This window comes from Botryllus schlosseri, chromosome 16 (genome assembly GCF_051294905.1).
Source record: "Botryllus schlosseri isolate E-star chromosome 16, Bs_hap1, whole genome shotgun sequence".
Classification (NCBI taxonomy): domain Eukaryota; kingdom Metazoa; phylum Chordata; class Ascidiacea; order Stolidobranchia; family Styelidae; genus Botryllus; species Botryllus schlosseri.
Window position 1 is genome coordinate 3,811,597 of NC_137251.1, and position 288,358 is coordinate 4,099,954.

The 288,358-nt window shown below is 41.2% G+C and overlaps 15 protein-coding genes, 1 long non-coding RNA gene and 7 other non-coding genes across 31 annotated transcripts in view; 15 read left to right on the plus strand and 8 right to left on the minus strand.

The window, feature by feature from the left end:
* The window catches only part of LOC145458603 (GTPase-activating protein and VPS9 domain-containing protein 1-like), a 30,730-nt gene extending 14,044 nt beyond the window's left edge, over positions 1–16,686 (minus strand). Inside the window, exons 1-17 of the mRNA XM_080337019.1 lie at positions 15,956–16,686; positions 15,766–15,880; positions 14,878–15,137; positions 13,638–13,732; positions 12,668–12,737; positions 10,544–10,657; positions 9,757–9,907; positions 8,462–8,616; positions 8,320–8,391; positions 7,227–7,382; positions 4,953–5,112; positions 4,040–4,138; positions 3,877–3,975; positions 3,249–3,367; positions 2,490–2,625; positions 1,427–1,652; positions 89–349 (exon numbers count right to left, since the gene is read on the minus strand). Of these exons, the coding sequence (XP_080193145.1) occupies positions 89–349; positions 1,427–1,652; positions 2,490–2,625; positions 3,249–3,367; positions 3,877–3,975; positions 4,040–4,138; positions 4,953–5,112; positions 7,227–7,382; positions 8,320–8,391; positions 8,462–8,616; positions 9,757–9,907; positions 10,544–10,657; positions 12,668–12,737; positions 13,638–13,732; positions 14,878–15,137; positions 15,766–15,880; positions 15,956–16,021 (2,354 nt within the window). The 5' untranslated portion in view covers positions 16,022–16,686. The remainder of the gene's footprint in view (positions 1–88; positions 350–1,426; positions 1,653–2,489; positions 2,626–3,248; positions 3,368–3,876; positions 3,976–4,039; positions 4,139–4,952; positions 5,113–7,226; positions 7,383–8,319; positions 8,392–8,461; positions 8,617–9,756; positions 9,908–10,543; positions 10,658–12,667; positions 12,738–13,637; positions 13,733–14,877; positions 15,138–15,765; positions 15,881–15,955) is intronic.
* Positions 16,687–22,275: 5,589 nt separating this feature from the next.
* On the plus strand, positions 22,276–25,023 carry LOC145459429 (membrane-associated tyrosine- and threonine-specific cdc2-inhibitory kinase-like). Its single transcript, XM_080338066.1, has one exon. It carries the CDS (start codon positions 23,245–23,247, stop codon positions 24,928–24,930), a length of 1,686 nt encoding a protein of 561 aa, XP_080194192.1. The 5' UTR covers positions 22,276–23,244; the 3' UTR covers positions 24,931–25,023.
* LOC145459428 (rho GTPase-activating protein 26-like) lies at positions 24,998–46,665 on the plus strand. Of its 4 annotated transcripts, none has more exons than XR_013921413.1 (18): positions 24,998–25,142; positions 26,271–26,404; positions 27,427–27,553; positions 28,437–28,539; positions 28,685–28,814; positions 31,771–31,902; positions 33,429–33,500; positions 33,567–33,733; positions 34,544–34,763; positions 36,289–36,399; positions 37,490–37,668; positions 38,140–38,298; positions 38,361–38,520; positions 38,647–38,804; positions 39,626–39,786; positions 41,601–41,989; positions 44,518–44,633; positions 45,978–46,117. XR_013921413.1 is itself a non-coding variant. In XM_080338065.1 (18 exons), the coding sequence occupies exons 2-17, from the start codon at positions 26,282–26,284 to the stop codon at positions 44,880–44,882; spliced, it is 2,412 nt and encodes an 803-aa protein (XP_080194191.1). In that variant the 5' UTR covers positions 24,998–25,142; positions 26,271–26,281; the 3' UTR covers positions 44,883–44,887; positions 45,978–46,117. The 4 variants fall into 4 exon arrangements, 3 of the variants coding, with proteins under 3 accessions (XP_080194191.1, XP_080194190.1, XP_080194188.1); XM_080338065.1 differs by lacking the exon at positions 44,518–44,633 and adding an exon at positions 44,862–44,887; XM_080338064.1 differs by lacking the exon at positions 44,518–44,633 and adding an exon at positions 44,862–44,898 and having other exon boundaries at positions 45,978–46,116.
* A 3,113-nt stretch (positions 46,666–49,778) lies between these two features.
* LOC145459430 (uncharacterized) lies at positions 49,779–51,698 on the minus strand. The gene has a single exon (XM_080338067.1). The coding sequence runs from the start codon at positions 51,606–51,608 to the stop codon at positions 50,250–50,252; it is 1,359 nt and encodes a 452-aa protein (XP_080194193.1). The 5' UTR covers positions 51,609–51,698; the 3' UTR covers positions 49,779–50,249.
* A 2,885-nt stretch (positions 51,699–54,583) lies between these two features.
* Positions 54,584–73,989, plus strand: LOC145458265 (GPI-anchor transamidase-like). Its single transcript, XM_080336590.1, has 11 exons — positions 54,584–54,764; positions 57,734–57,784; positions 58,588–58,679; positions 58,752–58,810; positions 65,412–65,488; positions 65,568–65,679; positions 66,227–66,323; positions 66,454–66,571; positions 71,416–71,526; positions 72,588–72,748; positions 73,536–73,989. Exons 1-11 carry the CDS (start codon positions 54,681–54,683, stop codon positions 73,714–73,716), a joined length of 1,143 nt encoding a protein of 380 aa, XP_080192716.1. The 5' UTR covers positions 54,584–54,680; the 3' UTR covers positions 73,717–73,989.
* A 9,374-nt stretch (positions 73,990–83,363) lies between these two features.
* On the plus strand, positions 83,364–98,643 carry LOC145458919 (serine protease inhibitor 27A-like). The gene is made up of 8 exons (XM_080337430.1): positions 83,364–83,561; positions 87,750–87,944; positions 91,166–91,367; positions 93,152–93,301; positions 93,964–94,126; positions 96,523–96,650; positions 97,081–97,266; positions 98,195–98,643. The coding sequence occupies exons 1-8, from the start codon at positions 83,467–83,469 to the stop codon at positions 98,375–98,377; spliced, it is 1,302 nt and encodes a 433-aa protein (XP_080193556.1). The 5' UTR covers positions 83,364–83,466; the 3' UTR covers positions 98,378–98,643.
* A 7,273-nt stretch (positions 98,644–105,916) lies between these two features.
* LOC145458271 (uncharacterized) lies at positions 105,917–125,720 on the plus strand. Its single transcript, XM_080336599.1, has 5 exons — positions 105,917–108,234; positions 109,077–109,762; positions 110,375–110,865; positions 120,825–121,184; positions 122,887–125,720. The coding sequence occupies exons 1-5, from the start codon at positions 107,817–107,819 to the stop codon at positions 123,281–123,283; spliced, it is 2,352 nt and encodes a 783-aa protein (XP_080192725.1). The 5' UTR covers positions 105,917–107,816; the 3' UTR covers positions 123,284–125,720.
* Positions 125,721–129,881: 4,161 nt separating this feature from the next.
* Positions 129,882–129,999, minus strand: Trnal-caa (transfer RNA leucine (anticodon CAA)). Its single transcript has 2 exons — positions 129,962–129,999; positions 129,882–129,927 (listed from the first exon to the last, which is right to left on the minus strand). It is a non-coding gene; the product is annotated as a tRNA-Leu (tRNA).
* Positions 130,000–133,531: 3,532 nt separating this feature from the next.
* On the plus strand, positions 133,532–143,473 carry LOC145458905 (DNA replication licensing factor mcm4-B-like). The gene is made up of 19 exons (XM_080337414.1): positions 133,532–133,661; positions 134,029–134,090; positions 134,393–134,486; positions 134,952–135,112; positions 135,171–135,310; positions 135,370–135,454; positions 135,812–135,907; positions 135,966–136,104; positions 136,286–136,460; positions 137,115–137,379; positions 137,825–138,086; positions 139,248–139,357; positions 139,423–139,526; positions 140,211–140,387; positions 140,458–140,596; positions 141,343–141,494; positions 141,768–141,916; positions 142,059–142,195; positions 143,259–143,473. The coding sequence occupies exons 1-19, from the start codon at positions 133,643–133,645 to the stop codon at positions 143,349–143,351; spliced, it is 2,559 nt and encodes an 852-aa protein (XP_080193540.1). The 5' UTR covers positions 133,532–133,642; the 3' UTR covers positions 143,352–143,473.
* A 7,061-nt stretch (positions 143,474–150,534) lies between these two features.
* Positions 150,535–157,533, plus strand: LOC145458876 (uncharacterized). Its single transcript, XM_080337377.1, has 3 exons — positions 150,535–151,089; positions 151,157–151,313; positions 156,322–157,533. The coding sequence occupies exons 1-3, from the start codon at positions 150,836–150,838 to the stop codon at positions 156,574–156,576; spliced, it is 666 nt and encodes a 221-aa protein (XP_080193503.1). The 5' UTR covers positions 150,535–150,835; the 3' UTR covers positions 156,577–157,533.
* Positions 157,534–169,864: 12,331 nt separating this feature from the next.
* LOC145458322 (uncharacterized) lies at positions 169,865–187,032 on the plus strand. Of its 3 annotated transcripts, none has more exons than XM_080336657.1 (12): positions 169,865–170,426; positions 170,497–170,659; positions 175,377–175,542; positions 175,963–176,160; positions 177,141–177,220; positions 177,278–177,667; positions 182,641–182,801; positions 183,585–183,696; positions 183,852–184,457; positions 185,299–185,559; positions 185,647–185,721; positions 186,345–187,032. In XM_080336657.1, the coding sequence occupies exons 2-12, from the start codon at positions 170,551–170,553 to the stop codon at positions 186,452–186,454; spliced, it is 2,268 nt and encodes a 755-aa protein (XP_080192783.1). In that variant the 5' UTR covers positions 169,865–170,426; positions 170,497–170,550; the 3' UTR covers positions 186,455–187,032. The 3 variants fall into 3 exon arrangements, with proteins under 3 accessions (XP_080192783.1, XP_080192782.1, XP_080192781.1); XM_080336656.1 differs by having other exon boundaries at positions 169,865–170,202; positions 170,263–170,659; XM_080336655.1 differs by having other exon boundaries at positions 169,865–170,659.
* Positions 187,033–193,359: 6,327 nt separating this feature from the next.
* On the plus strand, positions 193,360–213,941 carry LOC145459043 (uncharacterized). 2 transcript variants are annotated; one of them, XM_080337622.1, is made up of 6 exons: positions 193,360–193,845; positions 197,610–197,734; positions 198,365–198,433; positions 210,291–210,426; positions 210,486–210,614; positions 213,132–213,941. In XM_080337622.1, exons 1-6 carry the CDS (start codon positions 193,837–193,839, stop codon positions 213,183–213,185), a joined length of 522 nt encoding a protein of 173 aa, XP_080193748.1. In that variant the 5' UTR covers positions 193,360–193,836; the 3' UTR covers positions 213,186–213,941. The 2 variants fall into 2 exon arrangements, with proteins under 2 accessions (XP_080193748.1, XP_080193747.1); XM_080337621.1 differs by lacking the exon at positions 213,132–213,941 and having other exon boundaries at positions 210,486–212,000.
* On the minus strand, positions 201,184–203,096 carry LOC145459042 (uncharacterized). 2 transcript variants are annotated; one of them, XM_080337620.1, is made up of 6 exons: positions 202,742–203,096; positions 202,339–202,416; positions 201,875–201,961; positions 201,563–201,649; positions 201,416–201,502; positions 201,184–201,353 (listed from the first exon to the last, which is right to left on the minus strand). In XM_080337620.1, exons 1-6 carry the CDS (start codon positions 203,055–203,057, stop codon positions 201,184–201,186), a joined length of 825 nt encoding a protein of 274 aa, XP_080193746.1. In that variant the 5' UTR covers positions 203,058–203,096. The 2 variants fall into 2 exon arrangements, with proteins under 2 accessions (XP_080193746.1, XP_080193745.1); XM_080337619.1 differs by having other exon boundaries at positions 201,416–201,523.
* A 1,921-nt stretch (positions 213,942–215,862) lies between the features above and the next one.
* On the minus strand, positions 215,863–225,232 carry LOC145459040 (very long chain fatty acid elongase 6-like). Its single transcript, XM_080337618.1, has 7 exons — positions 225,031–225,232; positions 224,800–224,953; positions 224,333–224,538; positions 224,148–224,258; positions 219,670–219,791; positions 217,828–218,013; positions 215,863–216,858 (listed from the first exon to the last, which is right to left on the minus strand). Exons 1-7 carry the CDS (start codon positions 225,068–225,070, stop codon positions 216,730–216,732), a joined length of 948 nt encoding a protein of 315 aa, XP_080193744.1. The 5' UTR covers positions 225,071–225,232; the 3' UTR covers positions 215,863–216,729.
* Positions 220,108–280,272, minus strand: LOC145459039 (uncharacterized). 2 transcript variants are annotated; one of them, XM_080337616.1, is made up of 48 exons: positions 279,940–280,270; positions 275,331–275,480; positions 275,047–275,269; positions 273,289–273,448; positions 273,094–273,228; positions 272,523–272,717; positions 271,220–271,261; positions 271,093–271,155; positions 270,960–271,034; positions 269,722–269,817; positions 269,602–269,658; positions 269,483–269,536; positions 269,369–269,422; positions 268,686–268,739; positions 268,573–268,626; positions 268,408–268,506; positions 268,292–268,345; positions 267,143–267,241; positions 266,841–267,083; positions 266,723–266,776; positions 266,480–266,533; positions 266,360–266,413; positions 266,242–266,295; positions 266,124–266,177; positions 264,453–264,497; positions 264,337–264,390; positions 263,636–263,734; positions 263,516–263,569; positions 262,336–262,443; positions 262,138–262,281; positions 262,022–262,075; positions 259,557–259,610; positions 259,433–259,486; positions 258,998–259,375; positions 258,670–258,939; positions 258,492–258,599; positions 257,963–258,016; positions 257,852–257,905; positions 257,678–257,785; positions 257,518–257,571; positions 257,394–257,447; positions 256,615–256,776; positions 256,374–256,553; positions 255,457–255,604; positions 255,286–255,392; positions 253,868–253,936; positions 253,590–253,805; positions 251,693–252,245 (listed from the first exon to the last, which is right to left on the minus strand). In XM_080337616.1, exons 1-48 carry the CDS (start codon positions 280,055–280,057, stop codon positions 252,099–252,101), a joined length of 5,070 nt encoding a protein of 1,689 aa, XP_080193742.1. In that variant the 5' UTR covers positions 280,058–280,270; the 3' UTR covers positions 251,693–252,098. The 2 variants fall into 2 exon arrangements, with proteins under 2 accessions (XP_080193743.1, XP_080193742.1); XM_080337617.1 differs by lacking the exons at positions 251,693–252,245; positions 253,590–253,805 and adding an exon at positions 220,108–220,194 and having other exon boundaries at positions 279,940–280,272.
* Positions 228,752–233,414, minus strand: LOC145459044 (uncharacterized). Its single transcript, XR_013921262.1, has 4 exons — positions 233,134–233,414; positions 232,023–232,044; positions 231,679–231,768; positions 228,752–228,903 (listed from the first exon to the last, which is right to left on the minus strand). It is a non-coding gene; the product is annotated as an uncharacterized LOC145459044 (long non-coding RNA).
* Positions 238,246–238,317, plus strand: Trnag-ucc (transfer RNA glycine (anticodon UCC)). Its single transcript has one exon. It is a non-coding gene; the product is annotated as a tRNA-Gly (tRNA).
* Positions 238,563–238,634, plus strand: Trnag-ucc (transfer RNA glycine (anticodon UCC)). Its single transcript has one exon. It is a non-coding gene; the product is annotated as a tRNA-Gly (tRNA).
* Trnag-ucc (transfer RNA glycine (anticodon UCC)) lies at positions 238,723–238,794 on the plus strand. Its single transcript has one exon. It is a non-coding gene; the product is annotated as a tRNA-Gly (tRNA).
* On the plus strand, positions 240,246–240,317 carry Trnag-ucc (transfer RNA glycine (anticodon UCC)). Its single transcript has one exon. It is a non-coding gene; the product is annotated as a tRNA-Gly (tRNA).
* Positions 240,404–240,475, plus strand: Trnag-ucc (transfer RNA glycine (anticodon UCC)). The gene has a single exon. It is a non-coding gene; the product is annotated as a tRNA-Gly (tRNA).
* A 2,464-nt stretch (positions 280,273–282,736) lies between the features above and the next one.
* On the minus strand, positions 282,737–282,810 carry Trnat-agu (transfer RNA threonine (anticodon AGU)). The gene has a single exon. It is a non-coding gene; the product is annotated as a tRNA-Thr (tRNA).
* Positions 282,811–285,007: 2,197 nt separating this feature from the next.
* On the plus strand, positions 285,008–287,735 carry LOC145459185 (uncharacterized). The gene is made up of 2 exons (XM_080337817.1): positions 285,008–285,389; positions 287,080–287,735. Exons 1-2 carry the CDS (start codon positions 285,117–285,119, stop codon positions 287,620–287,622), a joined length of 816 nt encoding a protein of 271 aa, XP_080193943.1. The 5' UTR covers positions 285,008–285,116; the 3' UTR covers positions 287,623–287,735.
* The last annotated feature ends 623 nt before the right edge of the window (positions 287,736–288,358 follow it).

A 288,358-nucleotide genomic window follows, 5' to 3' on the forward strand; every position in this document is an offset into this window, starting at 1 on the left:
ACAACTATTTAGTTACAGCGTTTCAGATTCAGACCATTTCTCGGACAGACCCCGACAACCGGCACGCCACAAAACAGTTTAATCTCACCTCGAGGCCTGCGGCGGATTATCTCCAGCCTCGGGAAGCCGGCCCAGCTGCGGCTCCGGGCGTTCGCTGGCGGTCTCCGAATCGGAGGCGTAAACGTCGGTGCTCCACGTCTCGCTGCGGTTGTCGTTGTAATTGGACTGGCCCTGACCCGACTCGGGGCCGTCTTCCTCTTGCAGGCCCGCAATGACGGCCCCGCCAAAACGCACGCTGACCGGGCCGGATCGGATTTCAAATTTTCTCATTTTGTCTTCGATGCTTTCTCTGTCGAAAGAACAGAAAACCGCTCAATACTCAAAAGACACATGCTCAATTGTTGAATACATGGTCTATGGACATTAGACATATGAGCAAGCGACACTTGGGCAATGGGCATGCAACATTTGAGTATTGAGTACATGCGTTGAGGTTGTGGTTGGCTTGCTTAGGGTTAGTGCAAGGGTGACATAGTACTTCTATTTTTTCAGATTGCTCAGGTAGGTTTTGCTTATGCTTGGCAGTGACATTCGGACAAAAATATTCGAGCCAGAGGCTGTTGATTATGATGTTAGACTGTTTTCGCTACCACCAGGCAGTTTTTAACCTAAAACCCTTCAATTCTACACTTTTAATTTAGCAAAGTGCAAAGTAGTTTGGGGGTTTGTTTGCATCACCGCCATGCGTGAAAATGTCTTAACGACCGGGCCAATTAGCCCCTGTATCACGATAACTGCTTTATTAAAAAATCCTCGTAATTGCACCAGGGTTGTAACGACTCGAGTCACGATTTTTTGGTGACTTGACCTGAGTCATATTTTCAAATGCGTAAAATGACTCGACTCGAGTCAATTTGCGTCTTGACTCGACTTGTACTCGAGTCATTTTGCAAGTCATATGACTAGAGACTAGGACGGCCAGGACAGACGTTCTAACTTCGAAGAATAGTAAAGTTGCCACATTATTGGTATTTCATCTATTAGTCTTGATACTTGGAAAATGGAGCCAGAAACTGTTAAGACTGAGGAAAAATACGATATTATGAATGCGAGCCATTCTATATCACTCGAGCAGAGTTGAAAAAGTGGGTTGAACAGGACTGAACTCAAAACTGAACAGTCACCACAATGACTTGGACTCGGACTCCACCCCCTACTCGGTGACTTGGACTTGACTCGGCGGTGACTTGAAAACGACTCGACTCGAGTCAAAACTATAAAAGTGAGATTGACTTGTGACTCGAAACCTTGCGACTTGGTTACAACCCCGACTTTGATAACCTTTTACGTGTAAGGTTGACTAGAACCCAGAGTTATTATTTACACTTCAAGCAAGCACTACCGTTGCCGAAACAACTACAATTACCTCGACTTGGGCAGTTTTTGCTCCAAGGCCCTCAGCGCCTCGTCGTTGTTGGCGTTAGGCACGCTCTCCATGTCCCCCTCGTTTTCCAAGTCCTCGTCCTGGTTTCCGTGCGAGCTCGTGCCCCGGAAGCTGCTGGCGTCGTCAGCGCGTACGCTCCCGGATGGGTCGATATCGTCCAACGACGACCCCGTCGTACTGGACAGCTCCTCGCCCATGTCGCTGAGATCTATAACCGTACGTGATATGACTAGTGTACATTCTTATCCGTAACAAGACGAATTCCCTGTGAACTGTCAAAATTTATGGTGTCTCGCGTGATCATGATCAGCAACCTTGTTCTCCACAATACTATGGGGTCGGAGATCGTAAAAATGCTAGTGACACTGACTCCTACATCCATAAAACAGCAGAATGCTCTCCAATGTCATTAGAAGCGCCAATTGTAAAGAAATTTAGATAGGTTAATTATATGCAAAGAAGTTCGTTTGCACTGCTGAAACACCAGTGAAATATTTTCACCACTATTATTACCATTATGGAAAAAAGTACATGTAAATTTAGGATCAGCCTTTAGAGTATGAAGAGCTGGAGCTGAAATTCTCACGACCATACAAGCAAAAGTACTAATTGTAAAAAAATACTACAGTACTTCAGGTGAATTGTATTGAAATGGGTAGGACAACCAAAATTTTATCAGTAAAGTTAACAAACAAAGTACGTAAACATTTTGCAATAACAGCGGCATATCAACAGTTAATATGATCACATTCAGTCAATGTTGAACTGGAGTCAGAGTTTTGTGAAGACAAAAAGAATCGTCATAAGGTTTTAGAGCTGTGAAAAGTGAGTCAACTCCACAGCCCTGGTTTGACAAAAGAAAGAATTTTCGAAGTGCTCCATATATTTATCAGAATGACGCCGTCAGTAACTCCACTGGAAATTGAGCAACAAGCCGCCCAGCCCGTAACCACTAACCAGACTAAGAACACTCGCCAGGGTCTCCCAGCGTAACGAAGACAGGCAAATTACATACAAGGCTCGGTACCAAAACCATGTATCTTACATGCAGATTTTTCAGAGTGAGTACCCGTCGAGCAGTGGGAGTATCGTGGAGGGTCGTCGTGAGAGCCGGGGCCGTTGCGCGACCCAGAGTCGGGGAGGATTGCCCCCTTGTCTGATGACGCCTCCAATTCCAAAACCTGAAAAAAGTGAATTACCACAGTGATGTCATAAGCTCACCTTGGACTCGATGGGAAACCTCATGCCGTATATCGTTCTCATTGGGCCGTCAAACTAGGTAGCGATCGACAGAGTACATAGCTCAGTAATTCTAGTTTTTAAGAGTACTCAAGGTTTCGCCTACATTTACTGCTTCCTCAATTGGTTGTTTCCAGACTTCTACTTCTACACAATAGAGAAGCAAAATAACTTGCATTGAAAACTGTGGCTTCTGTAAATTACTAAGTAGTTTATGGGTTGGTTTGCATCACTTTTTGCATGTGAAATTATCAAAACAACTGTGCAAAATAGCCCGTATGGTAACAGAATTCGTAGCGTCACCAATAAATTTGTCGCGAAGGTGCAACTTACACTCTCTATAGAGTAGGCTAGCCGTCTCTGAGTTGCTAGCTAAAAAGAGGAATTAGATGCAAATTCATCACAGCACCACTTGCCATCAAGCACGTCTGGTAAAGTAGCGACAGTCTGACAACAGCAGCTCGAGTAAATGGTGCGAGAAGCCTAAGGCGACTCTCAAAAAGGCGTAGGTACTTTTCTACTGGCCACTGATGATCACAATTTGCAGATAGGACGCATAACTTACCTCGGTTTCTGATAACATTCCAGGCAGCTCGAAAGACCCTGACTCCGTGGACGAGATAACAAGAACGGTATCCGGTGGCAGAGTTTGCGAAGGTGACTTTGCCATATCGGCCAGCGAATCTATCGATGTTACACATATCAATTACATTTCGTATGACACCCACCACAAATCAAAGACCCAATGCTTGACTAGTGGCATACACATACAGAATATATTACATGTGTCAGAGATAAGTGCTTTTCACTACGGTATCGAGATCATAATAGCAAATTCATTTCATATCGCAGCCGTATCCAAGTCCAAGTCCGGTATCAACTTAAAACTTTGATCCTAAGTCACGTTACAATCCACAATGAACTGAAATTATGTGTTAATAAAGTCCGAATCGAAATCCGGTTCATGAAAAGAATGGCGCATCCAAATCCAAATATCTTTTTGTTTTGAATCGAAATCCACGTTCATCTATCAAACATATCGAGGTATCAAAAGAGAACTAATATTTTCGATAAGACAGTCCGCGTTAAATTGACGCATACGCAATAGCCTTTATTCAATCCACGATTCAATGCCAAATGAAACTCTACTGTGAGACATCACACCTATGTTGAACCCAAAAATCTCGCCATACCTCCTGAACCCGCACTTCTCGCTGAAGTTAATGACGAAAGTCCAGTCGACGAATCGTCTCGCACCATTCCCGGCGACGCTCTCACGGTTTTTCCGCGGCCTGCAAAATTATGAATATTTCAACTCCAGTATCGCGAGCGCTATAAAACCAAACCGATACTAACTTTTTGAGAACAGCTTTTTCGAAGCGCCTTCGTTGCCGGGCCGGTCTACCGCGAAAGGAGGCCCGTTTTCAACTGCGATCGTGTTTCGGCGAATCGAATCTGAAACGTTCATGAAAGAGCTCGGACCTCAAGACAGCACATAGCCAACAAGATGAAAAAAAATCAATTCACAGACAGACAATCAGCTCGCACGGATTTGATGTGTGAGGTTTTGCGTAAACACTGGTATCCATAGAAAAGAGAGTAGAAAAAGTCAGATTAACATTTCTGGAAATTGTTTGCCATCAGTATTTCATACTTATATTTGACTCTTCTGTAGCAGACAAGCCAATTTGGATAAGCCTAGCACAGTCGAAGAAAACTAGACGTAATCAAGATGAGAAATTTTCGACGGCGTTGATATCGCGAAGAGTTGAAAACCTAGGCGAGACTAATTTTTTATCATTGCACGGGAATTTGAGAAACATGCGTGCCGCGCAGCATTCGGCGTTAGCATGAAACACATCTCATTATAATAGCAACCTATATATTTTTGATATGACAAGAGAAATTTGAATTACACGGCCAATGTGTTATCCTTATCACCAAGTCTTTGATCGGAAAAAACAGCGTAGAAAAGAAGCAGAGAATCAACCGAAAAGCTTTGTGCAAAAACCCAAAACAAACATACAGCAATATTGACCTGCTCTTGATAACAGCTCCAAGTCTAACGTGCACCAGATTTATACCGCCGCAGATTAAATTTTGAATACATGAAGCCGCAGCCATGATCTCTAAGTTAGCAATAATTCAAGCGGCAATGAAATGCCGAAATATTGCTAAATTGACAGAACCCGCAGTAATTTGAGCAGATGCCAAATCAGAACTAAACAACAGGAGCAATGGATAGGTGCGCAACCACTATACCACCGACCTGGCGTATTAGCGTGAGCAATTCCGTTTTCCGTCCACCCCAACGAGGAATTCGACGTCAATTGAGACAGAGCCTGCTGTATCGCAGGAGAGTGCGGATCCGGTAGAAGCTTGAGAATTTCCGACAGTGACGATTGGTCCACGCCTTTCACGTTCGCAATCTGAGAACAAAAATCGATTTGCGACATGCACTCGTAGCGATGAGCGGTGGTTCATAATCATCCCCGAAATCGGGTCTCGAGGGTCATTCGATTCATTTTTCGGAAACGGAATTCCCACAAATCAATGAGCTCGATGGATCTAACGATTTCCGATTGACATGCATCGTCGAGCTGTTAGATACGGCACACAAAAAATCATGTTCGTATTTTACTGATCATAACAATCAACCTCTGCTGAAAATTTGCCGAAGCCCCCGTCACATGATAAAAAGGCAAACCGCAAAAGTCAAACACGGTAAGCTACTTCGCAGATCCACGGAATCAATGATTTTAATTTTGCGCCATACCTTAATTAAATCGGATCGATCCGCAGACTTGATAGAATATCGAGTCTTGAGCACGTGACATTGGGAACACTTTACCAACAGATGTTTCAAGCGTACTTATACCTCACTAGTTTACTCAAAATAAACGATATACTAATACTGTAATTTTCCATGTATAATGCGCAAAATTTTACCGATTTTTCGCCCTAAAATAGGAGGGTGCGTATTATACATCCCTCAATCAAAAACTTGAAATCACACCTTTCTTCATGTTTGTTTAAATCGCGCATCACCTCTAGCCATTGGGCATCGTAATTCGTATTATAGAGTGTAACGCGCTGCCAAATAGAGAAGCGTGTTGCCAATTAACGAAAAGCGTGTTTCTAATTAACGAGTGTCGTCTGCAAAGCACGCGATCTCTTGCAGAGTTGGTTTGCCGTTTGTACGCCAGCGAAATTAGGTCGCTGATTGCTAATTGCTACAAGTGTGCGCGGCAATCCTTGTTGATTCATCGTGTCAACGACAGGCCTTAACAACCGCATGTGCGCAAGATATAATCGCTTGCGTAATCAGTCGCATCTCCAACAGGACTGGTGCGCCCAACATAACCGTTGGACTGAGCAATCACATCGGTACTTGTAATAGGCCACGTGCGCAAGATGTCGTGTGTCGCTAGCCTGAGCTATCGCGTCGCCGACCTCACAGGCTTTGGCTACTATCTACTCTAGTTCAGAGACAATGCCGTTAATTGTATTATGATTAGTGATCATCATGTCATGATTGTTCGACAATGACATCGCAAAACAGAACAACATCGAATACTAAACCGCAACTATTCATGTACTCATGTACTCATGTACTGCGAATGCAGGGTGCGTACTATACATGGGTGCAGGCTTTTTCCCAGAATATACACGTCATTTTAAGGGTGCGTATTATACATGGGGGCGCACTATATTTGGAAAATTACAGTATATCATAATTATACATGCCGGCCCACAGAAGTATATGTGACATAATGGAAAGGATTTAAACCCGTGCTCAAGTATCGTATTGCTATCATGCCTCCAAACATTACGATATAATCAGCGATTCACTGGCCAAATTTATTCATTATAGGCAACATTGTCACGAAAGGTTTACAGGCTCAATCACATCCTGGTATTAAAAAAAAACGCAAACAAAGTCATTGGGTTTGATGTCCGAACCCGTTGACTTGCGAAGTCGCTGGAAATTAATCGCGTCAGTCTGCAATTAGCAGGCTATAAACAAGTACCTCAAATTTTCCGGATGTCACTTCTTGCTGAAAATATGAAAAAGCACCAGATTTTTTTTTTCGTGTAAAAAATCTGTCAAACACCAGTTCAGTAATATAGCATTCCCACTTAACTTGAATGAGCTCAACGAAGAAAGTTACCCATTGCAGAGACTACACTGCGGCATACAATAGTTCCCATGCCAAGAGACTAGAAATTTTGAGACGATGTGCAATCGCCCATGAAGCATTATTGCATGGGCTTTGTCATTCCGACTACAAGGACAGCCTTAGGAGCATGCAACAGCGATATGACACTCAGCCTTAATCTATTCATTCTAAAATACTAATGTTCCAAGGATTTATCGTTTTGCTATGCCAGTGTTATGTGTAGCGTGTAGCACAGATATAACCAGAACATATAAAAAGCACTGCTTCAATTCAGATGTAGCACTGGTTCCCTAAACATGCGATGGGCTACAGTTCAGTAAGCCTATCGCTACTACGGGGCACAGCGACACACACAAGCATACCTGCAGCTCTTGAAGGAAGTGAATCAACTCGGCCAGTTGATAGACGGTAAGAAAGATGGAGCTGTCGATGAAATTATGTTTCGACAACGAGGAATTGAGAGCTTCGTCGAAAGGCACGGCGTCAAGCACTTTATCCACCAACGAGCTGACGCAACCCTGCAAAATTGCAGCACGCTGTATGTATGTCCATTGTCTATTCAACATAATTTGACCATATTCGAACGGGCAGATTTCTTTGCTCGGATAGTGGATTCAATAGTTTACATGGAGTTCAATGTTCCTTAAAAAAACAGGTACAGTAATTCATGTTTTCAGTCAGTAACACCAAGTCTACTTTTAATGCTCAATTTCTGTCCAAAATCATGTTAGATGACACTCCTTCGGCCTCCGGAGACATGTCAAGTTAATTAATTTTAAACGTTATCGCCATTAAGTCAGCTATGATCATATCGTCACTGGAAAACCAAACAGTGTTATGCCTATTTTTGGAAATTTTGACTTTGACCATATAATTTGGACAAAACCAGTTCTATTTCCATTTCAACTTGAAAATTCAAGTTCATATGTAGGCTACACTTCACTAGAAATTCATGCTACTTAGGAACTTGGAACCTGGTGTCTAAATAGTGATAGAAAAAGCAGTCAAAATTTCCAAAAATGGAGATAAAACAGCTTGGTTTTCCAGCGACGATATGAGAAGAATTTAGAAAATTACCTTTCACCACTTCTGAGTTGGAAAACCGGACGTCAGAACAGGCACAATTGTACACACCACCACTAGCTTTGCACACGACAGCACACGTCTCATAAAGTACATAGGGACGGGGAGTTCCTATGTCTTTTAACATCAGTGTGCCATTTTGGCTTCTCCTCAATCACCGACGTCCAACAACATGGGAAGAACGCTTCTTACAAATTCATTCATCAACTGCGATCAACCACAGCAAGCGAGTCGCCACTAAGCTATCCGAGGCACTGACGGCAGATTAATTATGCATTAATGAATCCAAAATTCCCGCTACCCCTACCTACATTAGTTTTATAAGTGGAAAAAATCACGAAGAGTGAGTAGTTGCATGCGTATAACGTTTACCTTCTCGAAACGGCTGTAAAACAACGCGTCGCGGTGCGCCTCGCCGCCTTCCAGCGCCAGAATTTGCAGAGTCTGCAGAGATTTTTGGGGAGACAACTTTTACCGCGTTACAAAATCTCATCACAAACACACAAGACCCGACCTGGGCAATCTGCATCAGATTGAAGCGGGAGAATTCGCTGACAGGCACGTCGCCGGTGATCCCGTACAGTTCGGGAGTGACGATGGCCGTGCTTATGAACATTTGTATCATGAGATCCGCGCATACCGCCCTCGCATCTTTTTCAGACACGGAACCTGAAAGAATGCAAATTGTCAGGGTCACAAAGCAGGACCGGTCAAAACAATTCAAGTACTCCAATTCGAATAAAGTACTAATTGCAATGATGAGAGTAGAGAGAGACGACAAGTTGTGCCAAAAATCCAGTTTTGATACTTTCTTGCGACCTTGGAAGGCTTGAAATATCAAGTGGTGGAATCACGGTATCCGAAACATGTGACAAAATGCTACGTGCATTATTTTATACGATGTTACTTTAATTCGCGATCTACCTGGGGCATTGTATCGAAATGCATTGAATTTGGCGCGGTCAAAAATACCAATATATCTTTAATGTGGTAGGCTATGTGACTGGCATTACATTTTTGTGGTCTTGAAAATGATACATATGGTATTAGAACTTTTCAAATCATCCGTACTATTTTGATGTCAATATACAATTGAACTTGTCCGTGGTAGCCTAATCGTCAGCAGCTAGTAGAGATTGGAAAAGAACATCGCATATCAACAATCGTATCACAAAATTTGACGTCGCCATCACCAGGATGAAATTTCGAATACTAGAGCGTTCGATGTACTATTTTTAGATGGTACACGAACTCTCTCTGTTGACACAGCCGTGGCTGGTGGATTTTGATAAAAGTCGACTCCGAGGTACACAAATGAAAGTGTGAACGCGAACGGCCCCTTCCAACGACACGAAATCAGTCGTCTCGATAAATAAGTTTTCGCACAAGCGGGATTATCCGACAGATGTTTGCCAACGGCAGAATTTATGGCCTTCGATTGCTGAGCATCAAGCTGGAATTCATGAGTGATACTCAGAAATGCGAATCGGCGTATAAGTCGACCAAGGTGACTACGGACAATCTTGTCATTTTCACAGGTTAACGATGTCAGAAAGGCTGAATGTTAGCCCAGGTGAGATACCTTGCATTAAGTATGTATACGACGAATACATGTGATTAGTTAGACAATCAAGTGAATTAATGCTGCTGCTGTGTAAAGGCAATCTGATGATAGTATGTAAATAGTTGGTTCACTGTGTAGAATTTGAAGATGGCTGCCCTCAAAACATCCATTGCGTGAATTCATATGTTAAAACTTGAAGACTTTTCGGTCGTAGATACAGGCACAACAAGCCCACGGACACATACCCGAGTCCTTGATTATGTGGTACGTCCGCGAGATCAGCCAGCCCAGAGACTTGGGAAAGCAGAACATCGCCGCCTGCAGACTCTCCACAAACACTTTACAAATTTCAAAAAATCGATCCTCTGTCCATTTGATATGCTTGTCGACACGGGCCTGCCAATGAATGGAAAGTTTCAAATTCAGTCTTGGATAATGCAAAGCCAAACAGTAGCTTTGGTTCGACTTTATTTTAGTGCTGTAACCATTAGGCTGATTATTCTGCTCCAATGCTTTGAGCGACTATTACATATCGTAAGAGAACATATAATCAAGAAAAACACTGTCGAAAATCCATCCGGGGAATTATACACTTACACAGGATAAGTATTGCTCAGATCCATCATCGGCTATCTGATTGCAACACTGTTGCTAGATGCCTTGTTGGTACTTGAATCAAACCTCAATTCATGACGCACTCATGCATTCACATATTGATCAGTAAACTCGGCAGGAATTTTACACAATGCCTCCTATTTGGACGATTTCACGCTACCTCGGTATGCTAAGTTTACTAACGCCTGGAGCAGATTGGTAAACAGCTGTGTGAGTCAAATATACCGGTAGTAGAAACTAGAAAGTATCGGAAACTTTCCAAGCTGGGTTGTTCCATATTGCCTATGATTGTATTCGCAAAGTCTTAAAAGATAATTCGAATATGTAATGCTTTCGACATAACTTTGTGTATGTTCAATGCAGCACCACACATAACTCTTCCTTCAAATGGAATCACAATCATCACTTTAGCAATACCTGAAAGTCTGGATCGTCTCGTTTTCCAAACTTTCTCTCAATGTCAACGAGACTGAAGCAATCCAATATCCTTCTGGCGTCCCGTTCCAGATACAACTCATCTTCCATAAGTACCTGATGAAATTCACGGCCAATTTTAAACGGGTTCGCTTGTTTGCTGATATGTGATACTAATCAACTTGGGCTGTATTTCAAAAGAGATTTCATTGTGAGTCAATGTGTTACGAAAGAGTTAGCATCAGTTAGCTAAACTCACATTAACCCTTACGAGGTGGGCGTATCATATTTGATATGGCATGTCTCCGACACCGATTTCTCCATGTTGACACGCCCTTAACATCGGGTACTACGTTTTTTGAAAAGTTGAGACTTTTCCGATGTATTAAGTACCTTACTCAAAAATTTTGGTTTGTAAAAATAAACAAAAAATAAAAAATAAAATAAAATACGGTTATCACCTAAAACTTCCGGATATTTTCCGAGTGGGAAATATTGTCGGAAAATCTGCCAGAACATCAGAAGTCGACATGTACGGTTTTCTATGTAAATTTTCACCGTTTCAAACATCAAAACGTTTTCTGGAGAGTTTTCTGAGGGAGATTTGTAAATGTTGGTCACGCTTCAATGATTTTCAAGATCTAGGTCAAGTTCAAGTGCAAATTCAGAGTCATAAACAGGTTTACTATGCCTGCAAATGGTTGGATATGACAAAAGAAAGCATATCGCGTTGTTTTATGCCATAAACCGGACTGCAGGGGCCGATTGAGTCTTGATCATGAACTTGACCTTGATGACCACTCACTGACCACGCCCATTTGTAAATTTTATATGTATTTTCCATTTTTCGATATCTGACGAACCGCGCGGTTTACAACCATGGTTGACGGCTTGTTTGAAACCAGGCAACAGTGGCTACGCACTGAAGCATCACATTCCTCTCTCTGACGCCATCCTGAGGGTCAGCCTTGAAAATTGAGAGAGAGAGAGAGTTTTTTGGGGGAAAAGCTTGTTTATTTAAACTTATTAAAAAACCTCAGACATGTCATGGGGTGTCGATCAAGGGTGGAATCGGTAGAGGGCTATACTCCGCCCACTTTTAAACTGGAAAGGCCCAGATTCAAGACCTGGTGGGGTCACGGTGAGAATTTGAAAAGGGAAGGTCAATTCTGCGAAATATGGCCCCACCTCGTAAGGGTTAAAGACACCATCACAAACATTTGCTGATCAGCAATACCATTATCAACGCATTACACTCAATCCGAAAGGTATGATGCATTTTATTGATCGGTACAGGCATATGTAGTGTGATGTTGGTCGCGGTAAACCATGATGCATTCATTAAATATTTAGGACCTGATTGCATACAGCAGCAGGCTGGATGTGTCTGTCACCTTAATTATTATTGGGAAAGAATATCAATAAAATCATTGAAAGTCACAAGGAGAAGATCTCAATTCGTAAAGGAAGTCGTAGCAATACTAGTGGATTCATTTGTGATATCACAGTTATCTATTATATCATATTAATATTACAGACATGAAAATAAAAGAATAGTTCTGTCAACTTCTCCAATAGAAATCAGACAGGAATTTATGATAGAGTCAAAACCAATACTCCGTGCAACACTTGAAATACGGTTGGCAGGTAAGCCTTATTAAAATCTTGAAGTGGATTGCTGACGTCCGCACACAGTCCAAGGAAAACCCTGCCTAGAGATTCGTATGTTTGCAACAGGAAATCAACGTGACTAAATGGTCTGCCTTGTTTGAAGGTGAAATCACATCAGCTGTAAATCATATTAAAACGGTACATAATCCACCGGTCTTGATAAAAACAGGTTTAAAAAATTTATGACGTTTTTATCTCACAAGTAAATCTCGAGTGAACTCAAGTTACCTTACTCCAGACTCCAGTGGCACGAAGTCAGGGTGTAACACATAGTGATCAAGTCCAAATTATTGACATAGCATGAAGTCACCTCATTCCGAAATCCTAAACCTTGGACATGACTTGAGCCATCGTATTACAATGAATGTGTAAAACTATCCAGCAATGCTATAAATCGTAACTGATAAACTTCAAAAAAATATCTAGAACCACAAACTCCTAATTTATTGTACATACTTGCATGATTGGCTCTTGCAGCGCAGTGGTTAGAAACAGCCGTCCCGCTATCGTCGATTCCGAAAAAAGTCTGCAGCAAAAAACATCCATGAAGTACAGTTCTGGGGGGACTAAAAACCGAGCTTTCACGGGTGAAGAACTTAAATATGGCAACGGACAATATCCTCATATTACCCAATATGTTTGACTAATACAATATGTTGCATAACAAATTTAAACACATCCTTGTTCAAAAGAATGAGAGTTGACCTTGCAAACGTCTTTTACGACTCTGAAATCAGCACTATGCCAAAAGGAGACAATTTGAAAAATTAAAAAATTATAACTACGGCTTGTAGGCAAGATCTACCAATACCATTTTCTAGCTTTGAGATACACTGTCATCTCATTGTTAGCTAATGGTAGCTAATGGAAATGAATACCAGAATATTAACTGTAGATCTGAGGATTGGGAAAATGCCCCCATTAAAACTGAATTACCATAATTATTTATACAAAATAATCCAGGCAAAATCTCGCGCTGCATCGTATTCAAAGTCAATAGATGAGTAAATATCACAGCATTTGTAGTCTATCCCAGAACTAATGTCTTATTCTGGCACATAACTAAAGCGGGCTATAAAGCTTAGACAGAGTAGGCCTATAGTTTATTATTTGTGGTCAACAAATTTGAACATGTATTGAAATGTATATGCAGTAGTACTTATCTCATGCCACTCAGTCAAAGTGTAGTTTAGTTTAGATTGGATGGAAAAAACAGGGTCTACAGCACGAATACATGATTGATAAATTGATTCCAGATGTCTTAGTTATAAGGACTTTCTCATGGGAATCGATGAAAATCCCTGGTTCGCAATCTCTTCAAGATCAATAGTTCTGAGAGATTAGCTTGATCCCACATGTTACGAGATTGCTTTCAGGACAAAAAAATTCCCTGGCGCACATGGCACACTGTCTAGAACCCACTCACTTGTAAGCAATACAAAACTGCGAGTTTCCCTTCCTGATAACCCTCCTTGGTTCTTCCTCCGCAGATAGTTGCAACAATATCAGTGTTTCCATCAGCTGTAATGGGATGAAGAACATACTATTCACCCTGCTTTGATCAAAGGATCTGCATAATCATGTGTAACTGCCATGATCATCATAGTGTAACAGACAACATTGTGTATTTTCACGCCCATATTCGGATAGGAATATGACTTCCTATCGCAATGATCTCGAGTCTTTATAAGCTCATGTTTAGTCGACTCGAGACGAGATTCATGTAAACCTACTTGCAAACGTTTGAATAAACTGTGTATGGACAAATATATTGTAAGAAGAACTATCATGACAGCAAACCAGGACAGTCTCTCAGTTAAGTACCAGACAGCTTACAACCTAATATTGGACAGCTACTTTCTGAGTTATATACTTCACAGAGACATATTCTGTAAATTGTTATAGCGTGAACAGACGGGTCCATATTCAGACCTATGTGGAACTCGCTTGTTATCTAAAATTTGAAGCTTGTTTTAATTAAGCACCTGTTCATCAAGCTGCTCCTGACCAACACTCATCTATACACTATAGGAATGCAAGGAATGACCACAGACACAACAACACAAATAATAAAGAAAACATACAGCCAACATATCTTCAAATAATCATGAGAATGCTGACAATGACAAGTCATTCCAATTGGCCAACTATCATTAATCTGATGAAATTCTTTTTGCATAGCGTACAGTACTGATAGGTTTCGTATTTTGTTAGCCATTCATTTTGTATGATAGGCACTTTGGAAACAATACATGGTCAAAATCGGATTACTAGTACAAGGAGTAGTCAATAGCAAGATAATTATTACTATGTCAATGTCGAAAGGCTACGTTAGTGGGTTTGCTATGCCAACTTCATTGTATTAGCCACTACAGTACTCAGTAGGACTACTTCCGTCTTTCATTGAGACATTGGCAGAGTCTACTACTTGGTAGAATGTATTTGGTGCATCTACGCTGTCAACCGAAACATCAAAGAAAATCTTTGGTGATTGCTCTCTATATTATATACGCCAACTAGTAGAAAGCAAGCTATTATTCACCATGCACAGACGAAGAACATTACATCATAGTATTTCACTGGTTTCATGTAGACATGTGATAAGATTACATCGTCACTATTAAACATAAAACATAGCACTGTATAATGCAGGTAATAAAGCTCACCTCCAGTAGCTGCGAGTACGATCCCGATAACACACTGTTTCCGTATATCCCAGTAACCACCGAATGCATAACGTGGGGGGAGGCTCCCAGTGACATTTTCTCCCCATACGCCAGGCATGCCGCGGCCAGAGTAGGATTGTTACGAAAGGCTTGGAGGAAGTTGGCATACATCGATTCTTGATATCCCAACTCTTTGTAGCCATCCACAAATTTCGTAGATCCAAGCGTATTCAACCGTTGAGAACATGATGCAGGCGCTCCTGTAAAATGCCAAAATACAGTGTTTTCAAGTAGGAATTTAGGAATGAAATCAAGCTTGATATGTACTTTACTAAATGAAACTTTTATAACATATTTATTGAAACAGTTATTCAATTTATGATCAATGATATACGTAACAAAGCTGGTTGGCAACAATGCTTGTTTCCTCAACTGAGAAAGCCTGCTCAGGTGGATTACCTATACTTGTGTTACAGTAGTCAAGTTGTATGTTTTGGGGTCATTTGTACAGCAATGCTTTTATATCTTTTCACCTTTGTCAAGAAAGCACATGAAGGATTGAACCGTGCCACACAACTGTGCGAAAAACATCTTCCAACTAAAAAATTGTATTGAATCACCATCTCTTTGTAGCACTATTTACTAGTCGGTTTAGCAATGCTTGATTAGTCATGGAGTTATATTTCACAATTCAAAAAGCTGTGAAAAACAATTCTTGGATGCTCTGTACCAGCCTATGACTTCCAATAGTAGCATGTAGCCTACTTTAGACTAGACCAATGCGTAGTGCGCAAAGTTCCTATCATTGTTATGAATAGTGAATCCTAGAATTTCGAATATGTGTGCATGCCAATTTTGGCACGCACCCAAAGTATTGATATATCTCACCATGGTTTGTGATGAAACGGTTCAAGTTGAGATGGTGCTGTCTTGTGGTCCAGAACAAGTGCGACAATTCCTCGGAATGAATTCGGATTTGCTTGTTCAACTCATGAATGGCTTCCTAAAGAGCAGAAGCAATATTTGCCAAAATCTACCTACCACACCAAGATGAACATATCGAATTGCTGTTACATACCAATTCAGATCTCACAAACAATCTTTCAAGTTGCAGCTTACATCCAAGCTCCTTTAGTGTTGGCATGGTTGATCTTGATTATGTGTTCTGGCATACGAATGCAATTACCTTACATTGTCTAGCATCATCATAACTTTAAATTACATTGACTGTAAACATAACTTGAGGATTGCAAACTCGGGCATCATACATTATTTAGTGAACACACTCATCGAGTCGCGACTATATAATCTATGCATTTCTTTTACTACCACTAGAGACTTTCCAAAACTTAACAAAAATTGCAACAATCTAGCTGAACCAGACAAGTCATTAGAGTACAAATGCAATTGAGCAGTTCTGCTCGTTGGTAGCATACATTTAGGCCACGAGTTAGCCTTAGGGTATATAACTAGTGTAGAGGAATTTGATAGGCTACTGTCTACTAGTATCTTGATTCAAGATATGATACCAATATGCTATGAACAAAGATTATGTACTATAGAAGGGGTTGAAGCAAATGTCAGAACAAGGAAACGGATAGTCATGTGAAGCAGGACAATTCAAACCAATCTCCATAAATTTGCTACATAGGAAATGATGTTTCAGTGTATAGAAACAGTAGCTATATCACAATGAGAGACTCGGTGGAGCTAGTAAAAATCAAAACACCAGTTGAAGTAAAACGCAAATCTTCAATCTACCTCATGCTGCTAATGAAAATAATTGTGGCAAGTTATAGGCTATAGATATCTATTGACTGGGCCCTTGGCAATGAAATTATATTTGAATAGTATATTCATATTGAAAAGAGCCTGAATACTTTCGGCTGACACTCGTCAGGGGTAATCGTCAGCAACTAGCAGAGAATTGGATTAGCCCTGACGAGTGTCAGCCGAAAATATTCGGGTTCATTTCAATTTGAATATACTATTCAACTGTATATTGAAGTTCTGTACCTCCAAGAAGTTCTTGAAATTATATTTAAAAACGATTTGGTCAAATTTGGTCAATGAGGTCAAATCATATTACAATGAATCAACATCATTGCAATTGTATTATGCTTTGATAATATAGTGATTAAAAATTCGAAGTGTAGCACAAGAGCAATTGTTCAGCCAACTGCATTTAGGAATAGGACATAGTATATTTTTGCCCTTGATGTTTTTGCGGCATAGTCACCGACTCATGATATACATAGGCTACACAAGATCTGTGCATATATGCATACCATGAGTGCATGATGTGCATATGGTGCTGGACAAAGAAGATGCAGATATCGTCTTGTAAGGCTTTCCAAGTCTTGAACCACCCCGGTAACGCTGAGCGCAAAGCGGGGAAGTCATGGATACCAGTGTTACTAATCAGGTCTTTGGTCTGACCTGGCCGGTGATCAAACCCACTACCATACCGGCCAAGAAGCCAGACGCTCCACCATTACGCTATATGTTGTCGGCATTTGATAATCACAAGTTCCTATCGACAGGCAGGCATATGTCATTAATTATGCTAGAATAGGCTAATTAGAAGCACTTGAACTTTGATTTTTGTCTTTTAAAATGAATGGTCGTCATTTTCAGTACAGAGGATTGCCTAATTAATATATATACATTTATATTAGCTAATTCTCTGGTCATATATCAACAATTTCAGTCACTCTGTTGTAAACTGGGAGCACTACACTACAAAAAAAAAATTAGACAAATTTGGTCTTAATGTCTCAAATCGATTTTTTAGCAGAAAAAGTCTCAAAGACCAATTAGTCTTACCAAGTACTTTTTGTCTCAAAAGTAAGACACGTATTGATCGAAAATAGTAGCAGTGATTTGGGGGCATCCTTTTCAATGTTGGGGTCTGAGCGAAGGGGAAGCATGAGAGAGACCTGAATTTGCAGTGTTGGGATAATACTGTATTAAGGAGTTTACAAGATATTCACTAGATAACTTTATCAAGGTACATGCCGCTTACTACTGACATGTAATATTCAGAACAATATATATACGGAGTTACGGATGTCTGAGTCAAAACTAGCATTTGTGGTGAGTGGGTAAAACGAGACCAAAAAAACTGCAAAATTCGTCTTAAAAAAAAGACCAAAAAAACTGAAACATCAAAAATTATCTCAATAAGCTAGCTGTGTCTGTTAAGTCCTTGGCGCAGTATTGTCCCATGGTCTCTATCACTCTCCCCCTTCACTCAGAACCCAACACTGAAAAGGATGCCCCCAAAGCACTGCTTCTATTATCGATCAAGTTGGGTCTTACTTTTGAGACAGGAAGTACTTGGTAAGACAATCTGGTCCTTAAGACTTTTTTTTTCTAAATAGCCTAATCGATTTTAGATCAAATTTGTCTAATTTTATGCTCTTGGCCTGTGTAAACTTTCCGGTCTCGTTTTTTAGACCACGAACAATGTTGTTTCTTGATTAGCGAAATCCGTCTTAAAAACAAGACCAAAAATACTGACACATCAAAAACTGTCTCAAAGAGCTAGTTATGTCTTATGCTCTTGGCCCAAGTTAACTTTTCGGTCTCATTTTTAAGACCACAAACGATGTTATTTCTTGATTAACAAAATTCGTCTTAAAAACAAGACCAAAAAAACGGATGAATCAAAAACTGTCTCAATAAGCACAATATGTCTTATAAGATGCCCTTTATTGGTCGGATTTTTAAGACCGAATGATTGTGACAATTTTATATGGTCTTAAAAAGCTGAATCAGTCTTAATTTTGAGACCTCACTTCATCAGCAAGACTGAAATTGCTGAAAATCAGACCAAATCATCCTCATGTCTTATATTTGAGACCAAATTTGTCTATTTTTTTTTGTAGTGTACCAGCCGGGCAGATATTCCTTATAGCCATAGTGAGCTTTAGCATTAGTATATGATTGGGTTCATACTGTTATAGCAGAACAATTATAGATGCGTGTGGAGGGTGCATCTGGCATCTTGCATTGCGATACCATACCAATGCCCTATCATGACAAAGCAAGGACAGGATAGTTTAACAATGAAAGAAAAATTTCACTAACACAACTGCAATGGGCTATACACTACAATATGGAGGAGATTTCAAGCTCACATGCGCTGGACAGGGATGCTTGTCAGAAAACGCCTGGCTTCAACGAAAAACTTCAAATTAACAAATTATTAACTTTCAGTGTTATGCAGGCAAAATTTCAAACTCTGTTTAGCTAAGGGTGGTTCAAGAGGAAAGTATCAACTCGAACAAACGGCGTTTGTCAAAAGCTATGGCCATGGGTAATGTCCATAATACCGGAAACAAAACAGGTATACCGTACAGAAAAAAAACAGTCTGGCACAATAGTACGGCAATCTGTCCACAGGATCACCAATCACTTGGAATTATGTCTTTTTGTACAACAATATGCACTCGTTTCTCTCTCTTATACCAATGGGCAATGGTCAACGAGGAAATCAGGATCAGCAATGCAGAAGGTATACATACGGTAGGGATTGACTTGTGGGTATAAAACAGGCGGTAACCGCCGTAACCGGTAATAATCCTACAGCGACTCAAATAATATAAATAAGTCGTATGATTGGGCTGAAATTTTTCATCAAATTCTTCAACGACGTTATGCCGGCAACTAAACGTCAGCAACCTGCAATACAGAATACAAATACAAACAAAAGCCGCAATGTATACAACACTACAAGTACGATCAAGCTAGCGAACAAATGAAGAGCAAATAACTCACAGCGAATCAATCATCCATGTCTTCTTTGATCACGAGCACTGTGAGCCATCGAAAGTGAAGTAGTACGGGCTGAGCCAAACCATATCATAGCAGAGTTTAGTGGAGTTGCATTCAGTACGCCATTCCGATAAATTTATAGGAATAAGTAATATAAGTATAAGTATAAGTATTTATAGGAATAAGTAGTCAAAATTGGCTATGACAAACTTTTTAGCCCCTTGAGCTGTCGTGAAATGATCTCGTTGTCAATCAATGATATCTTTGAAACCTCATCCCTGAATACCAAACTCTTCGCTGACGATACTCACCTCCTATCTCACGCACCTACTACCGCAAGCTTGAATGCCGTCACCCGTGATCAAATGCTCAAAATGCATGAGTGGACTTCCCATAATAGCCTTCGGGTTAACGCTGCGAAATCCCAGTTATTGGTCGTGAACTCCTGCGATAACCTAACCGTTGACATCGCTGGCCAACCAATTTCCAACGCTAAATATGCCAAATACCTTGGTGTTTTACTGGATTCGGACATGTCTTGGAAGAGTCACATAATCACTCAATCACTCAATCACTCAAACCACAACTAACGAAGGTATGTGGCTTGTTTCGCCGCCTTATAGCTACACTCTGCCAGTTGGGGTTCTGTTGATACTCTTCAACACTCTATTCCTATCAAAGTTACGATACGGAATTCTTTGCTGGGGTGCTACCTGCAAGAATACGATTGACCCACTGCAAAAACTTCAAAATCGGATCATCCGTATCATTGTAAAAGCTCCGCGGGGGCCTGGATGTGCAACTGATAAATCGCTACTCAGAAGATTTGGTGGTGTTCTAATTAACATAGAAGATATGAGGAAGCTAGAAAATTGCCAATAAGTGTATGTATCAGTTCCATTGCGGTCAATGTCCCTCAAATTTCAACGACTACTTCACCTCGGAGTCAAAAGCGCACAAGTACACCACACGCGCGTCAACGAAGAACAACTACCATAGGATCAGGACGAAATACAAAAAAACACATTGCTCTATCAAGTATGCCGGACCCCAATTGTGAAACTGCATCTCGCCGGCTATCCGACAGTCGTCGAGCATGTCCGCATTCAAGTCGAAATACACGTAATTTCTTCTGAATGAATACTAGCCAGCCTTCAGGATTACCGAAAAACGAAGTAACATCGACCTCGCCTTCCGCCACATGCCACCTCATTTTGTCGCTTGCGTCTTATATTCTCTGCATTACTTTTCATTCAGTGTGCATGTGCAATTGTGCATGCCTCTTCTTTACTTCGCCAAGGCCAAAGGTGGGTGTCTGATCTTAAAGACTACTCCAAGTTGTTTCGACACCTTCCTATCTTTTCATTATATCGCAGTTTTGTGGTGCTTTAAAACGATGAAAATATTAATAATAAAACTGATTGAACTAGTATTGATTCAGTAGAAATTGTTTGTATTTTTACTTCATAGAAATGTTCATCATCATTGGTTTATTAGCAATTTTATCAGTTCAATACACCACAAAAATGCGATACAATGAAAAGACAGGAAGATGTCGAAGCGACAAGGAGTAGTCTATGGAATCTGACACCCACCTTGGCCTAGGCGATGTAAAGAGGAGGCATGCACACTGAATGAAAGTAAAGAAGATAGTATAGAAAAAGAAAGCGTCAAGAAATAAGGCGGCATGTCATGGGAAGCGAGATCGATAGGTCAGTCGTGGTCCGGTAATCTTGAGGATGGACTGTATTTATTTAGTAGTAATTGCTTGTATTTCGACTTGAATGTGAACATGCTCGTCGACTGTCGGATGGCCGGTGGTTCAATAATTTTATACTAGCCTCTGTATTGCTGCCTCTTATCGTATGTTCATATTGCATTGATAGAGGCAGGCATAGCCTCTGTAAAGGCTCTGTAAAGACTATGATCGCGGTTGGCTAATTTTTCGCGTGTCATCGAGCGAAATACTACATTTAAAACACGTTTCCGGCCACCGGCGGCGGTCCTGCTTAATCGACATATTTGGTGAGTTGCGCCTTCCGTGGAGATTGTTGGATTGTTGATGTGTATTGTGTAGCCGCAGCGCTCATGTTCGTGGTATTATGGTCAGGTGTATGCTGCGTGATGGTGAGGCAGTTGAAAGTGTGTACTCGTTTTTTTTCACGCATAGTGTGATTGGTTGATGCCATGATGAGATTCTGTTATGAGAATTCCTCAATAATACATGAAGCGAGTATTGAGTAGGCAAGGAAGCATGAGTGCGGTACCGTACGTTGTACAGACCAACAGACGTACACATGTCCAGTACCACCTTCAGCATGTGCTACGATCATAATGTCTCTTCTCCACATGGAATCCGTGCTTGACATGCCATGTATTAGTATGAAACTTCCTACACTAGCTTTCGTACTGTCTGCATCGCACTATTATCAACAATATTATATTTTGCATTCAATGTTCCTTGGCCTGAAACCAGACTGGAATCTCGGTACGTTTTTAATAATATAACAGCAAGGCGCTCGCAGGGAAATTGTGTGAGCACAGGACAACGATTCCATACAGGGCCTGAAATATTTGAACTCATTCGGAAGGAAGGTATGATAAATAAATGTCATGGGTCGATGGATGAGATTGTATTCGTATGAATTCGTATGAATATATATATATAATTTGACGATAAAAAAACTCTTTGAATAAATACCGGAAGCCTATGAATAACTGATCAAGTTGGAATATTATCGACTGGTATGGTGTGTCCATTTTGGAATTTGTTCCTTGGATTGCTATAGTGCGAGTTCTAGCCCCTGTCCCAGAGTGGAATTTGTGGCAAGAAACCCTACTGTCAGTGTCATGTGCAACTTATCTCCGAAAATAACCACAGTTTCCAGTCTGACCCGTCCTTTTGTGATCTGCATGTGTTACAATACCAAAGGAATAGTATCCTATACATATATATAGTCATGATGCAATTGGAATTTATCCCTGCTCTTTGTATTATTGCTCTTTGTGGGAGACAAATAAATAGCTTTTTATATTATGCCGCTCAATTGTTGTACAACACTTAAATGTAGACGGTAACAGATTAGATATAATAATATTGCAGTGAAGACGAAGTCATTTCTGTTTGACTCTGCATGAGATATGAAATCCTATATGCACCATATCAACTTAGTTGACAAGTCAAAACGTGCATGAGACACTTATTTTATGTTCATCTATTTTTAATCATTTATAAAAATATTACTACGATTCTATGAATCACCGAAAATGCATTGAATCAACTTCGTAAACTCATATCAACCATTTGACCATGCACCCTTTGACTGAAACATCATTTATTTGATGATTTAAATTGTCATAGATACAATCTGGTTACCAATTATGCACTTATGCAAACATTCAAATTATGCATGCATACTATCAAAAAGCTACTAGTCGTAGTCATTGATGTAGAAATTTAGTCTTACCTGTACTATTTACAAAGTTACCAATTCTTCCCCGTTATAAAATATTTCAGATATAGCCACAAATCTCCGATAACTGGTTAGCGATTGAGTACATCGGAACGTCGTAACTGGCGCGGTTTTTATGGATTCATTCGGCACCCCAACATTTTGCAAGAATGATGCGGGTAAAAGTCGGAGAAGACACTCCCAAGATGGCGCCGACTTTGCAAATTTCGCCTCGTCCACCCCTGCCGGGATCGCGAGACCGCTGCCCGAGTTTCCAGAGCCTCACAACAAACTATTCAGTTTCCGCGATCACCATTCCCACCACTCGAAATCCGTTTTCCCAAAATCTCCCATCAAGAGCGCGCCGCCGATCAGCCGAGTTTTCCCCCACCGTCAGTGGGCGCCGGAAAAGGCACACGCCGTTTCGTTTCGCGACGAGAGCAAGCACTTGGACTCGGCGATCCACAGCAAGTTCTATGACTCGGACAGATCCGAATTATACTTCGAGCAATGCTTCACAATCGTGAAAAAACTAGGCGAAGGCTCTTTCGGCGAAGTTATGGACGTGAAGAGCTTGGAAAACGGACAGAGATACGCGGTAAAGCGGTCTAGAGAGAAATTCCGCAATGAAGCAGACAGACGTCGGAAATTCGACGAAGTTAACAAGCTCGAATTACTGCCGAAACACATAAATTGTCTAGAGTTCACGAAAGCGTGGGAAGAAAACCACCGTCTTTACATACAAACGGAATTGTGCGCCATGAGCCTTCAAGAATACATGGATATAACCGGCGTAATCTCAGAGGGCAAAGTGTGGAGAATACTGATCGATTTACTGAACGGACTGCACCACATCCACAGTCACGGATTTATTCATTTGGATATTAAGCCTGCCAATATCTTTCTGTCGGCTGACAGTACTTGCAAAATCGGAGATTTCGGTCTGGTCGTGCGGCATGAGGAATTATCCGACGCCAGAGAAGGGGATAATAAATACATGGCTCCCGAGTTGTTAAACTCTGTTTTCTCCGCTAAAGCCGATGTTTTCAGTTTGGGCATCGCTCTGCTGGAGTTGGCGTCAAATATCGATTTGCCGCAAGGAGGTCCGTCCTGGCGACTTCTAAGATTAGGGTACATACCGCCGGAATGTCTATCCACAATCAGTCCGGATTTGCATTGTATCATACAATGGATGTTGACTCCGGATCCTGTCAAGCGCCCTAACGTCCTTGAGATCATGGAGCACCCTATTGTTAAGGGCCGTTGTTCCAAATATCTGCCTTGGAGCATTTATAAATCCTTTTCTGGTCTGTGCAGAAAGAATTTCGAACGGATCATCTCCTACTTTATCGTGAGGTTTTTGCTGTTACCGTTTATCGTACTTTTAAAACCGCTTACGGTTCGAATGAGTAGCATTCGAGATAAATCTTTTTCCACTGTGAAGATTAAAAAGAAGGCAAATTGTAAGTGGAATTCGTCAAGTTCTAGTAGCATTCGTTGGTCTGATTCCCCTAAAGATAATTCTCAGTACGAAAACGGATCTGTATTTCTTACTCCGAGTATCAAGTCGAATAGTTGCTCGAGAATCAACCCGCGTAACTCTTCCCCCCTTTGCGGACGTGCCCGCCCACCTCGTACTCCCGACAATCCGTCGCCCGATGTAAGCCCACTGTCCCACGCGCGATCAAATTTCAACGTTTTTCATTCGTCTGCAAGCGATGTAAGTAACCACGACCAATCCAGGTCTAGCGACACTGTATTCATTTCCAAACCGAAGAATTTGTTGGATTTATTGAACAATGTTTCCGACTCGGAAGATTAAGCCGTTTGCTGCACTGTGTTTCTCTAAAACGTTTCTTGCCAGTGTTTGTCACCTTTCGCCGTTCTCAGTTGCAAGGTTTTGTTGATTTTTAGATTTTACTTTTAGCGACTGTAGGGTATGTATCGGATACATCATCGTTGCAGTTAAATCGGATAGTGATCTATTCTTGTCTACAGTCTGCATTGATGATACTGCATTGAAAGATTGAAGAAGTGAGTGTTTAGTGTGTTTGCCTTTTTGATTTCAGCTCTGTATCGTTGTCTTGTATAATTTGTATGTAATATATGTCGCGAGACATTTTTGTTACAGTTGTGGACGTAGCTAAGACTAAGAGTTCTAGTAGTTGTCAAAATTTTCTGCAATCAAGGGATTTGGAGTGATCTATATTATGATTCAATGAACGCAAAGTTAATGACAATGCTAAATATTGTATAATATGGTGATATGCCCTTGCCCTCGTTCCCTTTTCATTGCAATATGGTTTAACCATGATAATAACTAATGTCGAATAAAGGCAAGACGAAATTTGACGTTAAAATAATATTGACCCAATATTTCGTGAGTTAATTACTGTAATAATGTCCGACTTGACGCGTTTTGCTCTGATTACTGTAATCGTGTCAGACTGTATGTCGGAATTGTAAGAATGTGATTGTATATCTTTGCTCATAGTGACCTATCTCATTCACGGCCAATGCAATGAAAACTGTTATATTTAATGCCAGTGAACAGTCCAGGACCAGTATTGGTGGATGATGTTGAACCATATTGTAATTTCTGTAGATAATTGACGGCCAATGGTATTGCATCAAGGATGCCTAGAATATAATTCATATTATGCTTATAGTGATACTCGTAATATGATACCGACACACCTGTATCTAATTTTAGTGGCGTTCTTGACCAGACTTCTTCATAACTATTCATCCTTATCCCTATTGTTAAACTAGAGACTTGGAGCTTATTTTATTGTCACCATATATTTGAACTCAACTAGTAAAGGATAAAAATTCAGAACATGAAAAAATATTTTGAAAGGTGACTATAGTGTTGGTGGTATTTATTAATACTGCATGCCTGTGTTGGCTACATGGTAGACCGCTATCTTTCTGTGGTTTTTGGTGTTCAAAGAAATTTTGGGCTGAGAACTGGTGCTGGTAGTTATAAATACTCCTAGCAAGAATCGAGCGTCTGCTAAAAATACTAATTATGAGTTCGGGCATTTCAACAAGGTCTAATATTATTAAAAAATTCAAAGTAATTTATTGCATGTCTGTCAATATTCCATGTCATATATTTCTCTTGAGGTTAACCACTCGGTATAACTTGTTCTATTTTAGACCCGCCTAATATGGTCCTGCAACCTTTGGAGTTCAGCGATTGTTTCCTGGATTCGCCTTGGCTGCGTTCCAGCATCAAGGAACATGAAGATGAATTGGAGAAAACCAACACAAACATCAAGCTTTTAATCAAGGTTAGTATTGTCGTCTATATTTCATCCAGATATCTACCTGAGTCCTGAGCTCATAAATCTCACTTGTACAAGGGGCAGGTATGGTATTTTATTTGAATAGTGTAGAACGGTGTTTCTCAACGGCTAGTTCGTGTCAACTTCCTTTCCGGTCTGCTGAATATATTAAGTAGGCCTATCTCAATTGCAAGGTTCAACATGTTGATGGCTTGTCTATTGATTAAAGAAATTTACTTATAATTTCAAACTGATAGAACATCTCGGGTTTCATAATTTGCAGATAGAGTTCATGGTCTATTTTTGGACTTATAATATAAACAGAAATTCTGGCGGAGTCAATGCTGTACTTACTATTTTTCAATAGAACCATGTATAACATACATGTATGATGCCAAAATAGCAGCAAAAATCTCATTAAATTGAAGTTCCCATGCTTTTCTTGTAAGTTCAATAGTTTTGTCGTAATCACAGATTCGATTGAGTTTGAATTCAAGAAGCAGTTATTTGTTGAAGTCTGTCATTGGTGAATATACGGAAATGACATCATATCCCAGTGAAATATACGTACAATGTGTTATGTGTATCATTATATCATTTATATTTTCCCAATTTTTGGAGTTGTGACGCTTTCTCGCACTGTTATGTGTGACAGAATTGGAATACAGGAGTGTCCTAATTCGAGCCAAGCAGTGGCAGTTAGTTTTATATTGTTCAAATATGTGAAAGAAGGAGCTCAATCTTCTTCAAATGTGACAGTTTGGGCCCTTGGGGTATTGCTCGACAGTTTTGTTATCAAGCAAGGATCAAGGATCGATAAGTCATGACATTGTATATCTAACACCGAATTGTTAGTATTAGTGTTAGTATTTATAGCTATTGAGCCTGTACGACCTAATGCCATTCAAACTGCTTCGAAATAGACACAAAGTACTCGGTGCCTTTGTGGCACTTGATAAACTTACTCTAGTAGTATTAAGAGCCGTTTTGTTGCAATGTCATGGCTAATTGTTCCGCAATCGTTATAGGATGCCAAAGCAATGCTATTATCGTGCAAGAAACAGTGTGAGTCAATGCACACGTTCAGTGAAAGGCTGAAGAATTTTCAATTTGAAATTATCGGAAACAACCTGACGGACGCGGAACGGGGAATTGGTGAGTAGGCCTATGTTGTCGTCGCACCAGCTTGCAATGCTGTCTGTGTATTTGGATGTTAGCTAGCTAGGGGCATATGTAAAATTATCTCCACCTTGCAGTAATATTGGACAACAGAATTTTCCTAATCAAGGATAAGATTAAGCAAATGTTGCTGGATTTGTGGAAATGCAGTAAAAGTGGTCTGAATGAAAATACAGAGTTTGTCCTTCACCAATTTTGTAATGTCATTTATAGAATCCTCATTTGAATATATATATAACTTGATATCGTTAGAAATTAAATGTCAAAATATAGATTGATCCTAAGCCTATGTTCAGATGTTTTCTAGTACTACCAATATTCCAAATTCCATATCCAAATCCACAATCCTCTCAGACATATACATTATACAATTCGCACAGTGTATAATAAAGCCTGTTGCTTACACAGTATGTCAGTAATTACGATTTCAAATATAAACTTTGTGCCTATCCCAACATGCCCATACATGCCCATGCCCATTGCCCATACATGCCATTGAGAAAACTGATAGTGATCTGTAGGTATTTTATCGTTTATTTTGTTTTGTCATAAAAAAATTAGTTTGCTGCTCCGTGCTCCGCCAGAACTTCAATGTTATAAAGTGTTCCATCGCTTCCAATTTTGAAAAATATTCCCACCAAACCACACTGAGACTCCATTTGGGCTCTCACCTCTACATTCAATAGAAACTCGTTGACCAAGTGAGTTTCTTATTATGAAATGCAGCAGCCTGCATTCTCTGCCCTCACCTCTGGTCCATTTAAATTTTGTATCATACACATATGCCCAATAGCTGTGATGAAGTTCACGGACCACTGTAGTCAGTCAGTCAGCACTGTATGGTTTTATATTGTGACAGCCGGCTCATTGAAAGAATTCGGAACATTGCTAGAAGAAATCGAGGGGGAATGGGCGAAAACTATCGAACGGTCAGAAATACAACTTGTCGCACCTTTGGAAAGGTAACTGCGCATGTAGAATGTAATGGATAATAATCCACTTGCGGGTTTATGATTGACCTTTTCCTGTCATTGTACTGGAATCTGCTTGTGAAACTGCAGTTAATTTTGCAGCGATTCGTCATCTGTCGTATTGTGATGTTTGTAGGTTTCGTAAAGACCACATTCACAGTTACCGAGAAGCTAAAAAGACGTTTGACAAGTCTAGCGATCGCTATTATAAGCAAATGGAGCACACCCTCGGTCTGTCGCATAAGAAAAAGGAACAGCAGTTGAAAGTAAGGCGTTTGTGACCAAAACTTTGTGTCGTGCTGCGGCGTTCGCTGCCTGAGTGTATGTGGTTATCTGTGATTTTGCGAATGCCGTTTTTACGCTTATTCAATCAATACTTAGGCGTAAATGTAGTACAATTTAGATTCCTGTCATTGCCTGGTACTGGTACTTCAGAAAAAAATGCAGTTCAGATGAACTCAGGAGAAAACAATGATGATGTGGCAACAGAATCTATCACCCTGCCAACCTCTGGTCTTCGTTGTTCGAACGTCCAGTTCTGTGTCACCTTTCTTTCGCCGGTCTCACACATCCGTATTTGTTTTCATTATGAGGTGGCAGGAGGAATGATTCACGTCACTTTCGGGCTTCGTGCAAGGATTAGTACGACCATGCGCAACGGATGTAGCGAAAACTATATAAATGACTCGTTAACAAACGTAGCGCGAAGAATCACACTCAGGCCTACTTGTCAGTGAACTATTTTCGCGAACAACCTATCGATCGCAACATCATGCTAGTGTAGCATGGTCATATATCATTCTGCTATCAAAGTTACATCTATTTTGAATTTTTTGATATTTCCCCACTCTGTTAATCTGTGTGATGAAGCACTCGGTTTGATTGGCCGGGAAGTTCTCGTCAGCTGTGAATAGCCTTGTTGGATTTGCATACTGTTTGATTTTCAAAGCGCGAAGCACGTGCTCCCCTGCATGACCTCGCTAATAGATAGTGCATAAACCGAGTTTCGTCTATGCTATTTTAAATGATATTTTTGAAATGGATTGGACGTTGGCCACGGTCTGGTGGAAATGGTAGAAAAATTGCGCCATTTATCAAATGGTCCGACAGATAGGAATAATGCCACGACAAGGCGATAATTCATAGTACCCTAATAAGTCAAGGAATGACCGTGATCTAAGTCAAAGCTACAAATGATTTCCTGCTAAAATACGGTGTAGGGTTTGCTTTGAGGTTGTGAAGAGTTGAAAAAAATGGTCTTGCTCCGAGTAATCTCGGATGGAGAGACCCGTAGTATTATCTGGGTGTGTCTTTGAATATTCTTCGTTGTACACTGCACAATGTGCACATATTTCTAAAAGAATACGATGTAGCCTGCCAATAACCATTGTATCTGCCTAATTTATCTTCATATCATTTATGAGGTAGGTTTTTGTTTATTTTCCTTGCATGTTGATATTTCTCGTGGGTGTTGGTAGACTTGACGACCATACCATAGCAGTATCGCAACACCGAAATCCTGTCCATGTCAGGTTTACACAGCGCAGCGAATTCATCATGTCTATATATCTGTCGATATGCACCCGTTTTGTCACATCATATTGATATGTGAAAAATTTTGCCGATTGCGATACTTCTCATAATCATGATATTGACGACAATTATGGGCTGCACTGGCATCAATGTGTTGCAAACGGAAGTAACGATTTGTGCATTTGCTGATCATGGCTTCCCTCTGAATCACCAATACTTGATCCTAATATGGGCCCAGTGGCATACGCGCTTGCAATGAGAGAATGTCAGCTGGAAATATCGCTCACTGCAATGATGGCGTCATAGTGTCTTGCATTAATTGGTGACCGATTGAACTTGTGTTTAAATGTCTATTGAGGTGTATTGGATTTGCCATCCGTTCTTCATTATCAACCCGATATAATTGCTCACGTTTTATGACCTTGACAACCGTGTCATGAAATTGATAATGAATGGAAACCTCGTGTAAAATGAATCATTGCACGACTGCACGTACATTTGATAAGGGCTGAAACTGATTTGATCTCGTTAAATGGAAGTGGATATACACGTTGTACATATACGGTAATATACGAGTTGTTGCATGTGAATTACCCATCATGCCTCAAGTAATAGTCATTCAGTACCATTCAGGGTTTCCATATTTACTTTAGAAGTTCCTACTAGTATTCTGTCTCGTCTTTAGGTGTTACTGATGTGGTTGCACCACGCTGTCAACGCGATGTTGTTTTATGATTCCTGTTATTGCTAGCGCTTTGTTCAGTTTATGACTATTGATCTCCATTGGCAAAAGTTTACTGCATGCTTTTCTTGGCAATAGGAGCGTATTGCTATGTTTTGGTCTTTACTTTGCCTTCGGGTGGATAGTAATGCAGGTTTGAATTCAAACTGAACTGTAGCCTACTGTATCGTTGAATATTCTAGGAAAATTGCTTTCTGACGTAACTGATCATATTCTTGAATGCATAATGTCATATTTTGTGATACGATTGTTGATATACAATGTTCTTTCCAATTCTCTACTAGTTGCTGACGATTACCCCTGACGAGTGTCAGCCGAAAATATTCGGGTTCATTTCAATATGAATATACTATTCAATTGTATATTGAAGTTCTGTACCTCCAAGAAGCTCTTCAAATGTGAAAATTGTGTGATATTTGTTATAAATTAGAGTTTAATGATATTTAGTTATTTCAGTCAACACCTTTATGTCTGTGATACTGGCACTGGAACAGGAAACAAACATTTTCAATTTTTTATTGCTGTATTCGCTTCGCATCCTGTCTGCAACATGTTGATGTCAAAATCGACTTATGTGGTATATAAAAATGCATAGGGCAGTGCGGGTAATAGATTGCAGACTGAGATCGAATCTCCAACTTAAACCAGGCTCTGGTTACACCCCAACATCTTGAACAACAAGCAGTACATTGAAGAAATGTGATATCTGCCACTGCGGGTCAAAATCTGGTATAGAAAAAAGTCTCACATTAGACTTCAACCCCATCCTTATGCAGACTCGTTGTAAATCACCGGAAAATATATGCATAAGAGGAGTGGATTCTCGTGTATCAAGTACGCTATGCTGCATTATTTGTTTGAAAATTTGTTTTTATTTGCATTGCTTCACCGAAGACCCCGAATGTCAAACTTGTATTTTTTCGCTAAACTGTGTTACTGTTTTAAAGGAATCTGACGAGGAATTGGCCCAACAGAAAAGAAAGTTCCACGAGTCATCGCTCGACTACATCTACAAGCTCCAGGAAGTGCAGGAACGGAAGAAGTTTGAGTTTGTAGAGCATCTTCTGATGTTTATGCAGGTGAGATGTCTTGCGCATTGTGTTTTGTTACAATTCAAGTTGCTGGCAGCTTATGGCCGGAAGTGTTATGAGCTCTTGCCCAATGACTATTCGGTGGCAAGTCGGTGAGACTTAGAAATGTTACTGGAAGATGTGATATGTGAATGGCGTGCCTCGCATCTGGTTTAAATTACAAATTCTGCCTGTGTTTTGTTGTTCCAGATGAGTTTAAATGCTTGACAATGATATTAAAGCTTACTATTGTAGACCCAGATTGCTTTTCAAGAATTGTCAATTAGGACTGTGACGATTTTTCTATTGTTTCGCTATTAAACAATTCCAAATTTGTGTCGTACTGTCTCATGTAATTGGTATTAGCTAATGGCCCGCTGTTTCATTTGCAGAACGTGTTATGCTCTGGTAGTGTGTAAGTGTGTATCGTTTTCCTGACGCCATTAGTAACTGACACATTGGCAGAATTTGAGAAGCCGAAAATACGCAGATGACTTTGAAAACTATTCTGTCATATGACGCTGGCCTAAACACGAAACAGTGTGGGTAGCATTTTAAAAAGTTGCAAGTTTGTTACTAGCCACCAATATGTTGACAGCCCAATAGCAGAGATGTCCACGTCCATGAATTTTGATTTGAAGATTTTGACGGAACTTAGATCGGATTTAGATATACGACTATTTTGATTTTCAGGTTTGTCCATCTCCGGGGTTGTAATGACTCGAGTCACGATTTCCTGATGACTCGACTTGACTCGAGTCATTTTCTCAAAATACTGAAATAACTCGACTCGAGTCAATCTGTGTCTTTACTCGATTTGGTTTTGAATCATTGCGCATGACTGGAACCAAGTCATATGACTTGAGACTCAGACGGCCAAGCCCACATTTCATTGTAATTTCGATGAATAGTAAAGTAACCACCCTATTGGCATTCCGTCTATTGGTACTTATACTTGAAAATGTGACCAGAGAATGCTAAAAGTGAGGAAAATTAAATGCGAACCATTCGATATAACCAAACAGAGTTAAAAAAAGTGGGTTTAACAAGACTTTAACTGGAAACTGAGCAGTCAACACAATGAATCGGACTCGGACTCGAGTCATAATACCATGACTCGGACTTGACTCTCTGCTCGATGAGTTGGACTCGGACTTGACTCAGTGGTGAATTGAAAATGACTCGACTTGACTCGAGTGCAAACTATAAAAGTGAATTTGACTTGAGACTCGGAGCCTTGTGACTTGGTTACAACCCTGCCCATACTCGGGAAGCTAATTGATAAACATAGGGCAGCTGCATCTTTGGCCTAGCCGGCCTACTTTGGAAGCTGTTAACTAGAAAAAATCAGTACTGGTACCTTTGAGACCCATGTGTTGAAACCACAAGTGTCAGCCATTACAGGTTTTCAACTTGGATTTCGACATGATAGAAAGTAAATTCTCAATTTGAACTTGGAATTGGATATGCATCCCAAATACCGAGCAGAATATGAAATTTCGAATTTCAATATCTCATGAACGAAAAATTTTCAGGTGTATTTCAACTTCTTCCATCAGACCCACGAGACCGCCAACGACTGTAAGGATTACATGACCTCCATTCAGGTAAGCGACCTTCGCCAATTTGCCAGGTAAGCGACCCTCGCCAATTTGCCTGGTAACGTGTTCCAGATGAGTCTCGTCAACACGAGGTCCCAGTACGACGGCACGCGGGAGAAAACGAAAATGCTGATGCAGAAAATGATGGAGAATCCTTCGGCGGACACGAATTTGGCAGGACAGAGATGGGCACGGGCCGGGTATCTTTACCTACTAGAGAAGAACGCTTTAGGATCGAGGTAAGACGCCGAATCGGAGACGTTGCATTTTGATTTGAGATCAATCGTTGCAATGAGATGTGATAGAAATATGTAGGGAATTGTCGCATTTGAAGATTTCCAATAATTCTCAACTAGGGTAGCGCAAAGATCAGAAGGCTATCGTTATGGATTGGTTTCATTACTTTAATGCTGGATTCATATAACACTCCTGAATAGTATATTCATATTGAAATGAACCCGAATATGCTTGGCTGATACTCGTCAGGGGTAATCGTCGGCAACTAGTAGAGAATTGGAAAAATATGAATATCCTATTCAGTATTCAATTGCACATTGAAGCTCTGTACCTCCAAGAAGCTCTTCAGTCTTCATGTAACACTCCGCACAATGCTCGAATGCACGTTTAACAGGTCACACCAAAATTGATGGCCAAACTTGCAAATTTCTACGGCTAAATCGACATGAATATGGCCGAATTCGAACCTGCAAGTGACGTTATTAAGGAAATTGTGATTTCTTATTCATATTGCTTGTTTAAACATAGGCATATGTAGAAGTAGTGTGAATCTATTGATATCATGGAAACGTGAATTACCACTAGCGCACTAATGCTGTGCACTCGTTTCAGTGAGTCAAGACTGCGTTTAAAGTCAATTCGGTTATAATCTGTGTATTATATCGCCACAAGATTTGGTTGTATAGTCTTTTTATTTTGACGGTCATGATATTCTATTTTCCTCAGCGCAGCATCCTAAAATATGGATGGGTTTGAACGATTTGACCGTGAAAACAGCCAAAGGACAACAAAACCTCGCTTGTTTCTTTCAGATCGAAATGGACTCGGTTTTTCTGCATGTACACAAAGGAAAACAAATTACTTCAAATGACATCGCCGCAAGGCTCCACGTCGTTCTCCAGCTCCGGGGCTTCGATAAAAATCAACCACAGCCATGCTCCCGTTATAGCGGAGCCGCTGATTGTCATGCATTGCACGCGACGCGCCACCGATTCCATCGACAAACGATTTTGCTTCGACATCGAAGTCCAGGTGAATGGTTTGCGGCGATGTTTATTGCGTTTCAGCCCTTTACATGTTGATGTATACGATCTGAATTATTGTCGTTTTCTCATGATTTATTTTATGAATGGTCCGTTTTTAGTGACGTGTCAAGACCACCGTGAATTGCGGAACTGATCGCTCAGCGGACACGTTGTTAGTATGACCGTGTGCCGTGGATGAATTTTGCAGTTGTTCAATAGCGCGGTAGTCAAGGAGTGTACAGCACACAGTTATTCGGCACATCATTTGATGGTGGTTTTACGCCGCTACTAACGTAAAGTAATGAGCAAAATGCACCACAGTAACCTGATTTTTAGGGGTTGATTTTTCAGTACTTGCGCAACAACCTGGCAGTGCCACGCTAAAATGGTGGTGCGTTAATGGGATAATTACGATACAACAATTATTCTATTGTTTAGGCTCCTGTGGCTTACACTGCCTGATAATGACTTGAGCTGAACAACCACACAAGCTTGGTATCTTAAAATTCTGTTTGACTGTATGAGATACTCGAGTCATTCCACATCCAAGGTACTGTAGCAAAACTCAATGTTGGTGACTCCAACAAAATCAATAGTCTGAAAAAATGAACCCGCAGTGAAAATAGCCTGAATGTACGTCCAATCAGAAAAGGCCTCAAATTTAAACGACAGTGACACGATCAAGGGATCTATTTACGTATGGGGCCAAATATTTCCAGTAAGAAGTTAGTTGTATAAAAAATCGAAAAAAAACTTGCAATAAGTGGAATGAAAACTCAAAAAGAGTCGAAAAGTTGCATGAAGAATCAAAAAAGGTTTCAAAAAGTTGCATGAAAAAATGAAGTATGGTTGCAAAAATTTGCAATATAGGATTCCTCCAAACAGCTTAAAACACCATACTACATAGCTTCCGAGTACTTAGGAAGCTGCCGGAAGTTGGTAAACAAAGTCGCAAAAGTTGCAAAAACTTGCCCTAGATCACTACTGATTACTAATCGTTGATTTTTACTAATGTTTTCTTGCAATGTGTGCTGTGATTGTAAGCTGTAGTTTGAGTTTCCACCATTTTGAGGTCACTGAGCATTATTAAAATAGTGCGGTAAAGAAGTACTAATCTGCTTTCTATTGAGTCCATTTTTTTCTGCTCCCAGCGTTCAAGTGGTTTGTTTCCGGAGTTGTTTATGCTTTACCTGTACTGGAAACCCAATTGATTGTCAAGGTAATTGTGTAATTTTCTTGGGTTGAAACAATCACAAGGTCAATTCAGTTGTTTCTACTCGAAATCGGACCTGTCATAAGAATTATCTATAATCCCTTGTAAATGGGCGACAGGGTACCGACGCCTGATATTTCTGATGCATCATCTGCAGCTATTTTTTCTCAGTTTGCTTTTTTTCAAACCCTTCCATTCCTACTTTGTCCAATAGCAATTTTGGCCTCTCTGTTAAAGTGCTGTTACTGATGGTTGCGACTGTGGCACATGTTTAGTTGGGCTGGTATCTCGGAAAGGCAAGAATGCCGTACTTTTGCAGGACACTCTCGGGAAGCAATCGATGCTCACTCTGCAAGCGGAGTCGATGCACGACAGAAAAAAATGGATCTCCGCCATGGACGGGAAGGAGCCGGATTACATCTTGTCGCAGGTTAGCCCGAAATTGTAACTTCCAGGGCCTGTTTGCGCAACCGGGAGGCAACAGTTGGCGTGTCCTGGCGCGTTCGTATACTTACTATCTTTCCGTATGAAATTAGTTTCGTTTTTCGGTGAAGGATCTGGTGCCACGCTGTTTGCGTGTGGCAACAGATAAACACAGGAAGGTTGTCTAGCTCTTGAAGCCAATGTGTTTGACCAATCCAATGCTCCGTGGTTGACATAGGTAGGATTGTGCATTAGATCCTTCAAGATTGCTTATCTCTACCATCATAGACAGCTAAGATGTTTAGTCGCCTGCACACCATCCATTTTTATGACCATCGATCGAAATAGCTAAAGTCTATCTAATTTGTGCAGGACGGCGGTCTGCTAGTGATTTTCTCCGCGACCGAAAAATAAACCATCTCGATTCTTGTACGGTAACCCAAAAATTTTTCGAAGATGTAATTTTGTGGAAAATATGAAAATTCAGCAGGTGCTTATTGTCTTGCACAATATAGTAAGCAACTCGACTCAATATACAATTTAGAAAATGAAAACGATACTCTCTGCTCATTTATACTAGAGTCTTTTCAAATTTATTACACAATTAATACACACTGCTGATGGTAATTTGGTGCCCTCCGATTACTGGTGACAATGCCAATGTACATAATATACATATATGTATAGGCTATATATGTTATATATTATGTTATGTTATGTATATATTATGTTGTATTAGCTCCATTTCTCAGAATGGTTACGTTTTTCCAAATTGGTACGAATATGTAGTTTTCAACTATTCAACAGCAATTTAAGGTTCAAAAATGGTAAAGTTTATTATCATATTGTGTCATTCAACAGACTCCGGTCAAGGATTGCGGGAGCGGGTCTCCACCGAACTCTGGTCATCCAAGTTGTTTTGTCTCTCTATTACACTTGATCGTTTGTCGCCGTAATCTATCCCGTGCAAATTTTTGGTGTTTTTGATTCAAACTGCAATTCTACAAAATTCGGATTCGAAATCCCGACAACGCTCAGTTTTCTGCTTTGCTATCCGTCGCCCGTGACTCGCAAATGATTACCGCCGCGTTTCGCAGGACCACAAAAAAGCCGGCGGGTTTGTTTTGAACGAGATCGGCATCGACTTCGTCGACAAGATGATTGCGGAGATCGAAAGAAGGGGCGTCGACACCGAGGGCATTTACCGACTCGTGGGCGTGTCGTCGAGAGTGGACCGGCTTCTGCAGCTTATGATGGACCCGAAGTCTCGCGGGACGTGAGTTTGATTGTTGGCCGGGTTGCAATTCTAGTACTGCGCCCCGTGCTCGGATCCAAATAGAGCTTTAATTGTAATGATTTGAGTCAGGTCATGTGAGTCAATTTTTGCGAGTATCGAAAATATACGCCTTCACAATAAGAGTAGTACAATTGAATAGTATATTCGTATTGAAATGAACCCGAATATTTTCGGCTGGCACTCTTCAGGGGTAATCGTCAGCAACTAGTGGAGAAATGGAGAGAACATTGCGTATCAACAACAATCGTATCAATTTTACACAATGTGCCTTCCATTTCTCTACTAGATGCCGACGATTACCCCTGACGAGCGTCAGTCATAAATATTTGGGTTACTTCGATATGATTACACTATTCAATTGTATAATCATGTATCTTTACATTTTGGTCGTAACATATTATTTTGATGCTCTTGAAAAAACTCATGTCAACGTCAGCGTTTTCGCGACAGGGTAAATTACACGGACGAAACAGAATGGGAAATGACGACACTCACCAGCGCCCTGAAAAACTACTTCCGCAACCTGCCCGAACCGATCATGACCTTTGAACTTCACGAAGATCTGATCGCGGCCGCCAAGCACGAAAATCCAGACGAACGACTCAAAAAGTACGATTTCGTCGAGCGTTGAGTTTTAAGGCTTATCGACGTCTTGACGTTTTCGTTCGAAGGGTGTTGGATATCGTGTCGAAACTTTCGACGAACAGCAAGAAGGTGTTGAAGGCGCTTTTGGCGCATCTCGTTAAAGTGGCGTCGAAAAGCGACGCCAACAAGATGCCGGTGCAAAACATCGGCGTCTGCTTCGGGCCGACTTTGATGCGTCCGAAACAGGTTGGTGTCGAAATTGTAGACGGATTTCGGCCAGATCACGTCAAAGTAGTCATTGTTGACACTGGAGTAGAAGTAACGTCTATTGCTTTTGGTCGTTTCGTGTAACATGTAGTTTTTCCATGACAGGAAACCGTTCAATCCATCATGGAGATAAAATTCAACAACATCATCGTCGAGATCATGATCGCGAACTACGACGCCCTGTTCGGTACCGGTCCGCTTCAAGGTGTATCGGAAAAGATTCAGTCAACCAGGACGCCCATTGACAGCCGTCCTTCGATGAGGTAATGCAGAAGATGTCTATGGACTCTACGCCAGAGGCCGTCAAAGTATTCAGCGTCGTTCGTACTCGTATAGATATAAAAAGGATATAGATTTGGTCGAGGGACCGCATGCTTTTAGCGATGGCTGTTTTTAAAATAGCAAGATGTGTCTTTGTGACCGATGCGTGATGATCGCTGATGCAATTAAAAAAAATATGATCAGGTGCCGTGATACAGGAGTTATTTCACATGGTTGTAATGACAAATTCATTCGTAAAAATGATGCGAACGTGTCTGAACTACTTTCCAATGCACAAAATACAATCTAAAGGTAGCACATAGAGCTTAAGGCATCTGTTAGCCTTGATTAATCGAATTTTTATGTAGGTAACCGACGTCATATTTGGTGATGTCTCTGTTGATATATAAAGTACTTTTGAATTCTCTACTAGTAGTTCGCCAAAAATATTGCGGCATGTTTCAGTATGAATACATTATTATTGAATCGCGTATTCATTTCTATATGAATATACTATGCAATTGTATATTGAAGTTCTGTACCTCCGAAAAGTTCTCGCAATACATTATTCAAAAACGCAAAGTGTATTAATTACGTAGTTTTCTGCTTTGATGCCTTCTGCCAATAAAAATATAAAAATATCATATTTCCCGTTTGCGTATCTTCAAAGTATATATCCTTTATGGAAATTGCTACATTCTCGATGTCGGGAACCTCTGATGTGACACGTCTGCCGAGTCCAACCCATCGTCTTTACATGTGATACCACGGGCATTTCTTCGAATTTCTGTGAATTGGAATCACGTTGTTTACGTATTTCCAGGAAAGCCCGACCTCAGCGTCCAGCCAACGGCCGTTACGAAATCATAGACGGGGATTACAGCGTCAGGTTCCAGCGGAATCACGCGATTCGCGCCATGCCCAGGAAACGAATCAGCCCGGGCTTGAACAGGAGGACCAGCGGCGTGGAAAAACAGGCCACAGGTAGTCTCAAATTAGCGTCTGGTCCTTGCGAATGTGTTACACAGTTATGTGTGCCGGGCTCTGGAGAATGTGATTTGTCTTTTTTGCATCTGTGGTCCTCATCTTTGGAATATTTAGTTTGAATATTGATTCTACTGCGAAGAATCCATTAATTTTTGATGGTCTATCTATGATGATCATGTTTCTACTAATTTTCCCCTAGTTTGATTGCTGATGAATTTGAATACAATGGAATAGATCCGTGGTTAGGATACCAACCGGCGGAATTTCATCACTTCAGGGACAGATTTAATAAAGATTAGATATTTTTTCGTAATTTCTCCACCACGTAATGGTGGAACGTCTGGCTTCTTGATTGGTGAATTGTGGGTTCAATCCCCGGTCGGCTCAGACGAAATACCTGATCAGTAAAACTGGTATCTGTGGCTTCCCTGCTCGGCATGGAGGGGTGGTGCAAGACTTGGAAAGCCTTACAAGGCTATATCCGCACCTTCCTTGTCCTTCGGCATATGCACATCATGCACTCGTGGTATGCGTGTGTACAGATCGTGTGTATGTATATCATGAGTCGGTGCATATGCCGCCAAAACATCAAGGACAACAATGTATATGACGACATATTCTTTTTCTAGAAGTACTCAAGTACAAATTACTCACTTGCACTACTCAAGAGTAGAGTCTGACCGATTATATTACACCGACGCGATATCACATTTTGAAAGAAATGTCAGTATCGGCCATTAGAGGTCAAAAAGTATCTACAATTTTCGTTCATATTTCTTTCATCTTACAGGGGTCCAGACGCTGTGTTTCTTTCTGCGTTTATTTCATGCCAAAGCTTGGCATAGGTCGTAAAGCTGTTCGATTAAATGATCTGAAGTTTTGTGGATCCCCTTGAGCTAGATTCTGAATCTTTTGAATATCGGCTGAATATGTCGGGATTATCTGTGAAGTAAAGTGAAGTTTTTACTATTCACGGCCGCATATCGATTTTAGTCATGTAAAGTAGCCTACGGCCGCGCTACAGGACATAGTCATGAACGGTTGTTACCGCGCGAAGAGCATAAATTATTTAGATTCACTGATGAATTTTGTCATTATAGCAGTAGTTTCATACATCACTTTCAAACATTCATGTTTTCTTTGCCCACGTGATCAGATTCACAGGTATAGTTGATGGAGGGGATGTCTTCAAAAATGTAGAGCAAGTTATAAACGATTGTGCATCTTTGGATGGGCCTACTGTTGTTGGTCATTTTGTCGCATGCTGTGTTATCATGACCACCCATCAGGGTTGTCTGTATAGTGGAAACATATTAGAATCGCCCAAACGTACCAGAGAAACATAATTTTATTTCGTGAGGATGGCACGATTCCGATTTGGTATATCTACATGGGACCCATCATTTCCTCTTCTGTTCGCATCTATACTGTGGGCCGTGGGGCTCAGATTGCAACGGGCGCTACTAATTAAAATCGAAAAATGAAGTCGCATTGGATCGCGCCTAGTGCGAAGAAAATTTCAAGATTAATGAAAATCTCTCAAAATTTCGGGAGTCAATTCGTAAATTCAATTTGCATGTCAACGGCCGTTAACACTTACGAATTAAATTACGTGTCGACGGCCGCACAAATTTCCTTCTACGGCCGCAGGTTGGCCGCCCCTGCTGAAGTGGTTATAATTTAAAACTACTTGTGCTCAATAGTTTTCAGTTTTCAGACCCAGAATACTTACTTGTAAATTGATACTTCTACTTAGGTACCAACAATGAGCAGCTGTGCAAATTTCGAAAACATCTCACTCCTTTCTTCAGAAAAAGCGGAAGACAGCCCCCAGTCGGACAACATGTCCGACGATCTCGGTCGCATATCCCCCCTGGACTTGAACCTCACCATGGACTTTCCGCTGGATCGGGTTTCTAGCATGTACACCACCACACCATCGCAGACGTCTTCGGTCAAGGCCAAGACCGCAAAAGAAAACCACAACGTGAGACGCGTCCACTCTCAGCACGCGGCGCAGAATCGCCGCGACGATGTCGAGACGAGTAAAAACGAAAATTTCAACAACTCGCGGGACCTGGTCAGCAAGAGCGTGGCGTCGCTGGGACGGGACGAGGTCAAGCCGCCTGTCGCTAAGAAGCCGCCGCCGCCCGGAGTAGCACCGAAGATTTCTGTCGTCAAACGAGGACGGCTGTCTCAGGTACATAATTTTTTGTGTTTCGAGTGGAATAATTGGAGACATAGCCCTTTCCAACCTCAACTATCATTCAAAATTCCCTATCTCTATAATAGAGTAATCTGCATACCCCATTTTCTGAATGCATTCACATATTGTTTTTGTACGCTGCCTTAACGACCTAAATGTTTCTAATCAACAGTTGCCCCACATTCAGTCATCAATAGCTCGGCAAAATTTGTCTGTGATTCGCCTCCCCCCGCTTTGTGAGCAAGTCATTATTCACATATCGGTACTGACTTGAATAAAATCTAAATCTACATTTTAATATACCGTAACTGACAAATGTTTATGCGTATAGAGACATTAGCATGAGGAGGATTATCTGGTCCTTGTTGCACTGGCATTTCTACGATTGTACATAGATTCAACCCGATTAATCTTTAAGAATTTAGAACATTGTCCGTTTTCAAAATATCCCTTATCCCCCTTTTGTTTTATCTCTACCGACTTTTTTCTCGACTGGCTACGCGCCTGAAGAGTCGATATTTTTGAGTAAAGAATTTCGAAGCTCTTCAAATTCAAAATCAAGCCAGTTTGTAGTTACGGCAAAATTATTCGATTAAAGCTCATTGTCATATAGCACGAATGAATTGCAAGGATCAAATGTGTACCTCTCATACAATTCGAACAAAAATAATGCCAGTTACACAATCAAAATCAATAGTTTTATTTTTGTTACAATGTCGCTACACAAGTCGTTTCTAAGAACATGTGTACCCTTGAGCTGCATGCTTTTGATGTTACGACGAAGCCAGTCAATGTTTCAGGACTACCACAGTGGTATGAAAGTGTCAAAATGATAATTCCTGTCAAGAAAATAGTTCTTTGTCACGAAGGGGTATAGCTTCTGTACTCGAACTCGACTGTGTTTGGCTGCAGAATCTGTAACAAAGTCCGGGAGGCATATCCAGGATTCTGATCGTAATTAGATCTGTGTAGGCCGTGTATGGCAGAAAGCCTAGAACAAAAAGTGGGACGTACTGCTACTCGGGAACTGTAATGAAGAATATTGGCCTGGTGTAGAATAGCCATTGAAACACCATGGGTATCGAACTACAGTGACAACTCTAAAGCTATCCCAACCCCAGCCCTAACCCGCATGCTCAAGTGGTCTATTGATAGGCTTGTTCAAAAACAACTTCTTTCTCCAGATGCCGGGCATTCACTAATTAAATTTGACGCAAGACAAACACGTTGCAAAAGAAATTTGACACGATTCCAACCCGTAGAAGCGAAGTTATCTGAGTTTTTCAGCAATAATTCTGGGATTACCCACCATCAATGCTATTTTTGTAAATCAAAAACATTGCGGACGGTCGAAATTGAGCCAAATTTGGTGTGCAGCTTTTTTAGGCAGCCTATCAATTTAATTGGTCAATCCCCAGAATCAGGAAAAAAAGTTATTTTTGAACAACCCTAGCTATTGACTTGTGCCAGAATCTGTAACTTGGTTTTGGGTGGGCTCTCAATCAAAGCCACTTTGCCTGTTGAGAAATGCAATTCGGTCAGTTCGTATCTTACCTTCATAATTAATTTCATGTTATGTCCGGTACAAATGAAGTCAGAGATTCGATGTTCAAATCGCGAGTATAATAAATACCAAGCGCCCGAGCAAGCTACAGGTGACACGCGTAGGAACGATTTTATTATAGGCTAGACATTTCCATTAGTTACTGTATTGTGCGTCATGAGGTGGTAAATACATGTAACGATGACACATTCAAATTTGGATGAATGCCACGGCAGCACTCCTGCAAAACTGCAAAGAGGAAGACAACAGACTCATAAATATTGTTGTGGGACGAATCAATATAAGTCTCACTGGGTCTGTGTGTTTAGCGTACCGGCACCAATGTTGGATTGCCGTTGGCAAATATGAGAAATAAGTGTCTCCCTTGGTGTGCTCCTCCTTTGGTGTGCTATTTCAGGCTCCTGTTGCCACAAATATACATCAGAAAATGATGGTGAACTTGCGTCAACGATCCAACCGTGTATTCATTTTAGGATCAGTATGAGTCATTCTGGTGTGTGTCATAGGCTGCATAGTTTTACGTCAGTTGAAATGCGCAATTGAAAAAAATGAACGCAGTGTTCTGGGTCAAAGTCGTTATCGTTGAAAAATTGGCACTGTAATGCGTTCACAAGAATGTGGTGGGCCAGCAAGACTATTTTTTCTCGATACATTCATAAAACATGGTCAGAAGCACAGAATGTTCGATATACGGCCAGATGACAAGCTTGATTTTGAAAGGATTATTGTACAAAATTTAACCTACTAATTCAAGGCAAACTGTTCAGCTTTGGCTCCCAGTAACGGATACAATTTGTAATAATTCTATTCATGTCATATATTCTTCAAGTGTTCTCTTTACCGGTACTTGTGAATATTCTTACTATGTGCAATCAGAACTCAACAGTCTTGTGTCTCTGTTAGCAATTTGTCATTAGCCGATAAAACTGCCACCGAATTTGTCCTATGTTTTCTACAGGATATGACGTAATCCGACTAACGATTTGTACCGTCCATGTCTCTGAACGTGTTGGGTTTCACTGCAGGAATGTGTAGACACTTGAGTGCTGTCAACACCCGGAAAATTGTGTGGAGGTTTTTATTGCAAGTTGAGCAACATCCGTTTGAATAATGGAGCCGTAGAAGCAAACCATTACGATGTCATTTACCACATCGCAAAATTTTCACAAGCCGATAGGCTCATTCTGTTGTTTGTTCTTGTTAGAAATCTTGTAATCAATAGCCGGACGGAGAGAATTGCTGTTTTGAATGATGGACTTTACAGATTGTCACATCGCGTTATGATATGCATTTCTGTTCTAGACTTTCAGTCACTGGAAATAGCCAAGGTAGAAGATGGGTAGGTCGTGCATGGTGTCTCAGCAATCAAATCATCATGACTTATGATTGAGAATTTCGGCTGATATTATATCATGAAAAAGCGACAATAGCACGATTATATTTGTGTGTAATTAGAACGTGATTTGAAGATTTGCAATTATTATTTATATGTCTACAATTTTTTCGAATCTCAATGACCCTCCGAATCAGCATAAAAGGTGTCGTTAAAATTCAGTATCACCTCGCCTAGTCTGGTGCGCTACCATTAGACCTATTAAAATTAGTTGTTGATTTGGTGACTGTAAAGTTGCAGCAGCGAATGCATAGTTGGCTGCAAAAAAGCTGCTTTAATGCTGATCCCAACTAAATAGAACGATCGTAAGCGATAATGAGTGGATAGGGTATTGGTGCCGTTCATGGTAAATGAGGTCATCTTTTAAAATCTATTAAGCGATCATTGCAGTGTTTATGAGCTCTTACTCATGGCTATCATACCAAGAGTAGGCTGTACAGTGTACAGTACACCTGTGACATGCAACATGGTAATAACAGTGTAACAGCCTGGTTTTTGTATCTTGGCAGCCATCATAAAGTGGCAGCTCTGATGATCATGCCACTACCCCTGTCGTGGTCAAGGCTTTTCGCAGTTTGGAATTATAATCGGAAATCGGCCAATCCTAGCAACGCAGGGCGTTGTAAGATGAAGCGGAAATGTAGCCTGATTGATCAAGCCTGATGTAGCCAGATCTTTTGAGTCGGGTCATTAACTGCAATGGAACTTCTTTGTAACATTTGAGAAAATTTAGTTTGATATTATAGTGGGAGTCGGAGCAATTTAACGAACTACGGCCATTGTTTGTTCCTCGAAACCCGACTCCATAAGAGCGTTACGAAATGTCTGTGACTCCGACTCCATCAATAGAAAAGTTGATGAAACTTATCTACAACTCCACAGCCCGTGCATGTGTCGCACCACCGCAGTTTGACTTGACAGGTGTAATAGTTCTTTTAGTCTCTAAAGTTTGTTTTTTTAACATGGCACAGTACCAACGCTGACGGTCAATCACTTGTAACTACGGCCTACCGTTTCTGTTGCAGAATAAACCCGGGAGCTACGTATTTAAATCTAGAATCTCGCGTAACGACGATGACAGCGACGAATCGAGCAAAACCAAGGAGCCTCTGTACGCCAAACCCATAAAACATTCCCAACGCGACCCGACAATCGACCTTCAAACTCAAAACCGGGACGATTACAGGCCTCGGCCGGTCCAGAGGCCCAGAGCGTCAGCCTTGTCTTCCAGCAACTCGCCCACGACGCAGAAAATTGAGAAGCCCCCGTTTTCACCGAGCGGAAATCGTGTGCTTGTCGCCTTGTATTCATGCGAAGCCGAACACGAAAGTGAACTGTCATTTGAGCCTGGTGATGTCATTAACAATGTCACTGAATCTGATGAGCCTGGTTGGCTCATCGGTACGTTAGACGGAGTGACCGGTCTCATTCCGGCCAACTATGTTCGAGAAGAGTTTTTATAGACTGCCTATTACTATTATATAGTATATTACGCTAACTTCGCAATGTGCCTTTACCGAAGAAGATTGCTCCCGCCCTCCCAAGTATTGTTTTTCAATCATGTGTGGCTTATCAACGTAGGCGATTTTTAGTTCCATTTACTAATATCGGGATGTTTCGAATGTGCGTGATCGAGCGCTAGCGCTTTGTATCGTTGTATAACTGGTTTTTATGCCGAGTGCAAAGTTCAATATATCGATTATAAGAGTCTGACTTTGGTCTCGTGTGGTTGGTGACTCGAGGTTTTTATTAAACAGTCTTACCACACGTATATACCTCTGCTACTCGATCAGCCGTATTGAAACTGGAGAGTACTGGTGCATGACCGCATGATCAGAAAAGGGTATGTAGGTGACAAAATTTCAAGCTGAGACATGGATGTGCTCGAGCGTAGGGACATACAGGATACCTGCGATTGCGGCCGGAATTGATACGCATTTTGGACCACATTTCCTCATCTTCTACGATTAACAGTCAGTCCCACCCTTAACAACCATGTGGGTTAGAGGTCGACCGATTATCGGCGCCGATATTTGGAACTTTCTCGAATATCGGTATCGGCCAATCTAGGCCGATATCGCGACCGATATTTTATATCTAACTACAATCTACCTTTTCTGAACTGATCTGCAATTCTGTATCATGTTTTGATTTTCGGGTTATCCCAAATTTCAACGAATGTTCACAATTAAGCAATAAGTCTTTTCGATTTCAGTTTTCTCGTTTGTTGTTCACCTTTCTGTGGCATGAACAAGTGCCACCTTGCCTAATATATAATATTTTTGGCGAAATAGTTCTCTGCTCCTTCCATATTAATATCGGCCTATGATATCGGTTATCGGCCTTGTGAGCGTCGAAATATCGGTATCGGTATCGGCCTGTAAAAATCAATATTTTCGCATATTTTCGCCTATGTCATCGCGGCAGTTTGACAATAGAGATGCTGAGAAACCGTCACGCATTGCTTCAGCTCTTCCCATTGTTGAACTTGTACAAAAAGACTATCTCAGTCTGCAGCAACCTTCGACTATTTCTGCCCTTGGGATATACTTAGGGAAAGGAAAGGACGTAGTTTATTTTTGTCCTTGATGATTTTTGCGGCATATACACCGACTCATGATACACATACACACGATCTGTGCATATGCATACCAGGAGTGCATGATGTGCATATGCCACTGGACAAGGAAGTGCAGCCATAGCCTTTACGGCTTTCTAAGTCATGCACCACCCCTCCATGCTATCCCAGTAATGCATGAGCGCCAAGCAGGGAAGTCATGGATACCAGTGTTACTAATCAGTTCTTTGGTCTGACCCGGCCGGGGATCGAACCCACGACCTACCGATCAAGAAGCCGGACGCTTCACCATTACGCTATCTTGTCGGTACCATACCATACCATTCGTCCTTCTTTAGGAATGGTCCTGCTTTTTATCAATTCGTCCACCTTTATAGCTTGCAATCGGACACAGGCGCAACAAAAATACGCCATGAATGACGCGAAATCTGGACGTTCGCGCGGGTCTCGATTTTGAAAATGACCTCTATATTTAGTCAGCACAGCAGTGTTTTCCAGCAAGATTTTCAAATTAACCGTTTTCTTGTACTATATTATAAATTTTGTGATTTGTGAAGTCTTCTCTGGATCTCAAAATATGGTAACCCGACCCTAGATATACTGCATCTGACTGTAAATGTGGAATACGAAATGGTTTCTATTACACTCCCATTCAAGTTGAACTTTGATCTGTAATCATGGTTAGGTCAATAACGCCGACTGTATATTATCTTGGCTCGATTGACTAGTCATGTGGTAAGAGTTACAAGAGAAGTGACTTGATTATTGAAGTTCAATTCCGCTGTGATTCAATTTTACACATCCTTTGTTGCTGGTTGCTGCAATTTCTATTTCAAATATTACTATACTCGGCTTCCGTATAACTTCTTAGCATCCAATCCCGTAAGCCAGAGGTCTCAAACACGCGGCCCGCGAGACCATTTTGTGCGGCCCGCGACGGCATTTTGGATTTCGAAGTATTCGACAATATTTAACTACCAATTTTCTTCTTTAATTTGAGAACTTGAAATTCGCTCTAAAACTACTCCAGAAGCCTGAAACTACTCATCAAACTTCACTATTACTTCACTTCCAAAAGTTACCACGCAGTGGAGGATCAACTATTACGGGACATTACTTGTTTATGATGGTAAAACATGACCCGTTGATGATTCGTGACTGAAAATTGTGATTTGGGCGCGACCTTCTGTAGAATTACTCGTACTCGTCGCGTCAGACGTTACAATCAGAGGACTTTTGTGACTTTGAATGCCGTGACTTGGTACAACCACGGACGCAACGAACTATTAAACTGGTATGAGAAATAGTAAAATATCAAAAGGTCGTAGCTTGCGTTGCGTAGCTTATTTAGATATCCAAGCCGGTCGGTATGGCAACCGCCATTGGCATTATGTTGCCCATTTGATGTATATAGTTGGTTACATCCTGTGTCATCTTTGGTACCTTTATATATGTTATGATCGCCAATTAAATGTGGCGAGTATTGAAGTAGTCGTAGCCTACGCGTCACAGCTGTATCAAGTAACACCAATGGGTTCTTCGACGATTGTACATTTCTATTGCTATGGCACAGCATTCATTACGTCCAAGTTGTTATTGATCTGTTCCAATATTCGAAGGTAAATCTAACGCTGATTTTATTTGACTTTGGTTATGACATGATCAATACAGCCTATAGTTAAGTAGGGCTATGCCCGAAATCCGGATTAGGCTGTACTGATCCAATGCTCTGATATCAGTTCAATCTTTGTAAAATTCTTAAATTATACCTACCGTCTAATTGTTGCACGTCAAATGACCGCTAGCTACAAAATTATAACTCGACAGCTTTTACGATGTCCTGATGCATTTGTTTTCTCGCATGGTGTCTACAACTAATTACAGCAACAATATTATTCAAATATTTTATAATGTGATTTTTTTCTTGCCAGGCGTGAATTCACAATAGTATATCACATTTTCCCGTTGCGTGTGGAATGTCAATCTGCAAGGTCCCTTCAAATAAACCCTACTTAAAAATACACTCAATTTCCATATTATTGTTGCTGCGGCCCTCTGCGCCATCAAAAGTAGGAAATTGGCCCGCGAGCACATTTGAGTTTGAGACCTCTGCCGTAAGCAGTATTGGCATGCCAGCTATCAGTTATTGACACTACAAAAGATCGGCTATGGCGGTCAACCACTGGCACAAATGTACCTTGGCATGCTAGAGTAAAAGTAGTGAATATACCCAAATAACAAATCGAGATTCTCCGTCAAACCATTTATGTAACATGTGAAAACATAATCATCCACATTTGATGCAAACAGAACTACATGCACAAAAACTGGGGCCATGTTAAACTTGATAGGTCCGGCATTCACCATGCAGAAACAGCGGGGCTGTCTCTCAGTGCTCAAGCTTATTATAAAATCTGATCACAAAAATGTGTGCACTGGTGCCTGTGTCATTAAACAGCCTGAACAACGACTCATTTTTAGTTCAATCCAGTTGGGGACCTGCCATATCTTACAGCTATCACCATGCATAGTCAAGACAATGGTTCCACGATGGCGATCGTGAAGAAGCCCTTCTAGAATCACAGTTGGTACATGAAGAATCAGCTGACATGTCATGCTTTCATTAAACTTTGTAGAAATTTCAAAACTACATTTGTTTTAAAAATCGTTGACAATAAAGCCAGACTAGGATTGTCTACAAAACAATTGAAATACGGTACTAAATCCCTAAATATATGAATAACTGCGGTACAATTTCCAACGCGAAATACGTTAACAAGAAATATACAATGCATTTAGTAGGCACTACTAGGTCCCAGCTGTCGGTGGTGTAACAAATTTCTTTGTCGTTTGAAATTTTGATAGCGTCAGAATAAAAATATTTACACTCAATCAATGGTGCTGAATAACTACCATCCGAAGACGAGCAGTCATCAATGTCTTCCTTATCAGAGGCCTTCTTCATCTCGATGGGTGTGAGCTTAAAATTTTTGGTGTAATGTTTGAACATGGTCAAGCCAGCTTCCATGTAAGCGGAGCTGTTGTAATAACGCAAGCCTAGCATCCTGAAAGCTATCTTGGTGAGATGCAAGGTGATCATTTTCATAATGGTTCGCACAACGAAAATCACAACGGCGCCCACAAACAATCTCGTGATGATCAGACTCACAAACACAGTAAGTGATGTGTCGGCAGGCAGGGTCTCTTTCAAAGAGGGGAAGCCTAACAATCGACTCCGTTGATTTCTAGCTGCAATTAGACCGGTAACTACACCAGCCAGGCAGCAATTATCAGTATACGAAGGGTTACCAGGATCACACTTTGGATGCAGGTACAGCAATACAACCATTAGCAGCACAGTTTGCAATACAGCTTCAAAACTTTGCTCGCTGATAAACGAGTCGACAATATCGTCAAGTTGAACCCACATGCTTAAAACGATAACTCCTATGATACCACCTGACACGATATCTGCAGGACTATGCACTCCCAGATACAATCTGCTAAACATCACGCTGAACGACCACAATGCAATCAACACAAACATTACCGGAAGTTGTGTGGGGGTGAAGTTGAAATGGACAGTTATATAAACCCATATATACCAAGGCAAAATGGTTCCCAGCAACGAGTGGTGGCTGGGCAAAGCCCAATCGTAAGCCTTTTCTTCAGGCTTGATATATGGCCACTCGGGGCGCGGCAGGCGCAGACTCGCTTTGAGGACACCAGCAAAATAAAATCCGATCCCCATCAAAATTCCGAACAGCCGACCAAGTCTAGCATCAAGTCCCCACGAAAGGAGCAAAAACAACACCGTGTAAAAGTCTTCAGTTCCTAGAAAACTAATCATCTTCATAACACTGGTACGTGTTGGAGTTCGGTACTTTTGTATCGTCGTAAGCACAGGCGATCCCACCAATATCCCGTCCAGAAGTTTGTGGCGCAGCCAGCGTCCTGGCACTCCTAGATTATCGATTGGTGCATGCACGAAGACATTTTGATCTTCGGATTTGCAAGAATCTGTATTTCCACCGTCCGAGTCATCAGAACTGTTACTGGTGTGCAACCGCGAGGTCATTTTTATAATTTTCTATACCAGGCTAATTATTTTCCATGTGACGCTGGTGCATATCTGAAATAATGCGAAATTATTGTTAAATGATGAGCAAAATCTGGTGATTCAGTTTTGAGAAGACTACATTAGCCAGACTGGAAACAGTGGTTGTTATTGGCAACAAATTGAGTGACATATCGGATTGTTGCATAGAATAATCAATTAGACTCATTAAATAGAAAATTGCCTCCAATTTGGGAACCAAAATTTGAGATTTATTCAATTGAAATATATATCAATATACATTTAAATTTTACTGGCTAGCCAATGGAATTGTTGGGTCGCCTGAAAAAACGATGCACAACAAATTCGGCTCAATTCCAACCAGTAGAAGCAAAGTTATTGGAGAACAAAACTTTGGATCTGGTATTCTATATTACTATGTATATCCGCAGTGACCAAATTCTCTTGCAATTAAGGAGTCACTAAACAGGAAATTGCCCGAGAGAACTCCGTTAGAGCATCCACCTATACGATACGAACACTGAACAAATAGTCATTGGCAGACATCAGCTTTGGGCTTTGCACTAACCCCACGATGGTATAAAATAAAATCCTTGAGGGGACTAAAATAAACGTAGGCTACTATGGTACTATCCAAGCCCAGATTAGGGCAATTCCGATCTTCAAGGTGAATCAGTATTATCGATGCATGCATATAAGTAAACTCACAAAATGCGCATTCAGCTTACTAATTCCACAGAATGGCTGTCTAAACACCAGTGAACGAGTGAAGAGACATGTCTTACGCAATCGCGTCTGAACAAAGGTCTGGTCATAGCACACTCGGCTAAGCTGTTTATCGAATGAACGACGGTGTGGTCTTGCCATGTAGGGATGGACAATGGACATTGGACTAAGCTGCGAGCGACATCTTGAGGAAGTTGTGCAACTTGGCAAAACTTCTGCAATAAGGTGTCACCAATATCCTTTTTTGCTGTTACGCATAATTTTATTTATAATATAAGAGAGATAACCATGATCTTATAATCTTGCAATCCCATAATTAGCGGTTCTATCATAGACAGCCGTTCAATGCAAGATACATTGTACAAAATAGATGAGTAGGATTTGGACTCCTTTTTCAGGAATAATAACAATCATAATCGTCAGATTATATTTTCATCTGAACAATACACACACAATGTACAATGCGATTAGACGCAATGCGGTGTAATGAACAGATAGGAGCAATGATATAATATATCATTGGATAGGAGGTTGCCGAAGGACCAGTTGCGGTCTCTTTTAAACTGGCATCCACCTCGCGGCCTGTAGTGCCCGATCTCTCAGTTCCTTTTACGATGTTTTGTTTTTTTCGCCGTAGGAACCGCGTCGCGGGGGAAGAGGAGCTCAGAATAAACTCCAAGGCGGAATCGAACCCATGCCGCCCGGAAACTGTCCTATATCTGTTTGAAACATGTTTAGAGTGAGAAAATGGGTAAATTTTTCTGAATCAGAGGCCTTAGAAGTCACCCAAGAGTTTCACATAAGTGAGTTGAACCAAACTTGAGCTTGGACCTAACTTGGACTCGACCCATTGCGTAGTGGTGACGATAAGCGCCTACTAATCGGGCGACTCCGCTTCGATTCCCGTCGGAGGTATACATGAGCTTCTCTTCCCCGTCGTCGCCGTTCTTACGGCAAAAAAAGCCCAGAAAAAGACCCGACGAAAGAAATCACTCACAAGGAATGGAAAGCACTAGAAAGGGCCACGGCTTCAAAATTTCAACATCGAACAGAACTGTGACATCGGGCACTCTAGGCCGAGGAGGATGTCGGTCTAAAAGACCGCAACTGTGCGTCGTTCGACATCGTCCTATCTGTTCATTACATCGCATTGTGTCTCATCGCATTGTACAGTGTGAGTGTATTGTTCAGATGAAAATATAACTCAACGATTATTACACTGGTCAACACTCTTGGTGCCAAGAAAGTTTCAATGGTATTTTTAATTTTTTTTAATTGGCTCGATTTTTTTAATATTCCATATTTTTGGTTCGAAAAGTGCTAAAAATAGGCAAATTTTGACGTACCAATACGCATTTCAAACTCCTTTTCGAACTGTCTATGACTTTGACTATAAGCGCCATTCTTGAGGTCTATATTGTAGAACTTCCATTTTCAGTGAAAGCCCTTCGATGTCTTTGCAGTAAAAAAGTTCATCTTGTCGGCTAACATACGAAAGTAATTCCTTCTCTCTTGTACGGTCAAATGTTATTCAAGCTTCAGGTCCAGGACAGTTCTTGTCTTTGAGTCGGGTACTTTCTCAGACCGATGCACAGATCGCCGAGAAGATTCTAAATCTGCGTTATTCCAAGTATTCTACATATGACGATAAAATAAAATTAATTTAGAAAAACGATATCTTAAAAAATAGAGCCGATTCAGAGAAATAGATGTCATTTTCAAACTCAGCAGCCCAAACTTAGCAACCATTGAAATATCTTTGGCAGTTTTTGTTGGTCAGTTCTATAAACGATGAATTGAAAATGACTCAATTTGACTTGAGTCAAAACTATAAGAGTCAAATTGATTGTGACTCGGAACATGGTGAGTTGGTGACTTGGCTGGAAAAGTGTGGAATGGCAGCACAAAATGTCGTAAGTGCTGCTCAAGCATGAATAATCTTATGTCATGCCTGAATGATGGTCATCAAATGTTTGTTGATATCCGGATGCGATGGGTTGTGCAAAAGCAAATTTGTGGCGGTATGATATTTAAGGCATTACGTTGCAGGAGCGGATTGTTGCTGTGTAATTGGTCACGCTGTCCCAACTACTATGATATATTAAAACAGGCTCATATTTTCCATCCCATTACGGCTGGATTTTACCCATACATTGTACAATATACATACAATGACATATGGTATATATTTGAATATTTTCACTCAATCTTTCGATGAATAAAGTTAAGCTCGCGACAGTCTTGCTTTAATGTCAATAAGTTTTATTACTCTATTTTCAGAATGTAGGCAATGTATTATCAGTATATGTAATCAATACTGGTGTCTATTATCAACTGATCAACAATATGCGAAGTCTTGCCTTCCTTGTATCATTATTCCTGTTAATGAATGGGTCGTATTCCGACAGTATTTCGGCATGGGATGGTCAGGTTTGTTTTCCCTAATCATTTCAGGAAAATGATGCGATCCCTGGTACATCAATAATTACTGCAACAAGGAAAAAAGCTTTATATATCACTGTAAACCTAATGTCCAGACTTCGTCTATGTTATATGGTTTCATATAAGCTATCCAGTTCTAATCTATTCTGACATGTAGGCTAGTGGTTGAAACAGCCCGAGTGAGTCTGGGTCTTGGGCTGGATCTTGACCTGCTGATCGTACGGACTGGACCTGTAAAATAATAACCAAATTTTAACTCAAAATCTTTCGGTTTCTTTTTTAGCAGCCTAATATACTTTTCTTTACATCAATCACGGCGTATAATGTACATTTTATTGACTTATAAAGTTGATCCTGCTGTATTTAGTAAAATATGAATGAAAGTTACGGCAAGTGCGACTAAACATATCTGCAATATATACTTTGCGCACTGCAACTTGTTGATTAGTGTTCACGTGCTAGCACACAAGTTTCACATTCACCCTCTAAATTGAAAGCGCTATGTTAATTTTATCCTGCCATTTGGCAACCGCGGTGTCAGTGTCAAATGAATCCACTTGTAATTAATAGCAGCTGGAGTAAACAGTATCGCAGGGTTGTTCAAAAATAACTGAATTGTTCAAACTTTACTGGCTATTTGATAAAATTGTTGGGTTGGCTAAAAAGCGCTGCATACCAAACTCGGCTCAATTCCAACTTGTGCTTAGCTATGCTACATGAGTTGCAAAATATTATACGTAATATACCGAAAAGTTTCAACCACATGAAAGTGTTAAGTTGTGTAAAACACAATTAGGAACAACTTTGACTCAACTCCAACCAGTAGAAGCGAAGCTATTGGAGCACAAAACTTTGGATTTGAAAAATATAATATTTACGATGGCAAATTCTTTAGTTATATAATTATTATAGAACTACCCACCGTAAATAGCCTATTATTTAAAATCCAAAATTTTTAATACCAATAACTTTGCTTCCACTTAGTGCAGTGGTTCCCAACCGGGGAGGAATTCCCCCCTTTGGGGGAATTTTGCAATTTTTAGGGAGGAATTTCACTTTAGAATTGTAACGGATTTCCCAAATTGTTCATGTTCGAACTGACATGTAGTCAACCAGTTATATCCAAACGTATGCTCCTTATAGCTGTTTTTTTGCTGCAAGTATGTTCAAATGCTACTTGAAATCTCTTTTTCACATACAAATTCCCCCTTTTTTAACTAGTTCAAATGTGCAGCAGTTCACAAAACAATTTTGTATAGGCCAGCGACGGCCTCTCAATCAAATATAATATAAGCGAGCAAATGTCGTGCCGAATTTATCACAACAAGGCCTCTAATGAAAGTATTTATTTTTATATTTTCAAATCAACATTTTCAGACAGTGACAACGTCATCGATTCAAGTCAAAGAGATCGCTAGCCTTGCTTTATTTTTGGTGAACAGCTACCCGATCGAAAAAAGACATGTTAAACTTGGGGCAATGTTGCCGAAACGGAATGGGTGTCCTAAATTTCAATGAGCTCTAGCAGGAAATCTTATCACGTGTATGTTATATATCAGGGCTGTAACCAAGTCACGAGGCTCCGAGTCCCAAGTCAATCTCACTTTCATAGTTTTGACTCGAGTCAAGTCGAGTCATTTTCAATTCCTCATTGAGTCAAGTCCGAGTCCAAGTCACCGAGCAGAGGGTCGAGTCCGAGTCATAGTATTATGACTCGTATCCGAGATCAAGTCATTGTGTTGACTGCTCTCATTCCAGTTGAAGTCTTGTTAAACCAACCCACTTTTTATAATTCTGTTTGGTGATATTCAATGATTTTGATTTATAATATACTAATTTTCCTCACATTTAGCAGTTTCTTGTCGCATTTTCAAGTACCCGGACCAATAGACGAAATTCCAATAGGAAGGCCACTTTACTGTTCTTCGAAATTACGTTGGAATGTCGGTCTTGGTCGTTTTCTAGTCTCGAATCATATGGCTTGGTTCGAGTCATGCACAATGACTCGAGTCCAAGTCGAGTCAATATACAGATTGTCTCTAGTCGAGTCGAGTCGTTTCCCTATTTTGAGAAAATGACTCGAGTCAAGTCGACTCATCAGAAAATGGTGACTACGAATCCGACTCGAGTCTGGTCAATCCTGCTATATATGAAAGTACCAATATTATTGGCCAATACATACGCAAACTTGAGAAAAAAATCACGTGACCAGTAGATTGACGCATACTGATTTTTCACTGCAGTTATATTAGCGATTGGTGCATGGTAAGCCGAAAACACAAATAGAAGTGTGGGGGTCTGTTGATTAAAGCCTTCCATAATTTGTTTGATTGGGACCAGGGCCATGGTTTTTGGAGGTCTACAAAGTGTTGTTACAGCCCTGCTAGAAACAAACACTCGGTACCGCCCGTCTTATTCTCTTAGTCAACAGGTGTTTGCGCGGTAAAAATGACCTTTTTTAATCATCTGTCAGATTTCTCCTAAGGGGGGAATTTTGGCTAAAATTTCGGCCAAGGGAGGCACGAGATGAAAAAGGTTGGGAACCACTGACTTAGTGGAATTGAGTCAAATGTGGTATGCATCGTATTTGCAGACAACCGAACAATTTCATGAGGGTGTGATTATAATTTGAAGTTATTTAAATTTGTATTTGCTGTGGCATATTTCGATTATTGATAGAAGTAAGTGGGATACTATCATTTTCACATGCTAGACAATGAAGTTATCCAGGGTGCCGTACCTGGCTGGCAAGCTAGGTGATTGATAGGCCCGCCTTAGCAGCTGACATATATTGGTGTGTATGAGATCAGTGACGACCGCGTTTTCAAATTGCTGACTCGATGGCCTAATGGTTCCCTCTCATCTTCATCGTTAACACACCTTGAAGATGTAGACAAAAACATACTGCTTTTATATTTCATATTATGTTGATTTTAACAACTTTGCTGTATCTTTAGGTTAAAGATTTCTTTGAACCAAGCCGACATACAAATAACTGGGCAATTCTGGTAAGAATGAGATTTTACTATGACCTATCTCTACTGATTGTATTTTGTCATTGTGGTGTCAAAATATTTTTATGCAGAATGCTTTTCTGTGCAATGAAAATTTGGGCTATGGAAACTGTTTGCCGCATCTTTGATACCATACCTATACTGCCTATTACTTATGACAATTTAAATCATTTAAATGATGCAAATCTATCCTGAAACTATTTTCTACTTGACATATTTGATGCATGTGAAAGAAAGTAATTCCAGGAGGGAAAGTTGAAGTGGAAATGTTATAAAAATAGGACCACTTTTGAACTGTTAGTAGAAGTGTGCTGTTGAGTAGCCATCACTGTAAAGTACCACGTCAATGACTGAATGTGGTAATAGTATCAAAGCAAAAAACAGCTTACTAAAGACACGCACTCTACCTAGCAGCAAACATTATTATAAGTAGGAGTAAATTATTACTACTAGGAATGGGTAATAAAAAACAGTGATTTGAAATCAAATTTGATGATTTTGTAAGGGTGTTACGAATCGAATAAGGCATATCAAGTCGAATTAGCTCTTTCGAACATCGATTCAAAAATTTGAGGCTAATGAACAGAAAATCTCATTACAGGTAGCCTACTGTAATTTGTGTGTTTCTCATTTGGCAAAGTGGTTCATGTGTATACTGTATATATGTGTGTGGACTTGAAGACAGTAGTATTTAGATTACTACAAATATAAGTTATTCGATGCTGACCCCCTCTGCATATAACAACATCAACAGCCCATCCTGGCGTTGTTCGAATTGAATCTTCTTACTTTATTAGGTCTGCACATCGCGGTTTTGGTTCAATTATCGGCACGTTGCTAACGCCCTCTCCGTCTACCGCAGCGTGAAGCGGCTTGGAATACCGGACAGGTTCTTACAATATTTCCTGCGGTATAAGTCGTACGGTAAATCGAATGTTGACTATGTCCCCTTCATTTCCAGCCACATAATACTGATGACTGCGGACGACATGGCTTGTAACGCACGAAATCCTAGACCCGGTATGTGAATTGAATATCTGTCAATCGAGAAAGTTGCATATTGCTCAGGCTACTTGATGAATATTTTTGCTATAGTCCGGATTGATTAGTAACTTTCTGACTGGGTTCGAATAATCTAACATCACACTCGCATAGTCTTACTCGCCTAGTGGAGATCAAATACAGGTGGTAATGGGGTTTGAATACCGGTACCGTAGCCGTTAACGTCTGCCTGTACCAATTTTGTACGGGACCGCGCCGAAATCTCGGCATAATTTCGGTCTTGCAGCGGTGGAGCTGTGTCTATAGATGGCGATGAATTCTTCGGCTATAAAGTGGAGATAGTGGCAGGGAAAACGGCCTGTATTACATGGAATCTCAGCGTGTGATATAGTCGGGCCAAAGAGGCTCAGGCACCATATGGATTTCCTTTGCGTGTGAAATATAGATTTGGAAGCAATCAATTGTCAATTTTGACTGTTTTGACTCTCTGTGGCTTCACATTTCGTAGACCGGGCCGAGGGCCGGGTAGAGAAGATTGGGACCAGCACACAACGAATAGATCAGAGTAACGCCGAGATATATTTCGGATCGAAGGCATTCTTTATTGTTATATCACACGAAACTGCGAGGATGTCCGTGAATGTGTCTAATGTCGGGTGTAGTCCTGAGAACAATATGTGTTGTATACATTCTGCGTCCGAAGCGCAACATACGTGGCCACTTGCCAATCCCTTGCTTCGTCACTTGGTATGGCGAAATCGTAAAAGCGAGCGCAATCTAGCCAGCACTGTCGAGACTTTTAATTGATTGAGGACAAATCAAGGCGAGAGACCCTTCAACGTTAAGATTGATAATTTATCTTTATCTTCTGGCATCTCCAGAGTGGTGGCCACGGCAGACCAGCCTCATCCGTAAACTCCTTGTCATGTCTTGTTATGATATTCCACATCATCTGCATACCGCCTACATGACCTTCCTTTCTACCTTATGGGACCTGAAAGTTGACAGTCCCGCTCACCCAGCCGTGTAAGCGCATTGAAATAGCATTCTAATGGGTTAAGATTTCGAGATTTTCAGGGAGGTTCGAGGATTTTCAGTAGGTTTAAAGATAGTCGTCGATGCTCATTGCTCATGCTATTACCTGTATTTTCGCAGTGGCGAGATAGCTTAATGATCCACAGCTGCAACACCAGTGGGTTGCGGGTTCGAGTCTAACCGAGGCCGAGTCCAGAATTACTACTATGTGTAGGGGTTTATCTAGGCTCATCTCTTAGGCGGTGTCTTACAAAATCCCGTAAGTGGGCCGTGCTACAAGTCGGTTTTTACGGAAACGTAACAAATAATATCGACCCGGTGTAAATGACCATTGCGGCAGTCGAAAACACCGTAAACAGCAACAATAAACCTGGATTTTTCTCGTTAGAAATTCGGCTATAGAATTTCGTGAAAATTCTCAAATCTCAGCGTCACACCTATCGGAGCGGCGGTTGTAGATCGGAAAAGCGTGTGAAGTTGTGAACATGTTGTAAAACAGATCATTTTTTACCGAATAAAGTCGACAATAAATTCCATCATTTTATGTTATAACAGTCGAGTTGGCCAAAATTTGACCTCGCGACAGGCAGAAGCAGAATTCATCCACTCCCGTCTTGAAATCCCAAATCCGAAAAACTCCAGTTTAACCGAAAAAGACTGCTAAAATCCGAAGTTCGCAACGATTTTCAAATCCAGATACAGGCTGGCCGCGATTCGACAAAATGCTGATGTAGCTTGCTGGGCTCGCGATCATTGCGCCCTGTCGACGATTGGTCTTGCTGCAAAGGTAATCTCCTCTACGCCTACGCGTCGTATAGGATTATAAAAAGAAAACACCAATTGGTTGATTATAGCGTTGACGCAACTATCCGACCTTTAAACGTGTGAACCTATACAAGCTTTGAACTACGTGAACTTGACTTTTTGTAAGCCTTCGCAAGTGCCGTTTTCTTCCGATATTTGTGTCTCCTTGCGACTAGTGTTATATTTTTCCCTGGGGGAGACACTTGTCGCAGATATGGGAAGCTAAGTACTGTGCTAACGAATTTTTCGCGTGGGTATTTGGCCTAATCATAAAATTCTTGTCTTGTTCGAAGGAGTCAAAAAACGCACGCCGACCTCACGGCGATGCATCAGAAATTGACGAATGACTGGAGATTGGCTCTACCTACGGATAGATGCGCAACTGAAGTCGTCACACTTGAATGCGCCGAATCACATACTGCTGAGAAGGCTAAAAGAAGCACAATTGGTAGTGCACTTGCTGGCGACCCGGGCGCTCAAATTTAATCAAACTGCATGGTCTTGATCGAAAGCTAGCGTCGCACTGATTCCGAAAATGGAAATTAATATCTGGTCAGAGCAAGGGTACCACTCCGAAATAGCCATCAAAGCAGATTGTTCCGAACAATCCGACTGCTGAAACACAATGACCTTAACAATCGCCAATCAAGTCGTTCGATTGTTCAGAACAATGCCGATTTTCAGACTGACGGCTATTTCAGGGAGGTTCTACTGTCATGACACGATTTTTCATTTGTATTTTCGGAATCAGTGCGACAGTAGCTTTCAAACAATACCATAATTTTTTAATACGAGCGCTCGGGTCGCCAGCTATAGCACTACCTATTATGCTCGTTTCAGCCAGCTCAGCAATATACCTCTAAATACGTTCGGATCATCATAGCCTGCTCCGTGCTATTCGCATCATATATTTCGAAGTAGACCAGGTCTGTCGAATATCCAATCAGATTGTTCGAGTCGAATCAAACGTGTTTAAATATTCTCATGCAGGCATTTTACTATGCGCGATTTTAATTGCGTAAAGTGTTTGATCGGGGATGCGCTACTTTCAATATTACAAAATTGATCTCCGAAGCCAAGCAAAATTACTAATATATTCTGTGCAAATTTTCTAATCGATATTCGGCCAACCTGATGCAGGGGATATTTCGCCCGCATATTAAATCGAGTTCACTCATACGACTTAATACTTTACAATATCCACAATTTTATAAAAAATTGAGAAATGCTGTAAAAACTGTTCAGTTCGGTTTTGGAAGTAACCTGACAGTAGAAGTACCTCGTTACTGTCTGCCTCTCTTGAGAAACTATGGGCGGGCCAATACTTTTGACATTCAATCGAAGGTCATATCAAACCAGAATCACGTGCAACTTTTATCTGCGATCGAGGAAACGGACAGTAAGAACTTTTAGGTCTACTTTATCTTTTCGTAGCACTGGTGTCTTTCTTTTCATTGTCCAATTCGTATGAATTTGATGTTCGGTTGTTGTTGTTGATGATGTTTGTTTGGTATTCATGGTGTTTGTCGACTACTATGGTCATTTACACCATCCAATTTTCTTCATTTTTATTCCGTAGCTGCCGACTTGCAGCACGACCCACTTATATAGGCATTTAGAGGACACCACTTACACGGATGCTGTTCTTGCGAATTTCGGTTGTTGGAAGAATAAAAAAGCGAGTGTGGATATCGAATTCAATCCGAATTGACTGTAATTCGATTTTACCAGCCCCCACCCCAAAGTTCTAGCCAGTGACTATCAATCATGACTAGGGGAAGTTTTTGCAACTTTTGCAACTTTTTTTTACAGCTTCCGGCAGCTTCCTAAATACTCGTAAGATATGTAGAATGCTGGTTTAAGCTGTTTGAAGGAATCTTATTGTGCAACTTTTGTCCATTATTTTAATGCAACTCTTTGCAACATTTTGCAACTTTTTCGATTTTCCATGAAAGTATTTTCGATTTTGGTGAAATACACGGCCAAATTCGACTGAAACACCGTAAATTAGCACCGAAGTAACGCTTTTACGGGTATTTCGGGAGCTGAGCCGGAAAATTGACCTTTTTTTAGTCAATCTGGGAAGTGGAACTTTTTTTTAGTCAACCGAGCAAAATACCGTCTTTTGCAACTTTTGTCGAAAATAAATAAATAAATGCAACTTTCCACGAATTTAACTGCAAGAAAAACTTGCCCTCATGACATTGGTATCCCGACTGCGCGTTATCTGAACGGTTTCATCACATCCGCCATGTGGAAAATTGTAAGCGGATTAAAATTAGAAACCCGTACCTCCAAGATAAATATACGCCACCGTTTCTAACTTCCGATGTGATGTCGCGCCAGTGACTTCGCTAATAATAATAATTGATCAGCATCATTTCACATATAATATTCAAAAGTTTGTACAGTACAGTAGTCGTGAGATATAAACGAAATATGAATCACTTTTGTCGACACTTCTTCTTTCTTAGCGCTACTGTATTACCTCGTTATCAGCGGGAAATGTCAAGATATCGACTTATTTCTTGGAGTGATGTCATTTCAACGAGACATTTATATGCTAGCTGATGCAATCGTAATCAAGCTCGAAGCGGTATACAAAATATGTGTTTTAATAACGAAGTTTTTTTCGCGGGCTTCTGTTCTCTATATATGCATATCCTCGTGTAAGTATGACGCTTTTTTAATTAATACAACGCCGCAAAGCTGCCAAAATACAACAGTTGCAGCCGTCGACTTTGAATCTTGGATCATCACCGCCACTTGTCGATCTGTTATGGTTGAGATTTTGCGACTCGAGCACTGAGCAGTTGTTGCGTCATACTGGAGAAGGCCCTGAAGCGATTGTCTTGAAGACATAACATTGCAGGTGTACAGAGAGCGTTGACAAAATACCTGCCATCGCGCAGCAGATGCAACTAGAGCGTCTATCCGGAAAGGTGGATGTTCTGCAGGCAATAGGCATGTTGGCGACGCAGATTTGGAGATCCAACGACTCTCGTATTTACGGAAGGGAAGTTCAGGTATTGAACCCGCTTGACGCCCATCGACTGTTTGGGATAGAAAGCTATATTGTACGCTGTGGCGAAGTTGAAAAGGTCATCGTGAATGTTGTATCGTTCGCTGTTTTGAATGGTGCTTTTGTGTATTAAACATTCACGGGCGAAATCGACAATCTAGTGATATTGTACGCTGTGGCGCAGTTGAGAAAGTCTTCGTGGTTACGGTTATCTTACCTTATGGTTATTTCGAATGATGCTTTTGTGTATTCAACATTCACCGGCGATGATGCGACTGCGAGACCGATTTGAGTTATAATACTAGCATACGGTGGCCGAAATGATTGCTTTTCCGCACTTAAATTCCATAGAAAGATTGATTGGGAATTACCATTCGTGAAGGAAATATCATGTCTATTTGTGCCTTTTCCTCATTAAATATTCCTGTATTTTCGTGGGGAACTGGTGAATCACGGCAGCCTTATGTTAAATCATCTCGTCGAGAATGGTCCACAACCTGACCGCGTCGGCGGCATGTGTTCCGTCGACAGACCACTTAAAGTGACACATCTTTTCACGGTGACGTAGCGTCGCACGAACTATAGCCTATCCTTTTCCTCTCTAATATGCTTATATTGCTTATTGATGAATGAACCGAAACTACAGCGATACCTCGCTCTACGGACTATTTTTTTTAACTGTAATCCTTGGTCAGATGCCTCATAGTAAGAGAGAGAAAAGAATACTTTGACGTTACTCGCAAACACATTTTTGGTCATTCCATTACGTCTTGGCTGTTGTGAAGATACCAACGCCTTTACCTTTGTTATGTTAGAATTAGGCTACCATACCAAAGGTCACTCTCGGCCTGATGATGCGTGCGCGCTGCTCATGTAGGAATGGCGGACGGTCGGATAGACGTTGATTTTGTGGGAAACACTCAGTTAGTTTGGATGAAATCATTTCTCGGTAATGATTAAGTCTCTGTTAGTCACCTTCGGGCGTCTAGAAAGTGAATTACCTCAAGATGTGATGAGACAGGAAACCTAACAGGTCAGTAGATTTTATATTTTAGCTCAAGTCAGATGTGTATATAAACTTATGCTTAATGAATATTATGTAGCCGTGTGCGTGGTTTGTGATCAATTACTGTCAGCGCCCGGTTCATCGATAGATTCCCCCGCGGTGAACATATCGGTTTCGAAGCGAGAGTTTAGAATGAGGTCACAACTGTCGGCTTACTGTTACTGAAAAATAAGTGGGTTTTGAATCCTCGAGCGGTGACGGCTGTTGATTCGTACCTTGAGCTTGTACGAAAACTAGCCTCTTATCTGTTATATGGGACTGTTCCTCGTCGTTATGAGCTGGATGAATCATCGCCATCTATATATAATATTGTGGCAAGTCCCTCTGGCTTTACTTTTTGAAAGCTGTCGGTACGTCGGAAGCGTTGCTGCGTCCGGATATAAAGTGCAGTTCGATATGTCCGGGTGCCGGTGAGATCTGAGTTTCGACTCGCCAGAATTATTAACCTCGCGAGCGTAAAATGTTTCGAAAAGTCGATGTCTCGCCATGATTAAGCACTTTCTCTTATTTGTAGATATAATCCACCATCAGCAATAATGGCATCCGTTTTAGGAAGGAATTTGAATGGCCGTTATCTAATCCGTGACTTAGGAAGTATAGGCCTAACGCATTGCGTTATGTCAATAATGTACGACGTCTTAATAAATAACATCGATTGCTTGTCCTTTATGGTGCGTTCCAATTTATTTCAGCTCGCGTGTACAATAATCAAAATGAAGCTATTGACTTATACGGACCTGCGATTGAGGTGGATTACCGAGGATATGAGGTAATTTCTGCATCCGATAGCTTGCGCGCAACTAAATTCCCGATTGGATTTTTGTCGAACGCCAAACTCTGCCGTTCAGGTAACGGTCGAAAACTTCATTCGGGTTTTAACGGGAAGGCTGCCGCCCGACACTCCGCGATCGAAACGGCTCAGCACGGATGACCGCAGCAATGTGCTTATTTACATGACAGGTTAGATAGGGTCACGAGTTCTATCTGTTTTTACAACTGCTAACGCCGCGTTCCTGACATATCTCGGCAAATTCCTAGCCGGTTAATACTGCGCGCTGCGGCACCTTGGTCACCAATTCTGCTCGTGAGAGCGTCAAGCTTTGGAAATGTACGCAGTGTTGGTGACGGGTGAACACAGCGCGGTGGTACTTCCACACATAGTACGGCAGGCCTTCTCCGAACTGTGTACACTATGTACCAGTACACCCGTAGACAAGTACGGGACTTCCTTGCTGAATGCTGAGGTAGCCACGCCCTCGATGTCTAGTGTTTACATGCCGTGCACTCGCAACACCTTAATCACCAATGTGATTGAAGTCACAATCACATTGGATTAAGGTTTCCGAGCGTATCCGCGTTGCTTCTTTGTTAACTCGCCCAAACCGCCCGTTTTGCGAAATTGAACCGAAACCGCCCACATTGTATAGTGTATGTTCCAAGTGGGCCTATACCGCGAGTATATTGGTATATGCAAATTATCATCTGCGATTTGCGCGTTTGGCTGCAGGTCACGGCGGTGAGGGATTCTTGAAATTTCAAGACGCCGAGGAGATATCGGACGTGGAACTTGCGGACGCGTTCGAGCAGATGTGGCAAAAGCAGAGGTGAAATACCACGAACTCCCGGATTGCGGCCGACCTCCTTGCAATATCCTATACGACGTTTTAATCCGATAATCGCCCGGTCGGTAGCTCGCGCGCGGCGCGTAATTGACATCTTTCCGTTATTTTTCAGGTACAACGAACTGTTCTACATCGTCGATACGTGCCAGGCGGTTTCCATGTACAGGCGCGTGTATTCGCCTAACGTGCTGGCGATAGGGAGCAGCCAGATCGGGGAAGACTCGCTATCTGTGAGTAACTGCGCGTGTTGACTTAGCGCGGGGTATCCGGCAGACGGCGGCGGTTCTTGTTGCGCGATTATCGCCCCGAACTTCCGGGACAACTTCCGAATGTTACTGTCTGGTAGTTCAACGTTCGCTGGCGGGAGTGCACAACGATGTGGGTCTAGTGATGTGCTTCATATATGTCATCGTGGAATGTTTGGCGTCAGAGACCAACTCACACGTATTCATCAAGTGTGCTATTGAATAATATACACATATTGGTAAACCCGTGTATTTTCGTCTGACAGCCGTCCAGTGCTAGTTGCTGACGATTACCCCTGACTAGCGTCGCCCGAACATGTCCGGGATTACTTCAATATGAATATATTATTTAATTGTATACGGAAGTCGTGTACCTCCACGAGCCTCTTCATCAACTGTATTTTAAGCAACAGCATCATCGCATCAAAACAGAAAAGATTCCGATGCATTGACAAGATCAGAATCGTGTTTGTGATACGATTGTTGATATACGAATGTTCTTTTCAATCTACTAATTGCTGACGATTACCACTGCGACACAATGGAAAACGGCAGCTTATCATGGGACAATTTAGCATCCGTCACTTCAGCATGCGAGTTGATAACCCCTAAACTAAACCTAACCCGAAACATAACCCTGAAGTTAATCCTAACCCCAAGCCTTACCCTAACCCGTAATTTAACCCACATGCTCATTTGTCGCATGATATAATGTCGTGTGCTCAACTGCTCATATGTCCACGGACCCAGAAAAGATATTCGGGTTTATTTCAATATGACTATACTACTCAATTGCATATTGAAGTTCTGTTCCTCCATAGTCTCTTCTATTCAAAATTGCACAAAAATTAGCGATGTAAGGAAAGTGTGAACGGAAAGGAAAGAATTGAGCTGGCTTGACAAAACTCAGTGTGTTTGTGTTAATAGACGCTCACCTGCTCCTACAGCTGAAAAAAGCGTGTTAAAATGATGTATGGGCTTTACGCTGAACGATAAACAGAGAAGATAGTGTGAAACGGAACGGTTGTATGAATGAAAAGGCACGTATCGGTACGATGTGTAATCATTCTAATCAAGTTTGGACTAATTTCGCGGTTGTACATAATAGCACTGTTGCTCGACTTAAAAATGTCGAGTTCATTCCGTTTTGATTGTCGGGAGATTACACATGTCGAAATACACTTTCTTTTCGAAACCGCAGCGCCGCATTGTAATTATTCAAAACTTTGTCGATCGCATTCCACGAGATTAGTCGGTAATTTTCGGTGCGCGCAGTTTCGAGAGTCACACGTTGACGCACTTCCAAGTTTTGCTTCACGGAACTGTATCGACCGATATATTTCACGTATATCATCGATATGGTCGTACGGTACAGAAGGTGTGTTCGTTTCGAACGCAATGTTGTGTTGTAAACTCCTCGCACTCGACATCCCCAAGAATAACTAAGATAGAAGGTAGTATGTTTTGTGTGCTCGATGTTCTTGCGGCATATACACCGATTCACGATTTACATACACACGATCTGTGCATATGCATACCATATGAGTGCATGATGTGCGTATGAATCTGGACAACGAAGGTGCGGATAGCCTTGTAAGGCGAAGTAGTAAACAATAATGACTTGAGTGTTACGTTCCACGAAGGACGGTATATAAAGCTTACACTGCAGAAACTGTAATATCCGAATTCGACGTATGTTAAAATCTACGCTAATGTTTACCGTAAAAACTTGCGGGGAGTCGGAACGACTTGGTAAGTGAATCAATGAAACCGCCTTTGCATATAGGCGGTAATAAAAATAAGAATACGTCAAATAGACGATAGCGCGGTAAATAAAAACACATGGAAATGAGCATTCAAATGGAAAGGAAGAGGCTGGTATGTCAGTACGAGGTTTAAACAACATCGAAAGTTCAAAAACTTCAAAAACGTGACGCAACGGTTTAGGACAGATCATTACACGTCAAGTGCGTCGCTGTTCTTACTGCGTCTTTATAAAAAGCCGGAGTAAAACCGGCGAAGTGCGAATATAAGGAAAGCGTCACAAAGAAATGAAGCCGAATGATCAAGATCGCACACTGATATGTCTGAAATTAAACCGAGATGGATGTGAGATTGAGAGAACATACTTGTTCGTTTCAACATCCTCCTATCTGTTCTGTTCATTACATTATTCACCACACCGTACATTCTGTGTCTTGAGCGTATGAATTTAGTAAAACCGGCTGATTATGTTTTCTGGTTTCCAGAATTGATTTTGTTTGTAAAATATTGCGCGTGACTTACCTTGATGGGAAATCTAATCGTTCTTTTGTTATCACCGTGAAAGTATACCGGGACAATACATTAGCATTCCAGTTGGTTTGCCACCGTTTGAAATCGCGTTCTCTCTCGTTTAGTCATACGTGAGAAATAACCTTATACCGCGTCCTACTTTATCGGATGCCCGAGTGTAATAATTGCGCTTGCGCAAGAGTTATGGAAATAACCTTTGCGTCACATGTTTTTTCGCAATTCGATCCGATGACTGTGCGCGGGCGGTGCGCGAGCCCGCCTGGTGTCACGCGGTACATCCCGCCCAGGAATGTTCGCCGATCTCCCTCATCCTGTTGTAAATTAGTGGCGTTCGGGATTTGGCGTGCTTCGCGGAATCGGTACGTGGACCAGGCGACTCGGCATTGTGTTCCGGTGTAATTAAGGGCTCTTTTGTGATTTGGAATGTCTCTGGTTGGAGATTATACGTACTCGGTTGTTCTATTTTTGATGGTGATCTACTTGAGCGATTGCGGCTGACGGGTGTTCTAAAATCGATCGAAGTCCGCTCGGGTCTCTTGAGAGCTTCTACATTAAAAGGGCGGGGATAATTAATTCGAATCCGCGCGCCAACATGCGACGCGGATTCAAGCCGCTAAGATTCTCTGCTGAGAGGACAGACTTAAGAAGTCTTCATGGTGTTATAGCAAATGCCACGTCGATAGCAAAAAGTATCGCGTGATTATCCTCTCCCACAGACCCATTCTTACACGACATGCAAAAATCTGGACCGTGGAAATCGAATACATGAGTGATTCGGTTTCGAATTGAGTATTAAGCTTCCAGCTTAGTCGAGTATCGCCTATCATGACGTCATGATAGTATATGATGTAGATCAGTTGGAGGATTCAAATATGTACCTCTTACGCTACCATAGAAAAATAACGCCAGTCAGGGCTTCGTGGCAGTTATACACCACATAAAGATAATTTGGTATTTTTTTCAACCATACCAATTTGGTTGCGGGTTGATCACCAGACTATGATTGGCGCGGGTTGATCACTACCTATTTCATAGAAATGTTTCTACTGACATACCGAGCATTTCATACGTGTTTTTGGTGCTGTGGTACGACCGGTCGATGTTTCAAGGCTTACCTAGTGGAAAGAAAGTGTCAAAACTAAAATTTCATTACTCGAATTTCACGACTCGTCTCCCATTACGATTATAACTCGATCCTATTACTTGAATGATTGTGCTCGGCATACTAATGATATGATGACATTAATGGTGTCAACTAGGCAGCTCCATAATGTTTTATTGTGTCCTTGATTTTGTTGAACCAGATTGGTATTGCTAGTTTTTCTTACAGCGCCCCCTTTTAAAAAGGTTTATCGCCTGGCGCCCCCTATGTATTTTACGAGTTGTACTACAGACGATGTGGTAATCTGGTCGGTCTTGTTGGGTTCTGAACTTGACTGTTCGGAATATTGCGCGCTTTAATCGCACCCGATAACAACTCAACTAACTACTATTTCCCTGAACAAATCAAGTTGTTATAACAACTGTTGGGTACGGGCCAATGCATTGGTTACGAGGTCAATGTACACATCTCGATTCCGCCAATGAGATTGGCGATACGTAGAAGTTGCATTGGGTTTTGTTTTATTGCTTTGTGTGACTGGTAAATCAATTGAAAATGTGGTATTTGAATTTAGTGTGGTAATATAGCGGGAATACTGTACCTAACTCGTAACTTGAACGTCCATTTACTCAAAGCAAAGTAACCCATATTAACGTACTTGTGAGGTTGTGGGCCATAATGCTAATTACAATCATTCCTTATGGTACTGGTACGAGAGGAAATTACTGACAATTTCTTTTGTAGCTCTCGAATACAAAGATATTTAGTTGATCATTTTGGCGAGAAAGCCTCAAAGCATGCCTGTTGTAGAAATGATTTTCACTCTCAAAAGTGGAATAGAGCTACGTTTCCAGATGTCGACGCGTAGTGTGCTGCAAGATACAATACCTGGTTCGAAACGTTTTGTCGGGAAAACCCTCATCAAGTGTGATGGAACTGTGTTAAGGAAGACTTAGCAATATTAAAGTACTCACATGCAGCATAAGAGATACATTTTGCATTGATATAGTAACCACTGCATTTGAAAAATGGTTGCATGTGTATACCCGTCGGCATATTTCGCGAGAAATTGGGATAGTTGATGAATTTTGTCAAAAAGAAATTTTGCAACGGGATCTCCTAGGTATATAGAAGTATAGAACTACAGTTTTACACTGTGGAACTCTGTATTCCCATGAGAAGTACACTGTCCATAATGCTACGTCATTTTCCTCACCGCCCCATATCGCCCTCTGAGTGTCGCCGCCCCCTTCGAAATTCGAATCGCCCCCAAGAAGGCGCTGGCGACAATAACCACTGATCTAGACAGAAAGCTACCGACAATGCCTTGTCATATGTGCGCTATCCTACTTCGTCACCGGCACCGTCGCCATCGGTGTGACTGCATTTGCAAACGATGAACTCAACCGAGCTCACGCATCTCCCGTTTCAGCATCACATCGATCCAGCGTTGGGAGTATACGTCATAGACCGCTTCACCTACCACATGCTGGATTTCTTGGAACGAATCGCTCCCAGCAGTGAGAGGAAAGTCAAGGAACTGGTAAGCGGATTATCTCTCGTCGAGTCAAGAAAAACTCGGCGTTTCTTTGTAAAGGCCGGTAACGTAAATCTAATCTAATTTATCAAATGTTTCCGTGTTCGAATTTTCATTCTAGTTTGATTTCTGGTTTTCTGAAATTGCTACAGGGGAACTGCGTAGTGCGAGGCGATCCAAGCTTGGTGTTCAGGGCTGTTCAAAAATAACTTTTTTTCCCGAATCTTACTGGCTACGTGATTAAATCGTTAGGTTGCCTTAAAAAACGACGCACACCAAATTTGAATTCATTCCAACCAATATTCGCGGTTTACGTAGAGTTTGAAAATTTTGAATTTGCCCAGAAACGCAAAAAATTGTATTTTTCAAATTTTTCTGCTAACCCCATGAAATTGTTGGGCTGTCTTCAAAGACTATGCAAAACAAATTTTACTCAATTCCAAGCCGTAGAAGCGGAGTTATTCCAGTTTTTCGATGAAAATTATTGGATTATCCACCAATCAAGGATAATCCCAGAATTATCAAAGAAAAACTGATATAACTCCACTTCTACTGCTTAGAATTGAGTCAAATTTGTTTTGCATAGTCTTTGAAGACAGCCCAACAATTTCATGGGGTTAGCATAAAAATTTGAAAAAAAAAATTTTTTGCGTTTCTGGGCAAATTCAAAATTTTCAAACTCTACGTAAACCGCGAATATTGGTTGGAATGAATTCAAATTTGGTGTGCGTCGTTTTTTAAGGTAACCTGGCGACTTAATCATGTAGCCCGCAAGATTAAGGAAAAAATGTTATTTTTGAACCGCCCTAGCGTACAGTGTACAATACATTTGCTATTTTCATGGTTATGTAAAAATATACTGACTTTATATGAGCTGTATTTCTTTCTAGCCTCAAAAAGTTGATTCGATTTCCAAGATTTTGCGAATTCAGTCCTTCCGATTCTGATCGAATTTAAAAAGCTAGCTATAATTCTAATTCTAATCGAATTTTAAAAAGCTTGAGTTCTAGTTAAATGCGTCGTTGTATCAATGACGCTGTCATTCGTGCTGCGTTTCATATTCATAGTTTGGGGTTTGTCCGAGAAGAGACTGCATTTCGACGCCTGGTTCCTGGACATCTCGCTTGTCGAGGCCTCTGGAAAACATTCTCATCACGGATTTCTTCGGAAGCGTGCGTACCGTCGAGGTGAACGATGACGTAATGAGGATATCGCACACCGATTCCAGGTATGCTATTCCCTCTTTACTGAGTAGTTCCTGTTATACACCGAATATGTCGGATTCTGAAGCCTTCAAATACCATATGCCATATCCTATTTTTTCACCATTTGCGGTGGAAACCTGGTCCGGCATTAATGGTGTAGTCATCAAAGCTAAATATGGTGGGACTATTTCAACCATACTTCTCGAGCCCAGCTGCATTGAACGTATACGACTCACCAAAATTGGCGGCGCGGTGACGTGCGATTGCGTCATGTGTATTGTTACCTCTGTAATGTGCCGGAACTCTTGTCGCTACGCAATTTGCTGCTTGATGAGCGCTTTAAAGTAGCTATTTTCAGTTGCAACGACCCGCTGTCTCTTTGTGTACCACGTGACGTGGTACATCTGTTATCTTAAATTGCCGATTCCTGTGACGACATAGCCAACCCGCTCGTTTGCCACTTGTGTCCGTTGCGTAGCTGAAGAAATTCGGTTTTGACATACTTATCGATGCGCCGGGAACATGGCAGGAAAATATATATGAGGGCCCGATAAAGTAAATGCAGCGCTGCATACGGTACTGGACTGGTTTGCCCCTCGGGGTTAGTTTCAAAGTATATATTGTAATCTTGTGTAGTTATTCTACGCATGCTAGCGGGAATGATACTTCTGTGAATGTGAAGTCTTGATCAACACACAACATTGTCACAAAGTTATACTCGAAATCTCGACTCGAGGCCGTATTTACCACACACCGTGCGCGACCATTAGTTTTCGTTATTAGATCATTAGAAATTTTCCTTTCTCGCAGTGACTCGGAAGGGCTGACGAGAAATTTCGAGGCCATGAATTATGCAAGCGAAGATTTGCTCGAGACTGCGACGCCGGAAAGCGTCGGTGACTGGAAACTTCAACATGGCTTGTCGGAATATTCGCAATTTATGTATACCGCATTGCTGTCGATAATATTTTTACTCATTGTTAAGAGCTGATGGAGATTATTATGGGCTTTTTGTACATGACATATACCGAGAGCGTGTTATGTAGGCTTCTGCGTCGGTTCTGTACGCTAACGTTATCTCTGATGAAGAGTGCGTAATTAGACTCTGTTTTGGCACTTCCTCGCCATTCACGAACACTATAGCTGGTCTAACGAATGATGTGTTAGAATGTACAGTAATTTCTATCCTCGTTGCTGTCACTTACGGAAGACCGCTGCGAGTTTTGAAGGTGCTGTTGTTATTAATAAAGACTGGTTGAAAATAGCGTCGAGTCGTTGATGCGCACATTGTGCTGGACGCTCGTGGACTGAGATGAGGATGCGCGATTGGGTTTATCCAGCACATTCATATTTCAATTTGAGCTTCGAATGTATGTCTGTCATTGTTAGAACTCGCGTATGCTGGTTACCAGGCTTGTAACCACGTCACAAGTCAATCTCACTTTTATAGTTTTGACTCGATTCAAGTCGAATCATTTTCAAGTCAACGAGCGGAGGGTCGAGTCCAAGTCATTGCGTTGACCGCTCAGTTTTCAGTTAAAGTCTTGTTAAACCCTCTTTTTATAACTCTGTTTGGTGATATCGAATGGTTCGCATTTATAATATACTAATTTTCCCCACTTTTTGCACAGTTTCTGGTCGCATTTTCAAGTACCAGTACTAATAGACGGAATCCCAATAGTGTGGTTACCTTACTATTCCTCGAAATTACAGTGAAATGTCGGTCTCGGCCGTCTGAGTCTCGAGTCATACGACTTGGTTGGAGTCATGCGCAACGACTCGGGTCATTTCCGTATTTTGAGAAAATGACTCGAGTCAAGTCATTCAGAAAATCGCGACTCGAGTCATTACATCCCTGATGGTTAGCTCATGAAAATCTGATGTTGGAAGTTCCGATTCAGTTCAATAAATCCTAGTATGTTGAGAATATTCAGAAATGCTATCTTACATTTCACCGCTGTATACCAACCGGGGTCCGGCGAATGGTTCTTACAAACTAAATTCACCAAGATGTTATATTTTGCTGATGTGAAATGACAATATCGGGACACGCACACTCGCACCAGGCATTCTAAGTATTTTGAGGTAGAAATTTTTTTGCTGTAGCTTTTCCGTAGTAATTATCACTTGAGAGCGGCCAATATCAGCCTGGCGACAACTGCTTTCGAAGAAATGTCGGTATCGGCCAACTCTGGTCGATATTTATCGGCGTGTCCATCTGTCCAATGATATCATCACTTACCTACCGTGAGCGTTCGTTGCTACGGTTGTCTTATATGCCTTGCTACAGGCATCGCAAATTGTTACTATTATCAGTTGTGAATCGGTCCATTACTATAAACCATTTGCGACGGTACCGTCAGACCGGTACGCTTCCGACTAATTATGGAGGTTGATTAGCGGCGACAAACAGAGGGAAGTAAACCAAACATTCTATGATCAAAATTAGCATCATGCTTCCCCGTTGTTTGGACATTGATTGGGCAATGCTGGTGCTTTCGATTGATGATGTAGAAAAAGGTAAGGTATGGCAGTTATTCTGTTTTCACATCGGTAGGACGAGGCTATATGATGTCCACAGGAGCTCACTTATTGGTGGAATGCGGTTGCGTTTCCTCAACTAACGAATTATATAGCCTACCCTACGCATTTTCGGATGGAAATGCTTGTGATTTTACCCTGCTGCAGTTTTATTGCGAATGCACGGAGCAGATTACTATTATTAATGAGAAGGTATACGTTAAATATGAAATATATCGGCCGGCCTCCAATTTTCGCGTCAGTAGGGTCTACTGAACGCCCTGTTTTATAACTGTAGCAGTGTTGGGATAAAGTAGGGTTACCATACGTCTTACTTTGGGAGGATTTGTTCTCCTTTTCCAGGTTTTTGAAAAGGTCCTCTGCGGACGCCTAACTGTCCTTTTTGAGATTTTTTCCTCTTGTTTGAGAATTTTTGGTAAGTGTAGGGCAAATTCGACTGAGATACAGTAAATCAGCTCCGAAGTAACGCTGCGGTGGCTATTTCGTGAGCTGAGCCGGAAAGTTGACCATTTTTTTTAGTCAGCCGACCACGAAGTGGGACAAATTTACCATTTTCCTCGCGTAAAAGTTTGAAAATTTGAAAAAGAATCCTCCTTCCCCGATTCCAAAATATGGTAACCCTAGATTAGTCACTTCAAATTTTGACTGAAGTCATATCATCTCAAATTCAGCCATTGCGTGTCAATTTTAAGTACAGACTTTCAGTATCTTAATCGTCGTCAGACGCATTGGGTAATTTAGGGATGGTGTGAACGTGAGGTTCGCGTTCTGTTTGTGAACCTCAGAAATTTCGAGGTTCACGTTCACAAACGAATCTTGGTAGGTTCTGCACTGTGATCCTTTTTCATATATTACAATTTTCATGTCATTATAACACCATTGGTTGAAATTATTGCATTTCAACTGCGGGTCACTCTATGCATGGTGCTGGCAGCATAAAAATTCAATAGTAAACGAACATGCATCTTGACAATCTCAAAAATTTTACTTGCTTTGTTACAAAAGTTTGCTCGAAATATCCAGATTTCCGCTTGTGAATATTTAGTGACTCTCTGCCGTGAGCTTGACCCGCAGTCACAAAACATCAAGAGCGAAATACACTACATGTAGGTAGTCAGCGAATGATGGTTAGCCAAACAATCGATGAAATTGATATCGTTGTCTGATGTAAAAAATCTAGCAGGCCTACGGGGTAAATCTTGATTTCATATGTTTACCGTACCACAAAAACCAAATCCGTGCGATTGGGGTGTTGGCTTGTTGCTTGTAGCTGTATAACTAGTCAATGGGATAATATCAGTAGCAAGTTTATACCCTCGTTTTACGCTGTGCTCAATATCAACGTAGCAATACTCAGACGCCGAATATATTGTCCGGTCTGGCCTAGACTGTTACGGCGTAAGCTTATATCCCCTTGCAAGTCCTCGGGGAAATAGTTGGCAAAGTGAAGGGAGACATTGATTTTATGGGATCATTATATCATTTGATTGCACCAGTTGATACATGTGGCGATGTTTAAAACGTCAATATGTAGTTCAGCATTGTGTCATTATGTGACCCGAGTCGACGCTAGGTATCGTGTACAATGTACGTTAATATGGGCTATCACTTCATTGAAATGTAGGGTTGTAATTAGCAATATGACGTCACGTGATGTCATGAGGTTCACGTTCGCGTTCACACAGAACCTTTCGACCTTTCGACGTTCACACGAACCTGAACCTTTCAGAGGTTCACGCCATCCTTATGGGTATGCAATATGCATTGCATATATAATATATATAGAATATAGCCGATGGCCGAGGCAAAATATCCGTCATATCACTTCACTTGTGCTTTAATCGTAAACCAGTGGTTATTAATAACGGGGGTTCCCGGGAACCCTAGGGGCTCACTGAGCCAGTCTCGGGGGTTACACTGGAGGCCAAGACACACACTTAACCCATTTGTGATGACTTGGCCATCATTGGCTACAGACAATTAGGCACGATCAGTAGTCGAATTGAGACTGTTGATGGTGTCACGTCGTGTGTAGTGCCGTACGCAGGGGAGGTTGTAGGCTAATATATGTATAGCGATAGATGTTTCTATTGTGGCAAACCGACAAATTTGGGTTCTGCGAAGGCTTGCAGATTCGCATAAGGTTGTGACTCGGGTCCTAGTCCAAGTCGTTCTGTTCACTGTTCAGCTTTGAATTCAATCCTGTTCAGCCCACTTTTTTCAACTCTGCTCCAGTGATATAGAATGGCTCGCATTCATAATGTCGTAATTTTCGTCAGTCCTAAGAGTTTCTGTCCCGATTTTCCAAGAATCAGAACTGATAGACGAAATATCAATAATGCGGCTTTTTTGTTTGTTTTATTGACATAATTGGCGCTTGTAAACACTTCGGTCATTTGCGCCCGCACAGTAAAGGTATTTCTTCGCTTTTTTTCTCTTGCGTCATTTTCGTGGTCATTTGCTGCCTTCTTTGAGGAGTTCGGCTCTCTCTTCCTCTGGGCTGTAATTACAGCGGGATCGGCGATGTGGAGCCCAGATAAACCTCCGACACACAGAAACATGGCAGAGCCGAGACTCGAACCCGCAACCATTGGTGTCGTGGCGGCAGTGCTTCCCCATTAATAATGCGGTGACTTTACTATTCTTTCAAGTTGCAATGAAATGTCTGTCTTGGACTCTCGGTCGTCCAAGTCTCGAGTCATATGACTCGGTTCGAGTCATGCACAATGACTCGAGCACAAGTCGAGTCAATTCACAAATTGACTCAAGTCGAGTCGAGTCATTTTAAGCATTTGAAAAATTGACTAGAGTCAAGTCGAGTCACCAAATCGTGACTTGAGTCGGACTCGAGTCGAGTCATGACTCGAGTCATTACAACCCTGCATATAAACTTGAGCCAAGTCATGGGAATTCGGCGAAGTTCTCAAATACAGAACGCGACAGACTCCAATATACCATTAGGAAGATTTTGAGATAACCAATAGGGCTTTATCATCGGTTTTCTTCTGCCAATAAAGAATCTTATAACTAATAGTTAATATGCGATGTTGAAAAAGATTGCCGTGGCGCTGTAAAAATTTATAGTTGATATAGTTGCAAGGGGATATCATCCTCTCAGTATGACTATAGTGACGGATATGTAGGCCTATAGTCCTGACGGTTTGATGTATGCCTCCCTTTCAATTTCGCAAGCGATACGTTACTCTTTAGCGATAATCCCGATATGTTATGGACTTCAAATATATAATATCGGCGGAGTTGGCATAGTGGTTGAACCTCTGTCAACCACTCAGGCGAGAAACTGGACCTATTCTCGACAGTAGCACGGTTCGAAGTGTGGTGTCTAGTTCGTTTTTGCGGGGTCTTTACAAAAGAGCTCAGAGAAAGACCTAATGAAAGACGTACGGGGGAGTAGGGGAAAGAGGCGGGCGTCTAAAGAAAGACAGCCAAAAAATCATTGAGCAGTGGGCCTGGTGCTAGACCGAGGTTGATGTTGTCATTTCAACGTCCTGCTATGTTCACTACTAATACATCGGATTGTGTCCTGTGCATCACATTGTGTGTCTTTGGCAAATGGAAATGTATCTTCGAATCGATGATTTGATTGAGCTTATCAAAAATTGTCGCTGCATTGCAAAAATAGCCTAAATTGAAATTAATGGAAAAGGAAATGAGGAATCCCGGGAGTCAAGTTGAGTTTAATGAACTGCCGCAATTAATCTAATCAATAATCCCCGTGTCCCACCTTCAGTTATTCAAATACCACGTATATAATTGAACAAAGTGATATTGACACAGACACAGCCGAAGTTGACAATATATATCAGCGATTGTGATATATATATTGGTTGGTTCGACATTTGGTTTCTATGGAGCTCACTGGCTTGCATGTGTAGTAGGCAGGCGGAAAAGACATCTGGTGAACTTATTCCCAAATTTCAATACACGCTGGCCCGTTATATCATTGGCTAAACTTCATTAACCATTAGGCCTAGTTGGTGACCTGTTTTCGTGTCATTTCTTCTGTCGCTTCGCTATATTGAAACCAATCGGTGTTTATTTGAATCTAGTTGTGACCAACGCGGAGTGGAGAGTGAAATCCCCCAAATAAAACGTTATTTTGATACAGGGCGTGCGAAAATTCGATGTGATCTATTGAAATGCTTCTTGAGTATTTTGTAAAGCTTACAAACACTTAACAGCAAAATATGTTGCTGCTATTGTTGGTCCTCTTTGAAAACTGCTGAGGATACAGGTCGTCTTGCGTTATTGTCGTAATAATGTCGCGAGTAGGCCTATATGACTTAGGTCGAAATCATTAATCGCATTCATCGTATTAGAAGGCCTCCGTTGTTTTAAAGTCGTTTCCTTTCAGTTTTATTTTGTAAATAGTTAGTTTTTTCTTTCGGGAAAATAATACATGAAATTTCATTGGCACGTCGATCTGTAATAGAGAAGGTTGTAACCAAATCACAAGGTTCCGAGTCACAAGCCAATCTGTTTTGACTCGTATCATTTTCAATCGACCACCGAGTCAAACCCGAAGCCAAGCCAGAGGGCAAACGCTTTTCAGTCCGAGCGATAGTGCTGGGAATCGAACTCTTTTTTGAAACTCTTGGGTGACATTTATAATGCCTCGCATTCATGATAAACTCATTTTTCTCAACTCTCAACATGTTTCTTCGCACAGATAAAAGACGTCGTATAGGATGTCTCGATATGTAAGAAAATGACTCGGATCAAGTCAATTCAATGAAATATTGCGACTCAAGTAGGACTCGAGTCATTACAGCCCTTCAATGGACTTCTATCGGTAGAATACAATCTACATCCGTATATTTAGTGATAGATAAGAACTGTAATCCATATATGGCTACAGTGCCTATCGCAGTGCCGCATAGAAATTTGTCTTTAAAATGGGGTCGCAAAGAATACAGTTTAGGAAGCCAGTCAGATCTATAAAATATGGTCCTCTTCCTCTGCAAGTATTTAACCTTGACAATTTTTTGTCAAATCCGATTATCTTGGGCCTAATTCATGTATCGCATCAGTTTATAGTCTGCTTTCGGCTTATCAATATTTGATAATGTTGATGACAGCCATAAAGGTACACATACACATTCTTCGTGATGCTTTTTCTTGTGATCCGTCAACAGAAAAATCATTCAGGTTGACATCGCCCGATCACATAGATAATTTGGGGGGGAGATAGCATAGTGGTAACGATAAGCGCCCACCACTCGGGCGGACGCGGTTCGATTCCCGTCGGAGGTTTATATGGGCTCCTCTTCTCCCACCGCCGCCGTTCTTACGGCGACAAAAAAAGCCCAGAACAAGACCCGCGAAAGAAAGCACTCACAAGGAATGGAAAGAACTAGTAGAAGGGGCCGCGGCGAACTGTGACATCGGGCACTCTGGGCCGAGGCGGATGTTAGATTAAAAGGATCGCAACTGCGTGTCGTTCGACATCCTCCTATCTGTTCATTACATCGCATTGTGTCTTATCGCATTATACATTGTGTGAGACAATAGGATAGCCGGAGTCACATCGCAGTTTATGAGGCAACACTGGCTAGAGCTCCAGGGTGCACTGTACACCTTATTAGCATATAGAACATGTATAGTATACAGGTCATGTAAGCATATCAGCGTGGGCACAATTTGTAAAAACATGACATACATTTTGATCATGAATTCCACATTTACCGTACGTGATAAGCTACCTTGTCGGAGTCCAATATAGTAAAGTATAACATAATCGCCCGATAATACGTGATCTTTCTCTAGTAATTTCGGCTTACCTGCATCGCATATTTTATAATGAATATTTACCGGAATTAGGGCAGACTGTAAACATGTCGTGTATGGGAAACTCTATTACGTTAGTGATGTTTGAAACTGTATAAATGTATAATTTGTATATACACAACGTGACGCTTTAAAAAGCGGCATATATAATTATCGAAGTATTTAGCAATAGAGATTGGTGTATAAAATATGCTACATATATAGAACCAAATAACGAAAACAGTTATAGCCTATGAGCATTAGCGTTCTAGATAGGCGAATCTACAAGGTTTTCTTATCGTTTATTCAAATTTTCCCGATTCTTGAAAACCACATGATACATAGAAGCTCTTACAAGGCTTTTATAGATCGGTAACGCGGTTCACTGGTGATCTGATTTTTGGTCCGATCATCAGTTTGATAATAATATACATAACGAAGCTATACGGTCTGATCACTGTGTATTTTAGCGAAGATTGCATCACGCACGCTATCATCTAACAGAACTCGCCTGATGTCTTGAGCGATAACATTTCGGTGTTTGTTGGTGTCTGCGTCTCGCATGCTTCATTACCTCAAGACATGCATGTTGTAAACATGCTCAAGTCATTCTCGCAAAGGAATTTACAATACGCAAGAGTGGGGATGACTTCCAGGCACTGTCCTATCCAAAATGATCTCGACTAATTTAGGTGTTTGCGACGTACCGGAGTGGTGTATAAATATGCAGTAAAATCAGGATCACAAAATCGTTTTATTATAAAGTGATATCAACTTTAGAGTTCTTCTTGAAGAGCTCAAGAAATAGAGATTATTCAGGCGGAAAATTTGGACTGCAATGTTGAAATACAGCTCTTATAATCGTTTTGCTATTGTTTTGCATAACTTAAGACCGACTCCAACCGCCAAGTATAGAGTTTATGTATTGTATATGTTCGCTTCTAGTTTCTGCTCAAGGCAAATCAAATTGCTATATTTTAATCTTTAATGACTGGCCTCTAGACTTGCCTCTTTTTCCAGTCCAGTCTAATTTAAGTTAAGTCTAAGTTATGGTCCATGAATCATCGCCGACCATGTATAGAAAACATCAATATTACATCATTATAGTGAGTTTTGAGAACATCGCTTGACATATCACGCTGTTTTAGTTCTTAATATCCAAATGACTCGTTCCCGTCACTAATACGGGCTTGGCCCATAGGCATAGTGACGTAGTTATCAATGTCTGATGAGACGGAAAAAGTATATTTTAGTCTATGTTGCAAAATAGTTCCCAGACTCCGATCATTCCCTGAGCATTACTACAATACTTGATGTGAATGCATGGCCCTGACGGACAAAAGGTTATTGGGTCCGGGTGCTAACATAACTTTGCCAACGAGATGTTGTTATTAAAACATCAGGAGATAATGACATTTCGTTAAAGTCACATCGTTATGAGTGTCATCCTACGAATTGCATCAAGCATTCTTTGACGTCTACTAACTTTGTCCATATCTGATAGAGACAGGGGCGAGGAGAGAAAGACATGATGGCTTCCCAATGCAACCTCATCCAACCAAAATTCCAAACAAATAATATCATTTTATTGCTAATTCCTATAAGTGGGACAAAAAAATTTGATTCATCAATCTAAATAAACATATATCTAGATATAGTCCAATTCCTTGATATTAGCATTCTGACGTCACATGACGTCATAAGCCCGTGTTCACAAACAGTCTTTGATAAAAGCTTGCGTTTAGACAATCCAGAACATTCCGCAGGGGTTCGCAACATCCCTATTATATGTAGATACATTTGTGCCTGCACGGCAGGGAGCTACCAACCTGTATCATTCATGTTTTAAGGTACGCACATTATTATAACTGTGTGATACGGAATATGCTCAAAATTTACGAATTCGCCAAGTCCACAAATATTAAATCATTTTCAATTCGGATCGAGATATTTAAATTACGGGATCCTCTCATTTCTACAGGCCTTAACTGTTTGTACGTGTCGTGCAATCACGAGATTTTGGTCACTTGCTGACACTTGTCAAAAGATTGCTTGCACTGTGTTCCATGTAAATTATACGGCCAACATCAGTCGAAATAAAGTATGGAAATAATTAGAATGGCGAGCATAACATTTTGTTCCTATGGGATAGCAATGTGAAAAATCACACAAATAACTGTCAATATATCTACGTAATATCGCTTCGGGCAAAGATAGATTGCCGTTGACTCTGATTTCGTATCGTTCACCTTTAACATCGGGATTTAATTTTCCTGCATACCTCGCCGTCGGAAAGTTTCCTTGATACACGCTACGACGGTAGAGGTGAGGAGATGATCTTGTCAATAATTTCGATGAGATATGTATAGCGGAGTGTGAACAAATCAGTTATTCCTCATTACAGCCAGTCGTCATGCATTTAGTTCGCGTTGAATTGTATTGCATTCTTTGCGTCTTCGCGTCTGTCTGTCTGTCACAGGATTATGCGACAGAGCAAGAAACATGCGAGTAAGTTTTTTTTTAGCGAATTCACAGTTAAACGATGAACATTTCATTACTATTTTCCCAGGGTACCGGTATAGCTTATCTGTATCATTAATCGAATGGTTTTATTGCTCATCGTTGTGACATTGCTCTTAATTACGTTAATTGATTTATTCCGTATTTCCCGCTTGATTGGTAAATTGTCGGGAACAAATCTCTGTGAGGCAATGCTACGGCTGTTACAGCAAATTACATTGTGACTGTGTTACACTCGTCAAAAGTATGGTACGCTGTAACATAGTTGTGTTATCCTGAAGTGACAATTCTTTAATTGCGATATCCCGTTTGTCTATTGCTTAAATTAGGCCGTGGATAACATCAGATAGGCCTGTTTTGTCATAGCTATAGCTATGGCATTTATGCTTATAATATTAAATGTGACTTGGAGACTATATTTGGAATATTCTATTGACGGTTCCGAGTGATACGCATATGAATCATAAAATTGTGTTTTTCGTAAACTAATAACAGGAACCTTATCCTTTGTAGACAAAATCTTTCATGTATGGTCCTATACTCTAACAGAACGGTATCGCGTTCGAGGCGTGTTAATGAAAAGCTTAAAGATATCCATTATCCACGTTGTGAAAAGAAAATGATGAAACGTTAGCTGTCCTGTCTCCCAATTTTAAAATCTCGGCTTGACGAAATGGCCGTTGAGCGAAACATGGGCGTAGCCAGAACGACGATCTGGGATGAGCACGAAGCAGAGATATTTTTATCAATGTAGAGATGTAGTGGATTGTGACCTAATTCATATAATTGTGTATCCAGCATTCCGAAATTCCAAATATTAGGTCCAGAAAGCGGTTTTCCATGACAATAGTACGTTACAATTATATGTGATATGTATATACTATTACTATGTAGGGTTGCATTTAAAACACAAATCGATTAAAAACAAACATGGCCCTTGTTTAAAACATGTATTTTTTTTTTTTGTTTTCTCGTAGTCATGACGCCACGAATATTTAAGTATGACGTCGAAATGGAGTGAGATTGACAATTGAAAATATAGGTCCACCCACATGGCTCCTTAGGCGAGAATAGCTTCCGACCCTTGTCCAATATCTGCATATCGTATACATCGACTATATCTGGTGCAAATCGTCAATAGGCTCATACTATACATGTTTTTCGAAAGTATTTTCGCCAATATTTCATAATTATACGAGTTTTTAAAAACTTTTTTTATAATGGCACTCTTTGTTTTGAATGCAGCCCTAACTACGTTTAGATTGTATTACTAAAGCAACCCACTGAGGTCAGTGAAAATATCTATTATCCATAAAATTTATTGTAAATATTCTCCATGAACATACAATATTGTCAATGGCGCCTAAGTGCGATTATGTCACCCTACGTAGCGATTATTTGGCACAGCGTGCTATATACAGAGACCAGCGGCCCAAAACTAATTTTTAATTCTGAAAGCTCGCTATAATGACCTGGAGAACCAATATAACCAGTTCACGGCTGTTCAATTTGTTTTGATAACACACATAGCTTGGCTAATGAGTCGTTTTGTACACAACAATACAGTTTTGAACATGGTTTACCATACAGTATATCGCCATCCTTTGTCGAGATATGCCGAGTATATTGCGGAAATAATGCCGATCAGAGTAATATTCTGTCACCTCACCCACATCGCGTGTATGCTGAGTTCTTTTAAAATGTTATATATACGCCATATTGGATGCCGGAACCGATAACAGGAGCGGAATGTCGTGAAAGCTTGGAAACAATATATGAATATATTTACATCGGCTTGAATTTCAAAAATCTTAATTTATGTGGTTGAGAATGGCCTGAGGAATGTATTCGGGTCCATAAATATTTACTTGGCGTGTGGGAAAGAGATGTGTATGTGTATACTTTCACAGTTATTGCACTGTGGACAAAATGGGGTGTACTCGATTACTGCCTGTCCTACATGTATGCTAATATTGTTAAATGTCACAAAACGATGAAAATATGGAAATACGGATAACCGCGTAACTGTACAATAATGAACATGCTGGCCACTGGCCAGAGCTTTACCTGTCACCTTCCATACTCCACAATACATACACAAGCCAGGATGTCATTTCGTAATCATAATCGCCCGTTTGACTCACACAAATATACTGAAGTTTCAACAAACCGTTTGAAAGGACTTACTGTCACCCGAGGCCAATGTATGGAACCGACGTGTCTATTAAATCCTGATTATCATCATGTAGCGGTGGAATTTGCTGACTGAGTTGAGATGAAATGTCATTGGACCCAAGATCTTTTATAGCGCATCGGCGGGCTGATTATAATTGACATGTCCGCAGCTATTGTTACGCTGAACGGGGTGCGAAAATTATTGCTTGTTTTGTACTTCATCCACTTCGAAAAATACCATCCTTAATCCATAACTCAGGAAAACGAAAGGCCTACAGAATTATAAAGCGATAATTTTTCCAACTGGTCCACAGTGAAGATACCGGTATTTTAAATGCGGCATCAAGCAAATGCTGTAGGCTTGTAATTTACACTCGGCATATTTATCTACTGCCATGCAATATTGTTACGGCTGTACCCGAACTGTATATCAGCTCAGCTGTATACAATAATGATTCTTCGAAAAAATTTTCAACACGGATTCTTGAACGTGAAGTTTCGGATTCGGGTGGATTTTTCGACGATTTTCTCCCGATTCGGACGGGATTGTTCCCCAGATAGTCAAGCTGTCGGACGCATTCGGATTCTCGAAAATCAAAATCCGCTTATCATCTGGTCCTCAATGCCATCCTTCGATTACTTTTTACTGGGACTTTGAAAACACTTCAATAGTTGCGAGGAGCGGCGATGAGGAGCCGGTAGATAAATTCAACCATGCGTGCTGTGCAAAGCAGCATAAGTTGTCATTGCTGTCTAGCAAAACGAGACTGCAGCGCAGGAGCAAAAGCCAGACGTAATTGTTGCGTCACCATGCCGAACTTCAACACAATTCAAAATTCGAGGCTGGTTTTGGGGGGTTCCGGGGCCATGGGAACAATAAAATTTATATATTCGTAACCAGTACAGCAGCAGCTATCCATTGATACCCGTTTTATCATATTTAGCAATCGGCAAGCCGGTCAAAAATGGCAGTAAAATTGCCTTTGGCCAAATTGAAAGTATGACGTATACAACCCAAAGGCGGTGAGCCGTTCAATCTCTCCGTGTCCACACACCATTTAGGACACTATGATATTATATTTATAATCTTCTTGTATGTCAAAACGGAACTTGATCTGAAACGTGTTTGGTATTTGTTGGATTTACAGTTTCGGGCTTGGCATTTCCACGAGACAAAAAATACCGAAACTGCATAGAATCTAAATCAGCTATTTATGACCCCGTGGGGAGCACCTGGCGTTGCCATTTCCGTCCTATCTTTATTTTGATTTTCATACATGCAAAACTTTTACGTGTCATATATATTTGTTTACAGCGTTGCCATAAGTCGTGCTGTGGATTTCCCGAATGCCTTACAGTAGGCTTACCATACGTCCTCTTTTAAGAGGATTTGTCCTCTTTTTTGACTTTTTTGAAAGTGTCCTCGGAGGACGCCTATTTGTCCTCTTTTTTGAGATTTTTGTCCTCTTTTTTGAAAATTTAGGCAGATTTAGAGCAAATTGCGAGTGATATGCCGCATATTAGCACAGAAGTGAAGCTCCGACGGGTATTCCGGAGTGAAAAACTGTGATTTTAGCTGTGAGCGAAAAGATGACCTTTTTTTTTTTTTTTTTTTTTTTTAGTCATCCACCTGGCAATGTGGAGTAAAAAACGTTATTTTGAGCTTTGAGCAGAAGTGATGACCTTTTTTTTAGTCAACCGATCACAAAGTGGGAAAAATTAACCGGTTTTTGAGAATTTTACTCCGGTTTTGCAAGTTGCAAATTTCTGAAAAAGTGTCCTCTTTTTTGATTTCCAAAATATGGTAAGCCTACCTTACAGGTATAAAGGCACAGGTAATTGGGCTCGTTTCCCACTCAGCAGTATCAATACCCACGAGACTACCTGAAAACGGTCTCCAATAAATTTTCATCGTTTGCACAGCGTATATGCGCTGTATTATAGAAACATTCCCTCTGACGAGGACTTCCAATATACCGACCTTTTCAACTGTATTTACAGTACGGAACACGAAAGTGTCGTTAGTCGCCAGTTCGCATTGTCGCTTTACAAGACGGCATCGAAGTTGATGGCGCAGACGCGAAATCTCTTGCTATCTCCGCTGGCTGTGGGGATGCTACTGTCGATGGTTTCACACGGAACGTCGCCTGGCACACCAAGGAATGAAATTTTACAAGTACTGAAGCAAGGTGACAGGTTTGGTTGAACTCTATGTTAAATAAATACACTTCAGTGCATTATCTCGTGGCGAGACAGCATTGTGGTGTGTGCCACAGCTGCAACACCAATAGGTTGCGAGTTCGACCGAGGTCGACTCCAGAATTACAATTGAAATGTAGCAACGCAAAAGAGCTCAGTAAGTAGACTAATCAATCAATGAATCAAGCACAAGACACACTCTGAGCAATGAACAATGCGATACACGAGACACTATTATGCGATGAAATGAGCACACAAGAAGAAACAAGCAATAGCGATCACCTAATCTAACATTCACATTGGTCTATCCCAGTGGTTATTAACCTTTTTTCCTCCAGCGCCCCTTTCCAGAAATTCCAATGGTCTGCCCCCCCCCCATATTTTAAGGATTGCACGAAAAGCGATTGGGAAGAGGTCGGGTCTTTACAGTTGTCAACTTCAGTACAGGAAATATTTCACGCCAGCATCGCGCCCAATGACTACTCAACTAATTAACGATCTAATACTTGTAAGAACTATATTCATGATCAAATTAAGGTTGTTAGAACAACCGTCGGGTACGGGCTCATACCTTTATTACCAATTGTGTTAGAGTTTAATGTTTACATCCCGCATCGACCTCCACGAATGGCAATAAGGGAAACTTGATTGTATTGTATTTTGTACGCGACTACAAAATCAACTGAAAATGCGGTTTTGACGTATGCTCATTGCTCATTGCTCAGTGCTAACTTTGAATTTAGTTCGCTGAAATTTCTAGAATAATGCACCTAGTTTTTGACTTGTACTGTACAAGTTGTACAAACATTTACTCCTAACAAAGCAACCCATATTCTATAATGTACATGTGAGCTTGTGGGTCTCAAACAGAATTATATATTATGGTGCGATGAAGAAATACACTGACTGATATAGTACAAATTTATAATTTTGGCTAAAAAGCCTTCACTCTTAAAAGTGTTATGGTGCCTCATTTTCCGATGTCGACACGTTGTGTGATGCAAGATATAATACCTAATACGGGGGGCGCTGGAGACAAGGTTAAGAACCACTGTCGAGATAGCGTAGTGGCAATCCACAGCTGCAACTCCAATGGGTTGCAGGTTCGAGTCCGACCGAGGTCGACTTCGGGATTCCTACCTAAGTGTTGGAGATTTATCTAGGCTCCCCCTTGCTATCTCATCCGCGTAAGCCAGGGCCGGGCAACTTCTCCAGAGATGGGAAAATGAAGTGTTTGGCGGACCGGATTCCTGAATCAAAATATTATTCGCGGATTTATCCACCTATATACAGGAAATATATCATACATAATGTAAAATTTACGTTTAAAACATATACACCTGTGTTCAGTATTCAATGAATTTATAAACGTTATATAGGCCTACATCAATAGCTGTTGAAGTCAATGTGACATCTGTGGTTGATCAAAGTTTTCAACAAGGTATTTGCACTCTGGCTGTATGACGGACATAGAGACCCTTAGTTACGACTGCACTTGCACGGGTTCGACTGGAACGCAGCTTGCGTCTTGCTGATGTTCAATTGTTCATGGTCGAAAATGTTTGTTCGCAAACGTATGAAGAACCAGGGCCACATGATCATGTAAAACCGGAAAGTGTCTGCAGGCCGCTTAAAATCCCGCCGCGACCGTATGTCGCCCGCCCTCGGTGTAAGTGGTGTCTTATGAAGACCCACAAGTGGGCCGTGCTAAAAGTCAGCATCTACGGAATAAAAATGAAGAAAATTGGTCTGACGTAAATGCCCAATTGACCATAGTAGACAAACACGATATGTATGCCATAAACAACAACCTTGGCCGACTGGTATTACCAATGTTATTTGTATTCATAAACAGACTGTCAGACAGACAGGTGGATTTCAACCAATTCAAAAGTTTTACACAAAATGGTATAATACGGAAACTACACAACTATACGACCACATTATGGATAGCGAAATTATCAGATCACCTGGAGATTTTGATGATTTGATGAAGATCATGATATCACTACAGTCCGTAATAAGATAATATCAGGAACAAAGGAGTCATTGAATAACAACAACAAAAATGAATGCAGTATGTTACACACTACGTAATTATACGTAATTATTTCACTTCGACTGGTGCGATGCAAAATTATACTGTATAAGCTACTATTAGCGGTGCGTCGTAAGTAAGTTCAGCGTCGTAAGTTCAAGAAGTTTTTACAAGCAACGACAAAAGTTAGGGGGACTGTACTTGATATCGTTTTCGATTTATTTTTATTCTTCCACGATGGAGAAATCGGAAAATATGTATATATAATATATATATTTTCCACCCGCACTCATCCGCACCACGTTTGTCATCGGCACTGCAAGTTTTCATCCGCACAAGTGCGCCGATATCAGGGGTTACCTGGAGGCCAGCACTCACGCCGTCACACGCACACTCAACGCGTACATATGATTTGTGATGAGTGATGATACGCCTGTATTGGCCATCATTGGTTGTAGGTAGTTAGGTTCGATCAGTATATCGACAGGCGTCCTTCTGAAATGCCTAGTCCATCTCCAATATTTATAAGCTCATTTGTAATAAACAATCGGTATCACAATGTTGCGTTTCTACCGAACAATACCATGACACTTTCCACAGTGGAGCCTTGCATTCTTGAAATGGTATCTGAAAGGGATTTGCAATAAATATTCCTTGTACAATGTTTTCGTTTTAAATGAAAATTATATTTTGATGGTACCATATTATATTATACCATTTCATTCGCATTCTGTGTCGATATTGGTCAATATGATCCCAGAGTTTTGTTGCTGGGTGTGCTTGGCTATTTCTTTAAACGGGGAGTATGAATCAGAGTCGTGAACTCCGATACAGGTGGCGATACAGGTGGCGACTGTGTACTAAGGCCTTGCGGCCCCTCGTCGTCATCCTGGTCCGTACCGGATTTTCACTGGTGTGACAAAATAAATGATTGATTGATTGATTGAAATTTCATGAGTCGGAGTCGTTATTTCAAAACTGACTGAGTCGGGAGTAGTTGGAGATAGTACAACTTGAAATTTATGGAGTTGTCAGCCGGAGTCAGCGTCACGATTTGGATTCTTCCAGGAATCGGTAATTGAGTCGCACAGAAATTATTCGATTCCTCAGCCCTCGTGCTATTATTATATTTTTAAATTGCGACTGAGATATAGATTATATTATATGTAAACCTATTTAGACAAGACATCCAGGAATTCGATCGCTGCACACTCTCGGCATACCATGCTGACCGATTCAACACGCCATTCGTCATCAGAGACAAGCCAAGGCGAAATACAGCAAGACTGCGTACCGCCACGCGACTGTTTGGCGACAGGAATCTTACATTCGACGCAGACTTCGTTACGAAGACAGGAATTTACGGAACAGAAATGACCGTGGTTCGTATATAGCAGGGGCGGGCAACTTCTCTAGTCGGTGGGCCGGATATAGGAAAATTAAGTAGGCTACTTGGCGGGCCGGATTGCTTAATCGATACATTATTCGCCCATTTATCCACATATCCAAGAAATAAAGCGTATTTAATGAATGTGTATTTTAGTGACAGCAATGTCACTGCAGAGCCATTTCTCGCCGATAATGACGAAAACAATATGGATTTTAGAACAGTAGGCTGTTGTCATAAAGGCGCTGCCATGCTTGCTTCTCTCTGGTCAATTAACGCACGGTACTGATATTAGTGGTATTCGTCGACTACTATGGTCATTTACTTACGCCAGGCCGATATTCCTTATTTTTGATTCCGTATCTGTGGCACGGCCCTCTTCTAGGCTTTTTGTAAGGCACCGCTTACGCGGATGAGATGACGAGGAGGAGCCTAGATAAACCTCGAACGCTCAGGTAAGAATCCTGGAGTTGACCTCGGTCGGACTCGAACCTACAACCCATTGGTGTTGTAGGTGTGGATTATACCGCTACGCTATCTCACCACACACAAGGTGTAATTCTTAATTAAGATATCAAGGCGTTCGATAATCCCGGTATGCCAAATTTACCACGATATCAATTCATTAGGGTTGAGTACATGGTAAATGTCGATAATGTAAGTTTTCTCGCTTCGACGAACTTACGCGTAAGCTCTACTCTCGCACGCTGCGCAGTGCGCGCACCCCGCATACGTATATAATAACATATATAGTCACTAAAATTTGACGTTTAAGCAAGTAGTGGGGAATATAAGCAGACTGGTAGGGGATGGCGGGCCGCATTATCATGTAAGACGGGAAACTTTACGCGGGCCGTATGTTGCCGTCCCTGGTATATAGGCTACTCTATAATGTGTTTGCGAAAAGCTTCCAGATTCCTGTCCGCCCAGTTTCATTACCGATCCCAAATCCCGCGTACACATCTATAGCGGTATATAGCTTCTGCTCTTGTAGCGCCCATATTTAATTTATCCTAAGACACTGTATCGATTTGAAGTTGAGCTGATGATATTACATGAAAAAATGGACTGACCAAACCATTCACCGGGCGTTCCAATAGATATATTAAGCATTCAGCAAAGTTGACGCATGTGACAAAATATCCATATGGTCTTGACGTATTTTTATCGATAGTTTTTGCAATCAATGTTCGAGTTTGGGCCATCGTAACTACATAAGGTAACCCAATACTTTTTGGGAAGGAACTTTCGGGTGACGCTCTACGATGCGGCTCAGGGGCGATTTTATTAAGTGCAGGGAGATGGGCTTAGATATCGGATAATCGTCCTTCGATCATCTTTCTATGTAATAGGACAACTAAAAAGACGACGATCGAAAACCCTGCCGCCAACGTTGCTACCTTACGCTATATTTTGCGAGGCGTGTTATTGCCAGATTTCCTAAATCTGAACGCACTTCGGAAATTTTTCCTGATATAGTCAACGTATAGGGTTATAAATGTGCCCAACTAAAAGTGAATTGGTGTATTACCAATTTACTCATTAACTCTCATGCATCATTATTATTATTATATTATTATGTTACTGAGTTTGTATCACCGCCATTTGTGACCTGATTGTTTACAATCTATTTTGATATTTGATCATCATTTCATATGACCTCCTTTCGTGGTATACACAGTATATCTCATTGGCCGTGGTGCAAAATGCCGCAATGCGAGAAACACCAATCTTTTCATCAACAAAAACAACAACATCAACCGTGAGTTTCCTCGACAGCTACCCATCCGCGTGAATCCAAGGCTCGCCGAGCGTCAAATCAACAGATGGGTGTCCCGTCAGACGGATGGTATCGTAAATCAGATCATGAAACGAAATTCTTTACAAAGCAATGCAAAGATCGCCGCGACCTGCTCCATATTCTTCACAGTAAGCAATAGTCCTCAATTTGTATTTCAGTTTAGTTAGTGTATAGTCTCAAGACTGTTACATGTAGCTAACACGCAGAGGTGGTCAAAGTAGCGAGCGTTGATACTCGAGAAGAAGTAGAAGTAGCGCCGTAAATTTCTACGGAATTACAAGCAGAATAAGATACACTTCAAAACTACTTCAAGTGAAAGTAGAAAATTAACGTGTGAAAAGTATTAAGTAAATCGGTTCAAAAACTATCGGTTAGGTCAAATTATCCAGGGTTGGAACCAAGTCACAAGGTTCCGAGTCACATGTCAATTTGTCTTCATAGTTTTGGCTCGAGACAAGTCGATTCGAGACATTATAAATTCAACACCGAGTCCAAGTCAGAGAGTGACGGGTCGAGACCGAGTCATAGTGTTAAGACTCGGTTCCGAGTACAATTCATACTGTTCACTGTTCAGTATCGAATTCAAGCCAGGCTCAACTCATATCTGTGAAATCCTTGAGTGATATCGAAGGCCTAGAATTCATTATTTAGTCATTTTCTCACTCTAAACATGCTTATTCAAGCCGATAAAGATAGTTTCCGGGCCTATTTTTCAATAGTCGGTCCTGATATGTGAGTGTCGAGTCATATGACTTCGTCTAGTCATGCTGAATAACACCATCCACATTAGGGGACGTGGAGTTCACCGTTTCTAAATGCATCGCGAGGCGTGTTCTATCGACTTGGCAAGCGGAAGAGGTCGACTGATTTCATCACCTCTCAATCGCCAGTTCAGCATCTCTCCTCCAAAAAGTTACAAGCCGACCTTGTCAAAATTCCGTACGATGTTCCTGGTGAGTGTTACGTAGGGTTACCGTATGTCCTCCTTTAAAAATTATCGAAAATTAGTATAATATTGACAGCACATGGCGACAGTTTACTTAAGTTTTCTGTTGAATTTCTTTTCGTGCTGGCAACGTGATTAGTAACAAGTATGCATACGAATCACGCTGCATAGTGCATATTCATCTCAATGTCGCAGAGCGCTAGCCGGTCGTTTGGCCAAGGAGAAATTATTTGAATATGACGATCATATATCGACACTTCGCAACAATTAAACGCTCGTTTTCGTCGAGATGTTACTCCACACTACTTGTCTATTCTACAGCAATAAAATATCCATTAGCTAATATACGATGATATCGATATAGCCCCAAGCAGGCCATTATTGGCTTTCTACGAATAGATTACGGGTAATATGCTCTGGTGAAAATTCACATATATAATATCTTGATTTATTGTAATTTATACTCGTATGTATCGACCTCGCGTAAAACCGAAAGCCTATATGCCTGTCATGATAGGCAGCTTATCTGTTTGGTCTGCTTTCGGTTGAATGGTACTACCACTACTACCACCAATGTATCCCGAATGAAATGAGATGGACTTCGGATGCTAGCGTAAATGTATTCGTATGCTACGCCTGTGCGCAATTTCTCGTTGCCAGAACGCGATTGTCGTGAGAACAGACGAACTAAATTAGCTTATACCGCAATCGCGGAATCGGTACTCTAGCATTCAGAATAGCATGCTGCTACCAGGTTTTAACTATTTCTGGGCAATAGGCAATGGGCAATGGGCAATGGGCATGTATGTTTCTAGCATGCTTGTTTCGCATTTCCTAACCTCATAAGCGACCAATATAACCTAGCTTGGCCCGATTTTAATGATGCTCGTCATCGCCAATTGCAGTTGAATTGAGTTTATTTTTAAAGATTTTATCCTTTAAAAACACCACAAGATTGCAATTCACCGAAAAGACAGGAAGATATCGAATGTTTTCCCATATTGTAGTTTAGTAGGCTACTGTTGTAGGTCGCGGATTCAATAAATCTACCCAGTCCGTTTCTTTGTATAGTGTGACCAAGACCGTAACTTCCGCACCCCAAACCCCCCAATTGAAGGGGGTGAGCTCGAAGGGGGCCCGAAATTATTTCGTGAATTAGCATAAAGTATAGAGTATTTTTTGAATTTTTAGGCAGCATTTTCAAAATTTTGTCGCGCTATGCGCAATTTCAAGCTGTCAAATATCTTAATTATTGGGTAATATTCCCCCAAGAAAAAATGCGCAAGATTTATAGAAATGGGCATATCGGCTTTGGCCATTACCGCGCCACGACGCACCAAGAGATAAAGTTTTAGGCCATGTAACATGCGACTCCAAGAAGTGTGCCAGAACGATCGGCAGCGAGAAAACCTTGGTCGAAAAGGACTGGCCTTATGCTGACCGAAAACTTCGTTATATAGACAAAATACATATAGGTTTGATTATCCATAGGCGACTAAATGACTCGCGCCGAATGTTCCTGTCTTGGCAATCTGAACCTCACAAGACAAATACCATCCCGCAGGGAAGAATTATGATGTGACGAAATACCAATTTGAAATCGTGAGCGTCTTTTAGTTTAGTACGTATATGCGATTCTTTATTTTTTGATATAGCAGACTGAAGGTCACGAAATAACATCATCTAACGAAGTCATACTAACGGGTCTGCCCGCCCGAAGATGTTTAATTAATATTTACGGGACCTACAGTTTCCAAGACACCTCACTTAGATCTGCTGGCAAATCTGATTATGTGAGGACAGAGGACAAGAAATTGAAAGCAATATATACGCAATTCCCGATCTTATTGACCGATTTTATCATGAATTACCGAAAGTTTTCGCGCCTCGCGCTGGCTCACTAAACAGTACAGCTATATTTTGGTGACAAAAGCGAACAATGTGATGGGGGGGGGTTATCACCCTACGGGAGCCCAAGACCCAAGTTTTTTGGGGGGCCTGACGAAGTGCTGTTTCGTCCCTGCCGAAGGGTATACCCACAAAGATGTTTAATTGTTATTGAGTGGTCCTACCTTTTCAAACACACCCCACTCTGCTCTACTGGTAAATGTGATTACGTGAGCAGAGAGAGGATAACAATTAGTAGCAATATTTATGCAATGCCCGAACATATTGACCGATTGAATCATGAATTATAGAAATTCTCCGCGCTTCGCGCGTACAGGCGAGAAAAGCTTACTCATAAAACGGACACCCAATGTAGATGATAAGTAGTGGTAAACAGCGTATAGCCTGAGGGGGTCTGGAGGGACGAAGCCCAGAGAGCAGAACCCAGAGCAGCCCTCCATTCTGTAGAGCGATGCTGCGAGCCTCACCATTTCATGATACCCTATAATGTTGCAGATGGGAGCAATATCGACCCTTGTTTGATTTTGATCATGCCGCACAAAGGCACGCCCATTCGGCGAGTTGAAACCGGATTGGATGATGGCGTGTTACAGACATTGTTGTATGGCAACGAGTCCAATCACGTAAGTGGCGTATAGTGGGATAGACGAGGATTGTTGAAGGTGCCTCACTTGCAGTATTCAAAACAAAACTGTGGTATCGTGCCCCTCGCGATAATTACATTCACTTAAATTTGTCTTCTTAGCCTTAACTTACGTACAACTCGAATGATTGGCAAGTGAGACCGTACAATTTTGATGTAATCCGGGAGTATACATGTGTCACGATTCCATGCGCCAGAGTACCTTGTCCAGGGACTGCATGAGAGTAACCGCTACCTGCTGCTTATAGTTGTTGCAAAGCAATGAAGAGAAACCTTTCAACCCAGAAAATGTGCGATCCATCATTTGTATCTTCCTCAAGAGTAAATAATATATACGAGATACCTTCGAGATATATCTGAGCATATTTAATGAACCGACGTTGATATTCTCATGCATAATTGTATGAAAGGTTCGAATTCGGATTCCGAAGTTTCAACTGGCGGGGTCGCAGAAGCTGAAGTTCTTCTTAAAGAGGATGGGCATTCGGCAAATTTTCATCGAATGGAGATCAAGCCTCAGAAACAGCCTGAAAGTGGGAACGAAATACGACGGAAAAATCTCGGTTGCCTCCACTGTTAACAAGATACGCTTCGAGGTAGGACCACGCAGTAAATATTTTCCAAATCGCACATGACCAAAATTGTAGGTGTCCGCATTTAAAGCAATTCAACTATTAACCTAAAAGAAGCTTCACTAGAATTTGTGGCAAACTTACCCTTTGCATTCAAAAAAGTTTAGGGACTGAATTCTACCATCGTTCTCCTTCACCATTGCATTGCCCATGTCTGCTTGTAGAACTAATGAAAATCACAATGATAATAAGTCACTTCTGTATTATGACACAATAGTGCTCGAACGATATCAGAATTTTGGATCGATGCCGTCTGGAAGCAGGTGAGGAGGAGCGAAAACCTCAAGCGTAGTGACTAATGTTGCTTCTTTTGTGGTCACTATGCCCATCGCCTATGTTGGGTAGCACAGCGCGTTATACTGACGTAAAGTTTTAAAACGTGGTTACCTATTATATATCGATATTGAATTCATGTGGTCAGCGGTAGCTACGAAATTTGAAGTGGCCCGAGACCCGTTTTGAGTGGACGACCTCTGGTATAGGGTTACCATATTTTGCGATACGGAAAAGAGGACACTTTTAGGAAAGACCCGCTCGGACGTCCAGATTCCAGATTTCGCGTCATTTATGGCCCATGTATCGCGATAACTGAATATATATTCGGAAACAATACATGTGTAGTGCTGTCGTTTGTCAGTTTGCTGATAAACTGATAAAAGGATGCTACCCAACAACTAACTATCACTTATTTGAGTACTATTCATATCTTCCCTTTCTACAACTACAACTTTGAGTAGTTTTGAAATGCCTTTGAAATTTTATCTTCTCCTGTAATTGAGTAAAATGTCACGGTGTTACTTATATACTTCCACTTAAGTATCAACGTTTTGACTCCCTCTTAGTGTGGAGGAAGTAATGATGAACTAAATGAACTAACACACTGTCGTTTCAGGTCGACGAATACGGCACGCAAGGCTTCGTCTATCACAAAGCTTCGGACGCCGTACGCGCCAACGACTTTCCCGATTATGAGATTTTGACGTACGACAGGCCTTTCATTTTCATTCTCTACGACATGTTCACGAACACTGTTGTATACGTGGGAAGATTATCGGACCCGACGGGAAGGTTATAGAGGGGATCATCCAGATATCTCATTCGCACTCCCCGATCGCGCCCCTTAACGATAAAATATGAAGTCGTGTCCGTACGAATATTGACGACATGCGAAATTCGTATGAAAAGCATGCTGAATTTTTTTTCCTGTACATCATTCCGTTCACATTTTCGCGCTTTATTCTATATGGCTACTCCAGCCTGTAAGTTTTCTGATTTCTGTAATACGATTTTACCCGTATGTTGCATTAACGTACGAGCGTGCATTGAACAGCGCATTGAGTACGTGTTTGACGTACTTATCTATACTCATTCTTAATAGGACTGGATAAGATGAGAGCAGGGTTGTAATGACTCGAGTCATGACTCGACTCGAGTAGGACTCTAGTCGCGATTTTTCGGTGACTCGACTTGACTCGAGTCATTTTCATAAATACGGAAAATGACTCGACTCGACTTGAGTTAATTGGTGTATTGACTCGACTTGTGCTCGAGTCATTGCCCATAACTCACCAAGTCATATGGCTCAAGACTAAGACGGTCAAGGCAAGTATTTCAATGTAACTTCGAAGAACAGCAATGTTACCACATTATTGGCATTTCGTTTGTCAGTGCTGGTATTTGTAAAATGGAGCCAGAAACTGTTAGAAGCCGGGGAAATCACTATATTATGAATGCGTAGCTATCGATATCATCGAAGCAGAGTAATAAAAATGTAATATGAACATTAATTGAACTAGAAACTGATCAGCGAACTTAATGACTTGGACTCGGACTCGATCCTTTGCTACCGGACTTGGACTCGGACTTCACTCGGTGGTGAATCGACAATGGCTCTACTTGACTCGGGTCAATATTAACGAAGCTTGATTGACTTGTGACTCGGAACATTGTGACTTGGTTACAACCCTGAATGAGGGTTCCCGACCGCAATTCATGGCCTGATACGTCGGGAGGGGGGGGGGTTCTAGTTCGCAATCTATACTTTGAATGTTTTAAATATAGAGGTGGAATTTAGTCCGCATATCTAACATTGTTCAGTCTTCACCTTAATATTCGGACACAATGCGCCCCAATCGGACATAGTTGCGTGTTATTAAGTCGCTTCTCAAAACTGTCAGGTGAGAAACCACACGTATCCGAGCAACGCTTGAGCGTTGCTATGGCGGCTAAGATATTAATTTAACACTGATGACTATATAGTTTTTGTTGCAGTCAAATCCCCGCAAGGTTGCACTTATTTTTCATAAAAGTTGCAGTAAAAAGTTGCATTTATTTCTAACCAAAGTTGCACTAAAAAGTTGCTTTTATGGACAAGTTCCTTGAAATTATTAGTGGTATGAGATTCGAATCGATCCGTATCCATCAAGGCACTGTAGCAAAACTCAGTCTTGGCGACTTCAACAACATCAATGGCCTGAAAAAAAATGACCCCGGTTTCACGAAAATTGAAAAAGCTGCAAAAAGTTGTATGGAAAAAAGGGAGAAAAGTTGCAAAAGGTTGCACAATAAGATTCCTCTAAACAGCTTAAAACATCATCCTGCATAACTTCTGAGTATTTAGGAAGCCGCCGGAAGCTGTAAAATAAAGTTGCAAAAGTTTCGAAAACTTGCAATACTGATAACTGTATCCTTGATGGATTCAAAGCAATGACTGACTCATAATTTAGGGTCGGGAAGTAAGTGGTGCAGTGTGCTCAGCGACACCGTCACGACAGCAATGGTTTTTAGTTCGAGTCACGGCTCTGCTAAGTTTCTATGTGTTGGAGGTTTATCTGGGCTCCTCATCGCTGACCTCACTACGCATGCAATGCCGTACGAAAATCCCAGATTGATCAAGCGAAGTCGAGCTTCGAAAATAGGCAGCGAAAGACACTAAGGAATAGGCTACACATGCAAGCGAGAGAGATATGAATGGGTGCGTGACTGAATGTCGTCCAAAAGAGCACCAAATCTGATTAGGCGATAAGCGCCAAAATCGTGAAATATCATCAACAACAAAAAAACAATTTAGGGTGACTATCACCTCAAAGTATAGAAATGGCTGATAACTAGAGTTGCGCTATTTAAAACAAACGGTTGTTTAAAACATGTTTTAAACAGTGTCTTAAACAAAGGCCTTTAAAAAACTTGTGTTTTTAAGTAGTAAAATCACGCCATAATTGTGTAAATACTTTCAAAAAACATGTTGTATGAGCATACGGACAATTACCACCCAATATAGCCGACGTATACGACATATGGTATGGTTGAAACCCTCAAAATGGTCGGTTCAACAGCTATAGTACAGCTATATTTACCCTATGTTTTCAATTGTAAATGTAAATCGCTATGACGTCATAATTAAATATTCGTGATGGCATTGCTAGAAAAACGATAAAAAACACGTTTTGATCATTAGGCCCTAGTTTTAAACATGTTTGGTATAAATTGATTTTTGGTTCAAATGCAACGTTAGTGATAACACTGGATTTAATTGGATTGTCGCTCATCGCCGTTGTTTGACTTTTTCACCGCAAGTTACTAGTTCACTTTGAATTAACTTGTGACAAGTTATGAAAAACATACGATACATGTCACAGAGACGGGATGGATGAAATAACGTTAAGAAACTCTCGACAGTCAAGTAATAAGATGTGGTGATGTTATACTTGTTGCTCTCGTCACAAGAGAGATATAACAACACTGGAATCAATTGAAGAAGGGAAGAATCCATGGCAGAGCGAACAATCTCATGCGCGTAACTATTCTGCTTCTGTCTGCGTGTACCTGGACATGTTGATTGTTCATTGAATATTGCAGATCACAACATTTACAGCACAAATACAAGCAGAAGGTATACTCAAGTATAGAAGTAGAAGTAACACCGTCAATTTCTACTCAATCCCAAGTATAAACGTATCAATTTACAACGCATGTCAACTCTGCTTCAAGTGAAAGGAAGAAATTGACATTCTGAAAAGATCTCGAGTATAGGTAGCTAAAGGTAGATTTGGTCGAGGGGTCGCATACATTTAGCAGTATTCGCAGGTAGCTACTTTCAAAATTGCTCTTTCATGCGGTTCTCATCATAGTTTCACTAGTAAAAGGGATACAGACTTATCCCAGAATGATTTTCAGTATTCAAAATCCAAATCGTAAAAGGTAAGTAGTTTTGTCTAAAATGGTTCAAGTAGAAGTGGAAGTAAATACATAAGCACTTGAGTAGGTAGTGCAAATAATCAAGCCCTCCTCGCGTATACTATGAATAAGTATAAGCAGTAAGCACTTATGGTTACTGGCCACTTCTGGACAGGTAAAAGCGGAACGTCAGTACCGTCTTTGCTAACTCTCGCAGTCATTTAGCTAAGTTGCAAGATTAAAGGAATGAATTTATATTCTACACTCGTGACCGAACTGCAACTATAGGGTTGCATTCTAAACAAAATCCTTATTTAAAATATGTTTTTCATTGTGTTTTTTCTGTTCTTTTCTTTTAAAGCCATGATGTCACGAATGTTCAATTTTGACGTCATAGTGCATTTACATTGACAATTGAAAACATGGGGTAAATATAGCTCCTTTGGCGAAATATCTGTACTATAGCTGTTGAACCGACTATTTTGGGGGTTCCAACCAGAGGTGGTCAAAGTAGTCAAGAACGCTACTCAAGTAGAAGTAGAAATAGCGACGAAAAAAATCTACTCAGGTCCGAGTAGAAGTACTTCGTACATAATCAACCTAAATCTGCTTCAAGTAGAAGTAGAATTCACTGGCTTCAAATCTACTCAAGTGAGTGAGTAAGTAGTTGTGAAAACGATGGTAATTCGTTCGCATGGTCTGTCAAAAACTGCAAATGAAGCTATGCGGAAGTTGTAGAGAGCTTGATTTATATTGATGCATTCAATCAGTTTTTGATAGAATAAGCAGTCGTCCACATCATGGGATGTAAATGATAGTATTCATAGGGAATTGCGATACTAAACCTTTGTATACTCGAACACGCCGTTTTATAGAATATCATGGCACGGTGCCCTCCCCCATAATTTAAGGCCCCTAGTTCAGTCAGAAGTTCAGAAGTTGTGTCGGAGAGAGCAATTCGGAGAAGTTTTGTCGGATACGGCTTTAACACTTTGCGCGATTATTATACGCTAATTAAAAATATAGCAAATCGTCAAAATGCCATATAGCGTATAGCTTCCATGACATGCCACCTTATCTTTGTCGCTTGCTTTTTTCTATCTTCTTTTACTTTTCATTCCGTGTGCATGCCTCCTCTTTACATCGCCTAGGCCAAGGTGGGTGTCTGATTCCATAGACTACTCCAAGTCACCTCGACACCTTCCTATCTTTTCATTGTATCGCATTTTGTGGTGTATTGAACTGATAAAAATTGCTAATAAACCAATGATAATGATGACGATGATGAAAAAATCATATTCAGATTGCTTCAATATGACTAGGGCTGGGCAAAATCGAGTAGGCTACCTTAGTGATTCGATTCTGAATCACGCATTATTCTTCGAGTCGAGTCGAGTATTCGAGTATCACTCATTATAACGTCACAGCAAAATGTAATATGTCAACGTTCAAATATGTACGTTTTGTGCCACCCTAGCGTATAGAATGCCTGTTATCAATCACATTAAAGATAGCCTTACTTTGGCATTTCTTCGACCCTACCGATTTCATTGCACTCTGTTACAATGTTGTGGGAGGATCATGACTTGTAAAATGTTTTGCCAGTAACGGTTGTAGCTTTGTATTATATGTTTCGTATGCTGCGATACGGCCAATCAAGGTTTCAAAGCTTCCACAGTGGAAATGGTATCGAAACCATAATTTTAGTTGATGAAATAACTTTCAGTAGCGTGGGGCGTATGATTTTAGTACTCGAAAAAATCGTCCTTTGCTACTCGACTCGAATCATAAATAATTACTCGATTCAGATTCGAGTACTCGAATCATTGTGCCCAGCCCTAAATATGACACATTAACGTCATTAAGTATCGTTATGACGTCCTAATCCTATATGTTGATGTTCGTTGAGTACTAGAAAGTTTGTAGGCTTACCCATCTACCGGTTCATTACATCACATTGTGTTTTGTGTATCACCACATTCCACATTGTGAGTCATGGGAGGATGAAAATTATGGAACAGCCGATTATAACTCGTCATTTTACACCCGCAGGCAAATATTCTTATCCATTGTTGCTGAACTGTAGGTTACATTGGTTCTTGCATGGCTTTTTCAAGACACCGTTGTCGCTAACCGTCTGCCGACGGGGAGCGTAGATAAACCTACACTGCAACACTACGATACGGATTCTATAGAGTCGACATCTCGAACCTATTGATGCTGCGCTGGTGGAATTATAGGCTATGACTCTATAGTTCACCACGGCGCTACTCGTCAAACTGAATGTGCGTAATCAGTGACGTAGCAGCCATTTGGCGGTTCTGGCTCTGCGCCAGGATCGGCAGGCTCCAAGGGGCGGCAAAATGAGGCTGCACAGTGTACACTGCACAGTAGGGCTCTTCAAAAATGACTCTTTTTTCTTAAATCGTACTGGCTACTTGATAGAATTGTTAGGTTGGCTAATTTAAGCCTACACACCAAATTTGGTTCAATTCCAGCCAGATTGCTACAGGAGAAGAAAGTTTCTATTTATTATATAAAAATAAATGGCAAAAAATTTTCTGCTCACCCCATGCAAGTCTTAGGTTGTGTATAGAATAGGCTTACCATATTTTGGAAATCTGAAAAGAGGACACTTTTTCAGAAACTTCAGACTTGCAAAACCGGAGAAGAATTCTCAAAAACCGGTGAATTTTCCACACATTGCCAGGTGGAAGACTAGAAAAAAAAGGTCTTCTTTTCGCTCAGAGCTCAGAATACCGTTTTTCTCCCCACATTGTCGGGTGAAAGACTAAAAAAAAATGTCTTCTTTCGCTCAGAGCTCAAAATACCGTTTTTCTCCACACATTGAAAGGTCTAAAATCACCGTTTTTCACTCCGAAATACCCGCCGGAGCGTCACTTCTGTGCTAATTTGCGGCATACCGCTCGGAATTTGCTCTGAATCTGACCTAAATTTTCAAAAAAGAGGACAAAATCTCAAAAAAGAGGACAAAGGGCGTCCTCCGAGGACACTTCCAAAAAAGTAACAAAAGAGGACAAATCCTCTTCAAAGAGGACGTATGGTAAGCCTAGTATAGAAACGATGTTCACCAAATTTGGTTCAATTCCGACCAGTGGAAGCTGAGTTATGGCCGTCGAAAAATTTGGATTATGAATAAAATAGTATTTACGGTGACCAATTCTTTACTTATTTATTATACTGGTGCCCACCGTAAATACTATTTTATTCAAATCCAAATTTGAATCGTCGATGACAAAGACATGGCAAGAATACGTCTACAAATAGAAACATAAAAAGGTCATTAACATGCGTCATGTCCCTGTTCTGCCTCCTGTTGCGATGGGGGCGACAAGTATAATGTGAACACTTCGGCTACACCTCAATATCACGGTACAATTGCCCGAGTTTAGTTAACACCGTCCTAAATGCTACTATGCGTGGGCAAACTAGCGTATCACGCACCTGTTGACGGTGGAGGTCCCAGTTTGATTCATGGCAGTGCAGTAGCAAGTTACGAAGCGTCGCAGATTTATTAGATTCTCCGCTCCTATGCGTTGCTGTGCTCAAAGCGTCTTTACAATATAAAGCCCAGAGAAAGACCCAATCCATGACCTAATCGGTATGTCAGATTGCGATACTATAGATTGAGATACCGTAACTACGGTCGCCTGGACACCCTTATATCTGTTCACTGTGCATCGGATTGTGCAACGCCTGTCTTGATCGGGTAAGTTCAATAGAAAAACCAACAATGACGCACTCAAAATTTGGATTTTTGTTATACTTCGACATAGTTCACAACATTTGCTCGCGGCACACCTGAGCACTGAGCAGTCCAATTGGCACACTAGTGTGCCGCGGCACACCGGTTGAGAACCACTGCCATATCGTATACGTCGGCTATATATCGGGTGGTAATCGTCGGTAATAGGCTCATACAACATGATTTTTCGAAAGTATTTACACAATTATACAATTTGAAAAACACAAAAAAGAATAATTTAAGGGCCTTTGCATAAAAAAATTCTTTAAGACTTGTTTTAAACAATGTTTTAAACAACCAATTTTTTAAACGCAACCCTAAGCACAAAGTGACTCCAACCGTTTCTCACGAATATTATCCAAGACTTCCCGTATCATCAATTTGTTCTCGTCAAACGTGCGATATATGTAACAAGTCGGTCCACATGACTGTGTCAATGCAATGCAATGGAGTCATAGGCTGCGTGCATTTTCTCGCATTTGATATGCACCACACGCAGTGACCAGCAGTATACTCTATTTGAGTATATCACCATAATGATCGGCGACAGTCTTGGTGAGCTATGGTATCAGGTGCGATTATGCAGCCGTAACGTGAGTGATGCAGAAAGGCAGACAGGAATGAGATCGGGAGGGAACAGACATCGCATATAGAGACACGATGTGTTGGTGTCTATTTAGTTATCTGCCTTATATCGTACGGATGAGTTAGTAATTTGAAATCATGCAGATGAAACGCATTGATTTCAGCCAATATTGCTGCTGCGTCACATGAGGGATTACCGTGCAGCAGCTATCCTACAACTACATTCGGCGACAATCCGTCTACAAAATCAATGTATACCCGGCACAATCTCGCGAAGTACTTACCGTCCCAGTGGAATTGAGTCATATATATATAGTTAAACACACTTCACGTTCCATATACCTTAATAGTCCCAGAAGGCATCACAAGCTGAAAAGTACGCGAAATATATGCTCCCATAGCCAATCGGATCAGTCGCGATTGACTGTCATGTAATGCAACATAGAAACGCTCAGGAGAAACTAGCAGGCTGCTTTTAGCCTAACTTGAAAATTTCGGATCAATCGCTGGTGTACGCTTAACGGAGCGTCGTCTATTTCCTAGTTGTAAACGTAACATGGTGTTATAACCGGTGATGTGACAGACGTTTCAAGGCCTAACCTGGATAACAGAAATGTAGTGTTTAATGTAGAGGTTAGCGTACGTGGCGTAGCTAGCTATATCGTGATAACAGCGGCTCGCACTTTAGCCGGAACTGAAGATTGAAGAATCATTCATTTCGTGCTGATGTTCACAAACAAATGGTAGAACCCGAACGGTTTCTTGAGAAACCTTCTTTATGCTGCGCAGCTATATCACGAGATTCAGCATAGTTTTTCAGGAAGTATGCTGATGCACGTCCTGTTATGAAACCCTTATGTTTATGTTGTGCTTTATCAATCTATAAGACGGTCTGTATACTGCATAATTTAGAATTCAGTGAGACAGTTGAAGTGAAGATACATGCAGGAATTGGTTCTGGCTCCATACTTCAATTAGTTTTACCAGCTACCTCGAGTTTTCTCCGTCGTATTTGGTATTCATATACGCAGGTATTTAGTAAGGACATGTAATTTATATTAGTATGGATGACCGCATCGATTGACTGCAGTGATTCACAGTTTCTTGCAGTAAGCAACTAAACATCCGACAGCGTGACTGTCAAAATATTCCTTTATTGCTTGCAGCGTGATCGATCCAGCATAATAAACGTCCTATCTGCATAGGTACCTATTCAGATTTGCGGAGTTACTGCAACCAATCAGGCCCACCTGTGGCCGGGACGAAATAAATTGTTTTCGTAATGCTTTGAGTAACGAACTGAAAAAAAGGTACACAAAAACTGAGAATGGGCCCGAGTCGCAGGGATCACAGTCTCAAGACGACTACGGAATATTATTACAGCTATCGCATATATCTGAAGCATAAGGAGATTACTATACCATCAGTTTTGAGGTGCACTAATCAGAATACACAGCGTAGGTGTCCAGCTTGCGGCTTCTCTTATGAATAATGGACGGCACATAACGGAAGGAAACTGACTGTACTCATATATACAGAATAGTGACATCCCTTGCGCAGAGCTCGAGTTACGACACAGAGTTCTAGTGATAAATTGACTGCATTGGCTGCCTCAATGGTAAAAATTGCAAATTTGCAGGATATCCTTAACGCGTGGTATATCCAGAGCCTGTATGACGACCAAAGTAAGGTCGGCTGGAACACGATTGTAGATGTCGGTGCGCGAATGCGCAATGTCGATCTGAGTTGACCATGTCGAGAGTTTTTGTATGCGATGGGTTGAAGACTAGCTATCGTCCCTGCAAATTCAATTGGTAACACAAATAGAAGACGTATTAGAAAACATATGAAGTCCCGTTCTATAACGAGACCGCCTTTTATATTATAGTTGCAGATTTAACCATCATATGGAGCATAAATGAGTCGCGTGTACAGCTGTCCAAAGGTCTCCAGTACTGTCACGCGCAACCATTCAATGCATTGCTAGATGCGCATACAAACAGTGCTTCAACTGCAACAAGAATCACTGCATCCGATACTTCACCAACCGTCAACGCAGTATAGGAATACAGCGTATCGTCGGCAAGTATCAGAGGATATACTATCGCATCACGAGCTTTGTCTTCACGAAGTGTCCTTGAGGCAACAACGATCCCGTACAGTACGACCGAGACGAACATATCGTCCAGAAAGAAAGTTGTCATCGCTTGCTGAAATACAGAGATTAAAATTCAAACAATACTGCCCCATTCGCTCCAGCGATAGGCGATCACGGAGGAAGCGAAAGTCTGGATTGCGTTCTGAATATTTCATATCCGCGCTCTTTCCTTGTTTATTCGGAACGATTCCTGTTCAGGGAAAACATCGTGAAGAGACTACGTCAAGAGATAACCCACCTACAATTGGTAATTGATTTTATATATTATTCCTGCATGTATTTTACTACACTTCGGTGCATACACCATGTGGCATACTGTGAGGAATTTACGACAGATGACAGGGATGTTTACAGTTAAGCCTGACTTTAGGGTTACCATATTTTGGAATTCGCAAAGTAGGACACTTTTTACAAAACATAAAAGTCAGATTATCTGAGTAAAAAACTGCTGATTATAAAATTTGTACTGGAAATCTCGTTGTGTTGACTAAAAAAAGGTCATCTTTTAGGGCGTGTTTTAGCTCAGCCTGTCCATCACCCTGGCTGTCAGAGCTGTAAAGGATGACGAATTTCCATGAAGGAGGTCATTTAGGCGTAATCGGAGGACATTTTCGATTTCTTGAAAAAGGATGACAAATCCTCCTAAAGAACATATGGTAAACCTACCTATCTTTGATACTCGAAATAATCACCCTTGCAATGAAGTTGGGCCGTGCTGCATACCAACTTCATATCCAATTCAAACATCAATTTGTAAATTCAAACAAGTCTTGTCCATCGGTTTCGTCAATCTTTTGCTAGTTCGAATATAATTGATACACATTTTAAATGCTACAAATATCAGATGCAGGCCACAGCATATTATATTCAGTGTCGAAGGAATAGGGATAATTGCCGGTACCCCATGTCATTGTTGTCCAACTGTTGTAATGTTGTGTGGACTGTGGATGAGCTGGATTTCCAGACAATCGCTATCGATTATATCGCATTCATCGCGCGAGAATTTTGCATGGGCATCGTTTCAATACGTACCTTTCTGCCTTGTAATGTATCTACCCCGAGTCTTCAAGCTAGCTACGTTTTCTACAGTCAGCGTCCGAGACGACAATGAAAACTACATCCAAAAGACTAGAGCACACCGTGGAAATTTCTTGAAGAAAACGCCTTCCAAATTACCATCGAGTTTGACCAGCTTCAAAATCGTGGAGTGCTCGGAAAGAACCGCCGAACCAGTCTGGAAATCGAAAGCCGCGGAGTTGAGATTCTACTCCGTTTGCGATACCCAGGCAGATAGCGCGGAATCGCTATCCTTTCCAGCCCTGTCGAACTCGAACTCTCTGTTGACGAAGTCGTTGGAGCTGGAGGCGAACGCTCATTTCGCAAAGGCTGAAGCGTTGCTAGACCGAACGAGTCGACTCGAAGCTCACAAGAAAACTACCACGTGCCATCAACGACCCACCTCAAAATCCATCGACCACTATCAAAGGTGCAGGAGCTGTTTCTCGAACAACAACGCAAACGCGGCCCGCGCGTTCACGTTTTCTTTACCCCGAGACAACCGAAATCGTCGGTCACGCCGACCGGTCCAGTGCCAATTCGTTGCGGTAGAAGAGTACGTCGAAAGCGAGAAGCGCTTCGGACAATCTACACGGTTTTATCGCAATACCGGTACCTATTTTGAGCTTGACGCAAATCGAGATTGTTTTCCAAATAATTTAAAAGAGACAAGAGCGCCCTCTGAGAGCAGACGGATCCATTCAGCAAGAGCCTATAAGGTAAGAACTGCTGTGCTGGGCGCTGCCAGAGGTTAATTTTTGATGTTAGTCATTGTGTCAACATCGGATACGTGACCCGAAACTTTGTCATTGCCTTCATATCGTTTTAGGGCACAAATGACTGCCAGAACACTATATAGACAGCCTATGATAGATTTTGTCGCATGAAATTTAGAAAATATTACATATATATTGAAAGGTCGCTCCGGTGTCATCCAAATTTAGACCCGTCGTCACCCAAAATTTAAGACCCCCTATCCTGTATCAATACGATGTAGCAGCAATGTAGCTACAGATAGTCACATGCTGCCCGAACCCATTGTCTAAATTTGGCATTCCATATTGTCTATCCGACCGATTGCGGCACTTTCGATGACTTATAATACCGGATGGCATATAGCGGCAGCCCGAATGCATATTCAGCATGCGAGTGTTTGCTACGGCTTGAAGCAAGCGTAGGCGCGTTGCATCATTCCATGAGCCTTTAACGGCGGAAATACGCAATCATAGTCATCCAGTAACGGCCATTCTATTCATACTGGCGTGGAGAGACGTAGGCGTCGTACCCGCGAGGTTAGCGTGAGATGTAATCGCCGCTTACGCATTTTTTAGACCAGAGAGGAATTTCCAGCGAATTACGGCAGCGTCAGATGCAAGTCTAACTATCGGGATATTCAAATCCAAACATCCCTGCCCATCAGTAAGCGCCTGCATCCGACGAGGCATTTCGCCAGGTGTTACTACTCAGACTGCAACCTAAATCCGCACGACACGGGCTTCGATTGTACAGCCGGAAAGAGCCCGCATTCCCGTATACCTCAAACAGACATGGGATGCATACAGAGTATAGCAAAAACCAAAGTAAGCCCGGATCGGTACCGTCACCATTGCTTCATCGTGGAAAGTATACACGCCAGTATCGACGAGGTTCCCACAGAAATAGAGGAGAAATCGGACATTGTACTGCGATATAAGACGCCGTATTTTCGAGCCAACGCGAAAGTCATCGTGCCTCCGATACCACGGAAGGAAACGTGGACGATTGGCTGGATACAGGCTTGCGATTCTATGAAGTTCATAAACGAATACGGGAACAAGGGGAGGTGAGTCTTTTATCCAGCGCTAACTAAATTGTGTCGACTCAGAAATCCCTTGATTAGTCGTTGGGAAAAAATACATGATGTATCCTGATGGGGTCAAAAAACTAGTACCATACTCTTTCAGAGTATACTCAAGTAGGTTTTGCCTAAAGTGATTACGTTTTTAACCACTTCAGCTCAGTGGCGTATGAGCATATGCTGCCGCCCCCGGGTTTCCACGAAAGTGCTGAGATGTACAAACAATCTTTTCAATAAAAATAATTACAAATAATATGCCGTGTCTCGTAAGTTCTATATTGCTTGAGAAAGAAGCCTCACCATCTCAGCGTTAAGGCCAAAAATAAAATATCAAAAATGGAGAGCAATTGTATTAGGCAAATAAAAGATCAGTAGCCGCCTCGAAATTGAGATTTTCGAGCTTTCGCCGAAACAAAATCAACGATAATATCTTCAAAATCAAGTTTTTGAACGTGGTATTCTTCTACAGAAAGTATCGATAGAGCTGATACCCGATTATTATTCATGGTAGAACGTAACTGCGACGAACTACGATCATTTTTAGCTTCGAGAGACTCCTCTCACGGCTCGCAATTGAAAACACTAATGGAGAGAGAGACTTTTTTCATTTTTCTGTCAATTTCCACAGATAGCTCCTAAAAGTCCATCTATCTGTGCTCTGTGCACTGTGCACTCTCATTTTTCGCTCCTTGCAGCCTGCCGCTACTGGCGCAGAGCCGGAACCGCCAAGTGGCTGCTACGCCACTGCTTCTATACTTCTACGGGACCATTGCAGTAACCTCACTGCAATGTTAAGAGTTTTGTATTCTGTAAATTTTCGCTCGGACTGCGAACCCGCTCGCAAGTCACCGAGTATAGGCCACGACCGGTCGAACTATCAGAGGTGGCCAGGAACGAAGAACTTCTACTTTTCCGAAATAATTAAGCAGTTTTTTCTGCTAACACTACTTACTTATAGGTTTTTATTTTGGACTCTCACAGTTTTCAGTTATATTTGGCAAAGCTACGTTTCGAACATTTGTATACCCACCTGGAATCGCTACTTAAACTTGTGCTAGAGTAGAAATTTACTACAATACTTTTACTTAAGTATACCGACGATGACCGCCTCTGGACTAGAGGTCGACCGATTATCGAGATGGCCGATTATCGAGGCCGATATTCACAGCTTGCCCGATGATCGATATCGGTCTATGAAGGCCGATATCGCGGCCGATATTTTATATTTAAAAAAATTAAAAATATTGGAAATTCAAGGCCCCGTGTTCTCAACCTCAAGAACTTTGCGACGCAAAGGATAATATATGACAGATTTACCATTGTGGGACGAGTTTAATTTGGTGAGCACGCAGAGAAACTTTGCTTCCTGCATTACAATCTACCTTTTCTGAACTGATCTGCAATTCTGTATCATGTTTTGATTTTCGGGTTATCCCAAATTTCAACGAATGTTCACAATTAAGCAATAAGTCTTTTCAATTTCAGTTTTCTCGTTAGTTCAGCTTTCTGTGGCATGAACAAGTGCCATCTTGCCTAATATATAATATTTTTGGCGAAATTGTTCTCTGCTCCTTCCATATTAATATCGGCCTATGATATCGGTTATCGGCCTTGTGAGTGTCGAAATATCGGTATCGGTATCGGCCTGTAAAAATCAATATCGGTCGACCTCTACTCTGGACGTATCCACATCCATGTTGATGCAAAGATCCGATTTTAGTATATTTTCTCTGAAAGTATTACATAACACCCAAAATTAATATATGTAATTTTAATGGCTGTCAAACTTTTATTGCGTGAAGGTGAAATGACATGAAAATCACACACTTAATTGTAAGTCGCAGAGAAAAGGCAATAAAGCTTATTGCAGATATAGGCTTATTTGCGCATAGATATGGTTGCAGACGTACCCGCCACGGTCGTGGCAAGACAAAATGCGAAGAACCACAAATGTTTTGTGCGAAATTAGCGTTACGATTAAATTTCGACGTCACGGTCAGCATGACATGGATATTGTTGCTGTTTGTGATATTTATGGTGTTGTTCGGCTGCAATAGTCATTTACACCAGGCCGAATATCTCTATTTTGATTCCGTAGCTGCATACTTCTAGCAAGACCCCCATTCGTCATGTATAATACAACGCTTATGCGGATCAGATGGCGAGGAGGATCCTATAGCCTCCAAACCTTACAAAGGGATTTTGGAGTCAGCCTACAAACCGCAACGTATTGGTGTTGAAGCTGTGGATCACACCACTACGCTGTTTGTCTCTGTCTTGGGTTGCTATGACTCGACTCCGACATTTAGTCTGTTTGCTGCATTTTTATATATGAATTTTTAGCTGTTGAGCAAGATGCTATCAGTTTCGTATTACGCATCTTGCTCTCAGACCAAGAACTCATTGCTATTAGTGGTTTCGCATGTACCATCGTTCCGAGTGTACACTATGGCTATGTCGACCTTAGGCTACACATATCCTGCTTCTACGGTATATAAGTAGTTCAGTGACAAGTAATTGGGTATTAACTGTGGCGATGATGTAGAGTGGTGAGGTACGATTCAAATCGTTGTATCACAGCATCAAGAACATGCACTACAAGGCTATACGCACGTTAGTAGTGGATATGACACTATGACAGTGCTGTGAAGTCGAGATCAATCGACAGCATTGTCGCAAAGTGCATTTGAAGAGTATGGTCGAAAAATACAAAATTATCTTTACGTGGTGTAGACCTGATATATTTGCTTTTTTGTCGTTTATAAGGTACATATTTGAATTTTTCACGTCATCACCACTTTTATTACGTCATAATGAATGATGTTGATCTGTTAAAGTATAAATACTCGAATCGAAATCGAAGCACGTAGGTAGTCGATTTCGGGAAGCATTAATTACAATCATGCATAACTTTATTCAATATAGGTATATCGTTTAGGTGAAATTAGGCTATAGCTTAGACCTTAGCTGAGCCTAGATAGACAGGCATCAAAGTAACTTGTTTCTCATTCCTCATAAATACGACCGAATAGCGTAAAATTTCACACTGCATGGCGTACCCCCGCTTTGATGCTTCGTATCCCCATGGGGTACATGTGCCCTTGATTAAGAACTCGTGCAGTATGAGATGAGGTGTTGATTCAAAGAGCACCATGGCAGTACTGGAAATTTGAACATAAACTGATCGCATGCGCCAACAGTTTCTATTTTATCCTACGCAGTATTGACGGAAAAATCACATCACCGTTAGAATTTAGTTATGCATGGCATGCCAGCTATATAGCGAATGACATGTGGCTACATATGGTGGCATATGGTCGTATCGCATACGCTACGCCTGTGCTATTGATCTGCGAGGAAGCTCAATAAAGTGTAACAAGTTTGATGAATCATTGTTTCTCTTTCGATGTAGGCTAATACTTTGCGCGGTTCAACAAATGCTGTATATATTGCGTATACTGAGATACATTTTCCCGGCACCACCACGGCTGTACTAGCCATTTCTATTTCATTATGTAATATTGCGATTGTGGCTACGGGTGTATGGTCGGGGTGGATCAAAATTCATCATAACAGCTTGATCTACTTCAAAAATAGATGCGGATAATCCACGCCAATCGATCGTGATTAGAAATCGCCAATGTATAGCGACCTTGAGTCCGCCTTATAATTCTTTACACATAAATCACCCGATTGCGTTCCCTGCAAGCTTCGATCACTCGATCACCACTGACGCTTCAAAAGATACTGTGCTTCATTATGATGCGTGATGACACGTCACAATTGCAGATTCTAAAACCCTCGATTGGGTTTTCACACCTAGTTACCTACATGACATCACAATTTTATGTATAAATAGCGTCACGTAGACCAGTGCTTCTCAACATTTTTCAGTTCGCGACCCACTTCCAAATTTCATTGCGTGACCCACCAGACGCCCTTTCCCGACTAACGTTTAAACCACTGCAGCTGGATGCCAGTTTTTATGTTTTCAGTGCGGTACAGTTATTTGGTCGCGCCTGGCGTGAATAATTTCCCGAATTCATGATGGCATTCGGTCAATGATATGGGCAATTGCATATACTCTTATGAATTTTTAGATGCAACCATTTAGGCGCCTGGATAGTCAATGGAATGGTCAATGGGACCGACTGTTTCGATCCTTTTCTGCATAGGTTTTCTTACTGCTGTTCTTATTGGCAGCACCTTACGCGTAATCACATATTTGCCGAAACTTCATATTCCTTGATAAGTGTCGTGGCGCGGTAGTGGCCGACACCTAAAGGCCTATAAATTATGTGTGCTATTTTAATAGGGAGATGGATACCCCTTTTAAACCCAAGACATGGAAGGATGTCAAATCGCGTGCGGCTCGAATAAAATTTGAAAGAATTTCTCCAAACAAATACTTCAGAATTTATGTTGATTCATGAGATGCACCAATTGGGGGGGGGGGGGTGCGGCAGCTAAGGTCCTGCTTGTAACAGATGGTTACAGAGGCTGATCTGGGCTCCTAACCGTCCGATCTGCTTAAGCGGTGTTAAAAAGTTTGAAAGTGGACCGTGCTCCACGTATAGACAGATGCGCAGCGCATTCATAATAAATAATATCGTCCTGGTGTAAATGACCATTGTAGTAGAAAAACACCATGAATACCACGAACAATAATAGACGAGAAAGCTCGTATACAATCAGCAATTCGTCTATTACGTCAAACACATAGGGGTTATGACGAACTTGCGATCCGACAATTGTTTGCTGATTATAACAACAAATTGGGCTGCATTGCGGCATTTTCCGGTCAATTTTCGCAAGGACTTTGGAGGAAAGAATGAATTTCAATGTCACGCATAAACAAAAACGCACTGTCGAACTTCACACTCCAATCAATGTTACTGATACGAAAATCTGGCTCACGTATTATTGTGAGCACGGCAACAAGGCTTGTGGCGCTTATGGGCGCAAAACAATTTAATTTGGAGGAGGGGAATGTGCATTTACTCTTTTAATCATGAGAATATACAGTGTTTGTAATATTTGGAAAATTGAATACGAAAGTGCAACATTTAAACCGTCTTCGCGGCCCACCGGTTGAGAAGCACTGACGTAGACTACGGTTCGTCGTCTTGGTAATCCGTGTTAGAAATGACAGTCAGACAATGTCCGATGCTTCGACAAGGTTACAGAAGTTGTGATGTGATCAATACACAAGCTGCTACTTATTAAGACAAGACGCGTGCTGCCAATTAAATGCAACATAAAATATTTGGTGGACCTACAATGTAATATTAGATACCAATATGACTCAAGTCGAGTGCTGTATCGGCATATATCAGTGGACGCAAGTCGCAAGTTAGGTCACGAACTGGCATTTTGAGTATTATTACTTCCACTCCGCGCAAAAAGGAATTATATAGTTTCGAAACCTGCGGTGAATAAATGGGATCATGTGCGAAGTGACCATAGCTGGGGATGTGCCTTTATTCACGTTGATGTGCAATCCAGACGTCATTACGTCATAGTCGTTAATGTCAAGCGCCGTAATTGGCGAGGATCCGTCTGACGTACTTACAGTTAAATTTGGAGCGTTCGTAACGCATACAGGTATTCTGCATTCTGCCAGCGTGATCAGAAATAATGATTAAGCTTTCCGAGTCGTCGACGTATCGTGCAATATGCAATGCAGTGTCAATAGTGCAACTAAAAAAATGACTTGCTAACATCTGTTCCATAGGTAATATGTATAGTGTCTATAGCACTGCCAGTGTTAAAAGTAGGATGCATTTAAAACATTTGTTTAAAATATATTTATTATTGTTTTATTAGCCATGAAAACCTATATAGTACAAATAAAATGTAAAAGCACAATATTTGCTATAGTCTGGTCAAAAGTTATCCATACTTGTATTCAAGAATTGTTTTCATGTAATAAAATCACTGAGAGCCATGAGTGGATTTGCAAAACCAAACGTAATGTATATTCAAAATGTGTCATAATGGTGATTTTTGTGAGATCATTGGTGCATCAAAATCACGCTGAGGTTAATTCCATGGGATCGCAAATCGATGCGTCTTGCTGGTTTGAGTTATACAAGCCAAATTATCGAATGCGACTATAAAGTCACAACCTATTACTCAATAGTTCATGGAAGAGGCCCGATGGTCCTGTGTTCAAAAAGCTGCTTAATTTTCATAAATTTCGTCTTCAATTTCAATATCGCCAGGGGGCGCAGATGTCGAGCCCCCACCATCCCATCAAATATTTGTTCATCTGTAATTATCAGACTTGTACCACTGCGCAACTAAAAATAGAGTTTCACTTTTCAAAACTCGGAACTCGAACTAGAACTAACGGCCTTCAGAAAACTGCAATTTTATCTAACTAACTCTCGACTAGCTATATAGTTTCAATTCCGAAGCAACTTATTACTTTTTAAGTATTGGGAATATGATCGACTTTCCATATGACGGGTTTTGAATTTGAAATGGGAGGGGTGTCCTACCGCTAAACCCACCTCCTGGCTGCGTTACTGTTGGAAGTAATAACTCCGAGCTAGCAATTACTGCAGGAACATCACACAGCAGAACACCATATCACGATTCACGCCAAACGACGACACGTGCCAACTAAATTTGTTTTTAAATGCGCCACTAGAACTAGAACTACTCAAAAAGAGAGCAATTGCTTGGCCATCAACTATCTAGATCGGTAATTTGTACCTGTCAGATAATTAATTATGTGTTCACTGTTCAGTGTTCACCCATGGCCATGGCTCACCACATCGAAAAGCCACAACATCACGTCATTGTCAAACATAATTAACCCTAATATACTAGGTTTACTGGTAGAATCAGTCCGATTGAACTGCTGACAGAGCGATAACGTGGTGCCATATCGCATCGCGCAGCATAGCTATTTCAGTGGTTAACAATAAATAATCCATTATGATGACAACATTACCAGGTTTTGTTGAAAACATATTTTTAATAAAGACTTTTATTCAATCAGTTTTATTAATGTTTTCATCGTTTCAAAACACCACAAAACTGCGATACAATGAAAAGATAGGAAGGTGTCGAAACAACTTGGAGTAGTCTTTAAGATCAGACATTTGTTTTAATTGGTGCCTGACTCTTTCCTTGTCTAATCAAGGAGCATCCGACGGTACGGTCATATGTCATGAAATGACTCAACGACTGTTCGCATTCGACGGATCATACATTATACTTGGGAATGATATAGTCATTAGCAAGTACTGGGGAGTCTATCTCCAATCCAGTGCGTTCACCAGAAGAGCTGTCGGTATAAGACTCTTCATAATCATCATTATGTGTATCAGGGTTTACATGTCGCTTTAGGCTTAGTTTACTTCAACACAACTACGGATACTTGATATTATTCATCAAATTTCCGAACAAGTTTGGTGCATCAGATTTGCAACCAGCATAATCGACCATCGTCGGCAGTTGCTACTTCCCGTATGCATATCCACCTACAAATACAGTTGACTTAAAAAGAGCTCTTATATTCCTAGAAGTAGTCGCGACTGTGACTCAAAACTACAAGGAACACCTTGTCACGTGTTCAACTAAAGGTGTAGGCATTGTATGCCCAAAAAGAAGACTTTTATTTTCATACTTTGCTTTATGTATGGTCGATGTAAACGGATACATACCACTTGGAAACTTATTGCAAGACGGATAATTCTTTACTGCTTCCTTATTTCTGAAAGTTATATACGATTCTCGGGATGCTGGTAAAATGTAGTGGGCAATTGATTGTCATATCAAATAGTCATAGACATTTAGTGGACAGCTTTAAATGCAACAGTTGTATAATGCAACATATATAGTTCGCATGATGTACATTATTAATACAATGTAGTCGAGATTAAGGCATTCCTATGAATACACCCATTCCTTCACAGAACGCGTCATTTCTTCGAGCTGCGTGTAGGCCCACAGCAATCGTGAAATCATTAAATGCGTATGGTTGCTTGGATAAACCAGCTGTCCACTTTGCTTTAAATTATTCATGATTGCTCCGAAGTCGACTCCAAACTGCAGCCATTCGTGACGCGTGGGCTTGGGGAATGGGATATATATCTGATCTCAGTATGCGAAGTTCGCGGATAGTGCGATCCTCGTCGCATTCACAAATTCACCCATGCAATAGTAATATAGTGTTTTAAATTATTGGGAACGTCATTGCTAAGATAGAATTGAGGGAGAGCATGTTTCGTATATGCCCGCTCATTGGTCCAGTAATTCGACCCAAGTACATATTGCTCGTGGGAAGGAGAAACACTTTGTTCGGGTCATGTTCCGTGACAAATGTTCAATTATTCCTTCCGTAAATTAAAAGCTACATTGCTGGGCGATGTTAAACGATGGTGATGGCACAATGCATTTGCCTCTTCACATTGCACATGACAGCACAATTTGGCGCAAACTTGTTTGCGCTGGGATAATGTCATACTTAGGGCATAGTATGGTAAAGTATGAAACGATATATTTTCATATATCCATAGTTGACTAACTATATGTCCCTATTTACTAAAATTTTCCTTACATAACATCCCTCCTTACCTATATGTTTCCATACTTTCTAAAATTTCCGATGTTATGAATATAATGCCTCTGTTGACACACGTAAGGCATCCATAGTGGTAGTATTATGAAATAATATTACTAGGACAGTATCTCGCCGGCTATCTGACAGTCGTTGAGAATGCTCAAATTCAAGTCGATATACAAGCGATTTCTTCTGAATGTATACTATAGGGCTCTTCAAAAATGACTTTTTTTTCTCAAATCGTACTGGCTACTTGATAAAATTGTTAGGTTACCTAATTTAAGCCTACGCACAAAATTTGATTCAATTCCAGCCAGTAACCGCTTTGCTACAGGAGAAAAAAGTTTCTATTTATTATATAAAAATAAATAATAACAAATTTGAAAATTTTCTGTTCACCCCATGAAAGTGTTAGGTTGTCTATGGAAACGATGCTCACCAAATTTGGTTCAATTCCAACCAGTGGAAGCGGAGTTATTGCCGTCGACAAAGTTGGAATTTGAATAAAATAGTATTTACGGTGACCGATTCTTTGTTTGTTTATTATAGTTGTGCTCACCGTAAATACCGTAAGTTCGTCAACGGTTTACACAAGCGTGGAGGGAAGAAACTCTCCAGCGTTGTGTCTACTTAGTGCCGTGTTTGGGGCTGATATCTTTTGAGGACAGTTGTCATGTGTCACCATGGCATGATTGATCATTTACAACATCTGAACAGATCGTCATTAATCCTCACGCGCTTTCTTGGTATACGGAGCTTTCAGCGGATATATGTGGTAAATGACACTGGTTTCATTCGCCATCAGATATTTGACTTGCATAGTGAATAGTGGTGCTCTGAACTCGTAACCAGTGACTTACAAATACCTAGAACGAAAGTGGTATAATTCGGCAGCTCTGAAATCACAATACGATGATCGGCATGGCCAAAAAGAGCCAGTGACCATAGATCTCGATTATCAGATATATAGTAACACTCTATATGTCATAGGCATGTAGGGCCACAGCCAGTTGTTCGCTCGTTCGTTTGTATAGAATTTATTCAGGTCGAGACACCATTAGATTGGAAGGTGTCGAAACGACTTTGAGTATAGTATTTTAAATCGGACATCCGCCTTTGCCTATAGAGAACATGAAAATATGAGGCATGCACAATGAACATGCACAATGCACACTGGATGAAAAAGTAATACAATAAATTAATATGAGTCGTACTGCGCAAGTGATAGGTAGTTATACCTTTACTTACAATACCTCACAGCCTGATTTTCAAATCGAATATATTGATTATAACGAGGCGCGTTTTCAACGTATTGAATCACAATGACGTAACTCATCAATCTCTCCCGTAACCCACGCAACTATTCCAGTTCCAGTTGGGAAATCCCCGCTTTAAAAGAACGGAGAATCTCGGCCGTGAGCGACAGCGACGGGGTGTCCTACCCTTGGTACGGGAACACGACAGAGATCGCGTCGATCGAGGGCCCGACCGAAACTTCACGCTGCCTTAACCTACGCATGAACGATAATTTCCACCCGTCTGTCACGTGGGACATACCAGTCAACGAGGGGTCCGAAGCGCACCTCACTCACATAGTACGCGATCAGAGCTTCACAACTTGGCTGGCGGCCGTGAACCAGACCACCGGGAGACTGGAAGTGCTCAGGACTGTGAAATGGCACTTCTTCCTGGAAATCGAGGTCGATCCGATAGCTAGACTTGGTCGAAGGTGAGTCATTCATACCATTAACCTGATTAGGTAATTTGATGCGTGCTCTGCGTCAGGCGAGACTCGAGTCGCATCTGTCAAAGTAGGGAAAAGACCAGGCGCGAAGGTGTAATGTAATTGCGACGGGCGAACCGCAGAATTTACCTAATCCACCGGTTTCAATGTAAATTAAACCAAAATATTTCCGAGCACGCGCCGGTACCGTACTGCGTTTAAAGGTCTCAAAAGGAAATGGCATATAGGCTATATGTCACCGTATAATCGGTATGCAGATAAATGCAGTAAATGATATCCAGAACATTGTGTATTTGAGCATGTTGAGACATTGACTACAACATGTACGAAAGGCGTTATGCGGAGTAACCGTGAGCAGTGAGCACGAATATAGGTCCCACAATGTGGAACTATAGTAGATGGCAGAAATTTCATGCCGAACAGGCGAATATATTAGTACTGAACAAAACTGATAGTTGGAAGCGATGCAAATTGTTCGTATGGTCTTGTGAAATTGCAAATATTCTTAGATACACAGTACAATGAAGTATATATGTTCGTTAGTAAATATGTGATCCGCATCCAAGGTCTCTTCAGCAACTTCATTGCACCGTCAGTGGTTTGAGAAATTACGCCTTCGACGCGTATGTCCATTTGTCCATACATGGCCATAGTAGGCAATGGTCCATATCCGATTGGATTATGAGTCGTTAGACACGAGCTTCTACCTCTGGGATTTGTGCGTGTACGCTAAGCCGATGCTAACGATACCCGTACTCGCTGCAACACTCGCACCGATTAATCGAAGTTTTCTTGTTTCGGTATTCATGGTGTTTCGACTACTGTGATCATTTGATACCAGTCCGATATTCCTTATTGTGATTAATTGAAATTTATTGAACGTTGAGTCGTTAAGTAGAATTCAAAATGATCGGAGTTATATACAGTTACATACTGAAATTAAGGCCGGATCATTACGTCAATTTCATAGGTTGCCATATACGTGAAGGCGGTCTGTCATGTATAACTGGTATAGCCATAATATGCAATATATGCATGTGCAGAATTCAATTATCTGTTATTTCACCCAAATAGTTATATTTAGTACCAAATATGTTATATCCATGATGAAATTAGAGTATAGCGTATAGACCTGCAGATGGGGTCGACCTCATTCAAGTTCTAAAGCAGGGGTGCTCGCATCCCTGGGGGCAACCCTAAACTGAGCTTCTTAATTTTCCAAATAACTCTTGGGGCCACCTCAAAATGCTTCAGCAGTGCGCCATCACGGCCGACCTAAACACGTTATGATATAATCGTGACTCTAACCGAGTTTTCACTCCAGTCAGCAATTTGCTAGGCTAATATGCTGTGCAGTGTACTGTATTCCATATTTATGATATACAGGTCAATTGCTGCAGTAAATACAGCATAGACTGCGGAAGACTTGTGACCGAGTTAGTTCGAATCATACAGAAAGTTTCGGTCTTATCAGTTCAGTAATACCGTATCCGCAGTACAGTTCTCACTGCGTTTTCTTCGTGTTTATTCAACTCATCGTTGCGTCTGCCTGTGTTTCCGCATGTGCGTTGCGTGCGTTTCAAATTTCGTATGCGGCGTAGGATTATTTCAGTAAGTGCACACACTCTGTGTGCTATTGCGCTGCACGAAAAAATATGATTTTGCCAATACAAATCTTTGTTTTCAGAGCCCGCGTCGTCAGTCCATCTATGCAAGAACAACCTATCATCCTGAAGAACAATAACGATCCTATTTATCTGTCTCACGTCTCTGGCAGTAAGACAGAAGTCTTAAACGACCGGCAGCACAGGCGAATGCGAACTGGCGGCGACAACAACAGTAACAATCACATGAATTACATCCCAAAATCGGCGCTAGTCCGTCCGAGTGCCAACAACGCGCAGACCCTGATCTGGCGACCGACCAGAGACGCCCCAGTGGTGGTGGTCGCCCCTAAGGAAGTGTACAGGGAAAACAACGAAGTTATATGGTTCAGTCACACGCCAATACAGGGCGACCGGCCCAACGTGAAGGTTCTATCCCACCGCGAGACCACACAATTGAGCAAATCAATGGACAGGTGACGAAGCGACTGACCAAGTGACCATACGTGTCAACGGTGGCTTGCGAACGATCCGTGCCTTATTCGTGGTACGCTGCACTCGGGCCAGGTGTGTTTTAGCGTCAGTATTAAAATCTCGATAGTGCAATATGCCGTGACGCGTTCGGATTTTTAATGAATCAGATGTTTTAAGCAATCTTCAAGGGCTTTTATTTATTTCGTTCCATTTTCATTTTTATCTCCGTGTGTGTCGCCATTCTTCACAAATATCTTAGCTATTTCGTGATATTGTGCATGAAAATTGTACAGTGTACTAGATAAGTAATTTTTTACGTGCTTGTTCATGCGTGCACATGCCTCACAACCAAAGAAGTGTCCGTAATGGTGGAGCGTCCGGCTTCTTGATCGGTGTGTCGTGGATTAAGTCCTTGGCCGGGTCACACCAAAGACCTGATAAGTAACACTGGTATCCATGACTCCCCGCTTGGCGCTCAGCATATCTGAGATAGCATAGAGGGGTATGGTGCACGATTTCCAAGGCAATTTCTTGGACCTTCCTTGTCCAGACGCATATGCACATCATTCACTCACGATATGCGCACAGATCGTGTGGATATATATCATGAGTCGGTGTATATACCGCAAGAACATCGGGGACAAAAATATATAACGTCCTATTCCTGTCCAATAATAATTGTTTCGCTGATGTAGGTTACTTAAAGCCAACTCTTGACGACTCTAACGTGGTTTTATCTATGCTCTCAATTGACCTTCGATAATAAAATTCCACCTTGAATGGCGTAAACACCATGACGAACCAGATTGTTACGTTAGCACAACGTTTGTCCATTATAATCCCGTGATTTTCTTACCGTATATGTCACATATTATGCATGTCTATAATCGTAACTAATTTTATATCATGGCATCCGTAATTATCTGGGGCACATTATTCTTAGTCTTGTGCATGATTGCTTGGAATGTATTATTATGCTCAGTAAACATACGATTTACAGTTGGTGAAGCCTTTCGATTTTTGGGAATTCTTGGACCGGTCTCAGTGATTTCAGACGAAATTGTCACTTTTTCATGAACGTGACATCATAATTAATAAATGTTCCCACTAAATTTTCAAGTTCGAACGTTTTGACCTCGACAAGACCGTGAAGTCACTATTGGGATTGCGTCGTATAAAGGAAATTATACATTTGACCTGTTAACTGATTCGCCTGCCACAAGTCCGGTGATACAACTTCGGTATATTCACAGTGCTGAAAGTTCCCCAACTCCCAATTTTGTTCGGGTCGCAATACCTTCACGCACCTGCGTTGATGATTACTGCTGAATGTTTGAAGATGCGGTGCGGTAACCATAATTGTTTCCACCACTTCCTGGTGTGCAGCTCACGTCTTGCGCCATATCTCCTGGTTGGTCTACCGGTGCGTGATTAATACGTAGATATGAATTGTATATGTTACTTGGTGTCATACATGAATAGCATTTAAAACATTTACTCTGCATTGCACTATCTTTGCTCAATTAAAATTGTTATTATGCTATAAACGTTCCTGAGACTATAAAACGCCCTTATATATGTTTCGAATCACACATGTGCATCTTATACGTTTCGTTGTATAGTTATGTTACGTGATCGTGAGATTAAGTTATATCAACATATCTATAAATTATTTTATATATATGACTATTATATTCAATTCAATGCCCGTCTCTTCATAGGATGTTTGTGAAACACGTGTCGCCTGTCATATATCCAAATTTTGTCTTTCAGAAATGTAAATTACGAGCTCTTCTCGCAGGATATATGGCTTTAATGTGTAGTAAACAATGTCAGCATAATTGCATCCATCCAGTATCAACACATTGAGTAATTGCAACAATACAAGCAGAAAGGTTTTACATCGCATACGCACTACATCAAGGCCCAATCATATGCTGGGCTAATCCGAGTGCATAAATTAGGTAAGCCTTACTTGGAAGTGATGGCCGTTTGTTTATACAACTTATATCGATGTTCGTGCGGAGCTATTCAATGCGCCACCATGATTATGTCTATTACAAATTCTCAATTCAAAATTATCTCTTGAATGTGATTTAAGGTTCGCAACGCGCTAGGCCAACCGATGTTCACGCACATTGTTCATTTGTTACATTAATAGCAAAGAAATGCAATTCCTTACTAGGAGTTTGTGGCAGCAATAACCGTATGGTAATCTCAGCTTCAAACTTTTTTCCCGGTGAAAACGTCCCATCGCCTTCATGCGTCGACCAATTTTATGCTATGTATACAAATTTATGTTTATTCGGACTAAATGTGATTTAGCCTATGTCTATTGTATTCATGGGAATTGCCAGCCTTTTATGACTTGATAAGCGTCACATTTAATATACCTCTTATGAACTGATCGTAATAAAATATTTTCTCCTGGAGATACCTTTCATCAAGTCTGTGATGTGATTGCAATGAGTGCTGATGTCCTTGTTACGTAGGAAAACCATACCATATATCCTCTAAGAGGATTTGTCCTCTTTTTTTTTCTAGAAATGTAAAATGTCCTTCGACCACGCCCGAATGTTCTCCATTTTCGAAAATAGTCCTCTTTTTGTAGCTTTTAGGGTTTGGCCAGAGTACAAAAACAACTAAAGAAACATCGTAATAAACGTGAAAACTGGATATCGACGGAATTTAGGAAATTAGCGCAGTAAACACCGATGGCTGGTAGTGGTGAGATAGCGTATTAGTGCTATATCCACAGCTGTGACATCAATGGGTTGTGGATTCGAGTCTCGCCGAGGTCGAGTCCAGAATTCCTACCAAAGTGTTGGAGGTTTATCCCGGCTCCTCCTCGCCATCTCATGCGCGTAAGCCAGTGGTTCTCAACCTGAGAGGCGCGGGAGTCTCTCAGGGGGGGGTGAGAGGAATTGACGAAGTCTATATAGATTGTGTGTTTCACAACCATTCTGAGAATACGATTGTTGAAGATGAAACTTATTTCGTATTCAAGAAAGCTTGCAAAATACAAACTCCAGCAGTCGCGCTCAACGGAGTATAGGCTGATTTCAACTTCATTTGAGCAAATTTTTGATATTCATTGAAGATTTAGAGCGATTCCCACGTGTAAGTCATTCATTACTTCATAGCTTTGGCAGTAGCCCGAAGCTTGGTGCGCTGGGTAGCTGTTGTTAATAGCTGGCGAACTGCACTGCCTAAACTAGGACGGGCAACATACGGCCCGCGACGGGATTTTGTCCGGCTCGCGGACGGTTTCCCGTCTTACATGATAATGTGGCCCATGGCCCCAGTCAGCCGAAATTCCCCACTACTTGCAAATTACTAATTTTAGTGACTGTAGAGTGTATGTTATTATCAGGGTTGTAACCAAGTCACAAGGCTCCGAGTCTCAAGTCAATCTCACTTTTATTGTTTTGACTCGAGTCAAGTCGAGTCATTTTTAATTTACCACCGAGTTAAGTCCGAGTCCCAGTCAGCAAGCAGAGGGTCGAGTCCGAGTCATGGTAATATGACTCGAGTCCGAGTCATGGTAATATGACTCGAGTCCGAGTCCAAGTCATTGCTCAGTTTCCAGTAAAGTCTTGCTAAACCCACTTTTATAACTCTGTTAGTGATATCGAAAGGTTCTCATTTATAATATACTAATTTTCCTCACTTTTAGCGGTTTCTGGTCATATTTCCAAGTACCAGTACCAATAGACGAAATCCCAATATGTGGTGACTTTACTATTCTTCGGAATTACAATGGAATGTCGGTCTTTGTCGTCTGAGTCTCTAGTCATATGACTTGGTTCGAGTCATGCGCAATGACTCGAGTCCAAGTCGAGTCAATACACAGATTGACTCGAGTCGAGTCGAGTCATTTCCGTATTTTGAGAAAATGACTCGAGTCAAGTCGAGTCATCAGAAAATCGTGACTCGAGTCGAGTCATTACAACCCGGGTTATTATATAGGCCTACGTGTGTGCGCCGCATGCGGGAGTAGAGCTTACGCGCAAGTTCGTCGGAGCGAGAAGACTGGCATTATCGGCATTTACCATATGTTAATCCTAATGAATTGATATCTTGGAAAATTTTGAGTACCTGGCTTATAGAACGCCTTGGAATCTTAACTTGGGATTGCACTGTGCGTTTTGATCAGAGAGAAGCAGACTTGGCGGCGCCTGTATGACAATGCTATCGTCAAATCCACATTGGCTTCGTCGTTATCGGCGAGAAATGGCTTTGAAGTGACATTGCCGCTGTTAAAATACATTCATAAATACGATTTATTCCTTGTCTATGTGGATAAATTGGCGGATAATGTATCGATTTAGCAATCCGGCCCACCAAGTAGGCCTACCTAATTTTCCTATATCCTGGCCGCCGACTGGACAAATTGCCCGCCCCTGGCCTAAGACAATATAGGTTGCCCGGTTTCGCCCTCAATTAGTCTACCCTAGATCAACACAATTTTATTCAATTCCAAAACTGATCAAATTTAGCATAGAAGGACAGAACGTTGTCACTACCAGCATTAGGATTAGTCTCAGTGCAACCTACCTTGAAATAATTGATGTCATGTTCTATGTTTTTTGTTTTGTTATTTTCAAACGAGTTTCGGGGAAATTTGTCAGAAATGTAAAACACAACTGGAATGCGGATTTAAACTTATCGTAAGATATAGGCCTACTATATACTAATATGCTACTATACTATGTGCTCTTTTTGACATGACGATAAGTGCAGGGAGTCAGGGGGCGCAATTTTTTGACCATCGCCAAGGGGGGCGCATGTCAAAAAAGGTTGAGAACCGCTGGCGTAAGCGGTGTCTTACAAAAAGCCTAGAATTGATCTGTGCTACAAGTCGGCAGATACGGAATCAAAAAAGAGGAATATCGGGCTGGTGTAAATGACCAATGACCATACTAGCCAACACACACCATGAATACCATGAACAACAACAGATCGCTGGTAGATTTACTTAAAAATGGTCACTTCCAAACGATTATACGTGGGAACGTGTGTTTCGGGAGCCAAACCGGAAAAATGACCTATTTTTGGAGTCAACCCAATAACATTACCCCTTTTCTCGTCCGCTATTTTAACTTTTGTAACTTGTAAAAATTGTCCTTTTTCGGATCTTAAAATATTGCAGCCCTATTGTTAAGTTATCAGACAATCTAGCTATTGTCGTGTTGTAGCAGATAAGAGCACGGTAGTAAAAGATCAGGTATTAATTAATGTATTGTGCGTTGTTTACAGTCGATACCGAAATCTTACCGCATGCACAATGTACATCGTACATTTTACAGGTGCACGAAATCGTAATCATAATAATCAGCGGTCTTATTTATTTTCATCCGCTCAAAACATACCATGTATAATGCAATACGCAAGATACAGTAAATAGGCTTTTTGAAGTGCAGAACTTCAATATTGCAGCAAACAATGCGCTCGTCGTTCATGTTACCAAATTTAGATACAGTGTCATTCAATGAACTTATAGGGTGATACGAAACGACCAAGAGCGGCTATCAAATATTCCTCTTGAGCTCCATCGTTAACACTGTCGAACAACGATCTTTCGGCGCTATTTCTTTTTTGAGGCTTATCCATCTCTCTAACCATTCTCTTATTCTTTATATTCGGCCTTCTCTGGGCTTTTTTGTTGAGGCACAGCGGAGAAGTACGTAGCTCAGATAATAAGAACGCTCCAGAGGCTGTCGTCGTCGCCGAAGACAATGGATTAGGCCAGTGGTTCCCAACCTTTTTCGACCCATCGCCCCCTTTTCAAGGTCAACACCGATCATCGCCCCCAAAATTTTGTGTACCGAAAGTTGGGCATACAAACTGTAATCACCGGCGGGTTGACTAAAAAAAAAAAAAAGTCAAATTTTCGGCTCGATGTCCAATTTGACACACTTTTGTAACTAAATTTCTGTGGGTTGACTAAAAAAAAAAGAAAAAAACTTTTTGACGCGTCATCGCCCCCCTATCGCCCCCTTCGCTATTTTCGCCCCCCATCGCCCCCTTTGTCCATTTTCGCCCCCCTGTCGCCCCCTTCGTCATTTTCGCCCCCCTAGACCGCCAAATCGCCCCCTGGGGGGCGATATCGCCCACGTTGGGAACCACTGGATTAGGCTAATCAATACGTCAACTCCCAATCGGAAAATGGTGTGAAAAGTGGGATTCGATTTCTGGTTTTCCGGAAAATGTTACATGATAGCTGTAGGCATATAGTACGAAACAAGCCAAGTTTGATGCACAGATCTTTTCTATTCTCCCAATTATGAGGATGAATTCCGATCTTATAGCAGGAACAGAACTTGATTTCTGTTGTATTTATTTTGCGAATGCAGTAATTCTAATTCTCATCTGATTTGGTATTATTGTGTAGCTATAATTCTGATTCTCATATAATATTGAAAATAGCGGTATGGCAATAATTCTAGCTTAAAATTACTTACCTGTCCATGACCAGATCGTCCTCCCGTGCGCGGCTGTACAGAGTGTCTCCACACCAAGAAACGTGCTGCTACCGAGACTAGAACACGTCTATGTAACCACGAAGTAGGTGCATCAATCAACTACGGTACATTAAAAACGATGTCAGAAGTGGGATTCGAACCCACGCCTCCATTCGGAGACCAGAATTCTCATGCCGTCGACCGACAGAAGAGTAGAACTCTTGAGTCTGGCGCCTTAGACCACTCGGCCATCCTGACGACATGCCGATACGTAAATTTGCAAGTTACTATATAGCATATTTTCGCTTGTAGCAGTAGTTAACCTTGAGAACACTTACGCTAATCTGCAAGCTTTCGGGATCACTAAATTTTCCCCACATCATGAAAAGAAAAACATCCATTTGCGACCCGAGGTGATCAAAGTGTAGTCAAGAAAGGTAGTCAAGTAGAAGTAGAAGCTGCGGCGAAAAAATCTACTCAAGTACGAGTGGAAGCGCTTCTTCAATAAACAACCTAAGACTACTTGAAGTAGAAGTAGAATAGACTGACCTTAAATCTACTCAAGTAAGTAAGTGGTTGTGAAACCATCGTAATTAGTTCGCATGGATTGTCAAAAGCTGCAAATGGAGCTATGCGAAAGGTGCTGAGCTTGATTCATATTGATGCATACCAGATCCAATTTTCAACAGCATATAAGCATTCGTCCGCATCATGGAATGAAAATGATGAAAATAATGAAAATGATTCATTACTATTAATTAATTGTGCCCAAACTGTGCAGTGTGCACGCGCAATTTTTACATCAACTGAGTGATCATCATTGATTTATTAGCAATTTCATCAGTTCCATACACCACAAAAATGCGATTACAGGAGCATAACCATTTACGTGTGATTTTCACACAAAACGAAAACATAATAATGAGTATTTATCATAAATCTTACTTCAGTTCAGTTTATCAGGAATTTTTTATCATTTCAAAACACCACCAGGCTGCGATACAATGAAAAGATAGGACGGCGTCGAAACGACTTTGGGGGTATTCGGACACCCGCCTGGGCATAGACGCTTTAAAGGGAAGGTTTGCTCACTGAATGAAGAGAAAAACAAGATAATACAAAAGTACGGGCGACAAACTGCATGAGATGCCCTGTCACGACAGGGAAGGCGAGGTCGATATGTCAGGTCGTTGTCTGGTAAACTTATTCTCTTGCATTGAGACGAGATATGGATGTTAGATTGAGAGATATGGATGTTAGATTGAGAAATCATACTTGGTCATTTCAACATCTTTCTGTTCATTGCATCGCATTAAAGATTGTGGCTTTTGAGCGAAAAATAATAGAATCAAGGATTACCATTATGCATTATCTCGTGTAATATTTACATAGGTGGTCAAAGTAGTCAAGAAAGCTACTCAAGTAGAAGTAAAAGTAGCGACGAAAAAATCTACTCAAGTACAAGTAGAAGTACTTCTTCCATGAGCAACCTAAAACTACTTGAAGTAGAAGTAGAATTGAATGACTTTAAAAGTATTCAAGTATAAGTAAGTAGTGTGAAGACGATCCTAATTCGTTCACATGGATTATAAAAAGGTGCAAATTGAGCTATGCGAAAGGTGACGAGCTTGATTCATATTGATGCATACCAGTAGGTATCCAATTTTCGATAGCATAATCATTCGTCCACATCATGGGATGAAAATGATAGTATTGATATGGAAATGCGATACTAATCCTCTGTTTACTCAAACAGCAGGTTTTAGAAAATATCATGGTATTGCGCACTCCCCCATATTATAAGGCCTGTAGTTCAGTCGAAGAGCAATACGGAGATAATGTGTTGGATGCGGTGTAAACACTTTGTGCGATTAGTAAACGTTAATGAAAAATATGGCGGACCGTAAAAATGCTATATTGTGTAGCTATGTTTCTGGAAATTGAAGGCATTACTACACTTGTTTTTATACTTCAAGATGTACGTTATCGAGACAAAAGAACTGATATTAATTAGAAACAGGGTTGTAACCAAGTCACAAGGCTCCGAGTCACAAGTCAATCTCACTTTTATATTTTTGACTCGAGTCAAGTCGAGTCATTTTCAATTCCCACCGAGTCAAGTCCGAGTCCAAGTCAGCGAACAGAGGGTGGAGTCCGAGTCATGGTATTATGACTCGAGTCCGAGTCCAAGTCATTGTGTTGACTGCTCAGTTTCCAGTTAAAGTCATCCTAAACCCACTTTTTTAACTGTGTTTGGTGATATTGAATGGTTCCCATTTATAATATATCAATTTTCCTCACTTTTAGCAGTTTCTGGTCGCATTTTCAAGCACCAGTACCAACAAATGAAATCCCAATAGTGTGTTGGCTTCGAAATTACAATGAAATGTCGGTCTTGGCCGTCTGAATCTCGAGTCAATGACTTGCTTCGAGTCATGCGCAATGACTCGAGTCCAAGTCGAGTCAATACACAGATTGACTCGAGTCGAGTCGAGTCATTTCCGTATTTTGAGAAAATGATTCGAGTCGAGTCGAGTCATCTGAAAATCGTGACTCGAGTCAATACAACCCTGATTAGAAATCAAAATATATGGTACTGGGAATTGAAAGTGAAATCTAAATCTAAAAACGGAACATGTATTTAATGTTTTTAGTCCAGAAAGTTTCGAAGGTTGGTATGCTAAATCAGTTCTAAAACTAAAAGAAAAGTCAGAGTCCACTTTTCCAGATTAGGACACGCCATGGACATCTAGATTACGGTATAATAAGTAAATGCTAGATTGCGAAACATCAGTTTCAAACGTTATGATAAGCCATATATACTGTGATGAAATATTTGATATGGCAAAGGGCGACAATGCGGTGTGAACGGAACCACGCCAACCTGCTACCTAAATTATATTCACCGATACTTTCGTGAAATCATACTGGAAGCTCCGCATTCACTGCGCGCGAAGCGCGACGAAAATTCTGGGCTCAACTCAACTTTTATGAAAATTAAATGTCGATATTCCGTGAAAACAGCCCTGGAATTTCTCAGGCTTTCTTCCTGATTGGAAGATTAAACTACTTCTACTTGACAAACTGAAAATAGCGAAAAGTAAGTAAGTAGATCACAAAAGATCATGAAGTAGAAGTAGAAGTAGTGAAATTCAGATCTACTTGAGTAAGTACCAGAAGTAGAGGAAAACTGCTTGAGTACTTCGAAAAAGTAGAAGAACTTCGTTACTGACCACCTCTGATTATTTATCCTTTCCTATCCATCAGATTACTGAAGCGTGACATCAGTGTCACCATTAATATTAATCTTCTATGATGTGTATGTTTGGCGCGAAATTTCTCAGAGCTGGGCCGTATCCCAAGCGCAGTGTATGCGGTATTGCGATCTCTCATCGCGTGGTAATAGACTGCAGGTTTGCGCAAAGACGGAAGGCAGATTTATCTCACAATTACTGTAACTTCAGTCACATATATCTATCAATATCTATTTTATAACCCTATCCTTCCATAAAGTGCATCTCGCGTAATTAATGCTATACTGAACAGTGAACCTAAGCGTAGGAACTTATTTAGGAACTTAATGGTTACGGTATGTTATCACTGCAGTCTGCAACTCACTCGGAATAAAATGATTGATCAAACAAAAAAAAGACTTCTTTTCTACTTGACAGAAACTCTTGAAGTAAAAAGTAGTTCCGAGGTCTGCAATTTTGTGTTTTCCTCGTATATGTAGGCTTAGGCTTACAGTACGTGGTTTCTCTTCCAAAATGTGAACCTTTATAGCCTCTTTGATAAACCCTATGATATTGATTTTTGCAGCAACCTTTGCACAGATTGGGTATTGTATATTACTATAGTTTCTGATAAAAACTGCCCGTTACTCACAATTTCAACTTACAAGATGTCACAGAGATCTTCCTGTAAGTATATAGGCTATATTTAATTTGTGAAAAGAATTATAACCTAGTAACCTTATTGTACTATATCTTATTGATTGTGTGTGAATAGAATTATTAATCTACAGGGCTGACCTTACCCTTACAGACTATACGGTCCTTGTGAAATCTGGTAATCTTATATAACGGCACTTCGCTTTTTAGATGACATGATTAAGTCTATGCATCATCGCTATAGTGTGTCATTAGTCATGACCAAGTCAACAAATAGGCTGTGCCATGTGCTATTGTGCTCTTCGATAACCTTGTCAATGTGTGATAAATCAAGAAATGCAAACTAGATCGCAGTAATCTGATATAATTGGCCAATTATTATATGACTCTCTTTTAGCGTCAAGAAGGGGACGGCGTTCCAAGTCACAGACCCCACAGAATCCACGAACACCACAACAGGTACGGCACCATATAACAATAATACCCTTCATTTATAATCATAGTCATCGTCATGTGTGCCGATCCAACTGTTTTTCTGTAGTTGATTTTGCAACTTATTGCAATTCATTTTTTAAAATAAGCTGTCTATTTGTTCACATTTGTGCATTTATAGAATTAATGACTGCATCGGTTTCTGTATGATTGAATTGGTATTTTCAATCATTTCATTTATTGTGATGACCATCAAGTTATATCTGCCAGTTACCAGTACATCTCAAGGTTCTGCTCCAGAGTTTTTCATGTTATTTGTTTCTTTGAAGGCCTCGTCAACTGGCGAGAGTGACTTACAGCTTTTGCCGACATCTCCTGCACATATTTCCGGAGGTGGTGCGCCGAGCCCATGGTCTTCTATCGGTAAGCGTCATTTTACAGTCACATTAATTACGCTGGTACTTGATACCGACGCTGTTTAGTTCTATTTGACTGTATAATGTATGTTAAAGTCTTTTGTGTGACTGTGCATGATTTTGCCATTATTTCGTCCTAGCCTCTTTTGATATCTTGGTAAGTGCCGGGATACTGTCAGAAGTCCAAGCATATTACTCCTTCATTTAAGCATACATTTTTCTGCGATTTGTCGTAGTACTTTTATGTTTTGCATAATTCGTCTAATTACTCGGAGTGGTTATGAATTTGAATTGTTCCATTTCCGTTATTTAAGCAAAACCAAGCCTAGAGTCTAGTTTACTTACATTTTACCTGCCTTGGAAATCACTAATGTGATTGTACTTGAGTAGAACTTCACGGCTTCTTGAGTGTCAATGATGCCACTTTCCCAACCTCTGGACATTAAACATTTTAATTTTATCGATTTTGCAGTGGGGGCAAGTGAAGTGGACTTGTCATCGCCCCTATATTATGGAACTCCGGGTCCCAGTACGCCTGGACGAACCCCTCGGGGCAGTGGCACTCCAGTAAGACAAAGACCCGACCTTGGTAGCAACCGTCGTGTGCGAACGGTCGACATGAACTCAGACGCGGTAAGCTGCACGCCTGATCCACTGTCAGCAACGGGCCTCTGATTGGATTATGTTACAGCAAGCTCATCCTGCAGCTCCTGCTGACGCCGATGCAGCCACAGAGGCCAATGCTAGGAATACACAGAGTCGTCTTGTTATTTGGGGTACTGACGTGAATATCAACGAGTGCAAGGAGAAGTTTGCAATGTTTCTGACACAGTATGCGGATCTGATACGTGTTTGCCTGTCGGATTGTGAATGGCTGTTCTCAATTGCAGATTTACGGAGAGCGGCGATGAGCAGATGGAAGTTGATGAGAATATTGACATCTCGCAGTTCATTTATCAAAAGAAGCTGGTCGATGTAAGTAGTTTTTTCGTTTGCTGCAGTGAAGCTTGTTATGAATTCCAGTTGGTCACTGATGATGCCATTTGCTGTCATCCTGGTCCAAATAGATTACACTTTAGCGAACAACTACCTTTTTCTGTCGCATCCTGATTATTTTCGTATATATATTTACCTCGTTGCCAGGGTTACCAGTGAATTCAACATATTGAATTCGACACTTGTTGTGTTTGACACTTGGCTCCTCTAACCTTATCCCTAACCTGAAAACATCAATGCAGAGGCGTACAGCTCGGCAATCAACCTTACTAGCCATAGTCTGCATGACCCAAGGATCGTTTTCACACCAAATTAAATTTCCATTTTTTTTTTCAGATAAGCGCGACGGAAGAACCCTACCTGGATCTGGACTGCCTCCATTTGAAAACCTTTGACGCCACGCTCTACAGACAACTGATTTGCTATCCGCAGGTTCGCAATGATGCGATGTCCCGCAAGTGTTTCGATGCGGAAGCTGTTGTATTTATAGGAAGTGATTCCTGCTCTCGATATGGCGGTCAACGAAATGTTTTTCACAAAATATTCTCACGTCGTCCTGGAGCATCAGATTCAAGTACGGCCGTTCAACGCAGAAAGGACGAAAAGCATGCGTACGCTTAATCCTCGAGGTTAGAATATGGTAGTAGTAGCATGTTAGGGTTACAATTTTTTATATGACTTCATCCCAAAACTGCTGTGACACTATCGTAATAGTATTGTCTCGGAATATGATGTAACTCCTCCTGTGCCTGATTCAGCGGTAACCGCAGCCCCGCACCTCTTCCGAGACGATATTGATTTACGTCGCAGACATCGACCAGCTGATCACGGTGTCGGGAATGGTGATCCGTTCGTCCGCCTTGATTCCGGAGATGCGTCAAGGCTTCTTTCGTTGTTCGACATGCCGCTACGAGGTTCTGGTGGAGATCGAACGAGGCCGAATTCTGGAGCCGTCGTCTTGCACTAATTGCTCGGACGCTCACAGGTGAGCCGCTGGTGTCTGTTGTTAGGGTATTATAACCAGCAGTGTTTAGTAATAAAAAAGATTTGAACTTATACGGAATACTCAAAGAGTGAACTAACTTCCACTTCTACTTGACATTTTTTTAGGCAAAGCTGTTCACTTTTTTCTTCAGTTTGCGACCCCTTGAGCAAATCTACTTTCTGGTACTCCTCCTTACTCGAGCACTTGTTAGGCCTGTAATTTTATACTACCACTTACACTTTACACTCAGAGTAGTTTGGATATGTCTTGGAAATTTGTGATATTACTTCTACTTGAGTAAAGTACTGGAGTATGTGGAGTACTTTGACCACCTCTGATTATAAATGGAGTACTGTGAGTATTGTATTGAAAACAGGCTGGTAACTAACTGACAAGTTGTTTTCGAGATACGGTTGTTGATATACAAGGTTCTTTCCAATTCTCTACTAGTTGCTGACGATTACCCATGACGAGTGTCAGCCGAAAATATTCGGGTTCATTTCAATATGAATATACTATGCAATTGTATATTGAAGTTCTGTACCTGCAAGAAGCTCTTTAACTGATAAGTGCGCTTGAGGAATATTGTGGCGTCCCCAGTATAATATATATCGCAAAGAAGTCTAAGCACAAACCGGCTCATTTTTTTTACAGTATGGTTTTGATACACAATCGCTCTGTCTTCACGGACAAGCAATTGATCAAAGTTCAAGAAGAACCGGACGACATGCCGGCCGGTCAGACGCCGCATTCCATCGTGGTGCACGCGTACAGCGACCTTGTCGACGCCGTTGATCCTGGAGACAGGGTGGTGATAACGGGAGTGTATCGGGCGCAGGCTTTCCGCGAAAATCCCAGAATGCGGACCGTCAAGTCTGTTCACAGGACTTACGTCGATGTGCTGCATTTTGACAAAAAGGTAACAGGAGCCACTTTCCTTCCGTGTAGTGTGTGTGTGTGTTCCGTTGGTATGTCTCTAGTTACCAGTTATTGGGGTGTGAGCATAATGACATGTTGAGATATTGAATGCCGGCGAACCTGTGAGTGAGCTTGTCCCAAATGCGGAGGTTCGAAATGGTTCTCACGATTTTGTCGATCGTTGGCCCCGATTATTCCAAATTTCATTCTGGTGACGTCATATTTTGTGATACGATTATTGATATACAATGTTTCTTTCCAATTCTCTACTAGTTGCTGACGATTACCCCGAAATATTCTGGTTCATTTCAATATGAATATACTATTCAATTGTAAACTTTTAGTAGTTAAATCAAGGGGGCGTTTTCAAAATCGCAAAATGCATCTTCGCCACTTACGCGAAATGACCAATGACAATACCAATTGAATATCTTTCGCCCCCCCAGGAGGAAGGTTTGCAGAGGAAGAAAGACGATGAAGACAGCGTGAAATTTACCAAGGAGGAAATCGACAAGATCAAGCTGCTGTCGCAACGCTCTGACATTTATGATAAGTTGGCTGCCTCCATCGCGCCCAGCATCTACGAGAGCACAGACATCAAGAAGGGCATCCTGCTGCAGCTGTTTGGCGGCTCGCCAAAAGACCTGGCACAGTCGGGGCGCAAGCATTTTCGTGACTCGCTGCATATTCTGCTGTGCGGAGACCCAGGTGGGTTGACACACTCTTTAGGAGTGTCCACTTTTGATCCTCTGTTATTATGATGGTGTTGGCGCTATCTCCTTTGAGCTGGTGTTTTCTCAAGGCGGTTGGTGCTGTTATGTTTAGTAACGCTGCGACTGCATTGCTCTTCTCAAAATCTAGGTAGTGGGTGAAAGTATATATATCATTTGCCAGAGGTTGCCATTGGCTAAAGTAGTCAGCTTTGCTACTCAAGCAGAAATAGAAGTAATTTATTTTCAACCACGAGTAGAAGTAACGATTTTAAAGACGTGTGAAAACTGCATCAAGAGGAATTGGAAAATGGAAGTTCTGAAAAGCACGCAATAAGTTCTTTTAAAAAGTAGATTTGTTCTAGGCAGGGTTGTAATGACTCGAGTCCGACTCGGATCACGATTTTCTGTTGACTCAAGTCATTTTCTCAAATTGCGGAAATGACTCGAGACACAGACTGCCAAGACCGAAGTTTCATTGTAATTTCGAACAATAGTAAAGTAACCACATTATTGGTATTTCGTCTATTGGTACTAGTACTTGCGAACCATTCGATATCACCAAACAGTATTATAAAAAGGGGGCTGACTGAGCAGTCAACTCAATGACTTGGACTTGGACTCGAGTCATAATACCCTGACTCGGACTTGACTCGGTGATGAATTGAAAATGACTCGACTTGACTCGAGTCAAAACTATGAAAGTGAGATTGACTTGTGACTCGGAGCCTTGTGACTTGGTTACAACCCTGGTTCGAGGGTTCGCACACATCGCACAGTTCATCGGTTCTAGGTTAGATTCAAAATTGTGAGATGCATCTTTCCGACTAATGCATAATGACAATGAAGCTGCAAATGAGTGTAATCTCTGAAACTATATTCAGCTGAGCAGTTACTGTGATGGCTATTTCACGACATTCTTATGACAACGCCACACATAAAAATAAATTGGTGCCCTAGTCATTTGAAGACGATTTGTTAAAAGTTAAGGACTTGGAAGTCGCTATATTGAGAATGCCTACTGTTTTATTCTGAGTCGGCGGTAAAGTGAGCTGACTCCACACAGCCCTGGTCAGCCGTTTTTTCTCAATATCCTGACTTGTTATTCAAAGTTGTTTTTACAATTTTATGTTGCATTGACGCATTTTTCTTGTGACAGGAACAAGCAAGTCGCAGATCCTGCAGTATATTCACAAGATCGTCCCCAGGAGCCAGTACACGTCTGGAAAAGGCTCGAGCGCGGTCGGCCTCACCGCGTATATTACCAAGGTAGCCTCGACGGTATATCAGCTTTCTTTTGTAGATTTTTTACGGTTGTCTTGAAACATTTTTAGGATCCCGACACGAGGCAGCTTGCTCTTCAACCCGGGGCGTTGGTGCTGAGTGACAATGGAGTCTGCTGTATTGATGAGTTTGACAAAATGAGCGACAGCACCAAGTATGTGTTATCGGTTTTGCAGTACGTTGCTCTGTAGATTAACTCGTGGCATTGATGATCATGTGTTGGTGTTATTTGAAATCAGTCTATTTGAATTGTGTCGTTTTAACTGGTATTTTTTATGAATCTGCTTTTTTTGGCATTAGATCGGACGCAAGCGATCTTGTCGCCTAGGAAGAAACATATTAGTATTGTTTCTGTCCTCAGAAATTGATGGATAGCTGACTCTGACTTATTGTTACACGAGTCGTCGCTTTCACGCTGCTTATGTTTATCACATGTTGTGTAGAGCACAGTGAGAGAGGTTGCCGCAATCTCGCTGTGTACACTGTCATGTAGCGTTCATAACCATAAGTTCAGACGGATACAAATTGAAATCGTGAATAAAATCTGTTGTCGGAACACACTGCAATTTGCTGTGCCTAAGTTCGTATGTTTGGTAAACGTGCTCGGCTGTGTGTGGCAATAAATTACTTTCGTATAGGAGTGGTTCTTAGCCTTTTTAGCTCACAGACCGGTATGATTACATGCAGACTGGTAAAACTTTGAAAATCAGGATAAGCCCAACGACAACGCAAATTAGATTCTAAATATCTAATTGATGACCATTGAACAGGCTTCTGATATAAAATTACAATATAATCGGTAGTGTACGATGTTCTAACATAAAACCAATGCCGCCAGGTCCGTCTTGCATGAGGTAATGGAACAGCAAACCCTCTCTATCGCTAAGGCTGGAATAATCTGCCAGCTGAACGCCCGCACATCGGTTCTGGCTGCCGCGAACCCGTGCGAATCGCAGTGGAATCACAAGAAGACGATCATCGACAACATCATGCTGCCGCACACTCTGTTGTCGAGGTTTGGCGCGTATTTTTCGTGGGTTGCAAATACGTACGGTAGTACTCATGTAGCCGTTATCATACACTAGGTTCGACCTCATCTTCTTGATTCTGGACTCGCAAGACGAGGGCTTCGATCGGAAGCTCGCCAATCATTTGGTCGGTCTTTACCATCGTGGGTTCCAGAACACCACCGATTCGGAACTGCTGGACATGTCTGTTTTGAAGGTGCGTGAAGAAGTATTGGTTTCATTCGACTGGATCGGCATTAAGTTTTTATTAGTCCATCGTAAATATGACATCGTGCATAGTACATTGTGGTAACGCTGCGTGTTGATTACTACTTTTGAAGAAATAGCGTTTTTACAAACGTTCATAGCCTTGTCCTACGTTTCATGTGGCGTGAAGTGAAGGAATTTCCCTTGAAAGTAATTCTTTGTCCCGAGAAGCGTTTGGATTCAATGCTCGAAAACAATTGACTTGCACTGCTTGATTCGAATCTTTAAAATCTATTCTCCAATCATTGTTCTCAACCTTATTGATGACTAGTAAGGACAAGTGTATTACACATGGAAAACCGAAGCCTTCTCAAAATCTTTTCTTTCACACACTTTTCATTCAGTGTGCATGCCTCCTTTTTACATCATCTCGGCCAGGTTGGTGTCTGTTTTCAAAGACTACTAGTCGATTCGACACCTTCATATCTTTTCATTGTATCGCAGTATTGGAATGATGAAATTGTTCATAATAAATTGTATTGAATTGAAAGCCGTAGTGTAAAAACATTAACAACCAGACTCTATCAACTCATTGGTAGCAGACTCTTGTTTGATGCTGACTTGATCGAATTAGAATTGTCTATGGTAGACGACTTCACTATCAGCGCCTAGCGATCGATTTCAGCTCTATAATTGATAAGCCGCGAAAGGCAATCTGTTCTCGACACTGATATTGTGTGTGCCTTTCGTGTTCAGAAATACTTGGCGTACGCGAAAACGTACGTGAAGCCTCGTCTCAGCGAAGAAGCGGGTCAGTCGCTCATCCACGCTTACGTGAACATGCGCAAAGTCGGCAGCGGGAGCGGGCAGGTCACGGCCTATCCCAGACAGCTGGAGTCTCTGATCAGGTGCGTGTTTTAAGAGAGTCTCGTCAACAACGCAAATCTTTTAATGTCGCTATCGACTTTTCGTTAGAAACGCCTGTTATATTATTGGGAGTGCTGATTTTGAAGATGTTTTGTGTATAGTTTTGCAAATGTAGCCTTTTTGTTTGTTTGTCTGGCGCGTACCAACGTCGTTATGCCACCATGCCCCGATGGAAGCTGAACCCGACAAAATTATGTCTGGAAAAACTTTACGCGCGTCGATGATCGCTGATATTTGCGGGCGTCTTTCTGCAGGATCGCGGAGGCCCGTGCCAAAGTGCGCCTTTCCAATACAGTCGAGGAGCGCGATATCCAGGAAGCGCTGAGACTCTACCAGGAGGCCATCAAACAGTCTGCCACTGACCCCAGGACTGGAATCGTTGACATATCTATTCTTACGACGGGTAATTGAGATAATTCTGATCGCGTTGCGGGTCATTTATCGAAGTTGGATTTAAATATAAAACGAAGTTTGCAGTAGCTGCAGAACAAGTACCTGTGAAGTGACCGAAGCTTCCGTCAAAGTTCCCTTTTTTTCCATTCCAGGAATGAGCTCCACCGCCCGGAAACGTATCGACGAACTCAAGGGCGTGCTCAGATCGCTCATCAACACCGAGAAGACCCGGGGCTCGGCGATCAAATGCCAGCAGCTGCTGGACAAGTGGAGGACCATGTCCGATCAGGTACGTCGCGGTCGAAGCATTCGATGTTGCTACTGGGATAGAACTTCAGAACACGCTGAAAATTTCCTGCCACATCTACGAGTAGAATGAACGCTTCCCAAGACGTGGCAAAGTAATGTCAAAAATTTCCACTCAAAGTGGCGATTCCCAATACCTGCCAAACTACTTCAAGTGAGGTAACGCTGAAAATTTGTGCTTAATTACAAAAGAAGTAGCGATTCCCAAGATGTGTCAAAGCCATTTCAAGTGGTAGTCAAAAATGAAGGTCTAAAACAGTGGGTTCCCAATCTTTTTTCGACTCATCGCCCCCTTATCAAGCTCGACGCAAAGTTTACTGATCCGAAAAAAAAGGTCATGTAAACGGGAAATTTATTCACCTAACTGATCGCTGTTGAATTGACTAAATAAAAACCTGTCACTTTTCCGAGCACGAGCTCGGAAACCGGTTTCCGTGTCTGCTTTCCGCAAAATAAATAATGACGCTACAAACGGTAGAATCTTCTAAAATAGATTGTTGCCGTGATGCGTTTTCAAAGTTATTTCACTCCTCACCAGGGTTGTAACCAAGTCACAAGGCTTCGAGTCACCAGTCCAAGTCGAGTCATTTTCAAGCCACCACCGAGTCAAGTCTGAGTCCAAGTCAGCTAGAAGAGGGTGGAGTCAATGTCATAGTGCTTTGACCCGAGTCCAAGTCATTATGATCACTGTTCAGTATTGAGTTCAATCCACATTATCAGCTCTGCTCGAGTATTATAGAACGGCACGCATTCATAATGTCGTAATTTTCCTCAGTCCAAACAGTTTTTGCGCCCATTTTCCAAGTATCAGGACTGACAGACGAAATACCAATAATGTGGTAACTACTATTCTTCGAAGTTACAACGAAATGTCTGTCTTTACCGTCCTAATCTCGAGTCATATGACTTGGTTCGAATCATGTGCAAGTCGAGTCAATACAGAAATTGACTCGACTTGAGTCATTACAAACCTGGGAAGTAGACAAAACCTACCGAGTGCTCTGGAATAGTAGATGAGCTCTGTTGCTGACCGCCTCTGATTTCAGGTGATCAGCCGGCCGCTGTTCGACGAGGTCGTGCAGGGCCTGCAGGACGACGAGTTTATCGTACGCTCCAATGACGTCATCAGGGTTTGCTGAAGCGGAGACGTTGCTTTGAGGGATTCCGGAATCGTGTAGTTGTTTTTGCTCATGTCTTATCTCTATTGAGTGTTGTTATGTCGTTCCGAGCTTGACGTGAATGCGAATTGTTTTTTTGCTGACTTCGGCGGGTTGCGTGGTTTGCTCATGCGCATGGGGTCAGGGTCTTTAAGAATGAAAGTTTTGATCGCAGACGCGACGTGAGGAAGGGAGTATTGGGTAGAGTTACCATATTTTGGAAACCGGAAAGGAGGACGCTTCTTCAAAATCCTAAAAGTTGTTGACCAAAATTGAAATAAGCTGGTGCTGAAATAGTAACTGAAAATCGAATAAAAAAAGGTCATCACTTGGGCATGTCAAATAAAGTCAAGATTGTAGCGTTCGGTCAAATTTTTTTTTGCAACCTGCATTTCGTTTGTATCGTAGATGTCTGCACTGTGGTTGAACTCACTGATATTTTACAGCTTATAGCCCACTTTATCGGCCCACTGTCTGCTTATTGTGAATCATAAACGGCCAAATAAAAAAATGGCATGGTGTTATACTCGACCTACCGCAATATCCTGAAGCAATTCTGCGCGGGCATTGGTTTTTATATCAAGAAGCGCTCGATGAAAAATTGTGATGTAGACAAAACTCTCAGAATGAAGCAACACGGGCGTGTCACCAGACGTGTACTGTACACAACTTCGGTGGTGCCAGCCAACAACTGCTACTGTTAACGTTCTTTCTCCATTCTTGGCAAGCTGCTTAGCAAGGACAGACACTTTCTACCCGAGAATGTAGGAAAGTATTTATGGTTGTCCTACAACAAATTTTCATTAGTTCTCCCAGAATGCGTGATGTAACTACTGGAATTCTACATAGGTCCAGATTTACTTAAAATAAAGTTTTTCATGTAACAATTTGTCAGTTTTTAAGTCAAAAAAGTTTGCTCAGGCCTAACTACTTCGTAGTGGCAGACAGTTCCAACCAGAAATGAAGATAGGTAGTACAATTCTAAGATTTTTTGGGAAAACACCTAATTTACCTACGTGAGGTCCAAATTAGGTTTTTTTAGGTCGAAATCTTTCATTTTTTAGTTAAAAAAATCGCCCTAGTCATCACTGACTCGACTGCCGCATTACCCACTTTTTACGCTGTTTCTGTGGTGTTGACTAAAAATAAAATGGTCATCACAATGACTCGACTCTCGAATGACCTGTCCCTAGTTTCCTGAAAAATGAGGACGTATTGTGTAGTGAGGCGCAGCTTATATCACCTAGCGCGATAACTTCATATAATTCATCATTGAATCGGTCAATATGATCGGCAATTGCATATATATTGCTATCAATTTTTTATCGATGAGTGAGGTTTCTTGGAAGTTAGGACCCGTAAATAATAATTAAACAGCTTCGGGCGGACCCGTTGGTATAATGACTTCGTCACATGATGTTATTTCGTGACCTCCTGTCTGCTATTGGTTGACTTGAAGATGAAAATCGCCATGATCATATCTATCACCGGAACCAGTGTCGATACCGATAAAGCACTGTTTGTTTGTTGCATAATTATACGTTTCATTTTGGCGTCATCGGTTGACGAAATAATTCTCTCTCTCTCTCTCTCTATATATATATATATAAACCAAAAGATAATAATAATAATAATAATCATCGTTGAGTTATATTTTTCATCTGAACAAGTCTCACACAATATACAATGCGATAAGACACAATGCGATGTCATGAACAGATAGGAGGATGTCGAACGACACGCATCAGTAGCGATCCTTTTAATCTAACATCCACCTCGGCCTAGAGTGCCGATGTCACATTTTCGATGTTGATCTTTTCGAAGCCGCGGCCCCTTTTACTAGTTCTGTCCATTCCTTGTGAGTGCTTTCGTTCGTCGGGTCTTTTTCTGGCCTTTTTTGTCACCGTAGGAACGGTAACGGTGGGGTAAAAGGAGCCCAGATTAACCTCCGACGGGAATCGTACCGGCTCCGCCAGATTTGTAGGCGATTATCGTCACCACTACGCTATATTGAAATCGCCCAAACGTACTAAACTAAAAGACGCACACGATTTCAAATTGGTATCTCTTCACAGGCATATAATTTTCCTCTGTGGGATGGCATTTCTCTTGTGGGGTTCAGATTGCCGGGAGGGGGACATTCGGCGCCAGCCATTTAGGCGCTTATGGACGATTCAACATGTATTGTATATATATCGACGTCAGCATAAAGGCAGTCCTTTTCGGCCAAGGTTTTCTCTCTGCCGATCGTTCTGGCACACGTATCGGAGTCGCATATTACACATGGCCTAAAACTTCATAGGCCTATGTCTTGGTCACTGTTACCTCTAATTTTTGATGAGTCTGCGCACACTCACCAACTCACTGCGCAGACCCTTGGACAACAGTGCGTAACGACTAAGAAAAAAATGTCATCAGCACTTTGAATGAATTTGCGACGGTCAACCTCAACATGTAGTGAAAATAGACATGAGATGGATGACATGGATGAAATGACTTTTGTCATGTCGGTCGCAGACTTTGAGTCATAAATCAAGTTCTATCACGGATATTATATTATTATTAACTGAGTGGTATGTAGCTACCCTGCAGCGTTTCCGTCTCTTCGGTCTATTTTTCCAGAATACTCTGAACTGAAATTGCGCTTTTTTAAATGCTCAGAATTTGTTGTCTGTATCAAGAACTTGTTACTAAATGTTGACTAGACTCACTAGAGTGAAAACGCAACATTGCCGTCAGGTGTCTCATAGAAACATGTTTGAGGTTGCATGAGTGAGTCCTGAGTATGAGTGTTTAAGAGGAAGTATGTTTTAACCTCAACTTTTGATGGGAAAGGCGCTTGATAAAGCAAGCATTTTTTCGTTTACTCATGATGACTTCGCGGGCATGATCCGAATGCTTGACAGTCAAGACTTATAAAATATTTTAACTCCACGTAGACTGGGAATAACACGCTGCTTTGCGCTTGCGTGCACAAATGAAGTAAAACCATACATTAGCAGGATTTATAGGGTTGCGTTTAAAACAAAAATCAATTTAAAACAAACGTGCCTAAAACATATTTTGAACTGTTTTTTTTTGTTTTAGTTGTGACGTCACGAATATTCAATTGTTCCTCGACGAAAAGGGCTTCCCGACCACTGTCATAAACAGACCAAAAATATCTCTAACCAGGACTACATCTTTATGCAGCATTTTTACGGTCCGCGGTCTTCATCATCAGAACACTCATTCTGTACCAATTACACTGGTCAACACATATTTTTAGGCAAACAAAGTAAGAGTGGTTTTGAGGGTTCTGAAGGGCACTGATTCCGAATATATGACCTTGGTTTTTTCAAATTGGCTCTTGTTTTGGAGATAACCCACGGGGCTATTTTGACCAAAATCTCTCATTTTCGCGGTAATGACTAGATATAAAATCTTCTCAGTCGTACTATAAAGTTTAGAAATTCAATCTACTTGTTATTTTAACACACAAAGGACTCTTCTTAATCAAAATACAGCAACAGCACTATATTTAGGGGTAATAGATGTAGAATAGTTAAGACTTTCACGGATATCATGTACATAAATAAACCCCAATCATGTATATAAGTATTTATCTAGATACTCAAATAACGAGGCATTAATTCAATCAGTTTTACGTCAATCACCTATTGTAAATTTGAAATAATCAGTTGGAATATAATATCACTGATATATTTTGAATCACAATTGTTTTTTTTGTACGATTTTCGTCTGTAAGCTATTTAGTGCAGTTTCGCGAAAGGTTCCGGCAATACTTTGGCATAATATGTTCAATTGTTCATCTCATCTGCCCTGATATATTCCTTTTGTTGTTCTGATGTCTTGGTGTAACCTCTCCCCTTGCTAATCAACAGCATGATCAGGAAATATATCAAGATGACTGACCATAGGAAGTGAACTTTTATGCTCATGTTTGTGCTCAAGTTTTCGATATGCAGATACGAAATTTCGGACCAACTGTTTGTAGTTGGGTGCTTTGTGATTATCAGAAAAGTTTTATTTACTACATCTTAGGAGAAATTTCATGTAATGAACTCCTTCTTAATGTGGAATTTGAATCTTTCATCGGTATTCGAATACACCATATACCAGATTTAAGCTTCTCGTTTGATAGGGTTACTAGGTATACCCACTTTGTTGACTCGGCGGAAAATTATCCATTTACCAGTCAAAAGAAATGAGACACATATAAGTATTGTAGTTATAAGCCTTTCCAGGACAAATTTTACAGCTTTATACTCCTCTTTAATCTTGGTAGGATGAACAATTGATACAGGATAATTTGTATTTCCGCTGTGCGAAAGTCAAATTTCTGGGCTTGACAAACTGCTTTTTTGACAAACAAATATTTCGCATTAGGTCATGTTAATATTGATAGAATGACTGAGAATGACATGCGGGTTCTTCATAGCCAATTAGCTATTTATGCGCAGTATAAAAGTAGAAAAAACTACAAATTTCTTCCTACCAAGTGAAATATTTAAGGGTAAATACAGTAATTTTGGGATTTTTAGGGGTATAAATATCTTCTGATAAAGAGCTAATCTGACAAAACTAATGTGATATTCGTAATCAGCAACCTCAAAAACCCCAGAAACGGCTCTCAGATGTTCTGCCTAAACTTTTTTTCATTTTGTTGACCAGCAGTGTTATCTATATCTATGCTATAACTGTTGAACCGACGACGATTTCGAGGATTCAAGCCATCCCCCATCGTATACGTCGACAGTATTTGGTGTAAATCGTCCGTAGGCTCATAAAACATCTTTTTCGGAAGTATTTGCACAATTATGGCATAAATAGACAACGTTTGAAACAAAACACTTTTTTAAAGGGTATTTGTTTGAAACATGTTTTAAACAAAGTGTCTTAAAACACCGTTTGTTTTAAATGCAACCCTAGCTGGATTACTATTATAATTAGCTCGACATACACAACGTAGACTGTACAATGCAAACAGCGACGCCATAGGAGAGTTGTCGAATCAATCATTGAGTAGGGGTGGTCACAATGATGCGAGTATAGGCTACTATACCCGAATCGTGTATTATTTGTAATGATTCGATTTGAGTGGTGATTGACGATTTATATTAGTATAGGCTATAGCTTATATACAGGCACCTCCATTCACTATAACAGTTATATTGTCATTGAGGATTCTAGTTTCGATACTTTCTTCACACCATATTACCATATTATACTTACCATATTTTGGAGTCGGAAAAGGAGGACATTTTGTCAAATCATAAAATATATACTAACGGAATTGAAAACAGCTGATTTTGAAATTTAAACCGGAAATCTTGTTGTGTTGACTAAAAAAAAAGTAATCACCCCGACTCGACCCCCGAAAGACCCTCTCGAACGTTCGCATTACCGTACGTAATTCGCGTCATTTATGGCGTTTTGTTGATCCTGCCCATCAGCCTATCTGTCAAAGTTGCAAAGGAGGACGAATTTCCAAAAAGGAGGGCATTTAGGCGTGAATATGCAGAGAATTGAGATGTTGACAAGGAGATGAGTGATATTCTCGGATAAATCATGTGCAAACTATTGCAGTTAATGTCTTGGGTAGGCTACTCTGCTAATTTCGTGCAGTGAATGCGTCTGGCCGCGATGTAGCAAGAAATTCTGCGGTTGAATCACAATTTCGTGCACTCAAATTCGCTAAAACGGATGAAAACTTTGGATATTTCTCTCGAATCTTCTATATACCGAGCAATAGAGGTGACCTACATCCATCGATTGAGGTCGACACGTCTCCGATACTACTGTAGCCTGCGGCTATGAACATGACGATTTTTCTACGTCTAGTTGAAGCAGTCTGTAACACGCAGAATTATCAGAGTTTTTCCAATTGGTCATTTTTGTTTTGAGATACACACGGGCAACAATATTCTCGGATGATACCCACTATTATCAATTTGGGTCAGGTTTCATTTGTTCAATTACCAGCACGGCGTAATGAGACAATCGAAGTATACCTACATCTCATATAACATTTGTCGGTATTTGAAATCTAAATAAAATTCGTTCGCTGTGGACAACGTTCAGAGGAGAAATAAGGCAAAGTATAGTTTATTTTCGTCAGTACTGTGGAGTTTGGACGATGGAGATGCGTAGGAACAAGGTTATCCAGCCGGCACCAGCAAATTTCTTTTCCATGCGAGGAGAATAACAACTGATCACGTGACGTCGTTCAGATATAAACTTGGTTCGGCCTTCTGGATATTTCCATTATGTAATTTCGGTTTATACTTGATACTGTTTTTATGTAATTTCTTGGTGCTATAGCTCATGGTCTGATGTGAAATGCTGATAAAAGACCGCGCTCTGCTCCGAACGGATTGGATTATCGAGAATCGCGCTTGCTAGAGTAAATCGTTCGCGAATTATTTCGATCGGTGTGCAATGGAAATGAATTCTGCAATGCTTGCATACATATTTTAGATATAAGACACCGTGCTTGCTAAATCCCTAATCTAAAACTATTCTGGGTCTGATATGTTTCATACTTAAACTTAGGTAACGCAAATGCGGTCAGGGGTGATTTGCTCGCAATGCGGAGATCTACTGATGACGAATGGTCTTCATCCGTCAAACTTCTCGCTTGGCCTAACTCATGTTTTTATGAGACTGGCAAAATAGTAATCACTCACGAGGGCTTAGTTGTAACAAAAGTTGATCTATTGGCCCAAATCAAACAATAGAGCGTGCGCCTTTGATGATAAGGATCCGATGAGATATGACATATATATTGCATCTCAATTGACAATATTACCTGTACACATCATCATCAAGCACCGGATAAATCGTCATTATTCAGAAAATTTGACATGTTGCATACTCATCGTTATGGCCTAATTTATTCAGTGTAACGTGTACGCGTAACACGGCTCAAATGACGGTTTTTTGGTTAGACAACGCGAACGTGATTTTCCGTTTCGTAACGCCACCAAATTTTGATTACATAACTGTAACTTTCAAAAATGTCTCCAAGTCATGTTGCTGTGTTTCTGTGCGGCTGACGTCGCTTCCCGAGCGCTCGCTTAAATTTGGCTTTTATGTAATTCGAGGTTATGTAACACGTGAGCTGAGACGAACTCTAGTGGCGACAAATTTTCAGATAACGCGAGAAGGCGAGAAAGGATGCCGGTGCCGGCACCGAGAGTATGTAGAATGGCATTCGATAAGTTACAGTATATAGTTGTAGTACATAATTCTGGGTAGTGTATCGCGAATTTACTGAGTTTTCTACTTTTAGAAACTGTATGAACACAAACCGTATCGATTCAGCTAAATATATCACTCGTGACGTGCTAAGTAGCTGCTCGTTATTGTTTTTCCGCGTCAGCACGTGATTTCAATGCGCAGGGACCAATAAATGCGACTCACCGTTGTTTTACTCGCTACGCAAGGTGCCAAGCATAATCGCGATGGGCACGACGGCCAAGTATTTGCTTTCATCAAAGGGGAAGAACTTGTTGGTGTATGACGACTACATATTCCGTCGCAAAAGTAGACTTGGCGGTCGGTCGTATTGGATATGCGCGTATGATAGAGGTTACAAATGCAAAGCGAGACTATCCGTCTTAGATAAATCGAACCCACCTTTGATATTGACGAAGAGTGGTACTCACAATCATGAAAGAGAACACGGTCGGGTCGAGGCAAGAGAAATGGTGAACGCGTATGTATTGAGAGGGTATCAAAGTGGTGCTATCATTTCCTAAAACACGTAACTATCTTGCTTGCAGATTAAAGAGACAGGCTGTCGAGACGAACGACACCATTGACAGGATATACAACTCCAGCGTAAACATGGAACATATATCGGAAGGAGGGCTTGTTGCAATGTCGAATAAAGCGGCGGTGAAGGCCGCCATGCGTCGCGCGAGGATACGAAGTTCGCAGGTACAGAGGATATGATATTCCAGAATGGCTGGGCGTGTGTGGGCACTATAATTTGATAGTTATGGTAGATGATTTTACTGCGTTGATTAATATGCGGTAAACTGTGCGACACACGCTAGATGTTGAACCGCTTTTGCCCGTGTTCTCGACATCGATTTTCTGTTGCTGTTATTGGAAGTTTTCCTACCGTATTAATACATATAGGTTATGTTTTTCCTAACATTTGGTGGACCCACTCAAGTCTTTAGTTGAGATCGAGAAGCTCCCGAGGCAATTTACGTGTCTGCCATTTTACCAAAGTCAGGATTACTCTTCGTCGTTTCAAATCTATTTGCCGTTATAATGTATGAATATAGTATACCTTTTGTGGAAATCTTTTAGTTGCAGTTCGAAAACAGTGGCTTATCGACGACTGGCTAATGCTTAAAATATTTTCCACACTTTTGAGACCTTGCCATATTTCGAGCGCAGTGCTCCTTTAATTTGGATTTGGAGGATATGGTAGTGCTAGCGGAACAGACTATAGCAGATATACTTGCGTATAAACTTCACAGAGTGTAAATCAGTGATCGGCAACATTTCTTTCTTTGCGTAACGGTTTCAAAATAATTTTATTTTTCGTGTACGGGCCGGGCCTACAATAAACACCAATGTTCAATAGATCATATATTAGGCTTACCATATTTTGGAAATCTAAAAAGAGGACACTTTTTCAGAAATTTGAGACTTGCAAAACCGGAGAAGAATTCTCAAAAATCGGTGAATTTTTCCCACTTTGTAATCGGTTGACTAAAAAAAATGAAAAAAAAAGTCGCTCAGATCTCAAAATACCGTTTTTCTTTCCGCATTGCTAGGTGGATGACTAAAAAAAAAGGTCACCTTTCCGCCCAGAGCTAAATTCACCGTTTTTCACTCCAAAATACCCGCCGGAGCGTCACTTCTGTGCTAATTTACGGCATATCACTCGCAATTTGCTCTAAATCTGACCTACATTTTCCAAAAAGAGAACAAAATCTCAAAAAAGAGGACAAAAGGGCGTCCTCCGAGGACACTTTCAAAAAAGTCAAAAAAGAGGACAAATCCTCTTAAAAGAGGACGTATGGTAACCCTATCATATATACACTAAGGCAGGGGTGTCCAACCCGTGGCACGCGGGGTATTTTTCGAAAAGACTCATCTTAGTAACATAAAAGCAATCAAGACCAACAGAATACTCCAATAAAAGTGGATATGTGACTACTTTTTGTGGATGGTCGACAATATGCCAATTTACCTGGTATATCGGGGTTTTCAACGTGTAACTGAATGCAAAGAATACAACTCGTTGATCTTCACTGGTCAGTGGTCATCATATTTAAGAAAGAAATTCAATGACTTTCCATTGCTAGAATTTCACATATTTTACTTATCTATGTGAGCAAATTCTTCCCCGGATGAACCATGTCAGAATCTTCTGTGAGATGACTATTTTATAAGAGCCATATGGAAAACTCGCTTCGCATTGATACGTTATCCATCTCCCAAATATGCTAAACTTCACATTGAAATGTCGACGTGAACCAACACTTTGATGATTTTACTCTTGGTACGCTTATTGTTGTCCTCATAATTGTACACATGCAGTGCTAAGATGAGAGTTTGGTGTGCGCGTTCTAATTATAAATTATAATACGGTCATTTATAAGATTACAAATTAGCACTCAATTGGGCTGTACAATATTCATAACAGCAAATTGGCCCTTTGGTCAAATATATTGGACATGGACACCCCTATACGGTCCCAAGCGAGTGCCTGACAGTAACCCACATGCTTCGATAAAAGAGACCAGCGATCTTGACCACCATAATTCTAAACTTGCAAAAAGTATACGAACTTCTCGCGGGGCAGTGACGAATTTCGCGCGGTCCGGCACCGGTCCGTGGACGAAAGGTTATCGACCACTGGTGTAAAGCATACAGCGTTACAGGCAGTATTACCTCGATTGCCCAGACAAGGGGCCCCATGACTTGGTTTTGACACGGTGAACTCCGGTACCAACTGAAGCATGTGAACTATGTATGCGTCTATCATACATCATTCACTGATATAGACTATATTTTTCTTTCCGAAAACATAATTTCGCAATTGCCTACCAATTATGTCTCTATGTTATAATCACTCAATCATTTATTGATATTTTTATGAATTCAAAAACATCACAATATCGCGATAACATCTTGTATAACAATGACTTGTATAGCAGACGAGACATACCACTCCTGTGTGTTTCCATCCAGATATTGGTTTTACGGATATCAACTGGATTTCTGGATTTTTGTCCTTGAAATCTGTTATTTTTTCACTGCCATATTCATCAGGTCAATTTTACGCTCCAAAATTAATAATTGAATTATTAAAATCATACTGTCATCAAAACATATTTAAGTTCGCCATTCTCGAAGGATTTCGCTTTTATCGTAACGACAGTGTCGTAAGAGACTGTTTCAGTATTAAAATGAGTGGCCCTGACGTGATGCGATTGAATACTAAACCGCCACGTCGCAGTATTTCATGTTCACAGGGCCACTCATTGGAACCTTTGTCTTACAACGAAATTGAAAACGATTTAATTCGATGCTTGTATCACTCCAACAAATTCCCCGCGTATCATTATCAAAATGGGAAATGAAAAAAAAAAAAACAGGACACAAGTTGGAGCAACGTATCATAGCGAGCTCAAATGTGCCTACTCTGATCGTTTTGTACCTTATTTTCCAAGACATAAGGCTAAAGCCTCAACACAAACATGTGACTTTTTCACCCTTTCGACAAACTGGAGCCTCTGGGACCTTTGTGTCAGCTCTCAAAAACGATTTCTGCCAGCAAGCATTATTTACTCGCGAAAAATACGCTGTATTTTGGGTAGGTGTTCAGAAAATATTTTAAGACCTGGCCATCCAAGCACTAGTAGACGTTCTTGTACAAAACCCAACAACTTGTTTGGCCGAAAAGGGTTTTAGTGACTTAGTTGAAATCAAAACGAGCGAAAAAAGTTGCCTTTTTAATGAGACACTTGATAGTTTTTTAAAACGCTCTCTGAGCTTTGCTATCTGCTTCGAAACCCCATTTCATGATCGGTCCATATTGCGCTTTGCATCACAATCGGTCGATCACCATCAACTGTTTATTGAAGTTCTATAGCTAGCTACATGAGTCTCTTCAAAACTGATGGTATGATTGGGTAATATTCGTAGTCTTTGTTTCACTCCATACGAATAATCGAAAACTGAAAGTCTAATCGTCTTGGAAAGGAACGAAGTCTCCTGAAGGGTAATAAAATCATCCGCAAAAACGAAATCATGAGCCATCATTAGTTAACACTCCCGATTCCTAACAAACTGAACCAAGGATTAATTTCATACGCCCAATGAAATTCAGTGATTCATGAAATGGGTTGCGGTTGTCTTCAACAGCGCGATCGTAGCGACGAAAATTGAAAGAATAGCGCCGTAATTCGAAACGCATGCAATCGCGCATATGCGCTAAGGCGGGGAGACGCAAAATCAATATCCGGTTTCACGCATTCCTTTATTAAGCCGTCACTTAGCATGCGTGAAAATATAATTCTCGGCCGTGTCACAGGCCCGACTAGGAACAGATTTCGACCGTTAGATAATGCGAGAATATTGCTACACGCAATATTTCGACGTAGCCAATATCAGGCAACCGACGACATTGACATCCTTCATCAGTTATAAAACAAATTAGTCCTAATTCCATTGGGTTCAGTCGAGCGTCGTTATTTTTCTACATGTACACGATACGTCACGTATCGAAACGTGTGACCTCCAATTGTCAAAAGTACCTATTCGCTGAGAAAACATTCAACGCTCAACAGTATTCTAATCGGTGCAAGTCATATTTTATATTATAATCTCCCGTTCGTTGTTACATTTTTGTAGTGTAATGTTGAAATGTAATGTATACGAATAAAGATTCTCTCTCTCACCTCTCTCTCTCTCTCTCTCTCTCTCTCTCTCTCTCTCTCTCTCTCTCTCTCTCTCTCTCTCTCACCTCTCTCTCTCTCTCTCTCTCTCTCTCTCTCTCTCTCTCTATCGTGCCAAGGGCTCTGGGCTGATCAACGTGGTCAGTCGCGATCAAGTATACGGTTCAGTGTTAGTCGTCGTTTTGCAGTCGCGGATATCACCATGACCATCTCATTTCAACCATGCTTGACCGGAAACTCGTGCATTCGAAGCATGCGCAATGCGCGCGATGCCTTAAACCGAGTTATGGCAAACGTGCACTGCGTCACGTGCCTTGCGCCACGCGTCGTCAGCACTCGATTCGTGTGCGGTATCGATCTCCACAAACAAATCATGCCTGAGGTCATGCAAGCGGATGTAGTTTCTTTGTGGATAAGCGCAGGAGGATTTGGTCGAAAAAAGTACGCTGGAAGGGCTGGGAATTGAAACTAATAAGCTCACGTGCTGACTGCTAGATATAGCAAGTTATACCAGTTTTTAAACCTTTTTTTGCCCTTAAACCCCTGAACATAGGTGGCTGTGTAGACCTCCTATTGTAACCTAGTCCGAGGAGATTCTTTTAACTGCATAAAGGGTTGTCGCCGACGTGGATCAAAAATTTAGGACCGCCAAAAATTCGGATTTGTCTATGCAACCCAGAGACTTGCGAAGCTGATGAGTAAAAAAGTAATTCGTTTCTTCCAGTATTACCATCTGGTCTAGTATATGACTAAAAAGATACCTGATGACTATAAGAAATCCGATCACTTTCGCTCAGCCCTCGGCACGGACTGATTACCAGTTAGAGTGTAATTATCGTCCGTATGGATATTGTGACCTGCGGTGAGGATTGTCAATACAAAATAAAGGACTTAAGTTGAAAATAAGGCAATATCTTATATAAAGGATCTAGGAGAGACAATGTGGTTTCATAGTTTATAGATGTAATTTCAGCAACGGCCTTCCATGGTCCCAGTTATAGGAACTATTTTCCGAATTTTAGAACCGCTCTGACGAATCTGCGGAAGACAACCTGCCGGCATGCTCCCGGGATCGCACATTTTCAGACCCCACGTCAGACTACTCAGCGACGTCGTCCGACAGTCAGCCTGATATCGAAAGCGTGAAAGTCGCCAGCCGCAGGAACAAGCGAAAAGGGATCCCGCGAAAACTTGTCTATTTCACGGACCATGGATCCGAAAATGATGACAGCAACATGGACTGCAACGACCTCGTTTTTAATAACAAATACATTTGATCCGCATCCGTTACACGCACAGTGTTCAGAAGTTGCGTAAAATTTTACCTACGGAATGGAGTATTGCAGTTGTGAACCACTAGAGTTTGCCTTTCTTTCGCTCGTTTACTGACATGAACCGCGTCCGCAGCGCGGTGCAAATTTCATTTTCTACGTGTTACGTATTTTTACCAATATCTCTTTGCGTTTTAGCTATCGATTTTTACTATTTTTGACCAAGTCTCCCAGGAGTGCGTTATGCGCGTATGTTTAGCACTTTTACAGCAAGCCAGCTTGCCTACTTAATATTACATTACACTGTCTCTGAATGTTGATAGTGGCAATATGGTTGCAATCAATTACATTTTGCTAACAATTACATTTTGCTATCCCGCTCAAAATATATGTTCTTCCGTGCCATCTGTTAACATCTGTCGATCTAACGTAGTAAAATCTATGCTATGCTATGTGTGATGCATATTCTTGGAACACAGCCATACGTAAACATGCGTAACCACAAAGAAGACTGTTGATGAAATATATCAATCAAATTAAGCAAGATTTCACTCTTGAAGTCATCTGTTGAAAATAACACAGCTTACCATTCTGACTGTACTGGTTTTTGCAATAATTTTTTCTTGTGACCTTTCCCATATATTAGCGTTTCTGTTTGAAGTTCAACAGTTGCATACGTGACAGCCTAAAGTGCCTGCGGCAGTCTTTCCACTATGTAGACAAGTATCACAGACTTTTTGCTGCAGACACAAGATTTCTTCCGAACCGCAAATTCCTTTTCATGACATGCAAATTGCTATAGTATGCAAATTATTATAATATTACAGGTATGTGTTGATCCGTTCCTTTTCAATCATACCATTTAGTAAAAATGCTTGGAGAATTAACACTACATGGGTATCGATATATATAAGTTGTAAGTGCATTTTTACTAATACAAATTTTTAAATCTTTCCATCGAAATTTAGCGGTAGCTCTGTTGACGTTAAGCAGTGAACGTGGCAAGAACATACACGAAAACACGTGGAGTTGTTTGGATACGTGGGATTCGCAAATCGTACACAATTGACCGTTCGTGTGCTGCTTATAAACAATATATGGGAAGAGCCCGAAGTCGATCAGTCATAATAAAAGCTAACTAGGTCAGGCAAATCGTTAATCTGTCATTCACCTTGAATTTCATGTTACGCCACGCATCGTCTAAATCAGTGGTTCTCAACCGGGGGGGGGGGGGGCGTGAAACATCTGAAGGGGGCACGTAGAAGCGATCAACTGAAATAATTTTTCCCGCTCTGCGCGATTTACCTCCAATTCACGTGTGCTTCTCTCTATATATTTTTACCGAATTTCATATTTTTAATTCTCTCATCAACAGTCATAACTAGGGCAAGTTTTTGTTGCACTAAAAAGTTGCATTCAATTTTAACAAAAGTTGCAGTAAAAAGTCGCATTTATAATTTTTGTTGAATTATTAGGGTATGAGATACTCGAAAGGTTCCGTTGCACAACCCAGTTCCTGCAGAGCTGTTTAAATCTGTTATACTTTACCATTTACCAACATTTTTTCCCGGCACACAGCAAGAAAACAACGCAATGCGGGAATAATTTCCCACAAAAAGCTATACAGGATAGTGATAACCCCTCCCCCTAAACTAGTCAAATACCACACCCCAAACCCCCAGGTCTGCAAACTTCACCCAAGGCATTACAGAAAAACTCACTCTCAGCGACTTTACCGGAATCAATAGCCTTGAAAAGATGACACAGTGAAAATATAATTTCCACGGTCTCGCCTGGGAGTTCGTGAAATAAAACGATCTCAAATTTAAACGACAGAATTGGTGAAGCGATCTATTCACATATTGTTAGGGCATGGTCTGGTCATGCTTGGTTGGGGTAGTTGAACTTTTTGCTTGCAAGCCATTGTGTCATAGATAACAGTGACATGCAGCTAACCCATCATATGCTCTTTGTTAGGCAAATTATAGAAAATAGAACCACGCTAGAAATAGTTTATAGCATGATTTTGAATCACTCCTTCACATTTTTACACAATATTTGACAAAACTTGCCCTAGTCATAACCTTCCATGCCATCAAACAATCTGTTGGGGTTGCTAGCATCCCGGATGGATTTTGTGATATGACGATAAGGGGGGGGGGGGCGCGACATTTTTCACCATCATAAAGGGAGGCATGTCTAAAAAAAGGTTGAGAACCACTGGTCTAAATTCTTACCCGCAACACTGGCAAGTCTTCAGATGTGTTACGCAGTAAAGCGTAGTCCGCTCATCTCTACCACAGACCCGCTCGTCACTTGTGTCGCATATAGCCGTCAAATCGGTATATACATATTCGATGCTCCACCTATGATTTAGGTATAGACAAATCCCGCTCTGTCCTATTTGGGTCGCCAAGACCTACCGCTAGCTCGTAGAAAGAGGATGACAAGCACCACTCTGTTTGAATTGAAACTTTTTCAGGCCATGCACGCCCAAGCTATCGTAATTAGTCTGATGGATTTTGATGCTTGTCGCTAAACAGAGATTGAACTATGCTGTTACGCCAGTGGCTCTTAACTGGTTTCCATGTGGAACACTAGGGATTCCATGAGCCAGTTTCAAGGGCTCTGCCAAGACGCACACTCAACTACTACATACGATTTGTGATGATACGCCCGTCTGGGTCATGACTGTAGTGGTGGTTCGGTCGAGGTCGTGTACATTGCTGGCGTACACAGTGAAATTGTGGTTTGAAACCGAATTTACATCGTTCTGAAATGCCAATCCTATCTCCAATATTTATAATTTGATTTGTAATCAAGCAGTTATATGACGCGGTTGTGTTTCGACCGAACAATGCGATGACACTTTCCAAGGTGAAGCCTCGCATTTCCGAACTGGTTCCGCGACGGCTTTCAGATTAGCGCAAGTGTTCCACAGGTTAGTAGGCCTAAAGGTTAAGATGAACCGCTATGCTATAAGAAGAGTGTGCCAACCATACAAATGTCGTACTTAAAACCGGTTTGAGATCGGAAAATTGTATACCCGTCAAAAATATCAAATCAGTTAGCCGCTTCGACTGTGAAAATCGCTCTTGTCCTGCGTGGCTCGGCTCTGAAGACTTTATCATATCGAGCCTCCCGTCTACCTTGCATGTCGCATTTCTCTGTTACTGTCTCTCTCTCTCTCCCTCTCTCTCTCTCTCTCTCTCTCTCTCCCTCTCTCTCTCCCTCTCTCTCTCTCTCTCTCTCTCTCTCTCTCTCTCTCTCTCTCTCTCTCTGATAACCGTATGTAAATTGTTGGTATATGTTCGTCACGTTATGCAAATAATTATTCGTTGTGACGTACATTTTCGTCATATTTTCCAACGGACAGACTTAAAGCGAACACCAATCGTTATGTTCGCCATATTTGACTCAAAATATTAACCTGCTGTCAGCCATCCCTTTATATTATGTTAGTATCGATCGAATTAGAACAAATGGTAACGGGACGACGACGGATTATGTTCTCATGCTACAGTCTACGAATATGTGTCTACGGCTCTAGGACAAGAAAGCAATCAATCAATCAATCAATTAGGTTTATTAATATTTTCATCGTTTCAAAACATCACAAGAATGCGATACAATGATAAGATAGGAAGGAGTCGAAACAACTTGGAGTAGCCTTTAACATCAGACACCCACCTTAGCCTAGGCGAAGTAAAGAAGAGGCATGCACTGCACAGTGCACACTGAATGAAAAGTAATGCTGAGAATAGAAGACGCAAGCGACAAAATGAGGTGGCATGTGGCGGAGGGCGAGGTCGATGTTCGGTCGTGGTCCGGTAATCCTGAATGGTGGCTAGTATTCATTTAGAAGAAATTGCTTGTATTTCGACTTGAATGCGGTCATGATCGACGACTGTCGGATAGCCGGCGAGATGCTGTTCCACAATTGGGGTCCGGCATAAAGCAATGCGTTTTCTTGTATTCCGTCCTGATCATGTGGTAGTTGTTCTTGGTTGACGCGCGTGTGCTGTACTTGTGCGCTTTTGTCTCTGAGGTGAAGTAGTCGTTGAAATTTGAGGTACATTGACCGCATTGGAACCGATACATAAACTTGGCAATTTCTAGGCTCCTCATATCTTTTAAGTTTAGAACACCAAATCTTTTGAGAGGCGATTTATCAGTTGCGCATCCAGGCCCCCGTGGGACTTTGGCAATGATACGGGTGATCCGATGTTGAAGTGAATGTAGTTGTGAATAATCGCTATTATTTCTAATGTAAAAGTAATCTATTTCGAGATTTTGCTGTAATCCTTATCTTAATCGAGCTATTCAGACGTGATCGCAATCGATCACAGTGTTTCAGTAATCGGCCAATGCAAGACACACTCAGAATGGTTGTCGGCTGCGCTACAGCCAATGTCACGTGACGCTCTGGTTGACTAGGTTTAGGCGAAGAGTCAGTGACAGTCAGAACTGCGCGAAAAACAAATTTACTCCAAGAAGCTCTTCAAATTTACTGTTGGAAGCAAAAAAGATATGTGCTAACACTGACATCTAACGGATGTTATGATATTAACATCTGTCGATTCTGCAGCCAGGACGTGACTCTGACTATAGTCTACTATTTCCAATCAAAACGACAAGGCCTGGCGATTTGACAACATGTATGCTGAATAAAATCTATGACTCTGTGGATTCTGTATTGAGTGAACACGTTTTTTTCGGGAAAACTTTGTAGTCGTATACTTGCCGTTATTGAGGAGGGGTAGTGTAGTGGTTACGATAAGCGCCCAGCACGCAGGCAAATCGCGTTCGATTCCCGTCGGAGGTTTATCTGGGCTCCTCTTCCCCTGCCGTTGCCGTTCTTACGGCGACAAAAAAGCCCAGAAAAAGACCCGACGAAAGAAAGCGCCCACTAAGAATGGAAAAGAACTAGCAGAAAGGGCCGCGGCTTCAAAGAGATCAACATCGAAAAAGAACTGTGACATCGGGCACAGGCCGAGGTGGATGTTAGAGTAAAGGATCGCTACTGATGCGTGTCGTTCTACATCCTCCTATCTGTTCATGACATCGCATTGTGTCTTATCGCATTGTACATTGTGTGTGACTTGTTCAGATAAAAATATAACCCAACCATGTTATGTTATGTTATGTTATGTTATTGCCATATTTCACTATAAAATTTGAGAAAGAGCCACCGCAATTCACCTCTTTAAGTTCCACATATGGAGACCTCTGAAGACCCTGTGACAGACCTTATACCTTTGGCGGACGCTATTCGATCCACCTTTCGGAAACATGTCGGCGGAAAAAAGAGATGTGCACACCAATTCAAAGGTTCTTATGCGAAATGCGACCTAAAAAGCCAGCTCGTCGACCGGAGGTTAAGGACCACTGACCAATGTTCCCAATAATTTTTCACTAGTCAGCGCGAACTCACCAACTCACTGCGCGGACCCTTGTCTTCACTTTGACTGGACTGCCGAATTACCCACTTTTCTCGTTAATTTTGTGGTGTTGACTAAAAAAAGGTCATCACTTCGGCTTTTTCATGCGCAGCTTAGATTTTCTGTGCGCAGAGACCGTGTCAGCACTGCGTAATTGCGCACTCGCGCAGCTTAGAGGGAAAAGTGCCACTGACCTTTTTGAATTATGTCAGCAACCGCTGAATTATATGATTTTATATTTGAATTATCACAACTTGTTTGACGAGAAAAAAATGTCAAATTATTTGTCTTATTTGCATATTATTTCTTCGCCTATAGAGCCTGTGTATACCTTGGGTTACCATACTTTGGGATCCGGAAATGAACACACAATTTAAAAACCACAAAATTTAGATTACCGGACTTGAAAACTGCTGATTCTAAAATTTTTACGGGGATTCTTTTTGTGTTGACTAAAAAACGTCATTTTTCCACTCCTATTTCCGAATAGCCCGCCTGAACATCCCCTTTGCAGGTTCACGTCATTTATGGCGTTTTTTAGTTGTGCCTGGCCTTGTCCATTAGCCTGGCTGTTAAAGCTATAATGAGGACATTAAGTAACCCTAGTTTATCATGCAACCAAAATTAAACAGGAATTTCACTAATGACGATGATACTGTCGACGTGGATTCGAATCCAGGCAGTGGTTCTCGTCACTCTCCTTTACAAGCTCATAGCGCTAACTCTGGTTATTAGGAGACATGGCAATAATAAAGCGGTGGTTTTCTCAGTGGGAGTAGGTTGATGCGTTGCAATCGTTTTGCCCACCTAACATCTGTGATGCAATGATGAGCGGTAATGTACAGAAATCTGACAATCTACTGCCAGGAACTTGATATATGGCACTTGTTCAAATATGTCATCGTCCTTGTCAACGGAAAACATCTACTTATTATCGCCACCCAATAGCAACCTAACTGAGAGATCTATCGACTATATCATCTGGAATGCATTGCCACAACATATCCGTGAACAGCCTTATAATAGATTGTAAAAAACCTACTTAGTTAGCCTACCTCTTGCGTCGTCAACGTCATATTAACACTGTTGCCCTACCTCACCCAGACATCGCTTCATTGATCATTTGATACCATCGTTTAATTTCTTCTTTCTTATTTTCCTTTTTTAACTAACATTTGTTACAGCCAGACTGTATAGAGACAAGTGTATTTGTTTTTGATACGGGTGTGATCAGACTAGTTGACCTTCAGGGTCGTATGGTATCGATCATTCCTCTGTCGCCGAATGCTGTTCATGTTCATGCATATTTTATGCACCAGCGTCATCGCCGTCTGTTTGTTATGTATTTTGGTTGGATGAAAAAAATAAAGACTCTCTCTTTCTCTCTCTCAGAATTGTTGAGTAGTCGCCATTTTACCTAGCAATGGATTATTATGTGTGTGAAATTATCGACTACTATTACTTTGTAAAGATTTTCGAATGAATGGATTGCAATTACTAGAAAATGCTGTAAACATCACTATATATAAAACAATTAAAGGTTACGACCGAGCGAGATAGTGTAATGGTTATGCGTTCGGCTTTTCGACCGGTAGGTCGTGGGTTCGATCCCCGGATCACTCTCTCTCTCTCTCTCTCTACTCCAATCTCCAAATCTGCTCGTCACGACGTGCATATGTGTTAAACTTCTGTTCGTTAGGTGGCGCAATAGTGTTGGTCAGAACTCGGGCTATTAAGTTCCGATAATAAATTCTTTGTAAAGAATTCGAGGATGCGACATCAATGAAGAGCAAGGTTTGATATGGGGGCTACGTTGTACAATAAACAGTTACATACCTCATCTAAAATTCTGGATACAATGGTTCGAAAGATATCGGCAATTATACTACAATACTAGTCAAATAGTGCTAACGAAATGCCATAATTAATATTAAAATAACTCGTTTTGGTATTGCTCATGCACCAATAGCCAATACGATAGCCCCCGCAAGCAGTAGAGTAACTGGTAAATCAACTGCCATCGACGCTAGAGACCCCGGTGAAAGACCCGATGAAGGACGAATGGCAACAGGAGAATGATCACCATCCATACACTGTTGCATCTTAGATGTGGCTGTTAAATTCAAAGATATTAGCTCGGCGTTTCAGCATCTTGCCATCTGTTCATTACACTATATTGTGTCTTGTGTATCTCATCGTACATTCCTCTGTGTCTTGAGTGGACAAAAATATAACAGAACCGCCGATTTTATTATGATAGGATGTGCTATATTTATGCGTTGCGTCGTACGGTTTACTATTACCACTAGTATTACTATAACATTACTATTAGCATTATAAAAGATATAGATCTTATATTTTCGAACGCTGGTAATAGAGATGGCTAAAAATAACTGAAAATGCCTATTTTTACCATTTTCTTTATCACATTGTATAATTCTCCTGTCTGCATGGCCCCTGATTTCGATTGAAGCTTATCAAACGCTTTCCATCGCAAACCTCATACTTGCATTCGTCAGCTAACGGTGTAGATCCCGATCGGCCGTACTCATATATAGCATGAGGGGCATAACATCTTTGTTCTGGAAGCTTGGTTTAACGAGTTCAGCAGTAATATTTCCGTCAAGCATCTCAAATAAACTCACCGGCGAAAATGTATTGAGGAGTAGAGCGGTTGTCCCCAAAGTTTTTGAGCTTGGCTCACTAAGAAAAATTACAAAACGGTCGCCGCATACCTACGAAAGAAGAAAAATTTCCACGTGTTAATGCAGTGGATATTCTTATATGTGCGAACATATACGACTGAAATGTTGCTGCATTGTTGACAGACATACCCGCGTTTCGTCATCAATTACAAACGGTCTCTCCCGTTTACAGCTTTTAAATTCGGTCAAAACAGAAAAGCCTGTACTGTTATACACATAGCCATGAAGATGCGAACGACAACAAAATTTCGATGGCTTTTGCACCGATCACGGGGTATACCTACCTTTTCATCAGAGGCGGTCAGTAACGAAATACTTTTCGCAGTACTCCAGTCCAATATTTCCCTTTAAACTATTACATCCAAAACTACTTACTTTTTAGCCTACATTTTGGCTTATGAAGAGTAGAAGGTAGTTTAGGGATTGCTTTGCATCACGCTTGCGAGTCAAACAATCATATATCTTAACAGCCGGACGATATAACCCCTGTACAATATATTTCCGAAAATTGGTAGGGCCATCAGTCATTTCCCGTTGTCCCGCAAGCTGCAACTTGAAATTTCGAAAGTATTCGTCCTCCAATTTACCCGTAAAAGTACGTGACCCCTAGACCAAATGTACTTTGGTAAAGTGCTATCGAGCGAGATATTGTAATGGTGATGCGTCCGGCTTCTTGATCGGTAGGTCGTGGGTTCGATGCCCAGCCGGGTCAGACCAGAGACTGGTATCCGAAGCTATCCTGCTATGCTCTCCAACATCCACGGATAGCATGGAGGCGTTGGCTGCTGAGGCTGTAAGCCGGTGTTGGACCCAAAAAGATTCGCTGCACACCAGAAAATCAATGGCGGCAAATGGTTTGGAAATCACTGGATTAAATTATTCAAATATATGCGCATTGCGCATACCAATGGTTTTGAAATATTACAACTTTGTTTAAACCCATGTTCAAGACTCATGGTATCATCCGTAACCCATGTACTGATCTCGGATTCAAACAATGCTGGAAGCTTTCAGTCCCATTTCAATTTCAAATATACAGGATGGACCAAAATGGATTTTGAACTGATAAAAATGCTAGAAAATGATGACGCACATCACGACTTGGAGCGTACATTTGTAACGTGTGATTTCACTAAGATGTCGTTGCTCATTTCAGTCATTTCTCATAACAGTCCGAATGTCTGGGGTATATATATCATCTATCGGCTGTAATTAGTTCCGCATTTTCAGAATTATTGCTAACAGAATATGATCGACGTATCTTTATATGTTTCCAACATAGACCTATATTTGGTTTACGGGAAGATTCATTCGATTAAGATTGACTGAAACCGAATAAAAATTACGGGTTGATCCGAAATGCACATAGTTAAGTCATGCAAATCCGCAGAATAATAGCATACTTTTCCTTGTTGTCCAGAATCGAAGATCAATAAATGTTTCGTTCCATAAGCCAGTTAATATGTCTCACAGCAGCCCCAACTCTTAATCTGACCACTAGCACAGTTAAACTCATGTTGCAATCTGGCTAATGCATATTGCGTTGGCGAAGAATTGATTTGGGATGCACACATTTTTGACGCAGGAATATCGTACACCGGTACGTATAGGCCTATATTGGCGCGACGAGTGTCGCAATGGGTTGCGGACTCCAATCCCACCGATATCGACACTTAAAGTCGACCATTCGAGTAAAAGACGGTATTAATTTCGGTTTGCGATCTGGTCATTATAGTTTAAATGCTCATTTGTATAAAATTGGAATAGTATATTCTTCATTTTCTAGTTGCTACCGTTACTCTGAAACTCTGACTTTCATGACAGATTTCTCGTCGATAAATGTATCCAATTAAAAGTGAAATTTGCATCTCCGATTTGCTCAGTGACCTTTGCATACCTCCTTGCGTTGTCGAATTTGCATTTGTGATCCATTTGTGATTTTCACGTCTTAATATTCAATTCTGAACTTTGATCGTTATTTCGAATGACCTCGTTTCGCCCTGTATATACTGTGCAAGTGTGCATTCTCATTGACCGTGGTGCGAAAGGCCAACAGGCGACAAGCGCTAAATGATTTTGTTAAATAAACGACAACAACTATACGTCATCTATTGACGAAATTTAACTTTTGTAGGCTATGTATCGTTGCTCAGGTAGATCTTATATCAATTGGCATATATGCGTTCGGGTAAGTTTATAATACCATCATAATACCAATTTTATACCATAGACGTCTAACGCACCCGCAGCCCCTCCGGCATGATGCGGGAAATGCTCAAGAGTGCTTTTCCAAAGATATCCACCGACTCCATCACTTCATAGTACCTTTGAGCAAGAATGCGCTCGTAATGCCTTCGCATGGAGAGATAATCGGGGATAATCAGAGAGATACGCAAAGTCGACTTCATCCTTAGAATACATTCAAGTAGCTTCGAGTATATATCATCAGATTATTAAATCAAAGAGGCCGAAATGGGGCCGATTTCGACTCGGCGTAGTCTACGGATCGCGATTGACGCCTTCACACAAGATTCCGTAGAATGCAAGCAACAACACGTTTCCGTTCTGCAGTGTCTCAACGGCGCCGCATATATTCGGAAATCCGTAATGCCACGAACAATACATTTTGCAAACGAGGGGAGATAATCACTTGTGTCGTAATCGCGATGCTATAGAATTAAAGTGTATTATGTTCGAATAGTGTGAGTATTAATTTCTCCTCTCATCAGCCATCGCAGCCGTAATAAAACAGGAGCATTCCATTTATGGGGCATATACTTGCGGCACAGTGTGTTTCTGTATACCATCTAATTGTAGAGCTATCGCTTATAATGTCGCAAATCCACATGCTTACCACCATTACGCAACTTCCATCATTTTACCGGCAGTGACTGAAGGCTATACCGTGTTACAATTTGCTCAAAAACCTACCCAGCGCAGTTATAAAATGCACATTCAAAATTACGAAGTATATAATACATAAAACTGATTCGTGTTGTCACCGCCATCACATACCAACGCATCGTATTCATCATCCATTTCATCGCCTGGTCTTTAGTGCAATGTAGTTCGGCTCAAGTATCAGCTTGGTTGCGGCATGTAAAAGCGAATGATCGAACTTGCATCGCATATGTGGATAATTGACAGGGCCAATAAACTCATCCATATATCATATACCCATAATTGTAATCCATGCAGTATGCAGATGCAAGCAACCACCGACTTTTTCTCACAAAACACCTTAAATGTAACCGATAACCGCCGAGGAGATGAACAACAGTGTGAACAGCAATGTTACATATATTCGAGAGTATGGAATTCAACTATTCACTTATCCACTGCAGTGTTGGGATGACTCAAGTCATGACTTGACTCGAGTCAGACTCGAGTCACCTTTTTCGAGTGACTTGACTTGACTCGAGTCACTTTGCAAAAATGACTTGACTTGACTCGGCGCTTCAGAAATGTGGATTGACTCGAGACTCGGAGCAAAATTCACGAGTCAATTTCAAGTCATTAAGTAAACTGTGTCGATTAAATAACCATATCTTGTTTATGTTTGGGTTGTTCGCGATACGCCGGTGTCACTTGTGAAAGCAACCAGTCATTCGCTGATTTTACGTTTTACTGATTCTCCATTGTCACATCACAAATAATTTGACCACTAACGAAACAATCACAGCTTACGTTATCGTAGTAGCAATAGATTAATCTAATAGCAACGTGTATCCTTGTTTCTAAGACGGCTCAGAGCTTACATTGCGGATGTGCTCACCTTTACCAACCATCTTGTTTGATATATAACGAACGAATATAGTTTACGCGTTTATATTCTCACGGATGTGTATTTGGGCAGTGTATTGTACCACATCAATTTCATCAACTTCTCGAGGATTCGTATTCGATACTCTATATTGGCCGATAAAATCAGACTGTAGATGTAACTATAAAATTACTCGCATATTTTATTAGCAGTTCTACGTTTGCGTGAGTGCTGCAACATCGTTTTGCATGTATATTTATCGTTATATTCGTTATTTGATTCAAGATAAATGGCATATTCATCTGTCCTTAATCTAGTTAGCAAAATGTAATGACTTTGCATCATCACTCATACTTCGAAATTTCAATTTGACTTGAATCGTGACTTGACTCGTGACTTGACTCGACTTGACTCGACTTGACTCGAGTCACCTCCAAAAAACGAGTGACTTGACTTGACTCGAGTCACCTTTGAAAATCGATTGACTTGACTTGACTCGAGTCAAAATGTGCAATGACTCGAGATGACTCGTGACTCGAAGGTAGTGACTTGATCCCAACACTGATCCACTGTCACGGCCACCACGTAGGTATATCTGCAGCGTATATACTGCGTGTTGGATGCAATCAATGACAGACGCAACCGACATAGGACCCAGGACCGCAATTTGATCAGTCTTATGGAGGCACTATTTTTCTCGGTACTCAGGTGGTTAAGAGTCGAGCCCGGCCGATATTAGATTGTTGTGCCGATACCGATATCTTGACACCTTGGTGGTAACACCTTCACCGATAACACCGATATCTACAGCCGATATTCAAATAAGGTGGAAAGAACAATCGGCGAAAATGAAGCATGTGCCGGTATAGTCGATATGTCAGATCGTGGCCCGATAATCTCGAGCGTATTCATGATGTCATGATTACAAACATATTGTATAGCAGTGACTCTTGGAGATACAGAACTTCAATACACAATACGATTATATATACATATTGCCGAGTGTAAGGCGAAAATATTCGGGTTTAATTCAGTATGAATATATTATTCAACAATGTACCGCATAAGCAAATTTTCGATATCGTACAAACATTGCGACAATATCAAATCTATTTCACAAGTGAAATGTTAGGCGAAGACACCTCATCACACAACGCGCCCGCTATCCACCCAAAATAATACCGATACACAAAGCGGCAGCGACTAATAATTTCAAATGCTACGAACTGACGCTAAAATTCAAAGCCGCCTGGCTGCGAGAAAGACTGAAGTTGGCGCAGTTTTCTCTCGCGTTGAAATTATCCTCAGTTACCGCTCGTCTCAGCGGGGCTATCGGAACCAACGAGCTTCTTTTTCTTAAGACCGGGCGATTGTTCGATATATCTTGTCTGACGTGAGCAGAAACTGTCTCCATTCTTTTCGGACAGTGAATTAGAATCATACGTGCCATTGAGGGCCTTGGAATATCATGATTGTTAGTTGGTTAATGCGATGTTTATACACATCGCGATTACATCGGGGTTGTTTCGCTTGATAATTGCCACCCTTCCTCGTATTCATTGAACGCGTCATGACATCTCTTCATCGGGTTTTCGTTTTTACTGCCTAACGTGACTCTGCAAGTTCCCTCGTAATTAAGGTTCCATCAGTTGCGAAAAAAGATCGGGCAGACCGCGGCGGAATCAGCGGATTTTCATCAGAGCTTCATGTGGAGAATATAATTGTAGGTGTCGAGGCTGAATTTTTAAACAAGCTATAAAAATATTCCTTATTCGGCTCGCAGGCACTCGGTTGCCCACTCAAGTCGTCAACTGCACCTTCGCGAATCATTGAAATATCGTCGAGTGCCTCTTTATGTGTTGACAGAAACGCCTAATGAATTCTATCACTTTGCTGCATTATGTCTGCGGATAACCAGAATTGAATTCAAGCGGATATTATAGGAAGGTTAAGAATGTTAGGCAACCTATCTTCATGTCATCATTGAGCATTAACGGTCAAATATCATGTTTTCCAGTAAGTTACTGCTAAAAGGGAAGGCAGATTAATTTCAGGTTTGACTTGAAATAGAATGAGTTGTACTTGGGGACCGGCAATGACGGCTGGCCACGGAACGATGAACCATCCATTCGCAAGGGGAATGACCCCAACAATGTCATCATTAACGTCATCAAGATCGGGTAAGTGCTATTGCGACTTCAACAAAATTTACCTGCATCGTCGAATTTACCGAAAATCGAGGTTTTCTTGTAAAATCACGCCCGCCATTTTGGCCAAAAGGCCTGAGTTTCGACGCGACGCACGCGCGTAGCCCAAACGTGCGATCGAAAGCCGTGTTTTGGTGAGGACGTGCGAGGTGCAATTCATGGCGTATTATGAAGCGTCACACCAATTGTAATCTGAGAGGCTTAAGGCATTACGAGTCCCCGGGGATTCGGTCTTTTTGTACGTTCTCAGCTCATTCCAAACTTTTCCACACTATTTCATTGACTCTCAAGGCCCCATGCTGTGGCGAGTAGCGACATCTCTTCCGCTCGCTCTGATTCCAACTCCCAGCCAAACATGTCTCTGAGAAACCGCGGGAATCTGGCCGACACGATTTTCACAAATCGTACGACACGGCGCATTATGGCAACCTAAAAAATTCCAGTCAACAAACAAGTGCATCGGCTACTGTTACGGTGTGAATAAGAGTTTGGGAAATCAATGTTTCTTGAATACACAATACACATTGCTGATTTGTGTTGTAGTTCGGTGAATAAACTGTCAAAAAGTGTACTCGTTTTAAAAGGCGCTCTAATTTCTCTAAATGCCGTTGCGTCCCTTGCGTCATCTCTCGTAGAGAGAGTGCATGATTCATATCACCGGTAATCTAATTATGCTCACCTTGATTACCTGTCTTGCTGATTGACAACAGTTTCGCGGGTACCATTAACAGTGATTCGAGAAATACAATTGATGTCGGGAGATTGCAAAACAGTCTTGATAGAGATATTCCTACGAAAGGTTTGCTTACAAGTCTGACACGTAATATTACGGAAGTTTACCTAAATATGTATGCCATGATTTCTCCCTACCCCATTAAGTTAAATGTGTACATCTTTCACAATTATTTGCAGATTTATGCCTTATATCTGTTGTAGTGTGGGCAGATAGCCAAAGTGCGCTTATATATCGTCTAATGTCTTCCGGTATATTAAAAAAAAATTACACATCCAGTTATGATACATTTATGCTATTAGGTTGATTGCATAGTATCACAGTACTTTTTTACTTCATAATACCTAATTCCTAGACTGCGACTGCAGAATAAATGAGTGGATTATGCTGTCGCATGGGGTAGGCCGAAGTAGATAATAACTGATGCTTGTAGATAATTTATACGGAGAATTTGTTATATGTGAGTAGTCACATTTTAATTTTCAGAAATTCACCAGCCCAGCGTCATCATGATCCTATAAGACGATCTTACGCAAAGCGAAATATTTAATACTGATGTTTGTCACATCAAGGGTCATAACCCCCTGTTACCCAATTGGTAGGGAAATCTGCTTGGTTTACGGTGATTAGCCACTGAGACTCAATGTTATATGCCTCACTCCGCGTATATCGTTGCAGTGCGTAAAATAACCGGGATTACATTGGAAAAGGTTATTCACGATGTATCTGACCAAACTAGGCTGCACTGAACAAATCTCATATATTGGTTTGAAATGCCAACCTACACCTAGCGTTTTGCTGTGTTATATGGGTCCAGGAATTGCAAATCAAAACTCATGTGAATGTACCATATGACTTGGCATTTCCAGTGTAAAAGTCCTCTTTTCATCATCTTCGGCAAAACAAAATTTTCGTGACCCAAGTCTTTATGTCAAACAACCATCTTTTTTTTCGGTACACTTGTGAACATTTTGGAATTTCAGAATCCAGAACAACTAGGAAGGGAAATTGTCAACTGTGTCACAATAGGCTACTTATTATTTCGAGCTAAGAAAAAATGTTTTCATATGACCCTCAGTACATATTTTATGAAATGTCGAGGGGGCTCTGCGTTATATTTGAAACCAGCAACCTATTAGTATATTCGTGGTCTTTTAAAAGACCATCGCGAGCGGATATGAAGCTGAGATCGTCACTAGGTCCTCCGCCCTATTACCAAACTAAACAATCCTACATTGAGTCACGGTTTACGGTAAGAACTTTGTCAAGTATAATTGACGAATTGGACAGGACAAGATATGCGAATAAACGAACAGTTTGAGGGATCGTAAGCTCAACTTATGATGGAACTTGATATATACTTTGGAGGATCAGTAATTATTCATTTTGAGAACACGAAAGTCAAGCCGGACAGCTACTTACAATTGTTTGTAGAAGCCTCGCGACCCCTAGGAATTACTATTATAGATCTCGACTGTCGGCTCATACCAGCATGTAATGCGTCAAACAGTTTGGTACAATAATTCTCTGATGATGATCACTATATGGCCAAGCGTTAAGACCCCGTCGGTTATAAACAGCACTTGTCGCCTTCGCATGATTGTTCAAAATAGAACCAGTCAGGCTATATTGCCGAAGATTGCGTTGATTGTACAACAATGAGTGGGTGATGAAGTGCTCTATTGTGGTAAACGAATTCACTTCATGTTCACTTCATGAAAGTATCGAAAACCGTATCTAAGCCGTTTAAGTTCCTTACAGAATCCACTTGTAAACCACTATTGACTGTTGTCAATTATAATTCAACCTCTAACATTTCGATCGCGACAATTGATAACGCGTAGTTCTGGTTACAAAAAGAGGAATATGTTTTTTCAAATAAATTTTGATCATTTTTCAATTTATCAATATATCATATTCACAAGGACTCAGCCACGATATTGTTTGAAAAAGGAAAGAAAAATTATTTGCCAAAAAAATGATTATATCAGTGCAAGAAAAATGGCAGTTTATGGAAAATGGCAAACACTTAAATATTTGGTAGGACACGTCATTCCAAATAAAATATGTATCCTGTGTAGTGACTCACCTAATACATGATTTCTCCGATAGATTGATCTACGGCAAATTAGAATCCATGCGTTTTATAGAAGAGTTTGTCATAATAATCTCTCATGATTGTCAGTGCTTTCAATGTGGCCGGGTTAATACCAACTAAGTGCGTCTTGCGGAGGAAATTCGTCGTCATTGTGTTGTTAGCTCGATGACTTGGTTGATTCAGCGATTCCTTGGATGGGTCCGAGTGCGCTATTGCTCCGGTACTGACTGCCAACTTGATTTGTTTTGAAAGATGTTTGTCTTTTGCCGCATCGCCAATTAATTCAATCCGTTCGATTTAATTCATTTGGAACGCCTCCAGCGAATCAGGTCGTAACATCCGTCTCATTATATATGCAGGGATTGTCGGCTCAAGTTTTCGAACTTTTGTGACGCATATGTCTGCTGCCGAATGTCGCGTAGTAGATGAACGCTGACAGCATCAGCGTATTAATGCACACACTCGCCAAAATGGCGGTTACTACAAATTATACGCATCTATATTTCATGTGACCGAATAATAGTTAGTTAGTCTGCCGTTCACGCATCTTAGGCATGATCGACTGAGCTTTGCCTGATCCTTAGGATTTTTTCGTAGCCTCTTCTTGTTTGCGTATAATCGAGTGTTCGTTTACTGGTATGTGTACCCACATTTTTCACTACGGCAATATACAAGTATGCGACCAAGAAACGTGTTCATTTGCTCAATCACAACTGATTTTCCTCATCCTGATATCAGATCTCGTGCCAAGGCTTATCTTAAATTGAGTGTAGAGTACAGTACATATTATTTCGATTTACCGAAAAGAAATGTAGTTCCACCTGTATGTCTTTAGCTCCGGAATTCAGAGCTTGGAGTTTGCCCTCACGAATATATCGAATACACAACTGCGCGACTGATTAGGCTGGGAATATAACTGAAACGTGACACCGACATCTATTATTGCGATACATGTGCAGAATATGTCGGTCAGGTTTACAGTACGCGAAACAATCTTTGCCAGTAAATGCCTCTTAAGAATCGGCCGAATAATTCTTCATCGGTCACGCGTGGTCCCGTGATCGGACACGCACATAAAGCGATATCAATCCAGGATCTGACACACGATGCCTAATCTTGTATAGGCCTACCTTGCATGGCTGTAACAGTGTAACATGTCAAATGTCCATGGCCTAGAATAGCAGGCTATGTCATATCAGATTTGAAATTCGATGCTATCATCTGACAACAAACTTCGGGAATTTTAGTCCACAATTCCCCACATGTTAATATGTGCGTTTATATAGACTTGTTAATATTTCTTCATACTCGAATGAATGGCTCGGTATCATTTCCCAGTGATTCTCGCGTTGCTCTTCGCAATTTATCTCGCGCATGTTGCACGCAGAAGGACTCTCCCAACCATAATTAACGTTGAAATCGGGTTCAAATAGGATCCGTCCAATGCTTACAATCGATCACACCTAACGGTAAAAGAAATGAGCGTTCCATGTGTAGGGAAGCCATTATTTACGTTAACCAATTGTGTGTTGGTGCATCCTTGTAAGTCCTTGTGTAAGAGGGAGACTGTAGAGAAAATTATATCACAGACGATCGCACGAAACGCATGCATACAAAATAATAAGTCAATACCCGCGGTTTTACGGCCGATTAGTTCCGAATGTACACAAACGCACCACACGAGTCAAGGTTCAATAGTTCCCTGATTGCTAACTCGCGTGCTGTGAAATATCAATAATGCAAAACAGAATGAATCATCGCAAGTCTTGTGCTACTGACAATCACACGAATGGTTTATTAACTGCATTTTCTCAGAGGGCTCAATATGATACGTAAATAGTATATCACTTCCTGCACAGGCCATGGAGGTATCAACCAGCTGGGCGGCGTCTACGTCAACGGAAGACCTCTTCCGGATCCGGTGAGACAAACTATTGTCGACATGGCTCATCAAGGAGTAAGACCATGCGACATTGCAAGGCAGTTGAGAGTATCTCACGGTTGCGTCAGCAAGATTTTGGCCAGGTACGCTTGTGTAAAACATTTTAAATATTATAAATGATCCTCCTGGATCGATGCAATCATGTAAATTCGATCTTCGAATTTTTGTTGAAAGAGTGATCGACATTTCAAATCTGCGTGTATACACGACACGATCATTTCATTAACATGGATTATTGCCTTGTGGGTACGGATTGATATGCTTTTCACCTAGAAGTAATAATTCAATATTTTTGACAATTTTCATCGTAAGCGCTGTATAATTCATAGATACCATACTTTAAAGAATGTATTTCGAATGAGAAATCGTGATGATTTCACCCATAACAAATCACACGATCCATCTTCATTACCGCGCTCTGTCTAGGACGAGTTGCCAACTCGCCCGAGACTTGGCCGTAGTACATCCAAAGGCGGATTTATGGAAAATGAATTCCTCATCAGGTACTACGAAACGGGTAGCATAAAACCCGGTATCATCGGCGGAAGCAAACCGAAAGTGGCCACGCCGAAAGTGGTGGATAAAATCTGCGAATACAAAAGGCAGAACCCTACCATGTTTGCTTGGGAGATTCGAGACCGCTTGCTCCTCGAATGCATTTGTGATTCCGAGAACGTTCCCAGCGTCAGTTCAATAAACAGGTACTCCACGAAAAGGTTTTCTTAAGCGCGCTGGGTATATACGGCGGTATAAACTAAAATTCTCTGGATATTTGAACAGCGCCCATTTCATATACAGAGTAATTTATAACAAGCAAAGCAGCTTCGACCCCACTTTCACCTTATTATCCACCATCAAAAGGAGCGCCCCGAAAGCACTAAGCGACATGATTCATGCGCGTTGTTACCAGTACAACCAAAGCATCTAGTCTTGTTGCATCTAATCCTAGCTCGCTTAAGACCATATTTTAACGCATATACAACGCGATTCTTATCAGCACTGCTCTTGTAGGAATTTATGAAAGCCGCGCCATCGCGCGTGCTGGTAACCATTCTGATATTTGTTTGAATCAAATTGATGCGCCTCTTCTGGTGGCTTAACCATAATTATTCGCGGCGCGTGCTTTGTGGTTTTTCGCCGTATGTGTAGTACATTACAAGTAAAACGGAACAGATCTTAATTGGATCTGAAGTGTCTTAAAAAGTTAGTCATGTACCCGCAACTCACCAGAATATTACAAATGACTTACCACTCTGGCTAACTTTGGAAATGATTCACCAGCATTCGAATGGTGCTCATGATGCATGGACAATAAGAATAATAGGTAGAGACGAGAATACAAAGACTGTTCGGAAGATATTTTAATATCTGAGACTCCGGTCAAAAGCGAAGCATAGGGTAAAATATGAGTAATTTTAAAAATCTCTCTATAGACGAATTTCACATGATTATATTTTGTACTTCGTAACGAAGCATCGTGCGTAATGACGGGTGTGCGGAAACTACGGGGTATTCTTTTGACTAAATCCGTGGGCTCATATCAGCGTAAGAGCTTGCCCCACAATCAACCATGATATTAGGGAGATTTCCGTACCATGATTGTACCTAACATTTCAACTTGGCTATACAATAGCGATGACAGTAAGTACACAATGAGCGATATGATCCCACCATTCAACAGGATAGTGCGCAATAAGGCGGCGGAGAAGTCAAAACACTCTGGGCTCCCACCATCGTTAAACATACCGACAACGGCTATGAGTAAGTAAAACTAATGCCTGCAACCTTACAACTATTACATTAGAAAATGCATTACAGGCATGCACCAGAATGGTTGCATCATGGACGGAGGGGACTTACGAACGCCGTATTCAATAAACGGAATATTGGGATTACACGGACACTCGCAGGCCGGTCCGATGCCTTTATCAGTACGCATGGCGTTACCTGGGACAGTACCTATTCCGTCTGCGACCACGCCTCACCACCAAAGTCAACACCCGCAGTTTGCGATGAAAATGGCCGAGGTGGCGTGCACGGGAAATTATCACCCACCTTCTCCAACGCATACCTCGGCCATAGCGAGGTCTGGTACCTCACTCGTCAAGTACCCTCAGCATGTCAAAGAATGTGATATGATGGCCGTGCCTACATTGGGAATGATAATGCCACACCAAGCTCAGAAAAGGCATATTTTATACCACCAAGGTAGGTTATAGTGTTATTCGTGTGGGTGACTGATTTTGCGACCATCCCCAAGTCTTTTCGGGATAATTGCTTCATATCAACAACGTAGCCAAGTGTGTACTGTGTATTCATGAAGCGTACATAGATGTGCAAATGTCCAACGATGCTATCGGTCCTCGCAATGGATCATGGCACACGCTGCTATTCTCACTATTTGTAAAACGGGGTTTAATATATATCGGCTTTCGCGATCAAAAGTGATAAGCGCGTTGTTAATAGGCTTCTTACTGTATAGTCAAGAGAAAATCGCAGCTGGCTGAGTTCCAGACATTTGAGAATTTAGTGGATTAACTTGAATCGCTAAGCCAATCCTTGGGTGAACTCACCTTTTGATGAAGCATGCGGAATCTAAGTGCAGCACTCAGCACACGGTAGCATTGAAATATATAAAGGGTTGTGGCGTCATGGGACATGACGTAATGACTGCTTATAGTGAATACATCCTCCCATCAGTGATGGTGACAAAATCGCAATGACAGGGAATTAGGGATCGTGTCGTTCTTGTCCTCAGTATCTCTAAATGTTTTCTTTTCGATTCACACGGAAAATCATCGTGACTCCTAAACCTACCACGTTTCCGTGATGTCGTGTTCGCAAATTTATATATAAATTTTATTGGTTGAATATAATGTTAGGTTTGGGCGAGGAAGCCATATAGAGAAAGGCGGTATTATCAATAGGCAAATCCGGCATTCCTGCCCCTTCAGAAACGAAAATTACTGCGATATAAAATGAAATTATCCAACACTAGGGCATGATGGTATTTACTCTGGTCCCGTTTCAGCAATTACCTTTGTTTGGGGGGAAATAAAACTGAGCCTCTATTAGACCTGTGAAGACCATCTATCGTGTCGAGTGTCATCTCAATATCAGGAACTGGGTCACGTATTAAGACGGATAGCGCTTTGATATTCCTTGTAAACCGCCCAGGATTCTAATGCTCGACGATGGCGGAGTATGCATCAAAGATACACATTACACAAATATTTACCACTTTGCCCCAGATATTGCATATCCCGTCAGACGAAAAAATCTTGTAATGCAAACAAATATACGAAACGCAAAGCAGAGATCCTTTCAGTGTCCTAACAGATTATGGGCCTTGGAGCAAAATATATGTATTATGTATTACTGTGCAAAATTACATGTATTTTTTAAATAAGCGCATGCGCATTGATGGCGCAATGCAAAAATGAAGAAGAAAACGGTGATAGGTAGGTATCACCACCATCTGCAAACTGAGTTGTTGAGGTAGCGGTAAGAAACATTACATGATAGTGCATAATCACAGTCCAACGGCTTACGAAATATTTGAGTTGCGAATTGAAGAAGGATAGCACCGTGCGCGTCGAATAAAACCCCAACGTCCACGCATATGAAACACTGCACAAGTATAGGCTACACTTGTCCAATGTGCATATGTTTTTGGATTTCAGTATACATATCTAAAACGCACAGCCGGACGTTCGCTACATGAGTGTGTGTGTGTGTGTGTGTGTGAGAGAGAGAGAGAGAGAGAGATTATTAGGTTTCCGCATTACACAGAAATACTGTAACAAAATTAATACCTTGAAAGAACAGTACCGGTTGAACGGTTAGTACTTTTCCCTCACCATATTAAGATATTCAACAACAAAAAACTGCATAAATATAAATAGAGGAGTTGCGAGGTGCTATATCTAAAAGTAACCTATGCGGAGACGACAATTTTCAGGTCCGTTATGAGTTTTGGGGAGCCTAATCGACACTGGAACAATTTGCGCCAAGTGTAGACTGAGCAGTTGAGCCACCTATAGATGTCAGCAGTACTCCAAACTCCACATCGCACAGATACATGGTAGCGATAGCAATTTATTGACCTGTCGGTATAGCGATGGTGAAAGAGGTTGATTTTTCCTCAAAATGGCGCCGCGAGATGATTTATCAACGGGGTGGTTTAAGATATAGTACCAAAATCACAATTGTAGCCGTTTTGACGAAACATAGATAGCACTCTATATCAACATATAGTAATTCTGAGGCGTTCACGTGCCATTGGTGTAGGTAGATGACCAACGAAGTGCTGACAAATCAATCGCGAGTTATGAATTTAATGATAGTTCGTCTTACAGTATAAAACTAATATTCCATTTTTATGATGCTAGATTTGAAGTAATATAATTGTATCTATATAGGCGGGCGAGATAGTTATTCATGCACGCATACTCTGCATTATGAATCGTTTTAATGCACGGCAGTTATAACGCGAAAATCTGAAACACGAATAGGTATTGTCGATGACCAACACGGAAAAACATCAGTGCCAACATATATATGGTGCAATAAAATTGTTTCAGAAATAGACAGCCAAATAATTCCGTAAATGTTGTCTGCTATGGACACCACAACATTGGAGCATTTGAAGCTATACTTTGACTGTTCTGAAGTGCTATTTGGTATCTGAACGTAGACATGTCTCACTCAAGGGAGAATATCTCAATCGTATTTTAATTTTGACAAAACTCGTATAAGGTGTTATCCCAATACCTTTCGTGCGATCTTAAAAATATTTATATCGACAACGGCCTGCATGGTCCAATCGTGTTGGATTACGTGAAATGTGTTTGATTTGAATGGATTTCTCGCAAATGTAGCATGTGGAGTGTACGTTGTGGTAATTAAGAAGAATAAGTGTATCGTCATCGAATTTACAAGTAAACCAGAATTTTCACATAACTCATATTCGAATGATTCATACGTGTATCGTTGTATATAGCCTACAGAAATTTCAGCTCGCTCACAATGAGAAACTATGGTGCCAAACTCTCCCTCCATATACTGTCGGTTGGGCAAGATTGTCGTCCAGTGTTCACATCCGTAATAAACAAATGAGCTGCGGCGCAGCGAGAGGTCAAACCAGCACCAACAATTATAGTTTGACGTTTGAACTCTGATTTTTTTTCTATACATCACGAGTTTAACGCTACAAATCATCGATGGCATCTACTGCATCCACACTCTCTCACCATCCTCCCAGAAATTCGGTCATAATATTTTCCGTGCGTGATAGAACTGTATTATTGGTTTCGTAATTCATAGTTTTCATTCCATCAGTCATGTTAGGTTAACGGATATAATCAGGAGAATTGTCGCCACAAACCAAACTATTTCCGTCTTCCGTAAGTTCATTCTACATTACGTGAATATCGAATTAAATTTTCAGTGCGATATCAATATACACCAGCGCTGGGTGCGAACGCATGAACTTATGGGCATAACGTGACCATGGATCTACTAAAATTTTGCCAACAGGTTTTTAGATTAGAACACCCTGTGATAAGAGACATTTCTCTAAGTCACGTTGTATCAGTGACATCTTGCGAAGTGCACCAAGCGTACCCCGATTAATGATTATTACTTCGCCAGTTATGCAGATTGCAGAAAGGCTTACCCATATACCACTTCTATCGCACCAAAATTCAGAGGATTCCGATAAGGAGGTGTAAGATCTGTCAATTTAAATTAACGTACATTTAGACATGTACGAACAGTACATTTGCCTAGAATTAGCGGTGTGACGTCATTGATTATTGTCCATGTCCACACGAGCCAGAACCTTTCAGAGTATCGCACCATGCGAAGTCAGACATCCTCGATATGTTCGTATGTATGCGTTTCCGTTAAACTTACCACAATCACCTGTATGCTGGAAAGAAATCCAGATGTCCATGCCTCAAGTATTTCCGAAGATGCTCATTTAAGCATATCAAGTATGCGGAGTAATTCGGATTAAAAAGAAATACCATAAATAAGAACTTACGTTGAGAACAATGAGAAGGGGCAAACAAGGAACTCATATTAATACCTTTCCTACTAGGTAATAGCCCTCATCACAAGCCCAAGCAGGTACTTGATGGTATATGCTTTCAAAGCCCGTTAGCAAAGGTAGCAGCACATTCGATTTCCAGCACCTTTTATGTGTTTTCTTTATGCACCTCTATATACGGCGCGAAGTAAGAATACAGCAACGATTCATAGTCTATTTTCTAGCTAAAGAGAATGTTATCGTAGGCTTTATATCATTTCCATACGCATCCATTGAACTAACCAGTTTTTTACAACTTCAGGAGACAGGAACTATAACTAAATAGCCTATATAAATCATTGCAAATACATATAGAGAGATTTGATGAGAAAAACAAATTCATATAGGTATAATATTTACGGCACACTAACCCTGGATTTATGGTTGAAGATGTTGGCAGTCAGTCAGATTCTATTACCTACCTGATTACACTAATCGACAGGGAGAGGCATATGTAAAAATACAGCATTTTCCCATTCTCGACGACACCCTAACCACATTACATTAGCCGGAAACTCTTCCATGTGCATCGAAATGCACCTTATTTCATTTGGAGGTCACTCGAAATTAGAGAAATATCTTGCCAGCGATACATATAATTCAGTCCCAGAGGCTCGAATGATAGACTCATCCAGTTTTAACTTGAATTAGTTCCAATGACCGGTTCTATTCTGCCTCGGTTTGTGATTTCGCACAATGCTTAATTATGTATAAGGAGATGATTTCAATATCATGCGAACAGCGCCATTTTCCTTCATTGCCTGTAATCTGAGAACAGATAAAGACGTGCTATTTTTTCTTCAAGACGTGTCCTGCTCTTAATGTTGCGCCATCTGATGGTGCTTTTATTTCTAATATATCACTTCAAGATCTACGCCACGACTGGGTAAATTGGCCCGGCAATTACGCTCTGAATTACGTACCGAAAAATCGATGACAGCTTGTCGGCATTGTCGAACAAGTGCCTCAATATGGTGCGACGCTTTTGTGTCGTAGTCTTGAACATTTGGAATGAAACTGACATGTACAAAATTGTTTTTGAAGCCTTTCAAATCTACTCAATTTACATATTTCACGCTACGGTCTACAGATGGCACGTACGATCACGGACAACTCTCTGTACTGAGCAGAACAGCGGAAGAAATTACTTCATCAGGGGATGATCTACATCCACAAAGTCAAGCATTGCCGTTAAGCTCACGACACAACGCGATATACGGAAACCATTCACGATTAGTGAACACTCCGCAGGTATGATATACATAAAATGGACAACATTAGCATTTAGTGAGCGACTCAATTCATTGAACATAGAAAACTTGAAGTAGCATGATATTCCGAGATGATATTCAACAATAAGGCTTGTGTTATACGTCAGGTATTGGGGTCATTTCGGGAGTCACCGCGGCACAAGTTCTGTCACCTTACAACCATAACATTGTTCCAGTATAATGGTAATCCACGAGACTATTCCTTGATCTCTCTTGACTTATATCATGAGAGTAAAATCTGCGCGTCACTCGACTAGATATACCAAAAGCGAGGTGAGACGAATTAGTCATTGTGCTTTATCAAACAGGACGTTTCCCAAAGAAGTATTGACGACTGATTAGCCTGTCGGTCCAGCCTTCTCTGTTTTCTAAACACGGGCTCCAAAATACCTGAAACCCGGTAATAAAGAGGCTCTGGAAACAATATCAAACAAGATTAACTCGCTCAGCATGGGTAGATCCGTCTAACACATTGTAGCCGCGGTCTGAAGTCTAGTGAGGGTTAATCTAATTTTTCTTTCTGTTAGCCCTCTCAAGACCAATGTTTACCCCCACAACAGTCTTCGTGGGTTGCGTTTGCTGGGAAATATCTCGTTTGGGTCATAGAGAATTTAGGAGAATAATAACATTAAAAGTTAACTTTTCTCTGACGCACAATTATAAATTTTGCCCACGCCATTTTTTCAAATCACGTCTTCCCCAACGGCACGTATTATTTTCATATAAATTTAAATGCAATAAAAGAACTGTTACCTACTTTCAGACTATATCAGCAGAGTACTCAGTGGCCCCTTCGATCAGACAAAGCAGGCCGTCCTCATTGTCGCCACAACATCGATACGACCTTATCTCAAATCCGTCCACAATCCGCGGGGGTGAGTAATGTACAGCTTCGGAATTAGCAAGCATGACACATATTCCGTTACAATTAAGAATAGTACGTGGGTAAATCGTGATTCACTGTAAGCATTGCATTCTCACAATCATTTCTACATCCCATCATGTCGTTGTCTATTTTTCATGTACACAGCGCCTCATGGTATCGAAATAAAACAAGAGAATACCAACTCCACGCCAATTTCCTCCATACCAAACCCTGTGCCGATATCTGATTCAACTGGGCTGGAAGCGGGGACTCAGATGAATCACTACCATCAAAGCCCTCAAAACTGCAACGACCGTTCAAGCCCGCCGAAGGGAAGGAAGACTAAAAGTCCGCCCGAAACGACTTTGACTGAATTGAAACCGTCTCCCGCAAAGCACCCAAACCACTATCATGACACAAGTCCCCTACGGCCTACCCATCACGCCATCTTGCCTACAATCGCTCTCCGGACAGCGGCTTCTACATACGAATTATCCGAAAACGCGAGACTCACAACGACAGCCTCCCGAATGATGCATGATTCGACTTCTAATCCTCAAATATCCAGCTCCCCGTACACGAGTTTAAACGTGGTACGTAACGATCATGGAGCCTATCTACAAGAGAATAGCTACGGCCAGTTTTATTCGGTTTCGTCGAATTATTGCGAGAATCTGTTCCAATCATCTCATAATCATCATCACCAACAAAAGCCTGATCATTTCGCGATTCCGGTCACAAGTAGCCTTCCTCAAAAGTCGCATAGCGAAGGTATGGATGTTCATTGTTCATATATTTTCATCTATATCTCAATTGTAAATTTGTAAGGGGCCTTGATATTAGTAAACTCAAGCTGCTATGAGTGGATGCAATGTTCCAGGTTGTGCAGGGGCAGCGAAACGCAAAACGTGGTGAATGCTCGATACATCTAGTTGTAGCCTACTTGCGATAAACGTGACCAGGCAATGTCCGTACAATGGAATATTTTCATGTAACTCAAAAGAGGAGATGAACGTCGTAATCCGCTAATTCAATTTAGAGACAAGATACTATTTCATTGTTGTATTTAAGCGATCCACTCCTTCAACTGATAGGGGCACCGCTCCAATTACTCGTGAATAAAGCTGTCGACAGATAGCCTAAAATTAGTGTTCTAAGCATGTCCAATGGTCATAGATCAGGAATCATAAGATACTGCCTAACAGCAATGCCGTGACCTGCCGTACGCTGTGATATGTTATTTTGGACCAACGGGCACATATCTCCGAAAGAACAATGCAATTATATTCATCAATACATTGTTCTTGTACTAGGCCCACACGCAGTTGATTTAGGTTAAAACAATGAAACCAAATCAGCCCGATATGCTGCTGCCGTTTCCTATTCACACACGCAAAAAAAGGACTTGCAGCAATCCAAATACCTGCATGCAAAGATCGTGATTTTCGACAGCACATTCTATGAACTTCAGAGGTCACACCTGCATGAAACTTGATAGTGTTTTTGTCATACCAACTCACGACAACGGAAATAGTGCGGATAAATTCATAGCGCACCTCTCAAGAACAAATCATACGTACGGTATTATTCAAACAATTCCTTCTCCGCACAGGTGCAGCTTTGTCAGAATCTACGCGAGCAGGTTGCAGTCCCGTGCATGCAGTGAACTCATCAAACGATTACCGAATCAGACCCCAAGCAGAAACCAGAGGAAGCTACTTGCTCGATGCCACTTCTAGCCCGGGATCGATGTCAATGTCATCACAACATTCGCCAAATGGAAGTAGCTATGAATCAGGCAATCTCCACAGTTACCAAAATGCGACAGCCACAACTCACGGACTGCCAGCTGGACAATATGGGTCATCAAGTGGTATGTATAAAATCGTATTTCGAAAGAGCATATACTGTTGACCATAAGTAGAAATTAACCCGTCTCATCACTTGTAAAATATTTTAGATCACGGCTTGCAGTGCCCGACTTACACAAGTTACGGCGAACATTGGAGGAATGGACAGATAGGGATCGTTAAAGGTGAGAGGTGATTTATTCTTGGAGTTTTCACGAAACCTTGATTAGCTCTAGTCGTGACTGATGACTGACAAAAATATATGACATAGCCACAAGAAGATCCTCATTCGTTGCTAATTTCGAGACAAAGAGAAGTGGTCAGAAATACTGGTTGGGAGTTGGCTTTGTGACTATTCTAGCGAATACACTTACTATTTGATAAGATATGGTTTCCCTGCGCCGTATTTAATCCCAGCGCACGCAGGAACTGCGTCACGTCACTTGCAACAGTCTTCGGCTGTACCAGAATGCCCAAACTCGTGTAGGCATAATACATATGCACGACGCACGCCTATATTTTCGATGTATTCTTTAATTTTCCATTGGCCACACTGTGTGTTTGATTGATAGATCGACTCCGTACTATCTTTTCATTGCATCGTAATCTCGTAGTGCTTTTAGAAAGATAAAAAAACAATGCATAAACCGAAGTGAACCCCGACTTTACACATTTATGGTCACAAACCTTACATATTCTATTATCGCTGCAACATTTTGACACAAGTTATGACCTACTATATTGGTTTTATTTATAGTATAGTCAAGCCATGAATCAGAAAATACGTTAGATGTTGCATTATACGCAGGTGTGTCGCCGCACTCGCCGGAGCCGTCCTTAATGAAACCGCGATTGGTTGATCTCCACGCAAAATCAAATGAGCGCAGCGTGAGCGTTGGAATGATCAGCGCACAGTGACAATCACGACTTCGTCCGTGAAGTCTCACGGTCAAATGACGCGAGGTCGACATGAAGTCACGACGAAGGGCACCAACATCAAGTCACTCGATTCGAACTCTCTCTGGGGACACGAACTGGCCTGAGAACAGACCGGGAAGGAGCATAGAGCCGCTGGTAAAGTGTCGTCAGAGATAGGACACGAATATTCGCAACAATCATACGAATGCTGAGGATGCAACATCGCACCACACTTTGTACGTTTTCTATATGCGTTTAGTCGCTTCCTCAGAAAGCCGCGTATTTACATTTTTTAGTTTATAATTTTCCAGCATACTTTCGTATATTTTGTCAATCATGATTTGAGCGTGCTCTCTTCTGCTGTTGTCGTAACAACTGCTAATGCATGACGGTTGGATTGTTGCAATAGATGTAATCATAAAGGCTAGTAAACTGCCAAACTATGAAATCGTTTTCTTTGGACTCGTGAATAGCACTATTTAGCATATCGTATCCAATGCGATATGAAAGATATCAGTATTAACTTCTATTGATATCGAGTTAAATTGGAAATACAGGTGAAATGAATTGAAATTGAACTGTTTGTGAACTTATGTCGAGTCTGAATTGTGTAAGAACAACAACGCCTGCTACGTTAAACCCAAAGCTTATATTATAATGTGAGACCCTGTCAAGATGTACTCCAACAAAGTGAAGTGATTTCAGATTTTTTTAAGTTGAGTTTTAAAGTTACGAAAATTTTCAGTGGGACTCGAATCAAGTCAAACCAAATTATCCGATCTTAGTCAAAAAATTCATTCGAACCACGAATTTTTTATCTAACGTCATTTATCCCCATTTTCACTCGAATCTATTCACTATGACTTGGTTATAGAAGCTGTAAAAGAGGACGAATTGCCAAGAAGGACATTTAGGCGTCCTCGGAGGACATCTACAAAAACCTGAAATAGGAGGACAAATCCCCCTAAAGGGTGATGTATGGTGACCGGAGGTGACCCTAGTTCAGTTAATATGCGGATGCATATGCTCAAAGGCGAGAGCGCGTCAGACTTGGTGTCATGCCATTTCCGAACTGCTCAGACAACGTATAAGCCGTGGGTTATTTATGTAGCTTGCTGAAAATTCCCATCACAGGGTAAAGTTCGTACTAGATACGATGGGAGCAAAATTCGACATAAATATACTGAATGAAATCCATAGGTATAAAGTCACGACGAAGGGCACGAACATCAATTCACTCGATTCGTACTCCCTCTGGGGACGCGAACCGGCCTGAGAACAAACTAGGTGAGAGAGTATAGAGCCGCTGGTAAAATGTAGGGATAGGGACACGGGTATTCGCAACAATCATACGGATGCTGCGGATGCATCTCCGAGTGCAGTCAATCAAGATATATTGAAGTTGAGTCGCGAGTCAAATCACGGAAAGTTTCTGAGGGACAGCATCTTCAACCTCATATTTGTGTATGTATAGAGCGGGAATAATGTTTGAGCATTTATAGTCTAGAAATATGTTCGCCAACGTTAGTTCTAAGTATAAAATTCATTTTTAATCATCGACCATTGAACTAAATTTTATCTACATTTGTTCGATTACGGTTATATGCACCGCTATCTCTAATATCCATGCAGGCCTCCAGTGCTGATAAGGGTTGCATTTGAAACAAACGGCGGCATGTCGCATGCTGTTATGTCGCACGCTGGTATGATCAAATGTTCCTGGATCGCGGCGCTAATAACCTCTGCGGTCTAGTGCGGCACGTTCTGTATTAGATTGTATCAAATCATCTCACTATACATGGACTAAATAAAAACATTGCTTGCTCATACAAAAAGGTTGTATGTTGTAAAATATTCCAAATTCAGTTTCGGACAAGCGTCGAACAGATCGTATTAATTATCCTAGGCCTACCGCCGATGCTCGGTTATGCTTGCATCGTTAAACGATTTGAACGTGGCCACTTGCGAGGAGCATGTAAAACTAAAAAAAAAATTTGAAATTTCATGCTCGTTTGAATAAAACATGAAGGTTTCCACATCGAAGCATTAAAAACCAAAGGCTGCTGGTATTAGGCTAATCATAACCGAGCCGGTCTTTGCCGCTGCTCGTAATATCTGCGTGGATTGTAAGCGAATAAGGCAACAGGCATACGCAATACGCATGTTCAATAGGGCTCTTCAAAAATGACTTTTTTTCTCAAATCGTGCTGGCTACTTGATAAAATTGTTAGGTTACCTAATTTAAGCCTACACACAAAATTTGGTTCAATTCCAGCCAGTAACCGCTTTGCTACAGGAGAAGAAAGTTTCTATTTATTATGCAAATAATATATAATAAAAAATTTGAAAATTTTCTGTTCACCCCATGAAAGTGTTAGGCTGTGTATAGAAACGATGTTCACCAAATTGGTGCAATTACAACCAGTGGAAGCGGAGTTATTGCCGTCGAAAAATTTTGATTTGAATAAAATAGTATTTACGGTGAGCGATTCTTTGTTTATTTATTATAGTTGTGCTCACCGTAAATACTGTTTTATTAAAAATTTTCGACGGCAATAACTCCGCTTCCACTGGTTGGAATTGAACCTAATTTGGTGAGCATCGTTTCTATAGACAGCCTAACACTTTCATGGGGTGAACAGAAAATTTTCAAATTTTTTATTATTTATTTTTATATAATAAATAGAAACTTTCTTCTCCTGTAGCAAAGCGGTTACTGGTTTAAATTGAACCAAATTTTGTGTGTAGGCTTAAATTAGGTAACCTAACAATTTTATCAAGTAGCCAGTACGACTTGAGAAAAAAAATCATTTTTGAAGAGCCCTATTGTTCAAGTTTATTGCTCATTGTTCTAGCAATATTCATTATAGCAGAATGTTATTCTCACTTTATCTTATTCTCATCTGGCCCTATTTGTAACGGCACCAATCATTATTTCGCAATTCTTAACTCGATTTTTGAATCTGTCGCCACAGCCACGGTGCTGGCGTGGGTTGTAGCTAGAATGAAAACCGTTAGGGACAATAAATCGTCAGCTATAAAGTTGGGCAGTGGATATATTGTGACATAGCAAGCGAATGAAGTCATATTTAAAAAATGGGATTATTTTATCATGTGGCCTTCTCATTGAAATCGTAATATTGTCTTCCGGTGACCAAGCTTTGAGAACCAACATAAATGTAGCCTAATCGTGATCACTTTTCTATGTATAGCCTAATCGTAATCGACTACTTCGAGATGTTGCTGAAATCGTTCTCGCAATCGCTTATATTGATGAAGTAATCACCCCATATCTGATATATAATTATTGTAATAATAAGGCCGCGAGGACTACAGGAAATTGAACAGACGTTAAAAACAGAAATCATTGGCTTGTCACAGTACTGAGTACATCTACCTACAACAGCGATAATATCTACTGCAAACTCATTGCAGAGGAAACAGCGCAAAACAAAATCTCTGAGCAATCGACATGACAAGTACGCCAGAGAAGTCAACATGGAAACAACTAACCTGTACAACTTCACAGCCCCATGTAGAGAAGCTTTCATGGAGCTGGCTATGAGGCTATCCAGCTCTTGCCTGAAACCGGCAAGCGAAGGATTCATTTTCGCAGCACAATACCAATCGCCTCCTATAAAATAATATCGCAAAAGAATTCTGAAGCAAAACACGCACGGCAAAACCTCTTCATATATTGCATATAGGAAAAACAATTTGACTGTATTACTGAACTTTTAAAAATTTACTCTAATCTCGTCATTTTCCTTTGGGGGCAGGTAGCTCCCGGGATTATGTGAGTATTTACCAGTTTTACTGTAAATAAAGAATAATAATAATAATAATATTACCACCATGAAAGGCATATGTTAGTTCACTGGCATTTGTGAATAACCAAGGCCGTTGACAAACCTTGAATATTTTACAGTCAAAATTGAACGACACGTGGATATATGTTGGCCTTCACATGGGGTAAATGCGCGATTGCGCGGTGTTGCAGCAACGAGTCGAGGTCCGTCTCTGAATCCAGACAGTCATGATATGACTCACGTTTAGTGCCTGTAAGGGACAGTTAATTTTTCTTAATAGGGTAGGAAACCAAACTAATGTCATGAGGTATACAGTAACTTCTCTCATCGAGTAATTACGATGAAAAAGCCAATGGGGGCTTGTTGCTGTAAGTTGGCGATCCAAGAACCGGTATTTTTAAAGCTACTGTCGCTATTATCCCGGAAATATCTATATATCATTATAAACAGTGCACCAGTCCTACACCTCAAAAATCGCACTGCCTTACGAAAATTATCATGATTTCATATCAATGCGCGGTCTATTATGTCACATTAATGTATCAAGTTTATGTCGCGCCGTAATCCTGTTCATATTGACGAATTTTACAACGCAGGGGCGCCCGTAGTCGGTGCCTTGATGACGAACCACAGCGTCCCCTGGTAGCAAATACATAAAATCCCGACATAGGGGTTCAAGCTATACAAAGTAACACAGGCCGTACTATTTCAACACCTCATTAGGATTAGAGGTCGACCGATTATTATCGACCTAGCCGATTATCGAGGCCGATATTTGTAGCTTTCCCGATTATCGATATTTTATATATAAAAAAAAATTCAAAAATATTGGAAATTCGATGCTCCGTGTTCTCTATCTCAAGAAATCGACAATGCAAAGGGCGATACGTGACATATCTACCCTTGCAGGACGAGTTTAACTGGGTGACCATGCAGAGAAACTATGCTTCCTGCATAACAATCTACCTCTACTGGACTGATCTGCAATTCTGCATCACGTTTTGCTTTTTGGGTTATCCCAAATTACCATGAATGTGCAAAATTAGGCAATAATTCTTTTTAATTTCATTATTCTCGTTTGTTGTTCAGCTTTCTGTTGCACGTAGAAGTGCCATCTTTCCTAATATAAAATATTTTTTGCGAAATGGTTCTCTGCTCCTTCCATATTAATATCGGTCTATGATATCCGTTATCGGCTTTGTGAGTGTGTCGATAATCGGTATCGGCCTTTAAAAATCAATATAGGTCGACCTCTAATTAGGATATCTAGTCAGATCCATCATTTTCCCTCTCCATCCTGTCAGGAGGGCCTAAGCACCTAGCTGGGAAGTCGAATATACCGGTGTTACGATCAAGTCTTACCAGGGTGGAGAGATGGATGCATGATCTACCAAGAATACGGGGGCGCTCTAGCACCATCTCGCTCCCTCAATTTTTCTGATTACGCTACTGTGTGTGTTTGTTTACCCTATACCGGGTAGCGACTGAATGACCGGCGTTGTATTGAATACAGGTTTGGTACGGTTTATATTGGAGGCTACCGACGCGTAATCAACAAAGTATAAGATCCGGCTCCGACCGTATATGAAAATACGTGAATCCGGCCGGATATCCGGTCCGGCTTCGGTCCATGACCCCCTCTAATCTGGCACTTCCCATTTTTTTCTAGCTGCGGTAGTACTGTTTCTATTTCCAACTTAGCAGAATAGTGGTGACACATGAACCAATTTTTGGATGTTAAAGTGACAGTGTCAGCATCAGTTTATGAATATTTTCATCATTTCAAAACGCCACAAACTGCGATATAATGAAAAGATAGGAAGGTGTCGAAACGACTTGGAGTAGTCTTTGAGATTGGACACCCACCTTGGCCTAGGCCAGTGGTTCCCAACCTTTTTCGACTCATCGCCCCCTTTTCAAGTCCAACACCGATCATCGCCCCCCAAATTTTGTGAACCGAAAAATGGGCATACAAACTGCAATGACCGGCGGGTTGACCAAAAAAAAATGTCAACTTTCCGGCTCGATGTCGAATTTTACACTTTTGCAACCAAATTTTGGTGGGTTGACTAAAAAAAAGGGGCATTACTCCGCCTTGACTCCAATATAGCCGTTTTAACGCGTCATCGCCCCCTTCGCAATTTTCGCCCCTATCGCCCCCTTTGCCCATTTTCGCCCCCCTATCGCCCCCTTCGTCATTTTTGCCCCCCTAGACCGCCAAATCGCCCCCTGGGGGGCGATATCGCCCACGTTGGGAACCACTGGCCTAGGCGATGAAGGATGAGGAATGAACACTGAATGAAAAGTAAAGCAGAAGATATTAAAGGCAAGCCACAAGATGATGTGGCATGTGGCGGAAGGCGAGATCGATGTTAGGTCGTGGTCCGGTAATCCTGAAGCCTTTATTTAGAGAAGAAATTGCTTGTATTTCGACTTGATAGCGGTCATGCTCGACGACTGTCGGATAGCCGGCGAGATGCTGTTCCACAATTGGTATCCGGCATACTTGATAGAGCAATGCGTTTTCTTGTATTCCGTCCTGATCATATGCTGGTAGTTGTTCTAAGTTGATGCGCGTGTGCCGTACTTGTGCGCTTTTGACTCCGAGGTGAAGTAGTCGCTTAAATTTGAGGGACATTGACCACAACGGAACTTGGCAATTTCTAGCTCCCTCATATCTTCTATGTTTAGAACACCAAATCTTTTGAGTAGCGGTTTATCAGTTGCACAGTGCACATCCAGGCCCGCGTATAGGGCTTTGGCAATGATGCGGATGATCCGATGTTGTAGTTTTTGCAGTGGGTCAATCGTATTCTTGCCGGCAGCACCCAACAAAGAATTCCGTATTGTAACTTTGATAGGAATAGGGTGTTGAAAAGTATCAACAGAATCCTAACTGGCAGAGTGTAACTAAGGCGGCGAAACAGACCACATACCTTCGATAGTTGTGGTTTGAGTGATTGTATATGTGACTCTGCCAGCACATGTCCGAATCCAGTAAGGTATTTCAAGGTATCCCAAGGTATTTGGCATTTTTAGCGTTGGAAATTGGTTGGCCAGCGATGTCAACGGTTACGTTATCGCAGAAGTGTTGCCCACTAAACTGTCCTTTAATATTTTCTAATTCGAAGCGATTGCAAAGTAACAGTATATTAATCCTGATGCGCAATTCGAAATAATTTAATATTTGACTAATCACTCAATAAACGGCGACCGTGAACCTCAAGAGTTCCAGTACACCGGCTTTGCAATTGTAAATAAAAGCTGAGCATGATCGTACACAAACCTAATAAAGATATTGATTTCCTAATAGCAGAAAATTAAATTTTCCCAGCGGATAAATGTTGACTTAAATCATCACAGAGGTTCAAGAACCGTGATACTCGGAACTGTAATACAAAAGGGATACCTCATATGTATTGAAGTACGCATAATCTCAATCATTCAAGAAAGACTACGGATCGATATTAATCGATGTCTTGGGCATTAATAACTATAACTCAGTATGTCCTAGTCTAAGCGCTGCAGAAGCAATGAGGCGGCATATACTGGATTGAACTTCCAGTAAGATGCATGCGAAAGGTGAGATATGTTGCATAAATTGTCGTTTCGTGATGATTTAATATTTTGTAGGGCAATAGATGACCTCAGCGGGAATATTGGCGTGGTATAACATTAGAATTCTAATTTTGCGGTAATGTTATAATTTTGCGAAGAAAAGACGCAACTACGGTAGATCGAAACGTGCAAGTGTTGAGGCGGTAGAAAAGTGGGCACCGTACCGAAAAAAAACGATGGACCGGGAACTTTCCGCTTCGGTTAATCAGCCAGTCAAGTCAGTCGGTCAGTCAGATTTATTTCTCCAAAAAGCAAAGTCATTGAGGGTTATTTGACAATGATAGGCCGTGATGGACAGGAGTCGACAAGGTGTAAACTGAGGTGCCATTCAAGTAGCAGCGAGGCTGTAAAAATTCTACTCTGAGACAGGTAGAAACAAGCATAAGTAAAAAATTGATTTTTGAAATGAGTTGATGTAACTGTGAAAGTTGATCACAACCACCGTGAAAGCATACCGATAGTTACTATAAAATTCGAATTAGGACGCGATGAGGGGGTTTATTTCGTCTGCATCACCGAGGTGCTTGGGCGATGAAGATGCGAATGAACCGGAAGGTTATCGAGTAAGCATCATGCACCATCATTCGTCTCCACGCTATTCCGGAGTACTCAACGCCTAACGGAGAAACCGTACACGCAGCAAACAAACTAGTATTCAGAGGTGGTGAATAACAAAGTACTTCTACCTTTTTCATAGTACTCAAGTAGTTTTCCTCCCCTTGTAATCCTCAATCAAGTAATAATAATTTCCAGATACTTGTACTTCGTATATACTGTCATTTCCTTACTCACTTTTCCCTATATACAGTTTGTTATGTAGCAGTATTACATTCTTTCAATGAGAGAGAGAGAATAAGACGGATAAATTTAGGGGCTTTACAGTTTTCACGAAGAGCTAAATAGAATTGAATTTTCATAAAATTTGAAGTCCAGAATTTTGATGGTGCTTCGCGCGGAATAGATATGGAGTGACAAATGTGTTTTCATTTAATTATCGGTCAATATTATTTATATAGCGAGTTGCGTGGTTCTTTTCACACCGCACAAAAGGCATAAAATATATTTTGTGCTCCTTGACATGTTATTTGTATTTTCCTTTTATGCATGGTATCATTACTGTGAGGTCTTCTATTTATTGCCAGTTCTTTTGTCTGGAACACATGCATGTTGAAGTGTAAAACTAAATATAGTATTGCCTCTATTTTCCGGTGGCAAATTAATTGTAAACTGCATTTGTACGACCGACATTATTTTTAGTAACGTACTAATTTCGAAGTTTTAGAGGAACAGATAATTGAAAACGTGGAATCGAAATCACAGAATTTATGCGATAAATTTTGATTCCGAGGGCAAGTTACTCCATTGGCGTGTCCCCGTGTTCTTGCGTAATAGAATATGCAGAGTTCCCAATAAAGTGATCATTTGGAGCATTCGAATCGAATATTTGGCAGTGTTTATTGGATATATGCTTCATTATGATTTTGCTCACGGCTCAATCTTTATGCTATATTTTTCAGTACCGATCTGTTCTGCAAGATGCACCCAATTACACCCAATTAAAAGCGACATTAAGCTGGCACAGCCTTGTATGAGTTCATTGTCGATTGTTACTGCATAGATCAGAGGTCTCAAACTCAAATGTGCTCGCGGGCCAATTTCCTAGTTTTGATGACGTCGCGGGCCGCAGCATCAATAATAGGGAAATTCAATGTATAATTTGCAAACAGCCCTTAATTGACGGGACCTTGCAAAGATCGTGGAAATGTAATTTACCATTGTATTATTCACGCTTGACACGGAAAAAATCGCATTTTCAAATATTTGGATAAAATTGTTCCGGTGTCGGGATATATATAATATTGCAGCTAGTGGACCTTTGACGTGCGACAATTTTATGTAGAATATTTTAAAATCTACTGAAGACTGATCTGATATCAGAGCATTTGAGCGGTTTAGCCTAATCCTGGTTTTGATATAGTCGTGATAAGTATATAGGCTATTGTTACTGTCATTTTCAAAGTCCAATTAATTCAGCGCTAAATTTTTGACTTCGATTATTATTGGAACTTATCAATAACAACTTAAATATAATCATCATTGAGCCATAGTAATAGCATTGCTTTTAAACCTTTTTAGCGATCGTACCCTTTGTGCTTCCAATGAGATTTCTCGTAGCCCCTGTCCATTTTCAACGCAATTTCTGATGGTACCTATATTAAAATCAGAAAGCCCTTTCACATAAAATCGCACGTAGCGCGAATACTATTTTCCAATTGAATAAATTGGCCAAGAAAATATTCCCCAGCATAGAGGCCTAATCGCATCTCGTACACCCTGATGTGGTGCTTCGTACCCCGATGGGCCTACTGGACCTGGTTAAGAACCCTTGGAAGAGAAATGTGTGAAATGAGAATTTATTGGTGTTAGAGCTGTAGAGCGCCCGTACCTTACTCGCCACCGATAATAACATGGATAATGAGAACAAACAACACCCAGCAAGTAACCAACTATACGTCACGGGGGTCACAGTATATGCCAATGGTGGTCATACTGACCTGATTAGATAGCTATATACCCTGCGCAACGCAAGCTATACGACCTTTTGATATATTACTACTCCCGATGACAGTTTCATAGATTGTTGCGTCTGTAGGATTACCAAGTCACCGTTCCGAGTCGCAAGTTCTTCTCTGATTTTAACGTTTGACCCGATTCAACTCGAGTAATTTTTATTAAATCGCCCAGACAATCCGAAATCGAGTAATTTTACGAGAGGGTCGCAACAAACCAAATCACAATTTTTAGTCACGAATCATCAACGGGTCATGTTTTATCATAATGAACTAGGAATGTGACGTATTAGCTGATCTTCTACCGCATGGTAGCTTTTAAAAGTGATGTGAAGTTTGTTGAGATTTCAGTGATTTTCATAGTAGTTTTTGTATGAACTTTAAGTTCTTATATCTAAAAAAGATATGTGGCACTTGAATATATTGTTGGACACTTGAAATTCCAAAATGCCGTCGCGGGCCGCACAAAATGCTCTCGCGGGCCGCGTGTTTGAGATCTCTGGCATAGATCGTCATTGATTCACAATAATCACTCATCTTGTGTTAAAACGTACGAAGTACTGTTTATTGTGACATAACTTAACATGGGAATTGCGAGCATGTGTCGTAATTCAGCTGCGAATTGTCCTAGTTTTTTACGTGCAAATTTTACTTTTCTTCCGTTTCTGGGCATTTTGACCGAATAAAGCGGTGTCCAGATTATCCAGTGTCCGAAAAAGCGGAGTAGACTGTATTCCAAAGGAATAAATAGCAGAGCAAGTTCAGGGACAAGATTGATATGGGCCAAAACAGACTTATTTGTGACGGCATTGCGTGCTGTGTGGCTCACATCACCATTTCTTAACCTATATGGAATATATTGTAGGGTTACCATACGTCCTTTTTTTTACTTTTTTGCCACCCAAACGTCCTCTTTTTTGAGAATTTTGGTTAAAGGGTAAAATTCGAATGAGATACAGTAAATCAGCACTGAAGTAACGCTCCGGCGGCTATTACGGAAGCTGAGCCGGAAAGTTGATCCGAAAATTTTGAAAAAATACTATATTGTTAATCCTAGAACATTCGATATGACTTTTTTGTATATAGGTGATACCCATTATATCACAACACAGCTTAATGTGTCAGGAACTGATTGCTCATTGATTTTTAACGACATAGCTTGATACTGCTTCTGTTCCAATGGCTGGTGCAATACACATGCTCAACAAGTTTTCGAATCGTCCAGAATCAAGTATGGAACATCAGAAGAAAAATTCTAGCACCTACCTTCAAACCCCAAACAGGTAATATCTAAGGTGAAGTATAAATCCGAATTTGAGTAATCTGAGGAGTAATCTGAGGATTACTCGATTTCTGATCTATTACGTTACAAATCATTCATTATTCAGGCAGTCGATTCCGAGCTTAATTTCGCTAGTTGGGGATAAGTATAATGTAGCGTAGCTATATAATGTGTAGGCCTATTCTGCGACTAGGTCGCTACAATCCTGTTCGTGGTATCCTTAGAATAAGTTGCTGAAGGAGACTACATATAGCGAAATCACAGCAAATCCCTTCAATTGTACAAATATGATCTTTATAAGGGCTATGGTACAACTGCACGCTTATCGTTCCATGTCGTTAGGGTCGTTACGGACTAAAAAGTTTAATTTCATCGACATGCGACAAAATATCAACAATTCTCTAAAGAGGTCTAGCTGTTTCATCTTCGAAAAATATCTTTTATAGGTGCTTGATAAATATTTTTCGCGAATATCCATTGCGGGCGGACGGTGCACCAAATCTCAGAGATGATAAGCACCCCAAGAGTTTTCGCTAAAACGATTTTTTTGTTATTAACAATAATAATAATAAATAAACATATGTGCAACTTTCAAATCAGCCAGAATTACATAGCAATCCAATCATTACAGGAGCGTGATGCCTAAAGTACGAAGAACGTTTGGCAAGGATCGAGCACCAAAAAGATTTCGTAAAAAAAGGTGGGGATATAGTCAGGAAAGGCTTTTTGTAGCCGAGAAATTTCGGACAAAAGTTCTCAGACCTAGAATTATATTAGGACTCCGCGAGAAAAATTAAACGGAAAGCTATAGTTCGGAATTCGATTATACCAGTGTCTCACAAACTTTTTTACACGACGCCCATGGGACGCAAACCAAGTATAGAACATCGCCCTAACCCCTCCTGTTTGGTTCATTACGTAAACTTTTGGCCTTGATCTAATTCAGGGGCGGCCAACCTTTTCGGCCAAGGGGCCACATGACATTTGCGAATCTTTGCGCGGGTCACTTGAATGTTGAATGCTGATGACCTTTCTTTAGTCGTCCGATAAGAGCGAACCGGATTACGTAACGATGAAAACAAGACTGGGTGGATTGCACAGATGCCGATTGAAAAGTAATCATCGATTGCCTTAATCGGCGATAATTTAATCAGCGAGCAAGGTCACCTAGTGACTCTGTGGTACAGATACGGATTCGCCTGTGAGTTATCTTATCGCGGATTACTGACGCAAATCGACGCAAATGACGTACGTTAGCAATCAGCTGTTTTCGGTCGGTGGCGGTATGAACTGTGTCGTCATAAGGGAGAGATGCGATCTTCATAGATGTGTATGTTTAGTTGATGTCAGTGAAGTTGTTGTATGAGGTTTATTCGTTGCAGATCTAACTAAACTGTTGCCACTGCATAGTGCTAGGTTATGAACGCCAAGCTTCCCCTTCTACTGTAGAAAATGCGAAGCCAGAATAAAAACGTTTCGAGGTTATGATAAAATGTATTGTAGGACTAGACTACCAAAATCATCGTCTTATACCGGTGTAGCTATGCCAGAAACTGTACATATCCTACTGCAAATTTCGTATGTTGCATGGCATTTATCTAACTACGTTTAATAAGGAATTTCATTTTCCGTTTACACGTTTATTGATGCAGTCGTCGCGATAGCCACTTCACCAATGTGAATATTTATAAATTGAGTTCATACAAAACATCTGTGTAGATTCTGCAGAACATACATTAGCATCAGATTTCTCCATATCAATTGGTTCTGAAGGAGTGTAGAAGTATATTTCAGCCATTGCAAGGATTTAACTGTTGTGCAATGTGGAGATGTTATCCTACAATAAGCATATGCATATTTGCTCAAATGCTGTGAAAATAGGTATGCATTTATGATACAATTTTGCAATGCAAAGTTAACTGCTGTTACCCAGTTGAGTAATCTTGTAAGCTGACAACCAAGCCTCTAGTCAGTTTATCAATAGTTTTACAGTGACCAAAAAATTCAATACAACCTGTTTTAATGAAAAGCTACACCAATATAGTCAAATAACAACCGAGAAGAACAATGGATCCATACCTCGATGTTCTTGCTACGCTCCGGAGGTTAGAGAGTCTTGTAGAAGAAAGAGTGCCAAGAAGATTGGTAAAAGACAGAGCCAATCCACTGGAATGTCTGACTGATGAGAAATTTGTCGATAGGTATCGGCTGTCAAGACAATCCACTGTGGATTTACTGTCCATTATCAAAGATGATTTGACGTATGAAAGTAGTCGATGTCATGCTATCCCGCCCCACTTCCGGCTGCTTGTCACCCTTCGCTTTTTTGCTGCGGGTCATTTCCAAAGGACTGATGGTGATTTGATACCAATGGATAAGAGCAGTGTTTGCAGGATTGTACATCAAGTGTCGAGGGCAATAGCTGGCAAAAGACATGCTTTTATGAAATTCCCTTCAACACCACCGGAAGTGCGTGCCCAAATGAACGCGTTTTATGAGGAACATCAATTCCCAGTAGTTGGCCTGGTTGATGGTACCCATGTCCGAATTTGCAGTCCTGGCGGTGACAACGCTGAATTGTATCGTAATCGAAAAGGCTATTTCTCAATTAATGTACAACTTGCCTGTGATTCCAATATGGAATTCATTCATGTGGTATCAAGATGGGCAGGAAGTACACATGATAGCAGGGTCCTTGAAAACAGTACTCTTCCCATGGCAATTCAAAAAACTGATGGTGTTCTACTTGGAGACAGTGGCTATCCGTGCTTGCCATACCTCATGACCCCTATTTTAAATCCATCCACTCTGTCGGAATCAAGATATAATAAGTCCCACATTGCCACCCGTATTAAAATAGAAAGGACTTTCGGGGTATGGAAACAAAGGTACCGATGTCTAGCAATACCTCTTCGTACCAAGCTGCAAAATTCTTTCACAATTATTGTTGCGACTGTTTGCCTGCATAATTTTTGTATGAGGCGGAGGGAAATTAATCTGAGCGAATACACCGCGGAGGTTAGCGACACCGATAACGTGACAGCACAACCGAGCACGACTTCAGGCAACATGAAGCGGAGAGAGATTGTGCAAAATCACTTTTCTTGAGTGTCTATATCAATTCATCTATTGTTTGAACATCAATAATCACACATTCAATTCCTGGTCTATTACTTTTATTACCAGATCCAGTATGCTTTACTCAGAATTGGACAACTAGAAAATTAGTACAGAATTATAGATATGGTAGGTATTTTGTAATTAAATTAGAATGGGGATATCTGAATATGTCAAAATTTGGAAATTGAATCGCTTTAGTATTGGAGGTTTCTACTGTAGCATTTTCAGCAAAACCAGAAATTAGGTTGGAATTATATTACCATCATTTCGCACTAACTAGTCTAATTAGACAGCCAATTAACTAGTTGTCCAAGTCTGGTTTTTGTTGTTCTATTTCGTTTCGTCGCTGTATTTTTTCAATTTTGCTGCGTGCAGTTCTTTTGCCATTTCCAGTTTTTGCTTTTTAATTTCCAGTTTCTCCCGTTTGACATACATCTTCAATTCGAAATACTTCATTCTGATATTGTGTTGCTCCTTGGCCATTTCCAGGACACTCATTTCTGAACACCACATTTTGATCAGCAACATTATGATTAAAATATAATTTTTTCTCTCAACACACCTGGCTTTTCCAGACTTTGAATTCTGGCCCTCTTTTTTGAGACAATCGGTGTCGATCTGTTTGTTTTCTCTGTTTCCTCTTGTATATCTGCATGCAGCAATGAATAAACTGTGGGCTGCAATATTGTATGCTAATGCTAACACTTACCGGTCTGGTGTTCCATCGCAAAGTCTTTCAAGGGTACTGAAGGTAGTGTTACATCGCCATCAACGAAAAGAGCAGCGGTTTCATTTGCTGCAAGAAAAGTACGGATAACAACAGTTGTATCCTGATAGAGCATGTTGTTGTCAGTCAAAACAACCTCGAATCTTCTATTTGAAGTATTCGTGTGAGAGAGTCTTAATTTTAATCCAACCAAAATACATAACACACAGCAGTGATGGTGGTACAGAAAATATGCTTGCACAGTATTCGGCTACGTTGGTACCAACATGAATTGAAATTACTACCTATACTTACCATCGCTGTTGTGACATGACGAGCCATCCTCTGTGTTCACATCATCGTTAATAATGAAGGTGCAGATTGAATCCTGGGAATATCCATCTGAATAAAAATGCAATGCTTCAGAAGAACAGTAAAATCTATGAAGGCCTACAAAACTTGTTACTGGACTGCTAATACATGCTTCAGTATGAATCTTTCTCAAATATCTAGAAAATTTTAGTTAGAAATACATTAGAAAAGTTACTTTCAAATTTTTCTTTCATGGTTTATCTTATCATCGCGAAACATAGGAAGGACGGAAGACTAAAATCATGAATTGAGTGGAGTTAGAATTATCAGTTTGGAATGGGATGAATTGAGTTGACTCGGTTCACCGCTTCAATATGCCAGACTGTTACAAATTAAAATTTGATGCAAGTTCCTCAGCCGTTGGTTGTAATAGTTAGCCTACATATTCAAAAAAATAATGTGCTCACCATTGTTTGGGTAGCTATCCAATACACTATCGTCGTCATACGGATGTTTCAGACTTTCAATTTGAGATGGGATAAGTTCTGAAAAGTGATAATAAATATACCAGTTTTATGAAAACAAATGCAGATTAATCAAGAAGCGGTTCACATTCGAGATTCGCTGAGCAGTGTTCCCCATGTGCCATTTTCGTATAGCTGATGTGCAGCAGACTCTGGATATGGTTAGTTTTTTATGAATACAAAAAGACAATATATGTATGTTTTTCAAGCTCATCAAAATTCATATATTTGGCTCAAAACGAGCGTCAATATATGTATGAAGCACGCTGCGAGTCACGATAAACACAGATGGAAACAATAAATCAGCTAATGCGAATTTTTAAGAATTGCCAGTCAAGTTACCTACCGAAAACCTTTTCCAAGAGGTCGTCAACTGGAGGTGGCGGTGGGCCACCACCAGTTTTGGCCCGTTCCACGCGTCGTGAGGCATAAATCTTTTTTGCTTTTTGTTTCATATTTTTCCATGCATTCTGGATTTGGCCAGTTGTCCGCGCAGGACCATTATTCATGGCTGCATATTTCTTGCTGATTGCATCCCAGGCGACATCTTTTTGTTTTGTTGTTTTGCCATCTGTTTTTTTGTTTTCCACAGTTGCAATATATTCTTCAATCAATTCTATTAATCGAAACTTTTCTTGTCTATTGAAATTCTCCGTCCTCATACTCTAATTCCAAAGTATACTACCGATTTTTATGCAGCCTGTAAAATGGCCAGAGGTGGTCAGTAACGAAGTACTTCTACTTTTTCGAAGTACTCAAGTAGTTTTCCTCTAATTCTGGTACTTACCCAAGTAGATCTGATTTTCGCTACTTCTACTTCTACTTCATAATATTTTGTGCTCTACTTACTTACTTTTCGCTATTTTTAGTTTGTCAAGTAGAAGTAGTTCAATCTTCCAATCAGGTAGATAGTCTGAGGAATTTCGGGGCTGTTTTCACGGAGTACCACCATTTGATTTCCATAAAAAAGCCAGTAAAGCCAGAATTTCAGTCGCGCAGTGGATACGGCGTTACCAGTATGATTTCACGAAAGTATCGATGAATATAATTCATGTGGCGGGTTGGCGTGATTCCGTTCACACAGGGATATCCAGAATTATATATCTAGATATCCCTGAGTCCACACCACATTGTCGCCCTTCGCGCATATGAAATAATTCATCGCAGTATATATGGTTAATCATAACGTTTGAAACTGATGTTTCGCAATCCAGCATTTAATTACTTGTCATATCGTAATCTAGCATGTCCACGGCGCTTCCTAACTTGGAATAGTGGACTCTGACCTTTTTTGTTAGTTTTAGAGCTGTTTCAGCATACCACCGTTGATACTTTCTGGACTAAAGGCATGGAAAACGTTTACCGCTTTTAGAACTAGTATTTATGTTCTATTTTCAATTCCCAGTATCATATACTTTGAGTTATAATCAATATCAGTTCTTTGGTATGGATACCATGCATGTTGAAGTTTGAAAGCAAGTGTAGTAATGCCTGTAATTTCCGGAAATAAAGCTACACAATATGGGATTTTTACGGCCCACCATATTTTTTATTAACGTTTACTAATCGCGCAAAGTGTTTACACCGTATCCTATACAACTCTTCCGTATTGCTCTTCGACTAAACTACGGACCTTATAATATGGGGGATGGCGCCATACCATGCTATTTTTTAAAACGTGCTGTTCGAGAAAACAGGATAAGTATCGCATTTCCATATCAATCCTATCATTTTCATCCCATGATGTGGACGAATGCTTATGCTATCAAAAATTGGATACCGGCTGGTATGCATCAATGTGAATATAGCTCGTCACCTTTCGCATAGCTTAATTTGCACCTTTATACAATCCATGTGAACAAATTAGGATCGTTTTCACAACTACTTACTTACTTAAGTACTTTTAAAGTCAGTCAATTCTACTTCTACTTCAAGTAGTTTAAGGTTGCTTATGGAAGAAGTACTTTTACTCGTACTTGAGTAGATTTTTTCGTCGGTACTTCTACTTCTACTTGAGTAGCTTTCTTGGCTACTTTGACCACCTCTGAAAATGGCATACCGGTAATCATATCATAACGTACTCTCAGCTGTGGTGGGCCTTATTATATGCGCAAACAGTTGTAGTAGTGTCAGAGTACAATAATTTCAGCTAATACCGCAACTGCACGCGAGAGCTTCTACTCAACACCATCTCAGTACCAAGCACAGGTGTCTATAGCCAGCCCAGACAGCAGCCACGCCGCGAAGCACACAGCCGATTAACTTTCTAGACACCTCGTTCGGCGGATAACATTTGACCGATTAAAATTCACGGATTAGTGGCTAATCGTTATCTGTACCACGGAAGGCAGCCGATTACTGACGTTTAATCGACGATTACCACTTAATCGACATCTGTGCAATCCACCCTTAGCCTTCGCATCAAAATCGATTAGAAATATGTAATGAAAAGTCAGTGTGCATAGTGCAGTCATGATCTAATCGCCCCAAGCGCGAATTTTTTTTTAAAGTTAATGAATGAAATCGGCCGATCGTAATATTATTGGCTTAAATTGCGGGTCGCCGCTGTATGCCGCTGTGTTCACTTGGAAAGGACAGGATTGTTCGGCACCAAGGCATATAAATTTTCAAGATTTCGGCTTAGATGCGTCTATCATTTTGTGCAAAGGTTTCATCGCCGACAATCTTTCTGCAAGTGCAGACGCGAAGTCGGATATTGGACGACACGTTGTCTCATAATTTCGAGTATTGTCAGACTCAATTCGGAAAATTTTCAGGAGGGGGTACTAAAGCAAGAAATTGAGTGACAATAAATCGCGCAAAGCACTAAGTAAAATATGAAGTTAAATAAATCTACAACGAAATATTCTACGTTATTGTCGGATACGAAGATCTACGAAAAATGTGGCGGGCCCCTGGTTACGCAAATGCGTCGGAACTGATATTTAAGTCATCAAGAACCAAAATTTCGTGGTCAAGCTAATAAAATTTTTGCTTGGCCGTGCAAATTCACAATAAATTACTTGCGTAATTTATTATTTGATATTATAGCAAATTTCGGGAATTATCTCGCGGGCCACTCAGAATCTGATCGGGAGCTCCATCTGGCCCGCGGGCCACGGGTTGGCCGCCTCTGATCTAATTCATTGCTCGATATACGTTATGTATACGCTATGCCAAAGTCGGATCTTGTACGGATTCTAAGGACAGTCGAATCAGTAAAAACAATCGTACAAGGCAATTTCTCTTCCATGTAATAGCACTTCGCTTTGGAGCGTTGTACATGCGTTTGAATGTGTGCTCATAACTAGCGCTCAATAAGTGTTAGTGAATAATTATAGCATTTGGTATTTGATTGATAGATTGTTTGCCTAGAAAACTTAATGTAGCATAACAATGAGCATAAGCGAGAGCGTTAGTGACGATTTGCGATTGAATGCATCTTGTACGGCCGCGAAAGCTGTGATCACATTTTCATAAATCAGACTCTGAGAGAGAGAGAGAGAGAGAGAGAGAGAGAGAGAGAGAGAGAGAGAGTCTTTGGTGCACAGAGAGAGTCAGGACCGTGACTGCCGCACCCCAAACCCCCCAATCAGGGGTGGCAGAGCTCGAAGGGGCCCAAAGTTGGTATTACCATAAATCATAGAGTATTTTTTGGGAAATTTATGAAACCTTTTCAAAATAAAATTCGCGCCAGGCGCGATTTAATGTTGTCAAATATATTGATTATTGGGTATACCTTTTCCCTCAACAAAAAATAAGCATGATTTATAGAAATGGGCACTTCAGCATCAGCCATTACCGCGCCACGACGCACCACAACATATGAAGTTATAGGCTATGTAACATGCGACTCCGAGAAGTGTGCCAGAAGGATCAGCAGCGAGAAGATCTTGGCCGAAAAAGACTTGCCCTTGTGCTGACAGAAAACTTCGATATATAGATATATGTTTAATTGTCCATAGGCCCCTAAATGGCTGGCGCCGAATGTTCCTGTCCTGGCGATCTGATTCCCATAAGACAAATGCCCACTCGAGGGAGCATTATTTGCCATTAAAGAAATACCAATTTGAAATCTTGTACGTCTTTTAGTCTGGTACGACTGGGCGATTTCAATATCTTTTGACATAGAAGATAGGAGGTCATGAAATAGCATCATGTAAAGAAGTCATTATACCAACGGGTACACCTTTTCCAACACAACTCACTCAGCTCTACCGGTAAATCTGAGTACGTGAGCAGAGAGAGGATAAAAATTGATAGCAATATATATGCAATTCCCGATTATACTGACCGATTTAATCATGAATTATAGAATTTTTTCGCGCTTCGCGCGTACAGGCGACACAAGCCCGCTCGCTAAACGGACACCAAATGTAGATGACAAGTAGCGGCAAAAAGCGTATAGCCTGAGGGGGTCTGGGGAACAAAGCCACCAGAAGTTAGGTTTATTACCCTATGGGAAGCCCAAGACCAACGTTTTTTTTTGGGGGGGAGGCTGGGGGCTGACGAAGTAATGTTACGATCCTGGAGAGAGTTATTAATTTACGGACTTTCCCCAAGTTTTCCATGGTCCGTCCCGCCCCCGTTCACTCTCAGCACCCCTCCGAGGTCGCAAGCGCCCTCTTTGCGAACCACTGGACTATACGTTAGTGCAGGGGTGGGCAAACTTTTGAGCCAGCGGGCCGCATTCGACATCTGAATCCATTCGCGGGCCGCACTATATAAAATTGGGATTATGAACCAAAACACAATGTTGGTATTTGATTATATAGTGAGGACATTGAGATAATATATGTCTATTTATTACAAACCAAACATTGCGTTGATGATATCGTACCCGTGTCAGAAACAGTGGCGAGATTTCATAGACTGGTCGACCTCAATAACCAATTGGTCAAAACTATAGAGATGACAGTCGGTTGTCCCGATTCTTAGAACAGCGACCTGTTCAAAGATTTAATAATTCCACTTTTGGTTCAGTTTCAGGACACACAATGCCGACAGCATCATAACCATGTTAGCTTCTAACACGCTTCTACGCTGTGTAGATAATACATAAATACTTAAATCCTACGCATAACGAATCTACCTAAGACACGCGTGAATCGTTTTTTATAAGCACGACCACTGAAATAATAAAACCAGAGTGGCCAATCTAAAATCTGCACACACGTGATCCGAATTATGTCAATCTCATTTAGGATTTTTGTGATGTTTAGCAGTTGAAACCTTTCAAACTGCGTTAGCCTTGTGTCGTCGGGCTGTCGGATCAGAAATTAAACATAAAAAATAATATAGGAAGTATTTACCTCGGAACAGTGGTTATCAAACTTTGTAAAACACGCCCCCCTCCGTTATGATGGTGAAAGATATCGTGCCCCCCTTATTGTCATATCACAAAAGGCAACTAGGATGCTAGCCAACCTAATGGACAGTTTGATGGCATGTAGGTTACGACCATGGATGAGAGATTTTAATATATGAAATTCAGACTAAAGACGAATCAGCAGTAAATCGCGCGAAGCGCGAAAATTTTCTTTAGTTGAGCTCAGCTTCGCGCCCCCCTTTATATGCTTTCACGCCTCCAAGTGGGGCGCACCCCCAGTTTGAGAACCACTGCGTTAGAATTATCATGGTGATAAAGATATATACTAAGAAAAAGTTTAATCAAGTCCCTGCATTAATTCGATTTTTAGTACGCATTTTATCACTATTTTCAATAAGTTTCTTTAAACTCTCGCGGGCCGCACAGAACGGTGTTGCGGGCCGCATGCGGCCCGCGGGCCGTAGTTTGCCCACCCCTGCGTTAGTGCGTTGCAGGTATTTGGACAACATCGTGATTTGTAGACACTCACATATAAGTCGCAACTGGGTGTACGATGTAATATCCTCAAACCACCCCCACCCAAACGACTGACCAAGATGTAAGCTACCAAAACTCATCATGCATAATAGCCCCCCAAGTAAAAGCTGAATATGATTGCATGGCGGCCACGCACCAATACCGTGGACGCGACAGATCACTTAGTTTGACTCTTCTCCGATAATATAGCTCATTGTGTGGCATGTATAATTTCAGGCTTAGTTGAGTTATAGGTCGCCTGATTCTGAGTCTGTTTGAGAATGAATTAATGAAGCCCTTGGATTTATCCACAATATCGCATGAGTAGTACGCCAGTGCCAGTGACGTGCGGTGAGGTTCATGGATGGTGAGGCACGGACCCCTCCACACACACACACGCATACACACACAAACACGCACGCACGTAAAGTACCTGATAAAGACACCCAAAATGTGAATAACAACAGTAGCGAGTATAGAGAGCATTTTCTTTGCACACTGATAGATAGCCGCTGCAATTCCACATTACATGTGGGACTGGTCGCTATCGTGCTAAATGGGCAAGTTTAGACGGATAATAATTACTATCTCTTCAAGTACCGGTATAAATTATTCGAAGCTCATCAAAGTAGCGTCCTCATTTTCAAATATTTTTTCAGTAAAAAAACACTAGATTTGCCGAATTTCGGAAGAAAATACACAGGGCACTAGGTCAAGTAAAAATACACTAGATCTAATGTAGAAGCACTAGGAGTGGCACCACTGACCACTGACCACAAACAACGACAACGCAGGCTATGTAAGTATAGCTACCGCATACCACAATTAAGGTTATTATTATTATTAAAAGTTTTCAGTGGCACTTATCACCTGTTAAGGTCTTGTGTGCAACGGACGCAAATAAGTTCAGGAAAGCTTAGGAAAAGGGCACTCAGCATGAAAACGGCACTCAGATGTATCTAGCACTTGATAGGACCAATTCAGAAACAGCGGGCGATAGGGCAGAGTTAGACAACACTCCAAACAGATTAAAATGAAGGTTGAGCCTAGTACACTCCTCGCGCAGAAATATGCGATAAAATTGATATTCCGGACATACAATAACGAAATGGTACACTGTTTCGGGTACATGACAACGTTCACAAAGGGTTATAGGTATTGCAGTTGAACACACCATAAAGGCCACGAACAACGACAGCAGCCTATGCAAGTAGCTATCACATAGCACAATTTAACGGAAAAAACATAACAGCTACATAAGTAAGTATTTGCTCCGCATTACGTATTGGCCGTCGCTACTAGATATAATTCCTACAAGACTGTTGGATTCTGAAATCGGTAGCGCGTTTGACTGTGCTGCGATTGTCCAATTGTTAGCGAATAATGCATGAGGCAGATTCGTTTGTGCCTCACCTGACAATTGTTTCTCTGCGATGGCATTGTCTGTGATAAAGCCGAATGTCACCTTCCTTGGCAATTTTTGGGGGTTCTGGTGCTCTGACACTGTTAATATGATGATTTTCGGAATCAGTGGGACGATAGCATTTGATTGATACCAGTTGTTATGAATTCCGAGCAATTTATGATAAATTGCATTGTCGCAGGTGAGGCACGACCCGCCCGTGCCTCACCTGTGCCTTAACTCTCCAAACGCGCTGTATTTTTGAATAATAATTATGCAAATTGATGATATTGGGTGAAAAAATATTCAAATTTAGTTATTTATGAACATCGATGTAAAATATCAATAATCATCGACTCGATTTTCACAATGTTCACTTACTCGCCCTGAAGACAGGTGAGGCACTGCCTCACCTGCCTCATTGGACCGCACGTCACTGGCCAGTGCGTATCAGGGTAAGCTATGAAGTTGGTTGACGCCGTGGGCACATCAATACAACCATTACATTAATTAATCGCTCATCTCCTTTTAGCACCATCAATATATGTTTGAAGATATTATGCTGAAGGCATTCGGCACCATACGTAAACCCTGAAATACAATTTTTGTCAGGCGACTCCAACACATATAATGTACTTTTATCGTCAGATGGAGAGGCATTCATCCTTTGCTAAGGAGGAGTATATGTACGATTATTCTCGCAATATGTGGAGTACTGACGGGTGTTGCTTTGATTCTCGTGGAAACAAATGCAAAATCTACAGCTGAGTGTCAATGCAATACTGTGAGATAGTGTACCGACGAAGCGTATCATGATCTTAACATGAACTTTTTAATTTTCAGATTTATATAGTAGGAGTATCCATAGTTGTTTTCTCCAGTGTGGTGTGTCTTGTAGGCCTATTATGGTTATGCAGAAGTTATAAGAGAATGCGGCGGGAAGGGGTCCCAAAGGCAACCGAAAACCAGAAGGTAACGAGTCTGTTAACTGTATACATGTGTCAGTATAACTGCCGAATCCTGTTTCATGATCACCATTCCCATTGCTGTGGTCAATCTGGTCATGATCCATGACCATGGCTATATATATATTTCAGATAGGCCTACACAAATCATATTTATAGTAGCATAATCGCTAAAATCACAGGCACCGTTAGACCCTACTTCAATCACTGAAATTTACAAATGCAGAGGTAACAATGGCAATTACCGAAATACATAAGTTTATGTCAATCCGCGGAATGTATTTTTAATGAACCTTCAGCAATGTTTTTACTTTACTGTATGTCTAGGCTACAGCGTATAGATTAACAACTTGATTCGACAATTCTGATGCTATTCTATTTGTACTGTGTATACCTACAACAGGGGCGGGCAACTTCTCCAGTCGGCGGGCCGGATATATGAAAATTAAGCACTTATTGGCGGGCCGGATCGATGAATCGACACATTATTCGCCCATTTATCCACATATACAAGGTGTAAATCGTATTTAATGAATGTATGTTAACGACAGCAATGTCACTTCAAAGCCATTTCTCGCCCATAATGATGAAGACAATGTGGGTTCGAGAACAGCATTGTCATACAGGCGCCGCCATGTCTGCTTCTCTCTGATCAATCAACACACGGTGCAATGCAATCACTAATTAAGATTTCAAGGCGTTCGATAAGCCCGGTACCCCAAATTTACCAAGATATCAATTCATTAGGGCTGAGTAGATGACGAGATAGTGTCGTTGTTCCACTATGTGGCCTATTTATCTCGATATTGAATCCATGCGGACCGCGGCTTCTACGACATTTGAAAAGTGGCCCGTGACCCGTTTTGAGTAGGCGACCCCTGGCATAAGCGGTGTCTTACAAAAGCCTAGAAGTGTGCCGTGCTACAAGTCGGCAGCTACGGAATCAAAAGTAAGAAATATCGGCCTGGTGTAAATGACCATTGTAGTCGACAAACGCCATGATTATCACAAACGATATTTGGGTTGAGTACATCGTAAATGCCGATAATGCAAGTCTTCCCGCTTCAACGAACTTACGCGTAAGCTCCACTCTCGCACGCTGCGCAGTGCGCATACATGTATATAATAACAATCAGTCACCAAAATTTGACGTAGTAAGCAAGTAGCGGGGAATCTCGGCAGATTGTATCCGCGGGCCACATTATCATATAAGACGGAAAACTGTCCGCGGGCCGGACAAAATCACTTTGCGGGCCGTATGTTGCCCGCCCCTGACCTACAACATTGTTAGCAACCAACTCTCGGTCTGTCGGGGATATCTAGATAACATGTCCCCATCTTTGTATATCCTGTATCGTGTGACATCGTATTATTTTGTAATAACATGAGATGTCTACCTATTTAAACATCCGAAGGAGACGGTTCCGGGCCATATGAAAATCAAGAATGATATTTGCCTTATTGTGATTCCTAATAACGAATTACACACGTTTTCAGAATACCGTTCAGTCCACGGATACTAGAATAATTTCACGAGATTCCGTTCAATTACTTCCTTTTGTTGCAAAAATCCACGTACCTATTATAGTATTTTATTTAACGAAGCTCAAATATGAATGAGAAAAATCTGAGATAACGAAATAAAATAGGCCCGAGAAGCATTACCTCCCTCCCGGGATCACCGGTGCTTTTGAAAATCATTCGCACAATGTTCAATTCTACGTGAGTTAATCTAATACATTTCTGCTTGCTGATGAGTAGGGCGTTTTTTTTACATGTCAAAATTTGTCAAAATTTTGTCAAAATTGTAGCGTTAGGTCAGAATGAGTCAAAATTGTTTACTAAGTCAAAATTCTTTTGACCTCTGCATTTCGTTTGCATCGTAGATTTTGCACTGTCGGTGAACTTATCATTTGATATTTTACAGCTTGTAGCCTACTTTATAGGACTACCGTTGTAAACGGCCCATCGTCTGCTCATTGTGAATCATAAACGGTCAAATGAAACAAATAGGTTGACATGGTTTTAAGGTCAACGTACCGCAATATCCTAACTGAAACAAGACTGCTTGGGCATTGCATGGTTCTTATATCAAGAAGCGCAAGATGGAAAATAGTGACGTAGACAACATTGTCAGAATGAAGCAACACGGTGTGTCAAAAAAATCGCCCTACTGATGAGTTACCAGCACAGTATAGATGACAAAACACGAAGATATACAACTGAGCAGTGAGCAATCTACCTCGCAAAGGTGTAGCCTTGCCCTTGATAAAAGGCATCCCCCAGTGTATTAGACCTTGGAGAAAATTAACATCAGAGATGTCTTAGGTCTGGTATGATAACAGTCACAATCCTACCCCTACATCTACAATACAGGGTCAGTGCCCTGTACAAAACGCAAAGTTCCTCTAAATGCAACGGTGTTGATGTTTGTGTCGTAGCTTCATTTACTCGGATTAACATTGTGTCATATAGACGAGTTGCGTCATAAAAGGTTGCATATTTACATCATCAATTTTTGTAGGTGTTACAAAGCGATATTACATTGGATCGACGACAGCGGCAGGCAACTATGTGACTGTGAACAGTATTACAATAACATGAATCGGTCGATATCGACAACATTCTATTTTTGTAAAGCGTTCAGCTTTTCTATAGAAATTTGCCATAGCAAATTTGATATACTATTTTGAAATATTCGGAAATATATGCGTTATATTCAACAGTAAAGTGCTCGTAGAAATTAAATCACGGGGCTGATTTGTTCGTGTCGACTGCTATTTGGCACTGAGTACGCATCTACAGTACGCAAATGATATATGTGGATTGTGGATTTCACCATGGCGCGTGGTTTGAATCCATTCGGCGGCGGCTTCTTGCACGAATTTAACCTTTACATCCATACCAGTTGGCATTAATGAGTCAGATAACCATATACAAATGAAGTCATAACATAACATAATATAACATCGTTGGGTTATATTTTTCATCTGAACAGTCACACACAATGTACAATGCGATAAGACACACTGCGATGTCATGAACAGTTAGGAGGATGTCGAACGACACGCATCAGTAGCGATCCTTTTCTCTAACATCCACCTCGGCCTGGAATGCCCGATGTCACAGTTCTTATCGATGTTGATCTTTTTCGAAGCCGCGGTACTTTCTACTAGTTCTTTCCATTCCTTGTGAGTGCTTTCTTTCGTCGGGTCTTTTTACTGGGCTTTTTTGTCGCCGTAAGAACGGCAACGGCGGGGAAAGAGGAGCCCAGATAAACTATAGATAAACCTCCGAGGGGAATCGAACCCGATGGGCGCTTATCGTAACCACTACTGTTAGAATCAGTTCTGCGTACGTTTAACATTTGGCGACTTATTCCCGGCGTGGTATACGTCGATGTTTACTGAAAAGATTTTGCGCTTGTCGCCTGACGGCCTTTTGCACCACGTATAATAAAAAACATATTGTATACCACGAAACGAGTTCATATGAAATAACGAAAAAATATCAGAATAGAGCATACGGAACAGCCTCACCTCCACAACCAAAAACCACCTCACCGTGTACGCACCAGAGACGTGCGATGAGGTTCATGATTATCGAGTCAGATTCACAAATATATAAAACCTAAAAGATTAGCTTATACAGTTGGCAAATTGTTTCTGAAAACATTACCACTCTCCGTGCGCTGGCTCCGTAAGCGTGGATTGTAAACTTGCTGTGTATCAACTATTGGAGTGAACAATAGTTAACAAAAACATAACTTCCATCATCATGAGAAGGTATTTTATCAGCACTACCCGTATGTTGGCCGTCGCGAAGTGTTGATTGCATCACTGCGAATGTATGGAATGCAGACTTACGATCTGGTGGCAGATTTATTCGTGCCTCGCGACAAGGGATATCTAGAACTGCTCACCGTGCTGCTATCGTACGGAATGTTGGACCAACAGTCGGTGCGGCAAATTAAATTGTGCCTTCACCTGTCGTTTAACTGAGCTGTTATGTGACGTAACAAATCCAAATTTCAAAATTCTAGGCGCTTTTCTGGGGGTCCTATCAATGACTGTGCGTGTGCACAGTAGGGGTGTTCAAAAATGACTTTTTCTCAAATTGTACTGGCTACTTGATTAAATTGTTAGGTTACCTAATTTAAGCCTACACACCAAATTTGGTTTAATCCCAGTCGGTAGCCGCATTGCTACAGGAGAACAAAGTTTCTATTTATTATATAAGAATGAATAAACAAAAATTTCAAAATTTTCTGTTCACCTCATGAAAGTGTTAGGTTGTCTATAGAAACGATGTTCACCAAATTGGGCTCAATTCCAACCAGTGAAAGCGGAGTTATTGCCGTGGAAAAATTTGGATTTGAATAATAAGAAGAATTAGTCACCGTTAACACTATTTTATTGATAATCCAAATTTTTCGACGGCAATTACTCCGCTTCATGGCATGGTCATTCTTGAACACCCCTTGTACAGTGCAGTGGTTCGCAAACTATAGTTCGCGAGACAATTTTCTTGGGCCGAGAAGCACGCTTCCAAGAAATCGATGCGATCCCGAATAAAAGATTATGTAGAAGAAAAAGTTATGCGACCAATATTGCGAGATGTTAATAGACGAACTCAATGTCAGATAAACATCAACGTTCGATGCATTGAGCTGAGTTAGTCACGTCTAGCCTGCCTTTGACCCTCGGACATTGAAATGCACAGTGCACAGTGCACACGCATGGGGGTTACGCAACATCACCCTCTGGCTGCCCTTCGTTAACTACACAAAAAGATTTCGCAATGGTCGACCCGTCAACACAAATTGAATTTCTCGTCAGCACACGACAGCATTATGCACACGCAGTCGATTGCGTCACAAGTTACCTGGAGTGTGTGCCTTTGCACTTCACTGATCCAGTTATGTAAATAATCAAGGCTGATTCAGCAATGATACGGGGCGCGAACTTACCAGAAGTGAGACGTGACGCTCAGAGTCCGCACCGTGATCAAATGGCGCGATCGCTCTCTAAGATGACGCTCAAACGAAGGTGTTATTCAATAAAAAGGTTATCCGTGACCCCACACGGAACTGACTTCACTCATCTTCTCACGCGGTCCACCCACTAACCGAGTAAACTTTCGGATTTGTGACGAACCGATCGAAGTGTTCTGTAAGCTGTTGGCGTGAGGTTCGAAGCAAGCAGATCCAATCCTTTGCACTATTCAAACTCACAACTGCATGAAAATAGCCGAAATTCACGACACTCATCTATTCGAGGCATTGAAACGATTGTGGAGTGAACATTCGCAATTTGCAAGACACAATTATTGGCTACATAGAAATCACAATGCGAGTTACTGGTATTACATCAGCTGTTTGTTCGCACGAGACGAAGGTAGAGCCTAGAACGAAGTTGCAATGGCTCATCAAAACAGCGATATGAAATTGTTTCGTGATTGCTAAACATCCGATTACTTGCTATATCGAGGTGTCAATCCACTATTGTATATAGTCAGCAATGACAAATACCAAATAAAAATTAAAAACAAAAGTAGTTTAGTGCTCTATCCACTCGCCATAGTCATTTCCATCCATCATGATTCGTACAGGAATAGATAAAAATTCGCAAAGCAAAAATATCATATGACATAAGAAACACTGTACGTGCCAACGTGCGAACAGGTGACATCTAGAAAAGCAGCGCTAATAAAAACTAGCCACAGTAACAATATGAGCGCTTCCAATGCATAAGTTTACGAGGAAATACAAAAATCCCAGACGGCTCGAAGTAAATGAAGATACGTATTCATTCATGTGCACGCTGGATTACAGCTACACCTAACCGATTCGACACATGCGCGGACCGTACACCCTTCCGACAAAGTTGAACGACACGGAACAAAAAGATAATTGCATACTCTTACCGATAGTGAATAAAATTATGTCAGGAATCAGAAACGATGTCCTTCATCTCATCTGCTACCATCTAAATTTCATTGGGGGGTTAACAGAGGTAAACACAAACCACTGATACAAAGAAGAATGGTAAGCTATAATAAATAACGACAAAGCGATTACTGGTTCGACGGAGGGGTTGAGCCGGAGAACGGTGCGGTCCGTACTAGGACGAACCGACGCCGGCGCTTCTGCTCCGGAGGTTCATGCCGAATGAGGAGTTCTTCGTCGAACGCAAGTCGTGTCCGTTGGTTTTGGCGGAGGAGTCCGTGCTGGCGTCCGTCTTCTTTTCATCCTAAAATCAGATTACCGTGAATGATAACGCCGACTCTAGCACTCGCCGACGGCACGGAGGCTGCTACGCTTATATTAGGTTTGCATTTTAACGTGATCACGACGGAAAGCGGAAATATAATCAGAGGTGGTCAGCAACGAAGCAATACTACTTTTTCGAAGTATTTAAACCGGTTGTAACTACGTCCTAAAGTGGTTAGGCTTCAGACCACAGGATTTCAACAGGTCCCGTTTTAGATTTTGTCATGTGGAGACTCGTATGTGGAGAGACTCGAGCTGTTCAAAAAAACTTTTCTTCAGATTTCACTGGCTATGTGACAAAATTGTTAGGTTGGTGACAACAACGCTGCACACCAACTTTAGCTCAATTCCAACCAGTATAAGCGATTTTCTTGCAGTAGAAAGTTTTGAATTTATCATTAAAAATTAAAAAATTGAATTTCAAAATTTTTCTGTCAACCTCATAAAATTGTTAGTCTGTCAGTAGAGATGATGCACACTAAATTTGGCTCGATTCCAACCACTAGAAGCGAAGTTATTGCAGTACAACAATTTCCAATTCTATTATTTTACAATAAATGATCAAAGAGTTACCCCACCGTAAATACTATTTTGTTCAAATCAAAATTTTTCTTTCCATTATTGATTTGGATCCGGCGACCATATGAAACGAATTCGGAAATTGAATATACTTGCCACTAACAACTGTGTGAACATAGTGTATACCTTTTCCGCACACACTAATTTTCAAACCCAGAACACCAAATTTGCCCTCTGTTAAAGTTAAAGCATCACATAATACCTATGGCGTTTCCAGTGAATCATCTAGTATTGTTTGCCGAGCGGTGCAACATAGATTTCCATTCAGGGTCATCGACGTATCCGTTGCGTTAACCAATCAACGCCATTTAACCCGTTTTCTCGCATATCATATCTTTGAAATCAAGAATAAAAGAAATGATATACACACCTTCAGAGCAGCGGCACGCCCAGGCTTTATGTATGCTCCGTAGAAGAAGTTGCAGAAAAGCACGAGGTACGAGAAGTACATAAGTCCCCCGTACAACAAGTGCTTGGACTCGGTTTTGCAATCGTCATCATTCTGCCACATGTATAGACAGCAAAATGTAGCCACGCCGAGAACCATTTGCGCGATCTAAAGGCAAAGGCACGCACGATGATCAACATGCAATAAATGCACAAATCTATGTCAAGACTTGCATGCCATGTGATACGTCATAATAATAGCGTCTGCCAAGAGTTACCTCACACCAGTGATACGGAACATGTGACATGAATAATATTCAGCCGAATATAAGGATGCATCTTGTAAATACTGAAATGTGTTCACAGTTCACATCATCCTATGGCTGCAGCTGCTGTTGAACCAGATATTTTACGATGCTCTAAGACAGTGGTTCTCAACCGGGGGTCCGCGAAGCATTTTCAGGGGGTCTGCGAGGCCTCTAAATTTACGAAATAGTTGATAACATTATTTTGAGTTTTTAAATTGGGAAAATCACGAGGCAGTTTCGCTTCATTACTAGTAGAACTCACATATACAGAATGACCGTCTGATATGAAATATCCTACTGCGCAGACTCATTTTATTTGCTAAATTGCCAATAGCTTACTGATACAAATATGTTGCTGTATGGAGGTGTCTTGTTGGAGAATGTGTAAAAATAAAAAGTTTGATTAGTCAATCATAGTGACTTGGAAATGTTTATAAAAATCCTTTTTCTCCTGTGATATACATAACCATTTTCCATAATAACTTGAGCTAGTATAGATAGAAATGACAAGGCTGGACCGTATTATGTTCAATGACAAAATTAGTTTGTCAATTTCGGTGCCATATTTGTTGCGATCACATCCAAATGTGTCATCGAAAGCGTTACGCGTTACGTTACGTCATTCCATTCGCCACCACCTTTCTTTGTGAAAACGGATTTTCAACGCTCGTTTATACCGAATCGAAGGCGCGGATTTTCAAGACACGACCACGCATCTCAAAACATTCCTCTTCAGAATTCGCTTTAAATTAATAAAAGTATTTCCAATTTCTACATAAATAAAAGGCTATGACGTTTTTCTCAAGAATCGTCAGAGGTCACTTCGTTGCTGTTTATTACTATCCTACAGTTGTTATTTGCGGGGGCCAGAAAACGGTCGCACGATGAAAGAGTTAAATTTGAAGTGAAACTTTGGGGCAGTTGCAGAATTCGCTTTGAAATATAAAGTCAACCCTATTTCTACAAATATAGTACGTTCTCCAAGAAAAGTCATTTTGTTGCTGTTTATCACTAGCCTACAGTTATCATATTCAGAAGACAGATGACGATTGCACGATAATTGAGCTAAATTTGACACAAAACTTCGTGGGGGTCCGCGGGATCCGTGACGGTTCAAAAGGGGTCCGCGAAGACAAAAAGGTTGAGAACCACTGCTCTAAGAGAAACATTACAGCCGAAACTTGGTGGCTTGGGAATGGTTATTCAAGCGTGATGTTTCATACAATATGGCGTTTATGGCTTTGAAGTATTGAATTGGGTTGTAATAAAACCAGTCAAAGGCCATCTCCGTGACATTCAATGACATCAGTTTTAACAATTCTACCAGGTACTGTGCGATGGCGTTCCCAATACGCATATATTTCAATTAACAGAGGAGCAAATATTGCAATGAAGTTTGGGACACGAAGACAGGAAAGTACAGCAACATTCTGTGTTAACACTTGCCACAGTATTACTTGCAATGTTCTTAAGGTGCAAGCTGCGACAGGAATGTCACGAGACTTCATCACAATCACCTGGAAAGTAGTAACTATTAGAGCAATCGGTCTTGGAACTTTTACTCTTGCAGCCCGGAGAGCGTAATATGTGTACATCATGGAATGCACGACAAAATTCATCACCATGAAGACTGGCCCACCTGAAATGTTACATATTCGCATTACCATTCTCTTGCAGTCATACATTCCACTGTGCTCGCAGTAATGAATAATTAATATGTGACGACACCTCATATTTCATCCTGAATCGTTTCATTCTTCGGGCATGCATTACCACACCATAATTGGGCAATGGGCACAAGTCGCATGGTATGGTAAGTTAGTTGTCAAAAGCAAATTACAGTACCATCATTACCATGAGCAGAAATCGCAACCGAATACTAAAAAATATTGCTAACCTTTAAATAGTGGATTCTGAACTATCTTCCAATTATCCTTCACATTTCTGCTTGAAAATCGCCTCTCAGACTTTCATACTACCTTGCAACTGTTGCAAGTATGAAATGGTTTTCTTCTTTGAACAGTGGAAAATGGATATTTGAATCGCTCATTATCAGATCGTACAGTGTCCTTCCGCTATGAACATACCGCTTCAATCCCCTGAGAAATCATTCTGTCACTGCGCTACTGTCTGCAGTCTCTTAAATTGATTTCTACGTGAAGCCATCACATATTTTGCCAATGCTACTGTAGATCTGTTTTAAACTGCTGCAAACTTATGAAAACCACATCAAATCTGGTCAAAAAATCTATTACTCAAACTCGACTCCTAGGCCAGAAGAGATCAAACTGAAAGCTTACCTGCATGAAACCTAATATTCAAAAGTTACTGTTTACTATAGACGCTGCATAAATTTGAATTGTCAACAATGAAGTTACATTACACTACCCATGACAGACATGCAGACAGGTTACTTTGAATAAATATTTGGGTGCAGCTAGGGGCCCAGTAGCAACATCCTATTCAATTTATTGCAGAGTAATTACCAGATAATTCAGAATTTTTTCCTTGGCGGCAAAACAAGATACAAAATAAATGAAAATTGTGTCACCACAAACTATATCTTGAAATTAATTTTGTGTAAAGGCCCAATTCTATTTCCCAAGCACCAATCCACCGAAGTACTGAATTTGACACAACCTTGATTGGGTGTAAAACAAAATCGAACATACGGCCCGCAAAGCAATTCTGAGTAGATCGAAAAATGCGTGTATAATCCAGCGATTTTCTTCCAAATGTTGAGATTTTTAGTAAGAAATACTTCCATTAAATAGTCCGTCAAGACAGCACATGTTGAGTGTGTTCATAGGCCACATTATGAACACCCGACTGCGGTGTTGGGGTTTCTATAGTTACCAATAGAAGGTCGCTGACATTGACACCCAATTTCGAGAAGGCAAGAGTGTGCAAATTCATTTCACTGACCAAACACTAGATATTCACAGAATCGAAAACGCTAATGCGAAACCGTTACATGCAGGGTACATGGAAAATATAATAGAGGTCTCGAGCCTCGAGAGAAACCCGAATCGCGATATAATATTATGAAGCAAATTCCAACGTCCACATTTACAGTTAAATCTTTTGCATTCCTCACAAAGCATACGCAGGGGTGATGCCAATATAACACTAAAACGAAGGGAGCGTAGAAATATGCCAACTTATATCGTTAGAGCCAATGTCGCATCGGTTTATAACTATTCCGCCGCCCAATCATCGCATTATGGCCAATTCCACTGTTAGGTACAGCTGGAATAGAACTTCTATAGTTCGTTATATATTGTAATCTACTATTGTGTATATAGTCTGGCAATAAAGTCTTCAAATGAGAAACAGGATCATGAATTTTGAGGCATTTTGAGATTGAGGAACTTTGGTGCGGCCCACGAGCGATCTGACGTTTTGAGTCCGGCTCGCGACGTCAGTGGAGTTTGACACCCTTGGTGTAAAAGAACCACACTACCAGTGTCACCAAAAGGAAAGTTGCATGGTGACAAACAAGCAAAATTTAGAGGCACAGTCTATCGCTAATATAATACTATAAAGGGGAGAGTATATTCAGCATTCAATTGGAAAGCTGATGAGCTGTAGTCACAGAAAGAAAGTTAGGATATGATTAGTGATAATTTCATACAATAACACTATTATTACTATACCGTTAACCACACGTCCGTTATTTTGCAACACTGTGATATAGCACTGATGTTGACTCGACAAATACAGAATAACACCAATTCAGTAATTGACAAAGATAATAATTGAGACGTATATTGAGAAATAGGCGTGTATCTTCGAGGCAAATATTTACATGGTGAAGAAGAATGGCACTTCTGGCTAGTTCAAGTAGATTGTACCAATGACCCATCAATTTAGATGGTTATGTAATGTAGGTTATGCTATGGTCATTGATCATATTCTGTCCAATTAAATGACAGTTCTAAGCATTATGGTGGGGTCTTGAATTTATAAATGCATGCGACAGCTCTGACATGGCAAATGGAGATGAATGACTCATTGACACCACACTTTCGTGATCCCAAAACGACATTGTTATGTTTTGGTCAAAATTCGAACAGGTCAAGTGATGAATCTTTTTCTCTACCAGTGGGTACACGACACACTGCAGTTTTTTAGCATGGGTATGTGTGTTATGAAAAACTGATGTCACTGACAGGTGTCTGTATTGAAAATTTCTATGATTATGATTATATGAAATTGATAACTTTCAGGCGAGATGACACTATGCGATTTGATCTTGAACATGGGCCCAAGCACAAATATTCGTAATTGTGTGGTACAAAGCGCACATGCTAGAGAACTCCAAAAAACTGGAACCACAGTGACAATTTGGAAAGCAATCTCCTTGCAACATGACCGGACTAGCAAAATTCAAGATACGGCTCTAAAAGATGAAACAGATGCTTTCTGAATCTCCGGCTCATGGGAGAAATTAATCTTGGTTCTGTACTAAGCCACATCTCACTACACCTAGTTTCTTACCTGGCATTCATTCATTCAAGGCAAGGCAGCTACTACTATTTCAAATCTGTGGGTTGACTACCGTTAACCACTAGACTACACTTTGGAGTCGCAGAGAAGAAATAGACTTAACAGAAAAACATCTTACACATCTGTTACGGTTAGATCATACACTTTGCTTTTCTGAATTTCTGCACCACATACTGTGGAACCTAATAGACCTGATTCTGATTTCGAAACGGCATTGACTGACACGTTGTTCGTTAACAGCTGCACAGTAGGGTTGTTCAAAAATGACTTTTTCTTTTAAATTCTACTGGCTACGGTGGGCAGAAATATAATAAATAATTAAAGAAATTGCCACTGTAAATAATATTTTATTCAAATCCAAATTTTTCAACTACAATAGCTCCCCTTCCACTGGTTGGAATTGAGCCAAATTTGGCGAGCATCGTTTCTATAGACAACCTAACAATTTCTTGGGGTGGACAGAAAATTTTGAACCATCAATTTTTATATTATAAATGAATAACTTCAAGCAATGCGGCTATTGGTTGGAATTGAACCAAATTTGGTGTGCAGCATTTAATTAGGTACCGGTAACTGAACAATTTTATCATGTAGCCGGTACAATTTCAGAAAAAGTCATTTTTTGAACACCCCTACTGCACAGGCTTAAGGTTGATGTATTATAGATAAAATAATTCCTATGCCTCTCCGAAAACAGTCAAATTTTCCCTTATCGTTTGACTACTTCCTAGAAACTATACAATAGTACTGTGCTGGATGAATTCAATTGCAATAAATAATATTATTTCACACTACATCGGTTAAAACCGGCAGGTGATATTAACAACGAGCAAATCTTATTGAATGGAAAATGAGATACGACTTCTTGAAACGTGGGATGTGCAAAAATATATTTAATATACACACATACCTATAATTTGACGTTTTCACAGTATAGGAATGAAACGAAATGCCTAAAGGGGCACTGCGCTCTAAAAATGATGTGGTCTCAAATTGAAGGTAAAAACGAACAAAAATTTTTGGCCGCAGCCATTTCCTTCAGAACGCCACCGTAATGGAGCTGCAATTTATTAAAATTTCTATAAGACCAGCTGCCGCAGCTGCTTAACCCGTTACATGGCACGATGTCTTCATCGTCGCACTTGCTCGACGTGATAAGGCAGTCACGCAGAGAACGAAAGTTAGACACATTTCCTTCATAACATCGGCTGACAACTATCTAAAATTCGTTCTCTGCGTGACTGCCTAATCGCGTCGAGTAAGTGCGACGGTGAAGATATCGTGCCATGTAACGGGTTAAGCAGCCGCGGCAGCTGGTCTTGTAGAAATTTCAATAAATTGCAACTCCATTACGGTGGCGTTCTGAAGGAAATGGCTGCGGCCAAAAAATTTTGTTCGTTTTTATCTTCAATTTGATACCACATCATTTTTAGAGCGCAGTGCCCCTTTAAGACTTACAGGTTAGAACTAAAATATACGCACGTACCTGTCCTTTGTCCTTCATAGCAGTGCCAAGAAAAAAGCAGCACAGTGACATGGTGATACCAATGTAGAAAAATTAGTTTCTGTTTTCTCAGCACAATGAACACGGTGTCAACTGCAAATTGTGGATATCAATGTGTCAATGCGTGTAAAAACTTGAATCTCAAAAACCTTATATTTTCCACTCACTTAATTCTGGCGCCTTACTCAAGCAGAAAACTAGTCCCCAGAATTTTCCAACAGGTTTCACATAAAATGAATCGCTGCAAATGACACCGCGCATACCATTATCCTCATACAACATGCGAAAGATAATCCAACATCGTGTGGATCCTATGACGCTGAATATTGCGAGGATCGCAGACCAACAGAGAAGAGGCTTACGCAGATCGAACCTATGAAGATATGAACACATCACAAAAAACGAATTTATAACAAAATGTGGTACCGGTGAATCGTATTTTCTGATCCCTTCATGGGAGTTTCAGAAGGAAGCATATGAAGGAGCAACACAATGACATTGAAATACTCAAATAATCAACAGCAATGTAATTGGTAGAATTTAGGAGCTAAGATTTAGTAGGGCTATACCAGCACAAGACATTCAGACCATAAACAAGCAAGCGCTTCTTTGAGGAACACAATTATATTGATACCTTGGCCTACTCTCCATTATATATTGGCCCCCGAAAACTATCAGCAGATATGCCGCACTAAGCTGGAAGGCGACATTGAAGTTCTCTCTGATCCATGAAAATGCCTTCTCTTCATCAATTTTTTCAATCTCCCATTCTTTAGGACTGGAAAGGCCTTAAGAAAGTCACAACTGTAATACACTGCGTTATTTGTACACAAATGACAGCCAAATATATAGAAACGAGCCTTACCTCCATTTACATGGTGTTGGATATCCTGGTCGTAACTCATGGTACTGCGTTCACTCACAAAAAGCTCCTTTTCACAATATCAGATGTATAGAACTAGGAACTACGGTACTATGATTCTATGAATCTACTACAGAAGCTAGAGATGACATATCTGACGTTCAGTTCGGTGATATTTTATATTTCTGCAGTTAAATACGATTCTGATACATTCTCAAATTGAAATTCTCAATTTTGACTGACTCTACTACAAAGTTGACTCTGAGTTCACATCAAATTCAAGCCAACACATTGGCGAGAGAGCAATGATATACACATAATCAATGATACAGCCATGTCGTACTTGAAACGAATTTTCCCTATATGTCATACCAATAACGTTGGGCAACGGCCAGTGGCCCTTTTCGTTCGCTTCAATCATCACTCAGTCTGCAACTTGTTGCGTTGCGTTATGAACACCGAGCCTCGCCCCATACAGCGCGCTTCGGAGTCACTCTGTGATCTGTATCCCACCAACTCGGCTACTGAAGATCAATTTATCGCAACCTATAATATCTAACAAACCTTTGAACACTATGTTTCAAGCTGTAATATAGCGTACCGCGGCGCGGGCAGAAAAACTGTACTGTACAAACTGCATAAACTATGAGAAGCATCACGAAAATGTAAAGCTGTTGCGCATTCACGTTCCGTTCTGGCGTCCTTTGACTCACGCCCATCTCCATGGAAGCGGAAAGATATACCGGCGGTCGTTGAAACAATGTTTATTGTTTATAGTGTATTTATATCATAGCCTTTATAAGATAAAGGCTATGTTTATATCAATGGTCCGAACGCTTTATCCATATTTATTGATGCAATAAAGTAAAATTAGCAATGAATTGAAATTGATTGATTTGATTGAAATTGATTCAAGTACTCGAGTACTTCGAAACTTAAATCCGGAACTGATTTGGATCCGAACACAATAAATAAGCACTGAAATGATTCCATAGACTACTCGAAGTCGTTTCGACATCTTCCTGTCTTTTCTTGTATCGCATTTTTTGTGGTGTATTGAACTGATCAAATTGCTAATAAACCAATGATGATGATGATGGTGATGATGCACAAGCACATTGCTATATAGTCATGTAGTCGAAAAAAACATGAACATGAATACGAAAACAACAGCAGCCCCACTCTCTGCTATAGGCCTATTTGATGGATATAGGCTACCATATGAGGAAAAAGTGCAGTGTAGGCTATTCTTCACAATTTTTTGCGGCAACGTTTAGAACTCGGAATTAGATCTCGTTTTCTTGTAGCTGCGTATGCCTACCGGTTTTAATGCGTTGATAAGTTTGAAACCATGGCCTAACGATGCAACATACACTCTTGACTGTCACACAGCGACATGGAAATGCGTGTTACTGCACTGCCTAGCGGATCTCTGGTAAACACCATTCATTTACATCCTATGTAGCCTACTTCGTAAAAGCATATAACGACAGGCGCCGTGTAGACCTACTTGATCCGAACCGGGCCCCGAAACGTAAAGTCGATTGCAGCCTGATTTGAGCTCGAAAACTAGTAGGCTACCATTCTTATATTGCTGATGACCCATTAGTGGACTTGAGACAGAAATAGTTTCCAAATTTGGCTCGAATCATATCCGGCCCTGACGCCAAGTCTTTGCGTGCAGGCTATATACAGAATATATATACATGGGTCACCAAACGCGGTGCCCGCGGGCTACCGGTCGCTGGGGTCGCAGTAGCAAATATTCAGATGAGAGATTTTAAAGTCGAAGCAGGGGAGCGCTCCATATGAACAGCGGTTGAACATGGGCCAGTCGAACTAGAGCAGGCCTGGGCAAAGTGCGGCCCACGGGCCAAATGCGGCCCGCGAAGCCATTCTGTGCGGCCCGCGAAAGGTTGCTTGGAATTCATAACATTCAACCTGCTTTTTGAATGTTGATGCATGGACTAAAACCATAGGCTGTATCAACTAAACAGCTAGGTAATTCATGTTCATTCATATGCCACGATTACGCTGCCTACGTACCTCGCATGCGTAATCCAGATTCAAATAAAGGCAATGTGGCAAAGTATGAGTAACAATTATGCACAAGAAATCACTCCTTACATATAGTTTAGGTCAAACCTTCTTTCTTGCCATTGTCACATTACGCATTATACGGTACGGGTTTCAAATTGTTATGTGAGGCGTTTCCAAATCCCTAATTCGAAAAACAAGTCAATCAGTGCTCGCGATTACTATATGACTCATCATATCTATCACCCATAAAGGATGAACGGAGATGTAAAAAAGAGAAAGCCGAAAGCTGAAATTCAAAAAAGTTTAGAGCACTAAACATTTGTATACTGGAGTTAAGGGTAAACCCGTCCTTCTAGTTTTTGCCTAGCACGAAACACTCGGTCAAGGGAGGGCGAGTTTAAGAAAAACTGCAAACTTCGCTCAACATCAAATCTATTTGAGCTGCACACTGTTCGGAATGCAGCAACCAAGACAAGCTTTGTACTATCCCATACACATTTCAGTGCAATGGTTCTCGAACTGAGGGACGAGAATGTATCTGCAGGAAGGCGCGAAGCTGAAGACAAATGAAAAAAATTTTGCGTCCGGCTCGATTTAACCATAGCTTATAGTTTATTGATGTTTCTTGTCCGACTTTGATATTACAGAATTCTCATCAACAACCATAACCTTCCATGTCATCAAACTATGCTGGTTTGTTCTTTTTAATATGTTGTGATATCATGATATGGGGGTGGGCGCGGGCGCGAATTTTTTCACCATCATAAAGGGGGGCGTGTCTGAAAAAAGTTTGAGAACCACAGTTTTAGTGTCTTACGAGAAGAACGTGGATAGCGTTCTAAAAAGAGGTAAAAATGTATCATGTTTAACATTGTTTCGAATCATGACGGCAAATAGATATTTCTTAATTAACCGCCACTTTCTCATTACCTAACATCAACACATTCCCTCAGGTCAGCAGCATTTATTAACAATGTAATTTAGAAATTAAATTAAAATACGTGGGGAATATAGCTAGAATTTTTCATTTGGCCCGCCAACGTATTTTCTACTTCTCATTTGGCCCGCCCCCAGTGCCCACCCCCGAACTAGAGGAACATACGAATGCAGTTTTCAATCGGGGCGTTGCTCGTCTGCGGCCGCACGAGAATCTATTTAATTTTCCCTAGTCTCTCCGCGGACATTGGCGCATCGGCGATCAGTACGGCAACGCAACTAAGCTCGGACACGCTGGTATGAGTCCCGGTGAGTGAGGGTTACCTGTTCTTTTTAAGAGTCGAGAGCGCCACCCAGTGCTTTGATTTTGTATAAGTGGTGAAGAAATCCAACTGTACAGGGATAAACGGCAGGAGTAATAGGTAGCGCGTCGCATTAATCAGTACCCAAGATAGATCTCGGTTTCAAAACAGTTAATGACCCCTGAAAGGATATATATACTTGCCTTGCTACTCTGCAATTGTAGAGCCAGCGTGTCCTACCGTACTGTACTTTTCTTACTTTCTATTTTCTGAGCTTGGTTCCCAATTCTAATACAATTTCTAGTGCACATAGCAATTGCCAGTTCCGCTGAGAATTGCCACTCTACACTTTCCGTACGTCAGAATTTCCTCTGACTCGTCGGGAAAGATCCTCCATAATCTGCGTCACGGAGACAGGAAGACTTTACTTGAGATCAGCCATTGAGTTTAGATTGTTGAACAGAGCGTTACTGTTTAATATATGACAACTAAAGTTTGCGAGCGTGACTATAATAACAGAAGTACGATAAAACTACTGAGCCGGTGTTAACGTTCACAATTCTGGACATTCGTTGCAGCTCATCTTTTCCCTTGATATCTGCAGAAAAGTAGAAATATTCAATTATAGTTTCGTTATAAACACTTAGGCCTACACTGTTTCATCAATTATGAATTATCTACATTAAAGATAATTAAAACAAACATGTTTAAAACATGGCCCTTGTCGAAAACGTGCTTTTATTGTTTTGTTCTTTGTTTGCTTGTTTTTTAGCCTTAAGGGGACGAATCTCCCATTGTGACATTGCGGAGATAGAGAGTGTTATACGACTATACGACTCCTCAAGAATTAAAATCGAAAATATAGGCTAAATATTGCTCCTTTATCGAAAAAAGCATCCGACCTAGGTCTTAAACGGACGAAAAATATCGTTGACCATTATAACATCCATTCCGTACCAATGATCATCAACTGTTGAACAAACGATATCGAGCGTTTCAAACATTCCACATCACAAACACATTTAAATGCAACCCTAGCATTATCGCAGGCCTACATCTCAGCATTATCAATTATAAAATGCTATAGAATATAGACTGGAGGTTCTGACTAGTATATATATACAACATGACGATATCGTTATTTAAAAAGTTCACTCTCACATGCAAATACAATTATCAATTACTTGTAGATTGGGTATTGCACCAGCAGTGACGTGCTGTCAGGGGAGGCAAGTGAGGCTGCGTTTGCAGGAACGCCTAAGCATGTCACTCCCTGGATTTATTAAAACACGCGCATCACGCTCGGTGACTCATCCCATCAAGCAAGATTTCGCGTCGTCGGAAGGGGCCGTTGACACTTTCATTTGTGTGCCTTGGAGTCGACTTTTATCAAAATACACCATCCAAGACTGTGTCAACAAAAGGAGCTCGTGTACCATCTACAAATAGTACATTGAACGCTCTCTTATTCGAAAGTTCATGCTGGTGACGTCATATTTTGTGATACGATTGTTGATATGCAATGTGTTGTGACCTTTCGAGGAAAGCGTAGACGAATTCGCTTGATAGAGCTTTCTAGGTTTTTATTAACTGAAATTCGGCTACAATCTAAACCAGGGGTGGGCAATTATTTTCCTCCGCGGGCCTAATGAGAAGTGGAAAATACGTTGGCGGGCCGTATTTCAATTTTATTTCTAAATAACATTGTTAATAAATGCTGATCAGCGAATGTGTTCACGTCAGGTAATGAGAAATTGACGGTTAATTAAAAAATATGTATTTGATGTCCTGATGCATTTTAACTCTCTTCAAACCGCTATCCACTTTCATATATTCAGACTCTAGAACAGTGGTTCTCAAACTTTTTTAGGCACGGCTCACTTGATGATAGTGAAAACTTTCGCGCGCCCCTTATCATGATGTCACAAAATAGTAAAAAGTGCAGCTAGAATGCTAGCAATCCCAGCGGATAGTTGGATGGCGTGGGAGCTTATGGTTGTCGATGAGTGAATTCATATCAAAGTCGAACAATACACAGAGCAATAACTGTAAGCTGCTGGGGTAGATCGCGCCGAGCGCGAAAAAAAAATTTCACTAAACTTCGGCTTCACGCCCCTCTTCTGATGCTTTCACGCACCTCACTTCGAGAACCACTGCACTGAAATGTATATGGAATAGTACAAAGCTTATTTTTTTGGCCGCACTTTAATAGCCTTCATGTGAGCGAAGCATGCATTTTCCTGAAATTTGCCCTCCCTTGATCGAGTGTTCTGTATTTGTGTCATAAGACCGACATTAAGTAAAATCCGTAATCGCGACGACATGCTCGGCAAAAACTAAAAGGACGGCTTTAGCCCTGACTCCAATATACAAATAGGCTACTTAGTGCTAGAAAGTCTGAAGTCTAAATCTTCATTTAATTTCAGTTTTCAGCTTTCTTTTTTTGGCATGTCCGTTATTCCTTTATGGGTGATAGATATGATGAGTTGATCAGCCATATAGTAATCGCAAGCACTGATTGACTTGTTTTACGAATTAGGGATTTGGAAACGGAGCACGCGTTACAATTTGAAACATATGCCGTATAATGCGTAATGCGACAATGGCCACAAAGATGGTTTGAACTAAACTATATGGAAAGAGTGATTTCTTGTTATTTTAATTGCTACTCATATACTTTGTCACATGGCCTTTATTTTGAATCTGGATTACGCATGCGAGGTACGAAGGCTCTCAAAGTAAACTAATCTCCCGTTGAGTTGATACGCAGCCTATGGTTTTAGTCATTCAACAAGCAAGTATTATGTTTTGAATTCCAAGCGACCTTTCGCGGGCCGCACAGAATAGCTTCGCGGGCCGCATGTGGCCCGCGGGCCGTACTTTGCCCAGGCCTGATCTAAACGGAACTAAGACATGCACTTCCAAGTATACAGACATAAGCAACTGAGGTACAAACAGAATGAACAGAGCGAAGTAAACTAATTACAGTAATCAGTAATCAACCTAGTGTCTTTAACAATCACCACACAATGTTCTTTCCAATTCTCTACTAGTTGCTCACGATTTCCCCTGACGAGTGTCAGCTGAAAATATGCCGGCTCATTTCAATAAAAATATACCATTCAATTGCATATTTATGTTCTGAACCTCCAAGAAGCTCTTCAAATTTCAGCATCCCGCTGACGTCGCCAGTTGGGGAGAACACGACCTGTCTATACATATTTAGAAGAAACCTTTGTTTGACTTGACATTGATTAAAGCACTTTTTACTACAAGATTTGTTTTAAATGCAACCCTATCTACGCGGCCATTATTAGCCAAGCCAAACCACGCCGATGTGATCTAATATCTAATTTCTTCATTATATATATACCTGGAATTGTTCGGATTCAATTGATTTGCATGGTTGTCGCGATCAGGTTGCGTTCCATTGCCCCCGTAGCCTGACGAATATCCTCCATATCTTAAAACCAAAATTAACAAGGCAATTTCAAGACAAACAGGAATTTACTTGTTAATTTTGTTCAGTTCTACAATATACATATAACACGTTATTTGCATTGACTCATGATATCCATAACATTTTGATCTGGAAGCATCTACTTTCAAATTTTATTTCAATGAACTGGAAGTATAAGGATGATGAGTTTTAAACCAACGCAAAAAAACTACCAGATCTTGTTCCATTGTGAATAAATATAGGTATGAAAATCTCACCTGTGATTGTTTGGGTTGCATTGATTTGCATGGTTGCCAGTAAACTCGCCCCAAAGTAAATTCGGCCCAGGCAAATTCGGCCATTACATCAGTAAATTCGGCCCACCGAGAATATTGTATTAAGATGTATTACCAACCGTTAACATGAATTAATTACATAATTATACTATTATTAAGTGATTTGGATGTCAGGGTATGCGTAGATCGCGTAATCACGGGAGATAGCGCGGATATTCACGGGGACCGAATTTACCGACGGCCGAATTCACCGGTCAATTCACTGGTTACTCGGTCAATTCTGCCCTCGGAGAATTTTTTATAAAAATGTATTACCAACTATTAATGTGAATTAATTTCATAATTATATTAATATCAAGTGATTTGGGGAACAGGGTATGCGTATATATATATATATGTATATATATATATGCCGATGTTTACGGGGCCGAATTTACCGACAGCCGAATTCAATCGGTATATTCGGCCCTCGGAGAACATTGTGTGAAATTGTATTACGAACTAATAATGTGGATTATATTACATAATTATAATATTATCGAACCTGAACCCTAACACTAACACTAATCCTAACCCTAATCCTAACCTAACCCTAATCCTAACCTAACCCTGATCCTAACCTGACCTAACCCTAATCCTAACCCTAATCCTAACCCTAACGCTAATCCTAACCCTAAACCTAATAACTAATAACTAATAATGTGTATTATATTACATAATTATAATATTATCAAGTGATTTGGAGGTTAGGGGTTACGTTTAGGGTTAGGATTAGCGTTAGGGTTAGGATTATGTTAGGGTTAGGATTAGGGTTAGGTTAGGATTAGGGTTAGGTTAGGATTAGGGTTAGGATTAGGGTTAGGTTAAGAGTAGGGTTAGGTTAGGATTAGGGTTAGGTTAGGATTAGAGTTAGGTTAGGATTAGGGTTAGGGTTCAGGTCAGGTAATGGTATTGTAACTGTTATTGTTACTCTGGCCCTGGCCGAATTTACCGAGGGCCGAATTTACCGACGGCCGAATTCACCGACGGCCAAAGTGACCGAGGGCCGAATTCGACGGGCCGAATTTACTTTGGGGCGAGTTTACTGGCAACCGATTTGCATGATTGTCATTATTCGCCTTCTGCTGCGAGTCCATGGTTGATTCTGAGCTACCCATTTCGTTCAGTGTTTCAAATATTCAAACTGCAAATCTCTCCCTATGAATTTAGCGGCATATAATCTGGGAGAGGGATTTACAGCCTATATATAATTTTATGCTATGTTGGAGACCAGAGAATAGTGGACCGCGTCAGGTTCTTCCCCGCACGCAGTCCGAAAGTAGCGAGTCGGCGACTCGGCAATCTAGCGCACGCCTATGCAAGCATATCCTAAATACACAGATACCACGAAATCGTTTTCAGTAGTTCTCCGTATTGTTTTCAGAGGGTCGAGCATTCTCGATCGCTTTACGTTAGGTTCGTTGGGACGATAAAGCTACCTCAGTACCTCATGCCACCGTTAGTTACAGCTGTGTTTCAGCTAATGAACCGTTATCGGTTCATAACTTGATAATATGAGTATTGCTTCCACAACTACATTCATTGCAGTAAAGAATTTATTAACTGGAAGACTTTTCGTGTGCCCCTTATCGAGAGTTAACGGCACAATAACAAGCATACAGAAGAGATTCAAACGAAAACCAAATTGGCAAAGTATGACGTAATAATACAATAATAAAAAAATTAACGCTAGGCAAAGTCAAAGTCACTCAACTATCCGGACCACATATTAAAATGCTCCATCTCTAGGGTATTGGAAAGAGAGAGAGAGATTTATTTCGTCAGCCGATATCGGCAAAATGAAAGTATAAATGTGCAACAGACAAACAGCGCTTCGGTATCAGTATTGACTGGTACCGGTGATATGATCATAAAGATCTTCGAGTCAACCGGTACCGGAGTAAATGGTTATTCAAAGAAAATAACGTCACAAACTAAAACAACTTAAGAAAATAATGTCATAAACTGACAACTGAACAGGATAACAAAATATGTCAAACAAAATGCAATATTCATGGAGCAGCAATATTAAGAGAAGATATCACAGTTACACAGAACCAATGTATCGATATGCACAAGGAGCAACTATATGGGTTGCAGATTTATATATTCAGAGTGGATAATGTTCAGGTGCGACTAGTAATCGGATACAGCTCCAAAATATGGCCCAGAAAAATGCCCGGCATTTTTACACCTACCTTGGCTAGGTAACGTGTCTAGCCGATTTGAGAAGCTTATTAAATCGGCTGTTCACCGTTGCTATTACAGCGTTAACACGCATGTAGTGTACACGACGAAACCCTTGTTACCCAACTCTCGAAAAGATGTACTTCCTGCCTTTGATGCAAGTAATGTTGTTTACCAATACAAGTGCCATGCACTGTGATAGTAGGTATGTAGGACGTACATCTCAAAGATTGTTTGAGCGTATTAAGCAGCATATCCCAAAATTGATTCGGTCAAAAACATGCGCAAATGATCGCACGGAGCTCGCACGTCAGTGCAAATTGGCTGCAAAAACAGACTGCTATGATGATTACCAAGCATATGCTTCGTCAATCGGTCAGCATCTGAGCGAAAACCTTGCCTGTGCACAGCACTATGATGACAATATGTTTACTGTCATTGCGCGTGGTAGGTCTGTGTTTCATTTAAAAGTGTTGGAGTCCACTATTATTCAGTTGAGCAAACCTATTTTATGTAGACAGAAAGATTTCCTCTATAACCTACAAATTTCTCATTAGTGCGTGTTGTTCCGTGCGTGTAATTGTTTATTTACAAATTGTGCTGCTGCTATAGTACCGTATGTCCGTATACTTCGTAGTTTGTTATTGTTGCCATTGATACAATACGAATTTCATGGTCTGTGATTTTAATTGTTGCGTCATACTTTGCCTTTTTGGATTTGCTTTTAAACCTGTTTAAATCCCTTCAGTGTGCCGATAACTCTTGGAAAGAGGCACCCGAAAAGTCTTCGAGTTTAATAAATTTACTGCTACAATGGATGTTGTATTGAAAGCTATATTCAAGTTCTGTACCACAAACCAGCTATTTATATGTATATTTGCAGCATTTGTTTCACGAGACGCAATGAATTGCAATTTATATCTCGCAATATTACGTGTACGCCGCAGCTCGTCGTGATCTTCCGTTTCACAAAATCGGACTGTCAGTCGAACGACCTCACAGTGTTAACCAACGGACGGCTGTCTGACTGTTACAGCACCAAATCCTGAACCTATGACGTCGCAGCAGCCATTCTCGATTCACGACATACAGTAGTGCACAGCAGAGATGAGCATGGATTAGGATTAGGATTTGAAAAAATAGGATTTGTGAAATTTTGTCGGATTTGGATTGGATTAGGATTAGAGATTTATTTCTGAACGGATTAGGATTTGGATTGGATTTACCGATTTTCTGGGAGGTATTATGCCATGTGGCGAATGGCGACAAACTTTATTCAGATCAGTTATTGATTTACTTATAGTACACTGCACTATAGCAGACGCGGTGCAAATGAACATGAGAGGTGCAGCCCTATGCGAAGTTATCCTAAATCGTGAGAATCGTTGGTTGTGAAAGAAAATTTTCCAACCCCCCCTTGCAGAAATTAGCATTTTTTCTGAATTTCAAGTTGGAAACGGATTAGGATTGGACATGAACTTGAATATGAAAAAGTTGTGGATTAGGTTTTGGATTAGGATTTGAAGCTTCGGGTTTGGGCACAGAGGTCTCAAACTCAAATTTGCTCGCGGGCCAATTTTCCAGTTTTGATGACGCCGCGGGCCGCAGCATTCATAAGGGTATTCTATTTCTTTCCAAGTAGGCCTTAATTGTCAGGAATGAATTGTCCTAGAGCCGATCCAGCAGACTGACAGTAAACACACATTGTCAAAAAGTGATTTACTCTTGTATCAATCTATGCCTGGCACGAAAAGAATCATCCAATTTATAACTATTTGAATATAATTGTTGTCGTACTTGATATATAATAATTATAAGAGATATACACCACATGAGCGGCCAAATGTATGATGCCATCATAAAAGCTATTGGGTTATGATTTTTCAGCTACTATGAATATTTTGAATTGAACAAATCTATAATAGAAACTGATCTGATATCAAAACATTTTTAAGTTGAGCATTGGAATTCCAATCCAGGATTCGGGTATACTTCTGAAAGTAGGCTATTAATCTCGTGGCCAAATATCTTCAAATATAAAAGCAGAAAAAAATATAAATATATTATAAATATATTAATGAATGTGTCCTAGTGATTGAAATGTCGGAATGCCGAACGGCCCATTGCTGTTACATCGTTGGAGCGTACTACTACGGTACTCGTTACCTTTAGGTGGCCTTAATAACATGGTTTAGCGACCAAATATGTAACTAACAGATTGCCAATGGTTGCCATAACTACTTGCTTAGTTAGCGAAATGCCAAGGTGCGACCTTCTCATCTACTACTACTACTACTACTACTATTCCCCTGATACGCGATTAGTTTGCTGCGTCCACATGGTTCTAACAAATTCACGGCATTCCGAGTCACTCCAACTCCACTCGGGTCATTTTCATTTTGCCATCAAGTTAGCATTAGTTTGAATTATTCTAAGAAAGGTCGCGTCCAAGTCCAACTCACAAATTCAGTCAGGAATCGTCTAAGGGTTAGGTTTTGTCATCATGAATTGGGAATGTGGCGAAATAGTAAATCTTCCACTGCATGGTAGTGTTTGCAATTGACGTGATGGTGAAGTTTGATGAATAGTTTGAAGCTTTCGGAGCAATTTAAGAGGAAATGTTCACTTTATACCCTGAAAATATATATGTGACACTTATATATTTTCAAATTAATAAAAATCTAAAATGTCGTTGCGGGCCGCACAAAATGCTCTGGCGGGCCGCATGCGGCCCGCGGGCCTCGTGTTTGAGACCTCTGGATTAGGACATAGAAATTCCAAATCCGCTCATCTCTGGTGCACAGTAGGGCTCTTCAAAAATGACTTTTTTTTCTCGAATCGTACTGGCTACTTGATAAAATTGTTAGGTTACCTAATTTAGGCCTACACACAAGATTTGGTTCAATTCCAGCCAGTAACCGCTTTGCTACAGGAGAAGAAAGTTTCTATTTACTATATAAAAATAAATAACAAAAAATTTGAAAATTCTCTGTTCACCCCATGAAGGTGTTAGGCTGTCAATAGCAACGATGCTCACCAAATTTGATTCAATTCCAACCAGTGGAAGCGGAGTTATTGCCGTCGAAAAATTTGGATTTGAATAAAATAGTATTTACGGTGACCGATTCTTTGTTTATTTATTATGGTTGTGCTCACCGTAAATACTATTTTATTCAAAACGAGGCAATATAGTGTGGCGAAAGGTTGGCAATAAAGGTTAGGCGATAGTTATTTAAAGTTTTGTACCTCTTCTGATAGTTATTAGAAAATGCCTACGGGAATGAGGGTTTAATTTACAAATATCAGTTATGAGACCGCAGTAAGGTCATTTACTCGAGCTCTAATTGATATTGACCATAAACATCGTGTACTTGGAGTCGGTGTGATATAAAATGCATATCGCAGCCGTGGCGTCGGCAAATTTAAGATGTAAAAAAATTGATGTTAAATTCATGCCTGGATGGTGTGTGTTTGAGACATTCTGAGCAAGTGTGCAATCGCGCAACCATGTCCTGCAGTCGTGTCGGTGGTGTAACGGTTAGCATTGTTGCCTTCCCGGTCGACACAATTTTTATCATGATTCCTTATGTGTTACTATTCTACCTATCAGTGTCTGCATTAGAATTAGAAAACAGCCAACATCCACTGATAACCGTAGCGTCGATGGTGTAAAGGTTAGCATTGTTGCCTTCCAAGCATTAGAACTGGGATCAATTCCCGGTCGACGCAATCTCGATCATGAATCCTTTTGTTTCACGGTTGTACCTATGAGTGTCTAATTAGAATTCCTGAAGAGCCAACATATCTAGGTAACCGTAGCGTCGATGGTGTAAAGGTTAGCATTGTTGCCTTCCAAGAAATAGATCTGGGATCGATCCCCGGTCGACGCAATTTTGATCATGAATCCTTTGTTTTTCACAGTTGTATCTACGAGTATCTAATTAGAGTTGCTCAAGAGCCAACATACCCGGTAGCAGTAGCGTCGATGGTGTAAAGGTTAGCATTGTTGCCTTCCAAGCAATAGATCTGGGTTCGATTCCCGGTCGACGCAATTTTGATCATGAATCCTTTTTTTCACGATTGTGCATATGAGTATCTAATTAGAGTTGCTCAAGAGCCAACATATCAGGTAACCGTAGCGTCGATGGTTAAAAGGTTAGCATTGTTGCCTTCCAAGCAATAGATCTGGGTTCGATTCCCGGTCGACGCAATTTTGACCATGAATCCTTTTTTCACGATTGTGCCTATGAGTATCTAATTAGAGGTGTTCAAAAGATAACATTCCCGGTAATCGTAGCGTCGATGGTGTAAAGGTTAGCATTGTTGCCTTCCAAGCAATAGATCTGGGTTCGATTCCCGGTCGACGCAAGTTTGATCATGAATCCTTTTTTTTCACGGTTGTGCCTATGAGTATCTAATTAGAGTTGCTCAAGAGCCAACATACCCGTTAACCGTAGCGTCGATGGTGTAAAGGTTAGCATTGTTGCCTTCCAAGCAATAGATCTGGGTTCGATTCCCGGTCGACGCAATTTAGACCATGAACATTTTTTTTCACGGTTGTACCTATGAGTGTCTAATTAGAATTCGCCAAGAGTCAACATATCTCTGTAGCCGTAGCGTCGATGGTGTAAAGCAGAGGTCTCAAACTCAAATGTGCTCGAGGGCCAGTTTCCAGTTTTTACGACGCCGCGGGCCGCAGCATTTATAGGGGTATTCTATGTCTTTCCAAGTAGGCCTTATTTGGCGGGAATTAATTGTCCTATTGAAAGTGAGCCGATCCAGCAGACTGACAGTAAACACTCATCTTCAAAATGTGATTTACTCTGGTATCAATTTAGGCCGGGCACGACAAGAATCATCACATTTATAACTATTTGAATAGAATTGTTGTTGTACTTGATATATATTAATTATAAGATATAGACACCATATGGGCGGACAAATGTATGATGTCATCACAAAAGCTCTCGGGTTATAATTTTTCAGCTATTATGAATATTTTGAATTTAACAGATTGATAATATAGACTGATCTGATATCAAAACATTTCCAAGTTTAGCATTGTAATTCCAATCCATTATTCGGGAATACTTCTGATAAGTAGGCTATTAATCTCATGGCCGAATATCTTCAAATAGCCTGTAGGAGCAGAAAAAAATATAAATATAATATGAATATATTAAGGAATGTGTCCTAGTGATTGAAATGTCGGAACGCCAAACGTTAGAGCGTACCACTGCGGCACTCGGTACCTTTAAGTGGCCTTTATAACATGGTTTAGCGACCAAACATGTAACTAACAGATCGCCAATGGTTGCCATAACTACTTGCTTAGTTAGCAAAATACCAAGCTGCGACCGTCTGATCTATCACTATTCCCCTGATACGCGATTAGTTTGTTGCGTCCATGGTTCTAACAAATTCACGGCATTTCGAGTCACTTCAAGTCTACTCGAGTCATTTTCATTTTGCTATCGAGTTAGCCCGAGTCTGGGTAATTCTAAGAAAGGCTGCGTCCAAGTCCAACTCATAAATTTCAGTCACTAATCGTATAAGGGTCAGGTTTTGTCATCATGAATTGAAAATGTGGCGAAATAGTGAATCTACCACTGCATGGTAGCGTTTGCAATTGATGTGATAGTAAAGTTTAATGAATAGTTTAAGGCTTTCGGAGCAATTTAAGAGGGAATTTTCACTTTAAAACCTGAAAATATATATGTGACACTTATATATTGTCGAATTAATAAAAATCTAAAATGTCGTCGCGGGCCGCACAAAATGTTCTGGCGGGCCGCATGCGGCCCGCGGGCCGCGTTTTTGAGACCTCTGGTGTAAAGGTTAGCATTGTTGCCTTCCAAGCAATAGATCTGGGTTCGATTCCCGGTCGACGCAATTTTGATCATGAATCCTTTTTTTCACGATTGTGCATATGAGTATCTAATTAGAGTTGCTCAAGAGCCAACATATCAGGTAACCGTAGCGTCGATGGTTTAAAGGTTAGCATTGTTGCCTTCCAAGCAATAGATCTGGGTTCGATTCCCGGTCGACGCAATTTTGACCATGAATCCTTTTTTCACGATTGTGCCTATGAGTATCTAATTAGAGTTGCTCAAGAGCCAACATACCCGGTAATCGTAGCGTCGATGGTTTAAAGGTTAGCATTGTTGCCTTCCAAGCAATAGATCTGGGTTCGATTCCCGGTCGACGCAATTTAGACCAGTGGTTCTCAACCTTTTTCGCCTCGCGGACCGGTAAAACTTTAAAAAATGTCTGGCGGACCGGTGCACTTCGAAAATTGAGATGAAGCCAACATGTAAAGTATGCAACCGTTTTTTGCAATTATATGGTGCTAGAGAGTGACATTTAAAGGGCTGTGATCGTAATTAATAATATTTATGATAGCATCCATGCAATTAAATGGTAGTCAGTCTGCTGAGTCGAGATAAAATTGTCTTATCCAGATAAACGTGCAGTTTACAGTTTACAGTCTTTCGCGCCGAATGCCGTGGGTTTAAACGACCACGCCAACTCGAACCAAGTCGAACCAAGCCCCTTGCCGTGCTACCTTGCTCATTGCCCACTTCCATCAGACGCATACGCTACTCTGGCAACTATACGAATACAATGTGTGCCGCAGGAAAACACCTTGCAGCAACTACCGGCCATCCGGAAATCCGGGCTGCAAAAGCACTTCGTTAGCCCATGTACAGGCCGTGTTATTTTTGGCATTTCAGGAGCCAGATGCCAAAACTGCCAAAAATAAAAATTTGAAAATGCCAAAAATAAGCAATTTTTGGCATATGCCAAAAATAACACGGCTTGCCAAATAGTGTATTTCGTTCATGGTGTTGTGTTAACAGGACCGCGTTACAAGCGAGAAGAGCGTTTGTGAAAGACGGGTTTCTTAATCTGGGTCCAGCCCACTCATTAGAGGTGAATGCATGATGTCCTAAATGGTGTGGGCACAGCGAGATTAAACGGTTGGCTGCATTTGGTTTGCGTCATACTTTCCAATTGTCCAAAGGCAATTTTACGACCATTTTTGACCGGCTTGTCGAGAGCTAAATTTGATAAAACGAGTATCAATGAGAAGCTGCCGCAGTACTGATTATTAAAATATAAATTATATTCTGCTCATGGAACTGGAACCCCCAAAATCAACCCCGATTTTTGCATTGTGATCGAGTTGAACATTGTGACGCAACAAACTGTCTGGCTATTGATGAGCTGCATATTCTCGTTTTGCCAGACAGTCTTGTTGCGTCAATGTTCTTAAACAAGCTAATTTTCCCAGGACTCTTCCATGCGAGTTGGTAATATTAAAGCCACCTGAAGTGACAAAAGTCCTCTCAAAATATATCGGTAGACTGAAGGAGAAATGATAGTCGGGCTACTAAATATAATGTGTTGAGAGACAAACACAGGAAACTCCTGGAAAAGGATCGGGAAGAAAATTCTTTCCGCGATGAGATCGATGGCACTGGCGAAGTGATCTCTTTTCATGATGCATGGAAGCCGGTTCGGCCCTCCAAAGATTTTGAAGCTATGAAAACCTTTTGTGGATGACTGGCAACATTCTTTCCCTCAGCGACTACTGTTGAAGCCGATATTTCCCAGATTCGCTGGGCGAGAAATGAATTTAGGAGAAACTTAGCTGACCTGAGTCTGGAAGCACTGTTACAGTGCAAACGATTTAAGTCTATTCAACAGCTGTAACAATCAGCTGTTGAGCGTGTTTGTTTGGCTTTTCTTTCCTTTTTTTGCTTATTGGCACCGATTCCGATGGATAGGCCTACTGCACATTTTGTGGTTTCGTTTGATATTATTAACCTATGAAATCGTTAGGTTTTTTCTTCTTCCTATTGTTTGTTGGCACTGATTATACGTGAATGCTGCACATGTTGTGGTGTCTTTTGACAAACTAGCCCAAATAAAGCGTTTTTGTGACTAATTCGAGGCTGAAACTATCTATTTAGAGGACGATGCCAAAACTGCCAAAAATAAAAATCGAAAAATGCCAAAAATAAGTTATTTTTGGCAGTTTTGGCATATGCCAAAAATAACACGGCCTGCCCATGTACCTCCAAAAAAACGTTGGTCTTGGTCCCCCACAGGAAGATAAGCCTAACTTCCTGGGGATTCACCCCCACACCCTACAGTTCGGTGGATGTTTTCACCTGTACTTGTGAGCACATTCATTCTACTTGGTGTAAGCAGAGAGTTCATGTAGCTTAATCGCAGCAATACCGAATATTATCGATCATTCGTGACTGAATTGGTTTTCTCGCTGCCGAATTTTTGGCACACACTTCGGAGTTCCATGTTAGCCTATACTTCATTAGGGGTTGGTACGTCGTGGCGCGGTAATGGCTGACGCCGAAATGCCTACTTCTATAAATCATGCGTATATCTCGGAGAAGGGCACCTAATAGGCAAGACATTTAGTGACACTAAATCGCGCAAAGCGCGAAAAGTAATTGAAAATGTTGCAAAAAGTTTCAGAAAAATACGCTATGATTTAGGTTCATTTGCAAGTTAATTTTCGGCACTTTTTAAGCTCGACCCCTCTCCAATTGGGCGGTTTCGGGTGCCCCAGTTACGGTCCAACACAAAATGAATGAATCGAAAACGAATGATCGCGCAAACTGCGCTGTTGAGCAATGAGTCAGTTCGTACCTGTTCTGTACTTGTCGCTCGTCAAATAACACGTCTTGAACTTTAAGTCAAATCGAACATGTTTCAAGCCCTAATGATACCTCACGAACTTCTGAATTATTTTAAAATTTGATTTTTTAATTATTCTATCATTGGACAAGCGTTCAACATTACATCTTGTAACTGAAGTATAAAATTGCAATGTACCTCGCGGACCGGCGGTTGAGAACCACTGATTTAGACCATGAACCATTTTTTTCACGATTGTACCTATGAGTGTCTAATTAGAGTTGCTCAAGAGCTAACATACCCAGTAACCGTAGCGTCGATGGTGTAAAGGTTAGTATTGTTGCCTTCCAAGCAATAGATCCGGGTTCCCGGTGGACGCAATCTTGCTCATGAATCCTTTTGTTTCACCGTTCTACCTATGAGTGTCTAATTAGAGTTGTTCAAGAGCTAACATATCTCGGTAGCCGTAGCGTCGATGGTGTAAGTGTAAAGGTTAGCATTGTTGCCTTCCAAGCAATGGAGCAATAGATTCCCGGTCGACGCAATTTTGACCATGTATCCTTTTGTTTCACGGTTGTACCTATGAGTGTCTAATTAGAATTACTCAAGAGCCAACATATCACAGTAACCGTAGCGTCGATGGTGTAAAGCAGTGGTTCTCAACCTTTTTTGACTCGCGCCCCCCTTAGAGATGGTCAAAAAAATCGCGCCCCCCCTGACCCCCCTTGCATTTATCGTCATGTCAAAAAGAGCACATCATCTAATACAGAGGTGGGCAACGTTTTTGATAATCATGGCCGCATTTCGATTACTTATGTACGTGGTAGCGTAAGGCCGCATTCCAGGGCATTGCCGCAATGAACGATCTGGACACAAAATTCCTATGGTAAACTGTCCATATCCATTCCCGGTGAACTCCGGACTATTCTACTTTCCACAATGGCCTATTGTACGCAACGAAATCGCGAGTGGCAATGTTATGAATAGTTGCCGGGAGGTGCATACTGTCGCGCGGAGCGCGAAAATTTTTCAGGGCTGCGAACGAATTGTTATTTCTTGCCAATTCCCATTCCGGCTCAGATTAAGACGGGCGCTACTGCATTAAAATCAAAAAATGAAGTCTTGTTGAATTGCGCGGAGGGCGAAGAAAATTTCAAGATTAATTAAAATCTCTCGAAAATGCGGGAGTGAATTCGTAATTGCAATTTGCATGTCTACGGCCGCCAACATATAGCCTACTAATTGAATTAGGCGTCCAACGCCGCTCAAATTCCCTTCTACGGCCGCAGGCTGCCCAGTGCCCACCCCTGATCTAATAGTATACATAAGGTATATCTTACGCCAATTTTTAATCGGCATTCCAGTTGTTGAGTCTTTTACATGACAAATTTCTCCAAACTTGTTTGAAAATAACAAAAAACATTGAACAAGACATCCATTAATTAATTTCAAGGTAGGTCACCCTGAGATTAATCCTGATGCTGGTCGTGAGTACAGAGCGCAAGGCGTCGTTCTGTCCTGCCAGGCTAAATTTGATCAGTTTTGGAAATTAATTAAATTGTGTTGATTTATAGCCTAATTGAGGGCGAAACCGGGCAACCTATGTTGCATCTAATTCTGTCTTAGGCAGTGCAGTTCGCAAGCTACTAACAAGAGCTGCCCAGCGCGCCAAGCTTTAGGCTACTGTCAAAGCTATCAAGCAATGAATGACTTACACGTGGGAATTGCTCTCTATATCTCCAAAGAATTTCAAAAATTTGCTCAAATCAAGTTGAAATCAGACTATACTCCGTTGAGCGCGGTTGCTAGAGTTTGTATTTTGCAACTTTCTTGAATATGTAATAACTTTCATCTTCATTAATCGTCTTCTCATAATGGATGTGAAACACATGTTCGGACACGTACAATTTATACTGACTTCGTCAATTTTTCGCGCCCCCCCCTGAGAGCCTTCCGCGCCCCCCAAGGGGGGCGTTCCCCCCAGGTTGAGAACCCCTGGTGTAAAGGTTGACATTGTTGCCTTCCCAGCTAAAGATCTTGGTTCGATTCCCGGTCGACGCAATTTTCATCATGATTCATTTTGTTTTCATATTGTACCTATTTGTGTCTTAATCAGGATTACAAAAGAGCCAACGTCCGCTGATAACCGTAGCGTCGATGGGGTAAAGATTAAAGATTAGCATTGTTGCCTTCCAAACAATAGATCTGGGTTCGATTACGATTGTACCTATGAGTGTCCTAATCGCAGTAATTATGATTACTTAAGAGCCAACATCAGCTGGTGACCTCAGCGTCGATGATGTAAAGCAGTGGTTCCCAAACTTTTTCGAGCTACCGCCCCCCCCCCTGGACAACGAATATGGTGCCAGCGCCCCCCGACACCCCATTACCACCCCTAACTCATAAAACAAAAGTTGTTCTACATATATTACAGCAAATAATGAGACGGACGAAGCTGGTATATTATTATCATCATCCTCGTCTTATTGGGTTTGAGTTCTGATTAGAACAATCTCATTCTAAAAGCTTCAGTGACGGGTGACGGCACTGACAACACGATCTATCAAATATGAGCGGGGACGGGCAACGATGTAAAAGTCAACCCGACTCCATTGAGAGTATTTCTATTTGATTCAATTTTGTGAATCCAGAACGAATGATTGGAGATATATAACTTTGGGTTGAACTCAAAATTGTTTTACACTACAATGTAATCAGCTCGTCAATCATTTCATGCTCGGGAACTTCACAGAATGGATTGATTATCCAGTGAGGAATTTCTAAACGGGATATATCCCGTAATCAAATCACCATATCACCGTGCAATTTTCTGAAATGATTGATTTATGTTTCTCCGTCAAAATCGGGTATTCGAGCGGGACCGGTATTATGCAAGCTTGCTAATTGGAACAGTTCACGTGTCGCAAAATATCGCTGAAATATCACGGGCTTATCACTGAATCCGGACAGTGCCCTTCTCACCTTCATCAGGTTTCATCATTACTAAGACCGGATATAATCTACAAATAAATTTTACGAAATATGCCCGTCAAGTAGAAGCGATATCGCTTCTCGCAACCAGAACGCCGTGTCGCAGGTCATGTGTCGAACAGTGTCGAAAGCGCTGTGGAAAATCCACGATCATTTGAAACAGAGAATAAAATCATGAATCCTTGTGTTTTGCGATGGTACCTATGAGTGTCTTAATTAGGATTACTCAAAAGTCAACATCTGCATATAACCGTAGCGTCGATGGTGTAATTATTGAATCTTAACATTACATTCGATAGTGTAATGCAGTGGTTCTCTACCGGAGTGCCAATTGGACTGCTCGGGGGTGCCGAGAGAGTTCTATTATTTTTATCCGCTCACGACACCCAATTTACAACGCGATATGATGAATATATCGAGAATGCAAATCGACCAAGTATGCGGTCTTTCACTCCCCTCAGCCTATAATGCCCGATAGAACTGTGTTCGATCTCGATCTTTCTTATTTTAGGTTTCCTCGATCTTTTCATTCTCTTCTTTGAATTTGTCCTTGATCGGGGCTTCCTCTGGGTCTTTTTGCAAGGACAATGTAAGCACAGCAACGTAGTGGATAAGAATCTCAGATAAAGCTCCGGCGATTCGGAACTTGCTACTGCCAAGAATCAAACCGGGGCCTCCAGGGCTACTGTAAATTCCGTTGGAACGCCAACTCACTCACATATAGCAGCATTTGGGAACGAGATAATTAACTAAACAATTTGGTCGTTATTAAGGTCTGGCGGAAGGTGTTGACCTTTTTTCTAGTCACATCCATCAGAACCGGGTAGAACAACAACATGACGCAATTTGATTACAGATTTCACTTTTTATTCATCATCTTGCCTAATTTTGCACTCGGGATAGTCTACTCATTGTTTCTAACGTTCGTTATATTTTGACAATGGTCAATTTACCTCATTTTACATGACCGAACTTCCAGCCTTTGTGAAGAACACCACTTTCGGAGGAGCGTAGAATCAGAATGTAGATAAACCATCAACATCCATGATAGGATTCTGGATTTTATACCTCGGTCAGACATGTACCCGCACCCCGTTGGTGTTGCAGCGGTGCAACGTAACACAAAGTGCCACGAACTATTTCTCGCTTTCAGAGGATGCCGCGAGGTCCAAGTGGTTGAGAACCACTGGTGTGAAGATTAGCATAGTAGGTTGCCAAGCAGTAGAACTGGGTTCGATTCGCGGTCGGCGCAGTTGTGATCATGAATCTCTATATTTTACGAGTGTGTCTATTACCTATGAGCGTCTTAATTTGGATTACTAAAAACTTAACATCCGCTAAGACAGTGGTTCCAACCTTTTCCCACCCACGTACCATTTCGAGGTTGTATGCAGTGCTCGCGTACCACCTACAAAAATTTCGAGCGCAGAAGGCGGTCAAAAATGTTTCCACCGTGTTGAGATGCCGAAAGCATGAGCGAAACAGAAAATAAACTGCCCATTTTAAGGCGCAGTATATGAATTCGGTAGTGGATCGATTTGGAATTCTTATGGTCAATATATTAAAACGAAATTTGGTTAGGTAAGAATCCCAATGCTTTACGACGAGATCTCTTCCCCGTAGGCCGTCATTGGTGGGATTGCCCCTAACCACGATTATGACCTTACCACGACGACCACGGCTTCAAAAAACTCAAAATTAACCCCACCTGAACTGTAAGAACTCCCTGCGGTCGAAAAAAAACAGAATCTGTACTCGCGTACCACTCCAGTCAGCAAAAGTGTGTACATTCAATGCCGACCCAGGCGAAGAAAGTGCAGGAGAGAAGTGCACGCAACCGTTTTGACACTACAGCGAGGCGGCACCTTTGATGTACAAATACTGATCGCTCTCGAATTAAGAATTTATCGATTGTTCTCCTTTCCATCGGTCGGCCAGAGAGATTGGTGTCTAATCGCTCTAAGGGCGCAATTTTCTATAAATCCTGATAGAATCGGTCAATGATATCGGGAATTGCGCATATATTGCTATAATTTTTTTCATACACTCTCTGCCCACGTTATCAGATCTCCTGGTAGAGCTGAGTATAAGGTGCTGTCTTGGAAAACGTAGCGCCCGTAAATAAGAATTCAACATATTTGGGCTGTTGGTCCATTGGTATATATTTTAACGTGATGTTATTTCATGACTTCCTGTCTGCTATCATTTTAAAATATATTGAAATCGCCCAAACGGGCTAAGCTAAAAAGACGCACACGATTTCAAATTTTTATTTCTTCACTGACAAATAATTTTTTCTGCGGGATGGCATTTGTTTTGTGGGGTTCAGATTGCCAGAAACAGGAACATTCGGCACCAGCCATTTAGACGCCTATGGACAATTGAACATAGTATATATATCAAAATTTTCGATCAGCATAAGGCAGTCCTTTTCGGCCTAGGTTTTCTCGCTGCCGATCGTTCTGGCACACTTCTCGGAGTCTCATATTGTTAATGGCCTAAAACATCATATGTCTTGGTGCGTCGTGGAGCGGTAATGGCCGACGCCTAAATGCCCGTTTCTATAAGTCATGCGTATCTTTTCTTGAGGAAAGGGTACCCAATAATCAATATAATTGACAACATTAAATCGCGCCCATAGCGCAAAAAAAGTTTGAATAAGGTTGCATACATCCTCAAAAAATACTTTAAAGTTCATGTTCATTAGCGAAATAATTCCTTCCAAACTTCCAAATCAATTTAAAATTTGGTGTGTTATTTCCCTAATGAATTAATTTCTCTTTAATGAACGAGCATCAAACGTCTTGCATTTTGGAATTGAGGTATACAATTCTAATATATCTGGCGGACCGGCAGGACACTTGCTACGGACCAGCGGTTGACTATCACTAGTCCATTTTATACTTGTTTCCGTTACTTTTCATTCAGTGCGCACTGCGCATGCTTCATATTTAAATGTTGTTTTGTCAATATTTTTAGGTCATGGTGGGTAATTGATGAAAAGGATTTTCCTAGTCACGTGAGAAATTTAATTACATTATAAGGCAATTAGTGTATATAATTATAATGAGATGGAGATTTTGCGTGTTACGCAGAATTTAGCTTGGATTTTGATTCAATAAACGAATTTGCAGATAGACCTGATTTGGATTTCCTTGGCTAACTATTTTCAACAATCAAAATGACCAAGTCATCATCATCATTGGTTTATTAGCAATTTTATCAGTTCAATACACCACAAAAATGCGATGCAATGAAAGGATATGAAGATGTCGAAGCGACTAGGAGTAGTCTATGTAATCAGACATCCACCTTGGCCTTGGCGATGTAAAGAGGAGGCATATGCACACTGAATGAAAAGTAAAAGAAGATAGTACTATAGAAAAAGCAAGCGACAAAATGGGTGGCATGTCATGGAAGCTGGCGAGATCGATAGGTCAGGTCATGGTCCGGTAATCTTGAGGGTGGACTAGTATCTGACTAAATCTGATTTAGAAGCAGCTCCGTAATGACACCGATTTCAGGTTATTCAGACCTTTCGTATTTTTCTCACCTCAAGTCTCCAACACGTCTTCTGATCGTCATGTTATAGTAATCAGCTTGATTCCGTATAGTCCCATCCTGCTAGCTAGGGCTTTGGAGCAGGAGTATTTGTCAAATTCAGCGGTTCCCAACCTTTTTGGATGTCGGGGCCGCATTTCAAACTACGTATGGAGCCGCATGAAAACACTCTAGTAGGCTACTTATAACGAAAATCTGAAGGTAGCTGGATCTCACCATCCAGCTAATTCAAAAGCATGCACCGAACATGTGCATAGACTTCTATCGATTCTATATCGGTTATTTTAGCATTGATAGACCCATATTGGCGAGTGCTAGGCCTATTATTAAAATGAACTGAAAATGCATATCATTACTACAACACATGATTACGTTATATGGTAGCTCTTCAATCTTCATACATTCCAGCACTTAATGCTTAAAGGGGCACTGCGCTCTAAAAATGATGTGGTATCAAATTGAAGGTAAAAACGAACAAAAATTTTTGACCGCGGCCATTTCCTTCAGAACGCCACCGTAATGGAGCTGCAATTTATTGAAATTTCTACAAGACCAGCTGCCGCGGCTGCTTAACCCGTTACGTGGCACGATATCTTCACCGTCGCACTTGCTCGACGCGATTAGGCAGTCACGCAGAGAACGAATGTTAGATAGCTGTCAGCCGATGTTATGAAGGAAATGTGTCTAAGTTTCGTTCTCTGCGTGACTGCCTTATCGCGTCGAGCAAGTGCGACGATGAAGACATCGTGCCATGTAACGGGTTAAGCAGCCGCGGCAGCTGGTCTTGTAGAAATTTCAATAAATTACAGCTCCATTACGGTGGCGTTCTGAAGGAAATGGCTGCGGCCAAAAATTTTTGTTCGTTTTTACCTTCAATTTGAGATCACATCATTTTTAGAGCGCAGTGCCCCTTTAAGTTTTGTGAGGGATTAGACGTTGAGTAATATTGGACTTACTGCAATTTATACTCGACTATGAACCGTTATTTTGATGTTAGTAAAATTGCGTCGAAATTCACTATTCACACACACGACATATAAAGGTCTGCGGCCGATCCTGGCATTCATCCATGCATTTGACGCTATAGTCTGCAAAAACTCTCTTTCCCGGTTTTCAGAAGCGGTCTTGGACGGCATTAGACATTACTAATATCCTTCATTTAATCATTCATATACTGAAATTGACTATAACTATTCATGAAAACAAACAACAACTATCGTCTATTATATTTTTGTGCCATATTTAGACAGGGTTACCGTATTTTGGAATCGGGAAAGAAGCACACTTTTTCAAATTTTTCAGACTTGGAATTGCGGAGTAAAATTTGGAAAACTGGGAATTTTTTTTCGACTTTGTGGTTTTGTTTGCTTGTTTTGTGGTATTCATGGTGTTTGTCGACTACTATGGTCATGTAGCCTACACCAGGCCGATTATCTTCATTATTTTCCGTAACTGCCGACTTATAGCACGGCCCACCTCTAGGCTTTTCGTAAGACACCGCTTACGCGGATGAGATGGCGAGGAGGACTTTGTGGTTGGTTAAATCAAATAAAAATCAACTCTCCGGCTCAACTCCAAAAATACTGTTTTTCTTTCACACTTTACACGTTGGTTGACTAAAAAAAGGCCGTCACTTTCGTTCCAACCACGATTTCCTATTTAGCGTCATTTATGCCCATTTTCACTCGATTCTATTCACTATCTTAACTCTAAAAGCTGTAAAGGAGGACGTATGGTAACCCTCTATTTAGAGGTCAACCAGAGCCGCAAGAAGGCTACCTTGGAGCCGCATGCGGCTCTGAGAGCCACGGTTGGGAATCACTGGTCCACTTGCGCCAGCGTACTCTTGAATCATAGATTAGCTCCAGGTATCATTGACACCACTGCTCCGCTAAATACGTCAAAACTATCAATTGCGTCAGTCAGCAACGTGGTTAGTACGAAAGGTGACCCAACTAAGCAACAATTGTTAATTTTATGAAGGGTAGCTGTCAAATTATATGGATTCAGTCAACAGTACCCTAGTAGAATAGCATCTTACGAAGTACATCGGAGCCGTAGCTATTTTTGGAACAAGTGGCTCCGACTCCATTCAATTTTCACGTAGAGCTCACGCGAAAATGCCTGGCTCCGGCTGCGAAGCCCTGCTTCTATCAATCAATCCTGATCACAACCTCAACAGTCTTGCACACAATCAAACACAGCGTATATACTGTTCACGATGCCAGACATCACATATATTTTTCCAACCTCATTGAAAATCACTCCACCCAAAAACACACAACATCAACATTAGTGGAGCGGAGAAGAGAGAGTCGAACCTGCAAATAAGTTTATTCCAGCACAAACAAACTCATTTCCAAGTCCTACGGCACAGGGTGCGAGAGATGGGAACAGTCCGACTCTCGGCATGAATTACGTGTCATCCAGCACTATGAGACGCAATTCAGCCGCGTCGGGCGAGACACAGAGTGCAAAGAGTACAAAAATAGATTTCTGTCACAGTCCACGTCTCGATTGCCTCCTAGCTCCGGCGGCCGGAGCCGCGCGGGTCTCGCGGGCGCGCCGTCGGCGCGGTATTGTCGCACGCATCAAATTCCTCGGGTGTTTCCTCGCTTAGCCCATGAAGCAGACTTCCTTCAAGTGGAACCCGTGACGCTGGTATTTCTGGCCGAAGTCGAACGACTTGTAGTCGTACAGCGGCAGTGCGTCGAGGTCGCTCGTGTCCACGGTCAGTTCTACTCTGCCAGTACCTTCGCCACTCTGTAATCACAAGTCGCGCGATAAAATTACCGAGTCACAGTTACGATAACTGGAATGGGTATACAATTGAATGTAGAGAAGACTCGTTCAAAAATAGCCCTTTTTCCAGATTTTCGCGGCTATTAGCTAATATTGTTACGTTGGATAAAAGAACGTTGCACACCAAATTTGACTCAACTCCGACTAGCAGAAATGAAGTTATCAGAGTTGAAAAATTGGGAATTTATTATAAAACAATATGTTTTTTTTTATTCAAATTTTACTAGATGGGTTTGTAAAGTCTTATACAAGGATACACAGCAAATCTGGCTTAATTCCAACTGGTAGAAGCGAAGTTATTGGAGCTGAAAATCTTGGATTTGAAAAAAATATCAGAACTTGACAATGTCGAGGTTAGCTGGTAAAATTTGAAAAAAAATTTATAATAAATTCAAAATTTTCAAACGCTGACAGCTTCACTGCTACACGTTGGAATTGAGTCAAATTTGGTGTGCAACGTTTTTTTAGCCAGCAATTCAAGCTAATGACTGCAAAAACTGAATAAGTTATTTTTGTACAACCCTAATGTACAGGTTGTCAGCAACGAAGTACTACTGTCCGAGTACTTGAGTAGTTTTTGTACTTGTGCTTTTTATTTGAGAGGTTACTACTTCTGCTCAACAGTTTTTACGCAAAACTACCAACAGTTTATACTCGGAATTTGGATATTTTTACACAGACAGTAGTTTTGGGATGTTTTTGCATCACGTTCTATGAGAGAAATTGTCACGAAAACTGAGCAAAAGAGTTTCTGTAGTCTAAAATTGCGTTAACTTCACTATTCTTCGAAGTTATAATGAAATGTCTGTCATGGCCGTCCTAGTCTCGAGTCATTTTACGCATTTGAGAAAATGACTCGAGTCATTACAACCCTGCTACTCAAGTAACTAGTTTCAAAGAGTCGAATTGCTATAGAGGAGTCACATAATTTAAGCATTCAATCGGAAATGGACGACTTTCGAAATTGCAAAATCGCAAAATGATTATTAACGCTACAAATAGGTACAATCTTCGAGAATATTTTTAGGTACAGTAATATGGGGACATCTTACGGCGCTTTCACTCATAAAGGAGATACAAAGTTATCACAATAATAACTTTCTACTTTTACAAACTCAAGGAGTAAAAAGTCAGTAGTTGCCCCAGAAAACTATTTCAACAGATGTGGAAGTAGTCAAAAGCAGTACAACGACAAGTAAAACTACTGGAGCAGTCCAAACAGCATGAGCACTATGCTACTGACCAATGACCACCTCCATGCTAGCTTTCCCCCGGCAAAATCGATACACAAAGAGAAATACTCACGGAGCACGAGTCTGACAACACAGTTACTGTAGAGTCTATAGAATCGCTCGTTATGGGGACGTTGTTTGCGCCCATCAAATGCAACGCCTTGTCGTAACGGCCTTCAGAATCCAGCCACCCGACCGAATCGACGCAGTCGTACGTGAAGTTCTGTTGCGCTTTGATCGACAGCAGACGGAGGAATTTCAGCTGAGTCTCGTGTACCGGGTATTTGAACTGAAGGAATGCGGACGCTGGTGAGCTGAACGAACTTGCCAGAAGAAAAACGGGGCGCTTACCCTGTATCCTTTGTTGTAAGAACTGAACCAGGTGCCGGGAGATGCCTTCGGCCAACGCATTGGTTTTTGCTGAAAGACAAACGTTGTCGTTAATTTCACATCTATAAGTATATCTAGTCGAAACCGGGATTTATATCAAGTAAAGCGACAGCAAAAGTGATCAAGCAGTCATCGTTGTTTTTTAAGTAAAACTAGGGAATTCAAGACATGTCAAAACTACTTAAGTGGAAGTTGTAAATGAAGGGCTATAATTCGAGGAAATAGTTTAAAGTAGATTTGCTCAAGAGGTCGCATACCATAGCAGCAAGTTGGAAGTGGATTCGTTCCAAATTGCAAGATGCATCTTGGTGACGAATGACTCATGACTAGGGCAAGTTTTTGTTGCAGTAAAATCCGTAGAAAGTTGTGTTCTTTTTTCACAAAAGTTGCACTAAAAAGTTGCATTTATGGACAAGTTCCCTGAAGCTATTAGGGTATGACATACTCAAATCGATCTGTACGCAAGGAACTATAGCAAAACTCAGTGTTGGCGACTTCAACAAAATCAATAGCGTCAAAAAATTGCTTCAGTGAAAATATAATTTTCGGTGGTTGGTTGGTTGGTTTTGAGGTATTCATGGTGTCTGTCGATTACTATGGTCATTTACACCAGGCCGACATTCTTCATGTTATTCCGTAACTGCCGACTTATAGCACGGCCCACTTCTAGGCTTTTCATAAGACACCGCTTACGCGGATGAGGTGGCGAGGAGGAGCCTAGATAAACCTCAAACACTCAAGTATAGGATTTCAGAAGGCGACCTCGGTCGGACTCGAACCCGCAACCCATTTGCGTTGCAGCTGCGGATTCTACCACTGCGCTGCGCTATCTCGCCACCACAATTCTCGGTCGTCTAGCCTCAATGTACGTCAAATCTGAAGGGACCTCAAATTTATATGACAGTGAAATAATCAAGCGATCTATTTACATATACTGCCAAATAATTCCAGTAAAAAGTTGGTTGTACAAAAAATCGAAGAAAGTTGCAAAAAGTAGCATGAAAAATCGAAAAGTTGCAAAAAAGTTGTACGAAAAAATGGAGAAAAGTTGCAGGAAGTTGCAATACAAGATTCCTCCAAACAGCTTAAAAAACCATACTACATAACTTCTGAGTATTTAGGCAGCTGCCGAAAGCTGCACAAGTTGCAAAACTTGCAAAAACTTGCCCTACTCATGACACTGCAACTTTTCAGTTACGTCCATACAGAGCTATTCAGCACAATTTTTCTAATACTTTCACTTCCGTAAAAGCGATGTAAACATTGTTACTGTGGGCATTTCATGTTTTTTTAGGAGAGTGCAACAATTTTAGAGTCATATTTGTACACGCTAAAAATCGCGTGATGCTTGACTACATTTCATTGTCATAGTCACTTACATATGCGGTCTCCGCGTTTATACACGTGCTGACCATCTGTCCAAACCGGCATTCAACTTGAATTGAGTCGTTGACGCAGCCGCCGTTAGGATCAATCCAGTATCGACCTATAATATAATGCGGGTCGTCGGTCACTATAATTCACGGATATACTTTTTGACTGCGCAGTACCGTCTTGGAAGTCCGGGTGGCAGAGTGAGAGATCTTTGCAACTGCGGGCCGGATGTTCGCGGCTTCCTGTCGGCTCTTTGGTCATTCTCACTTCCTGGATGAGGGAGTCCAGCATGGCAAAGATTTCCTCCATGCCGGGCGGGTGGTCCTGAAACGAGTAGATTCCCTCAAAATATGGGTTGATAATGATATCTTCTGCATTGTGGTGAACATGTTTGAATAGATAGTGGCGGTTTACCAGACTTCCGCCATAACGTAGAATGATAACAGTGCCCCAGGTTGGTAAAGATTTACACCAATTTACACCCGATTTACACCAATGGGTTGGGCACAAATCACGTCATCGCAATTTTCCGGTTCAAAATTTCGCTTTCTGAAATGGGTGAAAAACAAGTCACATACACCAATCTGTATGGAGCTATATCTCAGTGGTAGACTACCTCGCAACCCATGTTGGTAACTATGTTATCACCGATGAACAGACATTTGAGGAGAACGTGTATTTACCAGATTCCCACTATAGCAAATCAAATACACTGATCCTTATGGACACATATCCCAGAGATGTAGTGGGTTCTGTTATGTGCGGCTCCAGGGGGTGGAACATGAAAATAGAATCTACTCCACACCTGGGATATATCTTCATTAGAAGTGTAGTAGATGATTCACTATCATCCATTCGATGCGGAAGCAAAATTATGGATCAGAACGTGCCATTAACCTAATTCGCACCGTGCTATGGCGAAATCGGCAAAATCACGATTTTCGTTTACAGTATGGCATCATCGCAGGATTTGCAGAGTCACAATAACCGCGCCATGATTCAACATTTTCAAGGCTGTGAAATTGGTGAAACAACGAATTATGGTCACTTGGAAATTATGAAGGAGCAGTTGAAAAAATCAGTGAACTCTCACCGCCATTGTGTCGATGACATCCCTCTTTCTTCGGCGTCGGCTTCCTCCTGACATTTCAGGCGGCATCTGGATAAGCTGTCCTGGCGGTCCGGGTGGTCCCGGGGCGCCTTCCGGTCCGGGGTCACCTTTGGGACCTTGAGGTCCTTCGGAACCTTTGTTTCCTTTGATACCGGTTTGACCCTTTGAGAACACCGGATGTTACCAAAGCTGAAGTTCTGTAATATGGCATATGTGTACATACCGAGAGACCGGGCGGTCCTTGCGGTCCTTGAGGTCCGTTGGGTCCAGTCCGGCCTTCGTCACCCTTCGGTCCCTGGGGGCCCGCTGATCCTTGAAGTCCGCGCTCGCCCTTTTCGCCCATATCTCCTTTAGTTCCGGGTGTTCCATTCATTCCTTGAAGTCCCTATGGTAAAGAAACATACGGTGGTCTGAATTTGCCTAATATTTATCTAAATACAGCAAACTTAAGTCTAGTGCAGAGGTTTTCAACCTTCTTTTGCTTACTGCCCACCAAATTGGCAAATAAATGGCGGTGGCCCATTAAAGTTGAATGAGAATTCACTCAGGTTGTTGCTGTATTTTGTCCACAGAACTTCATATGGTGGATGAGAGTCAGCAGCGTATGCCAGCTGCAACATCAAGCCTGTTGCGCGATTTGGACTGTATGGACTCGACGGGGATGAAAACGCTCACTCTCACAAGCACGTTGCATCGAAAGGCAGTAATTTTGTGCGACAATTTTTGCTGCTTTGCGGATATGATGAGGACTCTTATGTGATCACAATAACATGCTTTCTCTATGGTAGTCTGAAAACAGGGTGATGGCCCACAGGTTGAAAACCCATGCTCTAGTCCTAGTGCCGTTTCCTGAATGCATGCATCAGACCAAAACAAAAAGGTATATAAAAATAATTTGTCAACTTGCATCTAAAAACTGCGATTGATTAGTGACTGAAAAATACAATCGGACATGGTGCGAGATGACTGTCAGCTATAACATTTATAAAATTAAATAATTACCTTCGGTCCAGGTTCACCTCGATGACCCTTTTCTCCCTGAATCCCTTGAAGACCCTGAATCGTGACGAAATAACGCATTACTTGGTGTGTCCAAAAGTCAGTTTAACCCACACACACAACGTACCATTTTCCCGTTTGTACCAGTGGGACCAGGCGGTCCTGCGAGACCAGGTTCACCCTGAAATAAATAGTGAATATGTGAGATTTACGTTTGGATTCGTAATTGGCGAATGATTAAGATTTCCGATACTACAATTAAATGACGAAACCACATTATAACTTACCACCGGCCCAGGCGGTCCGATCAATCCCTCTACGCCTTGCTGGCCCGGGGCACCGCGTGATCCGGCAGCACCAGTTTTGCCGATTGGTCCAGCACTTCCGATATCACCCTAAATTTAATTTTGCGCGTGTGACGAATGTGACTGACAACATGAGGAGTATCTAGTAGTATTTACCTTTTCACCCTTTGATCCTGATCGCCCCTCTGGCCCAGGTGGTCCAACTGCACCCTAAAAAGTGTCATCTCTGTATGCGCATGCCTACACAAAATTGAATTGCATGCTTACCCTCGGCCCAACAGTACCAGGCGGTCCAACTTCACCAGACGGTCCAGGGGGACCCTAATGAATAAAACAGAACCATTGGATATCGGTACTATTTCAAGATTTTCACACAGTCAAGCTATCAGTCGAACAGTTTGGGTTGGCACTGCGGATATACTGAGGTGTATACTTGATATCGCGTCTTGACTGTGTTTATGATAATACGCCATGCATGTAGCACTCAGCTATCAGACCTGGTCTGTATTTAAGCCTGTTGAACACTCGGTTATCATGTCTGGTGTGTGTTCAAGATAGTCTAGCACTCAGATATCAAGTCTAGGATGTGTTCAAGTTTGACTATGTCTGGGGCGTGTCCAAGCCTGTCTAATGATCAGGTACCATGTCTGGGGTTTGTTCAAGTTTGTCTAAGGCTTAGGTATCATGTCTAGGGTGTGTTGAAGTCCTCGGATACCTATTATACTTGAGTGATGCCTGCAACACCTGAATAGATCCACAGGGCCGTTTGGGTGGTAAGTTTCAAAGTGTATATTACCGGGCGTCCTTGTTCACCGTCGTCTCCTCTTGGTCCATCATCACCATCTACGCCAGGTTGTCCCATTATTCCAGGTGGACCAGGGTCACCCGGTAAGCCTGTATCTCCCTGTGTACATTACCAAATTTCAGACCCACATGATTTATGAGTGAACGTTGCGTTCTTAGTTATACATTACCTGATGTCCTTTGGGTCCTACAAATCCTGTCGGTCCGATCGGTCCTTGGTCTCCAGGCTCGCCAGGCGGTCCTGGCTCCCCAGTCAAGCCCAATTCACCTTTACCTCCCATTTCCCCCTTTTCTCCGGTGGTACCTGGGGGTCCGACTATTCCGGGAGATCCTTTCTCACCAACATCACCGGGTTTTCCAACATGCCCAGTGGGTCCCTGTGGACCGATGACACCTTGTTCGCCCTGAGGTCCTGGGTCTCCTTTAGGACCCTCTCGACCCTGTCAAATTCAACTGTATAGTTTTGTCACGATATAATCGCAATCAAATCGAACTCACGATAGGCCCATCATCTCCAGGATCACCTTTCTCTCCAGACTTGCCCGGCAAACCAGTTATACCTCTTGGACCAGGGTCACCGGCGAATCCTCTGGGACCTTCGTCACCCTTGGCACCGTGAAGCCCTTGTTGTCCGCGGATTCCTGGTTCGCCATCACTTCCCGCAGGTCCGGCCGGTCCTGTTCTTCCCATAGGACCTGGCGGTCCAGGTGGACCGGGGCCTCCTTTTCCTCCTTTGTGTCCACCTTGTCCAGGCGGGCCCATGTCTCCTTTGTCGCCGTCAAGTCCTCTTTCGCCATCGGGACCAGGCGGTCCTGGAAGTCCGGCAGGCCCTTGTAAGCCGTCGCGGCCGTGAGGCCCAGGTGGACCCGGTCCACCCTGAAAACAACTCAGTGATAATAATGTTCAGACATACAGAGTAGCTACTTTACTTACGGTGTCTCCTTTATCTCCAGCAACGCCCATTTCACCTTTGGGGCCATCTCGACCCTACGTGAGATAAAGTATTTGTTTAGATTACCATATCCTGATTGTATGAGGGAAGAAATGTGGAACATACCGGAAGACCTGTTTCTCCAGCTGGTCCGTGTGGTCCAAGAGCACCGGGTGATCCCTGCAGCAGATAGATATGGCATGTTTGTGGATAATGTAGAGAATGTAGGATTACACAGAGGTGGTGAGTAACGAAGTACTACTATTTCCAGCAGGGTTGTAATGACTCGAGTCATGACTAGAGACTCAGAAGGCCAAGACCGACGTTTCATTGTAATTTCGAGGAATAGTTAAGTAATCACACTATTGGGATTTCGTCTATTGGTACTGGTACTTGAAAATGCGTCCAGAAACTGCTAAAAACGACGAAAATTAGAATATTATAAATGCGAACCATTCGATATCACCAAACAGAGTTATATAAAGTGAATTTAACAAGCCTTAACTGGAAACTGGGCAGTCAACACAATGACTTGGACTCGACTCGAGTCATAATACCATGACTCGGACTCGACCCTCTGCTCGGTGACTTGGACTCGGACTTGACTCGGTGGTGAATTCAAAATGACTCGACTCAAAACTATAAAACTGAGATTGACTTGTGACTCGGAGCCTTGTGACTTGGTTACAACCCTGATTTCCGGGTGCTACGTCACTACCTACTCAAGTCGCTCTGTTTTTAGACCAAGACCGCTTCCACTGGACAGATTGACCAAATCACTTGTTTCGTTCACATTGGATTCATTAAACTAGAAAGCAGTATTACCCGCAAGAGTCACAGTGCCAGAAGGCCTTACATCTCGGTAACTAAATATATTTTCGAAAATTGCGCCCATCCACAGCGTCACTGATCATTTTGCGTTAAACGCGAATATTCCCCTTGCAATTTCCAAAATTATCGCCGCCGATCCAGGGTTGTAACCACGTCACTAGGTTCCGCATCACAAGTAGATCTCAATTTTATACTTTCAACTCGAGTCAAGTCGAGTCATTTTCAATTCACCACCGGGTCAAATCCGAGTCCAAGCCAGCTCGTAGAGCAGTGGTCGGTAATCTTTTTCGTCTGAAGAGCCATGTTGGCCCTATATTTTCCATTTTAACTCATAAAGAGCCATACATGTGGATCTCTTGTTACGTCACAATTGGAAATTTGTGACGAAATGGTCGTACTAATTCGAACTCAGTACATGGGATTCGTCGTGGGCGCCATATGTTCTCTGTAAAAACTCGTAGGCTACTAACCATCCGTTGATAACGCAATTCATCGTAACTAGCTCAGAATTTGTGATAACTGATGTTAATTTAATATAACTATAGCCCTGATTCCGAAAACCTAAGAATTGATCGACTTATCAATTCTTGAAGTATTCGGCGGTAACACAAACTAACGTTGCACTACACGCCTACATTTTAACAGCAGTAGGCAGGCTACTAGTAAGCTAGGCCGACTTATCAATGGAAAAAGTGGATAGCGCAGCGTTATTTGTAATTTGAATTTGTAATAAAAATGTCACTTCCACGGCAGCTCATTTCTCGGCGTGGATCAGGAAGACAATGTGTATTTGAAAACTAGATTGTCATAGAGAATTAGAGATGTCGTCCCCTTGTCTTCTATTCTCTTATCAACCAACGTATGGTGCAATCCAAGATTACGAAGCGCGCGATGTCCGGTACATCGAATTCGCGAGGGATATTGGTCGATGGCGCTACAGCAACTTAAATTGGAGGATTTTGTAAAGGGGTTCGAGCCCTTAACCCTGGATACGCCCCTGTCTTGACCTCTCAAATACATGTTTATGCTGCAACGAGAATAATTATTCTGGCCGTTATGAAAATTTACTAACACGTTGCTGCAATATCGACAAAACTAAGAAGAAAATTAAAAATAAGTCAAAGAGCCATATATGGCTCGCGAGCCATAGGTTCCCGACCACTGTCGTAGAGGGTCGAGTCCAACTCATTGTGTTCATTGTTCAGTTTTCAGTTCAATCCGGTTCAACCCACATTTTTCAATTCTGCTCGACATAATATAGTGATTTTCCTCAGGCTTAACAGTTTCTGGCACTATTTTCCAAGCATCAGGACTGGTAGACGAAACACCAATGTGTTAACTTTACTATTCTTCGAAATAACAATGAAATGTCTGTTTTCACCATCCTAGTCTCGAGTGATATGACTTGTTTCCAGTTATGCACAATGACTTGAGTACAAGTCGATTCAGCACAAAAATTGACTCAAGGCAGGTCATTTTACGCATTTTAAAAAATGACTCGAGTCACCAAATAATCGCGACTCGAGTCATTGCAACCCTGCTCCGATCAGCTGCTAAAGTGTGCGACCCATCCACAAGATCCACTTTCAAACCTCTTACTCGAGTACTTTTGAGATCTTCATTTTCTACTTATACTAGAAATAGTTTTACATGTCATTGAAATTGCTACTTCTACTAGTAATTGGGTAAAAATTATCATCGTTCTACCTGAGTAGCAAATTTACTTGGTTTACCACTTCTAAGATTACGTCATTTCATACCTGTGGTCCTGGTACTCCGGCCGGCCCTTCACTGCCTTTCAGTCCTTGAGAACCCTGGCAAAATATGTTTTTCCAAAACCAATTTGCACAAAAGAATTTGCAGATGCGATTCTTACTTTGGGACCCGCTGTTCCACGGCTGCCCGTGTAACCTTGGATACCTGGCGGACCAATTTGACCTTTCGGCCCGGCGGGGCCTTCTTCTCCCTTTGCTCCTTCTTCGCCAGAGTCGCCAGGCAGTCCGTCCGGTCCTTGGGGACCCTGAACAAGTTCACTCAGCAAAAATGCGTTACAAATATTTCAAATCGGCGTTACCGGGGTTCCTGGCGAACCACGAACGCCGGATGCTCCACGCTCTCCCGGAGGACCCTGAGGACCAATAACGCCGACAGGTCCGGGCGGCCCGGTCTTTCCTTGGAATCCCTGCACAAAAGTGTTGCTCCCGGTTAATTATTACAATGAATGAATATATCCTAGGCTACACTTGATTCAGCACAATATCAATGGTGTATAAGTATATATACAGACAGGCGTTGAGATTTGCTACAGAATTTTCTGAGTTCGTCTGTATTGAAGTAATTTGAGATATTTGCTAGTTACTAAAGTGGTCCTGTGGTAGACGAATTGTTGGGAGTTGAAATTCTTAATCTCAACCATCCGAATCGTCTCAAGTTTGATTACTGCCAACTGTCAAGGGTCAGCTTATGAAAATATGAAAGAAGAACGAACACGGAATGGCTAGTCACATTGAACTAAATCAATTTTGAAAATATGGGAGGCATACAGCTTGTTGGTTGTGACCATTTTACATTTTTATACCCTACTAATATAGGCTTCGTTAATTAACAAAAATCCTGTGAGTAGTAACTAGCTTTTTTTTCTAAATTATGTAAACATTGGAGCATTGAAGCTTTCAAAGAAAATCCACAATCTAACACTGTCACAATGGGCACCAGACTGACAGTAGACAGTATGTGGGCATTTCACAATCCCACCTTGATCCATTTCAATTTATAGCTACAATTTTCATCATTTCAATACACCACAAGACTGCGATAATGAAAGATAGGAAGGTGTCGAAATGACTTGGAGTAGTATTCGAAATCAGACACCCACCAGGCCTAGACGATGTAAAAAAAGAGGCATGCATACTGAATGAAAAGTAAAAGAATATAATATAAAGGGGCAGGTGACAAAAAAGGTGGCATGTGTCAGAAAGCGAGATCGATATGTCAGGTCGTGGTCCGGTAGACTAGAGGATCAACTGGTATCATGCCATCGCATTGTGTCTAATAACGGATTGTACACGGCGTGTCTTATCAGCGGAAGAAAATAATAGAATTGCTGATTGATTGATTGCACTTTACTTGTATTGAGTGTATGAAGTATACAGATGTAGACCCACATGAATACGCATTTTAAGTAGGAGTAGCCTTAATCTACAGCCACAGTATATACACTTCAGCGTTCATGACAGATATAAGGTCTTACATACCGTTTCTCCTCTAGCTCCACTGTGGCCAGGTGTTCCGTCTTTTCCGGGAGGACCCTGAAATTAAGATGCAGAGTGGCTATTACACTGAGTCGGGAAAATCCAGACTACGATTTATCTCACCGGGGGTCCTTTAATTCCCTGCAACCCAACAGCTCCCTGAGGACCTGGCGAGCCCCTTTCGCCAACTGGACCTTCTGGACCATCCTGTCCTTGGAGACCCTATAAAAGAAATGGTTTCATATATATGTTGGTTCAGTAGACGCAATATGTAACTCAGTGGTTAACCAATGTGGTATCGCTAACTAAGTACGCGCTGACGACCGTGCCACTATAAATATTGTGCATTGGATATTTTCTGTATATGGAACCAAAGGGCCCTATCCCTGCTCTTGGTCCGGCCACTTTTTCTTGAAATTCTAAACTTGTCATCGCTTTTTTGTGCAGCCATATCCAAAGGCCACAATGCAGTGTATAAATGACTAATGATCAAAATTATTCGTCACACTATCAAATTGAGTAATCGTCGGAATAGCTGTTAAATTTTCATCACACCAATGATGTCATAAGAAAGATGGCGTCACCAAAATGCTAATTTTAGGTGCATATATTTTCTGTACAGGAAACTTCTACTTTTTTAGTCAAAACTACTAATATTGAGGAAAGTAGTGTGGGGATATTCTTGCATCAATTTCTGAGTGAAATTGTGGTGAAAACTGGGCGAAAAAGCTTCTGTATGAAGGGCTATTTGCTATTGCTATTCTCCAATCTATATCATTCAAGTTGACCAGATAGGGCACTATCACATTTCACAGCACAATTACCTTTTCTCCAGGTTTCCCGGTGGATCCTCGGGGACCACGGCTTCCCGTCGATCCCTGTTTGAAAAGTAGGCATGTGACGGGGTGCAATTAAAGTTTCGCGTTACTACCGCACTCACCCTTGGCCCCCTTTCGCCTTGCACTCCGATCTTTCCTTCTGGACCCTGCACACAAAGAATTGATCAGTAAATCAATGACACGTTCAAACTAATACATGTGAAGGTTTTGCGATAGCATGTCTTATTGGTTTTGATAAGAATACTGCATCCTGAAAACATGCAGCAAATACAGAAAGGTAAGGAAATGGGAAGAATACAGCATTGACCAATGTAGACAATGCCTTGTACTGTTGGATGCGAGAAAGTTCAAGTGATAACCATAATGATAGTATACCGTATATAGTTTTGAAGAGACTCTTCAAGGTACAGAACAAATTATTTATTCTCATTGAAATAAAACCAAATATTTCCGGCTGACACGTCAGGGGTAATAGTCAGTAACTAGTAGAGATTACTTGATCAGTGGGTCATGGGTTCAATCCCCATTTAGGTCAGACCAAAAACTTTAGCAGTAAAACTGGTATCTGAGGCTTCCCCGATTGGCACTCAGCATTGAGCATAGAACAGTGGTTCTCAACCTTTTTGTCTTCGCGGACCCCTTTTAAACCGTCACGGACCCCGCGGACCCCCACGAAGTTTCAGTTCAAATTTAGCTCAATTATCGTGCAATCGTCATCTGTCTCGTGCAAATGATAACCGCAGGCTTAGTGATAAACAGTAACAAAATGACTTTTCTTGAAAATAAGATCATACTATTCATGTAGAAATTCGGTTGACTTCTAATATTTCAAAGCGAATTCTGCAACAGCATTTCTTGAAATACGTGGTCGTGTCTTGAAAATCCGCGCCTTCGATTTGATATGAATGAGTGCCGAAAATCCATTTCCACAAATGTAGGTGGTGGCGAATGTAATAATAACGCGTAACGCTTCCGACGAAACATTTGGGTAGGATCGCAACAAATATGCCACCAAAATTGACAAACAATTTTTTAATGAACATATAACGTCTAGCCTGGTCATTTTTATCTAGCGGCTTATCTTGAAGTTATTATGGAAAAAAATGGTTATGTATATCGCAGGAGAAAATGGATTTTTGTAAACGTTTCGAAGTCACCGTGATTGACCTTACTCATCCATCTTTATTTTCCACAATCGCCAACAAAACAGCAAAATGTTTGTATCAGTAGGCTATTGACAATTTAGCAATTAAAATGAGTCTGCACAGTAAGATATTTCCTCTCAGATGGCCATTCTGTCGATGTGAGCTCTGGAGTTTTACTAGTAATGAAGCGAAACTGCCTCGTGATTTTCCAAATTTAAAAATATACAAATTAGGTTATCAACTATTTTGAGACTTCGCGGACCCCTTGAAAATGCTTCGCGGACCCCCGGTTGAGAACCACTGGCATAGAGGGATGGTGCAAAACTTAGAAAGCCTTACAAGGCTATATCTGCACCTTTCTCGTCCGGCATCATATGCACAGCATGCACTCATCGTATGCATATGTACAGATCGTGTGTATGTATTATTGCATATCATGAGTCGGTGTATATGCCAAAAAAATATCAAGGACGGAAATATATAATGTGATATTCCTATTCCCACAATTTGATACTGGATATCAAAATTTCATGAAAACTACAATAGTTGTTAACGATATGGAAATCCATCTAGCGTTGACTTGCAGACATATCACAAGTAGGGGGAAGGAAATTATCAACAGCGTACCTTTGAACCTTTGATGCCGCTATTTCCCAATCTACCTCTGGAACCTTTAGATCCCTGCAACAACCAAGCTCAATTCTCAAAAAAATGTGAGTTCGACTTGTATGGATTTTATACAGACCTTTGAACCTCTGGCTCCTTGGTAACCAGCAACGCCTGTCACGCCCATGTTACCCTTGAAAGATTTTCAGATGCATCTTACGCCCCAATTAACGTACAGTATGATATGAAAGTCCTACCTTTTCTCCAGCTGGTCCTTGCGGTCCAGTTTCTCCACGTTGTCCTTCACGGCCCTGTCATGAAAAGTACGGATTATTTACATGGCTTCCATGTCTGTATTATGATAATGGGACACTGACCTTCATTCCGTCCGGGCCATCGTCTCCTCTTCGTCCAACTGGACCAATAGTACCCTACACACAAAAATGATAAGAGTTTACAGAATATCACCCCTGGCCTATGAAATGGCCTCGAACCATTGGCATTAGCAGCATTAAAGTTTATATCGGATATGGATCCGGACTACCTCTGATAGGTCATAGGTAACAACTGCAATATCAACAATGTCCAATTGAAGTATTGGTAACAGTAATCGCACAAACCTGGTCACCTTTGTGTCCCATATCACCTTTGAATCCAGCCAACCCATCATTGCCCTGGATAGGTAATTTGAAAAATGTGATGTTGGCAGTTCTAATGAACGAATATAATACATCTTACCTTCCCCCCTTTCACTCCTTTCAGCCCGCGGATTCCGGGTTCGCCTTTTACACCTCGCGGTCCAGGGAAACCAGTGGGTCCATCGGGGCCTGCACCACCAATACCACCTTTAGGTCCAGGTGGCCCCTCTCTTCCGGGATGACCGGGAGAACCGTCTTGTCCCGGCATACCGGGCAAACCAGGTTTGCCCAGCGGTCCTTTTTCTCCCATGGGACCCATCAGACCTTGCGGTCCGGGAATGCCCTGGAATACGGTATACATTTAGTTCTGTGTTTTGATTGTCATTTTAGTTTTATGAATACCTGGAGGCCTGGTGGACCTGGCATGCCGAGTGGTCCTGGCAAGCCTTGCGGTCCTAAGCTACCCTTGATTCCGTGCGGCCCGTCGACTCCTCTGGGACCCTGCAATGTTGGTTATGGAATGATACTATACTTACTCCGCATATTAACGCCGTCGGTGAATCTACGTGTCTTAATTATGTTTCTAATTCCCGAAACAACGAGAAGAATATTCGAATCATATCTTCTACACCCGTTTTGGGATGACTCGAGTCACATTACTCAAGTAACTTGAATTAAGTTGGACTGGAATTATGGGAAATATGAAATGACTTGTGGAACACAGATAAATTTTTGACTAAATTATCGAATTATATATAAAAAACCGTACTATGTGCTACCTGATACCTGACAATGCATCTGCACCACAACAGCCCTTGGTTCGTATTGTATGACACCAAGTTTTATTTGATCCAGACTAGACCACAGGAGAACCCGCACAAATGATGACGTGAGTGTCCAAATTTTAGGTGACTTGAAATTGAACCGAAATTGGAAAAAAACTTCAAAATTCCCTGACGACTCAAAAGAACTTGTGACCCAAAGTGCAATAAAAGTAATAGTAATCTAATCACTAATCAAGATATTTAAAATGATAACGGATAGTCCGCCTTCCTTATCAACAAATTATCTCACCAAATGTGCCCCCCCTATCCTGCTGTAAAGGAGGTACCATATGATCATTTTACAGATACCATATGTCGAATGCTACAAAACCCTTATATATCGTCCTTAAAATGGCCAAAGCTATTACGAATCAATTACAGTAATAGGCCTGGATTGAATGAGGAATATATTTCTCCTGTGAGCTAGAACCCAGTCGCCAATGAACAGAAGTGTTGCCCATCCGCGCGTACCAACTCAGAGTTTAATCAATGATGCCAAAAACGTCACAATATTATTACTCAATATGACTTGTTATCATGAAGACTTCATCACCATGCAGACATACCACGCAAAACACTACCACACGATAATACTACAAAACCACTACTACTGTATAATCCGATCAGGATTATATGCAGTAGCAAAATTCGGACCACAGCGAGATTAATTGAACAGTTGGCACGATAAAAGGGAGAGGTGAAAACGGCAATCTGAAATCCGACTTACCGGTGGTCCTTTCGATCCAGGCGATCCCTTAGGACCGATCTCCCCCCTTGATCCCTACATAACAAAATGCATGTTAGACGGAAATTTCCGAAACTGCACCGCATTGCTATACTCACTACAGGACCCGGGCGGCCTCTCGGCCCTGTGGAACCCGGCTTGCCGATGAAACCCTTTTCTCCTTGGCTGCCACGCGGCCCTTGTTCACCCCGTTCACCCTGTCAAGCACGGTTCGATTATAAAATAGGAACAAGCCACTATAAGCGGAGTTGGCGTGTCATTACTTGATGTCCTTTCATTCCCATCATACCAGGCTGGCCGTCGTAACCCCGATCGCCCTACAAAAGTCACAGTTAATATCCAAACCATATCATACTTCAAAATTTGCAAAGCCTACTTTCAATCCAGGTGAGCCGGTAACGCCTCGAACTCCTGGTTGGCCAGGCCGTCCCTGTTACGAAAATTAAATTAAATCCAGTAATAACGTGGAACGCAGTAGCCAAAGGTCAGCAAAGTAGTCAAAAGTAATGCCGCAAATTTGTAGTCAAGCACACGTAGACATATCAATTCCCAAGACATGTCAAAATGCTTCAAGTTGAGGTAGACACTGAAAGCTATGAAAATTACTCAAGTAAGTATTTTGAAAAAGAAGATTTGGTTGAGGGATCACATTCTATTAGTGGGTATGGCTACCGATAGCAGATATGGCTACTATTACAAGATGTAATACATGGCTAATGAAAAATTATCATACCAACAGGTACATTGGTACAATCATCATAAATTATATTCAGTTAACGTGCCACAGGGGATCCTTCCTGTGGTTTTGTGACAATATCACTCATAAAAGACCGCAAACCCATCTCAGAGCTACGTTCTACTTTTCCACAAGTTTAAAAGGTATGTAGTTTTGCCCAGAAAACTGTCAAAGTAGAAATGGAAGTTTTCAAAAACGCATCCACTTTAGTGGGCTGTGCCAGCAGGCAAAACTTAGTGGTGCACTCCGTAAAAGTAGAAGTACCTCATACGGTAACTGACAACCTCTGGCGGTAGCATATCTTGTCCCTATACAATACTTACTGGCTTTCCGGTGGTTCCAGGCTGTCCGGGTGGACCACGTTGTCCACGTAGGCCCTGAAAGCAATTTCACGCATTAGCAATGTACGTAATTGCAAACAGCTAGCACAAGCCTACCATCGGACCGGGGTCTCCAACGTCTCCCTTGATACCTTCCACACCAGGAACACCCTACAAAGATTTCCATACGTTATGCACTCACTCCAGTTTACACAGTATTCAAACACGTCTCTTACCACTGGGCCTCTGACTCCCGGCATCCCGATAGGCCCTGGCGGACCCTTCAACGCGAGCTGAAATATATTTTGTTGAGTACAGTTGGCAAGATATTGTGGACTAATCTGTGTTTAACTCACCCGGGCAGCATCCAGCATGGTTTGGGCTCTCATTTCAGCGATATGGTCGCCCCCGGGACCTTTGCTGCCGCTTGATAGTTCGGCCGGTGCCCTGAACTACAGAATGAATTCTTCTGGTAAATATTGTAAATAGGCACAACTATTTTAGTACTTGAATTTGAGTTGATTTTTCCCAATATCAAATTTATTCGCTAAACATATAACATATACAACGATAAATATTCTTTCGATAATTTCTTCCCAGCATGAGAGCCTTAAAACCCCAATTGATCATATTGTAGCATGAAAAACGGGTGAAGAGCTTCTTGGAGGTACAGAACTTCAATATACAATCGATTAGTATATTCATATTGAAATGAACCCGAATATTTTCGGCGGACACTCGTCAGGGGTAATCGTCAGCAACTAGTAGAGAATTGGAAAGAACATTGTATATCAACAATCGTATCACAAAAAACGGATGGAAAAAGCTACGAATATTTGTGGACACAACAACTTATCTTCGTATATATGGTATCCTTGATAGTAAATGATTTGAGTCGTGAAAAAACTTCTGCTACAAAAAAAATCGCTCAGTAATCTTCATGTAACTCAGCATGATTTATGATGAAAAATTGGTGAAGGATTTCAAGCCCTTCCAAACCTGGCTTCACATAGTATTTTAGGGTGGAAGTTGCATATTAGTATGCATATGTGACGGTACGCAGTGGTGCCCTGGTGCCGGCTACCATATCGTAAATTTACGACTGAGAACCCTCCCCGCAATTTGGACATGCATCTTACAACAATAATATGACATACGGGCATGGTTTTCTATTGACCTCTTTTTATAAGAGTAGCAAAAATTGAGTAATTTAGCTTTACAGAATGTTCATGAATATCGGCAGTAGAAAATCAAAACAACTTGAGTTGTAAGTGCAATACTTGAGTAGAAGCTCGTAGAATGATAGGACCCCTTGCTGACCACTTCAACTATATTCTTACATGTGTCGGTGTCAGCTGCTCATGCGGTTCAAGATAACATTTCTGAATGGTAGAGCAGATGCAAAATTACATAGAGTGTCTATATCCGTTGTTAACAATTTTGTGAATAGATGGCCACTAGTTCAGTCACAGAAATTTCAATAGCTAGGCTCAGTGAAACTATGTCAACCAATATGACGAAAGTCAAATGATGGAAAATGCAAGTTTCCAGTTAAAACTTAAGAACATACAGGTGCGCAATCGAATATACTTACTGGAATTAATATGTGGCGCCCTGCTGGCCCCGGTAAACCCTTCAGACCTGGAACTCCATCCCGTCCTGGCACACCCTGCATTATTGAAAACATGTCACTTGAGAATAGCAAATCGTAATGTGGTTTTGATTACCCGTTCGCCCACATCTCCGGGTTCACCTTGCATGCCTGCGTAGCCCATTGGTCCAGGGTCGCCCTGAAATTTTTCCACAGCATTTATGCGAGCGTTACAGGCTGACATGACAAAAGTATGTACCAACCTTGGGACCCTGCGGCCCTGGAGGTCCTGGTACGAATACGTCCTGAAAAATTTGGTAAAATCACATACAAAAAAGCACAGTCGTATCAGTGGGGTAGAATTGTGGTAATGTTATCTGCGATTCCCTATCACATTATGGTCGTAGGTAATCATAGTATTATTCACCGATGTTACTAAAGTGCAATTACAAGTAATTCTACAGCTAGTATCCAAGACATGCCGAAAGTACTGTACTTCAAGTAGAAGTAAAAAATGAAATTTCTGAAAGTACTCGAGTCATAGTTTTGAAAAGTAGATTTGTTTGAGGAGTCGCATAGATTTTGTAAGGAATCGGAGGTATGCAATATCCGAATTTGCAAAATTAATTTTTAAAGCTATTTTCTGCCACCTTGATATTGGGCTATTTACCTCAGTTCATGTAATTTTACTCGCGGATATGATACGACCTGATCAAAACTCTAATTTCTACTCTACAAAAGTCAAAGTGTAAAAATTGAGTAGTTTTACTTCAAGAACTATCAAGTAGAAGTCGGAAAGCATAACCATCGGAGTAAGTAGTGCAAGCAGGCATAACCTACTTTAGTATTTTGATAAAGTCGAAGTACTTTATTACTGTCCACCCTCTCACCTGTTTGTCATATTATATTGTGTCTTGCGCAGATAAAAATGCTATGGTTTATGGTTTCATATCATAATTGTACCCGCAAGTATAGCAGAACTAATTCATGGCAAATTTCTCTAATCATCCTGGCTGCTCCTACGGCCGAGGTAATGATTGCAAAAACGGGTGAGAGTTTTTGCTACTCGCGCTCGAGGTCGAGCCATTAAATGCACATCAACAGACAATACCATAATCATATTCAAACAACAGTTTTGCTGCAAATAACATTTCCAGAAGTGGCCGGTTTCGAAAATGGCGCGCCGGATATATGAGCGACTTGTTGAATCACGGCAATACTATGACGCAACAGTAAAAGAAAATTGGTAATGAACTCAAATAAACTGCAGCAACGTTAGCAGTTTTAGGCTTCGGGCAAATATCGTTACTTAGAGACAGTTTGTTTATTTCGTCAGCCATGAAATACAGGAGGCGATTTGAATAACCATACAAGTCGTAAATGGTATAATTTGTAATTCCCAAACTGATATTAGACGGTGGGCACGGGGCAGTGTTATGCGTGATTCTGGAATTTCTGCTTTAAAAGGGAGTTTACTGGTCTCATGTTGTCGTTCTAGTATTCATGGTGTTTTGACTACATGGGTCACTTTAAATGCGACTAATCCTTTATTGTCGAATAACATACCGGTTCCACCACTGCCGCGTCTCCCTTTTCGCCTTTAGCCCCTTTCAGCCCGCCATCCGACGAGCCGTCTCCGCCGGACGACGAACCGTCACCATCTCCGCCGGACGACGAATCGCCACGACCGCCCCCGGATGACCCCGGCAAGTTGGTTGGAATGATCAGTGAATCGAAATCGTCCGTGTCGTTGCTGGCCTCCTAGATACACAAATGTAACTCATCTCCACTCTTGCGTTGGTGATATTTTGGGTTGGGCGTAGCGATTTCAGATTCTTGAAGCTGAATCGAGTGTTAATTCTAACGATTCGAGCCAAGAACCGAATTACGCCTACGCACCTTCTTGCCACTAAGAACAATTCTATCAACGAGAATAGTTTCGGTACTATGTTACACTGAAGAAGTCTTGAAACCTCCATTATAGTCGTAATGCAGCATTCGTATATGTAGTAGACGGCGATTTGCGTTAGTTTTAATGACATAATCTATGAGTCGCGATCAACCCACAATAATGTCAGAAAGTGCAATGAAATGGACATGGTTGATTTTACTCAGACCTATATTGATATTATCTTACATCAGCGTAAGCTCTTTCGATATGAGCCGGTGCAGAAGCAGCCGCAGAGCTAACGCCGCATTGTGTAGCGAACTTACGGCACATAAGGCCGGCGTGCTCCGGGTCGTCAGTCATCTCAAGCTGTGCCACGATTCCCTGCAACGCAAAAGCAAATGTATTTATCAGAGTGCGTGATTTTTTCAAGCGCACACGAACCTGGAAACCTCTACCGCCTCGTTGCGGCACTCCTAAAACGACTTTACCGGCAGCACTGAGCGGGCCCGCTGACTTTGTGATGTTCGTCTCGACGACCATGGCGCAGTTCACGTAGAACCGCACGCGGTCGTTGTACACGGACCACGCCACTCTGTGCCATCTGGAATCACGTTTGAACACCCTTAGGACACCGTTCGTGCATCTCACTAACCCTCGAAACACGTGACCCCGCGATTACGCAGCCGGATTAGGCTAGCAATTTGTGGTCGCTTAGTAAACAGATGGCGACCCAAGCGCAAAAGTTATTGCGACTGGTCTTAAATGCAAGACACGGTCACACTCATTACGAAAATATACATTAAAATGTGGTCAGCGTACTGTAACCTCCCTAAAATCGCCCCTGAAGCTGGAAATCGGCACTGTACGCAACAATCAGATCGTCACGTACTGGTTGAGCGTATCGTCGAAGCAACGTTATTACGTCATTGTCATGCGGCGCGGCGATTGTTTGTAACAATGCCGATTTCGGACGTTGAAGACTCAGCTAAATAAGATTAATATTGAACGATGGACATCGGGTACTAAGCCGAGGTTGATGCCAGATTAAGAGACCCTTACTACGGTAGTCGTTTCGACATCCTCATATCTGTTGTTCAAGTATAAGTTGCCCAACACGTGATTCACGGTCGAGTGATGCTAGATTCGGCAGATTTGTTGTCGCTTGATAGCATGAAACGGCAACGTAATTGCTAATTCCATAGATGACAACACGGGCGCTCAAATTAAGTAAAGTTGGTCTTATTTGAAAGCTACAGTCGCCCAGATTCTGATAATATACATTAAAGTCTGATCAGGTCAATGGAACCCCCTCGAAATACCCCTCAAAGTCTGAAAATCAACGCGACTGTAGCTTTCAAATAAGATCAACTTTACTTAATTTGAGCGCTCGGGTCGTCATCTATGGGATTAGCAATTATGTTGCCGTTTCATGCTACGAAGCGACAACAAATCTGCCGACCCTCGCATCACTCGACCGTGAATCAGGTGTCGCGCATCTATCCGTAGGTTAGTTATCTATAGTCCAAGTGCTCACAAACGTCGCACTCATGACATCTTGATGTGATGAAAATATATAATCTGACGATTATTACGAGAGAGATTTCGGGTGCTGGTTCCAGGGCCACGAGAAGATTATAATTTATATTTATCATCATCATCATTGGTTTATTAAAATATAAATATTAATAAATATAAATTATTAAAATATATATATTTACGTCATTAGTGAGACAGAAGTATTCGTTCAAGGCCAGTCTTGGTAAAATCTGCGGACGGGTCGCCAGCTACAAGATTACCATGTCTGTTTACGAAGCGGCCATAAATATCTAGAAGTTAGGTTACCCAACCGTGCAGTCACGTGTTTCGCAACTATCTGTAAGTTGGTTACAAATGCTCAGCTTTTACAAATTAGATTAAAACTAGTGAACTCACAGAAACTTGGGAATTGAATTATATTTCGAACTAGAAAGAAGTACAAGAAAAATGAAGCTCATTACCAATCCAGAGTTCATTCTCCTTACCCTATCCACTACCGTTTTCTGGAAGCCATGAATAACATTAGAATTAAAATTTGAGTATTAAAACATTTCGCAAAATATATTAGTGGCATTTTGCTCTAATTGGTCAACTCTAATGGTCTAGATTTGCAAGTCCGGTTAGTTGGCTGTATTGTGAACGTCGGGGGAGCAGTTTACGTACTCGTGTTGGTTCATTTTAATCGGGGAATGCTTGGTGCCCAGTTTGGCGTTGACCCGCTCGCTTTTCGGCCGTTTCCGGTCCTGGTACACGAACTCCGGTTTCTTTCCGATCTCGACACCCAGCTGCATCCAATCGTCTTCGTGCATCAGCGACATAAGCAAGGCTGATTTCACTTTGACGTCAGGCATGATGTTAGCCATGATCGTGAACTCTTCGGGGAAGCCTGACGGGAAAAGGAGAGATCAAGCACGCGTGGCGGGAATTAATGACGGGCGTAGTCTCACCTCCATCGAAAAGCTCGCTGGTGTCGATCTCAATGCTCGTGTCCCTGTCGAATTGAAACGCTTTCCGTGTGCCGTTTTCGCAGCCTACCGAGAGCACGTTGAGGTGGACTTTGTCGCTTTCGTGGATCTTAGACAATACATCGACGTGGTCTGGCGAAAGAAATGACGTTGGTCGTTATTATCAATGAATGTCCAGCACATTTTACAACCAGATCATGCATAACAGGGCCACCCAACTAGCGGACCGCGGTCCGCATACTGACCTTTTTCATATGTAATCTGGACCTTAGAATATGTCCCAAATACATTATCGTTGATTTGCAAAAACAAAATGTCAGTGCTTTTATTATTTATGTTCAGCTCCAGACTAACGATATGTAACCGCCTCGGCTAGAGCCAGAATGTTTTTGGTATATAGCTATACAGTATTACATTTGTATTGCTGAAGTGTAAATTATTTCATGAAAGTACAAAATGCAAAGTGACTGTCACTGCATATAGGCGGAATTTTCGTAATATATTAAGTTACTGTCGTACGGAGGCTATTTCACTCAAGAAAGTGATGCCGAACTACCCCCAATCTGCTTTCTACTTCTCAAATTGTATAACGTATGAAGAGGTTAGCCTAACCCTAAGACGTGTTGATTATTCAAGTAAAAGTTTGACTTAGTAAGTAAAATTGCAGACTTTGAAAAGTTTATGTAGGCTACTTCGTTACTGGCCAGTGGCCACCTATGCGATTATCGCCAGTAGGCCTATTTAACGACGTCAGGGTTCGGCAACCAGCAGTTTTCGTTTTGTTTGTGTTAGATTATTCGCTTCGCTGCACACGTTGTCATAACATGGTGTCGTGAAACAGATCAAAATCATCGGACACCGGTGTAAATTCAAGAGAGCTTCCGTACTTTTATAATGATGAATTTCTCAAAAAGTGCCGGTCAACAGTCGACGTTAGCATCATGTATCTTAGGTCATAATTGATCAGTAGCGTCCGATCATTGTAGATGTAGGTAGATAATGCAGATGATATTATAAATCCCAAATTTTCGGCCTTGCTACACAGAGCGGATGTGCATTCAACATATTTAGGTTTCAATCCCTCGTTTTTTAATGCGGACTATCGAAGAATTTCGGAAGTCATTCAATCATGGGTCCATTGCTACGCATAGTAAAGTAATACGCTATCACAATGCATGAAACGAAATCTCGGAGGCAAAGTCGCCATTTCCCATGGCTACGCCATCATGCACTGGACTACCCAACGTGTATTCAGTAATTCGTCAGATTTTCACATCTGAATAACCGAAGACACACACTTTTGCGACGTTGAAGCCACATACTTCACCGTAAGCGGAATCATTCTAGCGGACTAGCCGATTCAGTTGGAACAGTTTATATTAAATATCAATATGTATCATCCGCGATATTTAGATACCCAGACAGAGGACATTTTTTCGCCACGCTATTAACCGATCGAGTTAGACTGGGAGGCAATATATCCATGCCGCACGATAAAGTATATTCTGGCCGCACGCTCAATTACGCGAAAAGAACAAATCAACGCCTTTGAACGCAAAGATGTAATGCAACAGCGTACCTACGTTACGTTAGTGTTGTAAGTTGTAAAAAGTGACAAGAATCTGTAATCAGTCGGCCCATTAACTTTTGTCATCCAGTGAAGTTAAATAAGGATTTCACTGAACAGTAGCGCTTATGGCCGAAGCAATACTTCAATCACACTGAAATCTCATCCGTAACCTAAATCGTAAATTAGATGTCGTAATGTATATTTTCGACTCAGGTAGGACTATTACCGTTGTAAAAACTCGTTGTTACATGTTCGAATGTTTTAGAGCTGCTTCAAGATCGTGGTGAGAGCGTATAAGCGCGCCCGTGCTCCTGAACCAAGATGCTACAAAAGACTCCGAATTATTTTCACGAGCCGCTGGTTCGGAACGAAAATCGACGTGGAGCCGAAACGTGGCTAAGCCGGGTCACGGCGAAGCGCACATGTCTCCGAAGGAAGCCAGAGGAAATAAAAGTATGATGAATAGGCTATATTATTACTAGGGCGATTTCTTTTTACATGTCAAAAAAAGTCAAAATGAGGTCAAAATTGTAGCGTTAGGTCAAAAAATGTCAAAATTGTTTACAAAGTTAAAACTTTTTTGCAACCTGCAATTCGTTTGTATCGTAGATTTTGCACTGTCGGTGAACTTTTCATTTGGCATTTTACAGCTTGTAGCCTACTTTATAGGCCTACCGTTGTAGACGGCCCATTGTCTGCTCATCGTGAATCCTAAACATTCAAATGAGACAAATAGGTTGACATGGTGTTATGCTCAACGTACCGCAATTAGGGCTGGGCAAAATCGAGTACCTGAGTGATTCGATTGTGAATTACGTATTACGCTTCGAGTCGAGTATTCGAGTAGCACTTATTATGACGTCACAACAGAATGTTCTTTGTCAAAGTTCCAATATTTACCTTTTATGCCACCACAAAGAACAGAATGCCTGATGTCCGTCACATTAAAAATTATTTGCTATTTTTTCAACCACATCGATTTCATTGCACTTGTTGACAATGTTTTGGGATCATCATGACTCCGTAAATATGTTATTTTCAGTAACGTTCGTAGCTGTGTACTATGTCTCGTATGCTGCGACACGGCCAATCAAGGTTCCAAGGTTTTCTCAATGAAAAATAGTATCGAAACTATAATTCTCGTTAGTAAATTATAATTCCTATACTTGAAAAAATCATCCTTTACTACTCGACTCGAATCATTAAAATTAATACTCGATTCAGATTCGAGTACTGAAATCATTGTGCCCAGCTCTAACCGCAATATCCCAACTGAAGCAAGACTGCGGCAGGGCATTGCATGGTTCCTATATCAAGAAGCGAATGATGAAAAATTGTGATATAGACACCATTGCCAGAATGAAGCAACACTGTTTGTCACCAGCAGTGTACGCACAACTTCAGTGTTGTCAGCCAACAACTGCTGCTGTTGAACGTTCTTTCTCCGTTCTTGGCAAGCTACTAAGTAAGCACAGACACTTTTACCCGACAATGTGGGAAAGTATCTTTCGTTGTACTACAAAAGATTTAATTATTTCTACCATAATGCGTAATGTAACCACTGGAATTCTTCATAGGGCCAGATTTCGCTAAAATAAAGTTTTTTCATATAAAAATTTGTCAGTTTTTGAGGCAAAAAAGTTTATTTTCGGGATTAACTACTTCGGAAGGACAGACAGCTCCAACGAGAAATGAAGATGAGTAGTACAAATGTGAGGAAACACCTCATTTGCATACGTTAGGTCAAATTTGGTCAAAATTAAGATTTTTAAGGTCAAAAATGTCAAAATTAAGATTCTTTCGGTCAAAATTTTCTGTTTTTAGGTAAAAAAATCGACTAAATTATTACTTATACAGAAATGAAGACTTACAGCGGAGGAGGCTTGAAAATGAAGATCACGAAAGCGGTAAACTAACATCAAAACCACATTAATCAGACCCGTTTGAACAAAACATGTGTAATATTCATTTTGAGTGATTGCAGGTTTTCAAATGTCATACTTAGATACGGCGGGTGGTCAATTTAACTTCTTTTCAGTTGACTTTCGCGTAGCAGATATTTATTTAATGTCTTACACTCGACATTACGTGTATTTATGTCCAAGAGGCGTCACGCAAGATATTTATATAAGCGGTGTCATTCGCGTCTAACGGCTGAGAAGACTTCGTTTGATGTGTTGGCTGATTTTATCGGTCAGGGTCGCGTCGACTACAAATCGACAAGCAAGATTGCTTCGGTACTGTCAGAAATTTGAAAACTTTTGACGTTTACAACATCAAAAGGTCGGTCGCAAAGTACAAAGCCCAAAACGATTTTGCCCGTTGTCGCGACAGCAGTAACGTAACCACGACCTTGTAGTTTACGACTATAAATTGCATTGCGATGACGCAACTATGCCAATCTGGTGCTGTCCGCTTTCGTCACCCGTGCTGAGGCCTCGGCCGAAACATATTGCGCAGAAAAAAGGCAACATTAACGCCGACACCCATCAATTTCATGACTCCCAACTCCATGTAAGCAGACCTGCGCGTCGACGTTCCCGAATTCCGTCACGCCAGAACCAGCTCGCAGACGCGATAGCATAAACGGAAACCAAAGCTAAATACCAAGGCATGAAAGCCTACGAAAATTCATTCGAGCGAAAACTCTATAACGAGGCTCGAAAGCGGCGAGCCGGCAATAGCGGTATATCAGGCGAAATTACTGCCTTCCCCAAGGAAATATCGACGCTATTATCACGAAAGTCGCCCGCACGTAGCCGGCCGCGAGCGATTTATAGCGAAGTACTTAGCACACAGATTTTGCAACTGTCGATAGAGTGTTTTTACCAACTAGATATAGCACTTCGGAATCATAAATCTCATGCCTGGAAAACCGCCTCAGGTCGTAGGCACGAGCGGATAATTGTACGGTCCACACTTGTATATAAACACTTAAACAGTCAACCTACCAGGAGCGTGATCTCATAGTTGGGCTTAGATGAGATCTGAATATGGCTATAGAAAACAGAATCGACTTACGGTAAGCTGATGTCTGTCCAAATTCTAGAAGCACAATCACGAGGCATATCGTCCATGTCTTCGCCCGCGTCCATTTCCAATATTGCGACGAAACAATGGACGACGTGCTGGTGCCCATTGTGTCGCCGGCAATTGCGCAGTTTTCGCCTCCGTGGCTGGCGAACGATGCGCCCGTTTGAGCCTCGTTTTTCGTCTGCTGTCGGCGTCCGGCGATAAGCTACTAGAGCAACTTTGCGCCTGAGGTACTTCGGCGCTTTGCTTTCAATTGCCTCTCTCGCCGTCTTCTTCCCCTCTAAGCACCCCCAATGGAGAGGAAGCAAAGGGTGTGAAGTTTCCAATCGGTGCCTTTTTGCAGCAGAAAAATACTTTTTTCGTTGGAAACCGGCGCTTAATCTCACCGGCAATAGTGCAGGCTACCTGGTATCCCAATCGCTTTACCAGATTTCAAGTGCATGCAAACCGCCGTGCGACTGGATACATCCACCGCTACTAGATCTCATTACAATACATGATCTTTCGCGTTTCCTTCATGCTAGTTCTGAAAACGCACAATACTAAATCCATTCGGTGAAATCCAAGCTGACAAGAGCATTTATAACACTTGAAACAATTTCTTATATCCAGCCATTAGCAGCAAAGCGAAAATAAGTTCTTGGCGGCTAGGCGATATGTTTGCGTTGAGGCAAAAGCTATTCAATCTGAGTAATTATCTGCACGTGTCAAAGTTTCCAAGCAAGCACTCTTTTCCTACGCATGGATTTTATTCCCCTGGTAGATTGAGACATCATTTATAAAAATGGTTGAAGTCTTTGTAAACTGCTGAGTCGACATCGAATATTTGGGTAACGACTTGTCTACCGGAGTCTACAGACAATTAAATATTGCGTGACTAATAAATCATTGGAAATAACTCAACGCATCATGACGCAGGGTTAACTGAAGGTGACACAATTAACTGTGGCTATTTAGCTTGAAAATTTATAGTAGCAAGAACATTGCCTGACCCAGTCTTCTGCATAGAGCAGCTACAGTTACAATTTCATGCCAATCTCCAGTGCGAGAATGAGGCTTGGAGCGAAAAATTGAGGTCGTCGACAGTTTCATTGTTTGCATTGGCACCCATATAACTGTCATGGTAGGAATAAGTATCGTTTATTGCTGTGGAATATGCTCTTCATCAACTACAGGGGATTTGTACGATAGTCGTCATGCAGTCGTTGCTCTATAAAACAACGCCAAATATAGGCAGACATGCTGCGCTAGACCCGTGACGAATTCATTTCGCACTTGTTAAGCTATGCAACGAGGCGTGAATGCATTCTGATTTCCCAACATGGCACGAGCATGTGGGCAATTTGTTTAGGCTTATCCGTGTATTTTTATTCACACTGGGTGAAATTTTACAACCCGTTCCTTAAATATCGTAGTTAACGGATTTGTACAGACGATTCGTGAAACTGAATAATAATTTGAACTGAAACTGAACTGAGCTTACGGGGAAAATATGGAAAAGACCATTATTTATTGGCATGGTTTTCCTTGTACTGTATTTTTGTCCGAATGAAAATCTTGGTTCTGTAACTAATTGCCTATATCGTAAACCTTATTACACCACAAAAATTGCGATACAATGAAAACATAGCAAGGCGTCGAAACGACTTGGAGTAGTCTTTGGAATCAGACAGCCACCTTGGCCTCTAGGCGATGTAAAGAGGAGGCATGCGCACTGATTGAAAAGTAAAAGAAGATAAAAAAGTATAAAAAAGCATACGGCAGTTTATTAATATTTTCATCGCGATTGCGCAGTACGCACAGCTCAGCGTCGAAATGAAGTTTTATAATCTAAAATCAGTTATTCGATTATATCCGGCCATTGTGGACGGCAATTCATGGAACCGAGGCCTACGAGAATTGACATTGGAGCTTGAAGTTGATTGGGGATGTAGGCTAGTTGTAGGGTCTAATCAACAAAAATGGGATGCTATTGAACCGTCCTTCCAAATGGATATAACAATGACGGTCGTTGCTCACAAATCACCTCTGACGTAGGAGTTATTCGATCCTTATTGTGCGAACGTTGTATTCGTAAATGGACATTGGACAATGGACATTGGACAAGGGTTCAGAGCCCGGCTTCGTAACGTTATAGATAACAAACCCGTAGGTTAGCTGTCAAAAGTTACGCAGTGTTGACCTGTAACAAGTGCTTGCAAAAGACAATAGACACCGCCGGGATTCGAACGTATTATCGGCTTTTTACGGGACGGGTGGTTTAACCAACTAAGCGACGATGTGTCACCCGGGTGTTCCCAACTTGATTGAATTACATTGCATAGAATATATACCCATTGGTGCAGCAGAAGGGACGGAATGGGATTTAATCCCGAAAACTTGGTAGTTGCTCATTGTGACGTCATATGTACCTGACATGTAACGATGGATATACTGTTATATGTATAATGTGTCACTTCACTTCATTGATCAAATCATACGCCTTCCTATTTTATATCCCCTCCGAAATATTATTCACTGTGACACTTATTACCTTAAATATAGAGACATTGGTATATATTCGCAGAATTATGCTCACGCGGCGGACATACGCAAACATTTCTACCCGATACAGAGCTGTGTACGACTTCAATACTTGAAATTATATTTGCTGAGCATATACAATCCATAACCCACAGATAGAGCTTGGAGTCACGCCAAATCGTTTCGAAATTATGGAGGCCTATTGGCGATATGCTGTGGGTTATCAGCGTCGTGCTCTGTTAATCAATAAGAAGAAGTTAAAAGGCACCGCCGGGATTCGAACCCAGGATCTCCTGTTTACTAGACAGGCGCTTTAACCAACTAAGCCACGGCGCCGCGCTGCCAGTGTGGCATCAAATTGTGACAGAATTCGAGCGGGACTTCACAAAATTCTCTTGCGTACGCCACTGCACACGGCGATTCCGACAACTGTCTGCAGCCAATGTCGGCCAATAACCTATCAATCAATCAATCAATCAATCAATCAATCAGGTTTGTTAATATTTTCATCGTTTCAAAACATCACAGGACTGCGATACCATGAAAAGATAGGAAGGTGTCGAAACAACTTCGAGTAGCCATTAAGATCAGACACCCACCTTAGCCTAGGCGAAGTAAATAAGAGGCATGCACACTGAATGAAAAGTAATGCAGAGAATATAAGACGCAAGCGACAAAATGGGGTGGCATGTGGCGGAGGGCGAGGTCGATGTTAGGTCGTGGTCCGGTAATCCTGAAGACTGGCTAGTATTGAATATTGATACGGGTTGTATCCTCGCAAATTGAAGGTATGTATATGAGTTGAGTGCGTGTTTTGATCTTCACGGAACCGCAGGGACTGGCTCAAGGAACCCATGGTATTCCGTGGAAGACCGGTTACGTATTTTTTTTTCGATAAGCCTATAACTATTCTGAAACAAATACTGACACTCTTTTGATACTGTGTGATCGAACTGGAAGTACTATCTTATTGTGCCAATAACCATATAGGGCAGGCGGCAAGGCTCTACTTCATATCGGCTGTGCCCTGTGGCACCCGCTTCAGAGGCTAGGGTAGGGTTACCATATTTTGGAATCGGGAAAGGAGGGCACTTTTTAAAAATTTCAGACTTGGAATTGTGGAGTGAAATTCGGAAAAAATGGTGATTATTTTCCCGACTTTGTGGTTGGTTGACTAGAGAAAATAATGTCAACTTTTCGGCTCAACTGAGCAACGGAGCGCTGATTTACTGTATCGCAGTCGAAATTTGCCCTATATTTAACCAAAATTCTCAAAAAAGAGGACAAAGTCACAAAAGGAGGACATTTAGGGCGTCCTCGGAGCAGACTTGGACAACTAGAAAATTTTCAGCTTTTCCAAATTAGATTAAAATTAGAATTAAAGCTACACAATTTTTCCAAATTAGATGAAAATTAGAATTAAAGCTAAACAGCTTTTTCCAAATTAGATTAGAATTAGAGTTACTGAATTCGCAAAAAAATTGGAAATTGAATGAAATGGATAAATGATAAAGCAAGTTCAGTTCATATCAAATCACAGTGCGTTTCCATAACCATGAGCTTGGCTCGTTTTGCACTCAACAGGGGTCACCAGGAGGCGCGCCACATGCGGCCGCCGATCTGATTCGTGATTTTTGAAGAACGCGAAGTAAAGCATTTTGAAATGATGAAATTGATTTCAGTTTCAAATAATTGTTGTTCATTCAAAATAAGCTATTCGCCTGTACCTAACAACACTATCCCGCACTAGCTGAAACGGCTGCTGTTAGCTGCACTAACGCATGGCTATTATTCGTCACAATTACTACTATGATTGTACGGTGTGGTGGCTTGGCACTGGATTTCTCTGCGCCAGAGGGATTTTGTTTTGAGGAATTCATGGTGCTTGTCGACTAGTAATGTCATTGGTCATTCACACCAGGCCGATGATCTTCATTTCTATTCCGTAACTGCCGACTTATAGCACGGCCCACTTCTAGGCTTTTAGTAAGACACCGCTTACGTGGATGAGGTGGCGAGGAGGAGCCTAGATAAACCTCCAACACTTAGATATCGGAATTATGAAGTCGACCCGTCGGACTCGAACCCGCAACCCATTGGTGCTGCAGCCGCGGGATATACAACTGCGCTATCTCGCCACAACCGCGAGAGGGATATTCTTGTTATCTCGCTGCAAAATGCCGCGGACGAGGCATTTTCAGAAAAACAAAAAATTAGATTAGAATTAGAATTCGAACATAAGAACATTTCACAAATTATATTAGAATTAGATTACTTGCATTTTGCTCTAATTTAGTGAAATTAGACAACTTGAATGATTTAGTTGTCTAAGTCTGCCTCGGAGGACATTTTCAAAAACCTGAAAAATGAGGACGTATCGTAACCCTGGGCTAGGGCCTACCCGACTGTACCCTATTAGCCAAATGTTACGAATACATCAAGGTAGACGAAATAGAGGCACCCACGTAATCACATAATATAGTATTGCTACGACACCCCAGGGAGCCACCTTCGAACGAAACGCGCGACAGCTGTACCGTCATGATGCGCATCGCTACGCCGTAGGCAGGATAAGATAGCGGGATGCAGGTTTGAGTTGGCCGGTAAATATAAACATAGGCGTGTATAAATAAACAAAATCAATGCGGGCGGAAGGTCAGAAGTCATGGCGCCGGGTGCCGAAATATAGTGTCATTCGAAGGATGGAGGCCCAACCAAACCAGCAAGAAATCCCGGTGATTTTTGCAACGGAATACGAAAGTGCGGCAGCTGACGATGCAGAATGCCAGCCAATAAACGGCGATTACGCAAGCGATGCACAATGCAGCGAAGGCCGTAACGCGGAGGCTGCCCATCATCGTGTTGAGAACATCGGTAAAAAGTCACCAAGAGCATTCCGCGTACTTGCAGATGTAGTAAGTTTGAGTCACTATTTATTAGGTATATATACGCACGGTTGAAAGAGATGTACACTGTACAGGCTCATTTACGTGTGTATTCGATTAAATGAATACATTACCTCAGAGTCAGTCACGTCGATGCAATGGAAATTTGAACTGAAGTCATGTCAAGCAACCTCAACTTTTCCGACTGTGATTCAATTTCCAAGTCACCAAACATGTTCAGGTTATATCGTTTGAGTCGTTAGTGCTAATGTGGAAGACTGTAGCTGGCGCTGGACCGCTTCAAACTGGCACCCGCATCCCTAGTCCCTACCTCCAATATCCATGAAGGCCTTCGAAGTGGATTCGTTATTCCCAAGATGTCGCGCAATATTGGTGTTCGAAAATCCTATTTGTAATGTCACATATATCACAAAATCTATTCGGACATAGGCTATGTTATACGCCGATATTTTCTTTGCGGAGCCTCGCAGCTATAGTTTTACATGAAACTAATTGAACAAATTCATGTATGATTGTATTGATATTATATGGCGAGTCAAGGTCATTATGTCAAAGCCAGTTTGGGCATATTGTAGTCGCTTTGACCGTGATGTGTCGGCTGATGAAATTGGTTATATTGACAGGGTTATCTAGAAGTTCTAGATATCCCTGTATATATTGAAAACGTAAACGTAATATAGTAAATACAGGATTAGTATTGATGACGACGTGGTCACTTACTAGTGCAGCACAGATGTCCAGAAGAACAAGACAAGTAATTAAATTCGTGATCCGAGTCGAATCGAATCATCTCAACATTGTTCCCATTTTTCTATTTTTGGCCGAAGCCGGATTGGAGCCGGAACTTGCCCTCTTCCGCCCTGGAATCAATATAGTTACACTGAACAGTCCATGGAAATAAACCGCGTGCCAAATTGCCAATACCAAGTGGACATAACTACTTCAAATATGAGCTAGGGTTCATCTTTGAGTTCTTAATTTCCTGTTTGTATAGTCTCAATAAATATTCAATGCCAACCTATGAGTAGATTATTATGGTCGGAGTTTTTCCGATCGGATCACGGTCATTTTTAGAATCCGGCCTATAGAAGTTGAACTGGAGTAGAACCAGGGAATTTAAAAAAACAGGATCGGAGCTAGATCAGAAAATTTGTCGACCCGCACTGCACTAGTAAGCGGTGTCTTATTATAAAGTCTAGAAGTGGGCCGTGCTACAAATCGGCAGCTGCGGAATAAAAACGAAGTAAATTGACCTGGTGTAAATCACCATCACCATAATAGTCGACAAACACCATGAATACCACAAACAATAACAACATCAATGGTACTTTTAAATCAGGCTGATGTTTTTATATTGTAAGTGTAACGCTCCATGCATTGCGGATATTTCGCGCTTACCATGCATTGCAACCACTATGAATCCTGTATGCGCTCCGCATTATCACTGCGTTTTTAAATCTGTCCCACTTTTCGGAAACACAAAGGCAGCATGCATTGCATAGTGCACACTCTCGGCCTTGGCGATTCAGGAAGGAATATGCCAAGCTCTCGATCTTTCGTATTGTCCCAATATCAATCCGTATCTTACCCGAGCATATCAAAATATTCAATGCTGTTTATTTCGAAAACGTGTATGACATCGTATCGTCCTGCGTACGGAATATCCAGCCGCTCAGGCGTCCTAATTGAATATTTTCAGATGCATAAGCCTTCGTTACACTCAAAAGGCGGCCGAATGTTCATGAAACAGCGACAGAGGCTCGAAAGAATCGCGGCCGAAACACCGACCGCGGAAGCCGAGAATCCCAATAAAAGACAGCCGCTCACGCTGCAAGACGAAAACGCTCGCCTGTCGCCATGGAATTTGGCGGCCACTTCTCCCGTCGCCGTTCAATACATCGCTAGAAAAGATGGCCAACGCCTGCACCCTAACAAAACTAGATGGGTCCCGTTCAGCCCGGGGCATCATCTTCCCCAGCCGCCGGCGTTATGGAGAGCGAAAGTGGAAAAAGATTTTCCGCCAGTGGGTCACGCTGTTCCTAACAAGATTCCCAGTCATACGCGCTCGTTGAGCGATGGATATCACGTTGGCGCCCATCACATTGGTTTTCCTCCCGGAACAATTCACTTTGACGCGAGGCAAGATCAAGATCCTGACAGTGAGATTAGATGGACTACGAGATACGGGCGCGTCGAACGAGATTTCAACGCCCGTGCAAAAGGATGGAAAGGAATTTATTAGAATTCAGTATATCTATGATTATATAAATTGTGGTAAATGTATTTGCTGGCCGTACGGCGATTTATTCAATGAAGTGCCTCGAGAATGCGTCAACAGAGAATCATTTATTGTTATGATCTTGTGGCCTGATCATTGTATAATGTTTATGTTTTGGCTTTTAGATTTAGAGTATCTTATATAAATTATATATGCAGAATAGATCGGTGAAGAAGTATTTCTACTTTTACGGAGTAGTAAATTCGGCTTTGCGTATACTTGCACTATTAACTCAGGTGATTATGATTTAGTCCACTTATGCTTCGAAATTTTCAGTTTTTTAGGCGAAACTGGCCCTAAAAAACTGACTACTCTACATATTTCGGAATCGCACAAGGCCACCTCCGCGTTATATATTGGGAGTCACAACAACATGGTGAACACTGAACATATTCCGATAACAATTGTTCTGTCCTACAACTTCGCAATCGTGCACCAACAGCGTGTTTCCCCGATACCGCAGTCGCGCGCATATGACTACTTTAGGCCTGCGACACAATAGCAAGCGACACGTTTGCATGCGACATTGCGAGACCAGGCCACGGCGACATTTATTCATGTATGTACTTGAGAACGAGGATTAGGGTAGGATAATCGTTAGATTAGGCTTGGATAGGCCAGCAAGAATATGTTATGAAGCCACCAGCTTATGTATGACATGGCGGGGCCTACGATAACTTACGATACGATAAGTTATCCT

Coding starts and splice junctions, on each gene's coding strand:
- LOC145459429 (XM_080338066.1), top strand. CDS start 23,245: ATGGATTCATTCGGCACCCCAACATTTTGCAAGAATGATGCGGGTAAA.
- LOC145459428 (XM_080338062.1), top strand. CDS start 26,282: ATGGTCCTGCAACCTTTGGAGTTCAGCGATTGTTTCCTGGATTCGCCT. Junction 26,405..27,426: donor ACATCAAGCTTTTAATCAAG/GTTAGTATTGTC, acceptor CAATCGTTATAG/GATGCCAAAGCAATGCTATT. Junction 27,554..28,436: donor GGACGCGGAACGGGGAATTG/GTGAGTAGGCCT, acceptor ATATTGTGACAG/CCGGCTCATTGAAAGAATTC.
- LOC145459430 (XM_080338067.1), bottom strand. CDS start 51,608: ATGACCTCGCGGTTGCACACCAGTAACAGTTCTGATGACTCGGACGGT.
- LOC145458265 (XM_080336590.1), top strand. CDS start 54,681: ATGCGAAGTCTTGCCTTCCTTGTATCATTATTCCTGTTAATGAATGGG. Junction 57,785..58,587: donor CAAATAACTGGGCAATTCTG/GTAAGAATGAGA, acceptor TTACTTTATTAG/GTCTGCACATCGCGGTTTTG. Junction 66,572..71,415: donor TCGGGGAAGACTCGCTATCT/GTGAGTAACTGC, acceptor CTCCCGTTTCAG/CATCACATCGATCCAGCGTT.
- LOC145458919 (XM_080337430.1), top strand. CDS start 83,467: ATGCATTTAGTTCGCGTTGAATTGTATTGCATTCTTTGCGTCTTCGCG. Junction 83,562..87,749: donor ACAGAGCAAGAAACATGCGA/GTAAGTTTTTTT, acceptor CTGTATTTACAG/TACGGAACACGAAAGTGTCG. Junction 93,302..93,963: donor CCTGCTCCATATTCTTCACA/GTAAGCAATAGT, acceptor CATCCACATTAG/GGGACGTGGAGTTCACCGTT.
- LOC145458271 (XM_080336599.1), top strand. CDS start 107,817: ATGCGCATACAAACAGTGCTTCAACTGCAACAAGAATCACTGCATCCG. Junction 109,763..110,374: donor ATTCAGCAAGAGCCTATAAG/GTAAGAACTGCT, acceptor CGCATTTTTTAG/ACCAGAGAGGAATTTCCAGC. Junction 121,185..122,886: donor ATAGCTAGACTTGGTCGAAG/GTGAGTCATTCA, acceptor CTTTGTTTTCAG/AGCCCGCGTCGTCAGTCCAT.
- LOC145458905 (XM_080337414.1), top strand. Junction 134,091..134,392: donor ATCCACGAACACCACAACAG/GTACGGCACCAT, acceptor GTTTCTTTGAAG/GCCTCGTCAACTGGCGAGAG. Junction 141,495..141,767: donor CAGCTGGAGTCTCTGATCAG/GTGCGTGTTTTA, acceptor GTCTTTCTGCAG/GATCGCGGAGGCCCGTGCCA.
- LOC145458876 (XM_080337377.1), top strand. CDS start 150,836: ATGGGCACGACGGCCAAGTATTTGCTTTCATCAAAGGGGAAGAACTTG. Junction 151,090..151,156: donor GCAAGAGAAATGGTGAACGC/GTATGTATTGAG, acceptor TCTTGCTTGCAG/ATTAAAGAGACAGGCTGTCG. Junction 151,314..156,321: donor CGAGGATACGAAGTTCGCAG/GTACAGAGGATA, acceptor TCCGAATTTTAG/AACCGCTCTGACGAATCTGC.
- LOC145458322 (XM_080336655.1), top strand. CDS start 170,551: ATGAGTTGTACTTGGGGACCGGCAATGACGGCTGGCCACGGAACGATG. Junction 175,543..175,962: donor GTCAGCAAGATTTTGGCCAG/GTACGCTTGTGT, acceptor ATTCCTCATCAG/GTACTACGAAACGGGTAGCA. Junction 176,161..177,140: donor AGCGTCAGTTCAATAAACAG/GTACTCCACGAA, acceptor ACCATTCAACAG/GATAGTGCGCAATAAGGCGG.
- LOC145459043 (XM_080337621.1), top strand. Junction 197,735..198,364: donor TACCTTCAAACCCCAAACAG/GTAATATCTAAG, acceptor CAATCATTACAG/GAGCGTGATGCCTAAAGTAC. Junction 198,434..210,290: donor AAAAGATTTCGTAAAAAAAG/GTGGGGATATAG, acceptor TTTTATCGTCAG/ATGGAGAGGCATTCATCCTT.
- LOC145459042 (XM_080337619.1), bottom strand. CDS start 203,057: ATGAGGACGGAGAATTTCAATAGACAAGAAAAGTTTCGATTAATAGAA. Junction 201,962..202,338: donor GGATAGCTACCCAAACAATG/GTGAGCACATTA, acceptor ATTTTTATTCAG/ATGGATATTCCCAGGATTCA. Junction 201,650..201,874: donor GTCATGTCACAACAGCGATG/GTAAGTATAGGT, acceptor CTTTTCTTGCAG/CAAATGAAACCGCTGCTCTT.
- LOC145459040 (XM_080337618.1), bottom strand. CDS start 225,070: ATGAGTTACGACCAGGATATCCAACACCATGTAAATGGAG. Junction 224,954..225,030: donor CCAACACCATGTAAATGGAG/GTAAGGCTCGTT, acceptor GACTTTCTTAAG/GCCTTTCCAGTCCTAAAGAA. Junction 224,259..224,332: donor GAGTAAGGCGCCAGAATTAA/GTGAGTGGAAAA, acceptor CACAATTTGCAG/TTGACACCGTGTTCATTGTG.
- LOC145459039 (XM_080337616.1), bottom strand. CDS start 280,057: ATGGGCACCAGCACGTCGTCCATTGTTTCGTCGCAATATTGGAAATGG. Junction 266,777..266,840: donor AAGGAGTGAAAGGGGGGAAG/GTAAGATGTATT, acceptor TTACCTATCCAG/GGCAATGATGGGTTGGCTGG. Junction 256,777..257,393: donor GAGGTGAACCTGGACCGAAG/GTAATTATTTAA, acceptor TCTTTACCATAG/GGACTTCAAGGAATGAATGG.
- LOC145459185 (XM_080337817.1), top strand. CDS start 285,117: ATGCGGGCGGAAGGTCAGAAGTCATGGCGCCGGGTGCCGAAATATAGT. Junction 285,390..287,079: donor TCCGCGTACTTGCAGATGTA/GTAAGTTTGAGT, acceptor GAATATTTTCAG/ATGCATAAGCCTTCGTTACA.